The sequence below is a fragment of the Buteo buteo genome, chromosome 7, assembly GCF_964188355.1.
Source record: "Buteo buteo chromosome 7, bButBut1.hap1.1, whole genome shotgun sequence".
In the NCBI taxonomy this organism is placed as follows: domain Eukaryota; kingdom Metazoa; phylum Chordata; class Aves; order Accipitriformes; family Accipitridae; genus Buteo; species Buteo buteo.
Genome location: NC_134177.1, coordinates 10,521,946 through 10,810,303, shown reverse-complemented (window position 1 = coordinate 10,810,303; position 288,358 = coordinate 10,521,946). Strand labels below are relative to the sequence as shown.

At 41.3% G+C, this 288,358-nt stretch overlaps 7 protein-coding genes, 1 long non-coding RNA gene and 3 other non-coding genes across 17 annotated transcripts in view; 8 read left to right on the top strand and 3 right to left on the bottom strand.

Moving 5' to 3' along the window:
* The first annotated feature begins 9,654 nt into the window (after nt 1-9,654).
* Nucleotides 9,655-17,376, top strand: EIF4A2 (eukaryotic translation initiation factor 4A2). The gene is made up of 11 exons (XM_075031484.1): nt 9,655-9,952; nt 11,184-11,229; nt 11,322-11,454; nt 11,718-11,857; nt 13,072-13,240; nt 13,436-13,545; nt 13,654-13,797; nt 14,216-14,353; nt 14,629-14,718; nt 14,957-15,036; nt 16,571-17,376. Exons 1-11 carry the CDS (start codon nt 9,924-9,926, stop codon nt 16,713-16,715), a joined length of 1,224 nt encoding a protein of 407 aa, XP_074887585.1. The 5' UTR covers nt 9,655-9,923; the 3' UTR covers nt 16,716-17,376.
* Nucleotides 11,569-11,638, top strand: LOC142033458 (small nucleolar RNA SNORD2). The gene has a single exon (XR_012651174.1). It is a non-coding gene; the product is annotated as a small nucleolar RNA SNORD2 (small nucleolar RNA).
* On the top strand, nt 13,851-14,031 carry LOC142033456 (small nucleolar RNA SNORA81). Its single transcript, XR_012651172.1, has one exon. It is a non-coding gene; the product is annotated as a small nucleolar RNA SNORA81 (small nucleolar RNA).
* On the top strand, nt 14,434-14,558 carry LOC142033437 (small nucleolar RNA SNORA63). The gene has a single exon (XR_012651154.1). It is a non-coding gene; the product is annotated as a small nucleolar RNA SNORA63 (small nucleolar RNA).
* A 1,048-nt stretch (nt 17,377-18,424) lies between the features above and the next one.
* RFC4 (replication factor C subunit 4) lies at nt 18,425-32,133 on the bottom strand. The gene is made up of 10 exons (XM_075031483.1): nt 31,793-32,133; nt 31,087-31,165; nt 26,345-26,424; nt 25,043-25,162; nt 23,989-24,132; nt 23,584-23,704; nt 23,005-23,130; nt 21,299-21,379; nt 19,398-19,514; nt 18,425-18,668 (listed from the first exon to the last, which is right to left on the bottom strand). Exons 1-10 carry the CDS (start codon nt 31,924-31,926, stop codon nt 18,573-18,575), a joined length of 1,098 nt encoding a protein of 365 aa, XP_074887584.1. The 5' UTR covers nt 31,927-32,133; the 3' UTR covers nt 18,425-18,572.
* Nucleotides 32,134-62,490: 30,357 nt separating this feature from the next.
* Nucleotides 62,491-224,967, top strand: MCF2L2 (MCF.2 cell line derived transforming sequence-like 2). The gene is made up of 35 exons (XM_075031473.1): nt 62,491-62,632; nt 81,852-81,935; nt 92,657-92,771; nt 101,206-101,296; nt 102,507-102,626; nt 108,052-108,168; nt 111,380-111,529; nt 112,567-112,691; nt 114,261-114,375; nt 115,043-115,162; nt 116,458-116,649; nt 117,458-117,649; nt 118,042-118,219; nt 129,007-129,110; nt 132,468-132,556; nt 177,658-177,724; nt 178,908-179,023; nt 180,142-180,211; nt 186,277-186,369; nt 186,868-186,960; nt 190,650-190,775; nt 195,644-195,865; nt 197,227-197,319; nt 197,743-197,821; nt 202,253-202,325; nt 205,529-205,638; nt 208,846-208,887; nt 209,565-209,660; nt 213,692-213,781; nt 215,895-215,966; nt 217,717-217,803; nt 220,048-220,166; nt 220,725-220,837; nt 221,829-221,932; nt 223,119-224,967. The coding sequence occupies exons 1-35, from the start codon at nt 62,491-62,493 to the stop codon at nt 223,217-223,219; spliced, it is 3,900 nt and encodes a 1,299-aa protein (XP_074887574.1). The 3' UTR covers nt 223,220-224,967.
* B3GNT5 (UDP-GlcNAc:betaGal beta-1,3-N-acetylglucosaminyltransferase 5) lies at nt 133,581-155,067 on the bottom strand. 4 transcript variants are annotated; one of them, XM_075031479.1, is made up of 2 exons: nt 154,901-155,067; nt 133,581-138,324 (listed from the first exon to the last, which is right to left on the bottom strand). In XM_075031479.1, exon 2 carries the CDS (start codon nt 137,990-137,992, stop codon nt 136,856-136,858), a length of 1,137 nt encoding a protein of 378 aa, XP_074887580.1. In that variant the 5' UTR covers nt 137,993-138,324; nt 154,901-155,067; the 3' UTR covers nt 133,581-136,855. The 4 variants fall into 4 exon arrangements, with proteins under 4 accessions (XP_074887580.1, XP_074887583.1, XP_074887581.1 ...); XM_075031482.1 differs by lacking the exon at nt 154,901-155,067 and adding an exon at nt 153,264-153,404; XM_075031480.1 differs by lacking the exon at nt 154,901-155,067 and adding an exon at nt 142,459-142,964.
* A 3,950-nt stretch (nt 224,968-228,917) lies between the features above and the next one.
* LAMP3 (lysosomal associated membrane protein 3) lies at nt 228,918-250,046 on the top strand. Of its 2 annotated transcripts, XM_075031477.1 has the most exons (7): nt 228,918-229,175; nt 229,396-229,562; nt 234,019-234,809; nt 236,134-236,256; nt 239,643-239,700; nt 241,618-241,785; nt 245,468-250,046. In XM_075031477.1, exons 2-7 carry the CDS (start codon nt 229,517-229,519, stop codon nt 245,605-245,607), a joined length of 1,326 nt encoding a protein of 441 aa, XP_074887578.1. In that variant the 5' UTR covers nt 228,918-229,175; nt 229,396-229,516; the 3' UTR covers nt 245,608-250,046. The 2 variants fall into 2 exon arrangements, with proteins under 2 accessions (XP_074887578.1, XP_074887577.1); XM_075031476.1 differs by having other exon boundaries at nt 228,918-229,562.
* LOC142032631 (uncharacterized) lies at nt 241,804-256,877 on the bottom strand. The gene is made up of 3 exons (XR_012650929.1): nt 256,104-256,877; nt 243,475-243,605; nt 241,804-242,723 (listed from the first exon to the last, which is right to left on the bottom strand). It is a non-coding gene; the product is annotated as an uncharacterized LOC142032631 (long non-coding RNA).
* Nucleotides 255,602-278,415, top strand: MCCC1 (methylcrotonyl-CoA carboxylase subunit 1). Of its 2 annotated transcripts, XM_075031474.1 has the most exons (19): nt 255,602-255,677; nt 257,019-257,065; nt 258,089-258,228; nt 258,665-258,760; nt 258,926-259,047; nt 260,019-260,166; nt 260,984-261,105; nt 262,288-262,399; nt 262,725-262,806; nt 263,612-263,739; nt 266,046-266,229; nt 266,729-266,838; nt 268,189-268,405; nt 269,514-269,600; nt 270,204-270,253; nt 272,531-272,668; nt 274,008-274,115; nt 275,153-275,224; nt 276,790-278,415. In XM_075031474.1, exons 1-19 carry the CDS (start codon nt 255,619-255,621, stop codon nt 276,907-276,909), a joined length of 2,142 nt encoding a protein of 713 aa, XP_074887575.1. In that variant the 5' UTR covers nt 255,602-255,618; the 3' UTR covers nt 276,910-278,415. The 2 variants fall into 2 exon arrangements, with proteins under 2 accessions (XP_074887575.1, XP_074887576.1); XM_075031475.1 differs by lacking the exons at nt 274,008-274,115; nt 275,153-275,224; nt 276,790-278,415 and adding an exon at nt 270,611-270,680.
* Nucleotides 278,416-286,505: 8,090 nt separating this feature from the next.
* The window catches only part of DCUN1D1 (defective in cullin neddylation 1 domain containing 1), a 20,736-nt gene continuing 18,883 nt past the window's right edge, over nt 286,506-288,358 (top strand). Inside the window, exon 1 of one of the 2 annotated variants that reach the window (XM_075031471.1) lies at nt 286,506-286,644. In XM_075031471.1, the coding sequence (XP_074887572.1) occupies nt 286,642-286,644 (3 nt within the window). In that variant the 5' untranslated portion in view covers nt 286,506-286,641. Of the gene's footprint in view, nt 286,645-287,035; nt 287,314-288,358 lie in introns of those variants that run through there. The other variant, XM_075031472.1, reaches the window with a different exon arrangement.

Here is a 288,358-nt window from a genome sequence, read left to right as displayed (position 1 = left end):
TAACGTGCTAGACAGATGCAGAAACAGCAGCAGAAGCTTTTGAATGAGTGTTTTGCAGATTATTCTGCAATGATCATGAAGAGTCTTAATCTACAAAGCTCACCCCATGAGAGATTCCACAGAAAGCATGTCTGATGTCAGTCCTGTAGTCAGTATTGTTAAGTATCTAATATTTAATTTTTTGTTATTTATTATACATTTTCACTCAAAAGACATCTTAGATAAAAGATGAAAGATCACTGATAAAAAGGTTGATAACAGATCAATTTATCATAACAATCTTACCACAAAAAATATAATTTCACTTGCATTGTGAAAGGTTTCACAGCACGGCACAGCTGAGTGTAACAACTGACACATTTTAATGCATACAGACAGAATTCATCAGCTCAAGATGAGGTTGATTTTTTTTACCACCACTTTTTCTTCTTGCTTATCTACCTACTGAGTTTTTTCACAGCTGTCTTTACCCAGGTGAATAATATTAATGCCAAAGTAGTATCAAAAAGCAGCTATCTTGAAGCAGCAGTATTTTCTAAATGATAAAGTCACTCTTCTTCTCCCTCCTTTCTTTGCAGTATTTCCTCCTGAAAGCATGGGAGTGCGCTTGCTTGCTCATCACTCTTGCTACCCTAAACAACTGAGATAGCTTTGTTCTTCTGCACCAGCAGTTCTGCTCATGAACACTGACACTGAATTTCCTTTTTTAGACAGCAAGGACGCAGACTTTCTTCCTCTTCTCCCTCCCTCTGCCTCCCCTCCCCCTCCTACAGTCTTTGCTGTGCCCTCATCTTACCTTCAACAGCAGAAGAAATCCATGCTGCAGTTTTTCCTCGTTAGCAGCTCTATGGCAACAGCAGCTCTGAGGCAGCAGTCCTTTACGGTTCTCACTTTTCTCTCTTTCTTTCTGCATAAAGATACACAGTTTGCTTTCCCAATAAATTAGCAAAGAAAATTCTGATGTGATGCAAATTAACAAACACAATTCCAATGTGAATTCAGAAAAAAAGCGTGCTCCTGGGGGTACAAAGTTGTATTCTCAGAAGAGCTGAATGTTAGCAATGCAAATAAATAATAGTAAAGGAAATCAGAGAAGTCCTTTTGGGTAATAAACTGTAAAATCATTGTTGTGATAACTCAGCTTTCTTGGACAGAAATGTGAAAAAAAAAAAAATTCTGAGCTTAAGATACACAAAATATCACATCCAAATGAAGTCCTGAAACTCTAAGTATTTGTTATTAACACATAAATTAAACTAGTGGTTTGTTTGTTAAATTGCTGCTAAAATAAAAGGAATAATATCATACAAGATCTTGTAGTCTTGTAATCCATGGAAAAGTGTATATCAGAATATATTTAGAAATGGTAACAAGCTACAGAGGACAAAAGAGCAAGCAAAGAAAAATACCAGTAACTGAGTGGTTACTGAGTATTATAGTATCTGCCTGCTTAGAAATTAGGATTTTCCTGACTTTGCTACTTTTAAATTGACCAGAAGAATGAGCTACAAATAAATGTTGACTATGATAGCAAATAAACAACTCCTTAAGGTTCAGAAACAATTATTACAAGAAACTCTTAAATTAAATTAAAGTACCTAGCACAAGAAAAAACTACTTTGAATAGAGGGACATATATTTTCTTTATTTATTGCAAAAAATTGCCAGTAAATTATAATCCAATCACTTTCAATACATGCATGAAATAAATTAATCAATGTATTTCTGTAATTCCGCATGAACTCTCATTTCTGTCTCCTGCTGCGTAAGAACAAAGGTTTCTGGCCACTGCCAATTGCTGTGACATGACGTGTTAAAGTGCATGTCCTGCATTAGCACAAGCAATGCCACAGTTACTCCTGGCTAAGATAACGTGCTCACCTGCATCCTGTCTGTGCTTGCATCAGTGGATGTCCGTGCTTGCTTGTGTCAGTGGACCCCAGGAAAATGTGGGCAGCTGTTCCTGGGTGCAACCTGAGAGGAAAAGAATGAATTACCTACTATCCAGCACCTCATATGTTCATTTTCGTCTCATCTGGCAGTATTCAATTAGTATACAAAATAATATATAATAGCATTCTGGGGTGGGTTAAAGCACAAACAACTGGGACTAAGGACTGGCCTACAGAGGCTCCATAACACTAAAAAGAAACCCCCCAAAACAGAGCAGAACAGTTACAAGACAGTTTCTTAGCAGCCCACTTGGCAGCTTCAGCTTCACGGGCACACATTTCAGACCCAGTCATGACAACAGCATGCTCCATAACACTGTTAAAGATAAAAGCCGTGTAATATTTATATTTCGCCCAATAAATCTCAGAAGGATTAACAAAACAAACAAACAAAATTATTAAACAAGTCACAATGTTTATCTTCATTAATTTTTTAAACTTTTACCCAGGTAGAACCTCAGCTTCTCACCCAGAACCGACAGCTTTCTAGGCTGAAGCATAGCACATAAAGCAGTCAGTCCCAGCCTTAAACAGTTTACGCTCCAAGAGATCCTTCAGACAGGAGATTATGATTTCCATTTTACAGGCAGGTGAAACAAGACCACAAAGCTGAAACTACTCATCTATAATTTCATATTGAGCCAGTATCAGTGACAGAAACAAAACTCAGGGAATTTGAGCTATAGTTACCTGCAGAAATGAGGAGTCTCAATTTTCTTACAAAAAGTAAAGCTCAGTTGAAAACTTCCAGTTTGTACAAATTAAGATTTACCTTAAGGCAATAATTCTGACTGCATAGCTCATTTTATTAATGACAAAGTATTTATCTTTATTGTTAACATGTACGTGTTGTAACAAGCTCTATAAACTGCAAAATACTGTTCTGGAGGTTCAAATGCTCTACTAGAGAAGGAGGAAGAGACTTCAGTTAACACACAAGGCTGGATATGGGCAGAAAGAGCTTCTGTTAAAGGACAATTAAATAATTTCTGTGGTATCTTACTCTTGCTGTTTAGGGACATACAGGTTTTAAATATTCTGACAATATAGGCCTGTAAAACACTAATACCAAAGCATTCTGTGCAATGCTGTATCAGTTGATAAAACCTAGCCATTTTGTTGTCACTAATCCAAGATGGGCCCTCATAACTCACAGCACTGTACATAAACTCTGAAAAGCACAGTGTGTTTGCTCTGATGTCTAAAACTTCAATTTGGATGGGGAAGGACAGAGTTGTATGACTTGATCTCATCAGTCAGGACATAAAGCATCTATCAAGGTAAGCATATCTACAATACATATTAGAGATTATTAATTTTTTATCACAAACTCTGGTCCTTTGAATATACCCCTGTAAAATCAAAGAACTGCTTAGCCTTTTTAGTGTTTTCATCTTGGATTTGGTTCACATGCAGTATTTCTTCCTACTAAGAACATAACAGCCAACTTTTTTATCAATGAAGAAAGGTACTCAAAACTAAATACAGAGTACAGGTCTGCCTGTAGTGGCTGTTCCAAAAATTAAACAACTGAAATCAGCTCAGCAATTCAAAACCTCAAGCTTTGTCAGTGGATTCCAAATTGAATGAGAATAAATAACTTGCATAGTTAACCAATATCAGAAGGAAAAATGTTTTCTTCAAAAGAATGCATAGGCTCATATTTACCTCTCTCTCAGAATTGGAAAATGTTCTTTGCAGTCTGTCTCACAGAAATATACGACATGCACTATTTCATGGTAGTGCAGAAGGCTTCCAATTGACTTAAAAAAGTAAAAGTAACCACAGTACTCTGTCAGGATGTTATCAGCAGCTGCCACCTGCTTAATCTCTCTAGCTTTCTTTACTTTTGTAATAGAAAGAACAAACTCTACCCTGAAAGTATGCATGTAACTTCTATCAGAGATTTCTAAGCCTCCTACCATTACTGATCTCCACATTTTTCAAACATTTGCCCACATGCAACCTCTGAGGCGAATACTATCACCCCCACTTTACAGAGGAGAAAACTGAAATGCAGAAAGAGCTCTCATTCCAATAAAAGTCAATGACAAGTCTCTAATAAATATTATCTGTTCAATTTTAGTGCTAAAATTACATGGCTGTGGTCACACTGGGAGTCTTTAACACAACAGAGAACAGAGCTAAACTGGCACCATGTCCTGGGCCTGACTACAAGCCTTAGAGACTGCAAGAAAGAATCTAATTGCTCAATCAAGGAGAACGTTCAAGACCTAAAACTATAACTATTGAGTTTTATAGCATGCGGAAGACTGGACGACTAAGAAAATCATAGAAAGAAAAGTATATTTCTGTTTCAAGTATTTGGGTTGGGATTTTATTGTGCCAACATTCTTCTTATTACCAGAATAGTTACTAAAATCACAAGACCACCATAAGTGATCCCATATGATAGTCTTCTTACTTTGTACTCATTTAAAGAATTAACAGTGATTCACATACTTCTTCTAAGAGAGGAAATACGCATTTTCTAAAATTAACACTAGTTTTTTATAAGAAGCCCAACGTAATTCTAACTGAAGTAAATGGGAAAATTTTCACAAGTTCAAAGGCCACTGAGTGAAATTATATGCATCTACTATAAAAATAAGAAGTATTTAACTTCCCTTAGTTCTTTAGATTTTTGACCCTCTGAGACAGGGCTGAGAATCCCAGGTTCCTCTGAGGCGCCTGAACATTTCTGCCACTTCCTTTCAGCAGCAGGTTACAAGAACTTTCCCACTGTATAAAGGAGAAACCATCTTTCTTAAAGATTCATAGAGCACTTAATTATTCCAGAATAAGAAATACATAACAGATACCTTCAGACATCTGAAGGCACCAAGGTCACTACAAGTCTGAATTTAAGCTCCAAACTCTAGGAGAAGATTAATTAATGGATGAATAATCTGAAATATGGAATTCAAACAACTTTGCCTTTTCTTTAAAAAACAACAAGTAGATAGTCTTAAACAGTTTAACAAATGAACATAAAGATAAAAAAAATCTTACTGTGAATGAGACAACTTAGGCTAAGAAACAAAACTATGCAAAACTGAAGCAGGAACACTTCTTGGAGACTTGTGCTCGAAGCAATTAGGGAGCACAAGCCACAAACCACCATGCATACATTTCAGACAAGTGAGTCAGCTGGTCAGCAAAAGGTCCTATCCACCCTATATACTCTGCACAAGTCTGAATATCTTGAATAGACTGAGCATGTGGAACAATTAAATTAACTAAAGCAGCTTAAATCCCACTGGCTTTCTATAGTGCTTGCCTCCTAAATCATTTAAGCATTTTTGAAAATGTTCCTTATTGACCTAGCACACAACTATTCAGTGACACAAAACTTCGACTGAGAGAGAAAATTCTGTGTCTGGATGTACTTTCAATTCACTGAACAAGGGCACGATTGAGATTTCACAACACAAGTTTGATTACAGTTACAAAGAGTAGAAATATCTGTTGAAGCACAACAAAGTTGTAAAATAACTTTAACAAAGAATGACAAAGCAAGCCTAACAGTCTAATGTACTAAAGTCATCATAATATGGATTTCAAATCACACAGAGATACTAAAGAATGCAAAGCAAGCTTTCTCAGTGCATTAAAAACACTGCATCTTATAAATTCTTATTTAGTTTGTTTAGATTATAATTTCAGTGGAATGACAAAAAAAGCATAAATTAGCATTAATGAAACCCAGTGACTGTATTTAAATTACAAGCATGGGACTCCTGGAATTTGGACTTTCTCTCTCCCCTGGAGATTTTCCAGAATCTTTCCTGTTCACTCCTACATCTGAGGAAGGAAGCTTTTGTTTAGGCAGGATCCTTTGGGAATCATGAACTGAAAAACATTACTTCTTGCTAACAACACCCTAGCAAATCATCTTGATCCTAATGTGACCTACTGTGAATAAACTGTCTGTTTACAATTACTTTCTTTGCCCTGCTAGTTGTGGCAATCAAATAATATACAGTACATACTCTAGCATCAGACTTGCAAATGCAGGAGAGGAACTCGGGATTTTCCAGGTTTCCCGTGAAGTACATGACAGTTTCATGGTAGATTCAAATCATGGTATGAGATTTCTAAAAAGAGTTTTCTGAAATTTCCTAATGCAAACTGTGACATCGCCTTTGCCAGAATATTGATGAGCAGGGATTGCTCAACTAGAGCTCAGTTTCAAGAGGTGTCAGCTCCTACTGCTTTCTTTAGATACATCATTCTTTACTTCAATCTGCATGAATAATGACTGGAAACCCAGCTGCTAAACCAGCTAGTCCATCTGTTACCCCCTGTTAATAAATGTATAATTATGTTCACTCTCACTAAAGAGCTCATGATTCACTAGAATTGTCTTTTGGGGAGACATCTACTGAAGTATATTATGTGCACACATAAATGTGGCCGTGGATCCTACCTTTAGTAGCACACACATATTATTTAGCATCTTTTTGGTATCTCTTCTGCCTGATGATAACATGAACGTGGTCCTTGAGGAGCAAGTTTTCAGTTGAGACTGCTCTAGAAAGCTTAAGAAAATTAAAAGCCAGGGGGCCATAACAAATCCCACTGTCAGTCCAAGATTTTTGCCAGTGACAAAATCTGACCTTTCAATACCTGTCGCTATGATGCTTCATGTTCAGAACATAAATAATCCCAGCCAAAGCATGGCTACCACCAGTCTAAAAATACACAAATTAGATATGATATCACAAATGAATTGGCTGTTTGCCTTACTATAACTGAAAAGATATTTCTCAAATACTATTCAGGTACACAGGTTTTAAAGAGTAAAAAATGTTTCCTCTAGTGCAGTTAGGGTCATTGTTAGGACAACAGTCCTGGATTTCTGCTATCTTGTTTCACAAAGAGAGGACTGATTCAGTGTTTCCAACCCTTTGCTTATCCCAAGTTAATGAAGCAAAACTTCTTTCCTCTTTTCATTTGGTGAAACAAGTCAGTGATTTTCACTGGAAGAAACACTGGATTCCTTTCCTCATATGCCTTGATGTGGAACATCCATGAGTCTCTTTAACATGGGAAGTGATGATTTGTTTCTTAAAACACAATTTCATAGTTCCAGTCATACAACACTTAAGGCAAATAGAGAGCATCTGACGAGAGGCCATATGACTGGGGACTATCTGATTCTATAAAAGTGGATTAAAAGAACGATGAACCAGAGCAAATAACACAGCCAACTAATCAGATTTGTCAGACTCTGCCATGACCACATGACAGGAGATACTAATACACCCACAGACTTTTCTTTATATTCAAGCATCAGGTAAATCACAGTTGAACAAAATCCTCAGAGACATGGAAGTTTCAAGCTGCTCTATAAAGGCCAGTGACCAGGAGCTCTGGGTGAGGTGCAGGTAGCACTGTTTGGCTCCATAGTTGTCTGCATAAAGAAATCTTGGCATCTGACTCCCAGATGCCATTATCACAGACAGTAAATAACAAAATCAATTTAAAAAAATTGTTCCTTGATTGAAGTTAATAGTCAAAAAACATTTTCTGAGTTTTGGGTTTGTTTTTTTTTAATGGGTTGAAGTTTGGTCAAGTTGAGTGAAACAAGACTGACAGCAAGTTAGAGCAATGGGAACAGTTTTTCCTATAACTAACCTTAAAGAAAGCTAGGAAAGCCTTGTTAGTTAAAAACTACTTTTGTCAAACCTGAACTTTCAAAGTGGTTTGAATACACAGGTAATCTGAAATGACAAATTTCTTTACAGAAGAAGATAAACTAGATACTTGTTTCTGAGATGACAAATGTTTTTTTAAAAGACATTTAGAGTCTGTGGAAAATGATGGTTTACCTTCTTGAAATTCCCATATGTCAAGAAATTTTTTCTACTCTGGTTTGCAAATATACTAAGACCTAACTGCAATACTTAAATAAAAAGTATTTACACTCTACAGCTTTCTTAATAAATGTTCGAGATAATAAAAACAAATATTCAGTGGTATTATTTCTTCCATTTAAACCCAAAGTAATTTTTAATGGGCAGTCTAATTGTGCCAGCCTGAACCTGTGTTGACGTTCTTTCTCCAGTCCATCCTGTTTCTTTTACAACCAGAGGCTTACGGGTCCATGCAAACTGCTATCATTCATTTAAAAAGGCCTCCGGTTACTATTGTGTGGCTGTCTAAATTGCAAATACAAGAAGCATCCTCAATATTTTCTATTCAGCATGGGTGGACAAAACTTGAGAGCATTAGGGTGGGTCAACAGAGGAGTTGCATTTATAGTTTAGCTGGGATATTGGTGTTACATTATTTCTACAGATAATATTGCCCCAGCAGATGCTACCATAGGAAGAGCTAATGTACACTTAGTCTTTCAGAGATGCCCTTTACAGATATTCTAGATGGTTCTAGACAATTTACAATATTCTAGACAAGTAAAGGGTTGAGTTTTTCAAGCACTGCCTCCATTTGTTCCTATATAATCACTATGGAAACAAGTTTGAGAAGTGGCACACATAAACCCATTAAAGTTGGCACAAATTATTGCTTTTAATTTTTATTATTTGCCTACGTGAGAAATATTGATGAACAGATTATTGTAAATCCTGAGAAGAGCATTAAAATGATCGATATTTTTTTCTACAGCAGTATGAAAGCAACGGGCATGATCACCGATCATTTCATTGAGTCGGTTTGCACAGTAACATCTTCCTTATTGCTTTATTTTGGACTGCACTAACCTTTAAATCAGCCGTGACAGATTTTTTTCGCAGACATCGCTGGCTGTACTATGAACCGCAGCACTGCGTTTTCAGTAGCGCCCCGAGGACCACCCCGCCTATCTCCCTCCAAATATGCCTTCATCCCCTTTAGAAATTATCCACCTTTAACATCCCGTGACAAATTTGCATGATTCAGCTAAGCTGCTGTCCTAAACCCGGGCAGACGGAGCACCCGCCGTCCGCGCCCCCCCCGGCCGGCCTCCTCACCGCGACGCCGGTTTCCACACAAACCCACCCCGTGCCTCAGCGGGGGCCGGGGCCGAGGAGGGTTCCCGGGGCTGAGGAGGGGGCCGGGACTGAGGGGGGACCCTCAGGCGCCACCATCTTGCCCCCTCACCTCACGGCCCCTCCGGCCGCCGCTCCCTGTCGCCCAGCGCTGCCCCCCTCGCTAACCGACCCGGGCTTAGCCCCTTCCTGCCCCTCACCAGGTGAGGAGGGAGAATTCAGGGGGTGTTTTAGCCTAGCAGGGAGGAGGAGGGAGTCATTTCTGTGTGGGGGACGGAGAGGGGCGAGCCCCGCGGCCCAGCAGCCGCCTTCCCCGCCCGAGGAAGCCGCTCTCCTCTGTCATCCCCCTGACTTCCAGGCACCGGGGCTTTAAAAATAACCGACATGGCGGGGGAATCGCAGCCATGACAGGGAGCCACTCTGCCCCCTCAGCTGCTGCCGCATGGCCTGCTCCCTGCCCCTCTCAGCCCGACTGCCCGCCCGCCGGGCCCGGGTCCTGTCAGCCCCGGCCGCCCTCGCCCCTTCCCGCCGCCTCCCCCCTCCTTCGCTCCCCCCGCCGCCCCCGCCACGCTCCCCCTCCCCCGCGCTGCAGCAGGGGCCGGAGCGGGAAACCCCGTGCGCAGGAACGAGGGGGGGGGGGGGGGAGGAGAGCGGGAGGAAGGAGCGAGGCGCTGTCACGCCGTCAATGGTGCAATATCCTTCCGCGCTCCGAGGGGGAAAAAGTAGTTCCACGTTCCCCTCACCTCGTGGCCCCGAGTGGCTCAGGCACCCCCTCCAGAGTACCTCAGAGAGTGGAGTGAGGGGAATCCCTTGGGAAGAGGGCTCAATCCGGGGGGATTAGTGCCTTTTTCGCTGTGGCGTGAGGCATATATCCATGCGCAGAGCAGAGCGAAACGAGTCCGGCAGCGGGGCGGATATATAAAGGGGGCTCCGGGGAGGGCTTGCCTTTTCAGTTGAGGACAGAGCTGGTGTTCGGAACATGTCAGGCGGCTCCGCGGATTATAGCAGGTATGGCGCGGCATGGGGAGGCCTCGGGCCCCTTCCTTGTAAAGGGGCTCGATGGGCTGGGCGGAGGCGGCCAGGGAGAGGGAAAGAAGCGAGATTGTGGGGGCGGGGGGGGGTGCCTGCGCGCTCGAGACAGCTCTCTGAGGGCGGCTCGGCGCTGCGGTTAGACAGTGCTTGGTGCCCCGGCCCCTCCCGGTTCTAGACGTTTCGGTCCCGTCTCGCCTCTTAGTCGCGGTTCAGCGGGGATTTAGTTCCATTCCTCGGGGTTCGATTTTTCGTTGTTGATTTAATTAGCATCCCCCACCCCTGAAAAAGGGCCATTTTTAATATAATCGCACCCACTGAGCTAAATCGTAATTAAAATGTATTGAGTGCCTTGTTCAGGATTATTTTTTCCCCTTACGATTCTCTTTGCCGCCCCCCCCCCGCCGCAGCCCCCGCTTTCCGCCATTGGTTCGCCCCGGGTTTGCGGGCCCGGCTGTAAGGGCGAGACCATTTTTTTTTTTTCCGGGGAGGGGGGGGGGGAGGGGCGCGGCCCCCCTGGGCGATCGCCCGGCGCCTTCCTCCGCCTGCGCGCAGTGTCCGATTTGCGCAATCCCAGGGGTGGAGCTCTCGCGAGAGTTGCCCGGCGCTGAGGCGGGGCGGGGTGGCGGGGGGGGGGGGGAGAACCGCAGCGGAGCCGGGAGTCCGCCTCCCCCACCGCCCCCCCCCCCTCCCCGCTCCACGCCAGGCGCTGCAGCTGAGCCAGCTTAGAGTGCGCAGCGGCGGCCATTGCCCCGCTCCCTCCCCACAACGGCGGGGCTCGGGGTGCGGAGCCCCGCCTTCAACGGCTGCCTTCCGTGAGGGGGGCGCTGTAGGCTGGGACGGCACGTCCTTGTCTTGCCGGCTGGGTTTTTGGGTTTTGAAATAGGTAAGGTTTTTATTCATCGGGGATTGAGCCATGTTTGGTTTTTTGTTTTCTGGTGGGTTTTTCTACAGTCTGAAGGTCCCCGTGAGCCTCGCTGTGGCTTGAAGGCTTGGATGATCTTTTGTCACATTGAGAGCTGAGGGACTTGGGTTAGTGGCACCCAAGCCGGTGGGGAGAGGGTAGGGGTCCCTCCGTTGCCAAAACATCAACGCACCTGCTAGAATGATCTGTCACGGGTTCCAGATATGGCTTTTGGCAGCCAAGGTGTCAGCTCGCTTCTGCATGTTAGTTGCTACTGTGTTAACAGCTTGTTCTGTTTGGTGACAGAGACCATGGCGGCCCAGAGGGAATGGACCCCGATGGTGTCATTGAGGTGAGCACATGTGAACTGACTTTTGAGAATTTAATCACTGATGGAGATGGGTGTTGGATTTAATATTTTTTTATTTTTCTTCTTCATTACAGAGCAATTGGAATGAGATTGTTGACAACTTTGATGATATGAATTTAAAAGAATCCCTTCTAAGGGGCATTTATGCTTATGGTTTTGAGAAGCCTTCAGCTATTCAGCAGAGAGCTATTATTCCATGCATCAAAGGTATGCAGGTGATTCATTTGTTGATACCAACATCGGATAATTAAGAAAGTGTTGCAAAATGCATTTGCTGTTTTATTAGTGTGCGATGATACCTATTTTTAGTAATTACTGAACAAGTGATATGATGGCACACCATCTTTCGGGACTGACCTGAAATGGAGAGAACTCTTAATACTGATCACTTATTTCAAAGGGAATAAAATAAAACTAAAAACATGAATGACCTGTGTGGGAGCAGTAAATGTGTATCCTACTTTTTTTAGGGTATGATGTGATTGCTCAAGCTCAGTCAGGTACTGGCAAGACAGCCACATTTGCTATTTCCATCCTGCAGCAGTTGGAGATTGATCTCAAGGAGACCCAAGCACTAGTATTGGCCCCTACCAGAGAACTGGCTCAACAGGTATTGATAGTGTAGTTAAAAAAAAAAAAAAAGCTGCTTGTGTGTTGCATAGGTTTCAGGTTTCACAACTGTGAGACAATAAACAGACTACTTAAGGGGCTGTAACTAATCCATTCAGAACCCTTTTTGTGTTGAGTAATGGGGGTTATAAACTGGCTTCTGTCCCACAAGTTCTCTGCTTGCTTGAAAAGTCGAGTTGATGCACGTGGAGGGTATGCTGGGGCAGGGATGCAGGAGCCAGCTGCTATGCTGTGTATAGTTCTGAGGGAGCATCTTCAGCAGAAAAAATACAAGATATATTATTAAAGCACAGCGTTCTGAGTGGAAACAAAACATACTTTTTGGAAGCTATTTGAACTTGCGTGCAGTTGTGCAACATGAAAACTGCAGTGCGCATGTGGTCACTTCATTGTTTTTGTATTTTTGTGATGTTTTCTTGACTGTTAATGCATGTCTACTTCACCTTCAAGGCTTGGTATTCTGTTTTAAGAGTGGGAGTGTTTAACAAAACTTATAGGATACTTAATTTTTTAGGATGAATGTATATCAATAATGTGGGGTCTTAAGATGAAATATTGAACAGAACTCAAAATAGACTAAAAACTATTATATACAACTTCCTGTCTTTTTCAACTAGAATATACTGAGATGCCAGTGCTATAGTGGAGATTGTTATTGAAGGTAAAGCTAAACATACTAAATCAGACAGGAAAGAAATCTAAAAAGAAAAACCAACCCAAACAGATCAGTGGAACAAGAACCTCTGATCAGAATGTTTAGCCTTTCTTCTACTCTGAAGACACTAGTGAGGTGAGGCTTGTTTTGAAGCCTGGCATAGCAGTGTACTTGTATGCTCTTTCATGAACTTTCTGCAAGTGCTTAACATGCAGGCCTTAACAGTTGAGAACTTGTTCACTTCTGGAGGCCGTGCATTTAACTTAATAATAGCAGGTGCATGGTAGTCCCTTCTTTAGCTAGTTCAACTAGTAATGACAAAAATTTTTAACTAAGTGCCCCTCTGACTTGAGATTTCTAGTGAACAACTTGAATAACAAGCAGTTGGGCAAAACCATTGGCAACTGTCAATTCTAACCATAAGAGCTGCATAGTCCTAGTTTGCTCTCTTAGCTTCCAAAGTCCATAAGCACCAATGATAACAGGGCTTAATCTTTAGTGTACCAGGAACTACTACTAATGGAAGGGTTTTATTTTAGATTCAGAAGGTAATTCTGGCCCTTGGAGACTACATGGGAGCAACATGCCATGCTTGTATTGGTGGTACAAATGTTCGCAATGAAATGCAAAAACTTCAGGCTGAGGCTCCGCACATTGTGGTTGGAACTCCAGGGCGTGTGTTTGATATGTTAAACAGACGCTACCTTTGTAAGTATGACTTAATTTTGCTCTTGATAATTTTCGAATATGAATTTCACATGCAGGAAGAGCTTAAGTAATGCATTTGCTGTCAGTGCAGAGACTTGTACTGCAAAGCTTAGTCCTAAAGGAGAGTGACATTAATAAAAGTATTTGGTGTGTTTCTGAAACTTGATGACATACTCCTTTTTTTTTTTTTAATAGCACCTAAATGGATCAAAATGTTTGTTCTGGATGAAGCTGATGAAATGTTGAGCCGTGGATTTAAGGATCAAATTTATGAGATCTTTCAAAAATTAAGCACAAACATCCAGGTAAAAAAAAAACCTTTCACATAGTTAAATTGGATGTAGATTTGGTTACTGTGTAGCTGAGAACTGGTGGTGTTGGGTGCATGCTAACAACCCAGTAATACATTTTAGGTTGTGTTGCTGTCAGCTACGATGCCAATGGATGTGTTGGAAGTGACCAAAAAGTTCATGAGAGATCCCATACGTATTTTGGTGAAGAAGGAAGAACTGACTCTGGAGGGTATCAAGCAATTCTACATTAATGTTGAAAGAGAGGTTGGTGTCAGTTGTACTTGCTCTGGCTGGAGTAGTTAAGCTAAAGTTCTCTTACCTTCTTGTTAAAGCACTGTGCTAAAATTACAGAAACCAAGGTTGAGCTTTGGTTTCTGTAGTAATGCTAGTAGAGTACACGCAAGAAGAAGAAAAACTATGCACTGGATCAAAAATGACGAGGGTGGACCTCTTTCTTAATGTCCAGTGTCCTGTGTCTTAAGATTTGGTGCAACAGTTGATGCAGAAATTTTGCTTAGTATCTTGTTCCCACTTCTCGGGTCATACTGAATATAATATAACTGCACACTAGAGCATGCTTAATTGGTGGTTGCTTTCAAGTGTTACTCCTTTTTTGAGATTTGTGTTATGTACTGAACTGTCAATGGTGTGATGGCATTTCCTGATCTTTTGTTCTGTTCAGGAGTGGAAGCTGGATACTCTTTGTGATTTGTATGAGACACTGACCATTACACAGGCTGTTATTTTCCTGAATACAAGGAGAAAAGTAGACTGGCTTACAGAGAAGATGCATGCCAGGGACTTCACAGTCTCAGCTCTGGTAAGAACTGATACTTTCACATAACTTCTGAAATGCCATGTACATGCTGAAAAACAAATAATGAGCTATATTTGAGTGAAAAGCAGGAAAGTTATAATATAGCTGTGCGGTGCTGTATTATCGTTCCCCCTGCTTAAAGAAAAATGTTCCTCCTATCCGTACCTGCTTTGTTCCATGGCAGGTAGGGACGCTGGGCTTCATACATCACTTATTTTTTTAAAGGATATTCCAGTCTGTTGGAACTGTAGTAATTACAAGTTTTTTTAACTCCACAGCATGGTGACATGGACCAGAAGGAACGGGATGTTATCATGAGAGAGTTCAGATCAGGATCAAGCCGTGTCCTGATCACCACTGACTTGCTGGTGAGTATGATCTTAACACTGAACACCTTTCTGTTAAAATCTGCTGCCAAAAGCTTCATAATTCAGTGAAGGTTCTTGTAGCCTGAACTATTTGGAGCTTCTTGGAAGAGTAAAGACTACGCTCCACTATGGACTACACAGTTGTAGTTCATCACTAACCATGTGGTCGACAAAAGCACAGGATAAATAATGTAACCTGAAGCATGTGACTTGCATTAAAGACTCTATTGCTTTTCAGGCTCGTGGCATTGATGTGCAGCAAGTGTCATTGGTTATAAATTATGACCTGCCGACCAATCGTGAAAACTACATTCACAGGTTAGTTGGCTCTAAACTCTAGTTGGTGTGCCACACTGAATGTTGTGTCCTGTACAGAAATCAGCACAGATCCTCACCTGTTTTTCCCTTTAGTCTTTGCCAGTAACAGGAGGTGTTATGCATCCATTCATACAGTAGTAACTGCTAAAAAGCTAGCAGGAAATAAAACTAGTTGTGGTTTTTGCTTTTTTTTAAAAAAAAAAAAAAAAGCCCTGACTTGCATAGCTATGGTTCTGAAATGAGGGAGGAGCAGAGCTTTTGGACAATAAAACAAAGCAGTGGGAAAACTTAGATGTGTGGTGAGTTCAGTGATGGCTGATCATTCTTTTCTGAGCTCTGGGGTAATTGCCATCTACTGAACTACCTTTTTTGTCATGTAGGCTGTGGAGTGTGATACAAAAGCCATTAGTGGCATAGCATCTTGACAGCAATGTTGGCTCAATCTGAAGGTCCTAGCTAATCATCAGTTGCTGCTGCTGCTCAGTGACTAGACCGTAATAGTCTTGGCAAACTAGTTGTATAGGACTGCCTTCACTTCTGGAGGCCCAACTGTGGTTTTGTGTGCCTTGTTTGCTCTTGGTGGCTCATCTTACGGTGGGATTCTGTTGTCTGTGGTATGTGTCTTCTGGTAGCAATTTGAGTTTTGTTTCCCTAGGTATAGTTAACTGCTTCTAGTGACTGTCCCTAAATTAAGTAAACCGTGCTTTGTTACTTGGTGTAAAAAAATACAGGAGTCGATAGCAGCAGTTGATGACACGAGATGGTGCTCAGAAACGGCGTTGACGTAATTTAGGACGTGGATTCGTAAGCGGCACAGTTTGCCTAAAGAGCGAGTCGGTATTTATATATTTCTTTTGTCATGATTATTCACTAAGTTTTGTGAGCCATTTTTGTGTATTTAGCTCTTGCTGACTAGGTGCTTTATTGTGCAGTCTGCAGGAAGGTAGAACTGGTGGGTGTAACAGAACTGTTCTGTGATGTGTTAGTGGCTGATTTAGGCTTACACAGAAATGTTGAGCTTGGATTTTTCTGTTTAAAAAAAACCCAAACCCTAAGTTTTCCCACTGGAAACAGTTATGTTGAATTAAAATTCTCGAGTGTGCTGTTCCATGTTAGTGGATGTAATGGGATTAACTTAGGAACAGTCTCAATTTTGAGCAATAGCTTATCTTTTGGATGCCACATGCTTGGGATTGGATGCATGTGGTATGGGTGTGTTAGTTGAATGGTGGGGAGGGAGACTGAGCTGGGACTCCATACATACCACAGTACTCGGCCATTAAATAAAGATCTTACTTTGCAGCCAAAAGAGTAACCTTTTCTGTTCTGCTACTCTCTATAGGATGGACACTTCTGTACTCTTGGCACTAACTGCTAGTTTCTCCTGACCAGATGTGACTTTGGTAGCAGCTAGTCTAAATACAGCCTAGCCTGGCCAGTGGCAGATAAAAGAGCAGCAGTTAATGAATGGATCTTGCAAACATTTAAAGCAGATTAGTTAACTTGTGTGTAAATGTGTTTTCTTTTTGTGCAGAATTGGCCGGGGTGGTCGTTTTGGCAGAAAAGGTGTGGCTATAAATTTTGTCACTGAAGAGGACAAGAGGATCCTGCGAGACATTGAGACTTTCTACAATACTACAGTGGAGGAGATGCCGATGAATGTGGCAGATCTCATTTAATCCCTGGGATGAGGTGGTTTGAATGCAGTGCTCGCTGTTGCTGAATAGGCGATTCACAACGTGCATTGTGCTTCTTTCTTTGGGGATATATTGAATCTTGTCTCAATGCTCATAACGGATCAGAAATACAGATTTTTGATAAGCGAAGCGACTTTCTGTCGTGAGCTCTTGTGGGGAAAGCCATTGGCTTTATCCACTTTAGGGTTAGACTGTTGGGGTTGGGTGGAAAGTCATGGGGTCTGTAAATTTTTTCTTTATTAGAAATTTATTTCCTAGTTCGATAGAAGTGGTTGTATTAGATGTTCTTTATCATTTAATAATTTACTTATGGACTAAAAGATATAAGTGCTGTATAAAGTCAGCCAATTATGTTAAACTAGCCTACCTTCCTTTATTGTATGTACTTACACTTCAGATTGAATTGGAAAGGCCTTTCAAAATCTCTAAACTTTTATAAGAGCATTAAAATGCATTTTTGTTTCATATGTATTTATTCAATAAAGTATTTAATTAGTGGTAAGTGTGATCTGGACCCTGTTGCTAAGCCCCAGCAAGCAAGCAATCATACTATTGTCTTAGTTAGGGTTAAACCCAGTAAAATTTGCCATATTGCACATGTCTTAATGAAGTTTGAATGTTCAATAAAATACTTCTATATTCACTTAAATTGTAAATAGTTGCTTCTTGGTTGGAGGGGTGTCTTGCTTCTAGGGGAGGGTGATGGCAGCTGTCTGACTTCACTACAGCGTGGAAGGTGTCAGCTGCTGTAAGGGTTCCCTCAGCAGGCGTGTTTGTGGTCAGTGGCCAGAGCTCCTGGACTTCATCAGTTTGTGGCTTCAGCTGGTTCTCAGCTTTGTCAGAAGGTGCAGGGGCTGGTTTTGGAGTAGTAAAGGGTGAGCTTGAAGTGCCAGAGGCTGTCCCTGTGTGGCACAGCTCATGGGTGATGGACATGTGTCCATAACACTTGAAATACCCTTTCATCAGAGTAGAAAATGGCTGCTTAATAATCAGTACTGACTTGATTAAAAAGCCCCCTGCCTGCATTGTTCATGCTTACTACCAGCCCAAGGTGGCTTTTTTTTTACTGCATTCAGGAGGGTGGGGCAGTACAGGAAATGGAAGGTTAAAGTAAACAATTCAACAGCTGTTCAAAGGAGCATCTATGAAACTCGAGACTCCCCCAAAGATGCTCAGCCACCCTAGAAAACTGTTCTTTAAACAGCTAACAAACAGCTTTAAAAACTGCTTTTGTGAGCAAGAGTGGAAAATTGGGAAAATCTAAGCACCTTCAGAACATCAGATGCCCTTCACCCTGCATTTTTTCTCACTTAGTGTAGCTTGGGTGAAATAAGTGTGTTGCAATACATTTAGTAGTGATTTTTTTGCAGCATTTAATGCTAAAGGGTCTGATACAAGATGGAGGTGGCATGGGACATGCTCCCTCAGGAGCTTGGTTAGCCTGAAGCTTTATGTGCAGTAAGGATGTGATCATTTTGCTAAGTCAACACTTCAAAAACAGAGCAACAGGGGCTGGAAGGAACCCCTTGCCCTTTCTCTGCTTTAGCTGCTGCTGACTAAGTATACACTCATTTTTGATGCATTTACCTTTCTGTATGTAAGCCTATAACAAAGAACCCCAAAGCAGGAGCATTACTGGCCCCTCAGCAGCTAGAGATCTCTTTAACCTAGTGTAAAAAAAGAATAAAATATTCCAGCATGAGCTTTTCTAACTGCTAAGCAGTCCTTTTATTGCAAAAATCAGTACAAAAGTACAGAGGTCCCTGGCTCTCAGAACCTCGGCCACCCATAAACCAAAAAGCTGCTCTACTCTGCTGCCAGCCACTGCCGGTGGAGCTGTTACGTGTTCTGTGTGAGCTGCTGCATCACGAGGGCACAGAGACTCATGAGCTGCAAGTATTCATCAGCACCATCTGCCAAGCATTTGTCTACTTCCTGCAAAGAGAAGAAGAGAGAAGGTAAAACTCTCTTAAAATGGTGGTGCTGAAGGCAGCTGTCTCTTAGGTTACAATGGTGAACACCAAGATGAAGTTTGCCAACTGTTGACTTAATTGCAACGACTTCTCCAGTGGTCACATATCACGTACCCATCACACCAAACCAGGAAGAATGGCCTCCATCTTCTTAAGGAGGCCAAGGCGTGACAGGTTCCATACAGGAAGGGATACACCATTTGCTCTGCAACTAACTGCTGGGAGCATCACTCTGCAGGTCATCAACATTATCTGCCTTTCTTCAGTGAATTTAGCAAAACCTCCATCACAGCTGTCTTGTCTTCCTGGTCAAAGTTTAGCAAGTTCGTTAACTCTTTTTTTGGAAAGGTGTATTTTACACACCAGAATAAAAACTTACGTTTTGCACCTCCTAGGGTTTTTTAGGTGCTGACTTAATCTTGTCTTATTAAATAAAAAAAAACCCAAAAAACCAAACCACAAACATCTTGCTTGAGTCCCATTAGAACAATATAATATGCCTAATAATTCACTTAACTGTATTTCAAGTCTTTCTCATGAAATTTCTCAGGACAAAAATTTAGGTTCTACCAAGAAACACTCAGAACTAAAAATAAATCATTATGTATACTTCTTGGGAGAGACAGTGCATAAACAAAAAATTAATCAGTGGAGATGATTAATTTTTTTTTAACTCAAGCTACAGACTTACCGCAAGTTTCTCAACAATGACAGATTTCTGCTTGTCACTGTAATCTTCGCTCTCAACAACAGTATCATGCAGCTGGTTTACAAGCTGAGCAACAGCATACCCTTCATTAATGAGATTCTGTGTCCGGGAAAGAGGAAAATGGAAATGATTTAGCAGCAGAAACACCACAAACTGGAAAACCAATCTGAAAAATTTTGTCCGAGCTGAAAGACTGTACTGAAATTTATTATGGAACTTTTAAATTTTATAGGACAAGTCAGTAGTCCGTATACAGTCCAGCATCCTACCTGACAGGGATCTGAAGTGAGCACCTAGGAAACACTGCAAGAGCACAGCAGGCATATAGCAATTACTTTGCCCAAATATTCCAGCTTCTGACAATTTACACCTCGGGGGATTTTGTGCGCTAGAGACATTTTAAGCATTTAACAACCTCCACTGAACCTGTCCAATTGTATTCTAAAATTAGGAAAGCTTAGCATCCACAGCATCATGTGGCAGTTTCACAGCCTTCACATTTTAAAGTGCCACCTACTTTGATTTATTTTCTTCATCTGGTAGTTGCTAGCCTTAGGCATACAGAGATCTGTAAGGCCAAAGCTTTTTTAGTAAAATATAAGCCATGGCAACTAAAGATAGCTTGCTTTTTTTTTTTTTTTAAATCAGTAATGCCCAGTTACAAAACCAGTAAATATTAAGAAGAGTAGTCCATGAAGACATTTAGGCAGGGAGAAATTTATGAAAAATGAGTTGGTGCAACCTTATTTTTCTGTACAGCAAAATATACACCCGTGCTTTACAGAAGTATGCATTTCAATTGTGTCAACTGCATATTGAGCACTAGTATTTGAAACAAAACCCCACCATAAAATGCCGACTCTAGAAACTGGAGAACAGTTCCAAACTACTACATTCGATTAGATCATGGTTTGAAGAAAGACTATACCAGCTCTAAGGATTTAGAAGATCACCTCTTAAGATCAACATATTTTCAGACATCACAGTAAGTAAATGTGAAAGTGTAAGATAGTGGCATTCTCACAAATCCTGGCATAACAATTCTAAGATCTGCTGCAAGTTTACAGGAGAATAAATCCAGACTCAAACCCAGAGGTCCTGCCCAAAAACTATCCAGCGAGGCTCAGCCAAGTAAAAAGCAGGAGGCTGACCAATATTGGCTTTTTTCATACAGGCGTGGAACATTTCACCAGAAGGGAGAATGGTACTATGGCATCCTCCCCTCTGTCAGGGACAACTCCTTGATTTGAAATCCAGTTCAAGACTGTCTGAGCCTCCTTTAAACTCATGAGATTAGGAATTCCCCATTCTTCAAGAGAGTAAGAACCTTTTCTGTATTAAAGAAAATAAATCCACTTCTATACCAGTAGCTTGTGCCTTCTCCAGCAAGATCTATTTTAAGTCACTGCAGTTTGTAAGACAATCACTAGTTTACTGCAAGATTCACATGAAATACTTTAAAACTGAAGACTTACTACAGCTTTATTCAGATACTTCTGATCTAACACAGTTTCCCATGTAATGAAGAAAGTGACTAGTCCAGAGACTAGTCCAGTCCACTGAAGACACAGTCCTAAAGGCCTGAGCCAAGTGTCTTGCTAGAAATTCCTACTCTGCCTAATTCAGCCTAACAGCTCCACATGTCAGCAGTTTAACTCAGGAGAAAGCCAGAGTCACAGTGGTAGGGAATCTTATTTGCAGCTTTGACAGCTCTTCCTCAGCAAGGAAAGATCAGAGTACTAACTGGTAAAAGACACATGTTCTGAAACGTGCATCCTAACTGACCTGAGGCCAACCGTTCTTCAGCTGCAGCCCAGCAACAAAGGATTCACAGGGCAGTGACCTAGAAAAATATCCAGGCTAGAGCACTAAGAGGACTCTACCTTTGCCAGTGTTTCCAGTTTCTCAAATGAACCACTCTGGCAGACAGATAGCAGTTCATCAGTTGTTTCTTTAGGGATGACCTGTAAGAAGAAGTTACATTTCTTAACTTCAACTTTGTAAACTTCAATTTTAAGTTGATGCTTATGGTAACAGATACAAACTGCTTATGAAGGAAGCCATTTTAGTATTTCATTCCTCTACACACCCAACCACTTTCAAGCCAGTATATAAGACACACTAGCTAAATTTTAAGAGTGAGAGCAAGGCTGTAATATTTGTCCTATATTGGTGATACTAAAATAAAAACTATATAACGATAGTGAATTGTCAAAGTCACCTTCATAAATCCAACACACAATCATTTATTCAGGACACTAAGTGGAGGACCTACTTCAACAATTAGATCAGCCAATGCTTTCTGTACCATTCGACACCTAAGCAAAACAGCAAATCAGTTTTCTCTCCAGTGATGCACCAGGGACACACAAAAAAAGCCCAATGCAACAAGATCAGACAATACATCAGAAGAAAAAAAGTTGACATGCAATTATTTAGCTCTGAGCAGAAAAGCACTGCCCACGTTCTCCCCTCTACTCACTCCTGTCAGTTGAGGGCCTGGACAGTTCGGTTTCAAAGCTTCTGTATTAATCTTTTGTACTAAGGTCACTCCAGGATCACAAAAGTTATGTACAACCAAGAACTTGAAGTCTTTATGAAGACGTAAAGTTGGGTTCCTTTGGTTTAAACAAGCATTATTCAATAATGGAATTTCATGCTTCTCTTTCCTATCATTACAGTCAACTTGTCAGGTTTCTTAGAAACTGAGATTTACAGATAGCTGTAAGTGAAATCCAGCCCTTTTCTACAACTAGATACACAAAACTGAACAATTAGTTCACTGAGAAAATTGTTTAAAACTATTCTGTAAAACATGCACAGTAGCAATTGCCTCTGGTTCCATCAAAATGAAAACCTCACAACCCTTAGAATTAGCTATGGTAGTAGCACCTTCAAGGGAAGTGTGTCCATCATTAAAGCCCATTTAATTTTCAGCTCCTCAACTCCTAATCTCACATTTCTTTGTTTATGGGTAAGTATTTTGCTGCTATAGGAACACCTTCACACAAGTTTTATTAAATGCATTTCCTCTCAGGTTTCTCCTGTCCTTGTCAGTATTACCTATGTCATTCTAGAAGAAATCACTGCTATTTTGTTAAAAAACAAATTCTACACAGATCCTTGAAGAGACACTGTCACTGTGAACATTAAGTTGAAAATGAGCTGCTACTGGAAGTCATTCCCCTGTGGTGTTTTCAAACTATATATTGCAACGATCTATACTTATGTACACACACATATATAAAAGCACCAAAAAGATGTTCCAGTCTACTCTCCCACAACAGGCAATACATTTTGCATTCGTGGACAGAATATTTCAACTTCAGTTTGAATTATAAGACTATTTTACAGTTTTCCTTGACTTACAGAATAAGTTGCTAGAAACTTGCTATGTAGTAAGTGTACAGAATCAGGCAGTCTATAAAATTCTGGTGGACAATGTATCGGTACCATACTGCAATACTAATGGGTATAAAACAATTTTTTTAATCAAACTTAGAGCAAAGGTAAATACAGGTAGCAAGCAGACTTACTACAAAAATGCTTTTCAGACTAATTACAGAAGAAACTGTAAAGCATAGCTTACCCCAGCAATTTCAGTGACTATCTTCTCTGTGATCTCTTTCCCACCCATTAGGCGAGTGGCACTTTGAAGAAAAGTAATTGCTTTTCTTAAGTCCCCTTCTGACACTTTAACAAGGTACGATACTGCCTGAAAGATGATGTCAGAAAATGCCAAGTTATATGTTCACTGTTAATTAAAATCCAGTACACTTTCTCAGCACATTGATTTTAAAACATCAAGTAGTGCCTAAAGCAGATTATCACAGACAGGCACAATACACAAGGTACAAAGCAACCTCTCAGTAATATAAATGTGTGCTGGCAATTTTGGAATGAAGCATGGTTTAATGCAAGTATACTCAGCACAGAACAAAAAGCCCTATAGTTTTGCTTCAGTTTTCCCTAGTGGACATTCCCTGGTTTTAGGAAGACTCTTAAAATTCATCCCATCTATGGAAGGAAGATAATACCTAAATGAGTTTTTATACTGTATTTAATAAAATTGAGCAGTCTGGAAAAGTATCTTGACTTAGCCCCTTTCACTGCAATGCAGTTATGCACTGGATTAAGGAATAAAGTTACATGGCAACCATGAAGTTACCTCACTGCTGATTTTCACATGTTCCTTCTCAGAAACGTCCAATAGCCTCTGCTGTTGGATTTTGTCTGACAAAGGCTTGAAGCGGAATTTGGAGCATCGAGATGTTAAAGGTTCAATTATTCTGAAAGAAAGGAAGGTAAGTGTTTGGTAAATGAATGCATGGGTGAAGTTCATACAGATATCACGGCAGAAAAGGGCAACATAACTGTAAAACTGCAACACTGTAAAAAATTAGTTGAAACCTAAACATTGTCTTCAGTCTTGTATTCACATAGCTAGATCTCTATTCACTGAAAACTATGAAAACTAGGTATCAACCTCTTGGTGCGGGGAGGGGGGGAACCAAAAAAGTCTAGAGTACAGGAGGGGCAACAAGTCCAAATAAGCAACAAATTTGACACATACCTGCTGATGTAGTTACAAATAAGGCAGAAACGTGTTGTTTTAGATTCTTTTTCCATTGTGCGTCTTAAGGCTGCCTGGGCTGCTGAAGTCATTGAGTCTGCTTCATCCAGGATTACAATTTTAAAAGGAGGACAAACTTTACCACTGAAAGACAAGAAATCTGTTAACCAGGAGACATGCAATGTATAGACAAAGTAAAAAAAAAAAACCAACCAACCAAACAACAAAAAACCCCACTGCAAATAGCAAGTTATATTTTACTTAAGTATTTATACCCAATAAATAGAACATATTCAGAGGTTCAATTTTTTTTTATTATTTTTAGATAAAGGACTAATATTTGTAATATTTATAATAAAGGGAGGGGACGACTGGGTTCCCACAGAAAGACTGGCACTTGAATACTGCAGAAGTCATCTAAAATACGTGCTCTTGCTTTAAGTTTCTTCTTTGAACAACTAATGCAGCTCTTCTTTTTACAGGCTTCCTGATTCCCTGAACTTCAAAGAACACTGCAACAGACTAATTTCAGTACACAAGACCATTTCTTGCCAGATAGACCTGGCATGCAGTTTCTTCCCGCTATTTCCACAATCTGTTTTTTCCACATATACAGCTTCACCTGCACAGGGCTTCTCACCACCTAACACCAGAGTCTTGTTAGCATCTTATAAACTAGCACCCATCTTGTATGAGATGCTGCAGATTAGAAGTACTAGACAAGTAACTTCCAGCACAATTTACCCAAAGAAGCTTTCCTATGGTAGTCAGACAACATTTGCAAAGGCAACAATGTATCACCACATCTAGAAGGCTTGATCTTTTGGGGTTTTCCCTGTCTGCCTCTCTCTAACAGCACTAGTAAAAGCTCCCCCCAGGTATTCAAACTCTAAACATGAAATTACATGAAGTCAAAGCTTAGCCAAAGCACCGTGTGTATTGCAAACTTCTGGGCAGTGCTGATCCATCATTTATATTAGAGTTATAAAGTTAACCTAAACAAAACCAACCATCTGCTTCGTCCTAAGCAAGAGGGGTTTGATCCAGCACTTACTCTGAACGGCTTCCAGATGCAGTTAGCTGAGCAAAAGCCTTCACTTTTTCCCGAATCACTTGTATTCCACGCTCATCAGAAGCATTTAACTCAAGGACTCTTTGCCGGAATAATTCAGGCCTGCAAAATTTTTATTACAACATGTATCACTAGAAGAGTTAGCAGCTAACATTATAAAGTATATCAACAACCCTTCTAGCCTTTTTGAATGGCAAGTATTATCTTTGCCAGCATTACTAAATAACATACTTTGTTAAAAGACAGTTAAGTTGAGATCATTAAATGTTAGGTATGAATTTCCATTAGCTATTTTTACAATTGCCTCCCAGACTGCAGAAAACAATTAAGTGTAAAATTACATCAGTTAACAAGGAAAAAAAGTAGGAAGTTGGCTTCATAAGTTCAGAGCGCTATATTATATGCCTTTCTACTTATACGTTGTAAGCAATGTGGAAGAACCAGTAAAATGCCCAGATAGAGTCACTGGCAGTGTTCTGTCATTGCAATACTACCGGAAAGAAATACCTAGAAAGTATAATACAAACAGTAAGCAGCAGTACTATACAGCAGCACCTCTGATTAAAAAAAACAAAGAAACAAACAAAAAAACCAGTGGATTTAAGTTCTGGGAATTCAAATGGACACACAATGTGGAGTTGTCTTCCTACTATTAAACTAGAAGTGGTTTCCTCCAAAAAACAACATGAGCCAAAAATTAAAGATGACAACTGAAGGCCAGGGGGAGGTACTAAAGTCGACATTAGATTTGATCATAATATCAAACCACCTCCTCATCCATTTTTTGTTCATGGGTGACTGAATTCACAACTCAAAAACTCCCAAGTGTTACAAGTGAGTTGATGAATGTACACAGGCTGAATTTTAGTCTAACTCCCAATATTACTTCCAGACGCAATTCAATGGTGCGCAATAGAAAGATTACAATTCAGACATTTTATGAAGTACTTTGAGATCTGTGTGTAGCTAATAACTTACTGAATATACCATTAAAATTGGAATTCCTTTACAAAGGTCAGTTAGCCATTTTTCATACTCTTTGCTATAGGGTTACATGGCTGCTAGTCTCAAGTGTATTAAGTCTATATTGATAACAGAAATCAATGACTTGTGACAGAACAAATAAGAAAGAAATCTCATGTTAGTGCCAAATTAGAATGTAAAGATATTCCTGAAAAAGACCTAGAAGCTACATCAGAACAGGCAATGACAAAAGGCACTCCGTCACGTGATTAGAAGTCATATGATCATTGGTTACACCAAAGCAACTTGATTCCAGCTTACCCATAGAGTTCTCTAGCAGCTGCCAAAATAGTGGAAGTCTTTCCAGTTCCAGGTGGGCCATAGAACAACAGATTGGGAAGCTGAAACAGCAGGGCACCATTTTTAAGAAAAGCAAATAAACAAAACAAACCACAAACAAGAAAACCTACTGAAAATCTGAGCTCCTAATAGAACAGAAACTATCTACTCCTCCTGGTAAATAATACCAAGTCTCTCACTTCTAGGTCATTGCACATAGTGCTCTAAAAGGAGGACAAACAGTTGCTGTTTATAACACTGCATGAACAAGTTGTTATTTGGTGGTACCATCACATGGTCTATCAAAATTGATACTTCAATTTATATCTTATTTTGATATATTCCCTCCAGGTCACGTCTGAGATCACTAAAGCTTATAGAACTTACTGTTATGACTGCAGTGACATGCAAATGTATCCAAGGATGCCCTTCAAATAGTCTGGATAATACTAGCAGTGAGTTGTGACAAAAATCTGTCACAGGTTAACTATCCCTTACTTTCTCAGCTCCCCAGACTGCCTTTTCAAGCCATGCTGTGAATTCTGTGCTGCCATTAACTTCACTGCAGTAAGGTAGCTTTGAATGCCTGCACTATACTGCAGTGAGTGCAATGCAGACATAACCTAACACTAATCACAGAGATGCTTGCAACAACCGACTGGAAAGCATAGTGCTGGCGAATTTCTACATACATCCAAGGATTTTTCAAAGGAAGAGACCAGTGGAATTTCTTAAAAAGAATAGGTTAACTGCTCCTTCAAATAATTTAATTAATAATCTCAGCATGAAAAATAGGAATGCATTAAAGAAATATGCTGACACAGGAAGATCAAAGCAGCACAGCAAAGACTGCAGTAATAATTATAGGATGACATTTAACAGCACAAAGCATAAAATCTCACAATTTGAGAATATAATTAAATATCTGCTAGACATCTGGAATTCATTAGCTCGAATAAAATAAAAGCTGACTGTTTTGTCTGTCAGTCAGAGGAACAGTGTAAGCTTGTGTAACACTGTGGCCCTAGAATGTGCACTTTCAATACAGATGAAAAATTAATGCTAATGGGGGCTAATAAGACTTCCACACACAGTTCAGGTCACCCTTAGTCAAGGATGATGAATCCAAACCGGGAAAGGTGATTAAATGAGTGAAGAGCCTATCTTATGAGAACTGACTTTCATTTTAAAAGGTTTGATTTAGTTAGCTCAGCAAAACAAAGCTGAGAGGGAATATGACTGATGTCCCTATCAGAGCAATGCAGGGACACAAAACAAAGTTGGCATAAACCAAATTTCCGTAAGTTAGCCATGCTAAATTTTGGTTGAAATCAAGCTTTCTAATTAGCAAAGGAATGATAGCTTTCTATACTACTATTTCAAGTAATCCCCCTTACGAATTATCAGGTTGTACTTTAAAACTGCTGCTTTTGACAGCAGGGGATGTTCCAGTTCTACATTCTCAGAACAAGACTCCAAGAGTCCCCTCCTATCAAAAAGACAAACCTCTCAGTCTGACTTGATTTCCAGCCCTTCCTTAATAAATGTTCTGGTTTTAAAAAGAGTCAACTAAAATTAGATTAGAGAATTTTATGCTGAACATAGCAGGCAATGCAGACAGAATGGGAACAGCAAAACCAAAGACATCCAAAAGCAGAGAAAAATACAGGAGTACACAATCCATAATCAGAAAATGAAATAGACACAGAGCAGTTTGGTAACAAGAATCCCATTTTAACAACTAAGATAAGACACAGAGAACAGATTCAACTGTGTACGTACTGTAAAAGTACAGATTGAAGAATTTCGATCTTTAATCAATTTATAGTAAATAAATCCATTTCAAGTTTTGCCTGCTCTTTCTGCCAATCATTCGTCGCTTATTTCCCTAGTTACTAAAAAGTAAACAGCATCCAGTACTAACAAATGTTTTTTCAAGTTTAATTAGCTACCACAACATCATTATCCCCCTATATTTTTTAGGAGAGCTCCAGGGAGAGGAAGTGTTTACTGAATGACAGCTGAAAATTCATCAAAAACCATGTTAGGTTAGCACCCTGGAAGGGTAGACATTTTTGTGGAGATTTATAATTTCATGCCTCTGTGCTAATACACACTCTACTAGTTCTCATTACAAGCATTAGCAGGTAAAAAGTTTTAATAAGACTCTGTTTCCTAATTCCATTAAACCCATACTTGACTACTGTTTCTGTTTCAGCCTCCTTTCTGCTTATTTCTCCCTGAAGTTATAACCAGTATTTACACTACTTTTCAGCAAGGACAGCCTAGTCCTTTATGTAACGGTAGCAGTATTTTTAAACAGACTGCAACCTGATCTGGTTATCCATTTTTCCATGCTTGCCAGGGGTAAGCAGGATACCTGCAGGCATCACCCTGCTTATGGGAAAGTTACCACATATAGTGCAAACCCCAACTCCTTTTCTAGAAGTTTCAGTACAAGTGAAGATGTAAATTGCAATGATAATCCTACACCTAACTCCCTTTTCAGTCATTAGGATATCACCAAGTAAACAAAAATGAAAGAATACTATGACACTTGTCAGTTTCTTTGCAAAAAGCAACAACAAATCAAGTCCTGGGAGACAGAAATAAACCCCTCCAGTTCAAAACCACTTGGACTCTGGACTCCCCAGTTTATAACAAGACAGATGCTTGCTATTACAGATGAAGATATATCAGGAACTTAAAAGTCCTGCTCCATTTAGCAGCTCCCAAACCAAGGCCCACAAATACAGGCCAATCAACAAAGGACTGGCTCTCCATTTTCAACACTAAGGTTTAAATAAAGCACATTACACAAACCTACAGTGTTGTCACAGCTGTTTCTTTGATCTCACTAGATCTCCAAATTCAGTAAGAACTTCTGAAATAAGTACCAGTCACCTCAGAGTTTAAATTACACTTTTGCCTTTTTGACACAATAAGCCCATTCAAGAATTAACAAAAATGTCCAAATTTTAAAAGCGTCAAATATTTTAAAGTACATGCGTGATTTTGTTCTCAAATGCCTTGCTGAGTTTGGGTAGCTATAGCAAAATACAAAGCCTGCAACCATAAGAAGAAGTTATAATTTGCCTTTTCAACTCAGAAGGCAAAAAGTCAACACAAGTGTACTAGGCTCATAACCTGAGAAACATTGCTGATCCAGAAGCTGTAAGGTTTTAAATAGCTGTTGCTCAAAATAGAACTTCACAGCCCATCACCTAAGCAAAGTTACACGACTGATATGTCCAAACAGAATAGGTGGCAGCACCTCATTTCTCCTTAGATATTAATAGTTCCTGACTAATTACCTCAACTGTACAAATACTATAATATAGCAGCATTGCTGTTGAAACCCAGATTTCTATGGGTACAACACTTCATGACAAGGTCACATTACAACAGCATTCTCAAAGTAAGTTGAATCTGGAGACATGAACTAAAGAAAGAAATTATACAAGTCTTTCCCAGTTCTGTCATACCAGCTTCATTTTGGCTCCCTACACTAAAACGCATAAGGTACTTCTGCTTTTGCAAGTTCTGATTAAATGAATATTTTCAGATAGAAATGGGCTCATATTAGTCAAAACCAGAACTGCAGAGCAAATTGTCTTAAGATAAAATTTTCAGATCCCAAAGACTACCTATGCATATTGTGCATCAGAGCACACTACAAGTGAAAGGCTTCTTACATAAAACTCTGGAAGGTCCAAATTGTTTGTTTTAGCTCTTGGTGAGCAGAGAGCCGTAGCACAAATGTCATTTTCAGAACATCCTTACCAACCACTTCAGCTGGCATTAGCAGTCCACGAAAACAGAAACAGCTTTTGGAGCACAAGAATGACCCTTCTAGGTGGAAACGTGGAGCAAAAAGTCTCAGCATGTACGAAGGAAGGAATTGACCAGATTTGCAAAAAAAGCACAGCCATTTCTTGGCTACCTACTTTATTTCTCCCTTCAGTCCCTCCACCTCCCCATCATCTGCTTTGGAGGAAATAACCATCATTCATACTGAATATATTTACTAAATTTTTATCCAAAAGCACATGCAAGTGTAAACAAAAGCAACTAAAAATGCTCTGCTCACCCTCTTTATATTCTTAGGTCACAGACACCAACACAGGAGTGACGTTAGTGCAATTGTCATACTTAGCTTTCTAAAGCCAAAAGAGACTTACCTCAAAACTTTAATGCAAAAAATTGGGGGATCACTATCTAAGTCGTAGACCTGGCACTTGCAACTTAAACTTCCCTCATTAGCAAACAGTATATTTGTTTTAACATTTAGCAGTTTCACAGAAGCACTAATAGATCACTAGAACTGTTTAGGAATGACTGGCAATCCAGACTTTTCTATGAAAGAAAGATTTCCCCTCTCCTCTTAAACACAAATGTCAAAAGTACTAGCTGAATAGTAGTGCAGAGACAATAAAAGCCTTTCCATATTTGAAACTATTAACAAGAAGTTTACCAACTGAGCTTTTCTGGAAAAATTCCAAACTGTAATACAGAGCTGACAATTTTACAATGTCCAGAGGGCTGGAAACATCACAAATTTCACACATATATCACAACATACTATAAGGAAGCCACTTAGTTTGTTGGTAAAGTACCACTGTAAAAATTATCATTGCCAAGTTAGAAAAGATAAGTTTTTGTTACCACTGGCTAAAGTTTCTGCCTAAACGTACTGATTGGGTAGATATTATCATTACACTCACATCAGCACCTTCCAAGGACTTTTTCAGCACAGCAACAACTTCATCCTGGAAGGCAACTTCATTCACATTTTTGGGGCGACTAAATGAAAAGACATTAAATGCAATTTATGAACTAACACAGTTTCAGAAGCTTGAAATTGAGAAAAAAAAAACATTTCCCTTTCCGATCACATCAGGTACTGAAGAATTACAGCAAGTTTTGTAGTTGAGGTCAAAATCGTAATGGGAAACCTGTCTAATGCCTCTGGTCTGTATTATTGAAGTGATCTAATTTCTCAGGAAGCTGTTTGTCTATTTCTATTGTAAACATCTGCCCGAGCTGTCTTTAGAAGCAGAACTATATTGCAGACTGCAATATTTTACCAATTTTTGAGCTGATAAAAGCTTCTCAAAACCAAAGCATTTAATGCACTTCTGCAGCAAGCCACAGCGATGAAACGGCACCACTTGACATGAGCGATGCAAGCATTTTCTGCTCAGTTAACACCAACAAAGGGCTCTGACAGGAGTTCACAGTGCTGGTTTTCCCCCATAACAGAAAAAGTTAAAGCTGTTCTCCCAGGTGGGAGACACCTACAGCTGCAACCCCCTTTGCTATGCACCCACCCCCTCTTCCACACACCCCCTCCAGATCCAACCCCCCCACACACCCGACCAACCACTGCCACCCCTGCCTGCGACCCCACTGCCCCAGAAAAGCCCTTACTATTTCTCCACCCAGGGGATGGGTTTGAGCTTCTTGCCCTCCCCGCTGCTCCCCGCTGCGCCGGCTGCGCCCTTCTCCTTGGCAGCGGGGGGCTTGGTGCTGATGGAAGACGGGCCTTTGAGGAAGGCCTGCATAGTTCCGACTGAACTGGGCTGGGCTGGGCTGGGCCGGACGCAGCCCAGCCGCCGCCTTCACCTCACAGCCTCACACCCCTCAGCCCAGCCGTTAGACCGAGCACGGCCCACACACAGCCCACAGCGAGCGAGCGAGCGAGCGAGCCCACCGCACCACAGGCCCCACAGGCCCTTCCCGCCAACCCGCCACCGGCCAGGGGCGGGGCCGCTTCCGCCTGCCGAGAGCCAACCACAGAGCTCGGCCCCGCCGTGGAGACGGGCGCTGACGTAACGCCTAGGAGCTCCAGGGCCGCGCGGCGCCCGCCGGCAGCTCTGCGCACGCTCCGGTTTCTGGAGCGGGGAGGGGGGGGGGGGGAGTGGCGGTGGGGGTGCGCGCGCGCAGGGCGGGGAGCGGGCGGTGCCGGGCGGTGGCGTTACCTCAGGACGCCATGGCCGCTCTTCTCCCTCAGGGCGGCCCCGGCGGGGTGCCGGGCGGTTGCCGCCCTCTCCTCGCCATCCCTCACAACTGTCCCTTCCCCAACAAGTGAAGGAAAAAAAAAAAAGCCCCGTACCAAAGCAGCGCCGAAAGGAAGCGAAGGAGGGGCCTCTCCTGTCAGGAGGTGGGAGCCATTGCGGCCCTGGGGCGGGGGCTGCTCCCCTCGCCTAGCGGCTGCGGTGTGTCTTGTGGGTCACTGGAAGTGAAACCCACGAAAGCCGGAGTCTGTCCCAGGCCTGTCCTGCCCCAGCTGCCCCTGGCGATTTGCGGTTGTATGGCCGTCGCTGCTCAAACCTCCTCCGGCCCTTGCTATTGCCATGCGAGCAGCTCCCCCAGGTGTGCAGGCGCGGGGGTTATTTGTGCAAAAGCTACCAGTGAAGTGGAAGGGAATCCTTTTTGTTTCCCCATTAATTCTAGTGATCTCCATTACAGCAAAGCCAGGAAAAAAAATGAGGGGTGTGATTGATGTGACAGTTCCCTTTAAATGACAGAAAAGCATCCTGGCAGATTCGGCAGTCGTGATGCACGCCCACATTTTCATGCGCTGGGTAGCTACAGCTTATCCTCCCAATTATGTACCAGCTTTGTGGATAAAAAACAAAAGCAATTCTGCTACCAGCAGCTGTATATTGTGTGGTTGCAGATCTTCTGCTTTACTATTTCCCCTTGGCTACTCCTGGGCACGAGGCACAGCCAGAGTGGCCTGGGCAGCCACAGTAGTGATCACCCAGAATAGAACCTGTGCAAGGGAAAAGAGTAGGTTGGAAATGGTCTCTATGGCAACAGATGAATAGTCTTTGGAAAAGGAGATGCAGGAAAGAATTTAGGCTGAAAATACCTCATTCTATCAGTGAGACAAGCCTGTAATCCTTGTCTGGGCAATTTTAAATAAGCTGTTTCCTCTCATCTGGCATTCTGCTATTGAAGCATGAAATCCAGATTGTAGCCTTAGCAGCAAGAAGTGCCCACACATATAATTACTGAAGTTGTCTTGTTCTAGATGAAAATGCAATGCTATTTTTTTCCCCCACTGTGATTATATTTGGTACTTCCAAGTCACAGTAACTTGGAAATGGTAAGGATGTATAAGCAGCTAGAACAGATTAGCTTTCTTTCTGAAACTGTATAAAGCTTTGTGGTATTTTTGAAGCTTCATTCTATTTGGTGGTCTCTATTCAATCCACTCTCCTTAATGGGGCTGCTTCAAATATACTTAGCATTTGAGCATTTTATCAAATATGTATGAGCCTCAGGTTCAGTTCAGCAATGGAACTTCCTGTCTGCTACATTAACTTAACTTTGTAACACAACTTTTTGTTTCATTACCTTAACAAAAGTTAAAATTTCCAGAAAGGAATAAGGAAACCCAAGCTCCTCTCTCTTGCTGCCTGTTTTTCTCCTCCTCCCCCTCAGATATATAAGGACTGAAAGTTATGCTTGCTCTGTTCTGTTGAATTGCATTCACTCACCACCTAAAAGTCCAACAGATCAAGCTCAGACAGCTATGATGTCCTCTCATTTGCTTGACTCCAGCGTTTCCCATGGCAGAGACTGTTTTTCACTAGCCTCACCAGTGCTTCTCAAATGTGGCCCATAGAAGCTGTTAGTCTAATAGAAACTGGCATAGAAAGACCAGTTTAGCTTTAAAATGCTAATAATTTGGTGCATGCTGGATTTATTATTATGTAAGACTATTTAAGACTATTTATTTTAATTTATAAAGCTATACAACCCATGATGTGTTGGTATTTAAAAAAAGTAGTACACCATTGGCAGATACCTCATTACTGATACTGGTTGAAGGCAACCTTCTTTATTCTCATCATAGGCAGGTCTTCCAGCCACACTTGAACCCTAGTGTCTTCCAAGTACCTCAGGTCTAGTTTCACAACTAGTACAAATAGATCCAGCTGCTCAGTGAAATGATCCCATTCATTGCACTACTACTACAGCAGACAGGAGGCAGAAGCAGGAGCATGTCATGGGATGGGTAGGGAGGTGAAGACTGCATCTTTTGGTGGTAGGCCAGTTTTTCACCAGCTTGAGCTGACCTAAATGGGGAGCCTGGTCTCCTTCGTTCCCAGTCTCCTTATGCCAGCATTTGCAGGGGTACAACCATGGAATGAGGGTTCAAGAGCTCATCTGGCAGAAAACCAATGTGTCAGGGGTTAGGAACAATAGCAGGGCAGGAGAATTGATTAGGGGGAGGACATCTATCTTTATAAATTACTCCGCCTGCTGCCCTGGAGACATGCCCATGCTTGCATCAATCTAGACCTTCAGCCAGTTGACATTAATGCTTCCTGGGAGATGAGCTTGGGTTTTTTTATGACACTGAAAGTGGACAAGTAGCTTCCTTAAAATAAACTACATAGCGTTTAGGAAGTAAGCTGACCCTAAAAATTACAGGACCACTGTCCAACAGCTCTGTCCAAAATTCAGGCTTTGTTTTAAAAGAGGAAAGATGGTAGAAACTGTTGAAAGAAATGAATGCAGTAGAAATAGGTATATATGTATCTTCTTAAGTTTAAGAGCAAACATTTATCTAATAACTTTCAGCATTGGAAGACTTCTGTCAGAATTATGTAAGCAACACAGAGCAGACTGAAACCAGCAGTTCTCACTGTCCAAGCTGCGTAAACAAGAGAAGGTTCAATGCAAGACAGCAGGAATATTGAAAGGTATGAATTAGCTTTTTTTTATGAAGAGATAGTAACTAGGACAGCATTCGGCTCAGCTCAGGAAAGAGTGACTGAGGGATATGATCACTGTATGGAAAGCCATAGCTAAGATGGATACTGCAAATAGGGAATTATTCATTCCTTCTCAAGATGCAGGAACCAGAGGCCTGAAATTGAACTATATCAGGCTTCAGATTTAAAACCAAAAGAAGTTTTTTTTTTCAACCAATGCATATTTAAATTGCAAATCTTGTTGCTACCAAACTTTGTGGCTGTCAAAATTATAAATAGATTCAAAAAATAACTAGACAGATTCATGAAGAAATGGAGTATTAAATATGATCAGGCAAATGCAAACTTAAGCTCAGAAAGTTCATGAACCACAGATCACTGCAATCTGAAAGGGGAATACTGGAGAGGGAGTCTCTCTTTAAGTGGCCCGTTTCATACAATCTTTCCTAAGGGTATATTAGTGGTCCTACTCACAGATGGTCTGTTGCCCCAGTCTGTGTCAGGACAGTTGTTCTGGAGCACAGTCAGTGAATGATTGATGTAAATGATGGTGACAAAAAGGTTTCTGATGGGGAAGGAAGAAAGGGAGAGGAGCAGAGAGCTTTGCTAGAACTAGTGTCTTCAGTGGCCTCTTTTCCTTCAGAATGGATGTTAGAAGCAGCTGTGCTCCTTTTCAAGTAAAGTAGCTGAAACAGCATCTGAAGCAAAGCAGGTCAGACTTTGCAAAGCTTAGGCAAGAGGCTAAGCATGAAGGCAGAGACCTAGGCATTGCTGGGTGACGCGTGTGCGGGAGAAAAAGTGTACATGCAAGTTTTAGCAGAGAAGCCCAGATTTGTCACAGGAGCTGACTGAGAGGACAGTGGAAAGCCAAGAACAGCCAGAGAAACAGTAGCACTGTGACCCTCTTAAAAGCTAAGAAAGAGCACTGTTGACTGAAGTGTTCTAAAAACAGCAAAAGTAAGAAAACTTGAAATTTGGAGTGGTATTTTCCTTTACTACATGATTGATGTTAGAGAAAGGAAACAGCACTCTGTGTGCCTTCTTTGTAGGTATGCATCAAAGAAGTATCTGACTCATTTACCAGTTTCTTCTAATGGAAATGTGCTACAGATCTGAAGTACTGCCATAACCAGTCAGAAGTGGTGACAGTGTAATTACCTTTCCTGATAGTGCCAACAATGTTAGAGTTCTTCCCAGTGAGTAATAAAGCCCCAGCCTTTGATATGGGGATCAGACAGTCTGTAGACAAAAGTTAAGGGAGGAAGAGGTATGATACCAAAGTAGTTTGTTTGCAAAAGAAGAAAATTGGGACAGGGATTCTAAACTTTTCTGTTATTCCATCAGCGTCCCTTTTTTCTGGTATAAAAGTGTCTTCAGATGCACTCTGTACACCGGAAGGTTGTGATCTTGTTCTCGAAAGAGATTTTCCTGAAAAACTGAGTGGGTGAGCCTATAAAGGTTATATAGGACTGGGAAAATGGAGATAATCAATACAGTGAAGAAGATAGGCTAGTTTCATGGATGGATCTCATTTTGATCTTTAACAGTCCTTCACTCTCCATTGGCTGAAAGATTTTTAGTGACACAAGAAAGAGATATATGGCTACATAAGATGAAAAAGAAGGAAAGATTACATTATTCTCTATATTTTTTTTGCTGTGAGTTTCCCCTTCCATCTGGCCAGGCCATAGGATCTTGTAAACATTTTTTGTTTGCAGTGTGCAATTTACTGTTGATTAAAATTGCTTACAATGTGTTGGCCTCAGCTGTTTGATTCAGGATCTAATAAATGGCTGGTGATTTGTCAGGCTGTCACTCCATGGAGAAATCAAATTCTTTTGCCTGTTGGCCATCATTTTAATAGTGGAATCATGGTGTTCGTACAGCCCCCAGCCCTGCTTTCTGGTGAGACCCTGGCTCATGCCTGAAATGCAAGTCATCATCCTCTGTACCTCTAACACATGTATATCAGCAAGGGCTTTTGTCCTTCAGAGGGGAATTCTGTATTTGTCGTAAAAGTGCTGGCTCAATTTCACAAACATTCACAGCACTGGAAATTGTTACCATCACAGCGATGGACTAAGTTGCTTCAGCATCTTTGGGCCATTCCTTGAGTGACAGGCACAGGGCTTTCATTTCTCTCTGTCTCTAAGAGATCCCTATAGTCTAGGTTCCTGTTTTTCCCCTCTCAACTTGGATCTGGAACTGTGGATCACCAGAACTTTTGCAGTATTTCTGACTTGGTTGAGTCCCTGTGGCTCTTCCATTTGGGAATTTGTAGTGGCAATACACACTATGAACAGCAGCCTTTTTTAATGCAGGCACCACTGAATCTTGGCAGTGTAAAGAAATCATCCTGTGACTGGTAAAACTAGTGAAGTTTGCTATCCCATGGCTGTGTTCTGCAGCCCAAACCTTCACACCAAAACAACCCAAATTTCCCCCTTTTGTTTGTTATAACTCACATCGTAGGACAGCACCCTCAACTCTGACTGAATCCTATGCAACCCACCCCACAGTATAAGCTGAGCAGGGAGCAGCCACAAAACATAATTATTCAGTCCCTATTGTATCCTTTGTGTCTTCAGGCTTTGTACACCTTGCTATTTTCAGTGAATCTGTAAGAACTAATTTCCGTCTCCTGAACTGGATTGCAATTGACCAAAGCTTCAAAAGTTATTGAAGGTATAGTGGAAAACTGGAAAGCAGACTAACATAGCAAGAACAAATAATAAGAGAAAAATTATCTTAAAGTAGCAAATGTACATGTGCCTGCAGTTACCGATGCTGAATAACAATGTTGGTATAGGAGCATATGGTCTTAAAATAACTGAGAATGAATTTAGCTAGAAATAAGACAAAGGCTCTTAGCTATCCTTGATGTGTGTGAACAGCCTTGCTGTAGGAGTAGTGAGAGCAAACCATCTACTCTGCTTTTCAGTGGAGTTTAATTCATTTATGAATGGGATTACACAGTGTCTCTGCCTGCAGAAAAAAATAAAAAATCTGTTAAGTGTCTGGAAATACGATGCCTTTTCTAGTCCCATGTTCCTACCTCCAATCTGTGACCCTCCAAGAGCAAAATAAAGCATCCCAGATCTTTCAGACCCCTCTAAAGATTATGTCTGGGTGTCAGTCTGCTTCCCATATGCTTTTTTTTCCTGATGATGACATCTCTTCCCTGGTTGAGGGAATCCTTTTAACATTAGTAAAGGTCTTGACAGCTTGAACTTTACTGCCCAGATGGGCAGTAAAAAGGATCTCAGAAAAAAAAAGGCTTTTGCTTTAATCCCAAAATGTTGGCAGGTGGGTGGCTCTAAAGTCATCCTCCTCACTTCTTTTCAGGCAGACTTGCTGTTAAACTAACTCAACAGAAGTATGCAAGAAACCTCTCAGCACAGTTGGTCAATCATCCAAAAATGAGGACAACAGTACAGATACTCAGACTGGCTTGTAGGTCAGCCAGCTGATTATAGGATTTTCCCATCACGGAGGTAGATAAAGCCTTTTGCAACACCAGGACTGACGCACTAATTGTGCTGTAAGATCCAATGAGCCCATGGGGGTATTTTACAGCTCCAGCTTTGTGTATACATTGTCATGTTCTTTGGCATGTCTGGAAAGGTGAACCCAAGCAAAATCCTATGGATGCGTACGGAAATCTGGAATCAGAGCTGAATCCATTCTGCGGGATTAGAGCAGATCCTGCAGGCAGTGCGCCCTTCTCTATTTCTTCATTTTTAGATGTGTAATAAATTTTCCCTGTTTCCAGAAGTATCTTGGGTGGAGCTTCAGGTAGGCTTTAAAGGAGGAGGTGCAAAGAGGGAATGGAGACATACAAGTCTCTGGCATGCCCTGCCTTTTCGCACTTTCTTGCCTGCCTCACTTTTCCTCTTCTCAGATCCCAGCTGGGGTCTGTAGCTGGGAGGGTTGATGAAGCTTTCCTGTAGCTCAGCAGCCAGTTGCCCTGTGGCAGCTACGCATCTGTGCAAGGCTCAGCTGTGTCCCTGGCACCCAGGGGGAGCTGCTCCCCACAGACCTGCTCTGGCCCACTGATGTCCACCAGTGCCTGTCCACGGGCACAGCTGATCTCTGTGGCCATGATGGCAGGTGAGTCCTGCCCAGCACCCAGGGCTAATTAATTCACCTTTCTTGTACAAGTGCAGCTGGAGAGGGTCCTGTGGGCCCAGCCACACCAGGATCCCAGGGATTCTGCCCATGCAGGAGGGCAACAAAGCCTCTGGCCACAACACCCCTAAAAAGTCCACTGACCCCCTCCATGTATGCAGCAGCCCCATTTGTCAGGCAAGGCCTAATAGAGGGGGTGGGACGAGGGTCTCTGGGGACACTGGGGGTTCCGCTTGGGGACAGCCTGCAAGGCATCTGGGTCCCAGAGGCCAAGGGGGAGCACTGAAGGCTGTTGGTGGGTTGTTCTCAACTCCCAGGCACGCTGGTGAAGAGAGCGTTGCAGAGCAGCTGCTGCTGTTACAGCTCTCCTGCCAGCTCCACTCCTCCCGATGCCATTCCTACCTCCAGGATTTTTCCCTGACTCACAGCATCACCATCCAAAAGTCTCCCTGGAGGAAGGTATCTGCCTGCTGGTTTGTCTCTTTATCCTTTGCCTCATCCGCGGGAGAAGGGAGAAAAAAAGCCATAAACAATCATCTCGCCTGTTTCTTTTTCCCTTTTTATTTCCCCCCTCCTGCTCCCTTCCTGTTGTCAAGGGGCGTAAAATCCTCTTTCGGAAGGAGCTTTTCAAGCTCCATGCATGGACGGCAGCAAATTGGAAGAGGTGAGCAGCCGGCAGAAGATGTGAGAGCTGGAAGGGCCGTGCCGTGGGAGTGGTCCTCGCTTTGTGTGCAAGCGAGGCAGTGAGTGTGCAGCCTCCCACTCTGAGTGCATCTTTTTTTGGATGCTGTGCAGTTCCCTGTGTGAAATGCTTTTTTGGTTAAAAGAGGAAGAGATGTCACATCAGGAGCTCACCCAGCGACTGACTACAGTTATCACCCATGTGGGTAAGACATCTTTATTTTTCTTCTCACTACATTTGTGTAGATTTGGGGGCCCTATTCCCCCAGGAGGTGCTGATGCTCTGCACAGGCAGGAAGCCTTTGTGTGACAATATCACACCTGTGCATGAAGTAGGAGCCATCAGCAGATTGCAAACGCATGGCTTTCGGCAATTAGACAGCCTTTTACTGGTGGTTTGATTTGTTTTTCAAGCATGCAGTTCTTCGAAAAGCAGAAAAAATAAGAGCAGAGAGTGTCCTACCTGTGAACTGATCTGTGTAAAATACCCAAGCACAGTCCTTCTTGCAGGGAGCTGGTATAGAAAAGGGCATGGTGGAAGGATGCTAGAGCAACAGCAGTGCTAATGTGCTTTGCATTTGCTGGTGATACTAGAATAGCAGCCCATTCTCAGAGAGTCTTTTTTGTTGCTATTGCTGTTTCAAGGTTTCTGGAAGGTGCTAGGACAGGATCCCAAAAGCTCTTCTCCATGCCAGGCTTGGTTTTACTGTTTGCTAACCTTCAAATGCTAATGAATACAGGTAAGGCCCTATACTCTGCATTGGCATCCTTGTAAGTCTAAGCTGGCTACCCACTTGCTGGCATTGGTGACCAAACTACAAGGAACCAAATAACCTGAAACTAGCAAGACAGTAGGAGATGCTGCCATTAAAATATCAACTGAGAAAAGCTTTTAGGACCCTCTTTTGTTACATACAATTGAGTTAAAGCAGATTGTGGCTGTGTTGCATCATGTAAAGAGAATATTTTTAATTGAATTGCATGGGAGCAAATTTTATAGCTGTCAGTGTTTGTAATGGATTGTGTGTTGTGAATGCCAAAGATGTTGCACGGGTTCCTGAAATGCCTTTGCCATTGACTTTGCTCAGTCTATATATGAAACAGTGTGATCAAAAGGTGGCTTTTGGACAATATACAATTAAGATTTTAGACCATAATTCTTCTTGGGTTTGATATTAGCTGTAGCAGCTGAACTAAGTTTAAGAAAGCAAATGCAGTTGGTAGCTTGCCTAAAGAAATAGCACAAAAGCAGATTTAAACTGAATAAAATACTTAAGACCAGGTCCCATCTCTCCAAGCTCTTCTCCAGGGGTCAGTCTTGGTGCTGCTGGTAACCTCAACAGGGGCTTGGTATGGGAGAGAGAGTATGATTGCCAGGAGAGCTTGGAGCATCAGCCTCTTTGACCCAGTGATGCCAACATGAGTTGCTTTGCAATCGTACAAATTCAGATTGACACAAAGTCACGTGAATTCACATTCTTATTATGAAGATTTGGGATTCAATATGAGGCACATTTAATTCTTTTAAGAAGAGTATTTCAGTGGAGCTGAAGAGATTTGTGCGTCTCCTGGTTTTCCTGTTAGACTCAATACAGGTCCCTATCATCCATATTGAGGACCCCCCTTGATGTCAGGAGGGATTTGTTAGAGGTAGCATAGCATTATGTTAGCATTTAGCAATGTAAGAAATCATCTTGGACTCTAGAAAGATGTTGATAAACCTTTCCCCTGTTCCCTGACAAATAGGTTTCTGGGTCATGTGGCTGAGGCTAGAGAGTCTCATTGGTTTCCTGGAGGTCAACCAGCAGGTCAGTCCTAGGGAGAGGAATGAAGTTCACAGATCTTGGGCTTTTTCCATTTCACACTGAGGCAAGAGCCTAGTTCACCAGCTTCCAACAGGGAAGGATAATCCCACCATTTTCCCAGCCATTCAAGAGCTAGAAATCGGACCCTACTTGTGGAGTCTGCCTGTGTTTTTGTAGACAGCACGCATGTTTTTATCAAATCATGTAACTAGAAAAAGCAGCTGTGCAAAAATGGAAGCAAGTAACGTTAAAAAAAATTGTTAGTGGCTGAAGGAAGAACATTTCTTCCAAGCCCACTGGTGACGCGCCATGTTTATGAATCACACCTTGTAACATGAGTTGCCTTAGCTGAATCAGCAGTAAGTTATTGAAACAGTAATTCCTGGGCAGCTCCAGGGGTCTCTTTAAAGTTCACTGGGAATATTTACAGCTCAAACAAGTGAAAGGGCTCTGATCCTTAGCAAACTGAGGGGATCCCTTGCCATGAACATGCTTTATAGTGTTTACTATTTTTACAACATCTATCACCCTCATATTACCACTTGGACTGATAGCATTCAACCTGTCTAGAATGTAGCCAGCTCTTGGTTGGGACCACAGCAATCAGCTCACCCAATATCAGGAGGGAAGAAACTTATTCACAAAATTTGCAAAAAGCCAAACAAGAACTTTATGAGAGCATTGAAAAGAAAGACCTTTATATTTGCAATAAAACCTTTATGGGATCATTTCAGTCTGTGTGAAGTAGATGACACACCATTTTATTTTTAATGTGTCAATAAGAGTGTCACAAACATAGTTAATTGCCTGGAGCTGAACTTATCTGTCCTGGGCAGAAGCTTTGACCCCTCATTAGCTGACTCATGTTGTGTTAGACAGTTCTTGTGCTTGTAAAAAAAGCCTCTTATCCTGCTACAGACTTCATACATATAGCTACCTGCTTCATCCAGGTTAAAATCAAAGCATTGAAGTTACTTACCTACTCCATAGTAGCTATCTTAACTTGGTACTTTTCTAGTACCATGCACCCTGCCCTGTAGCACATCTTTACACAGCATCAAACAACAGAGGACCAAATTAGATCTCTTAAATAGCCCTGTGCTCCCTCAGCCTCTCTGGGATTATTCCTGATTGCCCTGATGTGGGTGAGGTAATGGGGCCACCACAGGTGTCTAGGACAGGAGTAGTTTGTGAATGCTAGCAGGCTTTCTGCTTGCTATCCAAGATTTAGCATAAAATGTTACCCAATCTTGTTACCAAAACTGCGTCAAGATTCTTTTTTTAATTTAACCTACTTTCATTAAACTTGATTGTTGGGAGGTGTTGGGGAAACACTCATCTCTTTTGAAATAAGTGTGTCCTTTGGGTAGGTGGGCAAGTGGCAGCTCTTCTGTGATGGGGAGGGAAGAAACTTTACTGGGTGACATGCCTGGTGCTGACAGCAGGATTGTTTGCATGTGGGAATGGTACAGCTCTTCCAGCTTGTGAAACCCACCAGAACATGCTTTTGTGCACTCACTACCCACCCACACTTGGCAGTTGGTTCCCAGAAGTCTGATGCTAGCTTTGCTATGTGTGGGCAATGTTCTGTGCACAGTTACGCACAGAAGCACCTCCACCCAGTGCCCCATTTTCCACAGACTTTTATTCTTAAAATGATTTTATAATAAGATGGAGCTGCCAGAACCAATGTCAGCTGTCTCAAAAGGAAACAACAGAGCTTGGCTCCTCTCTGTTACCAGTAAAGAATTTCACAGCGCATTAGAGGCAGGGTTTTCTTAGAGGCTCCCCTTAACTTCCAGTTAAGTTGTAAGAGCTCCTCACATCTTCAGATGACAACTGTTGATCCACATGAGCTGTCTGTCAGCATCCCTGGTAGGGGAGGCACTGATGTGAAATTGCAGAAAGCAGTACATTGCACAAATTATATATACAAGAAAAACATACATTAATGTCAGCTTTCATCTGGTTTTACACAACATATTCATTTTTATGAACAGAAAAAAGAGCTTAAGCAACTTGATGGAGATCAAAAGAAAAGTCAGTGGTATGACTTGATTTAGGATGGACATCTCAGGACTTACACAATCACTTAAAATTCCTATTAACCATGGTGGGTCAATTCCTACCACTCTTGGCTTAAGTGCCAGCTCTGAGGAGTGGTGTAAAATATCTGTGTGTGTGAAAAGAAGCTGTGCTACAATCTGGGACAGGAAGTGAGGGATGATACTGCATCCACTTGACTGTTTGAGAGGAATTTAGGTCAGCAGAATGGAATAACCCAAGCTGGCACTTGTCCGAGGCCAATGGCTTAGCATCACAAGTCACAGAATCTGTTTTATGCTGCAAAGCCACAAATAATCTAATATGTCACAGCTGGATAGATGATTGCAATGTTTCTGATCTGTGTCTGTGTACAGCAAGGACACTCAAAAGAGATTTTTTAAGAAATTAGCTTCCAAGGTACCATATCAAATAGGCCTTTTGCTACTTCTATGCAAAGGCTTACATCAAGGCAATGGAAATTCCCCTGCCTGCAACAGAAAATTCTTCCCTTTGTTTTAGAGCATTCATGCATTTCAGAAACTCTTTTTGAACCACTGATTCTATGACTCTGTCCTACTTTCAGTTTTCTGGTGATCAGCAAGGGGTGACTAGTCTTTTTGACCAACGACAGTGCACCAGGTCTCCTTACCCCAAAGTAAGATACAGGCATGGGATGTGCATCTATCACTGCATTCCCAATGAAACAGGACAATAGAAAACTGCAGAAATGTGTTTGCTAAATTTGCTTGGGATCTCATGCTAATGAGAAGTGGTAGTTTGGAGTTCCTTTCCCATTAACCTACTTCTATTAAAAAATTGACTTTCTGTGATCACGTTATCTGCATCTTTCTCTCTGTACCCCAATAAAGCTTTTGAACTGTTGGCCAATTTCTACCAAATTTGGTGAAGTGACAAAGGACATAAAATATTAAGTTCATGCAAAATATGAGAATAGTGACTGAAGAGAAAAGAAAGATGCAATTAGTGAAGAAAACGCTAATAAGCTCATTGTATTAGACCTCAGAGAATCCACATGGGAAAGTGGAACAGGGGAAAGGAGAGGTAATAAGAATTTATCTTTTTTAGTTTTGCAGCTTAAAAAACGTACTTGTTTACATTTTTGTTCCTAGATTGTGGTTATTAATTTTACCCCATTATATATGGCTTATTCTGTGCAGCTGTTTCACTTCGAACTGTTTAATAAGGAACTGTTTAAAAGTGTTTTGCTAATCCTGCAAAGTTTGTGCCTATAAAAAGTAGAAATCAAGCTTCCACAGAAATCTATGGAAAATGTGCAGATATACCTAGTGCACTCTCCAAAATGTAGAATATTACAAGTAACACATGGTATTTGTATAAAGTGCACATTCTAAACTGGTTTGTCAAGGCATGATCAGAAATAAAGACCATTAAGACATTGTTATGAGTTGGGGATCCAGAACACTAGTTTGTCTTTGTCTCAAGGCAAAGTATTTATGTGATAGTTTGGCCATGTGTTTAGGGAGACAAAGGTGACTAAAGAGCTTCCCACAACCAGTAGATACGGTAGTCTGCACTAAGGCTGCTTCTTTTTCAGGAAAGAACAGCTTGGAGGTACTTCTCTTCTACATTCCATCTTTTACTTTAGCTGAATATGGGATGTGACTCTGACTCTACCATCCTTAACAGAATTGAAGAGAAAGTTAGAAAAATCCTGCAATATCCAGGTGTGTTACCAATAATTATTTCTCTTACAGCAGCATGCAGTAAGCAAAGCCATGCAGAGCCCCACAGAACTGAAAGGCTGCTTACAGCCCTAGCTGTTTTCTCATTTATTGATAACCTTTCCAAAACTGGCTTTTAAACCCTGAGCTTTCATTCTCAAGCCAGTAAGAGACCAGAATCTCGGGGAGAAAAGGGAATAGGAGTAGCTACCATCCACCATCTGCTTGCTGCAGGGTTTTCACACTTTCTACTTATGCATTTTGTGATGGCAACTGTTGGAGACAGGGTACTAGGCTGGATGAAACTGAGGTGTGATCCAATCTGTCAATCTGTAGGCCACTGTCTGTTTCGAAAGCCTCCACATTGCTGCTGTTAAATCTAATGCTACAGCAGTCTCTGTCTGTCCTTTATTTTCCAGCCTACCTCAGTAATGGCTTGTGTTTGTTTCTTGGAGGGAATGCATGCAGGAGTTTTTAACATGGGAGTAAATTGTTGAAGGAAAGTCAGGTGGCAGAATCTGAGTTTTGCTGTTAGTACTAGTAGTGCTCATGGTCCCTTCCACATCTATGCATGCCGGGCACTGGGTCCTGTGCATCCTTAGAGAGCTCTACTGGGCTCTGTAGTTTGTCTCTTGGTGCCTGGAAGGTAGTTGGAACGCAAACAAATTATTCTAAGATGCATGTTTCAGTTGCAAGCAAGTCTATATGTCTGATGTTTGGGTCAACTCTTCTCATCACTTTCCTGAACCCACCTCTGTCTCAGGACTGTTATTTCAGAGTGTTAGCCCTCTATGGCAGTTTTAATACAGCAGAAAGCAGGAATTTCTGACTTCCAGAGCAGGCATTTACAAACACTGTGTGGTGGTTTTCTGTTGGGTTTATTTTTTTGCTTTGTTTGGGTTTTGTCGGGTTTTGTGTTTTGTTTGTTTTTTTGGGGGGGGCAGGTTGGTTATTACATAATAATTAAAAAAAAGAAGAATGGGGTAGCTTAGGTCACAAACAAGTGAAAAACAACTTCTTGCAGCATCATTCAATGAGCTATTCAGACTGTGGCACTTCCCCCTCTCATCTTAAACACTCCAGAGCAAGCCCAGGAGTACCTGGAAGGAGGAGGTGAGGGGACTTTCCAGGGGAAAGCAAGTATAGGAGGTTTCCTCCTGTGTGAGGTCTTTGGATCAGGCACAATGAAAGCTGCTGGTGCTGACAGAAGTCATTGCTTGCTAACAGTTCTGACCATTCTACACTGCTAAGTCCCAAGATGAAGAAGAAAATGGGGCCAAAAGGAGGTGGAGAGGATCCCCTGTCTGTTTCCATCTCTGTGGCAGAGGAAGCTCAGATGGTCTCACTGGAAATTAAACTGAGCTGACATCTATCACAATTCCTGGCAGCTCATTAAATACAAGGGCCTTTTTCCACCTCTTGCCTCATCTTTTATTTAATTCCTTTTCTCGCCTTCCATATGTGCCTGAATCCCAGAGATCCCCTGAGAGGACATCTCCCTGGGGGAAACAGGTTCAGCACTTGGGAAGATACTTGCAGCACCAGACCATCTCAGTGAGTAGAGAATAAGCTAAGCAATTTCATTGCTGTTACTCCTTTCCCCCTTCTTCCGCACCATGTTTGAGGCCTCTCTTAGCCCCTGAGGAATGACTCAGCATTCAATCTAGGATGAACTTTTCTGGGTGAGGCTTGGATGACTGCTAAAATAATTTTGACAGCACAGTGTCTAGTACATGATACTAGCTCTGTTTGTATATTTTCTCCTGGTTTTCAGTGCTGGACTTGTGTTCAAGCATTTGGGAAAAGATAAACCATAAATGTTTTGTGTTAATGCTGATGTGTTTTAGCCCACTGACTGAGCCTCTTGTACCTCACTTCAGAGTTCAGCACAGTAACATGTGGATTTCCCCAGTGGGTCAGTGACTGGGAGAAATCTGAGTTCTGTACAAAGCTGCCTGCTCCTGCTCACATGAGAAAATGCTGGAGAATGATGTGAAAGGGATACCATGGCACATGGATCATTATTAGTTAGTCAGCTTTGGTGACTCACACTAACCAGTGCAGCAGGCATAGCCCAGAATTGAAAGCGAGGAACAGGAAGGAGACTGGGTGAACAAACAGCCAACTCTTACATGCATAGATGGAAAACCATCACTTATAAATACCTTAAGTGATCTGTAAATCATGGCATGGAGGGAAGTACTGCTCTGAGAGCAGAAACAGTATAAATAAAAGCTTGTGAGTTTAGTGGAGGAAAGGACAGCAGTGTCCACTTTGGCATAGGGACAGATGTTTAGGGGACAATTGGGTTGAGATCACAGTATCTTCAAGCTCCACTCTCATTTAAGTACAGCACAGATAACGTCTGTGAGTCCAAAGACATAACTGCCTCTGAGGAATGATTGAGCTCATGTACTGGAAGAGAGCCATGTCCAGCATGTGAACTCAGGCTGGTATAAGTCTGAAGCAATAGCATTTATTCAAGGGTAAAATACATCTGTATGCACCCCCTTCTTGTCATTTGCAGTGCAGGATTACAGAAGGCTGATGCCTTTTCAGCAGAGGCCTGCAAATAATTCAGGATTAATGAATAGTCCTTTATCCTGTTTTCTATTAGAATATTCTTTGCAGTGTAGTAGGGAAGCACTGAACTGAGACAGAAAATCCCAAGCTGTAGTGGACCCTAGCATTTAGTTTACAAAGCTGCTGTGTTCTGTCTTCATCTTTTCCAGGCATTGAAGGGACCTGACAGTACAGAACAATATCCCAGACAATATGGCCAAAGGAAGGACAGGCTACTGGGATCAAATATCCATGCTGCCATGAAATGATTGTCTATTTTGTTTACCAGAACAACATGCACACAGTAGCTCAAAAACAGCTTTGCACCTGCTGTGTGTTGTATTTGGAGTATTCTTGAAAATGCATTGTTCCAAAATCACTGCTGTCATGAAATTTGAGTCCCAAATCCTTTAGGCAGTCAAGAGCTAAACAAGCACAGCCAAAGCACTGATTCTCCATGCCTTCATAGAGATGCACTGCCACTTATTTCAATATCATACCCTGCCTGCCTCAAAGTTGGATTGTGCCCATGGTTTGGCTCTGGTATAAGGTACTGCTCTCTAGTGCCTTCCTGATTTGAGGACACAGGGGCTTGTTTGGCACCTCAAGGCAGCCAGCCCAACCCTCCCTTGCACTGGCAGAGCTTCCTTGATTCCAGAGCTACATGAATGCAACAGAGAGGAAGTTCCATGAGGACTCCATTGCAGTGTGGGAGTATTACAGTGAATGCAAGGCTGAATCTTTGGAAGCTTAAACAGAGATACAAAGGTCCTTTTTGGGATGCTAGTCCAGCTTTTGATTTTAAAAGTCACTGATTCCTTACCTGGATTACTCAAACATGGGAGTAAATGTTAAATTGCTACAGAAGCCAAAATCCTTTGAAACGTTGCAAAAAGGTGATGGTGAATGATCTCTCATCAATATTACAACAGAGTGGCTCTGATCCAGAAAGGTGCAAAGAGCTCTTTATTTCTCTGTGAATAAATGGGGAACTGTTGGCACTCAGCACTCTGCAGGACCAGATGTGTTTGTGCGAGTGTACTCAGCTGTAGCTGACCCAACTATAGCCCCTGCTGCAAACAGGTTTAAGAGGCAGCACAGTGCAGGCACTGCCGTGGGAGATGAGACTTATGACCTACTGTCAGAATTGCCCTGAGTTCATTTGGGGATCTTGGGTCAGTTCCTGTAAGAGCTCAAGGAAAGCCAAGCTGAGAGGATCTCTAGTCAGATGCCCCACATCTGTGAGTACAGGCTATAATCTCCGTGCTTCCAGTTACCTCCATCTGTGTCTCAAAGATCTTGGATGGAAAGCAGCAGCTTTTATCCTGAGACTGTTTATGCACCCACCCTTATCACCTAATATGTGAGCACCCCAATGGTACTACAGTAGGGCTTTCATAGTATCAATCCATATATTAACACCATATGTTACAGACTTCATATGAAAAAGGCTGGATCTGCCACTTCCGCAGTGCAGGCTGTTGCCTAGGGCAACGAGATATGAGGGGCTGCAAACCATTTAGCTATTGCTTTCTCTGCATGACTGTGAGCTGTATGATTTCCAGTTTCCCTTGGGCAATGAATTCTCTACAGCTGGCCCTGAATACAAGAGCAGTTATCTGCAGCTCCAAGACATAAATACAAGCCAAACAATGCTAATGTACAGCATTTTGGTCTGCCTGGCAACAGCTGCTGATGGGATCTGCCTCTCCTCATTCAATATGTGCCTCTATCTCCAGATATTTTGTAAGAGTTACTCCCAGTTAACACTGGAGAACCACTTCAAGATACTGGAACGTGGAGAGGTGAAGAAAATCTAAACCCAGAGATTATATCCTTCAGTATTCCAGGATAGTGATTGTTGCCTTTAAATTCTGAGACCTTTAAGGTTGCAGCCATATTTTAATTATACATAGGTAGAAGATTAGCCCACAGTTACTACATCTCCAATTATTAATATTGCAACATCTATAGTTTAGTTAGGACTTTCCAAGGATGTGCAAGTGCTGACAGGTACTGGGGGAAACAACTGCAGCAAACACATACAGCTCTAGGAACAATGATAAGTAGAAATGAGATGATTTGGATGTGTGAAGCTTGGATATGCTGTCTGTTAATTATATATGTTACAACCTTAACACTTCAAATGCTTTTTTTTCTGGTATGGAGTTCATATTCTAATAGAATTGCTGTGGCTAGAATTACTATCAGGAAAGTTTGCCTCTTATTATCAATCAATAATCCTTCACATAACAAAGGATGACTATAAATATTTCCCCCTTTTGAGTCTGAAGTTCACTGTTACCCATTACACTTTGGTTCAGAGGTCTCTGTAGCCAAGGCTTAATTTCTGAAGTGATCAATATTGGTGTTTGCAGCATAAAAGCCAAAGCTGATGACATACATAGGAGCCATACTATTGATCTTGCAATATTCAGAGAAAAGGTTATTTCAGACAGAAATAGCTACAGCCTTAGTATGACCCTGAGCTGTAATCAGGTACATAACTAATCAGAAAGCTCCCAGCAATTACATGCCAGTAGTTGGTGCAGGAAGGTTGCTGGGAAAATCTGATTAATCCTTGTTATGGTGATCAGCTTATTTTGTGAAAACAAAATTCCTAATTTCTTTAAAGAGATTCAAAGCTATTCTCACCATTTCATCTGTCTTAGATATTTGCACTGTTATCAATGTCGAGCATGTTTTCCCTTTCCACAGTGCAGCAGCCAGGAGGGGGTTCACAGCAGTCTTTGAAGTCACAGTTCAGTTTGAGGTAAACTTTTCATCCCTTTTTTTGTAGCTCATAAAAATCCTACTTTCTGGCTTTGTTTTCAATTCAGAGAGAATGCAGCTTCAGTGATGTGCAATTGTCATTTTGGATCATGCTGAATTACCCTCTGATTATACAGCAAAGCCTGTGAATAGTTATATCTTGAATGGGAAAAGAGAGCTAGCAGTCAAGTGCACTTCAAGGAGCAGTATTGGTTGGACAGAAGCAAAGAGAAGTTTGTCAGTGATATTCTGTGCCCATTCTGCCCCAGTATCTACAATAGCAGCTCTGTACAGGCCACATTCTGCCTGTCCCACTCTCCCCTTCTGGGGAGCTGGGGTGCCACCACCATGCAAGGTTTCCTCAGTCCAGCCATGGGAAGGAGAGATGAAACACGAGCAGTCATCCCCTGCATCCTCCTCCGTCCAGCAGGATACCAGAGCAGCGCTGCTGCCTGGGGAAGGGGGTGCGTGTCTGTCGGTCTCAGGAAGGCCGCTGTGCTGGAGCAGCCTTGTCCACCGCAGGGCAGAGGGCAGCAGAGAGCACCTTTTGTATTTGTCAGTGCCATTTTGCACTGCCATTTCTGCTGTTAAAGTCCCTCAAGGGTAGGGTCAAATCATTTTATCTTCCTTTCTGAGATCAGCTGAAAGGCAGGGTGTTAACAGAGTTGGGCAGAGGAGCCTCACTCTCTCAAGCCCCTTCTCCAAGGGATTTTATGGCACTGCAGGGTTTGGTACACAGGAGTTACCTTCTGTTGATACAGAGCCCTGTCCAGCGAGAGTCAGATGGTCCCCATCGCTGTCTCTTTTGCTGAGAAGCCGCTGGAGAGTGTAATCGTTTCTCTGCACAAACTGTACAGGAGCAACGCCATCTCCCTGTTCATACTACAATAACATCAAAGTGCAAAATACCCAGAAAGCATGAATTCAAAGAAAGGCGTGGTCTCCAGAGGTAAATAGCCCATGAGGTGGGTGCTGAACCTTTGAAAATTGGGGTAGGCAAGTTCTCCATTTAAGCTTTTCTTCCAAATTGGGGTATGCTCTAGAAGGACATCACTTGACTACATGTGTGTAATTCTTGATCTCTTTAAGAACCATAGTCTAAGTTTTACATAAAAGCCATTTTCATATTTACGTGTAAGCACAACCCTTCATAAGAATAAGCCTACTCTTATGGCAGCTTCTCTTTCAGCAAACATGAGAATCTGTTGTGATTTTGATAACTTAATTGAACATTACAAAAGCTATTAAAAGTCTTAAACATCTGCCAGGAAATACAAAGACTAGGAATATACCTTACAGGAAAATAAGGCTGGCATTAGTGTGACCACCCCACCCCTCAGAGACCAGTTCCACAATACCTGAGCAGAGATCATGACAGGTTCAAATGACATATCAGGTCTAGGTTAGTCTGGCATGTCTAAACTGCAGGTCAGGAACAGCAGAGAAAACAGCTGAAAACAGCATTACCCAGAGCATAAGGGAAAGAGGGACTGGGGGCCCTCTTAAGTGGAGTAGCTGGAGCATTGCGTGGAGTGTGTGTTGGTGGGAGCCTCAGATGAGAATGCTCTGGCAGTTGAGGCTCATTAGTGCACTCAAGACCCTGGCTACATGCTGCTGCTAAATGCAAAATATTTTCTCAGTACAGCCCACATGTTCTAAAATACCTGCCATGTCCACTACCAGTGCTGATATTTAGGATCAGTCATTGAGCCTGATTTTAAAACTCCTTGTTAGTGTTTTGTTTTTATTTAACCAATTAGCTCATTCTTAGCAGTTTCAGTTCAGCAGCCTTCACTACCAGACCTGCTGCCTCCGAAAGTGTACGTAGTAGTAATTAGCCTGACACAAACAACAACTGCAAAACCTTAATGAGGAAGATGCTGTTTTAAAATATGGTGTTCAAAAAGACGGGGATATCTACAGATGATATAAAATAAAGTTGAGAAACATGTTCAAGGCTGCAACCAAGAAAGGGACATTTCTGGGTATGTTCCTATTTATCTTCCAGCTTTACTGCAGTAATTGCAATTGATCTTAGACAAATTCTATTAATACCTTCAGATTCAGTTCCCAGCTGAAGATTTTTTTCCTTATGCTTCATTATTTGTATTGAGGTTTTAAAATTCATTGGTGGGTTCTTATAATGCTTCTGACATAATTAAAATATTGCTTTATTTTTCGTACAGTTGATTGCTATTCTTGAGGCAAGTATATTTAAAGAAAGAGGCAGACAGGAAAATACTGTGTAGAATTATGTGAATTTATGCTACAAATGAGCAGCAAAGAAAGGGTTAAAGAGGGGGTGAAACTTATTTCCCCACCTGAAAGCAGGTTCCAATTAGAAGCAGGTGTTATCACTAATAGTGGCATGGAGAATGGCTACAGGGTTTGCTCCAAAGGAGTTGTGAAAGAGATACTAGCTGAAAGAAACAAAACAAGAAGGTAGAATTTTAGGTGTAGAAGGAAATATAAAAGAGAGGCTGGAAGGCTGTATGGTGTGGGGAAGGTAAGGTTGGAAAGCTGCATGGGTGAGCCAAGGGCTGTGTGGCAGGCTGATCTGAGGACTGATGCTTGTATGCTGTGTGGGAAGCTGCAAGAGTGTATGGGAGGACTGAAAGCTGTTAGGAAGGATGAGTAGGATGCTGGAAGACTACATGGGAGACCTGGAGGCCAAGTAGGTGGCTGGAAATTCATGTGTTGCATGGACAGGCTGGAAGCCTGATCCAAGTCCAGTGTTACCAGTTTATGTGGCTCAGAGACTTAAGAAAGAAAGAAATACAATTACTTATAAGAGATCCTGTGGATATTCCAGATCCCAGGGAGGCAAGCAACAATTATGGTTTATTTACTAGCACATAAAACAATTAGATTCTCTTTCAGTTGGGGTGACTGTAGATAGTAATTTTGTGGAGTCAGTTGTTAACCTAGAGCTCTCAGAGCCTTCAGGGCTACAGGAGGTGGAAGAAAAGGTAGACACTGTTCAGATGTTATAGCATCTTAAGAAGCAGCAGCATTTGAGAAGGAAGAGAAGAGGCTGTTTATTCTGAATGTTATATCACTTAAGAATTAATTTGAGAGATAGGCTATATGGAGGGAGGCTCTAATATGTTCTCCTGGGTGCTACAGCTGGCTTTCAATGCTATCTAGAAGAGCTGGCTAGGTGAGCAGGGTGGTGCTTGAAGTCTGCCTATGGTATTGCTCTCTGCTGGGGTATGGGGTCCTCACAATAAGAGAGATCTCTGCCACCTGTCTGCACTGGTGCAGCAGCAGATGTACTAGGAGCTGGAATCCCTCTTAAATCAATGCAGACTCCAGAAGATGTGCCACCTACTCAGATAGACTTCTTTTAGTGGTGCAAATGTACTGGTAATACATAGTTCAACCTTCTTTGCTGCCCATATGCAGCATGCCTCTCTCAGTATCTTTGGAGCCATGCTCTAAGTACAGCTGACTGAAAAGGGTGCTCAGCTACTGAGACAGTGCTGGCAGATATTTCTAGTTTGCAGGTCCAGGAGAGATCATGCTGATCTATATCACTGTTGCTATAGATCTTTGAAACAAGGACTGAACACCTCTAATTCCAGGTGGTACCAATGCAAGCATGGGTCTTTGGTACCTCAGAGAATCAAAAGTCCAGTGTAGACAGACCTATATTTGGGAGCAATTAGGAGGATGGCATGCCACTTGATCTATATGACGCTGTCCACTTTGAGGTCATGTCAACAAGTCTCTTACGTTAAGTGTGATGTGGTTTCATTCTTGACAACAGAATAGTCCTAACTGTGAACTTACTGCTTTTAGCTGCTTTCAAACAATTTTGCTGTTGCTTCTTTAAGCAGAACATCTTTGCATTTAAAGATTCCTCTCAGTATAAACCAATCTGAAGGGCTCTTGAGCCAGTGGGAGATGTATGGATATCTGCTTTTAGTACATTCCTCCCCAGATTTTGGCTTTTGTGGGTAAAAACTTTAGGTGAAATTATTCCTGCTCCCCTGACCCCCCTGCAAGCCTTCAAATGGTTCTCAGATGCATACTCAAATAAAATTAAAAAAAATTATTCTTAAACTGTATCCTTTTATTGGCAATTAAATGGTAAATTGTCTATTTTATGGGAGTAACAATGTCTCTGTGGTGCCAAAGTGCTCAGCTGAGAATCACTGGAGAAGTACAAAACATTATTTAATGCTATATTCCATGAAGTGGACTTTATGCCTATTAGGACTAAGGTCCATAAACAGATGCGGGATTTAGATACATTTTATTGAGTTAATCTGTGCTGGTCAGCAGAAAGCATTTGTAGTGGGGTTTCCTGGGAGACTGAAGAGCAATTTCTTATCTCATCAGAACACTGCACCACTCACCTTTAGGCAATTTAAGTCCAAAGTACTGTTGAGGTCAAAGCACTGTCCTTATTTTATGTTGGCTGAAGGTCTAGCCTTGTGCAGACAGTGTTTAGCACACCCCAGTGTGTGAACGCTGCATGTCCTGATAGTGGGACACTTGTATTGACAGGGAAGGTCTTTGTGCATTAGTGTAATGTTGCAGAGAAACCCTTGTGCTGCCTCTTGTAGGACAAGTTATCTCAGATGCAGCTGTATACTGTTTCTGCACCTGAAGCTGACTTACAAACATCTTGTTTTACTGTGTGGACATACTTGCTTATTAGTATATATGGTCCCTGGACAGTTTTAGGCTTGCTATGAAAGGAAATGAGGCTTTTATGCTCATGCTTTGTCTGTCTGTCCCAGCTGGCCCTTTTCCATATAATTTTAGCAGCTCTTGCCTAGTTTTGACAAAGGATTGAAACTTGGTTTCCTGTAAGTCTTGTGAAAAAAGTTGTGAGAGAGCTGATCGTTAATTTAACCTACTATTAGACTTTACAGAATCAAGATGGAGTAGGGTGATGCAAATCATTAATTGTGCTGGTTGGGGAGGAGAAGAAGAAGGCTGGGAGTGTGGTTGTGTGTGGTGAGACTTCTTTGCCTTGCTGTGCCCTGGTGCATGATGCAGTGCTCTAGGTGGGGAGAAGTAAATGAAGTGTAGACATGATATACACTGATGCACAAGCTAGCAGGTTATCCATCCCTTTATTTTTCTGCTACACACCAGGCTTTGGTGTAACTTGGAAAATCACCCTGTAGATTGTGTCTTTCTAGAACCTTAAATCCATTACAGCTGATGGCTGAGAGACAAAGCTGGGGAGAATAAACTGGGAACAGCTCAGGGGTTCATGCTGTGGGTGGATGTGAGGAAGGAAGAGCACTGCAGCATCAAGCATTGAGCAGGAAAAATTCCTACTGCCCCAGTATAGGTGTGTGCAAGGGTCCAGCTGCCCTGTGTGATTGCACAGATGAGAGTGCTGCAACCTCTCATTTGCAGGTGCCCAGCACTGAGAAACTACCATGTGGGCAGGTCTGTCAGGACAGACCTTTGGTTTCTGACAGCAGCCCTGTCCTGGGGAAAAACAAGAATGTGGACATCACAGTTGCCAGGCCAGAGGGAGTAACTCCTCTTTGACTGATTTTATCCTCAGTTCCCTAGAATAATGCAAGCCTTGTCCTAGGGAATGTGAAAGGAGTGAGTTTGATGTGTATCTGCCAGCTGATACAGCCCAATCAGTCATAGCCTTGGTGTTTAGGAAAGTCTAGATAGGGGCTGCTTGTGGACTGCTCAGAGTAACTGAGTGAACCTCAGTGCACAGACATGCAAACAGGAAAAAATCAACAATCCCTAAAGCCCAATATCCCACCCTACATAGTAACTGATGTTGAGTGTTTGAGAGATGGCAGTAAAACTTTGGAAATATCATTACTGTACTCTGTAATGTGAGGAGCTGTTTCTTCCTGTTCGGCTAACATTTGGCATGTGTCCGAAAGCCTTGAGTATCAACAGCCCTTGTGATTCTTACAGATCCTATTTTTATCTCTGTGTCTTTCTGGTTCTCCTTTATCTGCTTTAAGTTATGAATTGCCACAACAAAAAAAATGCTACTTCTGTCAGGGAACGTGCACAGCTGCTCCTTGGGAAAGAAGCTGTCCTGGTGGTCTTGGCTGCATGGATCCAGCAGCTGTTCTGCACTGTGAGTGCTCCAGTGGTGCATTGCAGGAAGAAGAACGTGAAGGGGGAGAGAAAGAGAAAGAGCACAGTGCTCTGGACACTATCAAGAATCAGGGTTACCATCACAGTGGAGGTGACTCAGTGTGTCAGTAGCAGAGTACAGAGAGGAGAAAAACACGTTCCCTTCTTACTGTCCAGAGACATTCTTTTCCAGCACTCATGCTGCTGCTGGAGGGCAATAGCACAAAGACTGTGCCTGTGTATCCACCTCTCACAGTGCATGCTGCATGGGTGGTAAGATGATCATGGTGTTCAGGAGTGTGGGAGAATGGTGGCCTGACATGCCCAGTTTTATGGATCAACCTTTTCTGGGTTACCCAGTATTCTCTCTCACCTGTTTCTTTTGCATTTACTTGTCTTTCATTTTATTTCCCTGACTCTTTAAGCCAAGAGCTATGTTTTGGGTATGCATTGCACAGAAAGGCTCTTAACCTCACTTAGGTCCTTAGGCATTTTCATGATGAATAACTTTGCATCCAAGCCTAAACCCTGGATCTAGCTGGTCTTTACCCTTGTGCCAGTTACAGATGGGTAACTTTGGGAATCTGTTTGTTTATCTTGCCAAGCAGATGCCTAGCAGGACAGAAATGCCTTCTGTTCTTGCTGATGTGCACTTAGCTGCAGAGGTCAAGAAAACTAGATAAAATAAAACCTGCAGGTGCAGCAGCAGGTCCTGCCCACTACTTGGCCCATGAAGATTCCACTCATCTGATCTCCTGGGCAGCTTCTCTAATCCAGTAGTGATGGCACTGGCTTCTTTTTTCGTTTGTTTGTGTTTGTTTTTTTTGTTTTGTGTGGTTGGGATTTTTTGTTTGTTTGGTTTTTGGTTTTTTTATTGGGTTTGGTTGTTTTTGGTTTTTTTTAATAATGGTGGTAATGGTCCTTGATTAGCCCTGGATGTCTATACAGCTTTGAGATGGCAACAAAAGTTCTTTGGCTAGGTTGTCTTCTGATCTTTGCTATACTCACTCCTGCTTTTGGCAGCTTGCATGGGAGTAAATGTGCACCAACAGTGGCAGAGTTCTTGTTTCCCACTGCTGAAGGTGAACAACAATGTTTTGCTTGTCAGTTAGGAAATCACTTTAAGCAGATCAGTGTAATGAGATTCTGAAGCCATATGGCACTAGAATTAGTGCCTTCTAGTGCAGTAACTGCATGCTGTAATTGCAACAGTGCTGTATGCTAAAACTCATTTCAAGAGCAGAGATACTTTTTCCTCTGCTCATTCCTTTTAACTCCTCGGGGCTTAAAACAATGCCTGGGATGTAGCCCTTTATTAAAAAAGGAGGGGGAGGGAATCCCGGTCTGCTTCTTATTAGTTGGAAGAAAATAAATGGAAGTTAATAGAAAAGACCAGTTTCAGTTTCCTAGCTGAACAGTGGAATGGATGTTACCTGTAACAGCACAAACTGCAGTCTGAAAATAAACCTTCATGTCAAGCTGCTGAAATGCCTTGTGGCTTATCAGATTCATGATCCGGATGGTGGGGAAGGCAGAAAGAAGCTCACGGAGGTATATGCAAAAGGAATGGTGTGTTTCAGGATAGCTATCAAAGAACAGTTCAAACTTCAGATAAAACATCACATAAAACATAGGAAAATGTGAAGCTGGGGGTTCAGGAAAGTAATACAGATTTTTTTTTTTTCTTTCCTTTGCTTCTATATCTATCAATCTTATAGCAGCATTGGATTTAGATTACTTATTTCTCAGTCTTGTAGAATACTATACATCCATAAATAGGTGGGGGAGCTGCTGATCTTCATGAATAAATAAGGTATCTCTTGCTGATCTCACTGTTTTGGGCTGGTTTTTTTTAAATCATTGGTGGATAGGAAAGGCAATTTTTGAGTCTTATCTACTAAACTTTCTTGATAGTTCTTACAAGGATCTTTTGGAAAAGGGATGTCTGTTTCCCCTCAATTGTTTTAATGACTGTGTCGGGTAAGTTGCAAACAGGGAGTGTTATACAGTATTTTTTTATCTGCCTCATTTACACCTGCAGCAGAAGCAGACTTCTCCCCTTCCTCTGGCACATAAATGCTGTTCTCAAATTCAGTTCCTGACTCTTCACAAGAAATTATGTCCATTGTGTCCAGCACTGAGATCCAATGTGTTCGTTGCATGTTTCATGCTTAACAGTGATACCAACCTTGGAGCACTGCTTTTTGGGGCAGAAGCACATTATTTTAGGAGAAGAGATACGTGGCTTAAACTGATTTAACTGAGTTGACTTTAAATTTGTGGTAATCCTCTGGCCATACAGTAATGACAGCAAGCTCCTTCCAGCAAGCTCCAATTCCAAGGTGAGTTGATATTTCTAACAAAACTAGGAACTAGTGCAGTTCCTCAGGCTGTTTTGGTTAATGGCATCTGAGGATATCTGGGTGGATCGTTGGGTTTTGTGGGGTTTTTTTGTTTGTTTGTTTGGGGTTTTTTTGGTTGTTGTTAGGTGTTTTGTTGTTGTTGGTTGCTTGCTTGCTTTTTAAATTTCTGATGACACTTTCTTACATTTATTTACTGGTTTATTCATTGACAGACCAACTAAGATGATGTTGCTAGGCAATGCCAGCGATTCATGAGCAGAAAATGTCCTCTTCCTTAGCTTTTCCAAACATTTTGCTATGCTTGTCTGGAGCAGCAGGAAAGTAACTCCCTTCCATTCTGTGTTATCTATGGAGAAGACCCAAGAAAGCCTGCTTGCCATTTTCTCCACCTGATCCCTCCACTATACTGTTCTGCATGCAAAGAACAGTAACTTGCTTTCAGTCAGACTGATACATTTTAGCTAACAGAGGAAAATTGTGAAGAATCAATTATCCACGCTGAGTGCATGTTTGGTAACATGTTACATAAAAGCATTCCTGCAAGCCAGCCCTTGCAGCAGCTCCTGTGCAGATACGTCCAGTGCAGTACAGAAGAGGTAATTTGTGTGGTAGGAAACAGTCCAGGTCTCTTAGTGCTCCTGTGTCAGAGGTTTCTGATACGTCAGGAGAAACAAGCTCAGCTGCTTGTGAAATGTGAATGAAATGAAATTTACAGGAGAATAAACAGATCCTTCTGTTCATCCACCCTAGCCCTTGCAGTGCAACACTCATTCCTGGAGGTAAACCTTATGTGCCCTGTTGCTAAATGTGTAGCAGCTACAGTCATTTTATTTTATGTCTAGAGCTGGGTGATCCAGTGGTACCCCAGGCAGCAGAGATGTGTATTTAGCATTGTAATGGATCAGTGTTTCCAAGGGAAAGACTGAGACTTAGATGATTTTAGATAGTTTTCCTGGTGTGTGCTGTGGCTACCTGTGCTTCAGAAGCTCAGACCTAGGGCAGATTTCTTCTTGCATCCCACTTCCAGCATCAAGTTTCCCCCTTGGAACAGGGTGTCTCTCAGATCCTCCTGTTGCTAAGCCACATGGATACTGGTGGGAATAGTGTATGCAAGGGAGGTTGGCAGACAGAAGTGTATTGTCACAAATGCTGGATTCTCCCCCATTGTATATCTATATATGTGCGAGGTTGAAGTGCAATTATTCTGCGTATGTCAGACATACACATGAACATATTGTCAGAAAAGCTTATTTTCCAAGGTATATCATGTTTGCCTGTGTATGGAAGGACACCTTGAGCCCCTGTAACAAAAGAAAAGAGGATGGAAGAAAGGCTTTAAGATAAAACTGCTGGGTTATGTTTCTAGTTATCTTATCTCATGATGACAGTTTTCTACAAATTAATTCTGCCTTCTGTGCCACTGCTTTCCCTATCTGCAAAATATTGCAGTGCCCTGGGGATTTCTCTATAGAAGGTCTAATAAATATTTTACAAATGCTAATGAATCAGGTCACCCAACAGCCCAGTACGTCATTGTCCTCACTTTGTAGGCAGGGTTTTGGCAAAGAGCAGGAGGGTGACCAGCTTCATGCCATGCAGCAAATCTGGGGAGGAAGGGAGCACAAGTATTTTACTTTAAGAGTGGAGATCCCCTTTATGGCTTCCTTTCGTCAAAAGGAGAGGTCCTGAGACTCACTGCTTCCCAAGTCTTGTAGCTGTTTTACTGCATGGTCAGTTTGTGTGTGCTGGGTTAGGGAGCTGAAACAGCTTACTGTGTGGCTGGGGAGCCATAGGGCTGGCAGAGGAGAAGCTGCAGAAGTTTGTGGAATGGGGAGGAAGTAGGGCTGAGTTGACTTCTGTATGCTTCACTTACAGGTATTCACGCCTGTCCATCTAGTTATTCACCATTTTAGTAATGGTGTCATGCAATGCTTTTTTCTCCTGGGCATCTTTGTCCCCTCTAGTTCATTCTCTGATTTGTGTTAATTAGGCTTCTCCTTTCCCACTCCAAGTCTAGGGATCATCTGTGATCTGAGAGGGCCATGAGCTGAACAGTACTGGATGCAGCTATGTAAAGTGCCAACAGGTGGTAGTGCTTGAGGCAGAGGAAGGCAAAGACTCTCCTGGCCTGTGTATGAAATCCTTGCAGGAAGCTTGTTCTGTGTTCAGGTCCCTGCAGTTGAGCTCTGGGTTGCAGCTCAGCCCTGATTCATTAGGTTCTCATTGTATTCTTTGCACTGTCACCAGTGCTGCCTCGTGCCTGTTCATGCATCTCCTGTGCAGTCCCCCCCAACCCCAAGGAAGGCTCCTTTTTATTTCACTGCATCAGTATAGAGCACTCTCTGCACTCAGTTCCCCAAGTACTAGTTTCTTCACAAGGCTCTCTGATCAGTGATTTGTATTACAGTAATTGATAAAAGGGAAACAAGTCAAATATCCAGCACCTTCAAAGAGATTTCTAAATGTGTATTTCAGATCTCTCATTTTGGTATCAGACTGATGGATCCAACTTCTTTTTTAAAATATTTGTATCGGGGATTGCACAGCTAGCAGAGCCTGTCTGCCAGCAATATTTCCCTTTTGTCCTCCATTTGCTACTCTGTTCATTTAGATTATCAGATCTTATGAGCAGGGACCGTGCATAGCAGCAGAGGGCTTTTCTGTACAGTTGCAGTCTCCCAGTGCCACTGCCAGACATATGAGTAATTGGTTGAGCAGCTCTGCAGAGCAGTCTCCTTGCACCATCCAAGCTGAAATGCAGAAGTAGAAAAATCCATTGTCAATGATGAAGAATCATAAAATCATAAGCCTGAAAGGGACCAAAAATCATGAAGAAAAACCTTTTCTTAAAGAAAAAATTCTTTGTGAACATATCTGGCATGCTCTTTAAGAGACATTCTGTGATCTTGCAACGTGCTTCTGGGATCTTCTCTCTTCATTGTCGCTTATAAGGTAGCTTTAAATTAATGATAAGGAAGCCATTCAGAGCATGGACTGTGCTGAGGTTCACAGCTTTCATTCTGAATGAGAGAGTAAAGAAAACTGATATTGAAAGCAAGGAGGGAGAAACAAACACAGTCAGTAAGCCTATAAAAGTCTTAGCCAATTGCAATGGCGAACATCCTGCTGGTGAGGGTGACCTTGAATGAACTAAGTGGGATAAAGTCACCAGCCTGGACTGACGGCTGAAGAATCAGGCTGGATTCCAGCAAACTGAGAGAGAGCAGATTCCTGACAAGAGTCTCCTGAGCTGTGGCAATGGCTTCTCGGTGTCGGAAATGTGGACAACAGGTGCCCAGGAATCCACCTTTCACTGCTGTCCGGATAACAGAAGGAGAAATGAAATCTTACCATGATTTTATAGGAGGATGCATTAGATTGGAGCGCATGGCAAAGAAAGGTATGTGCAGCATCTTTAAAAGAAATAGCGTCTTCTCTTAGTGGTACCTGCATTGCATTCCTAGGAGATTTGCAAAAAGAGATTATTTTTCTAATGTTTTCTCTGAGGATTCAGTGGTAAATAAAGACAACTGGTTGGATTTGGATATTAACTTAGGTACGAGTGCATCATTTGACTTGGCTGTATATTTCTGGGATATTTGCAGTGATTTGACCTAGAGGAGGTTAAAAAGAATGCTAGACTCATTCTGAATAAATGTTTATTTCACTTGGCTGTTAGACACTGAGGTTTCTGTATATGTCTGGAGCAGGTATTTATTGCGCATGTAAAATGCGTTTTTGAAATGAATGTAAGGATATGGGACAGTGGGTATCATGACCCAGTTGACCCTGTCACCCTGTGCTCCTAAAGTACTATATAGAAGGTCAATATCTTTCTCACTGTAAAGATTCTGGTTTCACTGTACTCATAACAGAAACTTTGACTATCGAGTTTTTTGTGCTCTGTGTGAGTATGGCTACAGGGCAGTATTCCACTCTGAGTGGGTTGCTAATGTAAGATGCTGGTGCCCTGACAATTCATGCTAATTGCATGTTAACTCTGAAGTGGAGTGATGATAGTTGAAACCTAGGCTGTTGACTGTTTAGTCACATATCAAGATTGCTGAATCATAGAACACTTTTTCTCTAAGTGCTATTTGAGAGAAAGATTAACCAAGGAGCCCCTTGATTTCATTTGTTGTGTTAACTTGAATAAATACTTACCAAATGTCAAATCCAGAAATTTATAACATGTTCACTAGCACATGGCAAAAAGATCCCCAAAAGCATGCAATATGATTGTACTTTCAAGATGAATTGTTTATTATGATTTAATTAGCCATTCAGCAAAGAGAGTTGCATTCAGTCTGGTAAATCGAGAATATTCTGCAGAGAAAGAGGTGGACCAGAAGCAGGTCATCTACTGGCAGCTACTGCTTACAAATTGGGGTTTGCAGATACTTTCTTTAATAGGGCTCTAGTGCACAATGCCAGGGTTTGAAAACTGCAAAGCCAGTCCATTGTACCTCTGCTTCTGTTGGCCATCTATCCGTGCTGATTTTTGGGCTCAGTGCCTACCTATGCATTGTTGTATTTGGCTGACCTTTTGGTAACACTGATGTTTCCAGTTGCACTCTTTGTAATGAGGCATTCTGAGTTCAGTGTAGCATGGCAGAAATGTCTGGTATCTAAGTAAAAGACAGAACAGAATTAATTGAAGTTCCTTCCTGAATCTTTGATCAGGTGCTTCCAGGTTGCTTACGGCTCTGGGGGCCTGTGGGCCTGCTGGAGGCAGAGCTCAGGCATCTGCTGTTCATTTTCTTCCTGTAGGTAGAGAGGGGAAGACACTGGTAAGAGCTTTGCCATGGTTACTGTTCCCAGGGAAACACCTTCCCTGCCTCTCATGTTGAGAGATGACCTGGCACAGTATTATGGGCGGAAATCCCTTGGAAAAACATTTTCTGCTAGAGAACAGATAGTGTGTCAACTCAGTCTGAGCCTGTTGCCATTTTGTGAGGCAGAAAGCATCTTTGCTGCTTCTGTTTTAAATTCTGCCAATGAGGCCAAAGGAGGAGCAGAAGTTAGGTTATTGCTAGGGACAAGGTGCCTTCAGCTGCATGCATTAGAGCTGCGTGAGCTGTGAGAATACACCACTGACAATTCTGCATGCGGTGATGATGTTGGAAGGGGTCTAAGGAGCTGGCAAGGTGGCACAGGAATTCATAACAGCAGCACTGCCTGGGTTCTTTTCTCCTGTTCTGATCTGACTCTGACCTTGTACTCATCTCCTGTCTTGTTTTGGCCTTAGTTTTCTTATCTGTAAAGTAGAAGCAGTGGGAACTACCTCCCTACATAATTAGTGAATTCCTGATGATGTATCCTGATGATTATCCTTTGATTTGACCAGTTTCCCTTTGCAGTAGGTGCTGCATAAACACAGGGGAAGAAAGATGGTCTGTCCCAGAGAACTTGGGCTCTGCCTGCCCCATCTTGCTAGTCCTTTGCTACTAGCAAAGACTCGTTGACAAACTCTAGGGATGGATGTGTGCCTTTTTCTCAGACTGGCTCTGTCTGAACATGGTGGCAATGCAGGTTTGTGGATCTCTGCGGTGAGTTCTGACTTGACTCTCACTTAGGGGTACCCTTCCTGCGATGTAAAGATCCAGCTGGAGTGTTGTTGAGGACTAATTGGCTAGTGCTTACTCAATACTTCAGGCACTCCAAAGTATGAAGCATTTTTCACATACCATGTCTGTGGGGCCCTGTGAATATTCTGTGGCAATTTTATCTCTCATACTAAATATAATAACGAGAAGAGATGGAAGGCACACAGGTAACTACAGCAGAAATAGAAGCCACGTGGCTGCAGTCAGGCCTGCAGTGGCCTACAGGTAACCTACCTGTAGGTAAACCTTTCATCTGCAGTACCCCATAGCAAGCAGCATGCTGCCAAGCTAATCCAGTTCCTGGATCATGCAAGTTCAAGACTTCCTTTGAATCAATGTGATCTGTTTTGACCAGTGCTTAAAAGTGTGTTTGTAGCCTCCTGTTGATGTAAGGAGATGAAAATAGTGAATGATTACAAAAAGAAGGTGCTGCTATGAGGGACCAGTTGAAGGGCAGTTTCCCTATAGCCACATGATGACTGCTCAGAGCTCCACAGCCCTGGCTCCCTGCAACAGGCAGAAGAAGGACCTTGCTGTATGAGCTGGCCTATGGGTGCTGAAGTCCCCTCTGGGGTCTGATGTACAAATGGTGCTATTTTGAGGACCAGTATGTGACCTTGAAACTCTCTGGGAGCTGCAGAACCAAGGTGCTATAACTGACAACCAAAAAGAAGGAGCCCCCAGAAAGCCAGGCAAGAAATGTGGTAGTGACTCCAGTCCAGAGCTGATCCTCCTTGTAGCGCTTTCAGTTTCTCACAAAAGAGATACTGAAGCTGAAACCAAAGCATAGCCTCTTGTCATGAAATACATCATTACTGGACAGTGGCTCATGTGCCTTTTCAGCACTGACATGACTATTCATGTCACCCAGCTGCTGGCTAACATCTTTTATGCTTGAGGACACCTCCTGCCAAAATGGGCCCCTCTGTCCCCAGATGCTCTTAATTAGCCTGCCTTGTTGTGATGCTCAAGTCCTCCAGTGGGACCACACTACTGGGGCTTAACATGGATGGGTGAGCATTGGCTGGTTAGACTATGTTTCTGCATGCTGTGGAGCTTGAGGCTGCATGCAGATTATATATTTTTAAGTGAATAAATGTGCCTTATTCATCTATGCTCTAGGCTGGTGGCTGCATAAAACAGCATAATGAATCTGCAGACACTAAGGAGTATGCAGTTCATTACTGAGGCCATTTAGGATTTTGCTGTTGCTGCAAAACCAGGCAAAATCCTCCTTGCTGGTAGGATGGGGACCTGTGTCTTGTGCTAAGAAAGTAATTCTGATTTTGTCCTTCTGTAGGACAGAGGAATGCCACAGTTCTGTCTGTCTAGCAATCATGGGCACTTGTTCTCAGTCCTACTGCTGTGTCTCTCTTACTGCTGGAAATGAAAAGCAGTTCTTCAGATCTATCTGTTCAGGGAGGAGAAGGGACTGAAGTATTGGAAATGTTTTTAGAGCAGTTAAGGATTTAAAGATAGCAAACTGGTTTTATGGTGCTATCTCCAGAAGGAAATCCCATCTGAATGAGTTCAGGCTGAAATTTCTTGGACTTTTTGGATCTTCTCCACCTTCAATAGTGAAATAAATGAGAAATGCTTTCCTTTCCCACATGGCTGACCTTTCCACAAAGGTGCTGGTTACTGGAGAAAGTGACTGTTTCATGTGAAGACTGAAATCTGCAGTGTAAGTGGAAGGTATTTCTAGCCCCCTTGAGACTCAGTCATAGTGCCTCCTTGTGAATTGCTCAGATTTTTTTCTTGTTTTATTTGCATTCAGTATCTATTCTCCTCCTTAATATAAAATGCTACCTAGGGAACCTGGGATAAATTTTTTCAGCTGGCTCTCACTGCGAAGAAAATAGTTAAAATAAAATATTCTGTTTTCCATGGAAGTTTTTCTAAGAAAAGATCCTTACCTTAGATGCTTGTGTCTCTTTTCACCTGTTCCCATTGATATGCAGCCTGCTCTGCTGCTATTGAGCAATACTGAACCCTGTTTACTTAATCAGAAAAGTTCAGAGAATGATGATGAAAATAGGGTTGGTATAGCTTGATTTCCATTTTAAAAGAGTTTTGAGAGATAAGTAGTACTGAGAAGATCAAGAGAACAAATTCTCAGAGGGCAAATTATAGCAGAGGCCTTCTGGGTATTTATGTTTTTCCCTTCCTCCCACGATACCAGAAAAAGAAACAACCCAGTGAAATGGAAAAGCATTAAACACAGATAGACAGATAGCTCTAATTGGTAATGTTTTGTTAACTTGTGGGGCTTATTACCACAAGATAATAGCTTAGTTTCCTTTTTTTGTATTGCCTAAATTGTCGTGTAAACTGTCTGGGGAGAAGATTTCGGGGGAAAATGGTGCTGGATGTACTGGGAGGTTGGAGAGCATCTGTGCAGAGCTCTCACCCTGGTTATGCCCATGGAGCTTATTCTCCAATTTCAGCCAGTTCTGCTGCTTCAAGCCCCACTTAAAAACCCAATTCTGCTGTGCTAATATGCTGATCTCGTGTACAAATTGTGCTGCTGCTTTATTACTTGAATCTTGCTGTGGATTAGCATGCCCAGTGAGGTTTCTAAGTCATGGACTCTCCTCCTTCACCACCTGGACATTATCTAGTACAATTATTGGTGCTCAAGTATAAAGGAATGATAAGTAAAGCTTGGCTGTAGCAGCCCAGCTTCCTGTATGTAACTATTTGGACTATGCCAGGTGCCTTGTTGCACAAATTCATTCCATTTCTCAAGGGGAAAAAAAAAAATCCTTCAGGCTTTTACAACAGACAGGAATTATTGACCAAACATTTCTTTTTTTCACCTTTTTCTAAGCCAGGATGTCTCAGCAACTTTATTCTGCACAGAGACAGCACTTTATTCATATTCAGAACCTGTTCCTGTGAGTCATTAAATTGGGGATTGCTGAGTTCAGGCTATTTGTCTAAACTCTTAAGTCACCACCTTGATACAGTGTGCTGCTGTGGAGGCCTCTGAGGAGCAAGGGTCTACATGACTGAAGATCTGATTATGAAATTGGGATACTGTTAATTAGTAAGGTCATCCTCTGCTAGCATTGGGAAAACCTGAGATGAGATGGGAAGAGGTAAAGGAATGGGATGCTCTGTTCCAGTTTCCCTTGACTTTACCACCAGACTCAGGAAAGGACATCTGCCAGAGAAGGGATGAAATTGGAGGCAACTATCAAATTTTTAAGTCAAAACCACAATAAGAATCAATGAGCTGGAAATTAAAGTGAGAGCTTTGAAACACAAGCCAATTTCTTTGTGTTAGGGCAGCTCTAGGGGAAGCAGTGAATTTGCGGTTGCCTGGAGTATTTAACATAAGATTAAAGAGCTTTCTAAAATGCTGGTTTAATCCAATTTCTGTGAACTTCTTGTGTGTTCAACAAGTCAAACACAATGAACCTAGTGGTCCCCCCCTGGTCCTGCAGTGAAAGAATCTGGGAAGATGATCTCTTGGGTTAGAGGTACTTGGGTATGAGGCATTCCTTGTTGTGCTTTTGGACACCCATACCCACAGGTGTGAACACATGAAAATGTGTAGTCAGATGCTTGGGTGGTGCAAGTTATTTCAATGGAACTGGGGTGCATTATAGCAACTGAGGATCAGGTCACTGAAATTTTTTTTTAAAAAGCAAACTTCCATATGTACTGCAGATTCTTACCAGTAACACAACCTGAAACATCAATATTACTCTATTCCATATGCTGTATGCTGGTGGGACAATATTTGGATAGCACAAAATGTTGTTCTACTGGGAGGCACAACTAAGCCTTTTGAGCTTGGCAAAGACATTTTACAGATGCATACTGAAATTACCTTTACTAATTATGAAAATGAAAAAATGTCTGACACTTGTAAATCTAGTTTATGAAACTGAAAGTGCTGCCTTATGAGCTTTCTTTTGAGCATGCAGTGGACTGAGGAATTTCTTGGTGCCTCTTCAATGGTGAGTGAGTTCATTCCTCTCCTTATCTCAGGAATCCAGCATAAGGTTCGTCGTTTACATTCACTTGCAGAGTATCATTTAGTCTTCTACCTCCACAGCTGGATCTGCTACTTCCTCAGCATCTCTACACACAGGGTTAAAATGATTTTTAGAGTGTAATCATCTGGCACGTTTATCAGCCACTTGCATCGATGTGGCACTTGCCCATAACGCTTTGGAGCTTCTCCCACCTCTGCTGCTGGAGAGGACGAGTCTCCGCAGGAAGGGTACGAGCGCTGCCCGGGAGAGGGCAGTGCACTACCGCAGACCTGGCCCGGGGCACTGCTGCGCGCTCGCTCTGCTCCCTCTTGGGGGGCTCCCACCGAGGATGAGCTGGGTCTCGGTGCGTAACGGGGCTGGGGGTTGTTCACTGTGCGCAAGCAGAGCTGGAGCTGAATCTCCCACCCGTAGCCTCCCCTCCTGAGAGCAAAACGTGTCCGGAACGGGAGGCAGATTTTGACTGTAAATCGGTTACATGTGGGCATTTATGTCAGTACGGGCAGCAGAGAGTAACATTACACACTTGGCACAGGTGGTAAATTCGTTTGTTTAGCATGTGGTTTAGGAAAGGCTGGGGGAAAAAAATGCAATGTAAAAACATACTATGCATTTTGCTGCTCTCCTGGTCTATCTTTATGCACCTAGTAGTGCCTGTCTAACACTACAGGTGTCTTAAGCTCTCATACATATCTCGTACCTAGCATGGTGATGGTCTACATTCTTTTGGCATTTATCTGTAACTACATATAAAATCCTGTTAGTTTTCTCATGCTATACTATAAACGTTGTGATAATTTGTGTTGGTTGGCTGGTGGGGGAAGGATGGAAACACTGTGCGTATTGTCCATACAGACAGGCTACTGGAGTGGATCTGTCTTAAGGATAACTTTGGTCTGCTCCTCATTTTACAGGTGGGGGAAACAGGTTGGCTGGTGACCTAGATTCCTCTCCCCATGCCTCATTTTCCCTATCTATAAAATGAATGACACTTGTCTTTTTTTGAGCCTGACTGATGGCAGGCCATGCAGAAGAAACAAGATGATTGCTACTACATCATGCATCCTAGGGGACAGCTGCTTTGCTGTACCCTAGATAAAGAGTGACTTGTATCTAAAGTTACTGAGCTGCTGAGGTTTGTGGTAGTAAAGGGACAATTTTATTAGTAAACATAATGCTAAAGTGATGACCCAGTCTTGCTTCAGAGAGCTATAGATGCCATGTTACCATTGGCATGCCAACATGAAAGCGCATGTGTACTCTCACCGTGCACTGTGTGAACTTGTGTCCTGAAGTATTTGTTGAACTAGATACATAGAACAGATTGCTCCCCTATTCAGTAGCTGTCATCATGTTTCCAACCAAATTCATAGGTCTTGTGCAGTCTTCTCCTTTGTCTTTAAATAACAGTACTATGCTTTGGTGTGTGGGTGTGCCTTTGGGATAGTACTTCAAGACAGCTATTCACAGCAGTGCTGTTGGTTTCCCTTGGCCCTGAATACTCTACTATTTAAAGTTATTTTAATGAGAGCACTTTCCATGCCTTAATCTGAGCAAGTCAATCTCTTTCGTCTCTTGTTGGGATGCACCTCTGTTTGTGCTAAGCTGTGAATGCCTCCAAAGTCTACAGGTCTGAGTGGAGAGCTGCCTGGGAGGGAAGAAGCCAACTGTACCTTGGGGAGGGTTAAAGCCTGGGTATGGTGCATGTCAGAGGTCTCTGCTGTGGTTTGTGTTGAAGCAGTTACTAAGCAATTTGTGCAGTCTGCTCCAGGAGAGCGTCAGCTCTTTGGTGCACTGTTGGTTAGATCCAGGACTGCTTCCACAGAAGGCTGCCTCTCTCCACCCCTCCCCTCTGCCTTGTGTGAACTCATTACCACAGCGAGACTGCAGAGAAGCCAGCCTGCGACACAAGGGAGGGCACATGCTTGTGAGTGTGCGTGGGTCTAAAGGGGAGGCATCACTCTTTGCAGTGTGTTTCTGTTGCTTTTTCTAATGGTCATCTGAACTGAGATGGTGGTGACAGCTTGGAGGAAGCTGCTGCAGAGGTTGCTGCGTCTCTGAGGGCAGAGAGGTTGGCTGTGAGCAGTATTTGTCCTGTTACTGAGATATATATTCAGAGTGCTGCTGGCAGCAGTGATGGCTGCTATGGCTCACTGTCTCAAATGGCAGTAACCAGGGAAATATTTTTGAGCTAACTGGCCTCTGTTCAGGAGCAAGCAAGAAAACAGTCCTTCAGCTCCTGAGCTGAGTGGTCCCTCAAAAATTATGTGAATAGGCTCTGAAATGATTTTGGTGGATGTAATAGTTCAGAGCAGAGCCAATGGCTGGAATTTTTCTAAGATGCTGTTTCAGCTGTGAAACTGTCTTCTGGCAAGCTCTGAGGAAGAAGGAATGAAGTCTGCCATACCTTGATTAGCTTAGTGTCCAAGTATTGTAGTGAATATATTTTAGTTTTGCAGTTTGCCACATGTGTTTTTTGTTATTCTTGATGGATTTTAACATGACAGTGTGGAAATGTGAAACCTTCTTTTGTTGCATTCTGTACTCTGAGCAGGAATTTGTGTTCTAGCAATCCAGCATTGTTGTGAAGCACAGGTTTTGGGAAGAAGATGAATTAACTTTTCTCTGGCAAAAATCAGAAACCACCAGGAAGTTTTTACTACTGAGGGACTAAGCAAGGGGCTGTGCCATGCTGCTGTAAATCTGGATTAATTTCTTGAAGCTGATGCTGAGATTAGACCTTGGCCTTTAATGCCTTTTATTAAGTAATTTTCTATTTTGTGGAGAGTAGGATGCAACATCCCCCCTATAATATCCCAGCATATGCTCTGTGAATCAAGCAATGTCTGTCTCAGAAAAAAAATATTGCTGAGCAAATTATGTAGAATGGTGTGTTTCTTTAGCTCTTTGCTGATTATGGATAGTTCATAATATATAGTGAAGATTTGTTAATAATTTCTTATCTATCTCTTATGATTTTACAGAAATATTATAAGAAGTGTCTTCATAACAGGATGGGATATAAAGTCACCTAAACTGAACAGTGAGAGTATATGCTTTAAGAATTTTATATTAGTTTGTACAATTTAGCTTTTATGGGGATTATTAATCAAGGATTCTTAGATGTGTGCATAAGTGTATGGTGTATTCTGACAATAAATAGTTGTCAAAATTCTTGAAGTGTGACTAGATCTAAATTTGTACACACCAATGTATTTTTGTAGAATGTACCAATAGTAAATCAAAACACTGGCTTATTTTCACTTTCTTTCCAGTTTACTTATGTAGGAGAAAGCTTTTGATTTTTTGATTCACCAACCGATTTTAAGACATTTTCTTTAAAGACAAACAAAAAAAAATCACAGCCAAACAAGAACATCAAAAGACTGTTTTTCAAGAAGTGGTTAAGTGGAAAAAGTGGCAAACCCAAGGAAGTCTATACCAAAATCCTTTGAAGTTGGCTTAGAAAGCTGAAATAAACCATAGAGGGTACACGTTAGCAGTAGCAGCATTGTATATAATAGTAGCAGGGACCCATCCTGCCTGGGTTGGTAACAGCCTGCTCGCCAATTTGACACAGAAGTGAATAACTGATTTTTAAACTATAGATAGGCCTGATTGAGAATTGTCAACTTCAGTACTTCTGAGTCTTGGAGTCCCCAGGTTCGGATTTTAATTCTGTATCTGAACTTCCTGGCCATCCACTGCCATTTTAGATTAATAACATATTTAAATGTTTAACAAAACTCCAAGCATATGTACATTTCCTCTAGTTTCAGCATGACTGCACGTGGACTTAACTTTGCGTTATGCACATGCCTGAGGGGTCTGCTGAAATAGCAACCACCTGAAAGCCTAGATCTAAGCTTGGGGGAAGTTCAGGTTTGGATCCAAAATAGCTGTGGTTCACTTGCATTTCCTATGTGAAGAAGGAGTATGCTAGACTCTTTGTGACTTTAAAGTTACTGCAAGCAAGTCCTTGAAAAGTCCTTGCAGTTTGCTAATGGCTGGTGTGATCTTGAGCGTAACCTAGAAATTTCCCTTTTATGTAGTGGCAATGTTAACCTGCAAATAACTGGACATTATAATTCTCCCCAGTGTCCCTGCCACCTTGATGTCTGCCTGACTGTAGTCCCTACCTTCTACTTGGACAGCACTCAAATGTCTCTTTTGGAGGTCGCCACTAATGACTGCTTTGAGCTTGTCTTGAATCTTTCATTCAGTAAACTTCAAGCACAGGTCTATGTTAATGAGTTTGCATCTTTAGGGTGGTAAGATTTTCCATATACTGCAGTGGCCCAACATACCCACTTAAGAAACTGAAAGTGAGGGGATTTCCAGTTGAGAGGACATGTTTTCAGTTCGTTGATATAAACAGCTCTCTTTTCAGCCCCTTCCAAGTCAGCCGCAGTAGACTCCTAATGCCTGCCTGTAAAAACAATTTGTTTAACTTAGTCTGTAACCACTCCTGGAGCATGGGAAAACACAGCCACTAAACAGGTCTTTTCTATCTGTGACCTCTCCATTTCTGTAATTTTATGTTAAAAGTGAACGTCAAATTTGGTCAATGAGATGAACTGAAAAATGTAGTGATCCAAAGTAATTTGAGCAATATTTGCTGAAAGACTTAGAAGAAATGTTTAATATTCCTGCAGAGCAAAGCTCAGGTAAAGCTGTGCATCCTTCATTAGAATGCTTTGGAAATACTGATTGTGACGTAGCATAATGAAGAGCAGATCTGCTGTGCAATAGAAGATCACATCAGGCAACAGTTCAGCTTCTGCCCAGGTAGACACTGAGGGTCATAGGTTTTTGAGCTCTTAAGAGAAACATGTGCATTTCTAACCTTTCTCTCTTTCATGGACCTTCTTTGGGAACACTTGCAAGGCATTTCTATCCACACCATGGCCTAGATTTGTCCCTTCTCAAGGGATCAGAGCATATCAGCAGTGCATCACTCAAGACAGTTGGAATCTTGCTCCTAACCCTGCTTGTCCAGATTTCTACATTTATGTACACAAAGTTGGGTTTGCTGTTACACTTAAAAAAAAACCCCAAACTTTAAGGGATGCCTCCTAATATGAACCAGAGTTACTTAAATATTATAGAAGAATCTTCTCTCTTATGAAAGTTAGTTAGCAAACTTTGCTATGAAACTTGGTTTTAATGAGAATGGAAATTGCATTTAAACAAATACACTTTGTAAGTTTTACAGTTGTGCTTGGTTAGCAAATGATCTGAGAGAAATTATGACACCAGTCACCTACCTGTGCTGCATTTTCTATTTTGCTCTAAGCTGATCCAAGTGTGATTCTCCGCTGGAAGAGGTAGTCCTGGCCTTGTCATTTCCCACCCCATGCCTTACTAGTAGTGCTTGTACCCTTCAAGCTCCTTTGCAGAGAACTAACCCACATAAGAAGCAATCCACTAAGAAAAAGATTGTTTCGCTTTATTTACAATAACTTTTTTCCTGGCTTAGTTTTCAGTTGACTCAACATGGGTTAGCAAAAAAAGAGGTGGTGGGAATGTGTAGAAGAATAAGGGAAAGGATGGGATTTCCTTTCTGTTTATAGCTGGATTTTTATTTCCTCTTTAAAGCAAACAAACTGTAGCATAGCCAGCTCGTATCAGTAACCGATCTTGCTGTTTCTCTGTCTGGGCTGAAAGAGTAAACAAACATTTTCAAAAAGTAAACAAAGGGCACAAATGGTGAGAAAGAGAAATAAATAGAATTTAAAAAATCAAACCCAAACCAAGAGCTTCTTTTGCTGATGTAATAACTTTGAAGTTCTTTTTGGCCTTCAGGAAGGGAAATGTTTTGCTTAAAGGTTTGCATTGGGAATTCTGGTGGGACAGAATATTTTCAAATCCTTTGACCTGCTTAAACCTTATCAGTGAAGACATGCAAATTTGTCTCCTTAGTGTGTGTAATTCTTGAAATCGAATGTAGTTCTGCTAGACTCTTAGCTAACTTGTTTTTCATGGCAAGGAGACACAGGACTTGGAAGAACATTTGAACTGTAGGTACTTTGCAACTTTCAAACTCTGGATTTGTGTGTTGCCTTTTGGTACTTTTTAAGAAGAGTAAGAACACATAACATTAGGTGTCCTTTCATGCTCTTAAAACGAAATCTCTGACCTTATGCTTAACCCTATCCGACTCTTTTCCGTCACATCAGAAATCTGATTTTTCCCCCAATCCACAATTTTGATTTGAATGCTCTGAGGGTAATTTTTGACTGAGCTTGCACAGAGAAGTAGGCTGATGTACTCTACGTTTTAGCAAAGATTTTATTTCACTCCCAGCTGTCTTCCCTGTGAATTACATATTAGGCTGTCATTAAGAAGAGATGAACTTTGCTCTGGAAATTTGTAACCCATTATTGCAAGATAAGTGACTTCAGATGGGGGATTGAAGCAACCCCCTCCTCTAGACAACAGAAGGCCAGGCATTTGTAGCATTCAGTCACTAAAAAATAAACTCCAGTGTCCTGTTATGGCTGGTTGCCTTTGGTTGTCTTTCATGGAGCAACAGACACTGCTGTGTCAATCTGCTTGGCGCAGTCCAATCTTTCACTCCAGCAGGTCATCTTTCCAACACTGTTGGAAACTATTAGTTGTCATTAACATGTAAACTACTTTCTGTCTGCTCAAAGAGACGAAGGAACAAGATTCTGTTCATTGTTGCTTTTAATCAGCTGCTGTTCGTGGAGCTCTGAAGGTGGCAGTCTATGGACTGTGCTCCAGACCTGCTGCAGGAATACATACAGCTGTGGTGAGAAATAAAACAGGAAAGTGTGGCGGGGCGGGGGGGGGAGCCCAAGCATGTTTCATTTTTGAGTGAGGAATTATGAAGCGTAACTGAATGGCTTTCCCCTTAAAGATTAGCTAGCACAGTTGCAGCTAGCCTCCCTAGAGATCTGGGAGGGAGGAGAAGCTGTGTCAGACAGATGGCTATAGTAATTGCTTTTCTTCCCCCCCCCCCTTGGTAGAAAACCTTGCGAGGCAAAACTGTAAGGCCTAATTCTTCTGCAGTGAAACTGGTCTCTGCTAGGAATTGAACTTATAGCAGTTTAAGAGGAGACCCAAGAGTTGACGAACTGACTTGTTTCATTTTTTTTCCTCTAGTTTCACATCCTTCTTCAGATTTTAATTGTCCTGGCAAATTCAATTAGCTCAAGTAATGAAGAACTGCATGGTTTGTGTAAAGATTCAACTTTGGTGACCTATGTAGGGGATTGGCATTGTTTCACATAATACTACTTGATCAATTAAGCTTTTTTCTTTTTTAAATTTGAGAAGCTATGTGTAACTTCATCTTCAATTAAAAAAAGTTAAAACCACAAGAATAATCACACAGAAGCTAGGAAATGCCTGAGTTAAGGTTGCCAAGATAACCATGCTCCAGCCACTTGGCTGGTGTATGTTTTGATATGCTCTTTAGTTGCATGGCTATACAGACTTTTTATCAGAGGACAGGACTGCTCTGAAGTGAGCAGGGGTTGTCCAATCTCTTCCACAGATATTAGCAAGGTGCAATGAAGCAAGACAGTTGTCAAGCTCCTGTGGCTTGTCAGCTTCCTAAAACCTTCCCATTGACTTTTGGGTCCCTGTGTAGTGAATTAAAACATGCCTATCATCAATAAATTTTTCTGAAGTAGTCTATGAACCTACAGCTGTTAGCTCAGTATCAGCTCACGTCAGCCTAAAGCAGGGTTTTCCCAGCTGTGGTATCTGTCCCACAGGAAAATGATACATCACTTCTTCCCAAGAGGCTGAACGCCACTTCCTGCAGGCTTGTGGCTTGCAGTACACACACCAAGAAGGCTCAGAGCCTCCTGGGATAAAACTAGTGGAAGATACGAACAGATTAATGCTCACTAATGCTAGGCAAAATGTCATGGCTTTAAAAAAACCCCAGACCTGTGTCTTTTGGTTTGCTTTTAAGAATTTTTTCAAGCTTTTGTTTTAGTCAAAGATTAATTCAGCAGCCCCAGGTAATTGTATGTTTCCAAGGACTGGGACTTTGACTGTAAACTCTGTGCTGTGATGGTGTTACAAATTCATCAGTATTGGAGAGTAACTACCTCTAAGCACTATCCTAGAGGAAGGTACAAGAGGGCAAATGTGACTTTGTATGCTGTTGGCTGCAGCTACTGATGTTTTGTAGCCATGTGATCTGATTTGCCATTTCGGCTCACGAGGCACCTTCCCTTGTTTCCTCAGATTTTCTCAGTCTCCTCCTAATTTCTTCTGCTACAATTTCTTTTCCCAGCATGTCAGTGTGTGAGCTGCACTCACTTACTCAAATGTGTGATTCCTAGTCACCAAATGTATTTTATACCACCTTTCTCGTCATCTGAATGTCTCCTGCTGAGTGTGGGTTTTACAGCAAATCCCACATGGCTCTTCTTGCACAGACAGGGGATTTGATGAGAATTAACTGGCGCTCTGCAGCTCTTGTTTCTACTACTTCATCTTATCTTTACACCACAAAATACTTCTGGTAGAAAAAGGATATTTAGAAACCAGAAACCAAGCTATTTTTAGAGCAAGTTAATAAAGTAGCTATATGAAGGGGTGTGTGTGTGTAATTTCTGTTTTGCTCAAGACTAGTTGATATTAATGATGCCTTCATATTGGCAAACATCAAAAGCAAGCTATTGTATGGGCAGGTTTGTTACCCTGGAGGGATGAGCAAGTCTCTCAGAGGCTAGAGATGGTGGCACATTTTCTAGTTCATGTTCCGTTTTTTGTTGAGCCTCCTTGTGATTGTCTCATCCATTGTAGAAACCTTTGCTCCATTTTTGCAACTGTTTGGCATAAGCTCAGTCCTGGTCACCCAAACCTGAGTGCACCTGTCTACCTGTGGGACTGCACAGTTGTCACAATATCTTTGCATCTTTTGGATGCTGAAATCAACAGTATTTTCTTCAATGGATGCTCCAATGTTTCTTGGTTCTGAGAGTCCAAGCTCTGTTTTAATTACTATTTTGATGATTTTTTTTTCCCCTTACTTGTGGGCTGGGGTTTTTTTTGCTGTTTTTTGATTCAGATATAGTCACCTCTAACCAGCCATTTTTCTTTCTTCTACCTCCATCTTGCTGCCAAACTGTGGTTTGAAAAGGGCATATCTATCACTACTATAGTGATTCAGAAACACTTCAAGTAGACTGTCTGAAGGATGCTAGAAGTCTTTGACCCATGATCTGGAGACACTTGTCAGTACCTGTTGAGAGTTATATTTATAGATTACAGGACCTTTTTGTTGCTTGTTCATTGGGTGTAGTATTTATCTGACTCTAAACAGGGCTATCAACATGCTGTTCTTAAGCAGGTAGCAGTGAAATCAGGCTTATGGTGTTCTCTGCTTTCTAATAAATAATAACCTTCTACATTCAAAATGATTTTGTTTTGCCTTTCCTTTTTTACTCTGCAGTTTCCCCCACAGATCTCATTATGGACATGCATGGAGGAAAGTGCAAAGTAAAAAAGGAAAAACTTAATGGGTTACTGTTATTTTGTTTGCTTTGGGAATGCATACCTGCCTCTTTCAGTTTACTCAAAACCTGGAGTACCATGTGGCTGTTGGCTGGGATCTCTGTGCTGCCACAATATAGATAATGAATTGTCATAAAACTCACTTTAGGTGGGCTGGGGGAATAGGTAAACACAGCAACTCAGGGTGGCAGGCTATAAGCCACCTCCAACTGGGTGGGTCCTCCGACTCCCCTGCTTTGCCTGTGACAGATGCACAAGACAGGTGATGCTGTGCCAGTCCACATGTCCCTCCTGTGCACAAAAATGTTGTCAGAAGGGGATAAAACAGACTCTGGGAATCCCAATATCTAAGGATTAAGGATTTATGGATGTTTGATATAGAGACAAGAAAAAGCTGTGGGAGGAGGGATGAGATTACTGCTGCAGCATGGTACTCAGCTGTGCTGAATAATGTCAGCTGGGGTCAGTAGGATACCTGTGGGGGGATCAGGAGGCTGTTCAGTCCTTCAGTCTCTAAGTGACCATGTGCTGTATTGAAAGCAAAGCCCAGCGAATAGGATTGCTAGTTGTATTTGTAAAGGCATAGAATGGAAATCGGTTCTCTGTCCCTAGCTGTTCAGTGGGCTTTCCTTTGAGAAACTGAACATAACTTGCCGAATATGATGTACTGAGTTTAGCTTTACTATCCATTTCAGTGGATTCCCACAGACCATAACACTGAGTTATCTCAGGTCTGGGGTGTCTACAGACAGAGAGACTCAGAACAATGTTGCTGTTTTAGCCTTTCTGTTGCTCTGTCTAGAAATTTGCAGGCTTTTGTCCTACTTTAAAATCAATTGCAAGTGAGTGCCCTGCTGATGAAAAGGTCCTAATGGCTGTTCCAGTCCTGGAGAATGACTCTCTTTCAGCACCTGCAGAGCAAATATAGTACAGAGAAGAGCATATGCTTGTTGAGTGGAACAGACCAGCCCTGTTCTGGCCTTGTGCAGTCTTTGGTCCCTTTGGCCTGTTTGTTATAGAAGCTTTGTGAAATATAGTCATGAGGGTCATGTTGAGAGAAAGGACATGAGTCTATTTTCTCCAAGCAGATTTCAGAACAATGTCAGCAATACCCTGGAAGATCATGCACCAATGGCACCCTGTGTAGCACAGGGCACTTTTACAGGTAGATGTGCATTGATTTTAGCAGTTCTGCTGTAGTGATCAAGGCTGGAGGAAAGAGGGTGTGATGGGGTGGTCCAGACAACCACTGCACTGTGGCTGCTAGGAAGTAGTGTAATGCATCAGAGCACAAGGTTAAGTTGCCCTGATGTCAAGGCAGAGATAAGGCAGATCCCACTCTTAATTCCTGCTGGAATTAAGTCTGGAGAAAAAAGAAAACCTTGAGCTGGTCTCAGAATGTATTTGTACCTGGCAGAATGACCAGGATCCCTTATCTTACAAGCAACGTCAATCAGCTGAGAGCAATAGGGCTTTGTAAGGTTTCTTGCCATCCCAAGCAAAGGCAAACTCTCTTGGTTTTGACAGGGTCATATCTGGAGGTTAAGTCATGAGTCTGTGTGTAAGATGCTGTTGCGAAGCTGTGTTGGGATATAATTTTCATTGTTGCAGTTCTGGTGCCTTGGGGTGGGGACAAGATATGGTGGTTTTCCTACAAAGGCTGTATCTACCTTCTGATGTGTTGTGATCTCTCCTGCATATTCAGGTTTTGACTGAGAGAATAAGCCACAAATCTAAGTTGTCCCACTATGCTTTTTGAAACAAATTGTTCTCTTCTCCTGCCTCAGGAGATCTTGAGTCTCACTGGTCTTTTATATATACACACTGTACCTGACACAGTCAGACTCAGATATTGGACAACTCTTGGGGTCCATTCAGGTGATGAGGAAAGGTAGTATAAAATACATTTGGTGACTAGGAATCACACATTCTAATAAGTGAGGATAGCTCACACACCGACATGCAGGGGTCTTGGGCTATAACCGCGTGGCTCAGCGCTCTGCAGACACCCAGCTGTATTACTTGGAGCAGTATATCTCTGCTCAGAGTGAAAAGAAACTAGTCTGTGTCCAAAGTTAAGCCTTAGCTCTATCTCTGTGCGACAGTGTAAATACATGACCATAGCAGCAGATTGAAATTACAGTAAATTCTATGAACATCACTGAAATCACTTTAGCTGTGATTCATTAGTCTGCTCTTCTGGTTGGTCTTAGCCACCTGCAGTGTCAAGAATCAGAGAAGCTGATAGTGGGCTGCATAAACAGGATGGATATGAAGGTCCCACGTCAAAAACATCACTCATCCTAGTTTGACTTTTCCCTTTTTTAATTCAAAGGGAGGATTTGCAGAATCAGCCCCTTTACGATTTTTTTTTCAATTGCTTGGAATTATTGCCTTTTGTGCAGCAGCCAAAATCTATGCAACTTCTTTCCATATTATGTGTCACCTTCTGTCTAGGAGAGGACAATGACGCAACCTCTTTGGTTACTTTGTCTCAAGGCATTAGTGAAGTGTTTGAAAATGGACAGAAAAGTTTCCAAGTGACATTGTGTCATTTAGAAACCCTAGCTCTGGAAAGGATCAGAGTGGGTGTCTGAAAGCAAGACAGAGATGGTATTTTGGGCAGCAGACTAGGATGCAGGAGAAAGAAGCTAATTTCTGACCTCTCTGACCTCCCTCTCTATTTCTGGACAGTTTGTTTAAAACCAGGTGCACCAAAGTATTTTAGCCAGTTTGAGCTGGCAGATATTCCCCAGTAAATGTCGCTGGTCTAGACTGGGGTGAAGAGTGGGGAGAACAATTGAGTGCTCATATTACAGAAAGAGATCAAATTAGCAAAACGTGAGATTATAGTTGCTGGCCACTGAATAGATCACACAAAAATTGTGGTGATTTTTCCCCAGCTGCTTGCCAAGTTATTTTTTAACTTTTCAGTGTTTACTTCAAAAGAACAGGCTTTGTTTTCATGAGAAGAAAGCCTCACAGCCCCTTATTTCCTCCTTTTACTATGTATTTGCTTGTAGCGGAAAAAGCATCATCAAAGGAAACTGTTCTGGATTGGCTGGTTACACAAAGTCCTCAAGCAGAGACCAAGGAGGTCAGGGTGGAACATGGCACTGTATCTGAAATAGACTTTACTGTTTCAAAGACTGAAAAGCTGCTTTATGTGGGAGGCCAAATGCAGTGGCTTAATATGGAACATGAAGTAGTAAGGAGCAGGCTGTCAGCTTGAATGAACCTGTGACAAGCTCTGGCAAATCTACTGGAGCTGGTTTATGAAAAGCTTTCTCTGAAATCACAAGGCGATAGATAAAGTAAGTAGGCTGAAGATGAGACTCTGTAAGTATCATAAACTTCTCCATGATAGTCATATAACACCTGAATGAATAGTCAAACCAGCCTCTTTTCCTTTGAGTGTCATCTTTGTTTTGCTGGGTTCTTAAAGGATGGAAAAATTGTCATTAAGGTTTTATTAACTCATTGAAGATTTCTGTTTTCACTTGAACAGATGAAATCATGCAGCAGGAGATACGGCCGCTTGTTGCAGTGGATATAATAGAGCAGCTCCACAGGCAATTTGCTATCTTGTCAGGTAAGAAGTTGCTGGTAATCACTCTCCCAGATTCTCTTGGAAACGTATTGGAATCTGTCATGCTGACTGTCACCCTTCAGCTCTGTTAATGAAAAGTGCTGTTACAATCAGACATTCACAGCGTATGGAACTGATAAATGCCAATTTGCTGTGCTTGTTTTTCTTAAAGCAAGTTAAATTTCCTTGCTTTCCACAATGTATGTGTGTGTGTGTGTGTTTGTGTGAACAGATTTAGAGGGTAAGAAATTAAACAAATCTTTCTGTACATATCTTGGCACAATGTCCAAGCATCTTGTTTGTGGGATTTTTGGTCTATCAGGGAGTTATTCATGACCTTCCCCCTCTTCCTTATTTCCCTTTGTTTCAGAAGTGATTAATTTGTAAAGTGTAAGGTTCTAATCTTTTAAAGATTTGATTATTACATATTCCTTTGTTTGCCTGAAGTTTGCAATCTCACAGAATGATGCAGTTCCTGCCCTGAATAAATAGCTGATATTGAAATATTTGCCAAATTATTTAATACACTTATTTCAGATACTGTAGAAGAGAAATCCTTATCTAGGTCCTAAAATGGCCTCTGCTGCTGACTGTATGGCCTCTGGCAACTCCTTTTGTCTGTTTCCGCCTGTTCTGCAAATAAGGGAATTAAGAATTTGCTTTCCATCTTCCCCATAGACACTATTGATATGTAAAAAATACTGAGATAGTCATAATAAGGTACTCTTAGCCTGTTCCTCTCTGCTTCTTGCAGAGGAACACTGGGTACACAATGCAGAGAGTATACAGACCCAGCTCTGCAAATGATCAACTCAGCCTGCCCAATCCTTGCTGCATCTTCACATTTTTAAGTACGCTCCAAGCTGCTGAATGAAATCTAAATCTTAAGTTACTCAGAATTCTTTATGGAGCTCTGAGTATTAAAACTTGATTTTGGAGGTTTCTAGGTAGCATCTTGTGGCAGTTTCATAAGCTCAACAACTAATGTTTTGCATTTGTCAGAGGGTATTGACTGAGCAGAGGTGGAACCAGCTGCCTTCTCATCTGCAGCAAACCATCTCGGGGTCACATCTTCCTAGAATTCCTAATAAACACAAACGTCCATGCAGAACAGTGTCAGCAACTGCATAAAATTGCTCAAACCTTTTGCATCCCACCGTTGTGCTCAGTGCAGGGTAACTAGGCAATGATAGTATAGCATGTGTGCTAAGAATTTTTGTGGGGTAATGTTGCAACATTCTCCTTTGGCTGTCCAGGTATTTGCCTGCATACCATGTGCTTACTCTCTGCTGTGCCAAACTGGAGAAGGTAGTAACTTGGTAATATTGTTAAGTGCTCCACACTTGACTGCCAGATATTTCAATGCACAGATGCCACAACAAGGTCTCAGAAGCATTAGGTGGTCCGGGAGAGCTGGGCACCCCTTTCCCGTAAGGTGTTAGCTGCTTAACAGAAAAAATGACTGATGGGTGGGAGTTGACAGTCTTTTAATCTGTGGGCTGTTGTGAAGTTTGAAACCAATCCTGACTTAAAAAACTGCTTCAGGAATGCTACTTAGATCCCTTTTATTAGTGCTAAAATGGCTTTAAAATATTTTTAAATACAAGGAAGGAAACAGGGAATCTAATCACTGTTCAGCTTTTGGGTCTTGATGTTAACTTCAGTCAGATCGTAACTGGGATAGTTGTCTGCTCTTTGTAAGCAAGAAAACGCTTATCAGCCGGTCTCTCCAGAATGCTCCACTTGCTTTTTCCTTTTGCCAGGTATGCAGAGCTGCTGAAACCAGTATTGCTTTCAAGGCCTTTGGTTTAACTGATACATGAATGCCTGAAAACACATCAGTGTAAAGAACATCATGCACGTTGAGAATTCAGTGCCTCATGTGCAATGCCTATCCGGTAAAATGTGGAGGACTGCTTTTCTTAAACCCCATTACCTTGCAACATTTGAGACCATTAATAAAAGCTATATATGGCATGTAATGAGCAACTTGTAGAAAGTGGTTTACTAAACAGGAAGAAAAACCTATTCCAGTTCCAGCTAGAACATTAAACATGGCACGGAAATGTGAAGGGTAAATATTAAAAAGCATTTTCATATTTCTTTATGGACTCATCATTTCAGCAGTGTCTGTATTCTCACCTGCTATTTTAGCAAATTCAACTCTTCACATTTGATCTAATTCTTTTATTCTTGGAAGCGATGAGAAAGAAGTTTAAATAAGACTATTTAAACCTAAGATGCTTAAAGACTTTGGAAATAACTCTTCATAGAAGGCAGCGTTGAGGGGTTTCTTTGTTAGGGATTGGCAAATAACTGGTTCATCAGCATACAAGTACTAATAACAAATACCAAAAGTAAGTAAAAAGGTGTCTTTCATGTCCCCATCTACAAAAATAACAAATGACATTTGAAGAATTTTCAGGCTTATCTAAAAGCTTTTCAGTACAGTCCAGAAATAATATCCTAATAAGAAACAGGGCAGTATAGTTCATAGTTTCTAAGTTGATTTCAGTCTGAAGTTTGCAGCTAAATTTGGAAACCTGGGTGCCTCTGCTCTGAAATCCCCATGGCAGCCTGCGAAGAAGATCATGAACATAAAATCATCACCTTTAGCCCAGTATCTTATTCTGTTGGTGACCACCGGTGCGTCATAGGTAAAATATAAAAAGAGGAATCTCCCTTACTGTCCCTTTATTGCCTTCTGCAAACTGAGGTTTAGGTATAAGACAGAAATTACTATACTTGTCAAAAATGCATTTCTCTAAATAAGTGTAACTTTCTTTTTCCTCTAGCAAAAGATTGTTTTCTTCATCCAGTGAAAACAGATCTGGGCGCTCTCCTGCCTCATGTCACTTATTAAAGTAATTCACACATAAATGACTTTGATTTTATATATTTTTTTTTTTTTTGCCAGGCGGCTCTGCAGCTTTTCTCTAAAGCATGCTGCTTTTCATTAGGCACAAGCAACCACAAATATTTTGGTGCTTCAGTGCTTGCCTACATGGAGACTGGAAATCTCCTGATACTTAGCCTATTTCCTGGTTTTCCATGCTGACACATTCCATCTCAGTAGCCACTCTCTGAAAAAAACCCCTCTTGTTCTTTGGCCCCATCACCGTGGGCGGTAAAAGACATTCCCAACTTACTTGTAGAGTGTTTTGGGCATATAATATGTTTTTCTGAACAACATCATAAAAATTATATATGCTGATTTATACTCGTTGGAGTTATTTCTTTCACTCTGTAGGCTGCAGCCTCCAGAGGGCAGCTAGCCAGCTCCTCCATGCATGCACACACATTGTTCACAGGATGTTAGCAGTAAGTCTGGTTTGTGCTTCTCCACAGCCTCTAGCTTTGTTGAGCTCTCCTGTTCAGTCCTGTGTACCTCAAATCCATTTGTCCAATGGTAATGAAAGTAGCTGGTTGACTGTTGCAGTTTGTTATAAATGAATATTTATTTGGTTAATATCAGCTTTTTATTAACAGCTGGCAGCTGAGGCAGATGTAGTGAAACCATAATATTCCCTTGCAATAAAGTAGAAAAGAAAGAGCAGAATAATTGACGTCAAAGACTCTTTGTTTTCTCTGGACATGACTCATTAGAAACACTTTCCTCTACTATTGCTGTGTACGAACTTCTTAGAAGAGGATCTGACTGTCTTGCAGTCTCTGAGCAGATGGTAGGAATTATGTAACAAACCTAATGAGTTTGGTGTTTAATTGTGTCAGGGTCTAGTTATAATGAATGTATTAGATACTAATAGCCTCCTGTTTGTCCTGGCTCTCTAGCTACCAGACTAACCAAGACTGTACTGTCCATGCCAAGAACAGGGAAACTCTCCAGAGCCTTCCCTGGTCTGCTGTGGTTATGGAAAAGGCTGCGGTGTAATGTGTCAATGTCCTTACTTATGTGTAGTTCTACTTTGGTCATCTTTTTTTTCATGCGCTGATGTAGCACTGCTTAGCTTGTGAGATATGCTGGGAGTACTGGTTCTTGTGGTTAAGTTTTGGTTTTGAAACCACTACTGCCTCTTTCCTTTCCCTGAAACTGAACTTCCAACTATGGGACTACAGCTGTGACAACACAGGAGTGCACAGCTATGTTTGTGTGTTTCCTGTAGCTGTTAAGGGAACTAGATAACAAAGTTGGGTAGTACTGCAAACCTAGCTATTCTAACATATGCCGGTTTCTACTGAAGAATGGAAAACCACTGGTAAAATACTGATCCTCTCCTGCTGACAGACTAATAACCTGCTGTACCAACCTGCTCTTGGAACTACTACTACCCCCTCCCTTTTTATCTGCAACTTCACAACCTGTTCTTATCTGTAATTAACTCTGTCAAAGAGCCCAATCTGCCATTTGCAGCAATAATGGATCCCCTTACTAAATCACGAATTTATTAGACAAACTGTCACGAAGTGTATTAGCAGAGATTCATTTTCTTTGTGTTCTGCTCCTGTTAAGTCAATGGACTTCGGTGGATGGGAGACTAGATCGAAAATGGTAACTGACTGCAAAGCCAGTTTATTTAATTTCCAAAGCCTGGAGGGTATTTGGCCATCTGCTTCCTGTTTAAACTGAGCCTTTTGGAAAACCTGGCCTGACTTTGCCAAAAGGCCAGTTTGGAGCTCATGTAAAAGTCTAGACCCAGGAAGCATGATTCAACTTTAATGAGAAATTCAGCATTCACAAGTCTTAATCAACATGGAAAACTGAAACAACAGAGCATGGAAAAAGCAAAACCTGACCAAGGCAGTGACTTCAGCCAAGATATTGCTGAATTCTTCAGCTGTCTGACCCAGGAGATAAATTATACTCAGGTCTGCTATGACTAAGGGAGCTCTCTGCATGTGGGCAGACCCAAGCGGCTAGCCTGCACATGTCAGCAAAATTTGAAAGAAAACTTTCCAATACTAACTGATGAGTTGGTGTCTGTGGCAGGCTGGGGAGGTATGCACTGTAAAGTTGCAGATAAACGTTTGGAACGTCTCCTGCCCATACCCTATTTGTTGGTTGTTTTGTTGGGGGTTTTTGTGCCCCCCCCCCCCCCCCAAGGGATTCAGCATATTTGGTAAGCTCTAGTTAGATGTTACTTTATGAATCCTGCTATTGGTGTTACAAGAAAAGCTGCTGGCTATGGTATAGGACTTCAGTGCAGCCCCTGATTTTGTCTAAACCATGAATATTTTTGGTCCCTGGACAGGAGGCATAGGTGGACTAGAACTGGGGAGCGGGAGATTTCGCAGGATCCCCATCGTGTCCAGGAACTTGGCCTGCAGTTGTGATTGCTTGCTGCTTTTAAATCAGTCATACCAACATGCAACTTCAGCTGTGTGAGCTCTCAGAATTCAGGACTCGCACCTCATTTGTCAATCACACCCTTTACACTGCAAAGCAAAATTAAATTTTCTCTGCTGCCATATCCCGTTCTTCCCCATGCATATTCCTTCCCTGCATACTTCAGTTGTTTTGTTTCCACAGCTGAATTCTGGCCCCATCTTCACTGCAACAGCTAGCCAGGCTGCATTGGCAGCTGGAAAGCCTATCTAATAGGCGCAACTATGAATACTGCTTAGTGTCCTGGTACTTGGAGAATTGGTGCGCATAAGAGTGAGCGATGGTCCCATTACCATGCCTTGTACTACTACCCTGATGCAGCTTGTGCTACATCTCTTCTACTTTTCTTTCCCTTCCACTTCACTCTGCAGTTCTGTCCTGTCACCCACATTCTTCCTGTCCCTTTGTTCTTGGGCCACAAGACAGGAGGAAAAGTTGAGGAAGAAGCTAGGGTGGAAAATAAGGAAAATGCTCAGGAAGAGGAGGAAAGGGATGCTGTCATTCCAAGTGGCAAAGCAGGCAGAAGGTCAAGGTGACTGTAATCTTTTCCTCATAAGTCTTGCCTTTTTTCAGGCAGTCCAGCTTTCTGCTCCTCCAACTCTGATGTTGTCTGTCTTGTTTGTGCTCCAAGTTGTTGAATTTGATGCACCTCTGTGTGTGACTCTGAATGCAAATGATTTAACTGCTTGCTGATAATTTACCTCTGATCACACATCAAGATCTTTAGTCAGAATGCCCTCCCCCAAGCAGCAGTGGGTCCATACCTTTGACACAATGAGTTTGGGTTGGATGCAAGGCAGGTTGCTGTCTGCAGAGGTAGAGAGCAGAAAGGAGATGGACCTCTTGAAGGAAATGGATGGAGATGATTCAGGCTGGCAGCATGTGTTGTGTTTGTGGGATGCTATCTGGGAGGGGAGCTCAGGTCTGCATCAGCAGATGGTAGAGAGAACGTGGTTGAGTTTCCTCTGCAGGCAATACTCTGGGGCTAGCTGTGACAGAGCAGTCCGGGGTCTGACTGAGGAGCAGTGACCCATGGGAGAATGCCAGTGGGATGGCCTGGCTCCCCTAAGGCAGGGTCAGGAGTGAGCCTCATGTTAGTTCAGCCAGAGGGTAGCCCTGAACCTCCAACTCTTGTGGTTGCTGCTTGCAACGGTCCCGGCAACCAGCTGCTCCTTCCCTGGCCTGGCAGCTGCGTTTGGAGCTGCCAGAAAGTGTTGGAGGTAGCTGGGTTGCTTGAAGAGTGCTGCAGAGTGGCATCTAATGGCGCCTGGAGGAGCTGCAAGTCAGCGAGACCGAGGCCTGTGCATTGCATGAAGACAGCTGCCAGGCATGGCCATGCTCCTGATACCTATTTTTCAGTGTATCTTTGTCCTTCTGACTGCACTAAACTCAAGTTATTGCTCGCTTCTCCCATGGGGCTCTTTAGCTCAGCTCATGCCTCATGTTGCTCTGGCTTTTTCGTCAAGCTCCTTTACTCCTGGTGGTCCCCTTGGGCCCCCTTACCTTGCTGCACAGACACTGCTGAAGAGAGCAGGCATGTTTCATGTAGCTGTATGTATTCCTCTTAGTTTTGTGCTGTGTTCATGTGGCTTGCTCTTTTCTGTTTCCTTCTTCCTGCTCTCAATTTCTGCTTAAAAACATCTTGTCTTCCCCCCCCCCCCCCCCCCCTTTGAGGACTGTTTTTTTTCTTTTGGCCTTCTGTAGAGCTGCTGGAGGTTGTTCTGTCCCTGTTTGCCTTACCTGTGATGGATTGTGAAATTTTCTGTTCAGCAATTGGACTCTTTTCACAAGTGATGCCCAGGAGCGTGGGGATTATGCACCGTCCCAGTAAATGCAGGGATCGTATACAGAGAGTCCTTGAGGCCAAATTCCATGCAGTTAGTCCTTATGGCTGTGGAACTGACTGAAGACTGTCCCTGTTGGTTTTTAGCTTGTGCTTTCTGCCCTTCCAGGACATTCAGTAACCAGTTAAAGTATTTCAAGGACTGGAAGAAATCTAGCGGCAACTCCCTAGAAAGCAAGGTTGAAGGCCCAGAAAAAAAAGGCTGCAGCTTGTCAATTCACATTCTGCAGAAATTTGCATACTGCAGCAAATCTTGGCTTAGTGTCAGGAAAAAAAATGGCATTAACATTTAGATGTATGGAACTGCTCTGTCATCCAGAGGAGAGGGTTTTCCAGACACCCTTAATATATAAGGAGCTTCCCTTATATCCCTTAACATCCACTCATTTTACCTTGCTAGATATACGGATAAATGGATATGGATTGTTTTCCCTTGTAACTCAACTACTGCTCAAGATTCAGATATAGGCAGGAACAACCCATTCCTAAAATATTTGTGTTATTACTTGTCACCTAACACTTCAGACATTCCTGCTCTCTCTGTGTCATAGTACTTAACAATTTCTGATCAAAAAACTCCCTCAAACTTCATGCTAATTTCATGGTATGGCAGGAACTGAGGGTTTCCTCATTTATTTCCCTGTCTGAAATATAGCTGTATTCAAGAACCTTCTGAGCGTTCTTTTGTTTTGGTTGCAGCAGGAAGTGCTACCTTCACCTTGGAGAATGAGATGGAGCCTAAGAGCTGCTAAGGGTGTGTGGCCTAGTCAAAGGCAAGCAGCTCCTGGCTCTTAGCTGAATGCTCAGTCTGAGGCTGCTCCTAGGTGTCCTTCTAGATTTGTTGCCAGTGGTAAAGGGAAGAAGTCAGTGTTCAGTCTGCTTACATTCATTCCTTGGATGGCTTTTTATAGGAGAAGATCCTGTGACAAAAATACACGCCCACATACATACAGTGTGTCATCAGCCTGCCTCATCTAGCTTGGGGAAAAGAGGCCAGAGGAAGAAGAGCACATGTATGAATGTGGGTGCAAGAGAAATTGAAGATAAAAGGGACACAAAGAGACCCTGCTCAGCAGGAGCATTAGAAGTGGCATGTGAAACTTGTAGTTTAAACAAATCTGGAGTATAACTGCAGGTAAACTATCAGGTGTTGAAAGAGGGGATCCAGGGGAATCTTTATCTTATCCTCCAGGGGCAAATAGTGCTGCTTTAAACCAAAATATTCCAGGTTACTACACCTCCCCCATTTAGAGTATCTTCACATATCTGAAATACATGAGTGGGAAAGCGTCGTGTCCAGGAACCATGTGAATGCCTACAAGATACCAGCTATGAAATACTTTGGCATACATTGAACTCTGAAAGAAGAGACCGAGCAGACAAGCTTACAGTTTCATTTTCCTGGCCATTACAGTTTGTGTCCAGAAGATGTCACTAAGAATCTGTAACAAACCACCCTAACTGGGTACCTGCTGGTTTGGAGTTCTTGGTCTCTAGAGTGCAGCAAACAGTCTGGGGAAAGTCTGGCTAAATTTGCATGACAGCATATTCTGTGTCACTGCTGACTGCAGATAGTGCAGCTAGAGTGCCCTGAGATCAAGCTGCCATGCATCAGCATTTGGCCTTATCCCAAGGCCAATGTGGAGGTCAATGTGGAGGCTGTGGCTCTGCTCAGCATTTGAAATCCAGTTCAGTGCAGTGTGAATGATAGTATTCCTTCTTTGCATTTTGGCTGAAAGCCTTTTGAATTGCTGTAGGCCAAATCTCTGTATTCACTCTGTAGGGTGAGTTTAGTGGATGATTTAACACAGCTGAGTCATTTTCAGATGTAATTAAAGCAATAATCAACCTTCAGAAAGGAAAATAGAGGCTAAAGGTAGTGTCCTGACAAAGCTAGCACATCACCAGATGTCAAGAAGGAAAAGGGTTTCCTTGTTCAAAATTCTTGTTTTCTAGAGCTCTGACTTTTACTTTATGCAAACATTGTGTTCCTCAATGTCCCAGCTTTCCACAGGTGGACAGCACGGAAGGGACCTTAAATAATCTAACTGAGTCTGGGAGAGTTGGGCAGAGGCAGGATCAGGACTAGAAAGGCACTGACCACTCTACACAGAAATAGCTAGGAATTACTGGAGCACCTCTTTGCAATGACCACCAAAACAGGAGCAGGAGCAACTGGTTTGTGGTATCAGCTGTGGTCATCAGCAGGGAAAGGCAATGGTCTATGGGAGCAGCCTGGAAACAGGGTTTATTTATGAGGATTTAGAGGGTACTTTCAAGGAATGGGAACTCATAATTTTTCCCTGAGTGTCCGTTTCCTCCAATGCTCCTAATGGGGTAATTTATTGGATATTTTCCTTGAGGAAGGTAATTTTCTGTCTCCCTCTTACAGCTTCTCCTTCACTAAGGGGAATCCCAGACCATGGCTATTCCTTGGACAAGAATCTTCTGCAGGTGATAAATTACTAGGAAAACTCTGTGTGCTGCAGGACTAGGCTCAGCATTGTGTTGATAGAGAATTCCTCAGCCTGGTGCAAAAAACAGGCTTACATAGAGATTGCAGAGGAAGGAGAAAGACTCAGGGAAAAGCATGTCCTTAATGCCCTATCTAAGCAGCACTAAGCAATAAAGTACCTGTAACAAAAGCTTCGTTTCATCATATTCCTTTATGTGCTACTGCCTCGTTAGTCTGCTTTTGGCTCTGAGTCCAAATTGGTGAGAAAACTCCTGTTAACTTCTCTGTGTTTGAGTGATGGCCAGATTTATTAGCAGAACCAAGTTACAATTAGTTCTGCAAGTAAACAGGGTTTGTGCTGTGTACTACAACATCTCATCGAGCTGAACATTGTGTCAGGAGACCTGTAAAGGCTGCTTGGTTATAAGGGACTAGGCTCCACACTTCCTGTAGCTCCACCAGAGTTTGAATACTGCTGTTTGGATCAGGGAGTCCCTCAGATAGGGACTCTTCTTGACCTTGCTGCTTATGACCTTCCTGTCCTATTTAATGGAGGTTTGATGCAAATAAACAAGGCAAGAGCAAAACTCATTGAATAAATACTCCATGCACTTTGAGCGGGTTTTTTTGTTAAAGAAAGGCCTAAGACTGGATTGGACCTAGGCCTGTGTCATGGGTTATATGTGTGTATTCAAAGCTTGTATGCTCTGTTACTTCATTTCCTTTAACATCTAGAAGGAATTAGAGAGTACTGTACCTATACATAGGGAAATGTTGTAATATCGTCACAATAAATTACTTGGAAATGGGAAACAAAGAACCAAAGAAAGGGCTTAATCAGAATTATGCAGAAGGCTCATGAAAAAACTAAGAATAAACAACAGAGGCTAGAATCTCAGCTGGAGTAAACTGAGGCAATGAAACTACAGTGAGTTATAATACCAAATGGGAAGATAATCACATGTGCACTGGATCTGGGTGCTTTTCAATGAGGGATATGCCAGTGTTTCCCATTTGAGTACTGACCACTCTGTTCAAAGGCATAAAATCACCCTCTAATCTTTACAACCTTTCTTTTGCAGGAGGAAGAGGGAAGGATGGGGCACCCATTATAACTTTTCCAGAATTTGCAGGATTCAGTGACATACCTGATGAAGATTTTCTGAATGTGGTCACATATCTAACCAGCATTCCCAGGTGAGGCTAAGCACAAATGTCTGGTGATTTCCTAGAGAGCTTTGCTTCCTCAGTGGTTCACTGCTTTTAGTGATGCTACCAGGATGTACCAGTGACTGCATCCATCCAGTCAGTATGAAACTTTCCTATGTACAGAAGGCTCTAGGAGCCACTTTCATCATTTGCATGCGAAAGGAAGCTTCACCTAGGTCAGGTTTTCTGTTCAGGGCTTGAACTGGGTGAGAGGGGGTGTAGATCTGAACAGCAGTAGTAAAGATAGCAGATCAAAAAGGAGCTAAGAGGGCCCGTTTGTGAAAACTCTTGGGGCACTGGATGTGACAAGGTAAGGGTTGCATCTGGAAGGAGACAAACTTACATAGGTCCTGTTACTGCTTATTCTCTGAGTGCATCTTTCTTGCAAGCTTTCTCTTTTCTAAGAAAGCAAGCTAGGTGCCTTGTTGACAGAATTCTGGCAAGCACCACGTGCTTGCTGATGCTTCGTTTATTAGGAGATTGCTCCACAGCTAGGATGTTTTTCTTGCTGTTTGCCTGCAGCTGTGTGAGGATAGTGAAACAAACTCACTTCCACTGCTCTGAGGAAATGTGCTAAGGCATGGCTGCTGAATTACTTTTTGTTTATCCAAAAAGAGAGCTTAATATTTTTTCAGTCCCCTGATTCTGTCTCTGGACCATGGCTGTTTGTGCTAGTTAGAAGCACAGCAGGGATTTATTATTTCCTGTGGTCTTGTGTATAAAGGTGCTTAGAGGATGATGAGGGGAAAACGTGCCTCCTTCAAGTTTGAGTAAGAAGTTTTCCAGCTCCACCTACATGTATTCCCTATACTGAGTTGCCAAAGCAAGCTGAGAGAAACCACACACTGTGAACTTAACGGCTTCATTGTTTCACTCTGCTCTGTAGGGCTTTTGTTCTGCCAGGAGAAACTCTGTTTTATGAATTTCTTCACTAGCTTCAGGACTGGGAGGATGACGAGCTTCAGGGTTAATAAAACAGCAATAGTAGCTGAGAAAAACACAAAACTAGTTTTCCAGTTCTTTGTATTTGGTATACTGGTGGGTGATTCCCAGTGATGTTGTCACATGTTGGGAAACTAGCATGTTACATTGTCAACATGATAGACAGAAATGCCTTATGCTTCTTCAGCCTGTGTGAAAGCCAAAAGTACAGATGGGTTCAAAAGAAATTAGCCAAATTCATGAAGGATAGCTCCGTCAATAGCAGCTGAACACTGGCTCAGATGCAAACTCAGGCTGAAGAAATCCATATATTCCTTAATACTGGGACTTGGGAGAACACCAAGAGATAGATTTTCCTTCTCACTTTCCTTCTGCTTTTGCCTCAGTATCCACTACCTACCAACACTGGAGACAGGGTATTGGGCTAGATGGACCTGTGCTCTGATTCAGTTTATCAGTTTTGTGTTTTCTCTTCCCCCAAGGAATCACAGAACAATGTGCAAAGAATGATGAATTAAGTTTCAAAACTTCATAAGTCAGGAGAGCTGCAATATGCCTGTTTTACAGATTATGAGATATGTCTAAGTAACATCTTACACTACAGACAGGCTCACCAAAACTTGTGTTGAGTAAGAGACTATTCAGTTTGATTTAAATGACCTGTTCAAGGTCAGTGACAGGCTGGGGTTTGAACCTATATTTTCTGCATACCAGCACATTGGTTTGACTCTAACGTTCAATCATAGATCATGCTGTAGGGATGTTAGTTTTCCAGGGAGTTTGCTAGTCTTTATTGCAGTGCTTTTAGAAAGATTGACCACATTTCTTGAGTCACTATTTGAAACTTGTCACCCTTTAGGTAGATGGTGAGGGACAAAGGTATTAGTTTAGAAGAGGAAGAACCTGAGCAGCAAGCTTTGGTTGTGTGATTTATGACATAATTATATGAAGTAAAATCTTAATGTGACATAAGTAGTGGACCTGTTTGGGTGCAGCAGAGTCTTGTTAATCTGCAGTTGGCTGGTCCATGCACAGAGTCTCTGTCATACCTCTCAGCAAGCAGTAAAGGGACTGCATTTGTTACTTTCATCAGCACTACTGTACTGCATATGACTGTGTGTATTATGACAGTGTTCCTGTACATGTTGTTTCACTGCTAGTAGTTCACCTTTTATTTTAATTCCCAAGGAATCTGTGCAGGTATCAAACAAAGTGACTAAGAGAAGAGAACAGTCTCTAACTCTTGTGGAATTACAAAGGGTATGGCCATGAATCAGGCAAAATGAAGTATAGTTTGAAAAGCAGTTCGCCCTGTTTATCATAGAAAACACTTCTGTACAATAAGGTTCATGCTAGTTGTGGAGATAAGATCTGTGATCGCAGATTACATCATTCAGTGAGTTAGTAACTTTCTAAGTCCCTCTGGAATGATTGATTTTATGTGCCCATGTGACAAAACATTGAAAAGATAGACAGCAAATGTTATTATTCAGATCCACAGGCATGCACTTGTCTTTGATGTTGTTGAACAAATTTGCTTTACCAGCTGTGGCATACCACAGTATTTTGGGGTGGGCTGTAAGTAAACCTTGCACTTCTGGGCTTTAATACATTAACTACTCTCCAGGATGGAAGATCAGCCCAGTCAGAGTTTTGTAATCTGATTAATTTTCCCTCTGGCTCAACATCTGCTTGTGAGAGTGCTCCACCAAAGGGTTCTATGTACATACATGTCCACAAACATTGAGTAACATGGTGTATGCACATGCATACCTCTGTGCATGCACACTTACAATAGATAGCTCCAGAAAGCCCTTTTTTACTTGCTTTATTCCATGGCCAGAATTCCCTTCTCTTCCAATAGACATGGATCAACTACTTTGATAAACAGGTGCCCTTCTCTCCTTCCAAAAGAAGTGAGGAAATCCAACATCTGGCCTCCTCAAATCAGTGTTCAGGGGCTAACCTGAAGTCGGAGCTGGGGGTGGAACAGCTCTGCTGATTGCACACATTTCATTCAGGGAAAGGGAATCTCTCTGCCAGACATCTGTAGATCTAGGCAAATACACCAGAATTTAATTTGGAGGTTAGCTTGATGTTTGTCTGCTGTGCAGGATTGTCTTCAAATCCCCCTTTTCAGAGAACTGGAGAAACCCCAATGTATTTCCATAATGAGGGTAGAGATATTACAGTACTGACACTGAGAAAACATTGATAGAGTGTATGTGTTTGTTTTCAAACAAACTCCCTTCCTCTGGGTACACACACCGAGCAGGGTTTCTCAGCTGTACATCCACTTGCACTGATACTGCCATCTTGGCTGGGCTTCTTCCTATGGCTCTTTCCCTGCATGCATCCCTTAGTGCCAAATAACATTCAGACCTTGGTATGGCCTTTCCTTTCAGCATGCTGACTGAAGTAGGATCACTTGCTGACACTCCCTCTGTTTCTCTGGCTAAATTTAGGTCTTAAATCAGAAAAAAAAAACCCAAAACAAAACCAAAAACTGTAAAAACAAAAGTTAAACAAAACCCCAAACATACAAATACCATTGGCTTATCTCAGCAAAGACAATTGATACCATCCTGAACATCAAAGTGAAAAGCAAGGAATAACGTTGCAGAAGGCTGAAGTCTAGCTTTGTATCAGGGTTACAGGCCCATTTTGAGTTTTCTGTTGTCCAAAGGTACCTCTCTTGCCTAGACCCTTGTTGTGTTGCATCCATCAACCTGTGGCAGCCAAGATTTACCTCTGAATGGTTTCTTTGCCTTTGCATAGTCTGTCAGAGTAATTTGATGTAGATGTTCTCCCACATTTTCTTCTGTGCTCTACTCAGGTGGTTTGCTTTTTAGCAGCATGTGGTTTTCTCATCTTCTCTCCCCACTCTTTTTCTCCTTCTTCAAATCATGTAATTTTTAAGTCTATTCTCCATTTTTTTACCCATTTCATCTCAGACAACGTAATAAGTTCAATGTTGTAAATGATATATACTGCAATAGGTACCTGAATTGTTTGTGTAATGGCCTGATTCTCATTTTACCCTGACAAATCTCTCTCAGGTCTCATGCCTTGGCTTGTTCTTCATACTCGTCCACAGCTAGAATTGTACCTACACTGTTTGTGTAATAAAGCGTTCTGGCCTGTGCCTTCCCCCGCAGCCCCATGTGCCAGGCATGACTGGTTGACAGGTTTTGTCTTTGCCAGCCAGCTGCCATTATGGCACTTGGTCTTGGAGGGAGAGAGCTGTGAGTAGTGCCCCACCATAGCTAGACTGCACACTCAGTGGTATTTTGCTCTCCTTTGCTCTTTTCTCACATTTAAATCCAAGTCATTATGTAAGTATCTATTTAATCTTTCATTTCCTCAGTCTCTTTAACTGGCCTGGAACACTGTGATTTGCGGTGGCAACTGATAAGCAATGTTCCTATTCCCATATGTTTACTATTCCCAGCTCTCCCCACCCTCATGACCACTCATGCCAAGCCTAATTTCATGAGAAAATTCCTTTGTTGCTTCTCTCTTGCATTTTCTTGTCTCTATCTGAATTTCATAAGCTCTTGATGCTATTATCTATGAATCTAATTTTTCTTGTTCCATCTGATGCCTGGATGCTTTTGTGCTGTTGCAAATCCCCATGCAGAAGAACATCTAAAAAAATGAACTGCTTGGTCATGGGCATGTACTTGAAAAAAACAGCAAAGGTGCCTTTCAAGTGACTTCTGATCTACATGTTTGAGGGACTTTAAAAATAGGACTTAAGAGTTAGTTCTGAGGCACTGAGGCAAGTTTTACTTGGCACAAATACTTTTGTGTTTGTTTAAATCACAGTTGTACTTGTTGCTTTTGGCAGGTGTTCTCTTGTCAGTTACTTCTATCGCAGTTTGCTCACCAAGGTGTGATTATAAGGGTCTGATTCTGAATTCTTTTAGGCCCCCAAGCCTCCATGTACACTCCTATTAGAAAGCCTTTAGTCAGTCTTTCAAACCAGGTAGATGGGCAAGACAAGGCAATTTCTATGTGTAGTCAGCTTGTGTGAATATGGTGTTTATGGATATAGTTACTTGTGGTTTAGCTACATCATTAATTTTGTGAAGAACAGATTTTTCTCATTTTTATTAACCTGATATTAGTTGAATTAGACCAACATCAGCATTTTGTTAACTTCTGCTAACATACTTTGTTGATAATTTTGTTATAAATTACTGGTTTTAATGGAACTGTGTCAGATTTGAACCTGATTCTATGTGTCCAGTTATGGTCTGAGAGATATTCAGCAGCTACAAACTGGTTGCATGAGTCTGAGCTGAAAACATAATTAGATACTGATTCCAATATATAGTCTCTGTTTCTCTGGAGTAGAGACCATGTTTTGGTGATGTGTTTGATTCAAATTTTGTCCTCTTACACTCCCATTTTCCTGCTGCTTTAACATGGTTCTCAAAAATAAACATGGCTGTCAAAAATATATAAAGCATATTAATAAGACAGCCTTTTCCAAGGTCATCTAAACATGTAACTGTTGAAAGGAGAATTGCATTGACTTAATTGCCCCTTCATATCTCACTATTTTACAAATAATTTTGTTCTAAACAATAGACCAGTTTCAGTAATACACTGTAAGCAACATGGATATTGAATTGTAACACTGTTCTCTTCGAATAATTAGTCATAACAAGCATTTTTTGGTATTTGTTCTGGTTAACCAGACATTTGGATCAAATCCCGTTTCCTGCAAAAGCAAAGAAACCTAAATGGGACATGTATCTTGTGATTACTCATTTCTCTGGTCATCTGAAGAACTGTGAATAGAAGAGCTAACCTCCACCTGTATGGGGCCAGAGCATGCTTGAGTTTGTGCTTTAACAAGAGGCCAGCAAGGGTTCTGGGATTGGTTTTTGGGAGCACTGGATTGTGACAACTGTTAATATTACCAGTATCAAATGTTTAAAAACTTTATTCTGGATTAGTCTGAATTGGTGGATAGTATGTAGGAGAGTTTTCAAGTATTTGTTAATGAGTATGATCCTGTCTTTAATCTTTCTGTGGATTGGATGGTCAGACAGCAGTCAATGTTGACTGGATAGTCTCCTGTTCCTTAGGCCAGGGAACTCGGTGCAACCCACATCAGTTTGGTTTTTAGAGTGTGTTTCTATTTGACAGCTTCTCAATGGCTTTTTTGCCTTTTGGAGTGGTGGTTGTATTAGCTGGAGCATTGGGGGCTTGTAGCTTCCAAGTTCAGCTACAGTAGATGGAGTAGCTGGGGCTGTTGTTGGCGCAGGGACTGGCAGACCAGTGTGCCCAGGGTGGATGCAGCTCTGATGCTGTGGAGTGGGGATTCACACCACTGCAGCCTTTTGCCTGGAGTGAGATGCTGTGCCGGGGGTATTAAATGGGAACAGAGAAGCAAAACCCCACCCTTTCTTTCCTTTCCCTTGTGAATCCTAAATGCATTTGTGCCCTACAGTTTCTAGCAGTTGTTTTCTTTCTGTAGTGACCTAAATGTTTCTTGGCAAATTACTAAACAAAAAAGAATTTTTTGGATGTGGATCACACAAGCAAAGGAGGAAAATGACATGTGGCTTTGTGCTTGTTTTGATTTCCCAAACTATCAGCAATTTTATCCCAACCTTCTCTGTTTAAGATGTAACCAGAATTCCTGGCACCCCATCTATAATGCAGCAACATCAGTTGTCAAGGCAGAAAGAAAAAGCCTGACCTGATCCTATGTGTCTCCATTAGGCAGGACAGGCACCCTGTACACAGAGATGCTACCTGGTGGTCTGCAGGCTGAGGCTGATTTGCCCAGACCTTTCATGCCTATCAGACTTCCAAAGCAATTTTTGGTTCCAGTCAGCAGAAGCAGTTTGATAAAACCAATGCAGATTTTTGGGTAGGTTAGGAAGTCCCCAGGGTGAGACTTTGTGTTTAGTTTCTCACACCCTTTCTGTAACAATCTGCAATACACAGAATTTCTTTGTTGCCTTCATCTGAACGTTTTTTTCCTAACTTCTAGAGCAAACACATAGATACCATGCTGGCCATTTTTTTTCCTCAAAACATTTGTCGGGCTATTGAAGGATATGCATATATTTGTATACATATAAAAGGAGAAATTGATAAATTATCTTCTCTGTGCTTGTGAGGCACTGCTGCAAACACATTTTCTGTCCTTTGCATAAAGAGCTGCGTATTGCACTACTTAAGAGGAAAGGTCATCTATTGTCATTGAATTTTGTAATTCTTGGAGGACTGCTGTAAAAATATTGAAGTGGGAAATCCAGTGAGTTTTCCTATTACCAGTATGAACTATTAGGAACACTTGCATGGCATGTTCTTGATCCTGCGGAGCTGCAGCAGAAGCTCAGAGTTGCTAACGTTGGTGCTCTTAGGTGGATTATTGACATGAGTTTGCACAAAATGACCCGTCAAAATGATGTTCCTAGGTTGCTTCTTGGAAAAGCAAGAATCGAAAAGGAATGGAAAAAGGATTAAGAAAAGGTTTTATACAATCTCTTTTGATCTTAATTTGTGATTAGATGTTTGATTGCAATATGTCCTTTGATTATGACATTTATACTTTTTCTGTCTGCCTCTGGTTTGTCCAGAGATGACTGAGCCATCCTGCTCTAATGAAGTTTCTGGAGATTTTTCTCAGTGGGTGCTTATTAGCTTCCAAGGACTTCTCTCCAACTCTGACCACTCTTGGAAGGCAGAGAGTAGAGCAGTCCCACTGAAGCCCTGCACACCAAAGTGGGATTTTTGAGAGGGAGAGAGAGAGCAAGAATGGCATACTTATGAGGTCTACATAGATGGGATGGAGCATCAAAGCAGTGCCTCATAGATTCTCCTTGAAAAGTACTGAGAAGGAACAGTAACTGTTATTCTAGCCAGTAGGTTAAAAGGATACTTTTGAATGACTCGCAACCCTAGAACCAGCTTGTGGTTGGCAAGATACAACTCTTCAATTCCTGTTTTGCCTACTAAATTCCTGGGGCATCGTGTACACAGGCAAGGTGGTGACCGTAGGGGGATACTGACTCCCTGGAGCTAAGCGCCCCTGTCAGATGTCAGCATAGTTGAAGAATGAAGACTGAAGTGGGGTGTCTAGTAATCTGAATTATTTTGCAGAGAAAACAAGATCTGAGGCTTTTTGTCTTCAGTATGGCACAGTGTAATTCGTGATCCTGAACTATTCATATCACCTAGATTTGGCAGCAGGGCAGCATAGCAGCTGAGAGATTTAGCAGATAAAATATTCATGTTTTGTGTAACCTGCTAGCCTTATACTGGAAAGGGAAAATTTGCCGGCTTTCGTTTTCGTGTGAATTTCTGCCAAATATTCATTCTTTCCACTGTACATTGCATTTTCATAATGGGCTTAGAGGGTGATCTGACGGAGCCTGTGTTTTGCTGCAGTACACTTCCTTGGAACGGGAGTATCTCCATGTAACCCAGCACAATTATTTCATCTGTTTTGCAGTCTGGAGGCTGCCAGCATCGGGTTCATCATCATCATAGACAGACGACGGGACAAATGGAGCGCAGTCAAGGCATCCCTGACACGGATAGCAGTAAGTGCTTTCTTTTGTTATTTATCTTCTAGAAATTAAAAGTATCTGCTGAATCTTCAGCACAGGATACAGTCTCGTGTGCTCATTTCTAGCTCACTTAATCTCGCTATAGATGCAGATTGTCCCCTGCCCTGAAGCTCATGAGTATTAAATAAGAGACAGAGGAAGCTGCACTAACAAATTGCACAGCCTTGTTTACTGCTGAATTAGGACAAATTCCTTATTTGCTGGGTTGACTGCAATGTAAATTCTAGTAATTTGAAGTTGGTTCCTAGAAGAATATAACAGAAGTGCCCTCCTGTGCACTGAGGAGTGATGATGTGGCCTGCTTATGAAAGCAACAGATCCCAAGGGACTTGTGTTTGCGTGGTAGTAAGTGATCTCTGTCAGAAACTCTTAATAGCTTATTATATCTCATTTGCAAAAGTCAGAGCTAAAGCACTGATTTTCAGTGCTAATAAAAGCAGCTGGTGTTATACATCTATTACCAGGAACATGTGCTGTGTGAGGAGCAAGCGCTTATATACAGAGGTGTAGGATGGAGGCATGACCAAGGTGACTAAGTTCTTTTAAGGAATTTAGACAGATTGCTTTTCATTCTCAGTTCTTTTTAGCTGCTCTCTTCTGTAATTGTTCTTTTTTATGCTTGATGAGCTCAGAGGAGTGCGTGAGAGATGTAGGCTGGGTGTTGCAGACAGGGCCATGTCTGATGAATGTGTTGAGTGCCTCTGTGTGTGGAAAAATATGTGAGGTTAAAAAGATTAAAAAGCCTTTCCAGAGTGAGAAGGCAGGTCAGCCTGGGGAATTCATCTGTGCCACCAGCTGCTTTCACCAAATCCAACGTGGGTAGCCAGTTTTGCCCTCTAGTGGCTGCAGCCTAAAAGAATGGGCAAAAGGGGGCTTGGTGTGGTTCAGCTCTGGGGGAGGAAGGCACTAGTGCAGAAACTTTAGAGCTCTGTGCTAAATCCATATCAGAAAAACAAAGTATGGCTGGGCAGTAAAATCCGTGGGCTAGTCTTTCTATTGGCTTTGGAGATTGTGACAATGGGTATGTGCTGAATGGACCAGCTGGTATGATTAGCAGCTGAACTGGGCAAAGTTCAGTAAGTCCTACCTGCTTTGCCCCCTTTAGGAAACACTGGGCTGAAAATTCCCTTGGCCTTCCTGTAAGGCAGAGTTGTGCCTGCTGATAGTTCTATATTTCTTGCAGGGAGCATTTCCAGGAAACCTTCAGCTGGTGTTTGTCCTGCGACCCTCCCGCTTTATCCAAAGGACAATCGCTGACATTGGCATTAAACTCTATCGAGATGACTTTAAAATGAAGGTACCGGTAAGCATGCATTTTTTTTGTCCATGTGTTTTCTTTATCTCCATGTCTGCAGTTCTTAGGTGTCAGCAATCTCTCATAACCCAGTAACTGAAAATTGATTGCAAGTGGCAACTGGGGACTTTTATCTGGGTCTGTGTGGTGTATATAATAGTAATGGCAGAGAGTTAATTACCAGTGGATGCTTCACAGTATTTAATGGACATGTTCCCATGTGGAAGGGCAGTCTAGCTATAAAATGTGACTCATTTTTTTAAGTATTGACATCTTAACTCAGTGGAGCCATTCCCCTGATGTAGGCAGAGGTAGATCTTCTCACTCCAGTGGCAAACACAAGTATTTAGGACTACAGAGCAGTGAAAGGCTAGGGCCGAATTCTGCACTATTTTATGTATTATCCATGGGCCCTGCTGACAGTGGCCCCATTAAGTGCTTGCATAGCACTGCCTATTCTTAATGCCTTTTATGATCCCCATGCCCTCAAAGTTCACAGTTTGGTTTTTACTACTTTTTATATGCACTTGGCATATGCTGTAGGTTGATGAGAATGTGATTTGAAGCAGGTTATCGATCCTGAAAGAGTTTAAGTTTAGATTATTCTGAGAGCTCTTTTGGGAGTTGTTCCTAGCTGCATGTTTGCATGTGGTTTCAAAGTGTTTTATAAATAAACTTGAATTATGATTATTGATAGTATTTTGTCCTGGACCAGACTCATACTGTGTTGCACAATGACTTTACTGGAGTGATTTCATATGATTGTTTTGGATTTTGCTTGTGGTTTTATATTGTTTTGCAAAAGACCCATGGCTCTCCTCCAACAAATTCTAGCTCTGTCAACACCTAAGTTTGAAGTTCAGGTGTTTAAGATACTTTATGCTTCTTCTGAAGTAAAAGATAGCAGCCCATTTATTACAATGCATACAAAAAAGGAATCATGAATACTCATTTGGTTATTGTGGATTAAATTGTAACATTGGCTGTAGTTTGGCAAGGGCGGCTTTTTGGCAATTAAAATGCAAAATTGATCTAAAAATGTATGTTTGATTACAAACCAAAATCTTTTAATTTTACAGCACCTTAAAAAATGGATGTTCCTGTATTTAATAAGCCACAGTCTGTTACCATAGAAACTATTGTACCAGTGAATGCAGCCTGGGAAGAGACAACTTCATCGAGGACTAGCATTTTCTAGTAATCCAGCATCTTCTATACTTTCAGCAATTTATTTGACAACAGTATTGCATTTCAAATCCAACTTGAAACTATCAAAGTTGGAAGGGAGCTTAATTCTAGGCAGGAGTCAAGCTCTGCATTAAGTATTAAGTAATAACTTATCTTTCTCACAGGCAGGAGAAATCAAGGTATGAGTTTAGTTTGGGGTCGTCTTGTACATTCAGATTTTGAGCCATCTTGACTATGTCCACAGAGCTCTTAGAAAGCAGTCTTACAAAAACTAAGAGCATGATGTGTTTGCTGTTAGATCTGCCTGCCTCCTGCCACATATCTGTAGACAGCCTGTCAAGTTTATATACAGGCTGTCCACATATGTCTGATGCTATTATAAGTTGCTTAGGGTTGTGCTAAAGGTGTCCTAAGTTTCTGGGGTCTGCCATACTGTCTGGAGGGGCCTTTCACTTGTGTTTGTAGCCCATCCTAGAAAGACCATCTGGGTATGTCCCAATTTCAGAATGGGTAGGTTACTGAGAGCAACATCTATTTGTCCCCCTTGAAAATAGCATCCTACATGACAACAGGGCCAGAGAGTTCTTCTCCCATGGGAGACATCCTTACTCAAGGAATTAGGTATCAGTACCTATCTTTAATACCGCCATCATCTTTTAAATTGTTTGCAGGTTGTTTGTTCATGTTGTGCATTTGGCACTATGACAACACTAATGTCATAACTGGGCTGTGGATGGGTTGCATCTCCTATCACAATGATAAGCAAGTCAGGGCCAGGACATAAGTATTCAAAAGGGGCTTCAAGAATATGGTGTGCATTTGTTAAAGAAACATTTGTTAAAGAGTTTATCTGAGCTATCAGACTGCAAATATATTCAGTAAAATAGATTTGCTGTGTTAAATCAACATTGGATTGAGTAGAAGCCAGAAGGTCAAACAGGAGCAGGAAATAAAGGCTGAAATAATAAACAAGACACAATGAGGAGATGCAGGATTTATATGATTTATTGACATACAAATATGGTTAATAAATCCTCCTGAGGTAAATCTCTATTGGGATAGTGATTTGATTAAATATCATTACCCAGGAGCACGAGACAGTTCATCTGAGATAAAATCTGGGAATTCAAAAGGAACACCCAGACATTTACCTGAGGAACCTGCCATCGTGGGAAGTGAATTAAAGCATCTTCATAGCGTACACAAAAGGCTGAATAATCTGTCCATAGCAGACACTTCTTTGACCTTTGTAGAACGTGACTTCTTTCATCATGAAGCAACACCACTACATCTCTGTGTTCCATGCTGACCTGCTTATGCAGACCCTCCTCTTCTAAACTGCTACTCTCTTGTATTCTTCAGCTTACTGAATGTGGCTGTCTTCAGTCTGGGAGATGCTAATGCTCAGTAAGATTGGCTTCTTAAATGGATGTTGGATTGCTCCTAGGCTTTCTCCTGCAGAGACGCCTGCAGGGTGAAGACTTGTGCCCTGTCAGGTAGCACCATAGCAAGCAATAGTAATAGATTTGCTTTGTGGCTCATGCTGAGCACATCAGGTTAAAGCAAACATCTTCCTAAAAGAAAAGTGCATGACAGTATTCCTCTGTAGTTTCAGTGAAGTTTGGAGTATCAAAAGATTTCCAACTTGTCAGCAACACCTCTGGTGGAGAAGAGCTACAAAGCAGTTAAGACTTAATTTCTCAAGGGTGGTTTGCAGTTCAGAAGTAGTACATAGCCTTCACATTCCAGTCTGAGGCTACTCCAAGATGATGTAGTGTTTTGAGTTTTCTGGCTTTGGTCATAACAAAACAGTGTTTGGTAACACATCCAGGGAACAGTTTTCCCTTTAGCTTTGGCTGAGGTACACTGTGCTTTCTTTGCCTCCATTTCTTCACCAACAAGGTCTCCTCCTGGCCTCTGTGTTTAGAAGCAGGGTTGAAGGAGAAGATGAACTGCTGGAAATGAAAAAGAATTGAGTCAGGGACTACTTGACAATATTCAACCCGTACAGGTCCATGGGACCAGATCCATCTCCCACAATATTCTTGTATCCAGGTTAGGATGTTAAAGTCTGATGGGTGGACAACTAAATGGATTTAAAAACTAGTTGCATGATTGGTCTCAGAGGGTAGTGGTCAATGGGTCACACTCTACCTGGAAGTGGGCAACAAGTGGAGTGGTGTAGTGATACCTGCTGGTACCTCCCCTGTTTAACACCTTTATCAATGACCTGGAAGAGGCAACAGGTGCACTGTCAACAAGTTTGCAGATGACACTAAACTGGGAGGAGCAGTTGGTACACTCAGAGACAGGGCCACTGGAACATAAACTCCAGGAATGGGGTGACCAGCATATTAAATACAAAAGGGACAAATGCAAAGTCATGCAACTGGGAAGGACTTCCTTCCAGAAGGACTTCCTTCCTCAAGAAGGAAGAAACCGTGTTCTTCCCTCCCAACAGCACAGCAGTGTTGTATGGCTGACAACAATACAGGCTGTAGCCTGACTGTCTGGGGACCAACTCTGCTGAAAAGGACCTGGGAACTTGGTAGACAGCAAGCTATAGACGAGCCAGCAGTGTGCGCTGGCAGCAAAGGAAGCTATCAGCATCCTGCATTAACAGCAGCAGTGTTAACAGAAGCAGAGCCAGCAGATTGAGACAAGTGATTATCCCTCTTTGCTTGGCTCTCATGAGATTGCATTGAGAATAAATGCCCTGTCCAGTTTTGGTTCCCCCAGTAGAAGAAAAATATTAATCTGGTGTGAGGTCAACAGAGAGCCATCAAGGTCAGCACTTGGAGCATGTGCTCTATAAGGAGGTGCTGAGGGAACTGGACTTGCCTAGCCTGCAGAAGGGAAGTTTTGGGATGGTTAATATGACATAACAGCAGCTTTCCAGTCCCTCCAGCCAGGTTACTGAGAGCATGCAGCCAGGTGGTGCATGACAGTAGGACAAGAGATAGCTGACATAAAGTCAAACAAGGGCAGTTCTGACTTGATATAAGGAAAAATTTTTAACCCCAAAGATAATCAGGCAGTGGACGAGACTGCCCCAAAACATTGTACAGTCTCAATCCTTGGGGGTTTTCAAGACCCGGGTGGATGAAGCCCTGAGCAACCTGCTTTGATCTCACAGCTGACCCAGATTTGAGAAAGAAGTTGGACTAGACATCTGAGGTTCCTGCCAACCTGAATTATTCTAGAATGATTCTGTAACAAAGATAAGCTAAAATCCTGTTCAGGTTTGTTCTCAAGGCTTTTCTTAGAGCACTATCAGCCTAGAATATACATCCTCTTGCCTCCATACATCTGTGCTCATGTCATTGTCCACAGTGCTTGCAAGTGTACTTACCATGCTCCCTTGGAGCCTGCTAACAGGCATAGCCAGTTATCCTTTCTTTAAACAGCAGAGTGAAATAATACAATTTGATATATATTAAAGTCTAAGGCTTAAAATTTCTAGTCAATTGTGCTCAACATCTTGTTTTTCTGTTGCTGAAATAATGGTGTATTTTCTAGCTGTTAGAACAACAAGGCATAATTAAATACATGTATGTTATTTGTGTAACCCCATGTGTTGCCAGATTTACAGTGGTTGCCAAAAGGTAATACTGCTTACCTGAAGCCACATGCAAATCTGCTTTTGCTTTCATTAAGCAGGTCTAGTGGTAAGGAGACTTTTTAAAGTAAGAAAATAGATTTAGGTTTGTCTGTCCTTTCTCTTTCATCATGGTTTAAAATAGAATAATGCCAGTGAACTCAGTGGACATACAGTGCCATAAAATGATACAACTGAAAGGACAATCTTATTCTCAATAGTCTCATTTCAGCACTTCCCTGGATCAAGCGGTTGGTGTTGAGGAAGCTGTTTAACCTGCCTACTCCTCCATTTCTCTGTAAATAACAGTTATCTAGAAAATACGGAAATTACTTGATGGAAGTTTGTGTGAAATACCATACTTTTTCTCTTAATGCACATGCAAGCTGACTGCATCCTCAGCCTAGCAAGGAACAAGATGATGTCAAGTTGTGGTTAGTTCAAGAATGGCCACGTACATGTTGAGAAGGCGAAATCTAGTGGAAATAAACTGTGGCCATTGCATAAACAAATACATAATAAGAACTTACTGCCTGTGGTGGAACTGCACTTTGGTCATACATGTTTAAGGCAAACCCAGATCCTAGGAACAATGATTGAAAGGGCTCATTATTTCTCTCAGTCCATTGTGTTTGGATTAATTTACAGATCATCATGTTAAATTCTGTCTCTGATCTGCATGGCTATATTGACAAAAGTCAGCTGACCCGGGAGCTGGGAGGAACCCTGGAGTATGGCCACAGTCAGTGGATACATCACCGAACTGTGAGTGTTGGTTTTGTTCTTACCCATGTCTACACCCAGAATTGTCCAGATGACAAATGTAGAGTAACCATTAAGTAGTAACTCTTCAGCTGCATTTCAGTCTGCAGATTCTGCTAGAGACTCATGGAAAGAGGAAATCCATGACTCAAATAGAGAAAGGTAAATTCCCCAAAAGCTTGTAATAGAAGTAGTGATCTGTATCTCACTGTTGACCTGGACTAGGGCCCAGCAGTGTCACAGTATTCTTATTCAGCAATGCCCTTTGGCACATTCTTAGCCTTTGAATAATTGTTGAGATTCATAGACCTTCATTCAGCTCATGGCTGAAGTTGAATATATGCTTTATTTAGCACTTTACTGAATCAAATGTCAAAATTCTTACTTTAATGATTAATTATGTCCATGTTCTTAAAAGAAGAAAAATACTCAAGACACTAGATTTTATTTTCCTTTGTTTTCATTTCTGTGCTACGTAAACATGCACTCCAGCTGGGTCTTATTTTGAGTAACCAAAGAACAGTTAATAATTGTAGGAAGGCAGAAAGACATTTTGTTCCATTACCTTTGAGGACACTTGTAACAGGTTGGTTTGTTGCCTTTTGGGGTTGGTTAATGCATTTCAGTGGCTGCTTCAGAACAATGTAAATAATTCATTCTGGTGCCCAGAAAAGGTGACAGTTTACAAAAAACAGACCCCAAATTCTGGCACATTAGCAGCTGAAATACTGTCTCATCCTATCTAAGGAAAAACAGGCAAAGCTGGGTCCTGATCCTGGAAAATGAATTAATTTCCTGAAGACTGTATGCAATGTTTGCATCTGTGGCTTTACTTTCAAGACTGGTATGTTAGAGCTCATATCTACGTAGTCCCAATATTTTGCAGTGTTTTGAGCAGCCTTCAGTTTGAGTCTGTTGTTGCTGACGTGCAGGTTACCTGTAACACTTGGAAAAAGAGCTTTTCTGAGGTATCTTTAAGTCAAATCACTTTTGTCACTTTCCTGCTATAATTTTCTGTGTTTTACTGTCCTTATAAAATCAAATTTTACTCTCCTTGAGAACCACCAAATATTTCAGGCTTCTAAACATGCAAACACAGAATCTGAATTTCCTCTAACACTGGTTTGTTACATTTATAGCTGTGTTGACTACAGTGAGGTTAGGATTGAGACAGGTGAACAGGCTTACATGTTAAAAGTATCAAAAATATGAAACTGTCCTTGCAGGAGGAGTGAGTCTGAAGGAATCATCTATATGAGCTTTCAAATAACTAAAGGCTTGAAAAAATGAGGAAGGGGAGTAAAAAGAAGCACAACAAAGGCTGTATTGTTTGTTAATGACAGGAGTTTACATAAAGCACGACTATATAGTTTGGTAAAATATGTAAATAAAAGTGAGCCAAGATTTGACATGAGCGTGGCTATGTAATCCCCAGTTCTTTTGGTTAAATTTGTTTGAAAAACTTTTACCAAGCACAGAGACTTGAAAAAAACGCACAGACGTAACTTAGGTATATGAAACAATTTACTACTCATACGAACAGGTGAGTGTGGGGGCAAGAAACTATTAAGTGAAACACTGATAAGCTCATTGTGCATGGTGCTGTCAGCCAAGGAATCTCTGCTGGATAAGAGGTTGTCATCAGGGAAGTGTCAGCCTTCATGGCACCTTGAAACAACCTTTCAGTCTTGCTGAGCTACAGTCTTTATCCCCTTTGCTGCTTCTCTTAGTGTTCTCATATCTTGTCCTGCCAGTGCTTTTTTTCTGAAACAGCTTTAAACTGTTGCTAAATGGTAGTGACAGAGCAATCTCATTACATAGTTCTTTGTTTCTGCTTTCGTATCTTGAATAGCTAGGAGCCTATGAGCTTTCTTGCCCACCGAGTACATTTTTGGCTTTTAGTAAGCGGCCTTTGGTCGTCCATGGCTCTATCTGTGTTGCACTCAGAAGTGTGACATTTCAGCCAACTTTATTCCAGTAGTTTCAGTGCTGAGAACAGCAGGCTACAGCTGCTAAGCAGTAAGCCAGAGCATATGTGGGTCTGTACTGCTTATGTTGAAAGCAGGCATGAATTTATGGGAAAAAAAGGGAAGAAGGCTATGAACTCTGCTAGCATTGCCTCATCTGGGGCATGTTTCAGATCATATATGTGGAATGTAATTTCCCTCTGCACTTTCTGAATGATCTACCTCCAGTTTGTTTTTCACTGAGCACGCAGCATAATTTTAACTGTCATGGTTGCAAATGGGGAGTTCCCATCATTGCTCGAGAAGGGAATGTAACATGCAACAACTATGTAGTGTTTGACTGGGTGTAAGAGCATCCCTAGTGCTGCTGACTGACTCAAACCATTGGGTGGGTTAGATCAAAAAGTGTAAAGAATAAAGAGCTATAAAGGACAATACAGTCCTAAAGAAATTGGAGCCTCATCGTGAAAAAACATCCCATGCAGTTACTTGCTACTAGATATAAAAGTTTTAATCACATCTCACAAATCTGATTCTACTCTGAAAAGGCAGCGTTGTTTTTAAGCCTTCCTCACTTCCCCTTTCTTCAATAAACCCACAGATTTCTGACAAGTTTTGTGTTGGTGCACCCAGGTCATAAAGAAACAGCAATGCTCCAATGGATTTATGCATTTTAACTGTATTTGCACTAAGTTGTTCTTGTATTTGTGTACTAATATGAACAGATGGGAGGGATTAACTGGAATGCATCTAGTACAGATAGGCAGGATGGGGATGCACTTTTTCAGAAGTCAGGGGAAGACAGATTGCTGCTGAGTGAACAACGGCTGAATAAATATAAATGTGAAAAAGGCTTTGCCCTATATACTTTCAGAGTCTCCTCAACTTAAATAAAGCCTTAATTAAAATCTTAAACACAGCAGAATTTCCCAGCAAGCATGGGCAGAGGATCTGAAGTTCCAGTCCTTGCTTTGAAGCTGATGTCCTCTGTGGTTTCATTATGTCTTTTAAGCTCTGGGAGTTCTACAGCTGGTTCATGGAGATGACAATAGTTGTAGGCCTGTGAAAAGATAATTTGTGACACAGGATTTAATTTGCAACTTTCAGCATATTCACCCAAAAAAGGCCAATATGGACAGCTTTACAAGCATGTAATACTTGCAGCACAGTGTGCCTGAAGGACTAAGCATTGTTAAAGGGCTAAGGGTAAATAACCAGTCTGTGACTTTATGCTCTTGCTTTTCCAGGCTATTGAAAACTTTGCAATGACGGTAAAAACAACAGCACAGATGCTACAGACCTTCGGAACAGACCTAGCAGAGACTGAACTTCCCAACGATGTGCAGTGCACAGAGGAGCTCCTCTCCGCACACACTGACCACCATAGCAAGCTGAAGGTGAATGTTGTCTCATTACAGCTCCATCAGCATAATATATGATTTTTGATTTAACAAAATTTTGTGCCATCATTTGGGAGTCCATTGTCTGGAAACTACTGAAGAGGAAAGAAACCGGGGTTCAGGAGGTCGATTTGATTCAACTATGAAAAGGGACTTTTTACAGCTTCAAGAATGACAGAACAGGGAAATGTCACTTCTAGTGTATGAGGGTGTGATAGAATCACATCTGGAATAGCATGGGCTCCTGATGAAGAGTTCATCAGAAAGGATGAAGTCACACTGGAGCAGATGTAGAGAACATCCATGAGGAAAATCCAGATATAGACAGAATGATCTAACTAAACAATGACTGTCATTTTGTTTCTCTTATAAAAAGCTGGAGCAAGTTTAGCTTTGCAGAGTAGGGCTCAGAAGAAAACATTATTGCTGTCAACAAACACCTTAGGTTAAACACAAGAGAAAAAATACTGTTTAAGCTATATTAGCACAAGAACACATTTTATGCAACAAGTGTGCAGTGATGTGGGGGCTCCTCAGCTGACATGTTAATGTTTGAGCCTCATTGTCCTTTTCATTGCTCATCTTTCATGCTGGGAAGACACATTCTTCTGTGGATGACTCCTTGATAGCTGATGTATTGTGGCTCAGCATTTCACAATGTTGTTTAAGGAAATTCCATTAAGCAGCACAATGTCTCAGCACAGTCTCTCAGCTCACTGAACGATCTGTGGCACACGTTCAATTTGTGGTAGAATAATTTATTCTGCAACCTGCCTGGTCAGAAATGTAATCTGCTCATAAGTTATATACTATTCCTTTCCTCAGAAATATATTTACTATTCAGAGTGAATAGATTTAGACTCTGCATTTCTAGAAAAACTTATAAACTTTGGTAAGCATTTCTATTTTGTTCCAACTATTTAATACCTATGAAAGAATCTCCCTTTAGCATTACTATGTTGTCCATCTAAGAGATGTGAGTGTTGTCAGAATAAGTATATACAATTTGTTTGGCTTGGGTTTTTTTCCCTCAGGATGAGCTGAAACTAGCTGTGAAGCAGGGGGCCACCCTACTGACATGCATTAGGGAGCCAGTCACCCGAAGCGCCAACAGCAAACTCAGTCCAGACGAACTGGAAAATGTGGCAACAGTAGAAAGGTCAGTGAAGCTAGATTACCTTGTGCAAGTTGCTAATTTATTCCTAAGAAATGCAAGTGTAATTTAAATGGTTTAAATATGCAGGTTATAAATTCCCACTGGTTCAGCTATTCAGCATTTATTGGACAGGTAACTTAGAGAAGGGAGTAGCTTTGAGGAAACTACTTGATTAAACTGTCAAGGCAAGTTCAAACAAGTCCTGAATTTCTTGGTAGTTTTTGGTTGGACCACTAACTACCTGGCTGAAGATGTAATGTGGAATTTACCCCACAACGCCTCCAAACTTTCATGCCTGGCTAGAAAGTGTTATCTGAATCCATGTGAGATGAGAGGGTATGTGCTTGTGCATGTCTGTGGAAACACTGGGTGAGGAACAGATAAAGATGGTACTCTGAAACATACCCCTTCACAGCTGCATGGAGGGAGAGAGAGAAACCCCTATTCCTTCCTACAATGCTAGTTATTACCATAAAGCTTTTAGTCACTGTGTAGAAGTTTCTGCTGTGCCATGTGATGCAGTGGAAAGAGAAATGCCATGCTAGTATTTCAGTGTGTCTGCATTCACTGAGAACAAAGCTGCCAAAAGTAAAGCTGAGCTGATATTTTTCACTGAATACTTAAAATCCTTTAAACAGTCATCCCAAAGGAATTTGCTAGTTCATCTTGAATTCGACAGCTAGCTTTGATTAAAAACACGTTTTTCAGGGTTAGACTGGGAACAGAACTTTGTTTTTGAGAGGAATAGGAGGGAGCTATTGGTGTTTGGCCAAATAACTTGATGATTCCAGCACTCACTGAGCTTGTAGGCAATCAGGCCTCGTGCCCTGCCTGCCCAAACAGTGCCCATCTATTGAAATATAGGATATTCAGAGAAGAATTTAATTTAACTTTTTTTCTGTTTAAACTGTTCTACTTTGTAATATAATTAATAGATCATTGAGAGACAGTGTGAGTGACTCACTAGTCTGGTGTCAGACATTTTACTCAAGATGTATGACACCTTGATACTAATTTATTTGTGAATAAATATTTCATCATTTACACAAAGTGAAAGAAACAATGTACATGGGAGGCATTATGAGCTTCTAATCTATTGTTTTTAATGAACTGGGAAAAATTATTCAGTCCTTGCCTATTTCTGACGGGCGAAGAAAATGAATAAGTGGTAGAGGTCTGCTTTAAACATTCCTTAAAATAATAATTGCATCATATTCAATCTGTATTAGCCTGGGGTGAATTATATTTGAAGAATTGGGTGGAAGGTAGGGAGAGACAGCTGCCTTTGGCTGCCAGCACATGTAACAGCTCTGTGTTCCTGTTGCAGGCCAGGAGGCAGGACTGCAAATGCCACAGCGGATCCATGTAGTTGTCACTCATCAGTCACACTCCTGCCTGTCCCACTGCAAATTTCATTTTCTTTTGCTTAAGGGAAAGTTGACATAGAGCCTTCTTACATAGATGTAGGCTCCCCACCATCTCCCTACCCTGCTTTCTGCCATCAATTGGTGTGACTTAAAATAATGAACTATAGGAAATAAGTAAGTTCTTTTCATTCTAATTTCTTAACAGGTTGTTGGCTCAGTTGGATGAAACAGAAAAGGCTTTTGATCAGTTTTGGACCAAGCATCACCTAAAATTAGAACAATGCCTGCAGCTTCGACACTTTGAACATGATTTTAGAGAGGTATTTCATTTGTTCATTCTGTCTAGCCTTCTCTGGTAAATAAGGTCAAATTTTACCCAAACTTAGAGTATACTGGCAATCCAAAAAGGAGGTTGGGAGAGAAGCCCTTCATTATGAAATAGGAAATGGATATTCAAAATCTAAATTCTTGACAGCTTTCAGATATCTTACAACATTTGAATAAGGCACAGTAAGGAAAGTGCCAGCCTGTTAGCCCAAAATGTGAAACACCGACTTCTTGATAAATCATTTTGCACTTATGTGTGATGTTATCAAATATCACTTCTTCTGTGATGGTAAGTTGCCAATCCCACCAAAGTCCATGGAATACAGTTCAGAAAGCCCAACTGTCACGCCAGAGGCTGGAGTAATAAAGACTCTGGAGTTACAGGTCTTCAAAACTGTGTGGGCCTAAATAGTGAGAAGCAGGGCAACTTTTTGAAGAATAGTTGATTGTTGCTTTATTCCTTGGCTTTCCCATTTTGGAACAAGCTGAAAGACTAAACTTGAGATGCAGACTCTTCTAAAAGATGTAGGTGAATGTTTAAAACCATAGGTTTGTTAGAATTTTATGAATATCTTGTGATGGAGTTTTGGGTGGGGTTTTTTTGGGGGGGGGTGTTGTTTGTTTGTTTCTTTTATTTTTGTTGTTGTTGGTGGTTTTTAGGTAAAACTGGCATTGGATAATCTCATGGAAGCACAAGCAGGTTTTGCTGACATTGGAGACAGTGTCACTCGAGTGGAGCACCTCCTAAGGGAACAGAAACAACTGGAAGACAAAGGACAGGTTTGCACTCAATACAGTATTCTAGTTGCTATAGACATGATCTTCTAGACACTTCTCTGTCACTGTCCTTACATCACACTTACTTTTGTCTCATGAGTCATTATTTTAAACTGCAAAACTCAGATACTAATTTCCAGAAGCCAGGGTTGTTCAGACAGAGTAGTTCCAGTTCATTACTTGGAAAGCTAGAATCCAGTTCAAAAACCTAGCCTAACCGGGAAAGGTTAGGTCAATCTTTGGAATCTGAAAAGCTCAGAACACTTAACAGGTTACCTTGGCCAGGTAACTTAAGACCATTCTATTCAGACTCATAGCAGTTTGAGGAACATCCATGCCTTCCAATAAACACCTTTCTTTTCCAGATATTTGGACTTTGTAATTCCATCAGCTGGTCAGCTGTGATATACATTACATTTAGTATTATTAGAAAGCATTGAACAAACGAGTAAATTGAATCAGAGGAGGATGCACATGAACAAATGTAAAAGCTGATGATCATCTTTTTTAAGAATAGGATTAAGAATTAGAAATATTGTGATCTTTGCACAGCTCTTCTGCAGAAGCCTAAGGGAATAAAAGTTATAGTAACATGCATTTTCCTTCCATTGTCCACATCACATAACATATTGATGTGTGCTCTATTCCTGTTAGCCACCTCTAATTTCATTCTATTGTGACTAAGCTTATGAATTGTATGTAGTAAGTAGGATCTGAAGAGTTTTCCAAAATACCTCTTGGAATCAAAAATAAACTAAAGCATTACAAACCTGGCAATTAGTGAGTGAAAAAAATATAGGTTTTTTGATTATTGGGAACTTTGCAGGGAAAAAAACTTGTATAATGAATGTCCCCATTATGTGAGAAAGAAGGCGGCATACACTCACAGAATCACAGTTATCACAGAATGATTAAGGATGGAATAGACTTCTGGAGGTCATCTTGTTCAAGCAGGGCCACCTAGAGCAGGTTGCCCAGGAGGGCAGGTTGTCCAGATGGCTTTTTAGCATCTTCAAGGAGGGAGACTCCACAACCCCTCTGCGCAACCTGTTCCAATGCTTGCTCACCCTCACAGCAAAAAAATGTTTTCTGATCTTCAGATGGAACCTCTTGTGTTTCCATATACTCACTGACAACAAAGTTGGTCTTCAATGTAAATATAAAGTAAGACATATCAGCTAGATTAATATCCCAAACTTTTACCTCCAGGCTACAGCAGGGATTACAGAGATGGTTTGTCTTTATTATGCATGTCATTTTAAGATCTAACTTTGGATTTTTTCTCATTAATTTCACAGGAACCTTTGGAGAAGGCCCAGTCTCTAGCTCTCCACGGAGAACAGCTCATCCAAAACAACCATTATGCAGTTGACTCCATTAGACCAAAGTGTGTTGAACTCAGGCGTATTTGTGATGACTTTACCAATGAGACCAAGAAAAAGTATGATATTTTGGGAAAGTCTCTTGAGCTGCATAAGCAGTTAGATAAGGTGAGTGAACCTTCTCAGATAACAGCCCTGGTAAGGTTCTACTGATAATGAATGTTTTTATAAGCTCAGGTAATTTGGATGAAGAGAAAAAGTATTTATTCTTTTTTTCTTCTCCATTTCATTCAGAAATTGTTACTATAAAAATTGGAGCAGTAGCTTCCCATAATTGTGGTTTTAAAATGATGAAAAGTAGGAAATAAAACTAAGAAAAAATTGAGCTAGACCTAAGTTTGAAATGAGAACTGAATGTATTCCGGTGCTTAAAGATGAACAGTATACTGCTTGTTCAGCTGTTTTCACTTTCTGTGATCTAGCTAGAATAGCAAACTAAATGGTTTGTGAATGTCTGCATGCTATTCCAGCCTTATCTGAAACAGAAATTACCAAAACCCACTTTGGAGTATTTTTAACTGAGTTTTATAGGCCTGAGAAATTTTGGGGAGTTTTGATAAGGTTCAAATACTCATTTTGGTTTTTGGATAATTGTGTGACCGAACACCAAAATGAGGTAGTACAGCTGACAGATTCAATTTGCAGCAACCACAGTAACACTTCCCCTCTTTGCTCAGAATACTATTATTTTACATGTTACTGGACCATCTAAACCATGAAGGCTAAACAGAACTTTCTATTGTTCTATGTAGCTAGGTGGGGTGAGTTGTGGCCGGGAACTGTTGGGTGCTACTAAGTAACATTCATTCCCTTTAGTGACATGTTAAGGCAAATCCATATTTCATGGAGTAGAAGCAACACTTCAGAACATGGACTGTCAGTAGTGATGGAGTCCTTGCCCCATTTTTCTTTAAAGGCAAGCCAATGGTGTGAAGCTGGAATCTACCTCTTAGCTTCCCAAGCTGTGGACAAGTGCCAGTCACAAGAGGGAGCTGAAACTGCACTCGTTGAAATTGAGAAGTTCCTGGTAACAGCTAAGGAACACCAGCTCTCTAACCCGAAGGAGTTCTACAATCAGTTTGACATGATCCTCACCCCCGAAATAAAGGTAAAACCCCTCCGATGTGCATGCACTCACTTAGAATTTCAAAATTACCAATTGCCTTGTACATGAGAGTGTACTGGGCTATGTATTTTGAGTCTGCTCAGATCTGCCTCTTTCCCTACACCAGAAGGGCACAGAGGTGACCATTTGGGGCAGGAAGTTTTACTCAGATGAGTAGTCATGGAATACTTATGTAAGTTTTCTTCAGAGGATTGCTAGAAACACTGCCTACGCAGTGAAACTGAGATCTGTTTGGAGTGCATGGGCTGGGTTGCATTAAACTGCAGCATAGTATGATCTTCAGCTCTAGTCTGAGTCTGGGTAAGAGAAGTCCTTTCTTAACTTGGTCAGTCCAGCACTTACAACCATCTGTTGCTTCTCTTTTCTTTGCCTAGGCCAATGCCCAAAGAATTCTACAAAAACTAGAAGATGTACAAGAAATGTTTGACAAGAGGCAAGTAAGTCTGAAGAAGCTGGCAGCCAAACAGACCCGGCCAGTACAACCTGTTGCCCCACATCCTGAATCTTCCCCAAAGCGAGCATCACCAAAGATTACCAGACCAGCAGGAGTAGGTAGGCCTTGAACAGCTGCTTTCAGATACACACCAATGTTTTGTCCACATGGTCATGTTTAATTGTTGTTATCAGAATGGAGACTTCATTTGATGTTCAGTGTCATGTCAGCCTTGTAGGCCCAGCTGTTAAAAATGAATTTGAAATATCTGTCACTCCAAACATATAAACAAGGGTGAATAAAAAGATTCAGGCCTCTCTTCCTAGGTCTAATCTACAGAGTACATTTCTATACTGTTTCTCAGTATGTCTTATATTGCTAATTCTTGAAAACCCAAACCAGGCTGGTCACTGCAAATATACAAAGTAAACATGAAAACCTCTTTTACATTGCATATACTGCAATGTGAATATTTGGCTTTAAAGGGTCGCAATCCCTCAAGATTCAATCAGATACTTGCAAAGGCTAAGGGTTCATTAGTGACACTGACTCGTTTGTGCAATTTTTGCTTTTTCCCTCTACATAACTGTTTACTCACTTTCTAGTGTTGTCCTCTACCAACTGTAAAAGCTGAACATTGCTTCTCTTTGGAATGTACTGAAAGTTCCTGATTTGAAGTTAGCATGTGCCTTTAACCAAGATAGCTATTTTCTGCAAAAGAACGTGGGTGAAGCTAATTTGAAATAGTGCATCTTGGAGACCAGCTACCCTGTACTTGGTGGCAGAAAGGGGTTGTCCCTCTTCAGCAGAGAGGCTTATAAGAAATTAAAAAATGGAACCTTAGGGTTTTTTAAAAGGGGAACCTCTAGCAAAAAGCCTTGAAAAATACCTAATCTGCATGAAGAGCATGCAATAAACTTTGCTTTCTCAACAGGAAGATTAGGATGGCCAGTACCCTAACCATTTTGCTTTCTAGGCATATTATCACAAGGTCACACAAATGTCCCTGTTGTTCTTCTCTGCTCCCCAACACTCATCCTTTCTTACCAAGGAGGATCATCATCTTCTAGTTACCATGCTGGTTTGACATCTGTACTTTTCCCCCCCAACCATGCTAGCTGTGTTCTTAACATACAGTTGCTACCTCAAGTTTCAGCTTCATTATTGGCTTAAGGCAAGCTGAGACCACAATGCCTTTGAAGAGGTCCTGCTCTGCTACCCACACATTCTCCAGCAATGTGTTCCCCTCTTGTACTGTTGTTGGCAGTCAGTTAGCTGTATGAGTTGTGATTTACCTTGGAAACTCAATGAACTGACTGCAAAAATGTAGTAATTACTTTTCCATTGCATAAGTTACAAAAATGCAGGGAGCTCTGGAGATCACATAGCCCAATAACCTGCTCAAAGCAGCACTAACTTCAAAGTTGATCAGATTGTTCACTGTGTGGCCACTAGTGCTGAAGCAAAGGAAAATGGGGTTATGGGGTCAGTAGGTCAGAGCTAGTTAGTCCCTGTTAGTAGTAGTACAGTTTTAGAATGGCTTTCACCTATTGTGAAACTGTGTCTTCAGGCTAAAAGCTAGTCTTGCATTTCTTTTTATACATGCAGACTCTGATTGTGTTTCATGAACTTTTTTCTTGTCATTTTAGAGCACTTGCAGATTTTTTTAATTAAACTTTTGATGTAGATAGAACCTTAAAGAATAGTCACTACTATATAAATGGCAATGCTTTAAGTTTTGATTCTTGTTCATACAGCCAATCCAGTACTATTAGCTCTTTCACAGAGAATCATGAGATACTCCCTTGCTCTGACCCTTGTATTGCAGTTCAGTGTTATACAACACAATACAGGATAACTGTGTGACAAGGATTAGACTCTGATGTCCTATTGCAACTTAATAGGTAGATGAAATTTATTTTAAAGTGTTACTCCAGTTGTTCTCTGAGGCAATGCAAAGTGCAACCCAGTCCTGTTCAGACATTGATAAGTAGACTGTAGTATCTCATTCAAATTCTTTGTGCCTGAAGATGATTTATTTAGAGTACCTCTGTACAAAGAAACAGAAATCTCTGACTATCTACAGCTTATCCTGTGGCTCAAAAACAGTTACTTTAACTGCTGTGAATAGTACATGTATATTTACATATATTGTGTAATGGCAACCTTTGGGTATTACCCAATTGTCCACAACAAAGAGTTATACTTTGAATTTCCTGAGTGTGCTTTCCCTCAGAATGCCAAAGCACTTGGCAACTATTGGTAAGTATTCTAACCTCTTTTTTTCAGAAAGAAAACTGAAGCACAGATAAACTGAGTGATTCAACAAGGGGTTTCACAGTCTGAGTCTGAAATGTGGCTGAGAATAGAAACAGGAACACTAAGTCCTATTCCAACCCATGAAAATGAGGCTGTGAAATTCTGCTCTTCTTGAAGATACTCTCTTTTGGACTTTCCTCTGTGCCCTTTCTTCACATTCACAGGATCTATACAGTATCAGCATTTATTTATGGGGAGAATTTACTCAGCACCATCTTGGAAAAATGAGAGGCTAAAAGCACCTTCTTGAAACAGATATTGTAACTCATTGTTATTTGTTACCCAGGACATACATGAATATTTCTAAAAGTTGCAAAATAGAATATGGCAACAGGAAAATACCATATTCCTAGGCTGTGTAAATACAAAGGCAGGCAAAGGCAATAAAATGTGGTAAACAGAAATAGAAGACCAGAAAGAAAGGCTTTTGTCCCCAGGCAGCAGATATAACAATACCATGGCAGCATTGCAATGGTTGTGAAAGGAAAAAAAGTTATGTTCGTTCCAGAATAGATTTTGTTTTGTTTTGTTTTCACTTGCTGACTATCCATTTCCCTAACAAGGAATGGTAGGGAAAATTCAATGCAATTCAGGGTGCTAATGGAAAAATCTTAACAGATGTGAAGGCTCAGGCATGAAATACTCCATTATTGTAACTGTGAGACTCTTCATTTTACATGGACATATACATAGGTGCATACAGGCAGAGCTGATACCATGTATGAGAGAAGGGGCAGATTTCTATCAGGGAAATGACTGTGACAGTTTCAAATGTCTATGTCCTTATGGTCTCTGGTGACTCTTGGCAATGTCTTAGCTTACTGAAGATCCAGAAAGGCAGTTCAGAGCTGCACTGTAAACTCTCCCTCACTCAATGCTTTTCTGTGGGTCTGGAAATTCTGAAACAAAATTTTAAATTCATCCCATTTTTGCTTGAAGCTTTCGGTTTCACAAATGAGCTTGTAAATTTTGCAGGGACAGGCCTGTTCAATGTTGAAAAACTAGTACTGGAAGTATCAAAAGTCTATGCCAGCTGGACTTGGTGCACATTTTAGCTGTGGGAATCTGCTTAAATACTATTCACAGACCAATCCAGAAAAGGCAGAAAACCCTCTGCTGACCCTTTTATAATAAATGCCTTGAAAATATTTTAGTAGTATATATGACATCTTATTTCATGGAGAATTCTGTTTACTTCCAGTGCAAGCTGCTTGAATACTGCTAATGGCTAAGCTTGTGCCTGTATGTGTTGGGAGGAAAGAAGTGGCATTTGATGGGGAAATTCCTTTACTCTAGTTCACTTCTGAGGGCATCATTTTTGATGATTTGACTACATATTTGTGGTCTGTGTTTCTGTAAGAAACTCCTTAGCTGGAGAGAATTGGGATAGGTCCACAAACTCAAACCATGCAGGCTCGTATTGCCCATAGGCTGTCAGGCACAGTGGGATAAGCCACAGAACTGTAAAGGATAATATAAACTATTAGGAATGACTGTAGTTATCATTTCTCTATTTTAATTTGCTTGTAATTGTCCCAAACTCTAACTCTCTGAAAGTTTCCCAAAGGCTATCTTCTTCAGCCTGACACTTTTTTGGAAAACCTCAGTAAAAAAATGATTTGGCCATCTCAGTGAACAAGGCTAGGAAAATTGTCTTGCTTTAGTTACCTTTGTGGTAACATGTGTGGAACATGGCAGTACAAAATAGTTTTGTCCCTTCCTAGAGTGTCCAGATTTAGCAGAATTATAAGCACTTGGGAAAAAAAAAAAATCTCAGTTCATATGTTTGTTGTGCATGAACTTGCTACAGTTTGGCTCCTATAGTCTCATTTCCTTTGTTGTCAGCAAAAATCTTTGGAACCCAGAGACAATATATGTTTCTTATCCCCTGCATTGCTTGTTTCCTTACAGTATGATCTTGCAGCAGCTTAAGCCTTTCTTAATGCAGAGCTGTCACAGTCTCCCTTTCTCCTCTCCTCTTTGCCCAGCACAGCAGTCTGTTTGTGACTCTGCTTTCCCTCAGTACTTAGAGTCACATAACTAGTGGGAACAAAGGAGGGAACTGAAAACTGTCACTGAGGGGGTGGGGGCTTGTTTTGTTTCGGCTAGTTCAGCTCTTCATCATCCAGTTCCATGAACAGCAGTACTGACAAAAAAGGAGATGGAAGTGTGTGGCCAAAGGTTGGGAGGAAAGGGAGAACTGTACCAGACTCAGTTCAGATGGGTTTCAACTGTTCCAGAGTTACCTCTGAAACGGTAACTATTATTGCTGCTTTTATTCCTGCTGACATTGGAAAGAGAAGCTGGTGCTGTAGGTGTAAACGTTTCAACCCTGTTAAAAACCCATGTGGGTGTTAATGTGATTCAACTTAGTGCAATTTGGGGGGGTTTGTTTTTAATAACTTGTGCAACTACATAAAGAAATCTACACTGAAAGAGCAGTGAAAGACTGAAATCAGAATTACTGGGCAGGGCATGTGCTCTTGAACATGTGAAGTGGCACATAATATTCAGTAATCTGAAAATTGAGTTCTAAAAATGTCAAGTTGGTCTCCCAAAGTAGTGTATTCTCTTTTGATCTTTATCTATGAAACTCAGAGACCTCAGTGTGGTTGATAACAGCCTGTTGCCTCTGAGAAATGTTGTGAAAACAGCTCAGTAAATATTTATGAAGCACTTGAATTGTAAAAAATGACTATTAGAAAAAAGAGTTATATTCAGAGCAGGGATTGAAATAGCATATGGATAGTAAGGCTCTGGGCCTCCACTGAGACATACAGATAAATCAAAATAGTGAATAGCTGTTGATGATTAAGTGGTTTTGAGTCCATGCACTGAATGAGGCAAGGATTCTTAGAGGAGGGTGGACCAAGATGCCTTAGCAGCAAAGGGACAAAATTAGGGTTGCACATGTAGCTTTGCTTCTGGCATCTCCTGTCTTTTAAATGCTATAAAATATTCACCTAGAGATTTCTCTGTGTGCAACATAAATGTGAAATACAGGAGCAGAGATGTCAAAATTTCCGTGAGCTCATTAAGCAAATAACATGTTTAACAGCACATTGCACACACAAAATCCACAACTCGCCCTACAAATGTCTTAGAACGCCAACTTGGAACATGAAATTCATATGGGAGAACACAGTTGGAGCTTTTTCAGTTCTTTAAATAATAAAATTTAAACTGTTTCCTTCTCAGTTAAATGTGTATGACTGCTCATTGGATCCATTCCAGCGTTCCTCAGTCACTAATGCATAACACTTACTAACTAATAACATCTGGATAGCCAACAGAAGAAGAATGTCTGGGCATGTGTGCAGGAGAAGTGAGGCTGCAGAGAGATTAGCTGACTCAGAAAAGATAGTGCATGTGATTTTCATTAATGGTTTTGGGAAACCACCAGTTTCTATAGTTCAAGATATTTCTATAAACTATGTAGAGAAAAGGAGAAGATGCTTTCAATTTTGCAGCTGTAGGGCTGCTATCACACTTGGGCAAGTCTGAGGAAACCAGGTAGTGTGTCTCCTTGTAGAATAATATTCCACATACAGGGGCCTTGCTCTATGCTTCTTATATGGGCAGATTTTCAGGGGGCTTGACAGCAATTTCCTTGGAACAAAGAAGTATAGATTATATTGCCTAAGAATGGAAAAGACTTTCTTTATTAGGCCATTAAATGATAAACCTTAGATGCTCTGGTGTTTCTTTAGCTGCCTAAGCAAGCTGTTTTTTCATCACCAGCATTCAAAACAACTAAGTCATTAAATTATCTTCAAAGCCCCAATAAACAGTTTAGCAGACTAGTTGTTTCCATGCCTGTTCTTGCCAAAGGACTTCGATTCTGCTGTAGGTGATTAGTGAGAACACACAAACTCTCCCACAGAAAACAGATGGGGAAGCATGTGGTTGGGAAATTCACACAAGACCTGAACGTAAAGCATGGTACTTATTTGAGGGGAGCTTTGAATGTCTTAAAAATACTGGGTGTGTGTCATAACCCTTGACTACAAAGTCTGTGTCTCTTGCTAGCTAAAGAGCAAACTTGAGGCCAGTTACCCAGATGGACTAATCTAGTTGTCTCTGAGTACCTGGGAGCTGCACACAGTTCTGTTTGTGCCTCACTGTGTGATGCAGCCCCCCACAGTGAGAGATGAATGCCTGAGAGATGGTGCCTGTACCCTGCCATGCAGGAGCAGTGTGGGGAAATGGGTGAAACCACAGCCTTTCCTGACAAGCAGCACAGCAAGTTGTTCTCACTGAATTTATTTCTGTCCTGGAGTGGTGGAGAGACTGCAAAGCAACATTGAGCACATGAGTCTACCTCCTTTCCTAGCAGCTTTAGGGATGGTACAGCCCACATTACCATTTGCTGTAGGCTAGGTAATAAAACAGTAATCCCATATTTATCACACAACTTGCTCATAAAAAATTAGTAAGTAGTACTGAAGCCCCATAGAAGAACAGTGGTGCTCCAGGTGAATGCAAGTGATAGACCCAAACCTTGCTTTACTGTAAATATCATTGCAATAAAAAGTTTACCTCTGCATACAATGCCCTTTAACAATACTTGCTTTAAAAGCAGAATCAAGCAATTTAAAATATTAATGAGTTCAAAATGAAATCTTCATTACTTGTTGTCCAGGGAAGTACAGTGAAACAATAGGAAGAAAACAACCTTGAAACCATGCAGACCTTAGACTGTTTATAGTTATAGTTTTCCTTTGTTCCTGTGCCTTTGTTCTTTCAGTAGGCAGTCAAACACTGTAACTTTCAGCTTCCTCAGCAGTACAGTACAGTAATGACCTTGAAACAGCCAACTGTACTGAATTTTATAAGGGAGTTCCTCTTATAAAATATTTCCATTTCTACAGTAATTAGTGCAGTAATAATTGGCAGGTATTTGGGCTGTTTCTTTCTAAATTGCTCCAGAAACTACTTATATGTAGTAACATGCAGCAGTCTCTGAATACGGGCCAGTCAGTAACTCAAAAGTACTCTGGAGCATAACTGAAAACAGATTGCTTCCTGTTTTCAATTCATTTCTGGGTCAAATTTGAAGGGGAAAGTTTGCTGTGTCAATCTGAATCAAATTCACCCCTGAAATACAAGCAGGATTTGACTGCTTTCTTATCTTGTATCTGCCTCCTTCTTTCTGAAATACATCATACTGATGAAGCCAAGACTAAGCTAGTAAACTGACCTGAGTGATTTGCTGCTGGATCATCTGTACTTGGGCTTTTTGTGAATGTGTCATTTTTTACTTAAACTCTCCAGTGCTGTCTTTCCTGGATCACCTTGAACTGTCTGAGTTTGTAAGTTGTGATCCAGACATCAAAGTCATAACTGATTTCCATGTTTTCTGCCAACTGCTTTCAGCCAGGATTTTCATACCAGTATCAACCATCCCTTCAAGATAGATAGAAAGTTTTCTGATTAATGAATAGGTTGAACAACTTGGTATTGCTGACTATGCTGTTCTAAGCAAAAGTTGTCATGTTTCCTAAAGTTATTTCCTTTGCTTCCATTCCTTTTAATAACACATCCAGTATATATAAAACTTGGGAATTAACTTTGTACAGCAATCCAATGGGCTGAACTCAGATTTAGATAGGGTAACTGGACATTGGCAGCATATCTAGGGTATTCAGGAGTGGCTGGTAAGCATGTGGGGAAAAGTATGAAACAATGTCTTGGTTTTCTTTAATTGAATCAGGATTTTTGTGATCAAGTCCTAGATTTTTTTTTTTTTTAAAATGCTGATTTCTTAAGGTATAAATAGGATGTAGTTGGGAGAGGCTCCAGGAGAGAATATTGTTCAGTGTGATAGGCATGATCACAGCCCATGTCTTGTCAAGATGGTGGTAGATGCGAATTTAAGGCTAAATAGAATCTTCAGGATGCATTATTATGGAAAAGAATGAATTTGCTGATGCTTATAACCACTTTACTCAGGGATTCATGGGGAAAAACATAAAAGGCCCTATTTGAAAATTTGTCAAATAGTTGATGAATGTTGGTATTCTGGTTTTGCCAACAGTAGAAATCATCCTCCCTACAGATTAGAAAGGTATGAAGAACGTTGACAATAAGGACAAATAGCTTATATTTGCTGCATGTTGCCTTTTTTTTTTTTTTCTTCCCTCTTGGCTTCAAAATGTCAGTACACCATTTTTCCGGTGAAATAAAAATACCTTTGAGAGAACAATTACTATTTCATTGAAAACTTTCCTGGGGATGGGAAAAAGGCATCTGTTGAAAGTAGTGCTCAAAATCAAAACAAATCCCCTACTGTATATTCTGAAAGAGAGTGATGGAAGAACCAAATAGAGTCGACATTTGCATTTCAGCTCAGTCCTGGGAACCATAAGAATCTTCTACTGGTCAATTATAGCTGCTGGTAGCTGCCAGACTTCGCTGTTCCATTGAAGAAACTTTCTAATATGGAGTCATTGTGAGGAAGTAATAGGCATGAAATGGACATTGCCAAGTCCTCATGTCATTCAGGATGGGATAAAACCAGGAAGATTTAGGAAAGAGCTGGAGAGAAGCTGCTTTAATTAATTCTCTTCCCAGCTGCATGATAAGGCAGTTGAAAAGACACAGTGTAGAAGCAGTGTAGAAGAAATGTCAGCTTCTGTTATTATTGTCTATGAAACTGCTATGTTCTCTTTTTAACTGCATATAATTTGGGGTATTTCTATGCGCTTTTTTTGCCCTTTTTTTTTACTACATTAAAAGAAAAATTTAATGACAAGGGCGTTTGAAAATTTGTTAGTGTGTTCTTTTAAAAAAAGTGTTCCGTCCTCTTTGTCTTGGTTTTAGTGGGATAGAGTTAATTTTCTCCTTACAGTACACTGTCTTTGGATTTAGTGTGAGAATAACGTTGATAATGCACAGATGTTTTAGTTGTTGCTAAGTAGCACTTATCCCAAGTTAAGGATTTTTCAGTTTCCCATGCTCTGCCAGTGAGCAGGTGTACAAGAAGCTGGGAAGGAATGGGGCCAGGACAGCTGACCCTAACTAGCCAAAGGGATATTCCATACCATGGGACATCATGCTCAGTATACAAACTGGGGGGAGTTGGCTGAGGGGTGGATCGCTGCTTGGGCATGGGTTAGTGGGTGGTGAGCAATTGCATTGTGCATCACTTTTTGGGGGAGGCGTTATTTTTTTTCCTTTTTTAAATTATATTCCTTTTAATTATTATTATATTATTATTGTTGTTGTTAGTATTAGTTTATTTTACTGTAGTTATTAAATTGTTCTTATCTCAATCCATGAGTTTTAATTTTTATTTTTTTTCCTGATTCTCCTCCCCATCCCACTGCAGGGGTAGGAGGAATGAGCAAACAGCTGTGTAGTGTCAAGTTGCTGGCTGCGCTTAAACCATGCCACTCTCCTACATAAAGCTTTTGATACTATGTACTCCTCATTCAAAGAAGTCTGCATCTTTTTTTATTGTATCCCTCAGCTTCTCACAGAGAAGTTCTTCGTGACCACCAAGACTCTCAATGCCTCAAAACGTTAAACTTGATGAAACCATCTTAAACAGAATGTTACTAGATGCATTTGAAAACACCAGCTTTTATTTTTAGAGAAGTTCTTGTTTAATTAGAAAGTTTTCCCACAATAAAACTGAAAAGGACTTAATCTCAGAATTGCAACAATTTTGTTCGTTGTTGCCTGACCCAGATTCTCTCATCATTTCATCTGGTATTCATATTTGTTTTTACCATGACATGCATGGTTGCCTGTATCAATTCAGCAACTAAGAAAAAGGAGAGCACTGTTTGCCTTGTACTTCTATAGCAGGCACTGTGAATTCATTATCAATTTAAAACAAAGATACAAACTGTAACAGAGAGATTCCTTTCTCCTCAAGTGAAATGTATGATTCCCCTTCTCATAGTTTGTTCTAAACCTTTTCTTTGGACAGCAGTCTCAGGGTAAGTGGTTATGTTGTTAAGAATGATTTTCTAGTAGCATTAGACAACTGTCAACTGTGGTTTACAGAGCCTGCAAGGCCCAACAAACCTGACACAACAGAGCATATTCTGAAACAGTTTCCTCAGATTCACTGTCACTACGTACATAGTCACAGCAACTTGTTGAACACCTTCTCTTTTGAGACTTGTTCACATGATGAAACCTTACAGGGAACAATCCTTTATAATCTGACACAAGATAACCATTACCAGAACCAAAATTTCCTTTCTTTGGGAACCCACACAGGTAATAACACCTGAGCTGAAAAACTATGCAAGTGAAAATTACCCAACTGTTGATACAGCTGGCTAACATTCACCTGTGCTACCCTGAAGATGGTTGCCAGGGAGGAAGCCAAACCAAAGTAGTCATTACAGTGTGGAGCTGTAGGTGCCAGTTTGAGACACAGCAGAGCACCAAACAATGCAGCCCATCCCTTGTGCCAGTTGGTCCTTCACCACTCCAGCCACAATTCATTCTCTAAGCCAGGTCTCAGTTACCACTGATGTGACAGGATCTTTGCTCATTGCTTTTATGAGGAAGAAGGATTTCAACTTTCAGCACACATCTTCTAATGTTACTTTCTTTTTGACTCCTTCAGCTACCAACAGGAGGTCCACAGAAATTTCCTGCCCTCCAAAGACCATTTCTGAAGTAGAGTTATCAAAAAAGAAAAACATTAAGAAGACTAAAGGTGGAATTAAGGTAGGCATATCTGTGTTTTAGGGACATCCCATATTGTGAGAGAACTCAAACCAATATATAGGTTTACATACTTGGAATTAAAAAATTGAACATTTAGAAGTTAATGCTCTGCTAAGCTTTTTTTTTTTTTTTACAGTTCATGTTGCAGTTTGAAAGTTACTCAGATGACAGTTAAAAAAGATTTATGCTCATGCATGTGGAAAAACAAGTTACACTAAAGTAGAAATCACTTTCAATGAATGAAAGGGGAAATGTGAAGGGAATGTCCAACAATAATACATTAAAGTGCCTCCAAAGTTTCTGTCTTTCCTTATAGCATATGCACTATTTTGTTTCTAAAACTGGAATCTTATTCCAGCTCCTCTGAAGTTGTGTTATGTTCAGGGTTTTACAAAGTTATATATTTTTTCCTCATTTAAGTATTTTCTAAGGGTAGTTTCTACACAAAGGAAGACAGACTAGACATTTAATACTTAGAAATAAACCAACCAACAACCAAGCAACCAAAGAAAAATTCCACCGTTACCTGTTGCTGCATGGGCAAGTAAGGTTCAGGGAAATGTATTTTGCTTTTGTGTCTCTATGATGACATTTGTTGCATTATTTTTTCTGCAGCAAGATTCTGTTTAGGACTCTTTGGACATCCTTATCCTTTCCACCCTATTCCCAAGCCTGACAGCATTTAAGAATCCCACCCTGACAGTAGGGAGTCTTTTGTTTGAGCTGTAGAGACTGACTGGAATATCAAGCTATCAAGACAGTGTTTGGCCCTCCTTGAGTATTTTAAGACTGGAAGCAGTAGGATCCCGAAACTTCATTCATCTGCAACTCTTGTAACCAAGATGAACAGCAGCTGCATCCTGAAACTTCTTATTTGCCCAAGCTAGCTGAAATGTCCACTTTCAGAGACCAGACTTCTTTTCTTCCTCATTTGTCTTATTTAAAATGTTTGGGTTTAGATGAGGTAAATATACCTGTGAGAGAGAGGAAGAGTACCACTGAAGTCGTATTCTGAATGGTCTGTGCACAAGTGCTATGTAACTTTGCCAATATCCCCTTTAAAGTTTACCAAAAATAAGACAGAAATCAAATCATATGCAGTGCCATTCACTCACAACCTTTTAAATAACATCCCTTTGCCATAACTTCCCTGCATCTTCCTTGCATTAAGATTCACATTATTAGCTCTTTATGGCAGCATATCATTAGAATGGTAAAAAAGCAATTTAAGGTATGCTTTGAGAAAGAAAAAAATAAGAGCAGGCCCTGAATGTGTTGAGGGAAATAATACAACTAATAGTCAAAACGAATAGCAGAAGAAGTTGGGTAGTGTGGGAGAGAGGTATGATCTTGATTTGGTTGCCTCATGAAAGTGTGATAAAACCAGCAAGTAGCCTTTTTCACAATGTTCAGCAGTCTGGGGGCAGAAGAGGAAGGGAATAAGCTTTGACAATACATCTCTGGGGAAAAGAAATACCCCAACCTAAAATAGATTATATACCAGGGAAAGGACATGACACACTAGCCCCTGCAGTTGCAGCTGTTAAGTTTTTCATAGTTCATTAATTATTTTAAAGGCGATTTTTAAAGGTGAAGTCTATATAAGAGCATATCCAATAACAGAGATCACATTTTATGATAAAAGTTCTCTGGGTGTTTTCCAGCTTAATCCACTCTTATTGAAGGCATTCTTAAAATAAGCATTTTGGATTTTCTGATTTTTAATGAGTAATTCATAGGACAAAATTCATACATCAGTACTTCTTACATCAGTAACAGCCACGCATGATGTGCTACTTTGGCATAAATATCCAAAAAACAGTTTAATCTTGTCAGTGCAGAAACTCCACACCAATCAGAACTACTTGTTTTGGGGTTTTGTTAATTTGGTTTTTTTTCAGGGGGGATAGGAATATTTAGGGGGAGGGGAAGGGGAAGAATAGTGTTACCCTAAGGCATAAAAAGCTAAAAATATATCAAGTGTCTACCTGGCACAATTCTATTATTTAACTTTTGATATAATGCAAGTTACTTCAACCCAACTCTTCTGTTATCTGTACCCCTTACTCATACATTTGACCTTTATTTCCCTAAAGCTGAAAAGCAAAAATTAAGATGTAGTCCATTTTCTGAAATGTCCAAAACAGCCTACAACTTCAGCAATAAGCACAGAATAAAATCTAGTTACCAGCAGAAATATACAGCTGGTCTCACCTTTGTCTAAACTCACAGAAAGTACTTTGGAATTAGCCTTATGCTCATCAGTCTTACTCTCAACAGTAGGGCAGGTAATCAGTTGCATTCCTCCCACATAGTCAGGTATATGCAACAACATGGTACAGGCTTTATAAAGACAACCATTCATTTTTAAATGTACTTTCCAAGACGACAGTGCAAGTTATGCCCCCCTCCTTCCCTCCCATTGTTGCTATAAAATGTATTTTATTTGTTCTGATAATACTTCGGGGAGGACAGTTTATCAATGGATTCTATCATCATCACCAACCAGCTAAATAATTTAGTTATACAGAATGTAAGACAACCCACTGCTTTTTTCCTCAGAATCAGTCCTTAAAAACAAAAGTGCTCAGGAACTTAAAGACTCTACTGGAGTTTGGATTAACTGCAAACTCAGCAGCTGAGTTTTACTGAATTTGAAGAGATTGCCTTTGAGTAAACCCAAGTAATGCTTGGTACTTTTAAAGCTGCAGGCAAAAAGGGGAACTAGCCTGCTTAAAACTTGCCGCAAGCCCACTTGAAATGATCCAACTCTGCAAGACTGGACAAGGAATTAGCTTAATGTTTATCAAAATATTATGTAAAAAGCCTCAGTCCGTTTCAATCTGGGGACAGCCCTTGCACATATATACTGTGCTCAGTATTTGAGGGTATATGCTGTCTTACATAATACTGCTACAAGTACTAGTACTTCTCAGAGGCACAAGAAAGATTCCCTAGACTTCTCCATATGGTACTGAACAAAGAACTCTGAAAACATGAAGTCTTTGGGTTGGCTTCAGGCAGGAAACAAAAAATAGTATTTCAGAGTCTAAGGAACAGACTGCTATGCCTGCAATTATCTGAATAAAGAGATCATTCACCTTCTACGGTGGAATATATAAAGACTGCCTGCAGTCAAGAATGCCTCCCATGCCAATACCGAGTAAGGAAATAGAAAAATAGAGAGGAGGTATTCTTGATTTACAACTTGTACATCTAGAATTCAATTATTTTAACTTGTCCAGTTACTTACTAGACTAGGTAGAATCTGGTTTTTATTCTTTTAGAGTTAAAGTTCTCTAAATAAAAGCATCAGCAATTAAGTATTTTCACTTTTAATGTGTCCTTCTTACTCAGATTGAAGTGATGCATGAAGCTAGTCAAGGAGGATCTAGCAGAGTCCTGGTGATGAGTGAAAGCGATGAGAACTTGTCAACAAGGAGGAGGTAAGGTTGCACACATGAGCCAGGATCTTTTTTTGTTCTTAGAATGCAAATAACTGCATTTATGGTACATTCGCTACAACTTCTTTCAAGTTCAAGATTAATAATTAGATATAATTAAGTCACTGAAGTGTTTATAGCCATGGATTTATACACAGTCTATCAGCTGGAAAAGCAAGCAAGATTTATCTTTTGGTTTGGGTTGGGGGCTTGGGCTATTTTTTGCAATTTTTTTTTTTTCTTAGAAGCATTAGTTACATGATATGAGAAAATAAGTCATTAGAATAACCCTTGCATGTATTTACAAAAAAGCAGTATTAAAGATCATCTCAGTATGTTCAGCATATTCATATTTGACTATATGCCTCTGAGAAGCTTCTGGTCTTTTAAATGCAAGCTACAATCTTTTCCACCTTTCTGCAAAGTCTTGAGAAAGATTAGCGATGTATTTTAAAACACCAAACACTTGAATCATTCAGTTTAACAAAAAGTACCAAGCAAACCCAATTTAATTTGGTTGAACTGCACTGTTTCTAGGCCAAAGGCAGCAACTAAAAAAAAAACCAACCAAACCAAACACCCCAACAAAACCCACCCTGCAACAAGCCAAACCCCACAATCCTCCCCAACTTAATTTCCTTTGTTCTCTTCTTCACTATGGTTTAGAGGCATAACATTAAGTTATCCGTCTCACACAGGTATATACTTAACTTGATGCAAAAGACTACATTTCTAAAAATGCTAGCTTGATACATTATGCCAGACAAATCAGAGACATATACAAAAATGCAACTTACTATTATCTGAATTTAATTACACCTTATGAAAATACTGAGTGGTCTCCAAACCGTCAGCTAGTTTTCAGAAAGTGCAAAGTGTGATCTGAAAGAGAACTTTAGATAGATACGCATCTCTTGAAGAATGATTGCCTAAAGAGAACATACAATTTTGGAACTAACAACAGGTTAAGCTTCTAATATCTGTCTGTTTTATACAACTTTAGACTTAGAAGCTTGGTAAACAAATTTTTGAGCTGTCTCCTTTCTTGGGAACACCAATTTTGTCTTTTGTTCCACAAAAGGTTTGGTTCAAGGTAGAACAGAAAGGAAGCAGGGGAAGGTAGGGGGGAGGGAGAAGCAGTTCCAAGGCCTCTCCTAAGAGGGCAGTCAGAATAGCATTTAAAGCATGAGAGTTACAAAGAAAGCAACAAGAGATATTTACCTTTGCTGTGTTGTTGTTTTTTTAAAAGAAATAAGTCTGTTTATTCAAAACAAATTTTACAAAACAATTGTCTTTTTGTGGTACAGAGCAAAGAATAAATATTGAATACTTTGTATAAAAATTAGTAATATCAAAGGGAAACTGATGCAAACCAAACAAACAGGTAAAAACAATTTTAGCATTAAATATGCTGTGCAACAATGTCAAACTCTTAATGAGGAGTGACCATTCAGGCTGATACAGTTTTATTTGTAGAAGTAAAACCTGACAGCCCTGCATTGGAGCACCGAGGCTATTGTTAAAAAAAGGTTCCAGATAAAGGTGTACAAATCTTAAGTCAGTGTTTAGAACCAGAAAATAAGAAGTTTTCTAGCATCTCCATTTTTCTGAAAGGAGTGCATTCATGCTTTCCTTTTTATTCAACAAGCAATTTCTTTTCACTGCAGCAAAAGAAAATGCATACTACAAACATCAAGGCCCTTTTAAGCTTAAGAAACAATCCAAACAAAACTCAAACCAGCTGTAAAACAAAGTATTTCAACGGTCAAAAGTGACTTTCAGATAATGGCAAACTACATTTAAACAGTGTTTTAGATGTTAGCTAGGTCATTACCCTATAGAAGTTTAAGCTACTTAAATTTCTTTACCTTTGCTTGTATGAGTGAAAACAATAAATCCCAACACATAGTTATGCTGGAAAAAATCGTAGTCTTAATAGTACATTTTGATTGCATACTGCATATGAAGACCCTCCTTCCCTACAGTGAACAGGGTGGCTTTTTCTAGTAGTGCAGTTTTGCTGTGCAGCTTGTTGATTTAAACAGCTCACAACAGGTCAGAGATCTGATGAAGCAGCTTTCCTTCAGTACAGAATACTACTTTCTCTGTATGTGCATTTATTTCCCTATAAGTCAATAGGTTTATATAGATCTAGGGTTGTCTTGTGTTTTGGTTTTTTTCTTTTAAAAAACACACATCCTCAGTACTGTAATCAATCTGTATAAGCAATAACAAGAACAAGATTTGTTATTTTGAAAGTATAGCTGTTACATTCTTCAATCATTCTGACACTGGTAAATGATATATTTGTGGGCTCTTTATATATTCGACATTTGGGTCCAGTTAGGATTCGTATTATTTTCTTTCTGGAAAACAATTATAGACAGTTAGATATTTCACTTAATTCCAGTGGCTACCTACCATCCATCTGAAATGGCAGCTTAGAGGACAGTCAGCAAGCTCACTCCTGGATTCTGTCTATGCTAATGTATACCATTGGCCATCCAAACCATTAAAGCCTGCAGCACAGCTCCAAGAGCAGTAGCAATTATTTAAACAAAAGTTTACTACTTACTTGTAGCTTAAAACTGCCAAGTCCTGTATAGCTGTTCTACAGTAAAGTCAAAAGACACAGATCAAGTACCTCACTGCTCCACAGAGCAAGAAACTTCAGGCAGAAGAAAAAGGCTATAGTCTTAGACAGGAAAAGCTAGTAGTATCACTCCTGTAATTAGCACATTTCCAACAGATGCTTGAAAACTTGTGAGCTTTTGCATTGTTATTGCTCTACTGATAAGCGTGACTCATTCAAGCTTTCAGAAGTAGCTTTCTGACACTGTCCACACTAGAACTTGTTCCAGCATCACATCAGTTCACAAGCAATATCTGACCATACCTTGTGTGGGCTGTGTGTCCACTCCAGGAAGAACTACCACAGGTTTGGCAACTAGCAACTCAAATAGCTGTCCTGAGAGTCTGTGAAAACACTGTTAATGAGCTATGCAGAAAAAGACTGCAGACATCCTAGAACTTTGGTTCTCTGTGATATTTATATGGCACCACAGTACAACTCATAATGCCTGGAGTTTGAGCATCACTTAGTTCTATCCTGATTTACAATGCACAGGTGTATTGTTCCTCCTGCAGGTGATATTAACATTAAAATATATTTTAAAGATAAAAGGGCTTTGTGGACACAAACTACCTTGAAATTTTAAAGACAACCTTGTGCTTAAGACTTCAGGAGAAATATTTCAGTGATTTTCATTTGTTTACTGAGTTTCTGTGGCTCAACATCTCCCTCGCCCTTCACTGTGAAGTCAAACTTTGTGCAGAAAATACCCTCCCCTCTTTGTTAGTACAAGCATGAAATTTTGCTTTTTTGAAATCTTTAACAGCTTCAAATTAGCTATAAGTAACATTCTCAGGGACTTTTGCTTGGTTTTCACCTTTAGAACCATAAATGTTGGAAAGCAGAAGCATTGTTAAAAGAAAACTCATTTAGCTTATTTGCTTATTAAAGATTGGACTGTTTAAATATACCACTTCAGTTTTCAGAAGGCAGAGAAAGGTTAGCAAAACCATTACATGAGTAATATTTGATTTTTATACTTTCAAGTTCAGTCCTGATCTAAAGATAGCTCCTTTGTTACTTAACCAAGTCAGAGGGCACTCAAACACTGTTTCTCTATTTCAAAGATTTAGGGAGCTCTGAGAAAAAAGATTGTAGCAGGTCTTCACTTCTAGCACTGTGTTAATTGTGCAGGTCCAGACTTTCTGTGAAGCATTGAGAAATGGCAAATATTTGTAACCAATTTACATTGCCTTCAACTACTGCAATAGTCTCAGTCACGAAGTCAGAAGTTCTATTTTCCTCATGTTTTGAAAGGTCTACTCCATTTTGATATAGCAGATTTTCTTTTTACCATCACATGCCTTAGTTCACATTAAGTTTTTTTTAAAAAAGCTAAGACTTACTGACAAGTTCAAAGTAACAGACATTTTCACCAAGCATTTCAAAGTCTAGAAGTCAAGTCCATTATAGTTCATTTAATCCAGACTTGCATCCCTTGAAGAGTGTAAAAAAAACAGGCTACAATGTAAAAAGTTGCAGTACAGTAGGAGAGCTATTCCAATATGAGTTTCTGAACAGAATTTGGGACCATGTCCCTCCCCCGCCCCCCCAAAACTATTCACATTTAAGTTTTACATCTTTCCATGTTTACGTATATTTTGAATAAACAGCTAAAAAGTTGTTGCTCTGTTTTGGCTCAGTGGATCTTCAACGCAGATATTCAAGTATTACGAAAATGCAGCTGAACAAGGATACGTGTCCTCATAATACAGTTTACAGAGAAGCACAATATTGACTAGTCTGCAGTATATTCGACCCCAAATCCCTGAAGAAAACTTTTTAACTTTGGGATCTGTAGCCTGCTTCCAGAGCTGGTGAAGATCATCTACATGCCCATGAGATGTCATCATCTTGTTATAAATGCAGGGATGATATGGAGCCTTTCCTTCCCCAGAAAAAAATACATGATATTGTGGTACAATTCCCATTTTATTGGCACAGAGACCCATGAAAACATCATCTATATAAAGACTTGTATTGAGAGTCAATGAAGCCTCATATACTTTAGCTGCTACATCATTTGATATTACATATGCAGCTCCTGCTGTATAGTCAGGATAAGAGGGCCACTGGTACATTTCATATGGAACATAGTATTTGCTACTCTTGTCTCTTACGGGAGGGGATCCACGATGGACACGACCAATCCAGAGATCTTGAACACCCATTTGTGCTAGACTTTGGAGATAAGCAACAAGATTTGGCATATGGATAAATATATCATCATCTGCAGACATAATGAACCTGGCATGAGGACAGTAGGCATTCACCCAGCTAAACTGCAAAAGCAATTTAAGAGTAAGATTGTGAAAAGTATCCAAGAAGTCTTGCTGAATCAAATCATTGTATTTCTGGTCTTCTAGCTGAAGTTCTCTTTGCAGCTGTGCTTGCTGCAGATGATCTGTTGGTTGTCCTAAAGCAAAAAGAGTTTTAATGTTGGCATTAAGTTGAGAACGAACATACTTCTCATTACCCCAAGTTTGTCTAATTGCATCCCTCCTATGACGGTTTTCGGGAGAAGTCTTCACAAACAACAGGAGAAGAACATCCTGCTGCTGACATTTCTCTCTGTGGTTGATCAAGTACTGGTAGCTTGATACTCCGTCCAAGTTATCCCTGTTGATAGACAGGCTGTCATTCACAAAATGGTAGCTATTTATGAGGTATCTGTACGAATAGGACTTCATATGGCTCACAATGTGATTATCAAACGGTCCCCAAAAAATCATGAGACACAGTATGAAGCAAGTGGCAAATATCTGCAAAAAATGGCATTTTCTGACTCTTCTGGGACTAACAAACATTCTGATGCAGTTTCTATAATCCTTATTCTTGTTCAGGATCAGTGTTTTCACAGTGCCTGTGTTTTAGTTTAAGAGCACAGTGTCACCCCTTCAAGATAAGTGTCCATTGTAAGGCATGTTGTCTGTCATTCAGTATCCTTTAATTCAGCTTTGTTCACAGATTTCACAAGTCATCTTTCTCAAAAAACATTTTTCTTTGATTGAAAGAATGCAGGCACTGTTGAAAGATGAGACTTGCAGATGAGCATTTTCCTTTTGGGGCATCTTGAAGTGAACACTATAGTTCTAATTGGATCTTCTCATGTGTTTCTTTCCTTCATGAAGATGAATACCTACCAATTGTAAGGGCAGGGGGAGAGGAGAAAAGTTTTAGTGAGCTGATATTAACACATCTGGGTTTAGGTTTGGTCATGAACATGAGCTGACTACTCAGATACTCCCCATCACCACCCACCTACCACCCCCACCCCTCAAAAAAACCCCTGGCAGCAAGTTAGCAGTTGTCAGTGGCCCAGAGCAAACATGAAGGAGAAGGGGAACTTGACACAGAGGCTTCAGTTCTGACACAAGAAACTCTTTCTTAGACAAGCCCACTGCCGCTAACCAACGGATGACAACATTCTGTTTAAATTCTTTAAGCCAGGAGGGAAGCCACACCCTACAAATGACCGAATTTACAAGTTGCCTTCGGACGGCCTATTAAAAACCAAGACCCACGCAGAGACCTGCGACTGCTCCCGCATGTGGGAGCGCCGGGCCACCGCCACGGCCAGAGCCCCCCCCGCCCCGACAGGCCTCACCTCCCTCACAGCCACCGCCCGTCCCTCAGCCAGGCTCCCTGCGAGAAGGGGCCAGAGCCAACTGGAAAGGAGGCGAGCAAGGCAGCCCTCGCTCCAGTCTGGCTGGAGGCAGGTTAGGCAGGGCCACCCGTGCTCCTCAGGGAGCTGAAGCCTCTGACCTGAGGGAAGGCGCCACCTCCGTGGCTCCCCTTGCCCATACCGGGCCTTCCTCCCCCACAGCCCTGGTAGGGCCGCAACGGCCTCATCGCCCAGCACCTTCCCCACCCTGGGCCACGGAGCCGCAGGGCAGCACTGCTCTCCTGCCTCCGCCCCACGGGCAGGCCTGCTGAAGGGAAGCTGCCAGCTGACCTACACAGCCAGCCTGAGGTTGGCTGAAAAGCACCACTGCTACAACCGTGCTCCGGTGGCACCCATTACCACACATCCCACCTACCAGCTTAGGACATCTACTTCTTAGCCGATGGCGCAGATGGAGATTGTTTGTACCCGAGCTATGGTTAAGAGGCAGGTTATGCAGCAAGCCACAGCACCACAGACTCTCCAGTTAGGCACCCCTCAGTCACTGATACACCGACCTATTAAGGCCAGACAGCTAACACTGCAGCGCTACCATCTCTGCTACCAACTAGGGTTTTAGTGAAGAAAAGAATCCAAAGCACAAAAAACCATGCAAGCCCAGCCTTCTCACCCCGCAGTTTGTAAAATTCAGTTCTTGTAGCCAGAGTTGTCTCCCCTACCTCATAAACAAGAATGGCCTGAAGTAGCAGCTATTTGTTCATCCCACAAAAACACGAGAACAGAGCGAGCTCTCTGCCAAGCAACAAGCGTAGGACTAGCACCATAAGGAATGGCACCCCACAAGCTAAGCACTTCTTGCACAGAAGCACAACCCCCAAAGCAAAAGAACACAAGCTATCACTATTACGTTAGAAGAAACGTGCAACACATGTTTTGAGGTTGTTGTACCCATCTAAGGTCTTGCAGCTAGGTAGGATGACAAGAAGGCAACAGACTATACAGAGATAAGGAAACTTAGAGCAATTTTTTGGTGTACTTATCTACCACAGGAAGGGGACTGGCTGCTCAAAATGGAAATGGTGATGGAAACTGTGCATTGGTGCAGTTGAGGCTCACAGATAGCAGTGCATAACAGAAAAGCTGTATGGGCAGTTTGGTGAATAAAAGTCAGTCAGCTCTTTTTATAGTATCAGTTTAAACCCTTTTTATTTTGGAAACATGAAGTTAAACAATGCACGTCAGAGTTATAAACTCAGCAACTTTACAATAGAACGCTCTTGCAAAGCTGACTCTTGTTTCAGATGAAGCAGAGATGCAGACAAGCTGGAGTGTTACAGAAACCCAGACATTTGATAGCTCCTTTTGGAAGAGTGGGTCTGAAAATACCCGCTACTTCCTGAGAATAAGGATAAGTTCTGGTTTTCCCCTCTGACCTAGATGCTTATTTGTGCTCTTTTCAAAAAATCTGTACTCTGCGTGAAGTTGGCCAGTTAGCACAAATGCTGCAGCATCATCTCTCCCGGTTAAGTTTACAAAGTCTGGAGGAGAGGAAAAAAAAAAGGCTCAGCCTAGGTAGTCAGGGTGCCCACTGCCGTCATGATAGCTTAAAAGCAGCTGACTGACTTTTCTGACAGTAAAGGGAGCACAAGGCAATCTATTAACCACTTGAAACAGTTTACCTTGGTAAGCACAGGAATCCTAGTCACCAAATAAAACTTTTTTAGATTACACTTGGATAAGATGTTTTGCCAAGTCTACAATTGCCCACATCATCTGGTAAAAGGGGACAACAGTCAACATCACAAATACAAAGTGACAGAGATCATTGAAGACTAGCAGTGAAACTAACCTGCATGACATTTATTGCCACTAGGGAAGAATAGAAGCCCCACCCCCCCCCGCAAAAAAAAAAAAGGAAAAAAACCCCAAACCACAGAAGTCACCATGTTAACAGCTTTAACTACAGAACAGACAGCAGGGGACAAGAGATGCACATAGACTAAGTTTTCTGCTCCCTAGCACCCCCCTCCTGGAAGTCAGAGATGCTGGAAAGAAAACCTAAGCTTTTCTTAGAAGAAAAAAACCCAAGCCATTAAGATCAACTGACTACAGGCTAGAACAGTCTGGTCTGTCATTTCCTTGATCTAGTTCAGGGGAATTAGATCAGTCTTTAGTAGACAGAAGTTGCTCAGAATCCTCCTCAGAACATACCCCTCAAGTAAAAATTTAAAATGCAATTATTGATGAGCAATACTGATGAAATTTAAGGAGGCCTATACCTACACCACCACCCCCCCATCTCCCTCCAAAAAAAGCCTGAAGATTTGCACTGAAGGTGCTGGTGCACAAGTAGTCTCCTTCATTGTCAGAACTTTTTATAGCACCTTTGCAACACCCATCATTTGGGCTTAGTCATGCTCTCCTTCCCTTAACAGGAGAACAGGCTGAGTCACCACAGGAGCTATTAAAAGCCAACTGATTCTCATAATTCTGAGAAAAGAAAAAAACAAAACACACAACACACCAATGCATTCTCCCTAGCATAAGGAAACATCATGGAACAGAGATAAAACCATGTTTGACAGTCATTTTTCTGACCATAATTAAGGTGTTTTGCCTCTTGGTGTGCATTTTCTTACTTGTGGCTCAGAAGCTTTTAGATCCACCCTGAGACTGGAGAGAAACTGGGAGAACCAAGCACATACACAGTTCCTGTAGCTGCCTCCCTTTCTGGTAGACTGAGGGTTCACAACTGCATGTGGTCTTCCCCATTTGCAAGTACTGCAAGCTTTTTTCATCCTGCAGCAATCCTACCTTTCCTAAAGGGGTTTGTTATTTAGCCTTTCAGTATTGCGACAAGCATGACTACCATTTGAATGTAGCAACCGTTTACAATTCTGCTTTTTGCATTCAGTATACATTCTGGGATGAAAGTGGAGCTAGCATAGTTTGTTATGCAAACTTGATAGTTTGTAGAGTGACAACTGTGAAAAAGCAGATCCTCAGAGAGCTACTTAGATGTCCACAGAAGTCAATATTTGAAAAAAGTCAGTATGAAGTTAATTTCAGGATAGAATTAGAACAGTTTCGGAAAGTCCACTGAGGAGAGGCAGACAAGAAAGACCCTAAAGAAACACATAAACACCTCAGACATGAAACACCAGAGAGACAGACCCTCACCAGAAGAGCCATCATTCACACAAAAGACACTCCAACATCAAGATTTTTTTCCCCAACTACCACCACTCTGATAAAAACCTAAACCCAAGAGAAACCAACTAAGACTGCCCAGAGAGAACACCCCACAACTCCCAGCTACAAATTTTGTCATGGAGTACAATACACAGGCTGGGCTTCAATTAATCTGTAATAGATTTGATATACCACATCCCTGCATCATGTGTATTTTAGGACAAAGATCATAATGCATAGTTATTTTTCACTCCTTCTGCCTAGGACAGAAGGTAAGTTTAGGTCACAAGTAGCTTTCCCAGGCAATGCAGGATATTCCACAAAAAACTATTATAAATAGAACAATTTTTGTTATTATTTTTACTATCTGCTTGTAGCAACTGTCCCTTTCACATCAACAACTCTTGGATAAAGAAAGATCAGAAGATGTACAAGAAAGAACACCTCAAACATTACCTAGTTTCAAAGAGAAGTCATCTGAAGAGCTGCTGATCTCTATGTCCACATCTTGTCCTTGGCTGTGCCAAGAGCCACTTAGTTTACAGGTGCAGTTCCATGTGATGGTTGAGCTCAATCAAAAGCTTACTGCTGCCAGTTGGGGACAGCCTTGCACTCTTTTCCCCCAACCCTGCCCTCTCATCCTCACCACATGGACCTTCCACAGATTGCAACAGCACTAGAGCTTATATAGCTGCTCAACAAGCCAAATTCAGCTCCTCCCAACCTCTTCCCCTCAAAAGGCAATCTGCTGAAGACTCAAAGGAAGTATCAGAAGCAGTTAATTCAGGTCAAGCTGTATCTAGAGCCTAACCTAAGTGCAAAACAGGACTCAAAGGTTTCCTTTGTAGAATCAGATATAACACACATTGTTTCTAAAGCTTTCAGTCTTTTCAATGCTAGGTCTACTACCAGGCTCTGTGTTACTACAGAGAACTTGAAGCCCTAAGACAGGCTTTTGGTCTAAAGTCAGGATAGTCCTGTCACATGAGCTGTTCCAAATCAGCTTGTTTGATTAGTGGATCGAGATGTCCAGGTTCAAAGGCATATTGCAAGGATGCTCCCTCCTGCTGGAAGACTTCAGATGTCACATGGACCTACGGTGCAACACCACTTCTACAGCACTAAAGGAATGTGACCAACCACAGAGGTGACAGAAGCAGCCATGCTGCACTTAAAGCTACAGGGACTAAGATTAGTACTGCCTGGATTTGAATTCAGACAGATTTGTCAAGCCCAGCATAACAATGCAACAATCCTGAAAAGAGCAGGTTGGATTTTCTTGAAGCTTTCAAAATCTGTTTAGAAAGGAGCTACAGGGTTCAAAGAACATGTTTTGGCATGTTTGAGAATTTTGTTTAAGCAGAGTTTAAAACTTTTTTGCAACGTTTGGTTTCTGAGCAATGTAAACAGTTATAAATCCTATGAAATTGAACTCTTCCATCTCCAGCAGTACTGATTTATGTACTGCTTACACCAAAAGACTGAAGGAAATCTAGTCAAGTTAGCACATCAAATAAGCCATCAAAATACAAAATTACATGTTTATCAAGATTTTTCCCTTCCAATTGACTAACTAAAGGTTAAGAAAGTATGTTCCTAAATTAATGGGAGCAAAGCCTGAATGGACATTACTGCTTACAGCTTTAGCTACAAGATTATGTAATCCAGGTTCCTCTTGCCATTTTTCTGTTGCTGACACATCTTCACAAGTCACGCTGTCTGTCAATCTCTACCAGGGCCTATGTCCTCCTTCTTCACTTCCCAATACTTGAAGAACTTCTTATACGTTAAGAAGTTCCTTTGAAACTAATCTTCAAGTTCCTCATATATGAGCTGTATCTCAAAAGAAAACTGAACAGAAACACTGATCAAGTTACACCCCTGACACTTCCAGGATTTCCTGCCATAGTGACATTTTAGGTTGTTTTAGAGTCAAAAAGGTCATTTTAAGGAAAAAAGATACAGTAAGGTACTTAGGTAAGCCTTCCTTCCTACACAGTTCACAAGCACCAAGGTGGAAAGAAAGCACATGCACATAGCCTGCAAAGAAAATAATTTCAAGTATTGTGGAAACTTCTACTGTTATACCTTGTTCTGTACAACACTGGTGAGAAACGGAAGTCAATTTGGACAGGTATCCTGTAGGAAAATACGGTCACAATGACAATGGGATTAACAAAAACAAAGTCTAGTGCTGTAAGGATCTATGAAAAGTCTGGAGTCAGGTCATGGATGTTGCATCAATAAGAACATTAATGCAGGGATGACTGACAGTAGCTTTGAAAATTTTGTTTCAAGAACATTTAACCCATTTTCTGCAATCTCATATGCAGGCTTTGCCTGCAAGTTTTTTTAGTTTGCCTGCAACTTGCAGTCAGGGTACAGTTTCCTGAGATGGTAGAATCAACATTCTTAGATGCTTTTTGTGCATGTGTTGAGAACTTCTCAGATTGAACAGACACCTGATTTTCAGAAGTTGCACATCCAACACCTTCCAAAACATGAACTCCTTAAATGATTCTGAAGTTGCTTAGTCAAGAGCAAACCCCTTATTAAAAAAGTGGGCATTGAAGTACAGCAATTTCTCCAGGAGAGCTTTGTATCAGAAATAACTAACAGCAGCATGTAGAAAAACGAGACGTTGAAAGCTGTGACCACTTGCTGCTTCCCATTGATGTGTAACACTTCTAAGTGCTGGGGCAATCTCTGAAGTGTTCATTGGCAGAGAAATTCAAAGGATGGCAACACATTAGATGGCAGTGGAGTAAAGCATTTCAACTCCTTCAGGGCTGGAAGCAGAAACAGGTTGTAAATGTTTAAGAAACTGCCAGAAAACAGCCAACTACCAGTGGAGATTTAGTTTCTACAGAGGTTTTGCACTTGGTGTAACTACTGGATGGAAAGGAAGAGAGTGATTTCTTCAGCTTCCCCCAAAATGAGCAGCAAGCTTCCCAGCTGCTACAAGCAAGTCTAAATGGAAGCATCTGCCAGAATGAACAAACTTGCCTTCTTAAGTTGCTTTCATCAGGATCAGTTTCCTGAAACAGTTCCTGTGCAGACAGCAGGAGAGGAGCAGGACCACATCTTTCAAGCACCAGTCTACATTTAGACTGCAATTTTCAGTTGCTTTAACCTGCTATATCCACTGCAAACTCTTCCCCATACAAGCTAGAAGGGAGGACTGCATTTTCCAGAATGAAAGCCTCCAAAATATGAGTCAGTTCAAGGGATTTTGCACAAAACACACAAGCACCACCATGAAATTATTTGGTTTGTGTGCAGCAGATTGAGTGAAAAGAGCCATTTCTTTGTACTGACAGTGAAGATAACATTCTGAAGTTTGAGAGTCTAACAGGATTGAGGCTGCATGCCCTCAGTTTCTGAGAAGAGTGACTAAGTACTTAACTTCCATGCAGGCAAGTCAGAGCTCCAAGACATAGCTACAAAGGCCATAATGGTACCCATTGTACAACCCATCGCATCTGTTTTGGCAGATGCCAGTGATGAGCTCTAAGGCTATACTGAACAGCAGTCTGCATTTATGTAAGTTCCCTTTTACAGTGCCAATATTTAAAGACGTGCCAGATTGGTACACATTCCTTTCAACTCTCATGTACTAAGGCAAAAATATGCAGCAGAAGGGCAGAGCACATTAAACTGCAGCTACTAACGTTACCCCATCAGGTGTGGATGGCAGAGCTTAAGAATCAAACCCATTTGCACAGCACTAGGCTTTCTGCTTCAGAGTGATACTTCAGTCAGCTCTTCTTATAGCCTCTAGAAAGCTCCCCCCCCCCCCCCCGTTTTGCAGATCATTTCTGTTTATATCAGAACAAGCGGTGTAAAGAATTTGCTACTGACTATGTAGCATTTAACCTCAGAATATTATAAATACACTTTGCCTGTAAAAGTGGGTGAGGACCACAAAAGGCAATAAAAAAAAAAGGGCTAGCTTGTCACTGCTTTCTATCCCACATTAGTGTATTCACCTCTTTACAAAAGTGTATTTCGGACAACCTTGCAAGAAGGACATCCCATTACACATGGCAAGCTTTGAGCTGAAGGTTGAAGAAAACTGAAGGTAATTGTGAAGTATCAAGCAGTTAAGGATCCAGTCCAAAGCTCAGCACTGAAGACAAGAGAATGCAAATTCTCTAGTTACACATTAATGCTGAATTTGTTTCATAGCATGTTGAAGAGCTACAACATCACAGCCCCACCTAATCAGTAATTCTTTCTGCTGCCTGTTTTAACTAAGCCCATTCAAATATTTATTTGCAGCTAGATCTAGAGATGTTATTTCCTGCCTATTTTCCCCACAAACCTAAGGTGATTTCCGTTCCAGTCTACAGGCCATACCTGAAGATCAAGCTGAACAACTACCTGAAGCAGGTTTTTTTTCCAAGCTAGCTGCCAAACTAAGTCGTCAAATTTAAGACTGACACAACTAATCGCAAGACAACTAGTTTAAGCTGCCTTTCTATGGGGCCTCACTTCGAAACTTTTTTTTTTGCCTAGTAAAGGCCTCATTTAAACAGAAGGCTAACAGTGTTGTACCATGGTCATTTTAAACCATGCTAGACTTTGCTATCCTAGTTCCGTGTTTTAAGTTTTCCATTCCAGAGTAAATATTCTCTCATCTGTTCTCCAATCTATCCCTCTTCCTCAGACAATACTTTAGCCTATGATCGCAATTCAGCATCAAACTCCAGACGGATCTCCCTCCCATATTGCAGGAAGAGTTTACAGTCAAAATTGGGATGTTACATATGTCACTAGCACATGAGCACTAAGGCAGGAAGACCGACAAATGGGAAGTTCAATTTGCAGATCAGAATGCAGGGGTTTCTTGTGCCAAAACACTGTGGGTGTTGTGGGTTTTTTTTCAGTTAGACCAATGATGATAAAACATGCTAGAATTAAAAAAAGTCAAGTCAGATACTGGTTAACTGACAGGGTACAGGAACTGGTGGGTTTTTTTTAGCATTCTATTAGACTACTGCTTTCCAGATTTAAATTAGCACAGATCAGAGATATGTGAACTCATGAGTCCACATAGCAGAGTATCATCCCATACAGACTTCCCAAATCAGTTCAGCTGCAAAAACCTGCCTCTCTCTCTTAAGCATGGCTTATTAACCTTAGCCAAGTATCATGCTGACTTACCATCCAGGTACCATTTATACTCTATATATAACCAAGCATGACAGAAGTCCTGGATCACCCCTTTCCACATCAAATATTTTCTTCCAGTAGTTTCTGTTCCCAAACATACAAGTAGAGCCCTCTGAGACAATCTGCAGGTTTACTTGTCTACCTGCAAACCACATACACAAGAGTTCAAGGAAGCTGGGCTGCAGAACACTAGTGCTGGTTCCCATCCCAATAGTACCTGGCCAGTAAAAAACAACATCACTTTTGTTAAAAACTCTTCCACTTATATGACCCAAGTCATGTAGTCAGGAACATAGCCTGTTTTTCAGTTTTTTATACACATTGTAGAAATTAAGGAGCAAATCAGGTCCCAATCCTATGCACAGGGATACTAGACAGTACAGACTAATTTTCTCCATTGCTATGGCAGTATGCAGGTCTTCAGTTTCAAGGCCATGCTTTCCCCTCCACATATACACACTCAGCAAGCACAAGATCTAATGCTAGACTGAATCCACCATGCAGAGATGTGTGCTTTGCTTGAGATACACCTACACACAAAGGTGTCCTAGTAATTTAAGATAGTCCTCTTAAAGCAACTATAGAATCAGCCTAGAAAACAAGCAGCTCTATGGAGAAAAACAATACTTCTATCAATATCTAAGAAAGCATCTGCATATACAATTAAATTTAAAAGATGAGCTTTCTGATGAGTGAAAAATCATGAGGAAGAGAACCTCTTTAAGATGACCCCCAATGGCTCATCACCCCCACAAACATAGCAGAGCTGCCTTTGCCACATTACTTCAAAGCCCTCCTCTCAAGATCAGCAAGAGCAAATACTGTTTAAGCCACTTCATCTTTCCTTACAGCCACCAATCTACAAGCACATAAGAACACATAGTCATTGCACAGTCAGCTCCCTTGGCCCTTAACAGAATCATGCCTTGTTCATTCTCACCCCCTCCTGTTCACTGCTGTGCATAGCTGCCAACAACTCTTAAGCTGAAAGAGAGAAATGTTGTATTCTACTCGAGGCTGAGGGAAGAGGAGAGTTATTAGTGACCTTGTCTGCTTCTTGGATAATCTCATCTAGTGAGTTGTCTTCTTTTATCAGTAGGAAATTAATCTATTTGAATCAGGCAAGCAGCCTATCTGACCACATATTTGCTCTTGTTTAGCACTTGTAATTCAGTTATTTTCTTAAGAGATTAATTCCCATTTGGGGTAGTTCAGCACTAATTTGCTAAAACTGTTTCAACACATGCAAATGCAGTGTAAAAGTGAAGTCTATATATACAGTATATATACATTTTCTATAGAAGCATGAAGTACTAGTCATTCAAGATACACCAACAGAATAACTTACATTTTTAATGAATCTAAAATTAAAGTTACATAAACAGCACCTTGAATTCAATTAAAGAGTCACCCGAACTTTAGGCAAATCATTATTAGAAATAGCAAATGCATCAGACTGTCCTTTTCTCCCAAGTCCTAACTTCCAGACTGCAATTCTGAAAGCATCTGCACAGTCTTCACTGGCATAAGAAAGCCCCAAATAGTTTTAAGGTTGAAACTGAAAAAACATGCTAGAACCATTATATTAAGAGATACATATAGTTTGACTAAAGTCAAACAGATACCATCCAAACCTGTTAGGTTTGTGCTCTCCAATCTCTATCAAAAGAGACCACTTCTCAGGGAGCGATTGTCAGTTTGGGGAGAGGGTTAAAGAAAACAGCAAAGAAAGTTTTGCTAAAGCTAAGGATACTGCAAGAGCTGGCTACCAAAAAGGACTAAAGAGGAGAATGTTTTCTGCATTTGCAACACCTGCTGACAGAAGGCACCACTGTCTTAGTACTTCCACAAGATCTGGATTCATATGGCTAGCTAACCTTTTCCTTTAGTTCAGTAGTGAAATGTTAAGCTAAGGTCTATTTAAATTACTTTATAAGACTGCATAAGTTTCAAGGCTTTAATGTAGTTTTCACATTTTAAATAGTTTAAGACAGTAAAATATTTCACATCAAAAGCTTAGTTCTTTGTAAATTTAAAAACAGATTCAATACAGAAGGCTCCTTCATACATGTTGGGGGTCTCCATGTTTGTTTCAAACAAGCCAGAAAGACACCAACATCTCAGATTTTATCATAAAATGGATCAAGAACCACTTCAGCATATACAAAGGAACTGAAGATTGGCTGGAATAATAGCGGTGCAAGGCTTTGTTTAAGCCTGTCTGCAAACTGGGTGGGATGAATTCTATTAATCCCCTCCTACTTCTGTGGGAACCAAGGATAATTTTGGCCTTTTATACAGCCTCTTCTGCAACACAACAAGGCCAGGGATTGAACAGGAGACACTCATCTGCTTTTTGTTATGAAATATAGGGAATAAGAATAGCACAGGCTCATGGCAGAAAAGCAAAAAGAATCAACACCCCCCACATGCACTTCGGAGAAACGTGACAATACAGGAAGCTGTAGCAAGGCAAGAACAGCATCCTGCTGTTTTTACCTTACCACAGTTGAAGTACACTCACTGAGAGCTGCTAACAAGTCACTGGCCTTAACAAGAACAGAGGACTAAAAGAATTCCTCAGGCCTAGCTTCAAGATTCAAATCAGATAAGAAAAGTCAAACAGAGGAGCTGCAAAACACTGCCAACACGTTTAAAAAGCAGTGAGATTTCCTTAAGACTAGTCTTTGTGAATTAAATGAAGGAACTTGTGCATTTGCATTTAACTGGAAGTACTTGTCTCTGCTTAGGAGAAATGGATAGTAGGTCACATGACTTAGTAACATCAATAGCCAACAAAAATAATATTTTGATATATATAAAAATACATGCCTGTTGTATATATGTGTGTATGTATACACACACACTTCTATGCAAGACTAATGTAAGGCCAAGAATATAACTGAACTACATACAGCACTATTATACACACAGCACCAGATTAAGAACTCCTGTGAGGACAGTTTAGTGAAACAGTTAAGTAGAAACTACAAATGGAATTCATTGGGAGACAGACCACAAGACACCAGTCTGTCGACTCTAGAAGGAAGCTACAAAGATGTAAGCTTCTGCTCCCAAGACAGGGATGACTTAAGGCAGAAGGAAAAACAAACACATCCATTAAAGGAGCCTGATCATTCTAGAAAGCTGAGCTTTGAGAAAAATGCAACAGAAAAATCAGTAGTTGTAATTACCACAGGACTTTACTCGGGTCTTGCAGACAAAGCAGCCAGAACCTCAGAAAAGAATTAGTCGTAAGTATAGTAACTTTGCCACCCCTATCACCCACTATCAGGGTTTCCTACTAAAAATGTAGTGAATAAGTATTTTATTGAGAAGTCAGGAAAGTTACAAGGAAGAGTTGCAAAAGCACTTTGTCTAGCCTTAACAATAAAACACATGGATTACACACCCCAGTATACCATGCAAAGTGAAAGCCTAATCTTCCTTTAGTTAACCAACTCGAGTAAAAGAAAATCCACCCATCCTCAATGTTTCATATTCCATGGAAAAACACAACGGGGGGGGGGGGGGGAGGCTATGGTGATGTATGATCAGTAGCAGTTTAAAGAACAAGAAAAGCTTTAAGTTTCCTGCCCTAAGACAAAAGGCCAGTTTAAGTCAATCACCACAAGCCTCTTCAGGCCTTAGCAGAAGTGGAACTGGAAGAAACAAAAGTTGCAAGATGCAGCAGAAGAAACGTGAACAGAAAGTGACTTACTGGGCCAACAGTAAATTCAATTTAAAGCAACCTTCTCCAGCTCTAAGTGCAGAGGACTAGCTAAAATCCCTTTTTTTTGCCAATATGTCCCAAAGCACCTCCAACAATATGATCTGTGTTGATAAAAGGAGTTCTTTATTTCAAAGTTACTGCACCTGAAAGGTGACAGTGTACCTTCAGAGCATGGCAGCATTCCTGGGAGTTTTGAATAAAAATGTGTGGTCACGCAAGTTTAAGACTCCAGCAATCTGGAAATGGTACCAGAGAGTCAAACCTGACCTCGTGAAACCGGTTTGCAGCAAGCAAGCTTGCTCTGTACTGCAAGGCAGGAACTCCTACAGTCTGCGGTCTTAGCAATATGTAGATATATGTCCCTCTCCACAGTCCTTCAAACTAAGTTGCTTTTGTTTATAACATTCCCTTCTTTCAAGGTCATCTGTCCACAGGTTAAGCCATCTTGGGATCTGTTAGATTTTCTGAGTTATTTGGGCATGTAGCAGCAGCATCTCCAAGCCACAATTCCATCTAAGTTGAAGATCAGACTATGCAACCACCCAAGCAACACAAACTTTAGGACTGGTAGGGGTTCATTCTACAAAGCTGCAATTCCAAAGCAAAGGGGTTGTTTCATTGTCCTGTTTCCATATGTTGTGGTGTTTCTCTCATTGACTATAGAATTCAAGTGCCATCTTTCAAAGATCCTTCCATAGCATTCCTCCCCTTGCTGCCAAGGGCAAACACCCTACTTACAAAACTTTTATAAAAGAGGTGAAACCACCTCTCGAGTGTCCATGACTATTATTTCAGTCTTTGAAGATTCAGGAATGCACAGACCTCAGTTCAGGATCTGGACCACAATTTCCCAACTCTTGCAAAGACTCCAAATACGCAATGTCTCCTGTATCAGTGGAAAATCCTGCTGTGACTTATGGCCAACCTGACAGAGGTGGAGCATGCTGCGTCCCACTGGAATTTCAAGATTAGTTATTACTGAGGCCTGCTGAATAATCAGATAGCCTCGGTCAAGATGTGCACATCCTAGGAAGCTGAGGAAAGTAATTTACTAAACTCTGCAAGTGCCATATGGGAGGAAGAGCTAGTAATGCAATGCTAATCCATCATTTTCTGGTTCCCTCCATGCCCTCTGCCAGTTCTAAGGCCCAGCAGACCTACTACAGTAACAGCAAAACCACAGTAAGTTTTCCCAAGAACAAAAAGCTCTCAGTCCTCATGTACTTTTAGTCAGCAACATCTTCAAGTTAAAGAATTACCTAGACAATTCCTCATGCATAGACTGATAACCATGGGAGATGAGGCAATGCTTTGTACATCGTAGATGCCATAACACTGTAGGTTGCAGAGTAACACCAAACACATAAGCCACCGGCATTTCAAACAATAAGCAATGACTTGCAGGGTTTTCCACATGTTTCTCTCTAATCTGGAGGTAAATTACCATTCCTAGCTTCAGTACTCACTACTCCAGTTTGGCCAGATGTCAGAGAGACTGTCCCAACTAGTGCTTCAGACAGCATGAGCAACCAGTTTCCTTCTCAATAATTTAGGATCTTAAAGAAAGCAGCAAGTGATACAGTTTTGATTCACTCAATGGAAGAAAACTAGTAAGCAGATACTGCTATTGCATTTCTACGCAGACACCCACCCCAACCCCCCACCCCTTACCAGTGAAAAAGCCCGCAGTTTTACTGAGATACTACATTTCTGTATATAACAGATGGTGGGCTTCTATGAAACTAGTTCTGTGCAGAACAACCAGTAACTCCCCTAATACCAGAGCAACACCCAGCTCTATGTGACAGTCCAGTCTTCTGGAATACTGCTAGAATATTTCATGGCTGTTGTTACCAATGTCTCCTACCCTGCTCAACAAGGGAGAAAGGAAAAAAAAAAAAGCTGGCATTTATCCTCTCTTCGATTACAATTATTTCCCCTTTTTAAAAATAATCTACCCGTTTGCTAACCCCATCCTTTTCCCTTTCCAACTGCCAGGAGAAATGCAAGAATTGGGGAGGAGAAGTGAGAACAAGACAGCATCATGCAAACTAGATTTCAACACTTGCACTAGTAGTTTCAACAATACCGCTAAGAGATCCTCACGCATAAATCTCGGCAGTCCCTAGACGAGGATGCTGCAGCACAAGCAAGCAGCACGTACTCCACTGCTTTGCATAGCCAGCATAGAATTATAGGCTTTTTATCATCGCCTTACACTGGAGTAAAGCCAGTCTCCCATCTCTAGACACTCCAAGATCCATCTCGGAAGCAGTTAACAAAGCTCCTTCTCCTAAAAAGCTGAGGTGTCTCCGATGCTCCCTGCCAGTGAGGGTGAGCCAACGCGACTCACCCCTTTCCTCGGGCCCCCGCCGTCCCGTTCTCCAGCCGGAGCTCCGGGCAGCCGCCCCCGCCGCCCTCCCGGCCCGGCGCCAAGAGCACCCCAAGCTCTCCCCAAAACCTTGGAAAGCCGGGAGGCTCGAAAATACTCCAAGCTCGCACTGGTGTGGGCTGGAGGCCCCCCGCCGCCGCCTGTTGTTACAGCCGCCGCCCGGCACCCCCGCGAATCCCGAAATTAGCGCAAATCGATCGTTCGCTTTCACACCGCCCCGCCCTCCCCCAGCCCCGTCCCCCGGGGCATCCGCGGAGCCCCGGGAGCAGCATGGGAAGGGGGGAAGGGGCAGAGACGGAGGGGGAGAGAGAGAGGAGCTTTCGGCCATGCGGCTGCGGGCGCCCCTTCGGGGAAACAAAAGAGGGAACCGGCCCGGCCCTTCCCCTCGCACACCTCCCGGCCGCCGCCCCCAGCCGACGGTTTGAAAGTCCTCAGCCGGGCCAAGAGAACAGACCAAACCAAAACAAAGAAGAGAGGCTTTTTTTTAAAGCTTCAGCTTAACGCAAACGCGCTTTTGGAAAGCATTCCGTGTCTCCCCCTTCCCCCTAATGCGTCCTCTCAAGCCGGTTTTTCCTACGGAGTGCCCCAAACTAGTTCTGGGGAGGGCTGCTCCCACCCAGCGGCAGGGCGGCCGGCAGCCTCCGTGCCTGCTTCCAGCGGGGAGAGGAACTCCCGGCACCAATTAGGGCGCTAATGAGGCCAGGGCGGGAGGGTTGCCCCAACGCTTTCGGGGGTGCGTCCCCGTGTTGCAACCCAGGGCTGAGCGGAGAAACTCCAAGCCGGATTTGCGAGTTTGTTGGGTGGGAACAGTTGAGGAAGAAGAAAACAAGACAAAAAAACCCCCACAATACGCTTTTCCTGTAGCAAATTTTTTTTTTTTTCTTTTGCGGGGAGGAATGGGAACCCGGGAGGCGCTGGCAGAACAAGAGGCGGGAGGAAACAGCACTGCTTTGAATGAATTATTTCATGGCAGTGCTCGAGTGGCCGCAAGTTTTCCCCTCACGGCTCAGGGGATGAGACAGCCACAAAAAGTTTCTGAGGTCTTTCTGCCCCCCCCTTTTTTTTTTAAGAATATAATCAACTGCAAGACAACGATCAGAGATTTGGGAGGAAATCTGCTAGAAGGCTACACAAAACAGACGCTAAAACCGCCCTGAAGTTTGGGACTCGTTTATTACAGAAATTTGAGATCCCAAACCCCGACAAACCCCTTCTTTAAGTCAGGAGCAAGGCAATCGCGTACGGAGTTAATGGATGCGGTCTGTAGCAGAACCCTTTGAAACAAAGCAGTTGGAAAACTTGTTTGCCCAAAGCGCGGAACCGCAATTCCAGAAACGCGGAAAAGTGAGACACCCTCCTCCCCTGAATAGGCCAGCTCTTAGAATCCCTGAAGGCAGACAGAGACGAGGCAAAAAAAAAAAAAAGCATCTCTGCAAACAGAACACCTTCGCTAATTTAATTACCCAGCTACTCGCTTTACACATAAACGAGGAACGAACAACCCGGCCGCTCTTCGCGAGCGAACAAACTTAGAAAGCGGGGGTGGGGTTGGGGGGAAAGGGAGGGGACGGCACCCAGCACGGATTCTCGCATCTCACCGACATCACCGGAGAGCAAGCCTCCCTTCTCCTCCGCTCGCTTGGCTTCCTTCCTTCCTTGCTCAGGGAAGAGGACTGGCCCGGCCGCGGCCGCCCTCCCAGCCCGCGCTCGGAGCTGCCTCATTGACTCGCTGCCCCATATGTGATGCCTGAGCCGGGACAGCCAATCACCGGCTCCGCCTCTCCTCCCCCGTCCGCCCAGCCCGGCCGGGCCGGGCCGGGCCGGCGCCGGGGGCTCGGCTCGGCGGCTCGGCCCCGCACGGCTGGCCCCGCACGGCCGTCCGCCTCTGCCGTGGCCCGCTGCTTATAGACACCCTGCCCGCTTGCGGCACCGTGCGCCTTGGGGATTGTCCGTGCTCCCGGTCTGGTGCAATTTTGATATTTTTATTCCGTTTTCTCTTCCTCTTGCCCGGGGAGGGGGGGGCTGCAGCGTGTTGTGTGGGGAGAGGGTGTCTTGCAATGGCACTCGAAAGGGCCACAAGTAATGTTTCTTAAAGTTCAAAGTTACTTATATCTTAAAAATATCTTAGGGGACATGGTAATAGTTTAGCTAGTCTAAGTCTCCGAGGTGCTAAATCACATCTCACTGTAGGGTGGGTAGTTTGTAGGTCACGGCGAGACTTGTTTATTTCACTTTCTCGATGGAAATCTTCAGAGAAGGAAGGAAAAGTGGATTCTAGGGTTTGGGTTTTTTTCTCATCTACCCTCTCCACAAACCTGGGTGACTTATTTGCATCATCTTGAGGGGGATGCCTGATTCACTGAAGTACATCAGTGAGAAGTCAATCTCTGTGATTAGTAGCCTGAGATGGAAGTATTTAAAGAACCAAACTTAAGCGCTATGAACGTGCCTTCTTTAAATACACTTCTGCAAAACTTTTGTAGAGGGAAAAACTAGGTTAAAAAAGAAGCTCATTCCAATTAAGTTGAAAAGCCACTATAACACTGCACCTTGTACAGTGTATTGGAAATCTGAGATTTCTTGCTGAACATAAATATCAAACACAAGCCGGTTGTGAATCTTCCATTCTTTCTCATGACTGTGATTGACCCGAATCATTCCTGACCTCATAATTGACTTCACAGAAATTTAACTACTGCGTATCATGACAATTAGTGTCTGTCACTTTACAACCATAAATCTGACAACATCTTTGTGAGGTGAGGAATTATTTTCTTTTTACACACAAGGGAGACAATCGGAGATAGGAATACTATTGTCAAGGGCACCCAGCAAAAGTAGAGCAAGGGTAAAACCTGAGCAGTTAACGACCTCACCTCACCGAAGGATGTGTTGCTTTGTAATACAGGTTTTGTCTGGGGAAACTTCAAGGCCTAAGGAGTTTTCTGCTTGATCTCTCCTTTCTCTTGTTGTATGTCTTAATATGACTAAACACTTTATAGCAGCCTGCCCAGATTTCTCTTTGTCAGTCTGATTCTGCAGTAAGACAAAATACAGTTCTTTACAACTGGCAGTTCACCCTAGCAGGAAAAGTTTGTAGATCATTGTGTAAATTTGGCATGCTATCTAAGCAGTGTTTAAATAGCAGTAGAAATAACCTTATATACAAAGCATCATTCATTTTTCATACCGAAATGATAATTGCTGATTCCTTCCCCAGTTCAGAGATGGTTTTTTTTTATAGCTTTATTCTTCATTCTTTCTTTTAGGTGTCATCGCATTTGAGCATTTTACCAGTGATAAAACGGTCCCTTTCAGAATGAGACATTATCAATGATAGATATTTTAAAAACTCTAGAGCACCAATTTCTTGGCTGGTGATACCAGTTTTTCCTGTTTTAATTTTCAGCTGAAATTGGTAAACCAGAGAGAAAAAAAATAGCAGGTGGATTCTTCCTTCCACAACTATCTATAAAAAAACCCTAAACCATGATACGTTTATGCTTCAACCAAATCTGACTATAAGCATGCAGTTTTAACTTAATATTTTTAATGTGTAGGAGGCCAGCTGGCCAAACAGAAGCATGAAAAAGCCTGAACTTGGAGCCTTCCAAAGTCAAATGTTCCAAAGACATTTAAAAATTAAAACCCATATATTTCTGTGTTATCTGTGTCTTGATAACTCAGTTTCCAGAAAATACAGCTTCAAGGAGTCACGTTTTCAAAATGAGGAGATACCTTTAAAATTTAAGGCATGTGTATAGGGAAACACAATTCAGACATAATTACAAGATTCTAAGAACTAGGTCCATAGAAAGCAAAGTCAGAGGTATTTAAATTGTTGAACAAAAGCGACTGCTTCTAATCAGCACTACAAATAGACTTAGTTTGGTGTGACTGAGTTTGTCTTACAGTTGTGTCCACTTCTCTCCTGAAAAGTGCCATCGGCTCAAAGGATAAACAACCTTTCATTTGTGCTCACTAATTTCCTGTCTTGGTTGATCCAAATTCTCCCCAATTTAAAAAAGGCATCTCTGTCAGTGAAGTAAGCAGACTTCATCCTGCTTCTGACCAGAAATTACAGTGAGAAAGTTTCTAACTGTATCAATTCAGGGATTTTATTTTCCAGTAATAAAAAAAATGGACTTGTCTCTCTCTCTTTCCTTTTTTTTTTTTAAACTGAAATCCTGTTAGGGTCAGATCCTCCGTTTAGATAAAAACTTACTTAGAAATAAAGCTCCACCTCTTCCTTTTCCCCAGTAACATTGTTAGGGAGGGTTTTTTTAGGACATCACCCTTATTTGTTTATAAATTAAATCTTTAACACTCCATCCCAGCCATATCTTGTCCACTTTGGCCTCAGCCCTGACAGAGGTGCATAACAGGTTGCACATCTAAACCAATCAAAAAGGAAACAGCACTTACAAAGCCTGCTATTCTAAAGAGCACCTCACACATGTTTTTTCTCCAGGAAACACCCACTCTGTGTGTGAATCACACCCTGTCATGCACTACTACAGTGCACCCAGGCTTTGGTCTTTGGAGGTGTTTAGAGACCAAAGTGGTTTATTGGCATAAGGACTGATGCTTGAGAACTGATGCAGGAGAGTACAGTTGCATGCTTGCAGGAACGGCATTTTAGACAGCCTGATTGCTTGTATGCATACAGCCATCTGGCAGAGTTGGCCTCACCTCTGGCTGGAGACTTCAGGCCCTATTTCAGCATAAATAATGGGTTGATAAGATTCAGCAGAACAGGGAGAAATACCTAGATGTCACAATTTTGTAGAATGAATTACAATTCCTGCAGATTTGTGTTAAGTTGCTCTGCTGTTACTGTTTTCTACTCCTGGTATGAGCAACGTCCTTTTAGCTATTCTTGCCCAGTGGGAGAGGAAGGTAGGAGGGCATTTCCCTAAAGCCATTCCTTTCTAGAAAAGAAAAAGTAACACAGAAGTCTGCTTACCCATGAAGTAATTTTACAAGGACGTTAGGATCAGACATCTGTCATTTAACGCTTCTGAGCTTTTGAGTCTACATGGAGCCCTGACGAAGTTGCACGGTGCTCTCACGGGTTGTGGTAGGTGCCTGTGGCCCAATTTGCTGCCTTCTTGATCACATAGACCCATTCCGACAGGATGGACTAGCATGATCAAACAGCATCTGTGTGCCCTAACTGTTGCATTGTCCAGTGCAGCCCAGTATACAGAGTCTGGGCCTAAGATTCATGGGAGGACGTATTTAGTCAATAGAAAGACGATTTTTAAATCCAGAAGCACGGTTCTGTTTGATAAGCCAAACCAGCACCCTCCATTCAAAAATCATAACGTTGGACTCATTGCTTTTACTTTCAGGTGGCCATCATAGTTCTCTTGTTATATCATATTCTGAGGGCCTTTTAGTTTGCATTTTCAAATCTTTATGTGTATCCATGAGATGTTGTCTTGTATGAGAAATCTGATGATCTTTCATAATCACATGACTCTGAGCTTAGACTGTAAATATGAAATAGTTGGGCATTTTTGGTAAGATCACAAGGAGGGCAACCCTTTCTGGTTCAATTACACAAATGGCTGTAGGCAGCCTGTGTAGATCTTATCGTAGCAAACTGACCAAAGCTCCTAGAGTCCTAACTGCTGCGCTCCTTACTATCTTATATGCATTAACTACATTACTGCAATATTTTGCAATTTATGTTCAAACATTATGGGGAGCTGATTTGGTCAGACATTCTGTGGTATCATTTTATGAAAGGAAGTCTGATTCATAGGTCTATTCTGATGATGGTTTCACAATCAGTCTAAGCTCATTTAGGGCTGCTGCTGCTGTCCTTTCCTCTTTCTCTCCCCACTCCCATCCCCTGTAGTCCCTTTGTATCCTTTGTCCAGGGCTAGCAACTGTGCAACTAGTATGACTTTTTTTCTTTTTGTGAGGTTAGTTTTGAGTTGGGTCAGCTTGTCTTGCTCACCAGTTTATCTGAGTGTCCATGCTGGTGTACAATCACTGTCAAATGCAAGGGAGCGGCTAGGATGGAGTGACTGGGAGCATGCAGAGGTGCATATTTATTCCTTCACAGTAATGGAGTGGATAAACTGATCAAGAAACTGCATCCAAACAGTTGATACTGATCCCCATCAGATACGAAACTGAATTTCCTGCAAATTTGGAGTATTTTCTGGTTGATTGGCTTTGGATCTGATTCACCCATCATTTTTTCTAGTCCACCTTGCAACAAGGGCTGGGAGACCTTGCTAGTCAGTGTTAGTGCTTCACTTTGAAAACACAAAAGTATGACATGTTTTTCTGGACTTTCTGACCACAGCTTAACTCTTTTCATGAGGTGACCCCCCAGATCTTGCACATGGTGTTGATGTTATCAACGGGTTGTCAATATGGCCTTGACAGTGATCACTTATAAGCACAGCAGCATGTATATTGAAGCAATAGGTGTGGAGTGGCAGGAGTTACAGTAGCGTTACTTGTGTCTAATTTTCATTCATGTCTATCACTACTGAATAATAAGATGGAAAATTGCAAGGTATTGGTGGTTTTGTACTCAGATGTGGCATGTCACGTAAGCAGCATAATCCCTGCTTTCTGAATTAAATTCTCATGAGACTGTAAGCTCTCCTAGAGCTTATATTCAGATAGAATTAACTTCATGAATGACCAGCTCTAGGGTTTGGAGTCTGAGGTATCATTTAGGGGACTTAAATGAAAGAGAGTCCAGTGTATGAATATGGGATGGCCCTGGCTATTGCATATGCATGGAGCACTTCTGTATACATGCAATACAGTCTCCAAACATGTACACAGTCCAAAGTCATTGCTTATGCTCTGAACGTGCACATAAAGTTTGCTTTACATGCTGAGGAAATCCATGGAGCATCTGGCATCACTTCTTCTGCACAGCAGCAGCCAGCTGTCACTTTGCAAACTCATCCTGGAGTGTGCAACCTGCAGGTCTATGCCTGAAGGTGTTTGCACCCTTAAATGACAGGTTCCAACTGCAGATTTGGGTATGATTTAAATTTAAGAATCCTTTAAATTCCATGTATCTTAATATCCGGGTCAGGCCTACCCTCAGTCTTACTGATCTAACAAGGACTGGGGAGCTTCATAAATACATGCATCACCCTGAACATGGGAATAACTAAGTATATCACTGAATCGTCAGGTTGTGTGGGTAGAACAGGATAGCACTTCTGCCCTGGGTGAAGAATTAGAAACTATTTTGAGAATGAGAATATTGAGCCAGAGCCCTATTCTAAATCAGCAATAGCAAAGTTGCACTGACATTAGGTCTGGGAATTGCTAAATTTAGGTGTGGACTGGTGTCAAAAATACTAGTAGCTCAGGGAGTGCTGCTAAAAGCTTTGGTGTCCAAGTGCTTGTTGTAATCATCAGAGCTGCGTATGGTAGGAGAGAAGAGCTAAGATCCCTGATTTTATTAGCTGTTGGCCAAAGATGCAGAGTTTCTAGAGGAGGCAGAGATAAATCATAGAATCATAAAATGGTTTGGGTTGGAAAGGAACCAAAGATCACCTAGTCCAACCCCCCCTACCATGGGCAGGGACATCTTTCACTAGACCAGGTTGCTCAAAGCCTCATCCAACCTGGCCTTGAATACTTCCAGGGATGGGACATCCACAACTTCTCTGGGCAGCCTGTTCCGGTGCCTCACCACCCTCATCATAAAAGATTTCTTCCTTATGTCCAATCTAAATCTACCCTCTTTCAGTTGAAAACCATTGCCCCTTGTCCTGTCACTACAGGCCTTGATAAATGTCTCTTTCTTATAAGCTCCCTTTATACTTTGAAAGGCCATAATAATGTCTCCCTGGAGCTTTCTCTTTTCCAGACTGAACAACCCCAAAAGGAGGAATGAGTTTCTGCTTTTATACAGCATAAATAAGATCCATTGCAAACGCTTCCCTACAGTGTGTAAATGCAAGATGTAATAAATTTCACAATGTAATGTAATATAATATAATATAATATAATATAATATAATATAATCTTCTATTACAATTGAGATAAGGTGATTTTAGTGAGTGGTTGAGACAAAAGTTCATAAGAACTCCAACAGTGTGTCTTTCCAGTCTAGTTTCTAGACTCATGAAAACTTTCAGCTGGTAGAGGGGAGGAGCTTGGAGCCTACATTTTAAAAGAGAAACTGTGTTCTTGACTTTATTGTTAGGCACAGAGAACTGTTTTCTTTCACCAGTCTTAATGAAAGAGCAGTCAGCAGGAGAAATTTCAAGAAGCCACTAGCCATTTCTTGTTTACCATTGTCTCTTTCAACCTTTACAAAATCTTTGTTTTCAGAGAAGTTTCCCTGTTGGGCAGATTGGCTCCAGCACTTACAAGTCTAATTACAGCCTAAAGGGTTGGGTAGATCTTTGAAGTGAAGTGTATGCTGCCATGTAGGGAGATCTTGCTGCTGATAGAAATGCGTGTAGGCTAGCAAGAGGAGACATATTCCTACTATAGATCCAAATAGTTCTGGGGACTGGGAAAATTATTATGAACAGGAGATAAAAAATCTTATTCTTACAATACAGTGGTTTATTTAGCGTTCTGGAGGCTTCCTGAAGTCCTTGTGTCCTTGCTCCCAAAGATCTGGGAGGTAGAGAAAAGCTGAAATAAATACTCTCAACATTCACATGCTTTCTTACAAAATTCGCACTTAATCAAGTACCAAAGAGGGATAAGCAGCCACTTCTGCTATTATCTCTCATACCTGCTTGCTATTGGATACTAAGGTTATCTTAATACTCTTCAGAAATTCTAGGAATTCCTCAACTTGTTTTCTACGCAGTTGTTCTGCTGCCTGCTGGCTCTGGGCAGGCTCCTGGAATGCAGCTGGCCACATGCACATACTGGATGGTTGGTTTGTTTTAGGCACATGGGGAGATTAGGATCAGAGGTATCTTCTGTCTTGCCCTGTGTCACAGGAATATGTGTCCCCCACTTGAAAAGCATTGGAAATTTAGCAAGTACATAGTCGATGGCGGGCAATCTGCATCCTCTATTGGATGGCTTCTTCCTACGCCTATCCAGGACTTTACTAATCTTCTGCTCTTTCCCATGCCCTGATCCATCTCAGGGTTTATAGAGCATATGCAAATAAAGGCTGCTTTGTGTTGGCCTGGGATGGGATGCATCTTGTCTGAAGAAGCACATGTGGGCCTGCAGGCTCCTATGTTTGTTTCTCCCCTAACTGTAGCTATATCACCTCTTCATAAAAACTTGCTTTGCTATGACATAGCAGGTTGACAGTCCTTCGCCTTTGTACTTGCATGAAGGACACCTAGAAATCCCAGGTAACATAGGCACAAACCAAGGAGGAGAGGATGTTACTCAGCCCTGTTATCACTGCCCAGCTGATGGATGGGAAAAGAGAAGGAGAGGCAGTGGTATGATTTTATACCACCTCAGATGGTGCTGCTTTCTCTTTAAAGGGCAGGACAGTGACAGTCTCCAGGCTGAGAAACCACTGAAACAAACTAGGAGCAATCACACCTCTCAGGGTATAAAATTCTCCAGACAGCTGCATACCTGTCTTCCCCACACATGTTCACGCCAGTTCAATGAAATCTGTTTTTAAACTGATCTGAAGTTAAAAACATGCAGCTCCTGTATGTCAGTTAGCTCATGAAGGAGTGCTGAGCACTTCACATTGTCATTTACAGCAGCACAAAGAGCACACTATGTTGCCTAATCAGGATGTCAGTGATTTGCACCCACACTGGGCTGACCTAAATAATTGCATGGTTTGCAGGACAGTAGCAGACAGGACATAGCAGATGGGAAATCACTCAGTCCTCTGTAGCTAGTGATGCAAAGGAACAGTGATTTATCAATTGCACTCTTCAGTAAATCACCAGTGGCTTGACTTCCTGCATTTAACAAGCTGCTCATTACCTGGGAATAAAATAACAGGTTTGGAAGATTTGTGACATATTCATGTTTAGAATGCTGTATTTACTTCTGAAAATTCACTTACATTTTTTCATCCGGCAGGAACATTCTTTCCTCACAAGGGTCTAAACAGGAATGCTGTTCTATATAGTATCCCTTGTGTGTCAAGCAGATCCACTGCAGACTCTGCAAAGTTCCAGTTCCTATCCAGATTATTCCATACACTGTTCCTGATCTTTCTCTGTAGCCTCTAGTGGGAAGTGGTGAGCAATTGCATTGTACATCACTTGTTTTTTATATTATTATTATTATTTTCCCTTCCTTTTCTGTCCTATTAAATTGTCTTTAGCTCAACCCACAAATTTTACTTCCCCCCCCCCCCAATTCTCTCCCCCATCCCACTGCAGGGGTGAGGGGTGAGTGAGTGGCTGCGTGGTGTTCAGCAGCCTGCCGGATTAAACCACGACATACTTTATTTGCATTTCTAGTTACTGCAAACCTGCCTTCAAATGCTGTTGCCTGGTTAACAGCCATGTTGGACAAACTAGTATGGATGGTCTTGCCCTTATGGCGTCTGACCTGAATTAGAGCTAAATAACGTGGCAGTGAGCGTGCTGTTCTTGGTAAAAAATGTATAGGTTCTGTTTGTCTGTGCTGATTCCCCCACTAGTACTCTCAGGCCAGACTTACTGCGTGGGCAGAGGACACCAAGAGCTCCAACCTCTGTAATAGCTCTGCGTGGCGTGGCATGCTCTTACCTCTTCCAGTCACCATTGCAACTGCACCCAGCCCCAATTCTAACTACAAACACTACAGTGGCAAACTAGACATTTCCCATGTGGGCAAGGCTTGTGTAAGACCTGTAACAGCCACTGAGACTGATAAACCAAGCTTCCTATTCTTTCAGGGAAAAAAAACCAGAGGAATGGCAGTCCTGGATGAGCCCAGAAATCTATCTGTCCCATTGTATTATCTTGGATATTGGCCATTAGCAGCTGCTTAGGCAAAAAAGTAAGAAACAGGGGTAATACTGTTACTCAAATACTGGGTAATATCCTCCCAGTTTCTTGCAATCTGCAATTATGAGAGTCTTCTGTAAAGTGGCCCTTTGAACACATCCTACAGTTCTCTAAAGCTGCTTTCTAAGTTTGGAATATCTTCCAGCAGAGAGTGTCTCTCCTTCCTTCTCTGTTTATGACTAAATTCTGCAAGCTGCATTCCAGAGGTGTGGTAGGGAGAGTTGTCCAAAGTATAGCTTAGTAAATGGATATGGATGTTGCCAAGAGCCGTGATTTCCCAGCCACTGCTGGCTGGAGTGTGGGAGCTGCAGATGGTATGGATGTATGATCCTTGCCTGCCCCTCTGCCCCAGATTACTGCTGTGGAGAAAGCATGACACACACAAAAAGGATGTGTTTGCTCCTCAGCCATGGCAGTTCACAACTAACTTACTGATATAAATTTGCCAAGAAGAGGTTAACTGAAGCAGAATATGTGTTCCAGCTGCTCCCATGAATTCCATTTTAGCTTGTCAGGATTTTCTTTCCCTGTTCCATTCACATTGTCATGTAACTAACACCTGGTTTATTTCCCCCAAGCCCCACAGAATGCTGATTCTTGAGGACATTTAAAAGCAGGTATATCCAAGAGATCTACCAAAGCTCGGGCAGGAGGACCGTAGATTTTAAGTCTGGGACAATGCTGTGTCCTGTTACAGGGAGAAGTGAATTTTGCAGGATGGAGTTTCCTTAGGGTCATATCTCAGACTGAAATACAAACCCACACAGGAACTAAGAATCTTCACCAAATCCATCCCCTCCCTTCCAAGTGCAACATGCACTTCTCTGGTCTGTCCTCTCCAACATAAACTCAGGGCTGTCTGTAAAATCAATTATGATTAATTTTAATAATAAAAGTAATTCCTCCTTCTACCTAAACAGCCTTCCAAAATCTCGGAGAATAAAGCTGTCAAGAGCAGTTCTGCTATGAGAATCAAAACCACTGGAGCCCTCCTCTTCCTCCAGCAGTGAGCCCTTCAGGATAGTATTTGTGTTGCCAATTGCATGAAGTGAACAATAGTTTCATGTTCAGCTTCTGTATCCCAATCCAAAATGACTCTGCATGGCACAAAAGGTCCTTGCAGGGACAGGATGAGTGAGTACCACAGGCGTGAGAGATGTTAGTTGCATCACTTAACACAGGTGCTCTGGAGTAAGAGATTGGGGTGGTGTAGGAATTTGTATGGAGTAGAGTCACATGTGCCTAGATCCTTCACTGTCACACCAGCTCAGCAAGGATACCCACCTGAGATTACACAGAATTTTGGAGAGAGGCTGTGGGCAAGTTTTAGGTTTACTTAGAGCCTGAGCTGTAGTAGTCAACATGAATTCTCAGTATAAATAGTTCCCATTAAGCTTCCTTTAACCTACTTTGGGTTTTATTTTTTTGCACTTGTCTGTTTGAAAGTTTTGTGGTTTTACCACTGTAACTTTTGCTTTTATTAAAAAAGCCCTTTTTCAAATATCATGCTTTACCACTCCGTGTGGGAAAATCCACAGCACTGTCAGCCTTTGTCAGATTTCTTGCTCAATGAGGTCAAGTGGTATTTGGATATTATGTCTACAAAGGAATGGAAAAAATATACTGCATGTAAACTGAAAGTAGTTTCTGTTTTCAAAGTCAGGGTGAACACGGAAAAAAGCTGTTAAATAGTTTTTGCAAAAGCCAGAAACTATTACATATCTAGAGATCTTTCACCTGCTCTATTTCCAACTTTTAAGAAAAAAGCATCCAGGAAGGAAATGGCTTCCGGAACACAGGAACTCTGTGAATTTCCCACAACTCTAGGACATGCAAAATCTGGAATGCTTTATTTTAGAGGTCTTACCTTTTGAATATAATCTGTGACTGTATGTTCTAGTCCTTATTAGCTAGAAGCAAGTAAGAGGGTAAATCTCAACATAAGTATATTAATAACATTAATTTAATTTTTATACATATATGTATGAATGTATATTTTTATATTTTAAAAAGCAGTGAGTTTCCTTTGTTGGCTGGTAAACTTGAGTACCCATAATGACTTCAGTTTAGCAGATCAAATCCATTCTTAGGCAAGTGTAGTGAAGAATTATTTCTTTCTCCCCGTCCTCACTTTAAGTCCTTTATGCAATATACTTTCCTGTAGTAAATGAAAGATCCAGCTATACTAGATCTCCCTGGCCCTAAGAAATCAGAATGTTTGCTTTTGGTTGGATAATATTTCTAAGGAAGAATAGTGAAATTTGAGTAATTAAGTTAATTCTGTGGCCAGTATGTAAATACTCATAATCTCAAGCAAGCAAACAGTGCTAAGAAATTACATGGAAGCCTCCACAGTATGGGAGCAGCCTGTTAACCTGCAGTGTCTCAGTTACATGCAGACATTTTACAAGCATGTATGTGTGTAGTAGGTTGTATGGATAACAATCTACCAACAACCTACTACAATCTACTAAAATATGGCCTGATACCACTTAGCAGTTACATTAGTAGCAAATTTGATCTATAGATTATTCACCTGCTTTTAGCTAATTGATTACTCAATGCTGAAATATCACAGAGCTAAATGTATGTCATGAAATAGAAATGGTGCAGCTGCAAGGTTAAAAAACCAAAATCACAAGGTGGGCCTGATGGGTAGTTCACAAATATGGATAGTTGACAAATAGTTACTCAGCTACTTGGCATGTTATTTTGGCCTACAGTAAGGACCAGTCTGCAGCATCCACATTGTCTAAAGCTAGCTCAAATTTCTGTACAGAGCTGCATCATTTCAGTGTATATGCACAGCTGAGATGAGAAACAACTCTTGCTTGACTTTTAGTCCTCTATTCATATTATTCCTCTCTGTAGGTGACTTAATTAATTTGCCTCTCCATTAACAACTATGTTCTGGTTCCTATAATGTAGGTCAACTAATTAAGATATATAAAAATATTTCCCCAAGGTCATTTGTTTTGGGAACAATGAATGTGGGACAATTCCTTATATATGAAGAGAACAGATCATTTCAGAAGCAGCAAAATATTATAAATGGTGACTTAGGTGGTGAAATATATTTCTAACAAAGATACAGTCCTTCTGCTTAGAAGAACTTCCATAATAATTTGAGCAAATCCATTTGATGTTGCAGCAGAATAGAATCACCTAGGCAGGCAATTACAATATCTTCACTAAGGGACACTAATTTCCAGATGAGATGGAGCGTACAACCTAAATCCCTTATGCTTCTCAAAGTTAGTTAGTTGCAGCCATGAAATGTACTTTAAGAACAATCATTGTTCTTTCAAGGCATTACTCTCTTTCATATATAAAAAAAAAAGGGAATATGTGTCAGAGAATTCAGAAATGTTTTCTATATCAACTAACAAATATAAAGTTCCATTCAAACAAATGTTCTTATGTCCAGAATGATCTTTCATTCCAGTTTAGGAAGTAAAGTACAGCAACTGACTCATTACTTAAATTTTACTTGAGCTGTTGCACAAGCTCAGCTGAGAATACTTCTCAAGTAGAAAAGGCACTTTTAGCCCTGTGAGAAATGAAAAAAAATTCCTCTTAAAAGCAATTATGTAGGTGGAATGGAAGTTTCCTCTATGCAGCAGCTGACATGCTGTCATTTCTTTTGATTCCATAGCACAGAGATCATTTTGAGATTTTAAGATTAGACCAGTCTTAGAATTTCTTGTAGCAATTTCTAATTAAAAACTGGATGTGCTATTTATTGCTGGTTCTATTTACACCAAGACAGTGAGATTTTCACCATTTACTACTTACAAAGGAGATACCATTGCAAAAAATGTAATTTTGTTATATTTTATTTACATTCAGAAATAGAAATTTGACAACACTTAAGACTAGCCAGAGTGCTGGGCCAAGATGGTCTTTACCACTGTACTCATTTTTGCAGGCCAGTAAATTTTTCACTCTCACATCTCTTACGTCCAACTCTATCCAATGTTGATGTTTATTCTAAGTATATGTATCTGTTGCACTGCACAAAGTTCTGTTCAGTCCTTTCTCTTGTTTTTGAAGCCTCAGGTATTAAAAGAGCCAGTATTTTCAATTTAAGTAGATCTCTATCTAAATTAGATATATTTATAAAAGTGATGTTTATTTTATTTTTATTAATTTAATAAATTCAGCTGAGCATTTTGCTCTTGCACACTGGTATTCTGCTATTTCAGCTGTTGAAAATATTAACTTTTCATCTTCCAGGCACCATGCATTTTTGCAAGATTCAGCTGAACATTTTGGTCTTGCACACTGGTATTCTGCTGTTTCAGATGTTGAAAATATTAAATTTTCATCTTCCAGGCACCATGCATTTTTGCAAGACAGATATGGAGTACCCATGTGCGAGTGCCACTTTTGCTGGCTCCACATCAGTCATGCAGACAGGTTTTCTGTAGCGTAATAATTTTGGAGCACCAATTATGATTTATGGGTAGGGTTTGTTTTGTTTTGTTTTGTTTTGTCTTTTTTCAGAAAAGGTCACTGGTTTAATTCTATTTGATGGCTCCAATTCTTCTTCTGGGAAAAGACTTCTTATAAGGACAGGCACCTGTGATAGCAAATCCTGGCATAGAAAGAAGATCTGTGAATGGGAGTGAGCCAATGAGTTTGTTAGAAAAGAAGCACAGCTACGGAAACAAAAATCCTGAATTAGTTCTATGTTGCCATCTGAGCAGGATGCACAAATAGTAACTGTATGAGCAAAAAGCCATTGAGATTTAGCCAGAGGAGATATTAATAAGTTGTGGTAGTCTCTAGATATTATTTCTGCTTAGTGCTTCATTATATTTGACAAGGGTTTTTAAGGTAGCACGTATCACAGCAGAGAAACCATCTGACACTGCTCCTGCCAGAATTATCGTGATACAGACCTGCATAACCATAGGATAGAATCATGGACTCATTTAGGTTGGAAAAGACCTTTAACACCATCGAGTCCAACCATTAACCTAGCACTGCCAAGTCCACCATGTCCCTAAGTGCCACATCTACAGGTCTTCTAAATACCTCCAGGGATGGTGACTCGACCACTTCCCTGGGCAGCCTGTTCCAATGCTTGGCAACCCTTTCTGTGAAGAAATTTTTCCTAATATCCAATCTAAACCTCCCCTGGTGCAACTTGAGGCCATTTCCTCTTGTTACTTGATAGAAGAGACCGACCCCCACCTCACTCCAACCCCCTTTCAGGCAGTTGTAGAGAGCGATCAGGTCTCCCCTCAGCCTCCTTTTCTCCAGGCTAAACAACCCCAGTTCCCTCAGCCGCTCCTCATAAGACTTGTCCTCCAGACCCTTCACCAGCTTCGTTGCCCTTCTCTGGACACGCTCCAGCACCTCAGTGTCTTTCCTGTAGCGAGGGCCCCAAAACTGAACACAGGACTCGAGGGGCGGCCTCACCAGTGCCGAGTACAGGGGAACAACCACCTCCCTGCTCCTGCTGGCCACGCTATTCTGATACAGGCCAGGATGCCGTTGGCCTTCTTGGCCACCTGGGCACACTGCTGGCTCACATTCAGCCAGCTGTTGACCAACACCCCCAGGTCCTTTTCCGCTGGGCAGCTTTCCAGCCACTCTTCCGCAAGCCTGTAGCGCTGCATGGGGTTGCGTGACCTGACACACCTGGGGAGTTTGGCCAGCCATTCAATTATGTTTCCTTTTTATCTCTTAAGGAAGAAGGAAAGAGGAAGAGTTATTAATATATAATGGGCTGGTACAAGTCTTCTTGATGGTCACTGTGGTAAGGACCTTCCTGGTAGTGTGCTCTCAGTTACCAGAAGAAGCCAGGTCATACAAATACCTATTGACAAAGTTTTGTTGCAATAAGGCAATGCAGAGCAGGATTAGTTTATACTTGGTTAGCAACATTGCTAGCTGCTATTTGCACAGTCCAAAGGAATATAAATAGCTACATTTGGTCTAAATGTCAGCACAGGCAGTGACAGATAGAGAAATGCACCATTACAAGTGCTAATTAATACCAGCATTTACCTCAGTTTCAAGGTTTCACTTACGACATTGGCTAAAACCAAGTCTCTTCCTGATGCTTTGCTGTCCTTTGCAGCTCCTACATTCTCACCCCTGTTGGAGAGAATCCTTTATGCAGTCATTTTTTTACTTCAGCATGGCATGACTAACCTGCCAGTGGTCAGAGAGAGCACTAATGACAAAGTAGAAATAGTTTTCCTATTACTTTCTCCGTTCTTATCACCCTTATTGTGCTGGCACTGCAATGCCTCTCAAAGCCAGGAGTGGCAGAAACTGGCTCAATGTGCGATAATCTCAGTAGTGCTGCAGGGCCACAGGATGCCATGGTTGCCAAAGCAAGAATAATCTGCCCAAAGCGAACTGATGTGAAATCACACCTGTGGGAAATGTGGTCTTGGTAGTAATGAAGGCCATGATGTTTCATTAGAAACCCAGATCAATAATTCAAAGAAATGTGAGCTAGTTCATGCACTTTAACTGTTTCCCATAACAAGAAGTTTCCTTTGCTGGAGGAACATCTGACAACATCACATCAGTGGGTCTGTGTGTGATCTCTTCCTGCCACAGCCACATCCTAATTCTGCCAAGTTACGGTAGCTGCAAAGGCTCTGCCATACAGAGTGCTTTGCCAGGTTAGTGGTGGCTGAGCCCTCTCTGCTAGGACACATAATAAACTCCCTCCACAGAGGGAAAGTTGGCCTTGCTTTCTTGAGCAGTGTTTCACGTCACTGTTTCCACACCAGGAAAGCTAGTGGGTCAGGTATTATTGGGACCAGAATATTCCACCTTTGGAACTCTTCTGATTTGTTGAGTCTCTCTTTCTTTGGGGAAGGAGCAAGTATACTCCAGTGGAATTAAGGTTTACTGGCAACAAGGATGCCTACAGGTAGGATCTTGCAGATTGCTCGGACTCCGTGGAAACCTTAGACCTTCAGGTCAGATGCCTAATCCTCCACCATCTGTGCTGAGATGACCTGCTTACTTGGCAATGATCTTGGCGAGGAACTATCCTTGTGAGAGCTGCCCATAAACTTCAGCCAATTCAGTTTTGTTTTCTTTGGAGTGCTGCCATCCAAACCACATACTCTTGTAAAATGTCTTTGAAATGAAAGAACAATGGAGTGTGGAAGATTTCCCCTCTTCTTTACCTCACACAACCCAGTTACACCTGTTTTTTCTCCAGTTTCCAGTCACCAAGGGGACTGTTTGGGTCTTTCCTGTAATCACAATGCTGAGTCCAAAGTCAAGGCTGCAAGCTGCTTCTATTCGGAAATTACCTCTGAATCCTCTCACACACAGCCAACTGCAACAAGTGTGTTTATAGGATGCAAGTTCTCATACTTACTGGCCAAAGCATGAACAGTCCCTTAGCACCAAGGGCAAGATTTCAAGTGGTCTCTCCTGGCTCCATCTCCTTTCTTCATGTTTCTCTGTGAAGGGGAAAGCAAATACGAAAGCAGGTGGGGTGGCAGATATATCAGTGCTGCATCTGCTGCTACCTCCAAGAGACCAGTCCCTGGTTTAGGCTAGTGAGGAATGTGTGTGGCAGCACTGGAGGCTGCAGAAAAGCCCTCTGAAGCTGATAGAAATCTGCATGAAACTTTGCTATGTAGTTTGGACATGGACACAGAAAAAAGAGAGACACTGAATGAACTGTGAGCTAAGTTTAAAACTCTAACTACAGTAAGGGCCCGTATCTCTGCTCTGCCATTGATTAGCTTATGTTCTTAATTTTTCTGATATGCTTTTTCATTCCTTCACTGTTTCACCTTTTGTTTAATTTCTGATATTATTGACAGAAACATTAGGGTGAACCCTGGTGCCTGTACTTTCTTCTTAGCAGTTAGAAAGACAATGGATTAGTTGCATTTGTCTTAATTTCTTATCTACAGTCCAATGTCCTTTTGCTTTTAGAAACAATGTATGTTTGCATTTGCAGTATTAGCTTTGTCCAAATGTTGGACAATGTAAAGAGGATTTATGATGTAGCTGGTCACCAGAAAATGACTTCTAACCTAGTCATCCTTGCTGAGGCCATACAAGGGAAAAAGGGAGTTGGAAGAACCACCTGTGACAATAGTCCTGTCAATTGCTGCATCATATTTTCCTTAAACTTGATACTCGCAGCAGGTGCATGCTGAGTTACCCTTCCTGACCCATGACATCCTGGAAGAGATGACCATTTCACCCCTCATGGCTTGATGTGAATCAGATGATGTCACTACCGGTTTTCTAGGCCATTAGACTATCTCAAATGCCATTAAATCCCTTGTGCCATATAGTGAGCTCCCTACTTCATCATTTACCAACCTAGCATGCTCACACAGTGAGCATAAAAGTATCTCCTTTATACCTTCTTAATGCTTTCCTCCACAGCAACAAGACACACCTATGTAGCTTTTTAATTTACTGTTCCTAAATTGCATCTTTGTCAGGGCAATTCTAAGGTCTGTGGAAGGTCCTTGACCAAGTGCACAGCTTGATATTGTTAACAGTTTGACAAGAGAGTAATTCATGTACAACAACCTTTAATGTTTGAGATTTTGCTGCTATGGTTATTATTTGGAGAGCAATTCAGGTAAGTTACTCTGGGAGCGCTAGAGCTAAGGAAGGGTCTTTTCTGATGGGTTTGTGCTGAGTGTTCTGGTGGCTGCTGTAGCACCAACCCTGTTAGAGAAAGAAATACAGAATAACACTTTCAGAAGAATAGTGTTGTAATGATATAAAATAACATCTGGAGACTGTGGGATGGTTACAGATAGAGATGGATGGATTATATCATGCAACACTTCCAACCAGTGGCAGCCTTGGGAATAGAATTTGCACCCACCAGCTCTTTGCAGAAGCATGAGAGGTATTCTGCTTTGGGGACAGTGGGAGGCTTAAGCATACAGCTCCTGTGTTCCAAGTAGGAAATCACAGAGATGTACTTGGCCATGGGTACTAAGAGGCAAGTGTAAAAACAGCTCTAAAGCATGTGTGCTGAGTCTGACAGAATGCTGGATGTTTGGTCAAATTCCTCTTTTTTCATGTGGACACAATTTGTGGGTGGTAAAAGACTAAAGTTAAAAACAAAAAAACACCACACCACACCCTCCCCCAAACCCCTGAGCAGTGAAGGTCTTATTTAGGCAGCAAATCCTGCTCTCTCACTGTGGAGAAGTATTGGAAAATGATTACCCTTTATGTACAGACTCATGGTTTAGAGATATTAAGCTCTTGAACTCTAACCAGGAGCTGAAGGAATACCATCATGGTTTTGTCTCCGTTTCATTGTCATTGAAACTGAGATGATAAAATGGTTAGCACCACCTTTACAAGCAGCGAAAGCATTAGTTAAGTTTTTCGTAACGCTTAAAAAGCTAAGGCATTTGCTCTTAATATAAGTCTACATACAGAATTAAGTTAAATAATAAAATCAAATCTTCTTAAAGAATTGTGTTAGATTTTATGATAACCCCATAACTACAATAGCAGTATCTTAGGAGTCCCACAGAACTTCCTCTAATAAAACAGTCCTCATACATGATTATTTTTTTTTTAATGCTCTGAATGGACAAAGTTTCCAAACAAAATTAGGATTAGTAAATCAATTAAAAAAACAGGTTTCTTAAAATGGAGATTCAAGAGCTGGTACTCTATGTTAAACCAGGATTCAGAAAAGATTAAAAGAATTCATTTTTGCTTCATCTTTCATAGAAAGCTGGATAGTAAAATATCCTAAAGGCCTCTGTTCTACTTATTGGATTACATTCAGTTGCGCTTTTGACAGGCACCACACTGTTGTTTGTTTATGACAGTTACTAGGAAACCTATGGACTAATAATTTGCTTTTCAGGTATAATTGTTAGCTAAGGGTTGGGTTTGCTTCAGAGTCAGTCCTGATGTAATCTGTTAGGTAACAGACTAAATTACATCTGGAAGATCTATGTCTTATTTGCAGGTAAATAAGCATCTTTCAACAGTAAGATGAACTTAAAATCAAAGATTAATTTAAAACTTAAAAACATTAAGTTTCTGGGGTGACTTTGTCACGCCTGCTCTGTTGTGTTTTTTTAAACAATGCACCAGCTCTTTGGAAATGTGAATTGTGAGCATTAAATAAACCTCATGAAGTTCCAATTGCTGCAACATGAAATTTTAGGATTTCTGGATCCGGAGAGCAGAAATAATAAACAGAATTTGAGGTTTCCTTAAGATAAATTTAGGTTAGAACTGAAGTTAAAGATGATATTTCAAAACTTATAACTGATGGAACAACCTTTTCAAACAGTGTCAAACCTGTTCTCCAATTCATGAAGTAAGTGTGGAGCAGTAGTTCTTAGGTCTACCAAGGGAACCAAGAATATAACCATGCTTTGGCTCTGAAGAGTGCTAAAAGTTAAAATAGTCTGTGTATCATTGCAAAGACCATAGCTGTGTACACAGGTAGGATGTATGCACAGTTTCTATGGCCACACTGTTGTGCCAATGCAAATATGAAGTTTGCAGAGGAAGTTATACTTGCATGTGTCTGTTTTATTTTATCTGCTATTAGCTGCCTACCTGGACAACTGAATCTCCAATTTTCTCTACTGCAGCTGATAGCCAGAGTGACAAATAAAATTTGAACTGCTTAGTTTGAAGTAGATAGTGACCACCAAACATCTGTCTGATTCAACAAGTTTCTGCCACTAGAGTTTGTGTTGTAGCTCGATAACCATTAGTGGCTTGAGCTTGATGAGGTATGTTAGCTCAGTTTATAGCCAGCCTACATTTTTGACTCCAGAAACAAGTTGTGCATTGTCCTCATGATTTCTTTGCAGCACTGCATGTGATAGTGATGCTAAAACAGTAGCAATCTGCTTGTCCCCCTTTGCATCTGGTCTGTGCAGTAACTTCAATAGCTGTTAAAAGGAAAGGCATATTTAACCATAAAAGTTTTATTTCTTTCAGTCAGCTGTAAAAGCAAGTGCTAATGTTTGTAAAATAATGTTTTGGACATTTTTGCCATTGACTGTGCAACTCTCATGAAGGTGCATCAAAGTAGCATATATCTCTATCTTGTGAGGAGTAATCTAGTTCTCTGAGCATGTCCCAAACATATTTTCCAGCTCAAAGGTGTGCAAATTCAGGGAAACGTGGATGGAGCTTTTACATGGGTTAGAGTCCAACACGGCTTGGCTTTATGAGATCATGCATAGTACTGCAGAATCCCTTTGCACCCGTGTTCACTCAATAGTATTGCTCAGTCATGAAGGGTGAGATCATTTTTTCCCTATTGCTAGATGCGGCTTTCCTGTGCATAAATATTTCAGTTTGAGATCAATGTGGAGTTAACTAATTGGAGTCAGGACCCCTGGAGCATACAGCGTACAGCTCTGACCCATTTCCCTACCTTGTGATAGACACTCTGCAATTTTGTCTTTACTTAAGGCATTAAGGCAAGATACCTATGAAATCCTAGTTATTTTATAACAAAATTTGAAACATTATGGGTCAGTTGAAGGTAAGGTCTAGTCTTCTCAGTATTTATAATGTTTCTCAAGCAGTGGTCCATAAAGCAGTAATAGCCTCCAAGACCAGAGTAAGTGGTCCCCACCTAGCCTGCAAAAACATATTGCCTTGAAAAAGAGTGGGTAAATCTGAAGCAAATCAGTGAATCTATTTTAGTAACCGAGTAAGGTTTCAGTCAGTGCTTTTGCATTTCAAGCTGCCTGAAATGTGAGTATTTTACTTTCAAATGCCTGGCCATACCATTTAAAGGAGGCTTTATCAGAAGTACGTTTGATTTATTAATCTCAAAAAGGACATCCTAAAAAGCGCAGAGGATGACAAAATCCCCTCGCAGTGGATGCAACAGTGTAAATGTGGTTCATGATATAAAGGGCTAATGGGGTCCGGCTGATTACATGACTGTTGTATGATATATAAAAACCAGGTAACCAGACATAGAGCAAACTTCCCAGCAGGAGTGATAGAAGTCACTTTCCTGTCTCTATATTTTCCTGTAGAAAGCAGCCTTGAGAGGCTTCAAGCTTCTGGCACTAGGCAGCAGAGGAGCAGATTTCTATCTCCTCCAGTCTCTTGGAGAGCTTTTTACCAAAATAGCAGAAATCTGTATTTTTGGAAAAAAAACAAAAAAACAAAAAAAACCACGGTTCCTGTAGCATCTACTCTGGAGGTTACCCTCCAGACACACCATCATGTCTTTGGCTGGTCAATGGCATGCTGGACAAGTACATTTCCAGGGGAAAACCTGGGATTAATGCTACTGATTGTATGTGTAAAGTGGCAGGTAGCTCCTGAGGTAGAAGGGTCTCCAAGCATAAGATATTTTTCTTCTTTCTACCCACCACCAATTTCATCCTTACCCTAACGTATGTACAGGGAGATATTGGACAAATGCATGTGCCGGTATTGATGCCAATAGTTGCCTACACTTTTACTAGCCTCAGGTTGTGTGCTGCTTATGACTGGCCATACTCCAGTTTCTCTAGACGTTACTCCCTAGTGTCCTTCTGTTGATGTGTTTTTGCTTGATGTAGCTGTGTGGTTACAGACTCTTATGAAGCATGGACCAGGAAAGGAATAATAGGCATTAGTCCTTTTCTACTTGGACAAACTGCTCAAAGCTCTGGAAGAGCTATCCTGAAAACTTAGTTCATAAGAATATTAAAGAGAACATCTTCTTGAGAATATGGGACAACTCATGCATGAAAAAAGTTGAGGAATTTAATGCAATTTTATTTTAAAATCTAATTAGTTATTTGTCCAAAAGTGAATTGGTTACATTCATATTTCTGTGAAATAAATCAGGCATCTTCAAGATACATGTCTCCAAGTTACCTAGAAGCATTGAACTAGTATTAGAAATGAAAAGTCCAAAATATTGTGTAAATATTTTATTCTAATTTACTTCCATGTTTGCAGACTTCTGACATCATCCTGTTGCCCGTTTTCACAATGTATTAAAGAAAGGAAGCCTGATCACCAATTTTGTTTATTTCATAAGAGAAAGTAAAACAGAAATGTAACATAGCCTTGGGAAATATAAACCCCTTTTATTGAGTATTGTTAGTTATGATTAGAAGAGGAAACATTTTTTGTTTGCCTTCTGGGGCATTTAAAATCTTTTTATTCAAATTCGTAGGTATACAAATAATGGAAGCAACCAAAATGAAGTTTAAAACGAGCTGAAAAAAAATAGTTCAAGGGATGTTCAGGACTTTTAAGCTTATCAACAAGGCACAATATTGAAGTATGGAGAAATGACCTTCAGAGATGCCACAGGAGGGGTTTTTTTATGTAGTCGGAGGCATAAAGAGGAATATACAAGGAAAACCATTTTTTCTTTCATGTGTGCTTTGTTGAGCTGTTGGTAAACACTATAACTTTCCACCTTTCTTCTTTTTTAGCCACATAATCAATGAGCTGATAGAAACAGAACGGGTTTATGTAGAAGAACTTCAAAGTATAATAGAGGTAAGAAATTCTTCTGTAGTGACTTCTGGTGCTTAACCTCTAAGTCATCACTGCAGGTGCACATCCTTCATGGGCTGAGCACTCTCACCTCCCACTTAGTGTTTAGAATACACAGGCTCTGTTAGCAAGATAGCTCAGCCTTGGAGATGGAAAACGAGAAGGGTGTTTTGAACATCTTTCCTCAGGGCTTAAAGGAAGAGGCACATTTTCTGATCCCAGCCCACAGAATGATAAATGTTGCATGGTTCTCAAAGTTAGGGACAGAGGAATAGAATAATGTGCCTTTTCAAAATATCATCAATAGGCTTCAGAAACAGCACCCTTGATTTCCATGGGAACAGACACTAAATTTCTGTGAATGTAAGTTTGGAAAATGATTGAGAAAAAAGAAGGCCCTCTTCCTCCTCTTGTTTATAGTCCCATGCAGTGTCTGAACACAGAAAAGAGCTGCTTACACCACAAATATAACTCTTGAGCTTTTGAAACTCATAGGATACCAGCATACTCTGTGTGTGCGGAGTCTGGGGTCTCGAGTCTGTGGGAGGATGGAGGCTGAGTAGGGCTCAATCATGCTTGTATTTGGGTGGGACTTGAAGGACTGGGTAGTTTCTTTTTGCAACCATGTGATTGCTTCTTTATTGGATTTGATCTGTGGGAGCTGACAGCTCTGAGAATTGATATATTACTTTTGCATTTAAATTCTGCACTCAGAATGTTCTTCTCCCAAGGTTTTTATTGAAGAAACACAATCCAGTTTCTACAAGAAACAACCGAATAATCAAGCCAAATACCACAGTCCAACAAATAAATCCAAAATTACCCTTTTGCAGTGAAGCAGTGTAGCAGAAAGATATGTGTCTATCAAACTTAGCAGTTTCCATCCCTACACGACCAAAATGGCTTTTGAATCCTAGGGACATCATTTCATCTTTTTTGTTAATCCAGTAATATGTGCATTTGTGGTTAAAAATGTGTTTGCACAGCTATCAGGGGTAAAAGCTCTGGGGAAAATTAGAAGCATCAGAAATTCATGGGAGCAACAATGAAGCCGGCATAGGAGAAGCCTTTATAAGCTCTGTTGAGAACAAAAAGCGCATAGACTTTGGGGCTTTTCAGTGTCTCAGACACAGTACTTCTTCCCTGGTAAAAACAGGCTGGTTTTATTTTCCACTCTTCTCTGCAGGGATATGCTTCAGAAATGGACAATCCCAATTTAGTACATCTGATTCCATCTGCACTCCAGAACAAGAAGGAAATTCTTTTTGGGAACCTCCCAGAAATCTACGAATTCCACAACAGGCACGTGGTAACTGGCGATTGTCCTGCGCCCTCGGGTGCTACTGTCATTTCTACTCTTTTTATGTGGGGTGTTTTGTCATGCTCACACATATGCAGGCAGGAAAAATCATCCTCACTTTGCCTCTGTGTGTTCTATAAAACCCATGTGTGGAGAAGACTTCTGAGATCATCTATTTAATCTTTTTTTGTGAAAGATTATACCCTTTTGTGCATTTACTTGAGATTTCCCCTGGCATTATCCATTTTGAATGTCCCTAATGGCGAGTATTTTACCACCTCTCTTGGTACACTGGTAGATGTCACAGGACTAAATCCCGATATTCTCTCTCTGGCAAAACTCCTCTGTGAGGAAGTTTTCTTAGTGTTCAGCTTATTTGTCCTATATTTCTGTTATCACATCAGAAGACATGATATATTTGATAGCACTTTTCTTAAGGAGTTTCATCCTTCACATGATCATAAAACTTTCTTTTGGATAATAATGGCCCGTAAGATGTAACAAACAGTTGAACAAAATAAATAAAGAAGTCCCTCTTTTGCAAGTTTAAATATTATGCCAGAGTAGTTGATACACAGTAGAAAAATTCTTTTCAGTTTATGTATTATTTTGAAAGAACGTGTCTTCCATTTGGAGAATGACATTCCCCTCCCTTTGCAAGCCTGGTCTTTCTTTCTCTAAAGGCTTAGTGCATTGTCTGCCACTGCAGAAGCCTTTGGACTATATCCCATATTTTCACTGCTTGCTGATCAAGCAACTGCATGTGACAGACCTTTTCTGTCTTTTCTAGCTGTTCTGAAAAATCCTCATAACCAAATGGAAAGCAGGTGTTTGGGCTTCATATTGGAAACAAATCTCAACAGCCAGAGGAACCAGATGTATCAGATGCTTGTGAGCAGATGAAAACATAATATTGGTGATTCAGGCAATCATCTGTGAACCACATCCCATTTTTCTAAAATATATATGTAATGTTTCTCTTTGTGTGTCAGAATTGTTACCTTCCCCATGGAATCCTCTTACTACAAAAATGTAGGCTTTCAGCTGGATTTACACAGAAACTAGCACACAGAGTGAGTAGGATGTTACATTACTGTTTGCTTTCCTTTCTCCCCCTCAGGATTTTCCTTAAGGAGATAGAAAATTGCATTGAAAACCCTGAGCTTCTTGCCCGATGCTTTTTGAAAAGAGTAAGTGAATCCTTTTGCAGGTTTGTATGAGTATCTATGGTCTTATTCTGTAGTACTTACAGATTTACTCCTATCCTTTCACTCTGATTGCTTTTGTGAATGATGGAAACTCACATAAGCAGATATTCCCAAATTAAGCCACAATTAACAAGTGTGTATTCTGAAATCTGAAGCTTTACATGGTTTACTGACAGGAAGAGATCTGTTACCGGTGTTTTACCAATGTATTTTAAGCCCTGGCTAAAAAAACTAACAAACCAAAAAACACAACAACAGTCATCCAAATGTTTAACATGCTTTTCATATCAGACAAATCTATACCAGCAGTCTGATGTATGCCAGACACAACCCTACTGTAAGTAAGCAGAGAACGGTCTCACAGCAGATTGTGCTGAGAGCAGACAGTACATCCTGTTCCTGGTTGATCCTCTCTCTCTTTTCTCTGCATCATTCAGGAGACTTACTCCCCTAGAACTGGTCCAGGAGAGTCTATCACCTTCCTTTCGTGATGAAACCCCACCAACTCCATAACTCCATGAGGTCAATTCCTTTACTTGTTCACATAAGTCAACAACCAAGTGGGATTCTGCCCACTTGTATGAAGTGGTGAGGGTTAGCTATTTGTTTAAAAGTGGAGTGAGCTCAGTTTATGAGAAGGCCCAAAGCCAAAAGGCAGTGGTGGTTCTGGTCAGATGCAGGTGTTTTCACTTGCTGTGACTTTCAGTGCCTAAGTTCTGCAACTCTCTCCAAGAGCTCCCAGTCATTCCCCCCTGCCTCCTCCAGTTATCGTGACTTAGTTCTATTTCCTGTAACATAAGAAAAGGTGCTTGTTTATATAGCACTCATTCAGAGGCCCCACTAATAAGAAAAAAACTGTTTCAGTGAGTTCCTACCATTTTCACAGTCTGACAAAACTGCTTGAATAAGACTGTGTTTCGCTTGGGAAACGGAAAAGCCATGAGAAACGGGAATATGTGTCCTCTTCACTGTAGTCAAAGGTACCTCCTGCTTCTACTGTATACTGCATCTAGCATTTTCTGCTTTTCCAGGGTACATGCTGAATCTTTTTTTAACAAGGTGCTGTATGAAATACAGACAGATTTGGATGAAACATACATACCCCAATTGTCAGAGGTGTTGAGCACTGCCACATCTTTAAGATTTCAATGGGAATTATGAACATATGATACTTCCAAAGGGTATGCCCCCAATTTACAAACAGGTCAGGCTGAAGAGCATCATACGAGTGTAAATGAGAATGTAAGTCCACTGAATTATCTTCTGTTTAACAGCGAAGCATTTAGAGCTTGAGTAAATAACACTACTAAGAAATACGTTGTTATCCTAAGCTTCAGATGCTGAGCAGGAAAATATTGTGGTGAAATCATTATGCAAAATAGGATAAACAGTCTTTGAAGAATGCAGACCTTTGAAATCCAAGAAGCATAAAATGGTCTATATGTTGCAAACATCCCTGGATTTGAAGCTAAAGAGAAATTTTTGATGCCGAATTGATCCTGTAATTCTGCAGAAAGTTCAGATTCCTTGTTTAAATGTTGTAGCTTATGTCTCTCTCTGTAAAACAGCTGTTGAGCCCAATTCTCCTTACTATTCTACCAATATGAAATCAGCAGCAATAAAGCTATGATTCAGGTGTGAAGTGAAAGAACAACAGTCCCTCTGTCACCTTTGCTTATCAGTTTCTATGGCCTAACCAAAAAACACTAAATCTATTGAATAAGAGGTTACATCATGCATTTGCTTTCTCTATATTTCAAATTTCGCGCTAAGAAAGGAAAAGCCTCTCTCTTGAGATGTCTCTGCTCACACAGTAGCACCTTTGATTCAAGAACTTGCCCTTATGTTCTGTTTTTAGAAGAAGCCACATAAAGTCCAGAAATTTGTTGTTTCTGTTGGACTGCCTTTAGGAGGCACAAACAAAAGCCTGGTTGTGTGTTTGTGTTCCCCATGATTTGGCAGCTTTTTGCGTCTTCCTGCTGAGCAGAGGCTTCTGGCTTGCCCTGTGACTTATGACCATGCTTGCTTTGGCACAGGGGAAACTGAAACGGCTGCAGTTCAAGGTGATGCCAAGTTCTGGGGGGAAACTCGCATTGTTGCAGATTCACTTCCCATTTCTCCTTCTTTGTATGGCTGTAACCATCCTGCCACAACATTGTGGTGGGCCTGTGATTAGAAACAGACTGATCTTTAGATTCAGACTTGAAGAATATTACCCTGTCTTATCACACTGGGACTTTTCAGTCCTGATTCCAGAGCTGCTTGAAAGTGTCCTGAGAGCTGCAGTGGGACACCCTCATGCCTGAATCCCTCCATCCCCTGCCACTCATTCCCCTGCCATGTCCCCACACACTCTCCCACCTCCACCAGTGCCACCTGGTCAGCTGTCACCATGGATGTGAACTCTTCTTCTCAGGTGATGGCAGAAACAGCCTGCGGAGTCCCAGCCTATTTCTCCTCTCTGGCTTCTCTCCTGGAACACAGTAGCAGAATCAGGTGGAAGATGAGCCATAAATGCCCCTCTTGTCCTCCCTCCCTCTTTGCCTGACCTTGTTAGGGCATGATCTTCATATGAACTAAATTACAAGTAAGCCAGCTCAACTTTGCCCACATGGCAGCTATTATACTGTCACCAAGATGCTTGACCTTGCTTAAAGCTCTGTGTGGCAAGGACACAGATGCTGGAAGAGGGGATGTGTGCTGAATGCCTTGCAGGATGGGTCTTCTAGTGCTTTATCAGCAATAAGAGGGACACTCTGGGCTGATCTGCTAAACACAAGGCTGGGAAGAAGGGAAGCTTACCAAACCAAGGTAAGAATGCTCAGGAAGAAACAAAAGGTGTGTCAGACTGCTTACCGACATGTGCCAGGTGAGGTGCCTGGCAGGACTGACTCACTCACTGTGAATTACTACTGTTTTCTTAGTCATACTGCTAACTTTGGAAAAAGAGAATAATTTAATAGGAGTCAGCAGTTGGAGCATTTGGTCATTCAGGGAGAAAGAAACATTTAGAAAAGGAACCTACCATGAAAGGACTGTAGCACCTGACCAGAAACCTGTGAGTTGGATTCAAATGGCTAAATTCTAATCTGAAGCAAAATTTATTCATATATCAGCAGTCAACAAAGATAATTGGAACTGTGCATATACGCCTGTGGTGGGTTGACCCTGGGTGGATGCCAGGTGCCCACCAAAGCCACTCTATCACTCCCCCTCCTCAACTGGACAGGGGAGAGAAAATACAATGAAAGGCTCGTGGGTTGAGATAAGGACAGGGAGATGACTCAGCGATTACTGTCACACGCAAAACAAACTCGTCTTGGCAAAATTAGTTTAATTTATTACCAGTCAAATCAGAGTAGGATAATGAGAAATAAAATATAAATCTTAAAACACCTTACCCCTGCCCTTCCCTTTTTCCTGGGCACAACTTCACTTCAGATTTTCACCACCTCCTCCCTGCCAGCAGCGCAGGGGGGTGGGGAATGGGGGCTGCGGCCAGTTCATCGCATCTCATGTCTGCTGCTCCTTCCTCCTCAGGGGCAGGACTCCTCACACTCTTCCCCTGCTCCAGTGTGGGCTCCCTCCCACAGGAGACAGTCCTTCACAAACTGCTCCAGCGTGGGTCCTTCCCACAGGCTGCCGTCCTTCAGGCACAGACTGCTCCAGCGTGGGTCCCCCATGGGGTCACAAGTCCTGCCAGAAAACTGCTCCAGCATGGGCTCCTCTCTCCATGGGTCCACAGGTCCTGCCAGGAGCCTGCTCCAGTGTGGGCTTCCCACAGGGTCACAGCCTCCTCCAGGCATCCCCCTGCTCCAGCGTGGGTTCCTCCACAGACTGCAGGTGGATATCTGCTCCACTGTGGGCCTCCACGGGCTGCAGGGGGACAGCCTGCCTCACCAGGGTCTTCACCAGGTGTTGCAGGGGAATCTCTGCTCTGGTGCCCGGAACACCTCCTCCCCCTCCTTCTTCACTGACCTTGGTGTCTGCAGGGTTGTTTCTCTCACATGTTCTCACTCCTCTCTCACAGCTGCGGTTTTCTGTTGTGCAGTTTTTCCCCCCCTTCTTAAATCTCTTATCACAGAGGCACTGCCGCCGTCGCTGATGGGCTTGGCCTAGGCCGGCGGCAGGTCCGTCTTGGAGCCAGCTGGCATTGCCTCTATCGGACATGGGGGAAGCATCTAGCAGCTTCTCCCAGAAGCCACCCCCTCTAGCCCCTCTGCTACCAAAACCTTGCGACGCAAACCCAATACAGCCATGTGCATGAAAGCTTACAAATATCTTGGCATGCAAATCACCATGGAAAGGAAAAGCATTACAGGAGAGACGAGCACGGTGTAAAAGTACCAGCAAGAAGTCAGAACCTCTGCATATGAAGAGAGAGATGTGTGGAACATTTCAGACTGGGATTTGAGTAATTAGGCAATTAATTATTTCTTGGCATTTTAGAGTCTGATCCTAGTAATTTCACCAGAAATTTCCTATTCCTTACCTTATCAAGAAACTTAAAGCTGTATTTGAAGGTATAAGTATCTGCCTAAGCAGGTGTCACTGATTTAGGCAGCAGTAGATTGCATTGGCATAGGGTGGTTCCACTATGACAAATTACCAGTAAATTGTTGATTATTGTACCTTCTCTTTAAATTTAAATTGGTACTTTTCTCTTCCCCCTGATAGTGCTCTTGACTGTTGCTGTCTCTGTTCTTGCCCAGTTCAATTAGTTTTCTGTGGGCCAGGAACAAATTGTAATGCTTGATTACACTGTTATTAGTTCTAGTTTTGTGGGTTTTACCCCCTGCTAACTTCCATCCAAGGCAACATGTACAAACAATTCTATTTGTGTGAAGAAAACACTGCACTTACTTTTGAAACAGCACCATTAATACTCTATTGAGTGGTAACAGAGCTTTTTGTATTGTATAATCCTTAATGCAGAAAGGTGTTACATGGCATAGCTCTGCTTTCATACCTGATTCATCAGGGTGACAGCAGTATAGGTCTATAGAGGAAGATAGCAGCAAGACTGGTTTCTTCTAGTAACTCCGTACAAAAGAAAATGCTTTCCTTGCACCAAGAGTGTATAGGAACTGCCTAGTGGGCTGACGGCCCAGTGGCAAGAGCCAGGAATTCCTGAGATTTATTTTTGGCGCTGTCTTTGGTTCACTAAGGTCACATCCACCAGCATAGGTGCAGACAAAGATGGGAAGCTCCCAGCCGGTCAGACACAGCCAGCCCTGCTCAGGTACGTGTATGGCACTGCTCCATGGTCGCGTGGCTGCAGGGCTTCTGTGCTGACCAGGTGCGCAGTTAGTGAGCCGAGAACCTGGCAGAGGAACGCCTGTCTATCTGTATCCACCCATACAGCCTAGGGAGCTTGAAATACACCTCTCCGGGCTTTTATAGAGATTGCCTTTGTTTTCACTGAAGCCAGTGAGACTTTTGCCATGGACTTCAGTGAGAGCACCTGGAGTGTAGTCAAAGGTAAATAGAGGTCAAGTGAATCCACCCACTTCTAATTTGGATAGGACAGAGTTGAAATACTTCCCCCACCTGGCCTGGGATTTCAACAAGACAAACTTGCTGCTTTTTAATTCATCATTGTACTGTTGAGAGCCAAGACTATTTTCAAAGTGTTCTAGACATGTAAACCTTAGCTAAGTGGTGAGCATTGTTAGTAATTACCAGTCTATACCAGTATTGCTATCAAAATTTACATTTCTAATTTTTTTGGTTTTAAACTATCTATTCCCCTTCCCTGGAAAATAACAGTTTTGCAATTAGGTTATGCATCTCCCAGTCTGAAATCTCCTTGCTTTGTGCAAAAAGTGAGGGCGGGGGGGGGGGGGGGATAATCTCACTTTCAGGTGCATTTAACTTTCCAGGAGTAAAAAGCAAGTTTGGTAGCTTCAGTATATTTTTACATACAAGAGTCATGCCGATGTATTAATAACTTCACGTGTTAAGATGGAAGGTAAGAAAAAGTGTGACTCAAGGCAGATGCTCTGTGAATTCTTTTTTTCTTACCTTAAACTCTCCTTTTCTTGCAGAAAGAGGACCTCCAAATATATGAAAAATACTGTCAGAACAAGCCAAGGTCTGAAGCTCTCTGGAGACAGTGTGGAGACAGCATCTTTTTTCAGGTGGAATTTCATTGCAGACTAGCAGTGCAAGACCATGAAAGCTTGTTTTCCTTCTGTATCTCTTCTTTCTTTAGAAAATTTAGAGAAATATACAGACTTTTCTGCATGCTTCTTATACTGATGGCAGGTGTTCAGTATGTCAAGGAGCTTTCTACAAAAGACTAGGTAGGTAGAGTAACAGGTAGATTTCCTGGACAGGAGCCTGACTCTTCAGGCTATGCCCAAGTGCTGGCTTCTTTGCAAACCCCAGATGATTGCAATCTCATAAGCAGGGCATGCCAGATTTCGACACTAAGTTGAACCTAAACATTAGGTCTTGTTTAGATATATTTTCACTGTGGCAAAAGTAACCCGGAAACTCCTATGCAGATGGAACAAATTTCTCTCTCAATTAATTCACAGGCGTATAATCTTCAGGTTACCAGATGATAATGAACTTGGTGTCTTGCCTGTGTTTCAAGAAACAATTGTATTTTTCTTCCCTGTTGTCTCTTACAGGAATGTCAGCGTAAATTGGATCATAAGCTCTCGCTAGATGCTTATCTCTTAAAGCCAGTCCAGAGAATCACCAAGTACCAGTTGCTGTTAAAGGTAAGGTCTCCATGACAATGCAAAGAATTCCAATGCATAGCTTGTTTTACTCACAGAATTGATTATCAGCATTGTTTTCTGAAGGACTACCTGGAAATAAATTCTCTCTCACTTCTTCAACAAATACTTTGTAATGCTAAGTTGTAAAAAGGTAACAGTCAAAGGACTTCTATTTCAGAATATCTTCTATAACTTATATATTAAGCAATAGCAGTATATTAGTTTATATATGCTGCTATATATATAAAGTAAGATATTTTGCATAGTAAATTTTTTATTGTCTCTTTTTAAAATTATTTTAAAACAGAAATTGAATTTGGCTTTATTGGATCAGTATATGGTATTATAGTTTGAAAACAGGAACTGATGCTTTAAATACTGTCTCTGACATCTGTGCCTGTTTAGTAAAACTCTTAGCTCTCTCAACCTCATATTTTCCCATGGTTGTGACTCAAACTTTTCAGAAGGAGCCACTCCCTTTCAGTGCTTCCGTTTTAAAGACCCAGCTAGGAACGAATTCTCTGTAACTTTTCAATAGAATGAATAGGTGAAATTCCCTCTTGATTTAGTTGGAACTGTAAGTGGTCCATGCTTGAAATTCTGGTCTGAACTGGGCAACAGGAAATATGTGCTTTTAAACCAATGACACTTTTTGAAGATCGTTGTTTAAACTTCTGTCTTAATTTCCCCAGTTCTTCAAAATAATGTTTACTGACTTCCTCATGGGAAGGTCATGAAGGTGAATTACATGTTGTTCTCAAGCCTCTGCTTGCAGTATTGTGTACTGTCATGAAATTTAGTGTGAAATTTGCAATGAAGATTTTAGGCTGCAGTTTTATTTGCTAATAGCTACCATGGCACTGGTCAAGTTGTGCCAGTTTAAGCCATGTGAGGATCTGGCTGGCCATGCACTTGTGCAGTATTTCTGTGACCTGTTTCTTGACTTTATGCAAAACTATAGAATCCAAATATTGAAGGGTGATATTAACAAGAGTGCAACTTCACTGATTCCAGTGGATCTACATCAGTGTAATCCAGAAGTAAATTTGGCTCTATTTCTTGAAACTATTCTGTCACGAGGGAGAAAACGTCAAGGTACTCAGAAGAGCAAGAGTAAACCAGATTCTACTTTTAATTTGAAATATGACTATAAATAAAACAAAGATTAGATCGAGGAGTAAAATTCTCAGGCAAACCAGGTTGCAGCCATTGGGGCTGAAGCTGGTCAGACCAGTTTTGTACTTAGCAACAACACATTGGCACAGACATTTACTTTGTCAGGGATTATGAGATCTGTGAAGATGGTGCACTCTTTCCCTGGCAGCAGGAGCATTTAAAAGTGTAGGAAAATGGCAGTCAGTAAAAAATTGGTAACAAACAAGTGCCTAAGCAGCTGTGTGCCTTGAGTGATGGGCAGACTAGTTTTAAATCCTGGGTCACAATTATTGCAACTCTCTGGTTTCAGTCAGTTTAGCTAATATTATAAAGCAGCATGCCCACTATACAGGGAGCAGGGATCCATCCTCATCCTAGAAGTTGTGCAACAGGTACTATAGGAATGCATCCTGCTTTTAGCTTCTAAGCCCTGGTCACCCAAGCACTTGAGGAGAGACTGCTGCTCTTTGGGGTTTGCAAGAGCTACCTTTTTGCAGCCCTGTTTTACAGGAACACAAGTGCCTCAGCTTTTGGATTAAATGATTTCCAAACTCAAAATGTGGCTGAAAATTGTATACCTGAATGAAAATCATGTCAATGGCCACACCTGCTGAAGGGGTCTAATTCTTACTATAATAAAGATTACTAAAGTTAGTAGTCTTGATTCATTCCTAGGTGTATTTCTGGAGCATAGTTTCTGCTGACATTGTAGTCAGCATAAGGAAACAGAGCTAAACTCACTTACTGTACAGTTCTTAGTGAGGTGCTATTATTACAAGATTTTATTTCTTAGTTTCTTCACAGCTTGCATTTCTGAAGTGAAAATTGCATCCAGCCAAACACTTCTTTCATTCCTCTGGTAGATATATAGGGCAGGGACAAGTCAATAATGATGAGTAAAATACTTATTTGGTTATGAATTCTGTCACTGGAACTATTGTCTTATGAACAACCAATAAACTTATTCTTTCAGCTGAATAATGGATGTGGATTCCGAGCATCAAAATCACAGGTCACTATATGTGATCAGTTACCTTACTACTTTTGGGTAGAGCCATCTTACCTTTTCTGTTTAATGGTAGGAGAATCCTGTTTGGCTTAGGTTTCCAATTCTATGGTGTAGTCTTGGCATCTTCCAGCTGCCTTGAGATTCATGTCTTCTCAAGACTGTACCAACCATATGTGTGTTTGTATCTGTTAACCTTTTCTTCCCTAGATTTTTTTAGCAAAGATACAGAGTCTGATTCTGATCTCAGGGGGATACTCATTGGCAGTAACTGTTTTCTATACAATACAGTGGGGAAAAAACAATCTGTGCATCTGAATCGGGTTCAGGGCTCCTCTGTAGGCAGAAGAGCAAGAGGCAAGGCAGTTAATTTCATTTAAAATGAAGATTTTGGTGTCTTTCAGGATTTGCATAGGTTATAACTGGTAACAAGGTTGGTTACAAGAAGAGAATTAAGTCCTGAGCTATGACTAAAACTTTTCAAGCAAAAGACACATATAGAAATAAGAAAAGTAATTCTTATAAGGAACTGTACTGGGCTATGTAAGTAGTTGTCCCTAAATCTTTGGAGCTCTAAATAGGATTTCTGCATGTGAAATAACTACAGAAATTGAGACCTCAAAAGGTTTTGTTTCTTTCTTTGCTATGGGCACATGCTTCTTAACTTGTCCAGAACCTTGTCTCTTGTTCATTTTGCAAGGGTTGGAGGATGGAATAATTTCCCTTATTTCAAGCAGAATATAATGTTTGATGAATTTTTCCGAGAGGTCAGCATTGTTCATCAAAATTACTATCTCTCAAAAAAAGTTTTCAAGTTTGCAGATCTGTAGATTGTAGTGCAGAGGCAGAGAATAAGAGGTGGGGAAGATTTATAGTAATATCTGGTGTATTCCCCCCCCCCCCCCGCCAAAAAAAAAAAAAAAAATTAACAGCTGAAAAAGCTGTTATAGATTAAAGAAGTCTCATTTAATTTAAGGAAGAGAGATTTGCGAGATGATATGACATCTATATAGGAAGTGACTTCTTCCCATGCAGAAATTCTTTATCTGACAAGAGCTTGCTAAGACCTGATGAGTGGAAAGTCAAACCTGCCAAATTCAGACTAGAAATTAATTTATATTTTTAACAGTGGTAATAAGTACCTTGTGGAACAAACTCCAAAAGGAAATGGTGAATTCTCTAACACCTAAAATCATTGTATTAAGTTTGAGTTTCTTCTCTAGAAGATATGGAGTAAAAAAACCCCTGGATGTAATTCTGTGACATGCAGAAAGTTCATTGTAAATATGTCAGAATGGTCCTGTCTCATCTTAAATGAACCCATAAAACTTGAAAATACCCAAAGGGTAAAAATGTATGTACTCAATTACAATCCTGGTGAATGTCCTGTTTGGTTTTGTTTGTTTGTTTGTTTTTTCCTGTAGTTCTGCTGCTTTGTCTGTGCAGCACAAATTTCAGGGAGGATTGTCTTATGGTGCCTTCTGGTATAAGAAGTTTTCAAGTAGTTTTTGCACCTTTTTTTAATCAGGAAATGCTGAAGTGCAGCAAGAATTCAGAGGGTACGGCTGAATTGGAAGAAGCTCTGGCCACAGTGCTTGATATCATCAAATCAGTAAATGACTCAATGCACCAGATAGCAATCACAGGATATGAGGTATTATTTGCTGTTGCTTTTACTCTGGTCTTGACCCATCCAGTGTTCCTCTCATCATTGATCATGCTGTGCAGGAGCTTGTGCCACATTCTTGAAGGATGCCACTCTGTGGCATGTTGTGGTAACTGAAAATACATGTCAACATACCTGTCATGTGAAGTTGGGGATGTGAATGTGGGGAAGAAGTGTGATGAATGCAGTCCTTCTGAGTCATCACACCCAAAACTCATTTGTAGATGAAAGGTAGCAAGTGTGACAGACATAACTTAAGAAATTTGCTGAAACTTTGTGATCACAGTGCAACTCAAGTGTTTCCAAATCTCTTGCATTTAGGGAGGAAAATCTGGCTTTCATTTAAAGTGGGTAACAGAATCCATCCCAGTGACTGGCAAATTCATGATCTGAAACATGAAATAATAACTGATGTACAAATCAAAGGTCACAAATGTATATACCTCTCCGCTGAAGCACCACTGAAGTCATATGACTTTCAAGAACTACTGTTGCCTACATAAGATGGGCCCTTAAGTGAGAAGTGGAAGTGATTGACACATAAAGGAGAAGCATGCCTGTCGAAATGAGGCCTGAGAGTGATGTGGTAAAAAATAGCTGCAGGGTAAAAATGTCAAGAAAAAACAATGGACTGAGAAGCTGGGTTCAAAGAATTATTAAATCAGAGTAACAGGGTTTAGTCTGGATACCAGAAAACCAGTATTTTGTGCAGAATGTGACTTCCCAAGAAAGTGCTGGGGTCTATACTGACTGTGTCTGGGTGGGAAGAGTTATTCTGCATTTTGCAGGATGGAGTGGCTTCAGGAGTTTTAATTTTTATAGTTCTCTTTTGTGCAAGTGCATCTGCATCTGGTAGCTGAGGAAACCATGCCCTCTGTCAGCATTATTTTATAAAGAAATTTAACTGCTTGCTCAGCTATATGTCATAGATCCACTGCTGTACACAGTTGGAGATGTTCCTGTGGATTGTGCATTATATTTGAAATGAGAATATGAATTCTTATCCTGCAGTAGCTGTATGGGGTTGAATGTGAAGCAGTGGCCACCTTGTTATATTAGTAAACACATAGACTAGCTGTAGTGCCTGTGGATCAGAGAAACACCACAGGTCCTAAGCATAACTTAGGTCTGCCAAACCTGACAAACTTAAGTAAAGCATATACTTTATCTCAGCCTTCTGCACAGCTATGAGCTACACCCGTTATGAATTGATCAGTGGGGTCTTGTGCTGTAGGTCTTTGCACCAAGAGTTGGGTTTAAATTAAGAATATAGCATGAAGTTTTCCTGCTTAGAGGATTAGCAGTATCTTTTTGATATGATTTCCATCTAACTTTCAGTTTTTCCAAGTTTTCTCAAGGTAGGAGAGTCCTACTATATTCAGATTTGTTGGCTGAACAGGAATAGTTAATTAGATTTTTAATTCAAAACCAAACCTGATTCACTTTAGTAGTCAGTTTTCCTTTTGGTTTTTCTACTCTTGGGAAACTCTTTTGTTTTATTTAAAGCCAGCGGCAAAGCTTGTGTTCACTTTTCCATGACAGTAGACAAACTTTCCCTTCTAGCACTTTTGTTTTGTGAAAAGTTTTTCCTGGAGCAGTATAAATGAACACTGAGACACATCTCTGCTGCTTTCAGGTTTGTCCAGACTTTTACGGACTTTTTAGGGACAGGTGTCTTTGTCCTGGTGCCACTGTTCTCAGCACTCAGGGTGGTTTTGCTTGATGTGACTTTTTGAATCACTGGTTGCAGTGACAGCCTGCTGGCTCCTCCTGGGGTTTCTAGCAACTGCTGCACAAACCAGTAACTTGCACATTGCTGAACGTGTTACCTTGTTCAACAGTTTATCTTTTGAAACAATCAAGTCTTCATTTGTATTTACAGAAAAGACAAACCTGTGTGGTTTTTTTGATTCAAGTCCATTTGGTTTCCGTAGTGAGTCTTTTACAGCCTTCTGGGTGTCAGGACAAATAGCTTGTGAAGGATTCTCTAAACGATTCTGGTTATGACTAATTCTGAGTGTCTCAGAGATTCATTTCAGAAAGACTCTTTAAAGGCTGGATATTATTATTGCAGACTTGGACCAGTCAACAGGGGGATGGGAAGTTCATGGATACAGCATGTCTTTTACTTCCCCAGTTTCCACTGTTTCTGATTCATTCCCAAAGAGAAAGGTAGCTTTCCTCCTGTGTTTCCCAGTTTAAATGTATTTAGTTACAGCAATTTTACAAAAATTTGTTTTTAAACAGTTCTGTAAGGGATGGGTAGAAAAGCTTCTCCAAGAAAGGTAACATATCCTGAGCAGAGGGGATCTGCTCAGATTCCTATTCATATAATTGTTGAGGTTATCCTCTTGCCTATCCCTTACTTTCAAATTTCAGAATAGTTTTGTACTCAGGAGTTCAACAGAGCATTCCTGTTCCTTTGCAACTTCTACTTTTGAATTTACCAGTCTTCCATGAAATGCCAGATAGTAGCTCCAAGGGGTAGATTTTTGCCTTGGTTTGCTAGTTGAACTGAAAGACATGACAAAGCAGAACATGGCTGCTGTGTAGCCGGATGCTGACAGCATTCCTGAGATGGTTTGTAACATGATTATCAAATGGGGTGAAAGTGTGAAAGAGGATGAACCTAATAATTTCTTCTCCCTGTTCCACCTGTCCCAGGTGCTCAGCTGTGATGCCAAATAAACACCTCCCATAGCTCATGAAACTGTGCCCCATCTTGTGGAGTCTTTCCCATACAGGCATGATAGAAATACTTGCCTAGAACACCTTTCAGAGAAGGATATTATGCCAGCAGAAAAACAGGTTTTGTGGCAGCTGATGAATGCTCCTAATTGCATAGGATATTCTGGTTCTTGGACCTGTGCACATGCAGACTTGAGGAGCTGAACTCTTGTGTAAGAAATTGCTAACATGTAAGTTTGGGGTTGGTTTTAGGTTTTTTATTATTTTTGGGCAAAGCCAGAAATAAAGTAGAGTAAAGCTTGGAGAGCAGAAGTTTTAGAGATGTTCCCTACTATCATCCTAACATTTGTATACAATCTGTCCTGGGTGGTTTGTCCATGAGTTATGCAGCACTTAAGCCATTCATATGTATCTCTCATCTTCCATAAACATGAGATACAGTGTATTGTTCTAACAGGGAATAATTATATTTGAGATAGTGATCAAATCCTCCATTTTAAATAAACTTCCTTTAGGACAAAATATTGCTGTCCACTAGCACAGGTTACCAGAAGCAGTGTCCCCCTCTCTATTTGCTGCCCACACTGAAGAGAGAGTCCAGGGTTTATGGGCTGATATTCAAAGTCTTTTGTGGGATTGCTGCAGACTTCCATCCCTGTCCATCCTCTTTCTCTCTGTAGTGGTAGCCCCCCACTTCACTTGCTATAATCCTGATACAAGTTTGAAGAGATGGACCTATCACAAGAGTTGAACTGAGCTTCTGGATCTCAGTGCTGTATTGAACAGTGCCTGGAGTGACAGGAGCCTCTCACCATTGTCAGAACTATGTAGAAAATACGTTTGTTTGTTTTTTTTAATTTAGCTTTACATCTCATCAATAGGCTTTTCACAGGCTTTCAGTTTACACCCACATGCACATATAAATACAAACACACATGGTCCTGTATGCACAAATAAAAAAAATCCAACTCTATATAAGAGATGAGACTGTTACAGAAATTACTGATGTTTTCTGAATGCTTTGGAGAGTCTAATAATAGCCTGATATGGAATGGAAAAGTGCCTAATCAAACCCTGGTTTTACAGTTGGATCTAGTTTAGAGGATGGGGAATGAGAGGGAGAACAGGTTGCAATCCGTAGTTTAAGAAATCAGACATTCCCACTTGGAGCCAACATCTTCAGCTTATAATCAACAGAACATACAGATGTTGAAAATAAGTACTTTAATAATGCACTGAGCTTATTCCCTCAACTTATACAAAGCATTCCTAGAAAAACTTGCTGCTAGGATAATTATGTTTATCATTATTTGTTGAAGCCCATTACCATATAGATGTTGCCGTGTCCTCTATCCACACATTGCTACACTCTTTAGTACTGAACTGTGCTATAAATGATTGTGCTGGTGGCATCTGAGCCAAATATTTATATCAGTTGAAGTATACACCCATCAGTGGTCCTCAGACAAGGTCTTTAACTTAGAAAGGTCTGGTTCCTGCCTAGTTTCACTCTCCCTCAGGTACTTTTATGGCTCCCTCTTTGCCCAAGGCTGTGCAGGATTACACAGTTTGCAGAAACTATTGACAAAGCTTTAAAGGCTATTTTGCAGTGGGAGAGAATTACACACCTACATACCTCTAGGCACCAATCTGTGTCTTCAGACATCTAAGCGTCTTTCAAGGTTTTGCCCAGGGATAGAAGAAGCTTGTAGCAGAGCAGAAACTGAACCTAGATCTTTCAGAGCCAAGGCCATTGCTTGGATATCTGGACTGCACTGGGCCTTCATACTGCCTTGGAGACAGGAGTCGTGAAATCCAGTTCTTGTCAGAAGTTGCTTCCTCTGAGGTCGTCAGAGGGGATAGCCTTTGTGTCAGATCCAAAGAGGTCCTGAGACAGACCTTAGACACTAACTATGAAAGGGGAGACAAACTGGGAATCATGAACATGGAAAATGATGGGTTAATGGTTATATGAGGAAACCACACAGGTTTAGCAAGGAGACATGTGCAGGTGTGGTTCCAGCTGTAACATGTCCACTCTCCAACATGAGGGATGCCTAGGCACATGCCTCTGCCTGGAAGCTTAAACACAACTAGGGGAAAGAACTGTGCCTGGGATTACCCTAGTTTGAATGTGATATAGGCTCTCTCTTTTCCTTGCTTGCTAGGGGGATGTCAGTGAGCTTGGCAAATTGTTGATGCAAGGTTCCTTCAATGTGTGGACTGACCACAAGAAGGGGCACAACAAGGTGAAGGACTTGGCTAGATTCAAACCGATGCAGAGACACCTCTTCCTCTACACAAAGATGCTACTTTTCTGCAAGAAACGGGAAGAGAACACAGATGGCCATGAGAAGACGGCTTCATACAGCTTTAAAAATTCATTAAAGGTAATAAATGTGGTAATGGTGGGGGAGGGAAATAAATCTGGTGTTCTCACAACACAGGGATGTTTCCATGTGGAGACTTGAAGAAAGTACACATATCTGGAGCTATCTTGCACCCCTGAGTAAATGAAAGCTCCCATTTAGTTTTGATCTGGAGACAGACCCAGCCATATGTCCTGCAACTCCAGACGTGAACCTTGGTTTTGCAACTCGATACAAACAGGCTACCTTGTGTGTTCTTGCCCAGCATCTCATAAAGAGAAGCAAGACTGAATGGACCTGCTTCTCTCATTGTTCTGCCTCTAAGCGTTCTCCATGTTCAGTTCTATTGTGAGTTTTACTATTGACATCAGTTGAGCAGATATATTCTGTGACAGTAACAGCTACAGGTGAATCACAGCGCAGAAGTGCCCTTTTATTTGCAAAAGTAACATTTCCAGATATGAGTCAGGATATTTTCTGTTAAGATGAGATTCATAAGTAGGCCAAATTTTCCCTTTAAGCAGATTGGTGTGACACTTGTGTCTTCAGTCAACAAACACAGGTCTTCAAGTGTAATCCTGCAAACTTATTATAGGGTAACCAGACAGGAATTGTAATAGAACCTGGTTCAAGGACTGAACCAATTCATATGAATGTTTGAAGTTTCTTTCTGTGGAGATAGCAGGAATGATGACATAACCAAAGCTGTTTAAATCTTTAAACCTAACGCTGAGGCAAATCAGAACAAGGGGGATGAACAAATACAGGAAGAAGATGGGAAGCTGGTAAGTATAGTAGCAGGTGGACTTCAAAATTGTGGTTAAGAATCTATCATTTAAGAAATCAAGAATTATTTTCTTCAGTTCCTTGTTCGTCTTGCCTAGTTAGGCACTTAGCTTCTTGCTCACCTCTTTTTTTCATTTTCCTGAAACCTTATAGAATATTTTGTGTTGTCTGGATTTGCAGATGAGTTGTTAAATCTCACAAAGCCCTGTTCCATCCCTCTTCCTCTCCCACCTCAATAGGTCAGTGATGGCAAGTTGAAAATACCACCTTCCTCAAACTGAAAATTTGTATAGGTGGACAAGAGCCAGGATAGGGTTGAAAACTGACCCACAGTTCAAGCAAAAAAAGCAAAGAAGATAAACTCGTGATCAGACATTAACTTGTGTTACTTTAGAGTGCTTAATTTTTTTTCCACTCTAACAATCAAAAAGATGAATGATAAATTAGATGTTGAGAAATAACATGTTCTGAATTTTACTTTTAATGACTCCCTAAGGTGCAGAAGTGAATGCAGCCTTTTAAAAATGCTTCTCAGACGATAAAGTGTTTAAAGACTGTTGACATACTCCAGGTTCTTCTTTTCTATTTTGAAACAGATGAGCACTGTGGGCATTACAGAAAATGTAAAAGGGGATAACAAGAAGTTTGAGATCTGGTATAATGGCAGAGAAGAGGTCTATATCATTCAGGTAACAACAATCTTTTTTTTTTCCCCAAGGACTATGCTTCCTTTCAATTGAATTGGTTTTTAAGAAAGTTTTCAGTTTCGTGACTTTCATTGTCCTGTACACTCAAGAAACAATAGCCTTTGGAAGCTTCATTATTGTGTTGGCACTGAAATTACCAATTTATCATTGTGAAAATGGTCATGATTTTGGGTAAAAGAGGAAACAGTAGTGGAAAATTACTTAGAACGCTGGACAGAAAAGCAAGGGCAGGACCTTAGATTCATGGTAACTTTTCCATCTTGAAGAGTGTCCTTTGCTTTGCTCAAGCTGGCCACAGCATTCCATTTCTTGGGAAAATCAAGAGCAAATGTAGGTCAGGGCAGCCAAGTGATTGGCAGCATGCTTTAACTAGATCTGCTTTGTCTTTTCCTCTTGTGTTCTCAGGCATCTTCTGTTGAGTTGAAAAACACCTGGATTTCAGAGATTCGCAAAGTCCTGACAGGACAACTGGAAGCATGTAGAGGTAGGACACACAGAGCGAGATCTGGTCATGTTGCCTTCCTTCTGTAGCTGGGATGAGTTACAGTGCCATCTGCTACCATCAGTGAAATCAGCAAGAACGGATCTTCTATGTGAGGGTCAGTTGGGTGGTGGCAGCATTGCTGGGACTTAAACCCTTGTCCTGATCAAAGAAAATTTCTTAGAACTTTAGAAATGGCATGAATAATTATTCCATTCACAGTTAGTCTGAGGAACATGATTTTCCTGTGTTGTCCCTCTCAAGCCACAACCCTAGAAACATGCATTTACATCAGCATGTGAGGAGATGGGGTCCCAGTCTTCACTCTGTACCTTCTCACAAGACCTGACACAAAAGATCTTCTACATACATGACCAGACAGCAAATGTTCCTCTCCGTCCTATTGTTTGTTTTGCTTTGTTGGGTTTTTGAGGGGTTTTATTTCAAATCTAGTCACTTGCCTTATGTTTTAAATGTCAGTCAGTTATCCCATCTTTTTATCTTAGTGACCTCCCTGTAAAACATGATTAATGACATTTCCCTCTCTCACAGAGATGTCACTATGAGGGTGATTTGTGACGTGCTCAACACATGAATGATTGAAGCCTCATAAGTACCTAAAATAGAATCATAGAATGGTTTAGGTTGGGACCTTACAATGGAAAGGACCTTAAAGATCATCTATTTGCAACCCCCCTGCCATGCACAGGGACACCTTCCACTAGACCAGGCTGCTCAAAGCCCCATCCAACCTGGCCTTGAACACTTCCAGGGATGGGATATCCACAACTTCTCTGGGCAACCTGTTCCAGTGCCTCACCACCCTCACAGTGAAGAATTTTTTCCTAATATCTAATCTAAATCTAGCCTCTTTCAGTTTAAAGCCATTACCCCTTGTCCTATCACTACACTACTTGTTAAAGAGCCCCTCCCCATCTTTCTTGTAGGCCCTCTTTAAGTTCTGGAAGGCTGCTATAAGGTCTCCCTGGAGCCTTCTCTTCTCCAGGCTAAACAACCTCAAGTCTCTCAGCCTCATAGGGGAGATGCTCCAGCCCCCTGATCATTTTCGTGGCCCTCCTCTGGACCCACTTGAGCAGGTCCATGCCTTTCTTATGTTGGGGGCCCCAGAGATGAACACAGTACTCCCGGTGGAGTCTCATGAGAGTGGAGTAGAGGGGCAGAATCACCTCCCTCAACCTCCTGGTCTCAATTCTTTTGATGCAGCCCAGAATGAGATTGGCCTTCTGGGCTGCAAGCACACTTTGCTGGCTCATATTCAGTTTTTCATCCACTAATATGCCCAAGTCCTTCTCCTCAGGGCTGCTCTCAATCCATTCCCTGCCAAGCCTGTATTTGTGCTTGGGATTGCCCCAACCCATGTGCAGGACCTTGCACTTGGCCTTGTTGAACATCATGAGGCTCACACGGGCCCACCTCTCAAGCCTGTCCAAGGTCCCTCTGGATGGCATCCCTTCCCTTCAGTATGTCAACTGCACCACACAGCTTGGTATTGTCAGCAAACTTGCTGAGGGTGCACTCAATTCCACTGACCGTGTTGCTGACAAAGATGTTAAACAGGGCTGGTGCCAATACCGACCCCTGAGAAACGCCACTCATCACTGGTTTCCACTTGGACATTGAGCTGTTGACCGCAACTCTTTGAGCGTGACCATCCAGCCAATTCCTTACTCACTGAGTGGTCCATCCATCAAATCCATGTCTCTCCAATTTAGAGAGCATGTCGCATGGGACAGTGTCAAATGCTTGGAAAAGTCCAGGTAGAAGTGGCTTAGCCACTTCATCTGCCGCTTCCCTCAGGACCTGCAGATAATGGCATCCTTTTTTTATGTAAGATATTGAACCCAAGACAGACAAAATTCAGTTAGGTTATTCCAGATACTAAGAGAACATAGTGATGAAAGCTATCTGAGATACTATTCTATTTACAAACAAGAACATAGAGTCCTAAAAGCCATTTTTCAGGCTCTCTTAGGACAAAAAAACATAGCTGTGTCCAATACAGACTTTTCCTGGGCCCTGGCATTGCTTCTCACCTGGACCTGTTATTTTCTGCTTCTCTCATACACACACACCTCTCTTTAAAGCAATGCCAGTAAAGCATCTCCACCCACATCCTTCAGATTCCTAAGCAGACTTTGTGCTAGGTGGAAACCTGTGCCTGTGCTTTAACTTCAGAGGCCATCTTTATTTTAATTGTCTGTCTCACAAAGGCAATGAGTTGTTACAACCTCGTTAAGTGGAGAGAAACAACTATGCATATTAGCCTCAGCAATTTAATTCAACCCATAACAATATACTTATTTACAATGCTTATTACTCAGGTCTTCTGTTACTATTCTTGTCTTCATCCTTTCTCCTTTTTATTCTGAATTTCACTGTGGTCAGTTCAACAAGAACTGCTGAGGAAGGAACTCAAGATTCTTATCAGTGCAGTTTCAGAACTTGAACTAGGGACTCTCTGATATGGTTTGTAATATTTACTTCTGCAGTATAAAAGCTGGCTTTACTTAGGCTACCACAGAAGAGAAGAGTAGCTTATGGAGAAATTGTATGTGTTTAATGCACAGAGTGCTAATCCTCCATGTGTGTTCCCAGGCAAAGAAAATGAAGCTTGTATGTCACCCAGATGAGCATTTGTGAACTCTTTGTAGCATACAAGACCTATATGCTAGAGTTACTATGCATTTTCCAGAGAAAACTATGCAGGAATCAAGACTGAAAGTTTTTGAAAACATTTATATTTTGATTTTCTTTATTGTTTTGTCTTAATATCATAGGATCCTAGAATATTTCAGGTTTCAAGGGACCTCAGGATATCATAGTCCAACATCCTGCTCAAAGCAGACTCAGTTACTGGTCAAACCAGGTTACCCAAGACTTTAGCCAGTCTGGTCTTGAGAACATCCAAGGACGACTTTCATCCTACTCTATGAGCAAAGTCAAGTTTTCCTTCATCGTGAATCCAGCAGAACAGCAGAGGGCAGAAATTATGTCTTATATGCTGTTGAACTCTTCCCATGGCCTTATCCCAAATGATCACATGAATTAAAGCACTTATTACAATATTGATTGCAGAAAGCAAATGCTTTGTCCTGTAGTTTTAAACAGGCATTTCTATTTGTAATAACTATGAAAGCATAGGCCTTAATTCATGCTTAATCCAAGACTGGATATTTCTCCAACTGTGTGTTGTACTGAGAGAAGGAAAACGAATATGTTTGTTTGTCGGGGCTGTTTTTAATGACTGTTGTTAGGAGTTGTACAGGGAGGTGGAATGTTGGAAGGAACCAGCTGAGATGAATAAGTAAAGGGCAAAGGAGGTGGCCAAAGGTATGTGATAAATAATTTAACATATGGGTCATTAGTGTCCAAACACTTAGTGTATATACACCTCCTATTGTATACTGTAGTGAGCATGGAATGCTAACAAGGCTTTGGGTAACTCCTTGATCCATTGATCCCAGAGAGCATAATTGTCTCTTACCGGCAAAGGAATTATGGATGCAGCTTAAGGGACTTGTGCAAGGCTGTGAATCAGTTGCCAAAACCAGGAATGGAGCTACTTCTGACTCCCCACCCAGGGTGCTCCTTTCTCCCAACATTCCCACCTAAAAAAGACTTTAAGTTTAATCTTTCAGTGCTGTCCCTGTCCCTTTGTCTGTTCTCCTTTCATTGACAGGAGGTTCATCTTCTTCCAGAGTGAAATAGCTGTAGGATCTCAGCAATCTGAGAGTTTGAAAGCAGCTCCTTCCATTGCTTCCTTACTTCTCAGTGTCTGACTCTCCTGGCCTTGAAAACCAAGTTGTCAGCATCTTTCCTATCTTTCTCCACTCAGCAGTTACTAGACATAGGTACAAAGTAGTCTGTTGCTACCTTGCAGCTATGCAAAAAGAGTGAACAAGTGGCATCTGAACAACATTTTATTATTGCTGTTTGTCCAGGATGCTGAGCAAAAGCAGTCTTCAGAGGGATGGGGATATATTCTACTAGATGGCTGCATGTGCAGAAGAACTGTTGTACATGTGTTGCTAAATCCAGAAAAAGCTGTGAGCTGCAAAACTTGTATTGTATTCTGGGAAAAATGCCAATATGTGCATTCTCTAAATCCATACTGTGCAGTGAGCTAGGAAGAGGTACAGAGGAAAGAGAAGGTGGTGGGGGAAGAAATCTCTTCTGCACTGAAATAATATGGGTAGAAGAGCTGTTTGGGTGAGCTAAGTTTTCAAACTTTAAGATCACCATACGCCTTTTCTCTTCAAGTATGAGTATTCAATTTTGATTGCAGCAGGTCAAAATCTCTCTTTCGCCCTCTTCCCTCCCTCCCCTTCTCCCTCTCCCTCTCCTACCTTCCATGCAAACAAGGAAGAAATTTATACAATTTGGAGCAATTTCTTTTTGCTTTTTCTTTAACAGAAGCAAGTCAACTGCACCAAAGAATCACCGAGAGTGTATACCATGCACCAATGGATTCCTCCAATGCAAGCAGGTGACCAGAGCTATCACGGCATATCAGAGCCATGTTTTGTCTTGCCTTTGTGCTTTTGCAGTACATAAATTCTTAGTTTTCTGTGTTTAGCTTCCTGGGTACAAACTTACTTGATTGTCTTCAAATTCTTTAAAGACATGTAAATTCAGATTAAGGTTTCGCTCATGGTGAAACTAAAATCACAATGCAGAATTCATTTCAAAGATGATCATTTGGCTTTGCAAAAGAACCATATGCTCTTGATTAGCTTAAGTTTAGACAAAGTGTATTGGAACATTTCCAGGATGTTAAATGGAGCTGTCAGCAAATTTTTGTAATGGTCCAATTGCTGGGCAAGTTTAATGTAAGTTGGCATGGGATATCACTGCAAAATTTTAGCAGGATCAACCAAACAAGGAGAACCCAGGTAACACAGCCAGCCTTTGAGAGTTGTACAACTCAATGCAAGAAATTTTAAACAGATGCAGTGCTGTTAATCCTGGACCATATTTTCTCTAGGCTTGGTTACATTTGCTTTGTTTAAGGTTTAAGCTGAAAAGGTTTAAAGGTGAAAATCTTTCAGCAAAACCGCCTTGGGGATAGGAGAAAATTATTCCAGTAAAATATGAAATGCAATCACTAAAACATCTCAAATCAATCCAGATGTGTGTCCCTCTTATAAGGCTCTTAAAGTGAGAATTTTCAAAGCAGAAATCGTAGACAAAATTTGTCAACAGAAAATTAATTAACTCCAGGAAGAAAGGCCATGTGATTAGCTATTTCTCCTGGAGTGGATTAAACCAAAGGAGAAACGGAGTGCTGCTTGTCCTCACTCTGCCGACTGTAGCAGAGGAGAGCTTAAATGCTTCTGCTCCAAATGCTGGGTTATTACAGGGACAGGAAGAATATGGTAAGTCTTAATGAAAGAACAATGCTCTGAGCTTTCATGAATGGAAAAAAGTTGAGTGTCCTATTGGCTATTGTAAGCAGAGGCCACCTTAATCCTCTGTAATACGTGTCTCAGAGAGAAGCAAGGACAGGCGAGTTGCAGCACAAGGTGGCTTTGCACTAGTTGATGTGAAATAGTAGATCCAGACTTCCTCAGGCAGTGGAGTCCTTTCTGCAGCCTGTTTTGAGATGCTGGGTGGAGGCAAGGAAAAGAAGGAAGAAGCTAGACTGTGATAGCCACCCACATGGGCATAGTCTGTGTTTATGACTGGTATGACTAAGCAGCCCCAGTTGTGAAAGGCGCTTTAAGTAAGCCAGTGGAAGACTGTTATTAGCTAAAGAGCAACCAGCATCATCAGTGCTCTGCCAGTGGTTGGAGGCTAATTAATTATTGAGGATTTTATCTAACCAATAGACACCCTCTCCTGGGTTGCCCACGTGTAACAGTGATTCTGCTGTTTATTGGGAGTTGTCAAACCTGTGCTGTGACATTGGGGAAATCTGTTTGCAGGACGCTCTCCCCTCCCTGGGCCGTACCATTGTTCAATGACAAAGACTATCCCTTTTACTTGTTTATATGCCACTGCAGCAGTGGGGCTGCAATTTCATGAGATAAGGCAGGGCTGGGCTGACTCAGGATTGGAGCTGAGGTGTTGGCAAAAGGGACACTTAATACCAGTGCCCTTAATACAGGCGGTTATTGAATGTGCCTAAGTCCTGTTCAATCTATTTAAATTCTCTCTCTGTAAATTTTTCCCCAAAGTTTCACTGTTTAATCCTAAATTGAGATGCCCTGTGATATCTATTGCTGCTGTAACTCTCTCAAGGGATGGCTGCTGCATTTCAGTGATAATGAAATGATCCCTTTCTGTTTTCTAATCTATTTCAACACATGAAACTTAAATAGACTATTGTTCTAACTGCTTAACTATCTGCTTTATTGGAAATGACTGATTCAGTCATACACCCATGTAAAAATATCCTGTGCACGTAGATACATAGCAGTACTTGGATTTTACTGCAGATGCTATTTCAGAGAAGCTTATGTGTTTTCTTGGTGTCTTTCTCACAGCTGTAAATCTTTAACTCTGTCAGGTATATGTTTCACAGTTATCTCAGCCTAGCTGGGAAGGAACAGAGAAAAAAGAATAAGGAAATGTCAGTGTGCTTTGGATTTGTTCCCATATTTATTTTGAGCCCCATTTTGTACCTGACATCAGGCTGCAAAATCACATTTTGATTTAGTACAGGAGGTAACAGAGACCTCTGTTAAGGTTCCATCAGAAACAGGTCAGAGGTTCAAATACAAAGCAATGAGTCCCAGGCTGCCTTGTAGTTAAAAACGGTGTTCACAGATCTCTAGTATTCCAAATGTTCTTAAGTTTTTAATGATATCTTGGACCTTCCCTTACAGCAAGACAAACCTATGAATGTTAAGTATAACAGTTCATATGTTAATTGTAAACAGCAATGTAATTGCTGATACGTGTTAGTAACGAGCTTTTTGGGAAAGAGTATTTCAAGTGTGTAGATACAGTGAAATGTGTGGAGCAGTCTGCCAAAGATAACAGTCAAACATCCAAACTAAACCACCAGACATTTGCAAAACAATGAGGATAAGAAGCATGGGAAAACCTTGCAGCTCGAATGCCCTACAAACCTGGGGCAGGGGGGGTGTTCCCATTACGGACCACAAGGCCAGTACCTGTGCAAATCTGGCAAGATGGATCCCCTCGTCCGTGGTTCAGCTGTAAACAGGGATATCCTGCTTGGATTCGTGTTTTCAAAGAGCAGAAGAAACAGAAATTGGGGGATCCTGGAACCAGTGGAATCCATATGTTCCTCTACACATGGTATGACCTCTGTGTGACCATCTGGTACCCATTTCTCTCCTGGAGTCAAATATACTTATGCTGCAAAGGATGGAAAACTGGGGCCCTCTTTTCTAGCCTACTTTCCCACTCCTTCCTTCCAAATCTGTTGGACTTGCAAAAAGAGCTTGTGCAGACAACCAACTTGTTCCTCCATTTTTCTCTTCTCAGCTCTCACTAGGTACATCCCTTACTGTGTGTGTGGAAGGGAGGCAGGGGCTAGAATGGCTTTTCCCACCATACACGCCTGCACAGATGCAGACTTTTACAGTACACAGAATTTTAAAACCTGCCCTTTATTCCTTAGGCTTCCATATCTGAGGGTAAAAAAGAATGCTTAGTACTCAGTGCTCCATAAGGTATTAAGTAGGAATGTAACTATTTTTGCATTTCTTTTGTCCAAAGGTATAGCAGGAAGTCATCAAGTATATACGAAAACAAATCTGAGACATCAAACGTGGAAGCATCTAACAATAAAAACAGGAATTCCAGTCCCAGCGCCAGACAAAAGAGAGGTAGGAGTTCTGAGACAGAGCTTTTTGCTTCTAAAGGGTAATATCTTTATTTTTGCACACTCATTTCTGGAGTTTGATGAGGATATTTTGAATGTGTGTTGTTTAAACCCAAAGTCAAAATAAACAGTGCTACAAAGCTGAGTAATTGTACCATGAAACTTCCTGAACACCAAAAAGTGTTACCAGTTTAGGTTTTTTTAAGTCTGAGTTTTGATGCATTACAGTCCTCTTTATACAGCTTGTGTTTTTTAAAAATAGAATTGGGGGGGGTGCTATAGTATATGTATTTTAGTCTTCTATATCCTGGCTAAGTTGGTTTCTAGCCATATTTAAGATTGTCTATGGACTTTGCTAACCAATTTCCTCACTTTATGTCAAAGAGATTTTTTTTGCCTCCTCTGTGTATAGGTTCCCCTCTAGTGTATGGTAAATAAAGGCACATACGGTCACAGAAAGTCCCTCCATTATTTGAGGGCATAAATACAATAAATATATTCTATACAATGTATGTTAAAATGAACACTAAAAAGAAACTGGGTCTCATCTGGCAGTAGCAGGAACAGGAAATCTTTCAACAGCAGTTTCTCTTTTTAGGTGGTATTTTGAAATGTTAGAGCAAAGACTTTTCTAATAATACAAAAAAGAAAATTGCAAGGTCTTAAGAGATTAATGTCCAAATCAGGCTTAAAGTAACAGCAGGCCCTTTTATAAATAGAGACGGTAAAAAAAAAAAAAGTGGAATATTTTTTCTTTGAAATATAGGCTATTCACCAAAAGATTTTTCACTGCACTAAGTTTTTATTCTGGGGAGAAAGTTATGGTTTCTTCATTTAAAAAATCCAATGTTAAAAACCCGTTTCAGTAAAAATTTCTTTTTTTAAAAGGATGAACTTTTTAAAATAAAAACCCCCAAATTTGAAAAGCAGCCTTTCATTTGAAAGTCATAAACCCCCTTTTAAAAAAATTTCCAGGAAAATTATTGATGCTTTTTAACTGGTCCAGCTTATGCAAGAGTGTGGGAACTGGGATCACCCGATATGCTGATTTCCGTTCGTCTGCCTTCAGATTTCCCGTGAGGAGTTCCTCGGGGCTCTCGCTGTAATCCCTGCTAGCTCAGCCGAGAGCCTCCTCCTCCTCCTCCTCCTCCCCCCGCGGCTGCTCCCGCAGAGCCGAGCGGCGAGTCCCGGCCCTTCGTGGGTGCAGGGTGCGCCTCTGCGGCTGGGCTGCAACACACGCTGTGCGGAGCGCCAGCGGGGGGGCTGTCCGCCCTCGGATGTCCCCCGAAACTTTAATTTGCGTCCCTGGGAGGCACCTCTAGCTGGGACTCTGCAGGGGCTCAACTTGCCTTCAAAATGTACAGTTAGGTCCTGCTTTCAAAGGTGCAAAGGAATCGTGCTGCGGCCTTCTGGAGACTGGTGCTCTGCCAAAACTGTCTCTTTTGTGCCACCTACTGACTGTAACGCTCCCCGTATCTATGGAGTTAATGTGGACACAGATTATTTTAAAATATTGTTTTCTTTCTGTAGTACAGAGGGGGAGGGCGCTACTGGCAAGCTATTTCAGTTTCATTATTCTTATGGATAAGTGCCTGTGATTGAGTTATCTACATATAAACCAGTGTTTTGGGCGGACCTGATTGGTAGATTTACAGACTTGAAGGTATATGGGAGCCGAGCCCTGCAGGAACCTCTGGAGACCACCCAGTCTAACTGGCCTGCTCAAAGCGGGGTCAGCTGGAGCAAGTTGCTCAGGGCCGTGTCCCGTTGGGTTGTGAATAGCTCCAAGGATGGTGACTCCACAACTGCCTTGGGGACACTGTCCCAGGCTTTAACCACCTTCACAGTAAAAAAGGGTTTTTTCATATTTTTAAATGGAATTTCCCATATTTCAATTTGTGCCTATTGCCTCTCTCATCCTGTCATTGGGCTCCACTTCTTTACTGCATAAGATGGCCCTGAGCCTTTTTGTCTCCAGGCTGAACAATCCCAGCTCTCCCTCTTTCTCCTCATGTCAGCTACTGCAATCCCTTAATCATCTTCATGGCCCTTCACTGGATTCACTCCAGTATGTGCATGTCTCCTGTACTGGGGAGCCCAGGACAGGCCACAGCACTCCAGGTGCGTCTCACTTGTGCTGAGCAGCAGGGAAGCATCGCCTCCCTGGAGCTGCTGGCAAGGCTCTGCCTAATGCAGCCCAGGATGCTGTTGGCCGCCTTTGCCACAAGTACTAATTACGTTTGGAAATGGTTTCCAGGGTTATTTGGTATACCTACAGAAGGAAGGAAGAGGTTTGAAATAACTCAGGTGAAGACAACATGTCTGTGGGGACTTGTGAAATCCTAAGGGGTCCCTCAGTGAAGTGATAGAATTGCGTAGCTGAAGAACTACCATATAAAGCCACCCCCTCCACACATGTGCTGTTGTACTTGCCTCGTGACTCTGTGATAATGAAATACTATGGATTTTCTTGCTCTACACGAACAGAAAGTAAATATATTTTATGTACCAGTTTCTGGATTCTTTATAGGCTACAGTATCTATACAAAGATTGCCTCACAGTGGGAGCAGCAATGGCAGGGAATGGCTCTTAGGCCAACACAGGCAGTCTGAAAGCCCAACACTTCCCAGTACACCTGTGGGCAGCCCCACAGCTGAACCGGCCGCTTGGTAGCAGTTCCTCACCAGCTGCACCTGCCTGGCCCAAAGCCGGCATCAGGCCACTGGCTAGAAGGAGCTGAACCACACCAACATAATACTTCTGTATTGTTAAAAAGCTGTTCATCTCACACCCACCTATGCATGCAGGCACCTCGGAACCTGGATTATCTTGGCTGCAAATCAGGAAGTGATGGGATGTGCTTTTCTTGGGAAGCACAGCTTGTCTGTCTGTTGCTTGTCTGTCTGTGGAGTCACTGTTTCTTCATGTTCCCTTTGTACTTCTGGTCTTCATTTGTCCCTCTAATGATTTTCACTTGGCAGTGTATAAAATAAAGAGGAGGAAAAAGCTATTGGTTAAATCCTAAGGCACAGAACCAGGCAGCCAACACATGGCTTTTCTCCTGCTCCCTTGCCATAAACCTTGTGTGTTACCTGCCCACACAAAGAAGGGGACAGATGCAGAATTCGGCAGGAATGCATGGATCTGGGGGTTTGATCTAGGTCCACCTGCTTCCTGCAATGCAAATAACTGAGTATCTTTCAAACCCAGAGTCTCAGGACCTAGAGCCATCTGTGACTTATCTCTGTAAAGGCGACTGTGAGGCGGCATGGCTGGCTTACTCATGTAGGAGCCTGGCATGTAAGCTTTGCTGGCATGGCACTCCTTACATCCCAGCAAATCATGAGATCAAATGCATGACTATAGGCCAGCTTCAGAGGCTGCTAGAAAGGCTTCAGCAGGTAAGGCTGAGAGTGTATCAGCTGATGATGACAGGCTCTTCAGTGCTAGTACTACATAGCAGAAGTGGGACTGCTCGCGACAATTGCTCTCTGTACATGCCCTGCGCTGCAAGGCTGCTTCTCTTATTTCTCCCTGCAAGCTTGCTGTTCCAACGATAATGATGTGTTTTCATAGTAAAAGGCACTAGATCCTTATTAATGAGCTTGCTGCTAAACTGTATTTTCCTTTGATGAGAGCTACATCCCTTCACCTGTTTTTCTTTGGTTTTGTTTTGTTGTTGTTGTTCTCCATTAAAACTCAGTGAGCCAAACTCAACCCAGGGGCTCTGTTTGGCTCAGCTGGTTTAATCACCCTGGCCTCATGTCACCTTTCTAATTGATTAGGTCTTGCTCAGGCTTGAACTGAATCAAAATTTATTTATTTATTTATTTTTAGTTGTCATCCAGTGCTAACCTTTCCTTTCCCATAAGCTGAACAGCTGACCCTTCCTTCCTTATTTCTCTTCCCTCTCCCTCTCTCTCTCCTAGTTGATGCTTCCACCAGCCTTAACCTTGAGCGCACAGCGCTTGCTAGAAAGCGATTCACATTGCAAGGTCTTTCCAACCGCAGAGCTCCACCCAAAGGTAAAACCACCCCACGCAGCATTTGGTCTCTGGCCATCTGTCTCCTGCACTCCCACAATGTTCTCTCCATCCCATGGTGCCATCCATCACCATTTCCTAAAGTGCTGCCGCATCTCACCAAAATGCTCCTGTCTGATGCACACATGTGGCTCCTCTTCTCAAAGATGCTGTTACCAAAAATTGCTCCCACGGCAGTGTTGGCAAGGCAAACTTTGAGTTGACTTGTTGGGTCTTTTACTGGTGCACAGTGCAAATAATGTTTATTTCCAGTTTCTCTCAAGGGCCAACTTGTTTTAAACCACCAGCCTAACTTCTTTCAGCAATTTACTGGCTTGAAGGGAAGAATATCATCTCTGTGTTGTACTACATGAGGTTTTCATGTGTTAAATTGTTCATTGGTTGGACCTCCTTTTTTTTTTTTTTTTTTTTTTTAAATGTTGCTCAGCCATGGCCTAATGGCTACACTGGGGAACTGGAATTCAGAAGATCTAGGGTTTATTGCCATTTCTACTTAATTATGTTGTATGACACTGTAAAATAGTGTGTTCTGAGTCTTTGTGCATAAATATTTAGAAGACACTTAATATCCATGAGTAGAGAGCATTGCATGTTCCTCTGATGGCTGTACAAGGAAGAGACTTTAGAGGAAAGAAAGAAATGTGAATAGAAATTAAATTAATTAACTATTTACAATCACTTCCTGAAAAGATAGTGTAATTACTCTTCTTATTGTTATTATGTGGCTTTCTCCTGTTCTGATAAATGACATTTCTTCTGTGAGACAAAGGGTTAGTGTGCAGTGATGGAGAGGGCGAGCATCAAAGGAGGAAGAAGCAAGATGAAAGAATAAAAAGAGAAATACATAAGTATTAAATTACAATGTTATAGAGTAGATAAGAATACACCAAGAGTTAGCGCAGCCATAAGATTCTAGCTGCAAGGGTAAGGCTGCACTTGGTAGTAAGATCCAAGGTGTCCAAACCAGTTCAATGTTCTGAATACAAAACAGGAAGTGGTTTCCAGATCCTGTGACTTGGGGAAATCAATTACAAAATACAGATTTCAGAAATGCTAGATAATGCTCTAAGTTGGGCGAGTTTGGATCTGCAATTTTGTTTGGGGCCTCTTTTGCTCTTTTATCTGATTTTTTCTTGTCATGTGAAATGTCTTGCATTGTATTCAGTGTTCCAGACAGCAAAGCACAGTTCAGGAGAGTTCATACCCCCTAAGCTATAGGGCACTCTCAGCAAAAAACTTTCTGGGTCTGGTTACCTGAGATTCCCGTGAACCACCTCCGTTACACAATGTCCCATTGCACTTTGTTGTGCTGTTCAGTTACTAATCTCGTCCTGGCCTGGAGGAAACCAGCTGGCAAATAAGCTGGATAATTTGCAGAGTGTGGTCGTTTCTGCAGGCAGTGACAACACAAAGCCCTGTTAGCACTGTATGGACTGACTGTTAGGGCAGATCGGGAGCTGTGAGAGGGTAACAGAGAAGTTACTGCAATAAGCTTGTCCTGCTCTTGACCCCTTTATATAGGGATTTGTTACTGGCCGTGGCAGGAGATGCCATATTGAGCTGAGTGTGCTTTGCTTCAGACCCACTGTGTCTGTTCATGTCCAGAACACATAAAAGGGAAGGTTTAAACAACAAAATAACAAGACTAACTAGGGGGAAAACAAGATTGCCTGGTGGATATCAACTGGCAGTGGAGCATGGATGCTGAAAGCATTGCAGAACTGTCTGCCCAGGCTGGATAAGTTGGGGTAGAAAATGTTGTATGTAAACACCTTGGCGTTTTGGCCAAAGAAATGCTGATGTCTGGAGGGGAAACTTTACCATCCTGCACTCCATTAGTGGAGGGGAAACTTTACCATCCTGCCCTCCATCAGTGCAGAGACCCCCAAGGCAGCCATACCAGCACTGGAACCAAAGCGCGTGAAAGCCCACGCTCATAGCACTCTGCATCTCCCCCAGCCTTGGGTCAGCATTAGCTGTCCCAGTTTGCAGAGCCAAGCTCATATTCCTTGGAGTTGGTGCAAGGTCTCCAAGAGCTGTATGATGTGGTGTAAATGTAGCCCAACACCATAATTATAAAGTGAATTTTTCTTTGTATTTTAGTAAAGGGCAGTTACAGCAGCCTAAATGTGGAGTCATCCCATTGTAATTATCACTGAGAGCAAGTTTAACCTCTCATTTTTCTTCAGCCTTTTAGGAGGTGTGAATAAGGATGTACTTGAATATATGTGCTTTTATGAGTAAAGTGGTAAGGAAGTGCATTGGCAGATACAGAATTTACAGTCTTTTTACAGTAGCTAATCTACCGTTAAAATTGCACTGAGATTTTAAGGAGCTAATATGGTTTCCTGATGTTTTGGCATAATAAAACATTATACAAATTGCAGTTCAACCAGTCACGCTAATTTCTGCTCCACTGGAAATATATAGTGAAAGTGACATTTACTAGGCAGAAATATGGAAAAAAAAAGTAAAGAGAAATGTTGTATGACTGAACATTAAAATAAGGAAATGTGAAGATGAGGAATGGGAAAAAGAATTTTAAGATCCCTGGCAAGGACATCTTCACAGTCGTATTTCTGCACAGGATATTTAAACCTGAAATATAAAATCACCTGAAACTTATTTTACTCCAGTGCTGTATGCCAGTTAACCATGGGGGGGGGGGGGGGAAGAGAGGGAAAAGAAGATAGACATGATAAGAGAAAGGACACAACTGGAATAGAAAAGTCCCTCTGAATCACAGGCACCATCTAGGAAGATCTGGGCTAAGATTCAGCAAAGCATGTAAGCATGTGCTACAAAGAGTTTCATGTGAAATATCTCTTCACCTATCGCAGGAAATTTTTTGGTAAAAATAGAAACAACTACTTAATTTTTACATAAGTGTTTTTTTGATATTTTTAAAAATCAAAACATAAAAATCACAAATAGTTTTTGACAAATCTGAAAACCTTCAACAGAATGTTTAAAGCCATTTCTAATACCATTTTCAGCTGAGATTGTGTCCTGGTAGAGTTAAGTGTTCGAGTATCTTACTGAAAATGAGGTATGAAGCATATGAATAGCTTTACTCATGTCTCAATGGAAATACTGACTTGACTAATGCAATACATGTGCTTAGAATGTTTTAAGCAGAAGAGACTAAAAAGTTAATCCTGAAATATTTGTAAGCAAGCACCCTTTTCTCCCAAGTGCTGCTGCTGTAGCTGGTAGGTGCAAGAAATGTACTGATGAGCCTGTAGAAGTGTAGACACAATCTCTTAAGAGCTGCGCAATGACCTCAGTGTGTTTTGAAACATCATGTGCTCTCTGGAGCTAGCTGACAGTCAGTCTATTTATACCTCTGATCTGTTTATGAAATATTTTGAGTAAAAAAATGCTACTCACATCTCATAGTGAAATCTGGGGAAGTTGTGTCTTCACTCCTAAGCGGACTTTGAGAAAAGGCAGGATCCTAATTGGAGTAAACAAAAAAAAGCTCTGTTGCCCTCACTTTCTCCAAGCTGATTTGCACCACTAAGGATGGAGGCTCAGAGAACGTTTTCAGGCAGTCACACAGTTAACTTCTAGAAATGACAAATGCGAACTCCGAACCATTCATGTTTGTTTTTCAGTGTATTTCAGGTCAGTCATCACAGGACGAGCAGTTCAGTGTCTAAAATAATCCAAACCTCATCTGTAGACACACGCACCATTCTAATCATCATGCTCATTTCTCTGTGTTTTGTAGCTGTACTTAGACACTAGTTGGTTGCTAAAATATTAATTGGCATAAGTCTCCTTTCTGACGTATTAAAATTGGGGCAATTGGAATTGCTTCGAAAATATGTTCATATAAACTCTTTTCCGTGCTTTTCAATTTGTTGAGGGTATTTTTCCTGGCTGTTTTAGAGGAGCAAGCTACCTTTTGTTTACCCTTTTCCCGCTGCTGCTTTGCTTTGGACATCTTTTACCCTCAGTGCTTATTAACCTCTAATCCTGCCCTGCATTGCATCTGTCTATTCTCCCAGATCCAGAATCTAAGGAAAGAGAAGTTACCCGTCGCTTTTCCCTAGCCTCCTCCATCAGCACCACAGTTAATGCTTCTGCTGTGACCAAAGGTACTGTCATGCTGCTTGCTTAGCTACCCTTCTCCCTTCCTGCTGACTGATACATTTACTGCCAAATGCTGTTCACAGAGTGAGTACATCAGGCTCAATTTTTACAAATGCAGGAGGTTCCAGTAGAAGAAAAGTCAGGACCAGTATAACACTTGCAGGAAGGCAGGCCAAGACATTTTGAATGTATATCAAGGTGTGCTGCCAGCATATATAGTGACTCTTCTCAGTTTGTCCATAATAGGCTTTGAAGAGTAGTGCTGGTTTCCATGGAAACTGGATTAATGTTTGACTGATGAGGGGTTAGGTTTCCAACTTCTCCTTAGTTTGGATTAACTGAAATTCAATAGAAATTATTTCTCCATTTCCTTAAGGCTGTTTAGGATTTTTGCTTTCACGAAGGAGAGAATCTCCTCATTGCATAGCAGAGATCAGATGGCAAGAAAGGCTGAAATCAAGCCAAAAATGGAGTAGCAATAGATGCCAGTTTTAAGCATATTTAGCATAATCACAGTTATGATTAAAAATTATGCTTGCCAGGAAATTTTCAGACATGTAAGGGAGCTAGGTGCCGAGAATGCACTGAACTCTATGCAGTTTGTGTGGGAACTTATGAAAGTTTTATTTTTGAGCTGTTATTATTCTGAGAAAAGGCACTTTTACAGAATTTACTTTAAGTTACTGCACTAGTGCCTACATTTAAACTCAAAATCACACCATGCATTTGGGCAAGCTGGTTGTATTGAAAGTCAGTAGGATTGTAGGCACCTATGCCTACATGTCAGAGTTGCTTTTGAGAACAGAACTTACAGTCTTACATTGGATTCTGAATATACCATCTTTTGGCAGTTTCCGGAATGAAGTGGAGGAACTGATTTGCAAGTTTAAGATTTGCGGGGCAATTCACAAACCAAAATAGAAGGAAAAAATGGCCAAATTCATTTGTATAAAAATCTTTGCTATATATTTGTTAGGAAGAAGGTTGCACAGTATTTATGAACCATATCCTTGACTGTGCAATGAGGCTGTCATGAAATGAGAGCGTGGTTGGGTTTATTGACAGAGGAAGGATGTGATATTACTGCTACATACAAATGTTTCCTTGCCAACTTCTTTAGACCGTGACACTAAAACATCACTACATGGAAATGATGGTCATAGCACAGGAGAAGAGGTTCTTACAGCTTCCTGACCTCAGCAACAACTTCAGAAATACATGATTGGTTAATAAGTTATGGGAAGACTGAATTATTTCTTAATATCTATTTCCAAAGCTGGGGAAGAGAAAGAAGCACATATGTACAAAGAGAATGGGCAATCAAAGGTTGTTCTTTAGTGTAGTTTATCAAAGAGAGCATGAAATTCAAACTTTGTTACAGTTTCATGTAAAAAAATCCTGCCCTAGGTTCCTGTCCGCCACAAGACTATTGGCAATTTCTTGGAATGCTGAGAAAACTACATTTGTAATGATTTTAAAAGCTAGAAAAAAAAATAGTGCTTTTCAATTAAGTGGTTTATTTACAGCATCTGCTTTAAGAAAATATTTCAGATGGCTAAAGAACTGAAGCCTGAGTCTTGCCTCAGCAACAGCAAATGCAGGTCTAGCTAGTGTGTTTGGGTCATCCCATCCAAGGTTACTGCATGCTGCTGGGTGCTGATCCTAACCGCTAACAGTTCAGCTCCGTCACATCACCAGTCCTCCACATGTGGAGTCAGGACACAGGAGAAGCACTGTACATGGACCTGTGACAGATGCTCTCCACCTCTGTGGGGTATAAGCGTTGGCTTTTGTGATCTCTTCGCTGCCAGCCTCATGGGTAGAAAGCTGAGATTGTGAGTCTGGCTGTGTTAGTGCCATCTCCTGGACAAGAGGGAGAGAAAACATCTGTGAAATCTGATAGGAAGCAGATATATTTACTATGTATTAATGTCTTTTGCAAAAAGGGGTCTGTTTCCTATCCACATCAGAGAAGTGTTTAGCCCCTAGAGTGTAGGGGCTGGTCATTTTTCTGAGTGAAATGGAAAGTATTAGGCAGGTAGTGTTTCCAGGTAATGGGAAAGCAAGTTTCTCCATTAACAATATTTACAGCCTTGTGACTCTGCAAACTTCACACAGGTCCCCTTGTTCCTGCAGTTAAAGTCAAGAGACATGAAATAAAGAGTGACCCAACTCCCCTGGGGTTTGAAGGTATGAGTATTTCCATCCTGCATGAAAACCTGTTTGGCAATCTTTTGATATTATGCACTGAATTCACATCTCATCACTGCTGGCAGACGACACTGGAGTCCGTTAGGGATTTGGTGTCAGGTTATCTGTTTAACTGCGATAAACACAGCTTTGTCACCCCCTTGCCTGTCCCCTGCACTCATGTTATATTTACCAAATTTCACCTAGGGATGGGCCTAAGTTAAAACTCCCATTCTCTGCCTGTTTTGGGAAGTTATGCTCTAGACTGTCATCTGGATCTGGATTTTCTGCCTGGCTTCTACCTCGCTGCATAGAGTGCAGCAGCAGGGAGCCACGGGGCTACTTTTCACCTTCACCTGCACTCTGGCTGCTTGCATCCCTCTTCCCTTGCTAGTGTCTCTACCTAATAAGAGGAGCAGGAGCCATGCGCATGAAGACTAGAGAAGAGGCTAGGCTGTGCATTAATATCCATTTAAGGTGCAGTGTTTCATTTCAGCCAAGCAGAATTTCCACCTATTTGTTGCAGCAGATTAATCAATTACTGTTTAATAAACAATGTCAAAGAGTTAAACTAGGAAGTTACTCCCCAGCCACTGGAAGATCACCAGCTTCCATTGTCAGCTTTCTCCTTTACATGAGCATTTGCCAGAGCATGTTGCCTCGTGGGGGCACAAGCAGTCAGGTACCCCTGCTGCAGGACAGGGAGGAGAGACGTGTAGGCTGAGGAATCCTTTCTTAGGGTTGTGTTGGCCTGCACAAAACCTTGGTAGAAAGGGCAGGTGGCCAGGTCAGTGATGGAATCAGTGACATATCAGAGCTATCTCCTATGTCACTCCCAGCAGAAGAGGAAACTGGAACAGAAAGGTTGGAAGAAACAATTCAGAGACAGCAGAGAAAATAGTAGTTTTGCTGTTCGCAGAATATTTCCTTTTGCCAGTGACCCCTGGCACTACATTTGGAATCATTCTGGAATCCATCACCAGAGTTTCCCAAACTGGTGTTTATACCTCACTTCCCTCACTGACAGATACCATGTGGCCACAGAGGTAAGGGGTATTCCAAGGTGCAAGTACTATCCGTAGGATAGAGCTAAGTTGATCCTCACTGGTTAAAAACATGGTCTTACTGCACAACATGTCTCACCAGACTGAGTTTCTTTAAGTAGGAAACAATGAACATTATCATCCCTTTACCAGAAGTTATTGCTGCTATTATAAGGGCTCTGACAGAGTTAATAACACAAAGGATTTTATGTACTTAGATAAAAACTTTCCCTACAAAATTGTGTTGCGTTCATCAAGAGTGAAATAATTCATTTCTGGCTGGGAAGAAGAGCCTCCCTGGTCCCCTTTCATTGCTGTATGGATGGGCATCAAAACCATATACCATCACCTACAGAATGATTTGAAATGCTGCAAAGAAAATATGTTAAAAATGCATAAGGAAGCTGTAGTGAAATAGAACACTGCACTGTTCACCCAGCAATCATTTTCCTTAATTAACATCAACATTTCTGTTTGATTCATTTGGCTGTTCTATGTCCTTCTCAGACTTGCCGTTTTTCTGTGGAATGCTACTGTCTTTTCACTCATTTGTGCTGGTCATGTGTCTCCTCTTATAACTGTTGGACCCCAGTCCACCTGTTTGTTAAAGAGACTACCAGTTGCAAAGGTGATACAAGAATTCACTTTGTACTGGTTGTCTGGTCACTATTTCACCTTGAAGACACAAATTGTACTTCCTGTCACAGATGCTTTTGAGAACACCATATTGGCCCAGACTAAATGTAATACCGGTTCTACCACGAGACCCGTACCTAGATCTGCTTCACAGACAGGTAAACAAAATTAAAACATTTATCATCTCAATTTGAGAGTGCAATATAAATTTATTATAATATTTACTCTCTTTAAATTAAAGAGATTTTTCTCTTTTAATGAACATTATTTCCTGTGAAAGCAATGAAAGAACAAGCTTAGATCACTAGCAGGTATAGAAACAATGTCCCAGATTCTGGTTTTCTGTAGGTCAGGCACAGCTGAAAATAATTCTTTTAATCGATGTTGGAGAGCTCAGAATTTGATCTGTGTTATTTTATAGCTTGAATTAAGTACATAAAAGTCAGACTATTTCTTAGTCTCTGAAATTTGAATAGCAATTTGTATGGAAGAGGAAGGCTGATGCATGTATTTGTAAGGAATCCTTGCTGTTTAGGTTTCTGCCTTGGATGGTTTCTACAAATGACAGTGGCAAAAGATTACTGAAGTTTTGTGTAAGGGGGAAGGTGGATGTCTTTTTCTTTTGGTGTTTGTGGCCCAACATGTGAATTTGAACTGAAATTGCTGTAGCAGTTTAAAGCTAATTAGCATCAATGTATTCTTGTACTTTTAGACAGTTGCTAGTATTTTGCTGGTGTGATTCAACTGATACAGAATATGGGGTCCAGTTCTATATGCTGCATGATCTGTAATTGAAATTGTCTCTTCTGCCTCAAAACTCTGTTGGTATAGACGTTGGCAGGGATACTTACAACCCAGCACATGAATGCCACGTCAGATGCTAGGTTACACCTTGAAAAGTATGGATGACCTTACCATACCTGTAGGGTTATAACTGGGGATGCTGCTCTGGTGGAAGAAGGTCACTGTCTCTCTTGTAACTGAATTGCAGTGGTCAGGGCAGTCACAGCCCCTGTGTACCAGGAGGGAGGAGAAGGGGCTGCAGAGCTGCGTGACCCTGTGTTGCACCAATCAGTGCCTGCAGTAGGGAGGATGTGCATGGGGAGGGATTAAATAAATCAATTAATCTATTTCTCCCAGATCAGGTTGCTTTTCTGTTTACTGTCTGAACTGCCTGGCTTGGATTTTGTATTTTCTCAGGCCAGGTTTTGATGTGGGTTTTGAGTGCTGGATTATGCATAATCCCACTGCATAAGCTTCTGTCTCCGTGCCTTATTGTCAGAGCACTGCTTTGCCTTGTTGAGAGCAATGGCCCACAGGCTGTAAAGAACTTGATTCAGCATCTGCTCAGCTCAGGTCCCTGCGAATCAGCTAATGCACGGCAGGTACATTAAGTAGGAAGGCATGTAGTGATTTGATGGACTCCATTCTGCTTGTATATGTCAGGGCTGCAGAAACCCTTGGTAGATGCAAGGTCTGATTCCTTCTAGCTGGACTGTAGTCATCCCCATCAGAAAAGGGACAGGCATCAAGTGTGAAGGAAAGTGTAGATCATGACTGCCATGTGTACAGAAGAGGCTGAGTTACTTTTCCATCATGGGAGCTTCAGGCAGGCAGGTCTTAAAGGCTCAGCCTGAATTTCCTTCGGGACACATCCTCTGGGCATGCCTTTGTAGGTGTAGAGACTGGCTGTTGTGCTTGGGCTGGAAATGTCTCATTAAGTCCCTTCCACAGGGCTGAGGTGGTTTTGGGTATAAATAATGCAATAAGACTGCTAACAGCAGAAATATTAATGAGAACTTCTTCACCTACCACTAAGGTCTTATTGTCTTTGTGCCTTGTTTATTCTGTCCCTTCCCTGCAGCTCCAGCCTGCTCCAGGCTATAGTATTGTAAGTTGCTCAGGTGGTAATATCACCTTGGGGTGAGATAGAGTTAAGAAGTCAACTAAAATTCAATGGCTTTGGACTTCAATTTATAGATAAACATGTGGAGGTAAGCTGGAAACTGAATGAGCATGGCCTTCTGAAAATCATGTCAGCAAAAGTTATCATTTGCTACAGCACTCGCTCCGCAGAAATATTTCTGGTCCTTGCTTTATGTACGTCCTGAACTGAAGAGATTCAGCAATGCTAAACACTCAAGGTATTGATGGGCATCAATGTGACCACACAGTCTGCCCTCCCACAAATGACAGCAAGTGCTACAGGCTTTTAGAGACAGCATAACGGCTCCAATGTAATTTTTATGGCAAAATGAGGGAACAAGCTGTAAAAAAGGTACAAGCAATTCAGTAAGTGGAATAGTGGGAAGTGAACCTGTGACAATTATTTTTAAAAGACTGAGTCTGAAAGAAGCTAATGACTGATAGCTAACTCTTTTTGTTTTATCTCCTTTGAAAAGGTTGGCCCAGCAGACAAATGCCTTCTCTAGATACATTTGAAGATTTCGAAGCCATCCCCTCCAGCACAGATGAACTCTCCAACTCTTCCGACCTGGAGGAAGAGACCAACCCTAACAATGTAATTCCTTTTTCAAATTACGCTGCCCTGTCCCAGTGCAACCTCCTTTTCTCTAAAGATCACAATTTAACCTGCAAAGTTTGGGTTCATATCAGCCTTAAATTAATGGATGTGTTGGAGTACAGAAGATAGGTGTTGGGAGATTATTCCAAGACTATTTTGTTGATAAGGATCAGGACCATAAAAAGTCACCCTTACTTGTAAGCTGTAGCTTTACCTATTACAAAAGTGAGGGAAAACTCTGAGCCTTTAAAAAAGTAATTTCAGACTTTTCCAGATAACTTAACCTGGTGTCACAAACCCAATTTCTATATCAGAATAATGGCTGTCCAGTTAATTCTAAAGCCTGAATGCACAGCACAGTTCGGTCCTAAGTTTGAATAATATTTAACTTGGGCAGGATAAAAGGAATAAAAAGTGACACAATTCCCTACAGAAGAAATCTCTGCCAACTGGAAATGCCTAATTCAGTATTTAACTAAACTTGCTCTCTCTTGCACAGTGTTCTTTCATCCATAGTGACTATATTACTGGTGCATTGTTTCATCATTTTTTTAGGGGACCAGTCTTTTTCGGGTAGAAGGCAGTTTTGACAGCTGTTTCCCGGATTCTCTTACACTCGAGGATGGAGATTTAGTGCAGTTTGTGCAAGAAGGAGAGAACGGTCAATGGTAAGTCAGCAGAGAGACAGAATTTGACAGGTAGAACTGCCATAACCTCCTGGAAAAGATGGAAAATATTCAGAAGAATGTCAAAGCCTCTTCAAAATCAATCCAAATCCACTCACCCCATTGACCACAATGTGAAAGAGGCAGTGGGAGGCATGAACATACAACAAGCTTTGGTTAATTCCACCTGGTTGGCTTTCATCCCAAATGCTTGTGACATGAGGCTTAAGAGGACAGAAGTTTGCATAAAGGAAATGGAGGGGAATATTTGGGCTTTTGACACCTTCTAGCCAGAAGGACAGCTGTCAAAGGCAGCATGCTCCCATAGGAGACATCAATAAAATTCCCATGCCTTCCATCGAGCTACAGCAGTGAACCAGAGAGCATTTTTACCCCCAAAGGCTTAAATATAAGACGTGATTGACAAAGTGGAATGACTCTGGCCACCTTGAGCTCACGTACATTTTGGTGTATTTATTCTCTCTTGCTGACAAGTGAGTGTTAGGAACAGACCTGGTTGGATATGTGAATTCTCCTTCCGTGGGTAATTTGGAGGAAGAAGATCTGATCTCCTTGAAATAGCTATGCAGTCAGACCTTTCACTCAGAACTGACATGCAGCTGAGATGGGACCAAGTCCCATAGGGTGAAGTGAAATAAATCCATCCACCCTGCATGGTATTTACAGCAAGGGGGGTGGACAATATGAAAGATTCATTTTCTTCGGCTCTGAATTTGGCCCATGGTCTCAAACACAGGCCAAGGCCACTGCTTCCTTGTCGCACAGTCTGCTTGCAAGTGAGCTTCATCTGGGATTCTGGGTCACCATCTGAGACTGCTGAAACTTAGTCACCAGTTACCTGTAGGACTGACTGCTCTGAGTCCTCTGTCTTCTTCCTTAGTTTAGGAAATAGCAGCCCAACATGCACCTCTAAGAAACACAACCCAGGGAAAGGAAATGTAGGGAAATTCACTGACTCTTCTCTGAATTTCAGGTTAGTGAAGAAACTGGTCTCTGAGAAAAGTGAGTGGGTTCCTTCCAGTATATTGCAGCCAGCAGAGGGGGACAGTAACAACATAATTAAGAACAGCAATGCAGGTAATAGAGAACATGTGTTACTGGCATTTAAATTTCTTTTTTTCATACTAAAAAAGGATATGATAAAAAAGGATGTGTTAAAGAGTGCATTTTCTGTATTGAAGTACTCGGCCTGAGTGTCTGTCTGTGCTGCAGTCTCTGGTGACACAGCTGAGTTAGCCTAAAATTTGGTGCCGTGGATGTCAGAGCTAGTTAGGCACAGCAGCTTACCTTGGCATGGTTTAATTGTTTTCCCCTTCCTAGGCAGAACTTGAATCCCCCACCAAACTCCTGTAGCTGCCAGTACACAGGCTGGCTACGTTACAGCTAGCCCAAGTGTGTCATATGACAGGGTGTGTTATAACTGCAGGGTAGCTTTCATCCAGACACAGGTAGCGTTTGAATTTAGATCAGCATCAGGGATGTGGTTCTGGTCTAGGTTTGAAAACATTAAAGTCTCATGAACCATTGTGCTTTCATCATTTCACTGCTGGCTCCAAAGGCTGGAGGAAGGGCTGCTCTGGCGAGATTTCAGCCAAATCAGCACTAAAAGTCATCCTTTCTTCAGCTTTGGTTCTGACCTAACACCCAAACAGGTTGCACTGGAAAAGCTGAATCTCAGAAACACTGCAGATCAAAGGTTTACAATTTTAGATTAATTTTTGCCCATCCTTAAATATAATTTACCAAAATGTGTCCTGCTTTTATTCTGGTAACAGAAGAAAGCAAAATCTGGCACAGCCATTCCCTGGGGACCTGCGATAGAGAGCTACCAGCATTTTATTCTGAGTAACTGGTTTCTTTTGATTTTTTTTTTTGGGGGGGGGGGTGTCAGTTTGTTAAAATGGAGAAAGATCTTTATGAAAGTTAACCAGGATTCTTTGCTGTGGTTTAAAGGGAGTTTGGTAACTGCTGCTCCTTCTCCTCCACAGCAGGTCAGTTCTGTCTTCACCTCAGTGCCTAACTATGGCTCTCATTTCTTTGGCATGTCTACTGCTTCAAAAGAAAAATAAAGCCACACACACATTACAGTTTGTTACATGCCAAAAGAGCCTCCCTTGCCTTTAATGAAGGAATTAGGTGAGCAGTCGAATTGTGATTATTTATTTTTTACTTTATTTCAGGCTTTTAACAATGAACATCAAGACTGTAGATGGGAAATCCTTTAGACGTGTTGTAGTGACAATGCCCGTGTCCTCCTTTTCAGACATGTACAACGATTCCTGCAGTACAGCCTCAGTAGAGTCAGACACCAAGGAGAGTGAGGTGGCCAAAACCTTCCCAGCAGAACAGAGGGCTGGCAGCTGAACAGCAGGACCAGCCTTCCTCAGGACCCCATCCATCTCTATTTATTTTGGGTGGACACTGGATCAAAGTTGCCTTTCTCACAAGCTCTGAGGTTCATAATTCACTAAAACTTTATCAGCATGAACAGATGAGAACTGTGCTGTCCACCTGGCAAGCTGGGAAAAACAAACTTGAAAGGAACATTAAACATCCAGAAAGCATCAAAACCCACCTTCAGTATTAGAGGAGAAAAATGCTTCTCGCGTTGATTATCAAACTGGTTCAGAAGATGTGGCCTAAATTAGGTCGACAGCAGAGCTGAAGAGTTACTATGCACGCACCTTTTGGCAACTTTGCTTGAACACCGAGTCACTGCAGAGGGACACATGCATGGTTATGAGTTCTTGCTCTACCATGGGGGTCGCCTGGAGGTTTTTCCATTTGCTTGCCTCTGGCTGTGCCTTCGCCGTCCTCCTTAATTCCAGCTGATACATCAGAAATGTGCCCTTTTTGCTGATGGTCAACACCAAAAACATCCCATTTTAGGGTGGTTGTGGAAAGGAAACTTCTGACTTGGACCATCAGAGAGGCTTCATGCAGCAATGATCTAACTACTTTTGTCATGGAACAGTGAACAACCTGCTGCATACAGCATTAAGTTGGAATGATGCAGATGGCATCTCCTGGCTATGAGGTGGAGGTGTAGGGCTTAGCAGGGAAGCAAAGATGTGTGACAGCTACTGTGACAAACAACATTTTGAACTCTTTTTACAATACAAGTCATTCCTCTGCTCCCTCTGCAGTCTGTGGTTGCTGGATCACAATCCTTTGCATTTGGTGCCGAGAATTCAATTGAATGCCATTTAATGTCATATGTTTGAGTAGACTGCATGCTTTCTTTGTGTGCTGGGCTATGGAGTAGATACATTTCATCCCCCATTTGGAATATACTTAAGCATTGCAAATAGGCAGTGAGCATTAGATGCTCCAATGAGTGGATAAAGTGTTGTTGTTAAATACTTCTTTCCAGGACATTTGATTAAAGGACTGTACCAAATCTCTGCCACATAAGGATGTAGTATATAATATAAAGTGATTACAGATGTTATTATTCCTATACAAGCCATTAGCTCATTTAGAGCAGCTGTTAAGGCATGAAGGCATTTTCATGGTAATTGGGTCTTAGGTCCCACAAAAGCTGCTAATACTATAGTAAAGATAAGTATTAACTAAGGGTTGCAAACAGGCAAAGATCAGCCTGGTGAAAATGACCCTAGAAGCTCAAGAGTGAGTGACTGGCTTTCACTGTTAGGGATTTTTTGTTTAACCCTGAGACTAGTGGTGCTCTATGTAAATAACGAAGGGCACGAAAGCACTAAAAATGGAGATGAAGCAAAACCAAAACCCACCCTTTAGTAACTGAGCCTCTGAGCAAAATAGTAGGAGTCTGTATCATTTCTGCTATCATCTTTGCAGGGACCCAAGTGTTTTTCTTTGTGTCTCAGTGGAGGCTGGCATTGCAAATATCTTAGTGTGCAAGTCAGGACAGCTGTGAAGCAGGTAGATAGTCCCATTCAAGAAAAAGCCTTGGAGAAGGTAAAGGCTTATTCAGATTTTGTTTGCCTGTGAAGGCTTGTTGGTTAATTATGAGTTGCACTGTGGTGGTTAATTCCCATGTTTCTTCTAACCTTCAATATCTACACTCTGTGATGTCTGATATTTTCTGTTCATGACTGAAGGACCTGAGAGTTCTGTACCTTTTTGGAAGCTAATTTTGTCCTACAGAGATAAAAGCTTGTCTCTTTTGTGCTGGTCATTTACCTTAAAAATGACACGTAGGCTCTCAGGAACATGAATCCTCTTCGTCTGCTGTAGTTATGAGCATCTTGAAGGAAGTATTGGTTCATTTCAGTCCCCTAAGGAAATATGCAGTGATGTCTTCTTGTAGTGCAATTATTTTATCCTCTCCCTAAAGTGAGTTAATTTTGGTTTCTGTATTACTTTCAGTAATTTTTGCACTGCCTGATAAAAGTGCTTCTGTCTACCCCTGCCCTAAGCATAGGAGAGGAAAGGGGGAGGGAGCTCTGATTGCACATAAATAAATATAGTAAGCTTTTGTGTGTGTGTGTGAGATTGAGAGAGATGGGGAAGGGTTACCCTGGGTATATGAAACTGCCAAAACTAGGATTTGTGACAGGGCGGACAGATGGAAAGATGCAAACCTGCACTTTGGAGTTTCTTTGGAGGAATCTCATTCTAACAGTGAAATAGCAGTGGGAAGTATCTGTTTGAACTGAAGATGGAAAATCAGGTATTGTCAGTCCATTTCCTATCTCTGCTGGGTGCAGGGTGACAGTGTGCTAGTCCTATATCCCCCGGTGCCTCGATACCTTCCTGTAAAATGGGAGCTATTGGATTTTCCACGTGTTGAATTCTGATACTAAATTTTAGAATGTATGCAAAAATTGGGGACCCTCCAGAGGAGAGCAAAACATTCAACTCCATATGTCCTGCTGTGCCCTCCATGAGTGTCAGTGGTGGCATCCTGTGGGGCAGTCTAGAGCTGGAGCAGGGAAGAGGATTGCTGCAGAAGTGTCTCCTCTCTCCCAGCTCACCATCTCGTCATGACAACTGCAAGGTATGGGCTGGATTATAACAATTCTCCTCCCTGCTTTGCCTTTAAAAACAATATATATATTTTTTTTTTTTCCAAGATCTCATGTTTTATCCTTTCGGACCAAAGTTTGAGTCATTCCTGCACCATGAATGTCCTGAGGAGGACAAGTAACTCACCGCCCCGTGGCTGCATGCAGCAGTGGCACAGCACTTCGGTCTCAGCGGTCTTTGGGAGCTGATTGTATCACAGCCACCCTCGGACACTACTGAACCTGAGCAGGGAGCCCACAACCATTAATTATGTCTTTAACTTTCCTGCAATGCTGGTGAGCCAAAGGCAGCTGCCTGTTTCTCTCTCCATGTTCCAAACCCGACCCTACCGCAACATTTGCAGCCGCTGCTGGGAAGCGACCTGGCCCCTTTGCCTGCTTGGTGCCTGCAGTGCAAATGTCAGTGAGACGGTGCCGCGCTGCTGGGCTGGCTTTTCTAAAGAATGAGGTTCAATGACAGATCAGGCTGCTGACAAGTCTGAGAGCAGCCAACAAGAAGTAACCTTCTGGCTTTGCTGACAGGACAAAATGGGGTTTGATGACTTTCTTTTTTTTTTTAATAGTAGACAGGGTAGTCTTTTAATTAGTGTGTTTCTGGCAAGCAAGGTGATAATTAAGGGAATGAATCTACATGTACAGTCTAGAATATGATTTGGTAATGTCCAGCAAGACTAATCTGTACATTAAGTATACTTACTCTGTACGTAGGTCTTTGACACCATCATTTTTAGGTAGATGGACTTAAAAATCATAGTTTTCAAATATGGATTTAATTTCAGTGTTGTTTGGAGATTATATAGTGACCAGAAAGTCATTTAAAAGTAATGGTTGCCACTAAGGTTCAGTTGTAGAAGATACAAGATCCAAGGTAAATCTATGCTGTGACCAGCAAGTCCGTGCCAGCTGCCTGGCTGTTCTCTCTGGGTCCGGACTAGTGAGACCTGCCCTCCAGGCTGAGGTTTTGACTTGGATCTCCTCCCTCTGCTCTGCTGCTGTCTGCTGTGAAACTTGCAGAAACTTCACATCCTCAGAACTCTGCCCTCTGCTCAGTCAGGTGTAGTTGGGCAACAGACTCCTTCCTTACTGGCAGTAATCACAAACAGATAGAGAGGCAGTTGCCATGATATGCAAGTTTTGCTTTTAGTAAACCAGGCTAAAATGTAATCAGGCCTGATCCTCTCCTCTCACGTCTAACCCCACTGGGTGGAGAATTAGACCAATGGTCGTTGTCTTGATCATAAACGGCTGCAGCCAAACCACGTCTGAACACTGGCTTTTCTTGCCAGTGACAACAAAGCTGTGTGTGTGTCTTATCTTCTGGTTGTGTATGTGATGAAAAGCCATTTTATTATCCATAAGTTTCTTAGACTCTTGAGATTTCAAACAGGATTGGGTATGAGAACGGCCATGTGCTTCCTTTCCAAAAATACTCAAAGCCTGACTTCAAATATATATATATGATTAGAAATATATAAGAATAATAAGAAAAAAGAGCCAAATTGTGTATTTCTTCTTGCAGCTGGAGCTGAAATAGCTGCTAAGATTTCCTCTTCCCCAGCTGAGAATTGGTACAGTTTGTTTTTCTTACATATTTTCCATGGTGTTGATAATGATGTATTTGTATATTGTGACTGATGAGAGATAATCAGACAGGAAAAAAGCACAGAATTACCTGTCCTTTTTTTCCAGTCAAGACAGAATGTATGAATTTATTACAAGAAAAAAGTGTGCAAATGAACTTCCTGTAATTAGGCCATCTTGACCTGTGTAGAACCACACTTTGTTTGAAATTTATAAAAATCATAACTAGTACAAAACATTGTGGTTGATGTCTCTATATGAAGTAACAAGTCAAATGAGCTTTCTTTCTATTCAAAATAAATGAGTATCAGCAAAGGCACATCATGACAGCTGAAAAAAAATCCACACATCTGTCCAATATAACTTTATTTGTCCAGCACCTGTGTCCCAAAAGGCACAGTGTTTTTCTCCCTTACCTATCTCCCTTAGTGGTGTTCCTGAATCCCTGGGACTCTGAAGAATTCAAAGGTTCACACAGACAGTCGAGAGTTGAGTATGCTAATGCTGCAGCCATAAGGCAAGGAAGTTGTAGGATAACTTCATTATAGTTAATTCCAAGATATCTGCATACCTTTGGCTACCAGTGGTTTTTAGGGAGTGTTAATTGACCCAAATGCATGTTGTGGATCAAGGGCAAGCAGATAAAAATGAGAATGTAGAAACACAATGCAAATAGAGAGAGCAAAATAAATTGGAACTAATTTCAGCCGGTATCCAGATTTCTGCGGGCAAACCACCTCATTTGAGTTTTCAAGTCATTGGCCTTATCATGTTACTGCAGTGCAATACTGGTATGAGAAAATGAAGAACTAGGACCACACCAGATCCCAGGTGTGGGGCTTCCTTTGTTCCCCCCACCCCGAGCAGGCCCCATGGCAAAGGCCCAGGGCTGGAAATCCAGCCGCACACGTGAGCCGGTGTAACGCTCTCCTCTTGCAGATCTCCGGTGTGCAGCTACGCGTGCCGGGACCTGCCTGTGCAGCTCCCGTCCCAGCTTGGCGTGGTTTGCAGGAGGCACTTCACGGGATATAGGTAGGGCGCTGCTATTTGCTGAGGAGTGTGTTTGGGTGCAACACTAATGGTGAGCCATCCCGGCTGATCCGCCTTCAACAAGCGCAGTCCTTGGAGCAGGACCGAACCAGCCAGCAAAGGCTGCTTGTCAAAAAATCCTCAGTCATGGGTTTCTCTAGGTTTGCTTTGTTAACAACTCAGAGTTGAGCCACTACCACAGTGAATGGCAACCCTCCAAAAGTTTCTCAGTCTTATATACCTTTTTACCACCCATTATCTCAGTCCAAAATCTTTGAAAGTTTTCAGTCGAATCTCGGTTCCCAGGTCTTATCGTTCATCAAAGTCCTTTAATTAGTTCTTGTCTCAGTTCTCTCGTCTTGTCTGGTCCCAGTTCTCATCTCTGAGATTTCAAGGTCTGCTTCAGGTCAGTCGTCTCTTGTTCAGTTTATCTTGAAGTCCCATATTTACACAATTCTAAGAAAAGCCTCAAGTTTTTCCATTAACTATTACACATCTGTCTCTATAAACTCTGCATGTTTTAATCTTTTGCCAGTAAAGCACCTGCCTCTTGCTGATTTTTCATCTTTTGTTCAACTTGTCTCTACTGATTAGCTTGACTGGGTTTCAAACCAATCCTGGGTTGGAGCTATACAGTGGGGGAAGCTGGAAACACTGTTCATGGCCTGTTGAGCAGCTCTGTTGCATCTCATATTTTCCAGGTAACTCATTCTATTATTAAATCTATTGACTTATTCTACACTTTACATGGCCTTGCAGAGCCCCAGGACTAAGCTGCAGAGTGAGAGTCTGTCCTGCCCCCAGTTAGCCCAGCAGTCCTTTCTGTTTTCACTTTCTTTCCTAACCATCATTTATTTCCTTCTGCGGTAGTTTACAGACAAGAAGCATCGGTCTCCCCCTCTCTCTCCACCTCCTTTCCAGCCATGTGACTGAGCACTCCCTGCATCAAGTGAAACTTTTCAGTCCCCAGGAAACCTTGATTTCCTTTCCACCCACTCCACAGTGAGAAGCAGCATCTCTCCAACCTGCAGCTGTGCTGGCCATGGGGAGGAGCGCATGGAAGTTCATCTTGCTAATCTTTGCCTGTGGTGAGTAACATCCTCCATTATTTCTATCAGAAAAATGAAATAGACTACGCTAGTTTTGTTTCCTTGTAGTCAGGACAGCGCCTAAAACAGACGGAAAACTTTAAATAGTTTTGTTGCTAGCACTAAGGGTGCTTTTAGTAAAGTCCTACTCCTAGGAAATAACTATAACTATGTTTAATTGCAGCTGGTATAGACTTAGTCTGATGTTTTCCTGTGTATTTTCCCTTGCACTCTGTGGTGACATAAACTCTGACTCTGTGATGGAGTCAGCTCAAAATAGTATTAGAAGCAGACTTTTTGGGGCTTGCTTTTCTTAATTAAAAATAATTTCCAGACCAGCAGAACTGACTGAAAGTCTTGAGTGAGACAAGCAGAAGAAAAACTAAGGAAGCATTGCTCAAGTCATTCATCTGTCTGCATTGCAAGGTGCAGAGCATGAACAGGAAAGCAAGAGTGAGGCGCGGGGCTTGGAGAAGGCAGGCTGGGGCTTATCTCAGCGACAAACCACATCAAAGTCACAGTTCAATCCTTAATGCTGCTCTGTGAAAATCTGTGGAGCCAGCCTGGTCAGGGATATGTCCCAGCATGTTAAGTCATCCCTCAACGCCCACAGCAGTACAAAATCTGCCAGCTGAAAAAGGAAAGAGCGTGGTTTAATCTGTGTATTCTGCAGTGTGTTTTGCCATCGGCACACAGGGATCACAGAAGTATCAACTCCGTCCCTCTCCCAGCATAGTGAGCAGGGAAACAGCCCAGGGACTTGACCACAAGCAGCTCTCGCTGTATCTATCTGCTTTGCTTTCCTGCACCTGCTTCATAGAGCCTGCTGAAGTAGCCCCAAAACATATTCATGAAAGGAGAGCATGATCAGACTGAGAGAAGTAACACTAATAACTCAGGGGTCAGTAAGGATCTTTTTGACCAGAAAGAACTTGTTTCCTCAGCTCCTTATCCATTTTTGATCATTCTTTTAATAATTTGTTGTCATCTTTTAATAATGCCACAAAGTCAAGTCTTTCTCTGCAACTCTAATAAACAATTAGAGTTTAAGGATAAAGGTTTAAGAAACTGCTCCTATATTGGAGGGAAACTATGACAGTACCAAAACCTCTCAGAAAATCTCAGTGCTTTTCCAGTTCCTGAAGGACTTAAACCAAAGCAGCTGGAGCCAGCAAGAGTGTTTTCAGTGCTTGTAGGAGCTGGGTCAGGTTTTTGTGTCCACACGAGATCAGTCAGCTAAACACGAGCATTTCTTCTGAGCGGCAGAAAGTGGAACAAATCTGCTGGGCGGCTGAGCAGCATGAGTGTGTGGTTAGACAAGAAGAGGAAAAAATCCTCAGCAAGTGTTTTTTTCACCCACCCCATTACAGGACAGCAGGCTGAGAAATGTCACAGCCAGATCGTGGCACTGAGTGCTCCGCTCCCCACCGTAATGCCTGGGAGCAAAGCAGTGACGTTCCTTTGCTGGCATTGACTGAAACTTGTCACCAAAGCATGAAAATGGGGGCTCCAGGCCCAGACTGGGAACAGCAAATTTCTGAGAGCTGCCCTGATCCTTTTCTGAGAGTTTTGTTCTGGAGCATTGCATGCATGGAGGCTTGCTGGGCAGAAACACAGCCCTCGGCATTTGTAATGCGCAACTTTGAAGCCAAGGTGAGACGAGGGGATTGCAGCCGCTTGCTCCGGGAAGATACACAGCAGGGAGCACGCATCTCTTGAGCAAAATGTTGGTCGTATGTTCTGAGCTGGCTTCATAGGAAAAATAAAGAGGAATATCAGGGGGGTGCAGAGCTGCAATTCTTCATTGTTCTGTGGCCCCTTTTGCTGGCAGAGCTGTGAAAAGGGCTGGCGGGGTGGGAGCCGTGCAGGCGGCTCCTTTGCCGAGCCGTGCCAGGCTCCTTGAGAGGCAATGCTGCAGTTCTGAGGGAGCCGTGGTGATTTAGTTGGAGGGAAGGTCAGGCACCCCATGGGCCCACCTGCCCCTTCGCACAGCAGAGTTACCGAACTACCTCCAACAGCCACCCAAGACGAGCCAAGACCTTTCGGTGCAACCGGAGAGCAATCCTTACCCATCCCTGGCAGCTCATGTGGCCAAATGCTTTTTGAGAAGACAACTCAAGCCAACAGGTTTAGCAGCGTGGCTGTGCCCCGAAAGAAGCTCCAAAATGCTTGGGAGAGCTGTGGGAGGCTGGAAGAGCAGTTTGGCAGGTCAGCTGGTGAGCATGAGCCGTGAGCCACCACAAAGACATTTCTGACTTTACCCCTCAGCGACCCTGTCAGGCTGAATGTTTCTGTAATGGAAAATAGTTAGGTTGAAATGACCTTTTGGAGAAAATGAAGCGTCATTTAAAAGCTATGGGTAGCACCCAAATGTCAGTAAAATAATGTTTCTCTCCATGCCTGTAAGGTAGGTGTTATCTGGTCAGTAATCCAAACCAATCTGTTAACTAAAAACTAAGAAGTACTGACTATTTAAGACTTGTGTAAATTTAAATACGGGTTGTTTAGCAGTCTTGCAGGGGGAAAAAAAGAGTGAAAATTGCAAGTTCTCTTTTGTTTTTATTGTGCTGATACAATTAGATGCAACTACCTATAGCTGGTATATGGCAACTGCTCTGATTTTCCACTGGCAAACAGAGAAGGAGATAAGTTATCTGCTTTTCAGCTCTGCCAGCAGGTGTGGTAAAGTCTAGGGGAAAGTGAGAAAATGAACTAAAGTATCATATTAATTATGGCATTTTTAGGTTCCTTCTGATAAAATTCACAATCAGACAGCTCTGTCCTGTCATTTTTGTGGCTTTTCAGCTGTATCAAGTTGCCCTTCTTTGATGATAACATCTACACTGGCAGTCAAGTATATTCTGTACAGCACAGAAGTGAAACCTAGGCAATTTTAGGAACATGGAGTATACATCTACACTTCTGCTCTTCTCTAGCATAGCGATTTTTAAGGGAAAATTGTGGTATGGGTTCAGATCTATACATCTGTTCTCACTTCTTTGGTTTTGATCTTGAATTTGATTCAAAACCCAGTAGGTTTTATTATTCTTATTTAGTTCATATGTATCCTAAAATGGTGAGATTTTGTGAATTCAGCAATTGTTGCAGGTCTCTCTTCATGCTGAGTGAAAATAAAAAATTAAATGAAGAGGAGCTTGTGAAATTTCAGCCATTTCCATTCTGAATGTGCCTCTGGCCTTAACTGATCCTAAAATCTGAATCTCAGCAACCTGCCTGCCACAAACCTTGGACACCAATTCATGAGAAATTTCTTTGGAAGAACCAGCGTACAATAAACTTCTCAGACAACATGTTGTGGCATCCTCTGTGGAGCCATACTGCTAGGAATATGAGCTGTCTTGGACTTTTGGGTCCCTTCAGTCTCCAAACTGGAGAATTCATCTCTGTCCTCCAGCTAATTTAGGCAGTAAAGCATTTAACTACACCTGAAGCTTCATGCACATGAAGGAATTCATATATGTCAGTGATTTATGATTTCTTTTATCTTGACCTTTTCTTTACAGAGTCTTGTTGCATACTCACAATCAAACACTCAAGCAGAAGAGTTGTGACCTTCATCTATTCTACAATGTACTTTTCCTACTTTTGCTTCACTTCCTTATTTACATTTAGGAGCCAGATATTTTCTTTTCAGTTCCACAAGGGACAAGTTTCTGTAAATGTTATAAGATGGAAGCGTAATTTTGGTGCTGTGACTATTTCCAGATGTGGTCCAAAATGCCCCTGGATGCTGTACCCTGAAATTTGTTTCTCATTGCTGAAAGCCCATCCCTGAGAGGGCTGGACTTTCCTTGTTTGGAGCATCCCCTTGGGTACCTCCCAGGAGGAAGAACTTCAGGGTTCAAGCTGGCATGGCTACAACAAAACCAAAAATAAATATCTGGAATTTCCCTGTCTCCCAGACTGGTGTCCCAGACTATTGTGAATCACTGTAAGACCATTATGCTGCCTCACTTCCTCCACACACACAACATGTTCCCTTTCCCCATGCATTGTTGGTAAGTAACCAACCACCCCTTCACCTCTTACACCCACTTTATCCTTCTTAGATCTTGATAATTTGCTTCTAGCAAATCTTGCTGTACTACCGCCTGCAAGGGAATTCTTGAGCTGCCTGGGGATTGTGCAAGGTCTGCTCACACCTCCAGCATCCTCTGGCTTCTTCAGCAGTAAAAGCACCATGTGAGGAGCTGGGAGCCAACGTGCTTCCACTGCAATGGGTATATTCAGAGGTGTGAAGATTGGGAGGAGGGTGAAAAGTTATTGATAGTCCTACAGCATGTCTGCCTTCGCTCTCCTATCATGACTGGAGCCAAATGAAGAATAAAATCATATCACCCACTTGATAACAAAATCAGTGCAGTTGTGTTGTGGGTATCAACAGAAATGTTAAAGGTAAAAGTTTCTAGACTACTACTTATTTGTTTCTTTGCAGCATTTTCCTCCTGCTCTGCTGAAGTGGCTCTGGGGGTCGAACTGTCTCCAGAAACCATATCCTTCCATCAGACGGCTACTTCTGCTCAGCCACTTTCCCTTTATCATTCTTCACCCCATCAAGGTACCACAGTTCATTTTAACAGCACAGACTCTCTTAAAACAACACACATAAGCCATAGAACAACTGTGCAGACAACAGACCAGCACGACGTAACAACAGAACCAGACCATCACACGACAGCCCAGGCAGGAGCAACCACCATACAAGTGACTGGCCAGAAATCTCCCATGGTGGTATCCACAACATCAGCAGACAACACAACTGCAGCTGGTCAGGCTACAACCCAGGCAATCGAAACAGTTACTCCTGCAGTGAAGAACACAACCATACACCCTATGTCCTCAACCAAGCAAGCCAGAACACATGTGAGCACAGAAATGACAGCGGCAGCCACAAACACAACCATAAAACATACAACAGGAAACACACAAATGACGGCTGCTGCCCTAACTACTATACCCACCACCAGGCAAACAGTAAAGCCCACCACAGGGTCAGGAAATCAGACAACAGCGCCTAAAAGTCCAACAGCCACAGCCATGATCAACACAACAACCATTCGTCCACGGACTCAAACAACCATCCCATCTACTATGATGACAGTGAGACCCACTCTTGCACCGCAGCCTTCTCCCATTCCCACTGGCACATACACCGTTTCCAATGGGAACAGGACCTGCATCAAAGCAGTCATGGGTTTGCAGCTGATCGCTCAATATACACAGAAGGTGAGGTGGAAAGACTACAAGGATGAGCTTTGTAATGACTGTTTCTTCATTAGCTGGAATTTATTCTTCTTCTTTCAAAGCAATTTTTAGACGTTAGCTTGTATGATAGAAATAAGTGGTTTGCTACCAGTCTGAGGGCTTTTCTGTGCGACAGCATCTCAGCTGCTGTACTTTGGCTTGTGTGATGATGTCAATGGGATGTGCAGGCGCTTTCTTATATCAGTGATGTAGGTGTGGTAGCAATACTGAAGGGGTAGATCAGCCTTCAGCATTATTCGTGTTTCCCAGAACGGAAATCTAAATTGACTTCAGCGAAAGGCTTGACATTGCGAGTTGCACAGACTTGGCTTCAGAGGTGAGTTGTCTTGATGCAGATGCCTGGAGATTTTAGGATCACAGGAACTGCCAGGCTGGGTCATAGCAGGGGTCCTGGGGAGCTAGTACCCCCTCCTAGCAGTGATCCACAGTGAATGATTCAGCAAAAGATGTCATAAAACCCGAAATGGTGATTATATCCCTCATACTTATGGTCTTGTAACCTCCATTAATACAATATGTGGGGTTACATCCTCAGGCTCTGGAGTTCATATGCCTCAAGACATCCCCATTACAAATCCAAATATTCTTGTTTGGGGTCTGAATATTTCTAACATGGGAGGAGTATCTAATGTTGGTAAAAGTAATTTTCATCGCTTGTCCTGCGGGAAACCAGGCAGGGAGCATGGTTCCCAACCTTATCAGACCACAGTGAGATGTTTATTACAAAAGTAAGGTGTGTTTGAGATAAGACTGAAGGAGCCAAACTGTATTCAGAGCTGCAGAGCTCCCCTTTCAGACTACAACGTGGGTTGGCAGATGCTAGAGGTGAACTGTAAAGGACATAATGAGGAGGCAGGGGTGATATGAGGAGCAACATACGTTGAAGCCAATCTAACCCCTGCCTGCCTTTGTCTTGATCTTTCTTCTGCCTTCAGGTGCAAGTTGCCACTGCTCCCTCTTTTTAAATTACCACTGGTGCTCATCTGACCCTGCTCTGAATCGTATCAGTTCACCAAATGAGCAGAAAACTATTATTTTCTGCCATCTTAATGCACTGGAACAGCTCAGTGATGTGTCAGACAAGCACTAGGGCTAGTTTATGAGTGGGGAATGACCCTGGCAGACAGCAATTAGGCTGCCGCCACTACCAGCCTGTTCCTTCAGCCACACAAAACCTGTCTGGGGGGAAAAAAAAAAAAAAGCAGCTATAAATCTCTGTGTGTTTCTTATTAAGTTTCTCCCCTCCTCTTCATAAGCAGCCCTGCAACGTCTCTTCTCTCCACAGAAGGGGATGGAGTACATGACTGTCAACCCCAATGCGACACAGACATCTGGAAGCTGTGGGACGGTGCAGTCTGAACTGAACATAACTTTCAGTGGAGGGTTTATAAACTTCACCTTTGTAAAGGTAACTGTTGCATTCAGAGGGAAGGAGTGTTTAGAATTGGGGAGCTGGAACTTAGCCTGCCTTTGATCCAGCTTGTGCTGTGGGAAAAGGCATTTCATTCATCTCTATGCTAGTTTTCCACCTGCATATAAGGCGCTATTACTCCTGTCCTTCCCAGGAGGCTAGAATCATAGAACCATGGATTAATTCAGGTTGAAAAAGACCTTTAGAGGCCACCTGGTCCAACACCCTGCTCAGAGCAGGGCTAACTTCAACATTAAATCAGGTCTTGTCTGATTGAACTTTCAATTTGGAAAGGTTCATATGTGCTATGAAGGGTAGGTACAGTGCCTTGCCATCCTTTGACAGAAAGTGCTAGAGATGGGTAGCAGTGTTAAAGCTACCCATCTAGCAACACAAAGACTAGAAACAGCCTCAAGCAAAATCTGAATCTCATTTTTACATAGGCAAAAGTCTAGTGAGAGGGAAGGCCAGGTCTGTTGTTTGCATTGATGCAGGACAGAGGGAATGGCTTCGGGACTGGAGCCCCTGCGCAGGAACAAAGTGTGTGTGCCAGGAGTTCTGACTCATGCTATCACATTGCTCTTATGAAATGGTGTCTCAGGGACCACCTGAATGCAGGTGAGGTTAGTCATTTGTTTCCCATAAATGCCAAGTATCACAACTGTCTGGCCAAAAGCCAGCTGTGGCTGTTAAATCTAAAGGACAACCTGTACAGTTTTAAGTGCCCAGGAGCCGCGGCCCATCCACAGCTGAAGGGGCCTAATTTCATCTCCTTTCTGAGTGGAAAATTCCAAACAAGTGAACTACAACAACAAAATTGTAGATAAGTGCCCCTAAAATGCACCACACCAGGGAGACTTATAAGTACACACAGAACCTCGGGCAAGAGAGAAGCCCTGCTAACAGTGGGAAAATAAGCTTCTTTTTTTGACATTGTGTCTATTGGTACCACGTTCCCCACTGGGACTGCATCCTATGTAGATGAGGCTTTAACATAAGCTATCAAGAGTGCTGCTGCTATTCTAACCACAGGAGAAAATTGCCGAGTGCAGCCATCCTCTTGCTTCCTCAGACATTTACACAGTTTACACATTCTGGGAGGCAGCATGCAGTATTATTTACATGAAGGCTAGTAAGGGCTGGGTGGTGATGCCAGCAGGGCTAAAGACAGAAGTTAATACTGTGTATAAAGTCATTAATGTGCAGGGAGGAATATGGCATGGGTTGGATCCCATCAAACTCTGACTGAATGTAACATGCATGTCCTGGAGCTCCATAGCAGTTCAGAGCTGCATAGAATCATAGAATGGTTTGGGTTGGAAAGGACCTTAAAGATCATCTAGTTTCAACCCCCCCTGCCATGGGCAGGCACACCTTCTACTAGACCAGGCTGCTGGGGCTATCATTGCTGATCTGTGTCCTTCAATTAATCAAGCCAAAATGTCAACCTTACGTCCTGGTTCTGAGCTCAAATTAGTGATGATTAAGAAAAGTACAAATGGTTAATCAGTCACTTCCATAGAAAGTCCAAGAGGCAACAGCAAACTATGCCACACCTGAGTCATTAATGCTTGAGCAGAGAAAAGGTATCAATTAATAATCATCTTGATTTTAGTTTATGGCAGAAAGTTTTCTAAAAGTTACAGAGGAAAAGTGAGGTAAAAAATCAAGGAGCTGTTTTAAAACAAAGGATCAGTTCAGACCATGAGTGTTTGCTTTAAATGTGTGCTTCCTGCAACAAGGGGAGCATTTTCTGTGTTACAAGGATCCTTAGAAAAAGTCTGGTGATTCAAGTACCCATGAAAGCCCCAGCTTGTAGCAGTGCTAAGGAGACTGATGTGAACCTTTAGGAGGTACTTGACCTGTCTTGCCCTGAAAAAGGTGGTTATTGGCACAGCATTAGACAATCCACCCTTTACTTAAAGATAAGCCTCAAGAGCATAGCAGGGCTTGGCTTAGACTGCTTTGAAATTCAAGTTAATAAGAAATAATTTTGCTGCTGTTTTTTACGTGTTTGGCCCCCACAGTCTCTCTTAACTGCTTTGAACCAGGAGTGCTCCAGTGGTGGCACTTCTGATTTTCACCGGTGAGAGAGGAGCTGGATCAGGCCCCAGGGCTGCAGCGCTGGTGCGGGGCAGCAGGAGGTGAGCACCTGGCTCAGTACTCACCACTGCCAGCTGCCTTTTGCAAAGAACTTGAAAAAAGGAAGTTTTGTAACCAACCCACAAGATGTGAAGTAGGAGCAGGTGTTTTCCCCAAGCAAAGTTATTAACTGTGGCCAAACAGAACATAGCACTGCCGCCAAAAAAATGGTAATATTTGACCTATCTATGTCTTTAAGTAGGAATAATGCTGAGAACCTCTTCTCTGGTGTATTTCTTTCTTAAACTTTCCCAATCCACCCTACCGGCTTTTAAACTGCATAACATTAAAACTGGCTGCACAGGAGACATTCATGTCTGCTGTGATTTGTCCACCAGCTGCACTCACCAGTCCCTGCGTGCTCACAGCTGGAATTAAAATGACTAGTAGGGCTGCTACATAAAGACTTATGTTATACTCCAACACTGCTACCAGGGAAAAGCTCTTAGGGCTGGCCCTCACTTTGTGACAGTCCAGGGGAGGACAGCATTCAGGTTGCACCAGGGTTTTAGGGCACTTGCAGGCAGGACACTTAGCTGGAAATTTTGCTCTGTGCTGTTGTGCCAGGTGCTTTCCATGTCAGCAGTCTGTGCGCATACAAAAAAAAGCCAGCCAGAACCAACAGTGTCAGCAGGATGAAAAGAACAGTTATTTCTCCCCTACACATCCAGGTTGCTGTTTTCTCATTTGTAGTGACTGCTGTTGGCAGACAAAATAGGAACTGAGTGGTACTAGCATGAGCATGTACTCTTGGCTCTCAGCTTGTTGCTGACCTCTCCCAGTTCAAAACAATATGATGAACATAGAAGCACTGCTGCTTTCTGCAGTTTGCTCACGCAAAGAGCATCTATTCATAAAGTGCACTGCAGCACCGAGAGTCCCAAGTACTTCTAAAGGTGTGGGCTTAGGTCCTGCAAGCAGGCAGACTGCAGGTCAGCATGGATTAATTCAGTGCAGGATTACTCAGGAGAGCACTGTAGGGACTCTCAATAAAAGCAGAACAGGTGAATAAAAATAAAATGGCCTTATCACATGCCAGTTAATTTGTGCAATGTATACTGTTTGCTTAACTCCCTCCTACTTTCGGTTACCACAAGTATCACACAAATGTCTAGTTTGAGCAGTGTGTAATAAAATGTGTTTCTTTGGGAAATTCTTTGTGAACATTTTGCTGTGGTGAACTGTATTTTTTTCACAAATATGAGGATGTATTACGAATAAAGATATCTCTTCTTTCACAGCAAGCTCCAACGTACTATGTCAGTAAAATTGAGGCCAGATTACAGTTATCTTCCGAAGGTCAGTGATTTTACACTGTCTTAATTTCATATCAAACTGTTCTGGGTGTGGAGCAGGCTTCATGTCTTTAAAACAATGGATTTTGCAAATTATGTGTTTATCAGGCTTTCAACATGTCACTCACCTAAATCTTATGGTATGAAAATGGAAGAGAAGGGACTGGGCTGCAGTTTCATCAGAATTGTTCAATTTTCCTTTTGTCCTCAAAAACTTTCCCTGCCCCACCTCCTTCAAAATAGAGAATACTTCAAACCTAAATTTAAGATACAAAACAGTCCTCAAAGTTTTTATCTGCAAACACACAAAAATGCTGTGACTTCAGTTCAGTTGCATGCATCTTTCCAGTCTAATAAGCAAACTAACTGAATACAGTATCTGGATCACAGAAATGCAGAGGTGGATCCAGATTTCAAATACACCAGTATGAATAAGAGGCATGTCTGACATTCTGGTTTGGCAAAAATAAGAACTGGACCCAGGATGAGGTTCTTCAAACCATTCTGATATCCTAGACCTTGTCCATGCTTTTGTCAGGTGATTAGATTTTCTTTTTCTTATATAGACCTGATTCTTGCCATTTGAACAGGCAGGAGCTGCCCCAGAAGTTACGGCCCAAAAAATCCTAAGAGAATATCATTTAGGTCAGAGAGAAAAATTCTGAGCCACCACTTCAGTTTTTCTCTGACATTAATTTTGCACAAATTTGTCCAAATATATCAAATCTGTGATAGGTTAAACAACCATATTATGTCACTTCTCCATTTGTTACTCAAGTCTTTGAATTGACTTTTGTCCCTGAAAGAAAAACAAATCAGGAGCTTGACCAGGTGTGTCCTAATAGCACTGAGCTTTTTGGAAGCTCAGTGCCTATTTTTCTTCTCACTGATGAGCACTTTTATTAACTCAAGTGGCGCCTATTCTGAACTACAGCAATTAAAGTAAAAGAAAAGCTGATCCAGAGGACATGTCTCCTACAGATGTTCTCAGTCTAAATAACCAGAGTTTTCTTGTGCATTGCTAAATGCAAATTGCAGCAAATACAAACTAATCGGCTTAATCATAAGTTTTAAAATCCTCAAATATACTTAGAGTCCTCCATACTGGTGCTGGCAAGAGACATTGCTACGCATGGCTATTTGTTACTGCCTCTCTGCCAGATGTTGTCATTTCAGTCTGCCAGCAGGGTTTTTTTTTGCAGTGAGCAAGCCCGTATCTTTTCTAAGATAAAAATTACTAAATTAACTGTATCAGTACACACTGGTGTACTGACTTTGACTGAAGAGGACCAGGAGTATGCTGCACACTATTGTGCTGGCAGATGTGGTGGAGGTACAATGATGCAGAGTTGGTGATGTGGATGATTTTTGTCTTAAACTGTTATATCTGCTTTCAAAGGATGATATGCATAAAGGATATGCCCAGGTTACATGACCTTTTCATGCTTTGAACTTGAGCCATATTTTCCGTAAAGTACTGTGATACTGAAATATGTTCAAGAACATATTTAATACATAAAGCAATACAGACTAGATATGTCAAATTCCCATGCTAGAGATGGTATCTCTGTTTTGTCTGGAAATAGCCATGCTGGAGATCTAAGATAGTTGTCTGCTCCTGTGAGAATCCTAACCCCCTCTTGCAGGCTCAGGTTGTTAAAATATTTTGAAGAAGCATCTGAAATTTTAGCCACTTTTTCAGACCCAAGCTCAGCTGAGTTGCCCATTGATAGTTAAAGCACTCATTTAAACATGGAAGAAATGTAACTGATACATTATGGGGAAAACATCCATGCCTTAGACACATATGTGACTGCTGCTCTGCCAAAGCACCGGGGTTCCTCCATTTTATCTCAGAAAAATGTTGGTTCCAACAGAGTTTGTGTGGATTCTCATTTGTCTTTCTCATTATGCCTTCCAGGTATGCTTTACTATGCAGCCATACATGAGAAGTTGTTTACAACAAAGCTGGGGAATTCCTTTAAGTGTGCTAGCAAGCAAACCTTCACCTTGGAGAAGAACTTCCAGCTACTCTTTGTTAATATGCAGCTGCAGGCGTTTGATATTGTCGGTAACCAGTTTGGAAAAGGTAAGTAGAAGGTTACCTTTTCCACCCTTCTGAGATCTACATGTCAGTACTCTGGTAGCCTGATAGATATAATCTGCTAGATTATAACCATACACGTGCGGTGATCCTATAGCACAATCACAGCTTTGTAATAGTTGCCAAATAATGTAACCTGCCCACTGCTGTATTCTCACCCTTTTCTGAGTAATTTTCAACACAGTGGTAATACCTATGGAAGATGGAAATGTATCTTTCCCTCCTGCATTCAGTACCTTCTGTTTCACCTTCTCATTAAAAATGTTCAGTTCTACAGGCACAATTTTATTCTTCACTCATCTTCTCCCAGAGCAAGCGGAGGTGTGTTCACCACCATTGCATTGCCCAAACCCCTAATATGTACAGTTAAGTTCAAGGTCACTGTTCTCAATATAGTCAGATTTTAGCTATTTTGAAAGGCTCTTGACACTTATGATGTCCCACAGCTGCAGCAGCAAAACTGCCAACTAATAAGGGATATTTGTGAATGCAGGATGATACTTTCAGAGCAGCTGTGTCTAGACATGATGAAATGTGCTCCTGAGGAGGAACATGATTGGCATGCTCCCAGTTTCAGAATTATATGTGATGCTCATCTCTGCAATTTGTCTTTTCTTGAGTACAGCCACAAAGAGACAACTATGTAGCTTAGTAAAAGACAGAGACAGAACAGTACTGACTCCCCTGGTCTCTGGGAGAACGTATTGGGGCTCATAACAACTTCTTCCCCACACCCACACCTGGGGTTCCTTCCACAGGGAAATGAGATGTTGCCATCCTTGTTTCTTGTCCGGTGATGCAGCCAGGACCTGGCTGGGCTGTGGGGTCCAGGACTGCTGGGTGCACCAGGAAACTCCCATGTCCCACAGTATGGACACTCTCACGGCCTACTGCCTTACTTCTTATGAGATGCATGAAAGATCCTACAAAAAGCAGAGAGGTAGACTAGATTGGACCCTGTGGTCTCTTTCAAATTGTACATCTTCACATTTCTGTGACTTCCTCTCAGGGTGTTTCCATACAAGAACTCAGGTGGAAAGATAGGCTTATCAGTTCTCCAGCCTTTCAGATGCACTAATAAAACATTCCCTTCTTCTGAGATTTGACTTTCTGCATGCTTACAAAATATTGCCCCTGTATTCTTTTTATTTTAGATCTGTCTTTTGACTCAGTTTGGCTCTGTTTGACTGATTCTTCTTTTGTTACTTCACCATTTTGGCTGCCTTTCTTATTCTAAAAGGAATATAATGGGAAACAACATTTGGGGCTTTTTAAAGACATGGACCATTTTCTTTGCATACTTTTCTTTGAGTTCTTAAAAGCTGCACTGAGAATCCAATCCATGTTCTCATTCTCATGAAGATTTTTTTCATGGGATAACACTGAGCTGGAACAACGCATCTGGTCCCCACATTCCCATTTGAATTTGTACAATGAATGAGTTCAGTTATGGCTTTTGGTATGGCCTCACCTCTAGCAGAGACAGAGCTTAGAAAGACTCTCTCTTTCTCCCCCCCCCAGCCCCCACGCCCCCAGGTCAGGCTAATCTCTGCTAATCAATACCATATACAAAATTAAATTAGTTTTGCTCTTAATCAAAGGGCTGAGAAAGCAGCTACCACCTCTGAAAAAATTCCCCAGTGGCCATGAAATAGTTACGAAACTGTTACGTACCTCTGCTCTGTATGCAGATTTTGAAAGACAAAATCCCCAGTGAAGGAATGACTCTATACACATCACCAGCCTCCTGCCCTCAGGTGTCTTGAGACTGGTAGTTTCACTTCTGTTGCTCCTGATTTGCTTATCTTTAAAAGAGGAAGAAAAAGAAAACAATAATGATCATTGGTTTCAAGTTCCTTACAATTTTGTACAGACTGCAGCAGCATTACATCGATAGCTTGGCCTGTTTGAGTGTGGAAAGCTGTAAAAGTGTCTTCTGAACTGCATTTCAGTATAGCAGAAACAATTCCTAGTTCATAGCCCAAGGTTTCGTGAAAGCAAAATGGCCAATTCAAACATCTCTGGCTTTTGCAGTACTCAAATGCAAATACTTTTCAGCTTACTTCCTTAGCAGCAGGTTACATTAACCAGACAAAGCTTTTAAAAGGCAGCATCTAGTAGAATGCTGATGCCTTTGGCTTTGTGGCGTTGCATCACATGAAATCACCATCTGGATCAGAGAAGAGGAGGATCAGATTTTGGGGAAAGCTGTGTGGGGGCTCTGGAGCTGTGATGTGATGTCATGCACTCCACATGCTCCCTGGGCTAACTGCCTGCTGTTGGTGTAGAGATTCCGCCTGGGGAAAAGCCCAAGCTAAGCTACAGTCTGTGCCAGCACGGTCATCAGAATTAGACAATAACAACAGAGGCTTTTGTCTTAGAGCGCTGTTGAAATCTGCCTTGGAATAGTCACGGAAATGAAAGGGGTGGAGGGTGTTGTATCTCCCTCATACCTGGGTATAAACTGGATTCACTGCTGAGCTGGGATATACTCTGGGGTTTAGCTGATCAAGCCACCCTACTTAGAGGATAGTTTGCTACTCAGGTGCCACTCAAAGCATCATGCTAGAGGTCTTTCTTTCCTTGGAGCCCGAGGAAGGACCATTCCTATAGATCAGATGGAAGATGTAGGTCTGATCCAGTTCTGGGGTAGCACATCAGTGATCATTCCCAGACCTTGCCTTCACTCCCAGGGCTACACTTGTTGTATTGTGAATTTGAGACTGATACTGCCGTTGTTACTTGGGTGAATATTCCATTTATGTCAGTGACCCAGATGGTACAGTCTCTGCATAGGAAAGCCACCAATTTACCCCAGTCTGGAAGTTCATTTTTAAGTAATGAGTTTCCATTCAATCAGAGGATGACTTGACTATTCATTTTGGTAGGAACTGGCTGAAGAAGTCAGGATTTGCCCCTTCTGTAGCTAAGAGGTATGTTTGGAGTGAATATATCTTTGGATGGTTCTTAAAAGATATTATTTGTGTCAAAACCTTTTCTGATATCATCATATGTACAATAAAATTACAATGGTACTGCTAAAGCAACCCCCTGGACTAAGTCCAAATCTTCTGCCTTCCTAATCTCTTGATGTTCTGACTTAGCCACAATTATCCAGAAATATTCTGAATTAAACACAGAGAACAATTAGAATTTGATTTTTCGTAGGAAACACTGACTTAACTAGGATCCTTGCTGCTCTAATGATGTGCTGGACTATAGGCTCCCTTCTCTGGCCTGATCCCGTTTACTGGGCAGAAGCAATTAGATGCCACATAGGAGCGGTTTTTGTCCATGCAGGATGTGTCTTGCTCTTTATTTTTAGACTTGCACTTTGTAGCGTGATGCTCCACATCTGCTGTCAGCAAGAAAGCCTCCTACTGTGTATGCACTGATCTTGACGGTAAAACAATTACTGTGGACATGAAAGAGCAGAGTCATTCTCCAGTGAAGCATGTAGCAATTTCAAAAGGGGCAAGTATTGTTTTCTTGAGATAAGGCTCATCACAGACAAAAATGTGATAAGTATAGCTCAGGAAAAAAAAAAAGAAAACAAGGTTTTGAGAACTTCTGGCTTGTATTTGCTAACTTTTCTGGAATATAGATGTATAGTCTAGGAGTACAGTGTTCTGCTGTAACACATTCTCTGATCTCCTTTTACTTTCAGAAGAAGAATGTTTTCCTGATAAAAACAGCAAAGCAGCTCCAATTGCGGTGGGCCTGAGTATCCTGGGATTGTTTGTCATTGTGTTTGTCACTTTCCTGATTTCCAGAAGAAAGCCGCATAGAGGATATGAACGTATCTGAGGTGTCCTCGTACTTCCAGATGTGTGTAGCAAGTAGAGAAGTCACAGGACTTCTAGCTTCTACCTGGCAATCTCACTTCCCTGAAGCCACATTTTCAAGTGGGATGACACCATGTGTTTAAAGCTAATGAATATTTCTGAAAGCGATTTCTTTAAGGTGGGAAGGAGAGAACTCATACCATCTACTTTAGGCTATTCTTAGCATCTGATTTAGGTGTAGTCTAGAGGACCAAAGTGAGGAGCCTAAATTCTTTGTATTATCAACAAAGGAGGCAATTCAGACCACCTAAGTCAGATGCCTAAAAATAGCTTAAAGCAAGCAGTATCATTATCCTCCAGAAAATCCATCAGGTTTGTTAAAGATAGTGTTTAGATTTATTAAAATAGATGAGTCCTGTAATATGACCATCAAGTGAATAAACCAGAGGTCCACAGCTACAGACAACCCTGTTAAACCAGAGCTCAGTGAAAGCCTTGTGGGAACACTGCGTACGCTGGCGTCTTAGGGCAAGGCTAAGTGAGACTTCCATTCATGAGCAAGTTCTCACCAGTCCTATAACAGGGTTACGCTTCGTAAGTTCTTGGTTTTTTTCCTGCTAAGCCCTTTGCAAGGACACAGTGGTAATATATGACTCTTACTCTGGAGGCAGTATTTTTAGAAAATTTTCTAGTTACCAGTGACTGTGTATGCAAATAAGAGATTACCCAACTGAGGTCACACAGGGTCTGCCTGACCAGTATGTGCCAAAATTATCACTTGTCATTGCTTGTCTCAGCCCTGCTGCAGAGATGTCTGAACTTCCTGCCAATAATTCTTGAACTGCAGCCTCATAAAGCACAGCACATTAGAGCAATCTGACGCTGGTAAGTTTATCCTGAAGCGTTACGCTGCAAACTGCATGATTCAGAAGCTGATTGACAGGCAGCTGAGATGCCCATGCAGAAGAACTGGGCAGGCATTTGGAGGCAGTAACTCCATCCACCTCCCACACCAGGCCAAGCCACCCCACTTGTCAATCGGTGCTCCAGGCACAGCATCCCTTTGCCACAGTTTTGCAACACAATATGTGGAGAAAGCTGACATGGGGGTCTGGAAGCACTGTGGTATGTGGGCCGGTGCTAAGGATGCCAGTGCAATTGATGGAGACTGGTGTGAATTTGCTTAATAAATTCAAGCAGCTTAATACTTCATGGTCTTGTGAGAGCTCATGAATCACCCACCTCCTGTTCAGACATGGACCTGTTACAGTGACTGCCACTGAACTCAGTAACTGTCCCTCTACTGAGATGGCAGCACTGTGATCTCTCTTAATCCGGGAAGATATCACACTCACCGAAAATGCCAGGGATTAAGTGGCCACAATTGTTGCAGACCTGCACAAGGTCCACAAACAAATAGAAATCCACTGACGTTGTATGTTCAAGGCTTCTGGGAGAAATAAGAGCTTATACAGGCCTAGGACAAACTCAAAGTGAATGCTATCCAGTGTGCTTACAGCTGAGCAGCTGGATTTTCACAGGGAAATAATTTGGAGTTGCTTTAAAGCACACTAATTGATACACTCTACAGTCTATTTCCTGCTAAGCCAATGATGAAGGCATGAAAGTAGTAGTTGCTTTTGAGATTAAGTTCAGCTAATGTTCTTTGTTGTAACAAGGAAAATATCTTTGTCACAAAAGATTTACAAAGCTAAACATACGCACAAATGTACACATACACACACATGTACACATGTGTTTTGTAAAAGGCTCCAGCACTGCTAACCGTGCTTAGTGAAATTTTATCTGTTTTCACCCTTCTTCCTTCCCCCCGGTTAGTGGACAAGCAACCCACTGAACTCAGTGGCATTGTTCAGGCCCTTGGCTTAATAAGATCCCTCTAGTTCTCAGGGTTAGTTAATACTATTAATCTGTTGTTTAGAAAGCAGATTTTTATACTCGATTAAAGCATTCACTTTTTTTAAAACAAGAGAATTGATGAGATGTCCAGCAGGAGAGGTAAATATATGGAAGAGCTTTAATTCAAAAATGAGCCTATGTATGCAATAGTGATGTCACTGTCCCAAACTGTTACATGTGGACATTTTTACAACACTGCCTAAAAAGCTCAGCACTGCACATGATCTGACCCTAAGCTGTTTTGACTAGTGATCAGTAAACATCTTTCCCATTCAAAACTAAGTCCTGTTTCACATGTACTTTGGATTGTTGGGTTGCATGATCTATACAGTTTGTTACTTCTACTGATAGGGATATAGCATGTTCTTGTTATGTTCTGTACTGAAAAATCTCTTTATGTTAATATTCAGTCTTTTAATATTTCATATCAACATGAGGAGAGAAAACTGTTCTTAATGACTGATAATTCTGTGTTTAATTTTGTGACACCCTCTGGCATTTTTACCAATGATGCAAGGTTAATGTTTTTTTCTCCACACTTTTTTCTTTCTACAGTGAATCAAACTGTTGGTATTGAACAATGTGCAGATTCGGGTTTACCTGATTTGTTCTTATGCTTTTTGTTGCTATTATTTGTTTGCTATTTTTATGAAGCTGCATACTGCCCTTTCTAGATGAATAATACTCTGGGCTTGCTCTAAATGGCACATGTGAAGTGCACGTGGTATAAACCAATGAAACAATTGGAGGCTCCCATGAAATGCTGCCAACACATAGCAAAATTTATTCAGTGGAGTTAGGGCTTTACAGTAGTAGAGAATCCATTGGAGAATTCCTTACTGCATCAGGAGATCCCAGCCCCTAAGTGCAACTTTTCTCCCACCTGAAGCCCAGCCTGCATGCTATCACCTCCTTCCCTCACCACAGAACACGCAAACAGCCTGCAGCAGGGATGCGTGTTAGCGTGCCTGCATAGCAGGGTGTGTTGCCTCTCTGAATTTAACATTGAATTAGAATTAGACAGCCCAGCTGCTCCCTCAGTTGCCATGTGCAGCTTTTAAAGCTGATGCCTGTGTTTATTTTCTGCCAGAATTTAGGTGGATATTTGGCTGGCACTTTTTTATCTAATGGAGTTGATTTGAGGTCCTCCTCCCAGTGGGAAGACTCTATAGGTGTAATTGGTCTTGGCTGCCAGACTTTCTCTTTTAAACATCTTGTCTGAGGAAACATTTTGAGCAAAAAGTCCCTAAAAGAGCACTATAGAAAGAAGACGCTCCTATGATAAACTAGCTGTACACTAGGTGGGCCATAATAGTTATACCACGGGCAGCAGTGCACAGTTTCTTTGCTTCCTGACTATGTGGATGTAAATGAAAACAGTATTTTCTAAGCCTGGCAGTTTGCTTCCCTTCCAGGACTGCTCTTTGCCATAATCAGACCCTCGTTCAGCAACTTGCTCACTGCTTGGGACAGGGGTTTACCAACCAACCTGCCCTAAAAATCCGCATGCCAAAAACCTTCATATAGTCGGCATGAGCCCACGTACCCAGAGAGCTGACAGAAGAGCACAGACTGCTGTGGGAGGGGACAAGGTTGCAGCTGGGTCCCAGAGTGACCAGCAATGTTGGTCTCAGCAGCCCCAGCTCATTTATTCCCTCAGCTGCGGCCTCAGATGAACCCATCCCTGAACCAGAAGATATTGATCATGGTGACATGGTGCATCCCATCAGGGAAGCTATGCTTAACTGGCTTGCAAGCATGCGCTGGTCAGGATACAGTGGGGCCACTCATAGAAATTAGGAGGTGAGCACATCCCTATAGCTCCCTGATGCTCTGCTGCAGGTCTCAGCCCAGACCATTCACTATGATCTCTTGCACACCCAAGGTAGACACAAGAGCATCCCGTGAGCATGATGATGTCATACTTAGCCAAATCACCAAGGAGTTTATAAAGCAAGATTTAATTTCTTTCAGTCCTTTTTGCTCTTGGATGGACAAAGTCCAAATTAAAAAACAGCTGTTAATTCTGGTTGAAGGAGGAAGGGAGATGTAGATTAGCAACTTGGGTGTATGAAGATGGTTTGGTTGATCACTTCTAGCTTGCTATAATATATGGTTGCTAAAAAATTATTTGCTATGAGAAGTAAGATATGGTCTTTATTTTTCTATTATTGATGTTTCTATAATAAAGGTTGTATTTAGTCATTAAAGTGTGCATTGCTGTGCAATTATTTGATTTCTCAAGTGCTGTTTCACCTAAACTGTTTAAAGTACAAGTACAGTCTAACAAACAGGCAAGGTCCTATAGGCTCTGGACACAAGCCACAGGCACAGATACACTTATATCCTAACCATAACTTTGATGATTATTTCTTCTGTGGCTTGGGCAGCTTATCTGACATTTCTATCTTTGTTTCATCAGCATTACAAAAAAAAAAAAGGTTACTGAAAATATTATGTGGTTTTCTGTGAATCTCCCCACAACTTGCAGTGTATCTGAATTCACTATGTTTCTTTATACAACTAGATCTCATTTTGTTTCCTATTGGCACAATAAACACAGACCATAACTCACAGCGGATGTGATGGGTGCTTGTTACTTCATGTTTAAACTGCTTTCACAGATAATAATCTTAGGAATCACAATAAGAGTCTTTTAAGGAGAATGCATCCTTTCAGTGTGCAGTTATGGAAACTTGAGGAAATAAATAGTTTGGAAAATACCACACATAAACTTGAGAAATCAACAGCTTCTATGTTGGTCAAATGAATTTCCCAAAGGGTGGGGGCTGGACTAGATGATCTTTAAAGGTCCTTTCCAACCCAAACCAGTCTATGATTCTATGTGACTTTGCTGTAATTTTGCTGTTTGTCACATCAATAGCCAGCTTAAAATATCATAACAGTGGGACAACTGCATGAGGTAAACTTCTCAATAAAAGGAGGCACACAAAAGTTCTTCAGCTTCATCTTTGCAGGTTTATCAGAGAAACTTGAAACCAAATCTGTCTAGATCTATGTTTGGCTAATAACTGCAGCCAGACCCCCTTTTGGGTGCAGGCTCCTGTAAAGCCTCTAAGGCCATTGTTGGGAGGTTGCATGACAGAGCTGGACTGCCTAGGAAAGAGAGGGGTGGGCAGACAGATGGGGGAATAGGATACTACCTTCTCCATGGTGAGCAATATAAGGGTCTGAAATGGCTGCATGAGTCTAACATCTCATGCTCTTCACGGCTAAGGAAGCAAAGGTTGTTAGATGGATTGCAGGAAAGCAGAAGATGTGGTAAAGATGGGGGAGAAAAACCTATCTCTCTGCTGCCAGCAGCTGATTCAGGAACTTATCTGTTAGTGAAGTGCCAGTGAGGGCAACAGAAAGAAAGAAACTTCTCTCAGTGATAAAATACCAGAATTATGCTTCAGTTGCTATTACCATTCTAGTGTCCTACATGATGGATAATTTAATGGCTATAGGTCACAAGCTGAAAACATCACAAGATCCTCGATTTGCCCTTCAGTAGAAAAGCAGGACTGCCAGGAGAGCAGGGTCAGTTTGCTCTGCTCTTTTGCACTTGCTTGGCCTGGTACAATATTAAATTTGGTGCCAGGTTCGCCTAAGTGATACATCTATTTAGTAGACAAGGTTCCTGGCTTGTTCATGTTAGTTTTAGAAGCTGGTCTGGTAAATACACACTTGGGAGATGCATTTCAATTGATAAACTAGGATTTAGATGGGGCCTTCTGCATGATCATTGCCTCGGGGGTGAGGGGTCTGAAGTGGACCCTGTGAGGGACTGAAAGAGTTAATGTCTCAAACATTGCGGTGGGGCAAGTTCTGCTTCACTACCAACTCTGCACAACAAGGAACTCTGCCTAGCAAGGAACCACAGGTGAAAAAAAGCCGGTCAGCCCAGCTCAGCACCAGGGGGGGGGAAGCTGTGCTGGAGGGTGCACAGCTCCCTGTTCTGATGGGGTGAACACAGCAACTCACCGTGCAGGGAAGGGAAAGTTACTCCCCAAACGACCCTCAAGCCCAAAGGCTCACAAACCGCTCATGACACCTAATAAGTGCAAGTGCCTGCCTGAAGGAGGGGCAGGGATGATAAAAGGGCACAAACCGAAGCCCCAGGGGCGCAAGCCCACCAGACCCAGACCCCTCGGCTGACTGGACCAACGCTGGACCCAAGACTGGTGAAATCTTTCTCTTCCTTTCTGTCTCTCTGCCTTGCTTCCTCTTTCTCTCTCCTTTTCCACAATCCCTACACCTCATCCCTTTAGCCATAAACCGTTGACCAAGTCTGGGACTCGGAGCGGATCCAGCTGCCCCCGGGCTCCTCTCTGAGAAGGAGTCTAGAAAGCAAGGGGGTCTGCTCCCAACCTCCTGACCCAACAGGAGGGGTCTCCTTATTGTCTTCCCTGAACTGACTCCCAAATAAGCAAGGTCTGTAGTATATGTTTGGTGATATAGGGCTAGCACATTACACAGTTTACTGACATAATTTCATGCCAATTCTTGCTGTGACCAAATAGAAGTTTAGTTTTGTGAGTTAAAGGATCCCTGGTGTCGTTTCACCTTAATCCTGACCTGGGAATTGGCAAACCTGAGTCATTGTCCTGAGAAACTGGGATGTGACAGACCCTTAAAGGCTGCTGGATGTCTCAAATTCTCTTTCTTTGCAAGGTTTAATGGCAGATGGAGGATCAGTCAGTCATTTTTCCTTTTAAGGCAAAAACCCTCCATGTGTAAGTCACACCATAGGCTGTCCCACAAAGGTCTTGAATCTAGTGGAGAAACGCTTTTGCATCAGAGTGTCTAGAAGAAAAAAAAGAAGTATTTTTTTTTAAAGCACCAATTTGAGGAAGATAACAAGGGTGAAGAGAGAAAGGTTTCTATGAAGTTAACTCTCACTAGTAAGATGACAAGACACTTGGAGACTACACTTTCTTTTGTACATCCATGGCTGTGGCCATTGCATGCCAAAAATGCAGGGGTATGCATGGCTGAAGTTTATCAGCCACAGCAACACTCACACTCCTGGGCTTTCCCAGCTAGCCACAAAATGTCACAAAACCTGCACTTCCTTTTTTCTGCAAGTCCTACTGCCCAAGAAGTTGGTAGATCCCAAGTATTTTATTAAATTATAATTTAATTGGCTCAGTTTCCTATTTAACTCTTTTTTCAAAATTTTACAAAGGAGTAGGTTGCACTTCCCACATGCAGGAACAAAATAAATGGCTGTTGGGAAAAAGGAAGGTAGTCAATCTGAGTCAGAAAATCTGTGCAGATAGAGACACAGATCTTGGTTTTGAACCTCAGCTTTGCTGGGGCTTCCCTATACCCCAGAAAATTGTGAAGAATATGATTCATGAGTCCAGCCAATGTTTAACCTCATTCATTTTGCCATGGATGACATTTTTTCATCTCCTCATGGAAAATGAATTTATATTTCAAACAAATGATGATGTTCACAATCTGCTCATGGAAAAAATAATAATGAGAAAAGTACTGAAATTATTAATCTAAAGCAGCTTTCAAAATATGGCAAGCTTCCACAACAAAATTTAAAATGTTGCTAGTCCAACCTATCCAATACATCACTAGGTTCATCACGGTGCCTCTATCTGTGTACATGCACATTAAGCATATTACTGGTGTCAGTGAGAAAATTATTATTTTCTGCATTTCAGTTTTATTACTTTGCTCTTTCAAACATCTGCGTATGCAATCTGGTGATCCTGCTTGACTTTGCAAGCCCCAAAAGCCGTGCTTGCAGGGTGCCTTCACCAAGATCAGATTTGCAATATAAATGTTTGCAGCTTCCATTAGTTCTACTGTTCAAAGGGTAAACTCCTCCACCACCTCTGTAGCTCTTCCCAATGTTCAATTGTAAACTACATAAAATGCTGCCATCTTGTGTTTAGAGACAAATTAAACATGCTGAAAGTTTTTAAAATCTGGATTTCAGAAGACAAAAGTAGGATCTATGCTGTCAGCATGTTATGTTGAGGAAGAATGAAGTGCATGAGATATGGAAAAGTTGTAGCTTCACTTAATAATTTAGTTTCTAAATCTCATCCGTTGAAGAATAACTCAGAGATTTAGAATGGTCTGACTATTTTGTGCAAGATGTGTTTTGTATATATCAAATTACAAGTAAGGCTGTAATCAGAATGGCACACAGTTGGCATTCATAGAGTAAGGACACCCTGGAACAATTAGGCCTTGATGTTTTGAGGATGCTTCGTGTGCATTGCCAACTTGGCAAGAATACTCAAGGTCCATCAGAGAGAAAAAGAACATTCTTGAGATAACAAGCAGGATAATTGGACCTAAGAAATGTAGGATGTGGCTGATAAAAAGAAACATCCTGTTCCAGAAGGCGTCAAAGGCTGGATGATTGTCAAAGAAGCATGAACTGGGGGAAAGGTAAAGGTGGCAGGGGAAGATCACGACCTCCGACTCCATTCCAGGCTGGAAGAACTTGCCCCCCTGCAAGGAGCATGTGTGCTAATCTACATAGCGAGCGAGGCTAATTTGAATAGGACTGGCCAATAGTAGATAAGATGGTGACTGCTTAACCAATGAATGTAAATTTAAGTGGGTTTTTACTAATCATGTAACAGAATAAATACATTGTTTTTCTTTGGTGTGCTGTGCTAGCTTTGTGGAATTACCACCTAGCACCCACCTTTGCACAAATATGAAATAAATAATGTCTCTCCTGGGTGTGAGATTATAGGCTCGTTGCACACTGGGAAATGAATCTGCTTTTCAGACAACAATCTTTAGAGCAAGTGCTGAACGCACCACCTCTTGCAGTCAGGTTCGAGGGACCATGCTTTTTCCCCAAGCTGATCTGGCATCCGTGTAACCTACTGCAACCACTCAGTCCTTGGTGTGAGAGGTCACCATGCCAAATTAAAAAAAGCAACAGCGGAACAAGCAGAGATTACTTGCATACCAAGAATGTTCTTTATGTAAGAAACTGTGTTAACGCTTCGAAATTCAGAGAACACATAAGACATGTTAAAAACTACCACTATTACAACTGAAAGCTTGTGTATTCCTCTTGTGAAAAAGCACGGTTGCTTTGCTATTTGTAAACAGCAACTAGATATACTTATTTTGACTAAGTGCTACTGTTCGAGGTTTTTTTAATTTCTCTATGTAAGTAATATTAAAATCACGGTCATGTGAAATACTATTTTGGAAATGCTTTATTGTATTCTATCAGTATCACAGTTTATCTGAACATTATTGTTAACCTAGGTTTAGTACATCAGTGTGACTGAGGCAAACAAGGTGACCTTGGGGATTCACTCTCCTTTTCTTTCTGCGTTACAAGATCCAGCTCATTATGGAAAATAAGAACGGCCAGACGAGGCCTGACCAAAGGCCCAGCTCCCCTCGTGCCCCGTCCCCTCAGGAGCACGGCACTGAGGCGGAGCCGCGCAGGGAGGTTTCGCAAGGCCCCGCACAGGGCTGACCTGCAAACCTGCGAAGTCTGAGGGAGCGGGACCCATCGTGCCTGCTTTCTGCTCACGAGAGGGTGGAATGTGCTGGTCCCACAACAACCTGAACCTCTTCCATGTACACGATTCAGTTTTGAGCTGGGGAGCTGGGCCTGGGCACAGGGACGTTGCGATATCCGAGGATCCCCGTGCCGTTCCCAACCACCCTCACGTTTCGTCTCTCCGCTCTGTTACAACCCCGGCTGTCATTCCCGAAGGAAAGTGGTCAGCTCGGAGCCCACGCTTCCACAAACGTAGACAGGAGTCCTCCGGCAGCGTGCATCCCTTCACGTTTACACGAATTTTATTTGATCTGCTGCTTTATTGACCGGTTTCTCGGTGTCATCCGACCCCTGCCGCCTTCTCCCGCCTCTGCCCCCACCAGTCAGCCATTTCACCCCCTCTCCCACACCGCTCGGGAGGGAGCACACGACCTCCCCTTCCTCCTCCTCCCCCGTGTCCCCCTTCCACCCCGAGCGCTTTCCCTCCCCGCCCGGCGGCTCCTCCTCGCCGCGGCCCGCCTCAGCACGCCCCTGCCGCGGCAGCCACTGGCGGCCGGCCTGGCGCGCACACCCTCCGTCCCGCCGCCCCCCGCGCTCCCCAACATGGCGCTGGTGCTGGCGGCCCAGCGGGGCCGCTGCTGCCTCTGGGCGCTGCGGCGTCAGTGAGTGCGGGGCGGGGGGAGGTGGCAGACGGCGCGCCGGGACCCGCGGCCCTTCGGGGGCGGCGGGCGCTGCCTCTGCGGTCCCCTCGCTTTCCCCCGGGGGTGGCCGGCTCGCCCCCTCGCTTCCCTCTTTCCCCTCTCGCCGCTGGGGCGGCGGGCTGCGGGGGCCGACGGGGGCGGCGGAGGCGGGGGGTCGCGCCCGGGAGGGAGCCGGCGGCGGCTGTCGGGCCTGGCGCGGGGTGTGTGTGAGGGGGAAGGCTTCCTAAAGCCGAGCCTGGAGCCGGGCTGCCCGAGGGAGGACGGGGGAAGGGGCTCTGCGCCTCGGGAGGAGCGAGGGAGCTGGGCCGCCGAGGATGGCGCCTGTGTGTGTGGGGGGGTGCGGGTACCCCGAGCTCCTCTGTGGAAAGAAAGAGCAAAAAGACTCACCCGGAGTTTCAAGCATAGTTTTAGCGGTTGGGACAGGTTCCACGAACGTCAACTTGTTATCTGCATGTGTTCATATATCCCGGGTGCTCGGGGTTTGGTAACGGTCGCTGACTGCGCGCAGTAGCCACCCCCCCGCTGCCTTGTAATCCTGAGCAGAAGTAGTTAGTGACCGTGACAGCTGCTTATTAGAAGTTTAGGAGATGCACTAGTTTCCTCAGTAGTTATTGAAACCGAGCATTGGGTTGTCTGGTGTCAAGGATGTCTCATGTCTCTTTGTCTGATATCGCTTATGAATTGCTGGACTTGATCCAAGATTCCAAAGTTGATTTATATGTCAATTAAAACACTTCTAAGAGTTTACTTTTACAGTTTCTTACAGCCACTTAGCCTTTGCTGTCTGATTTCTTCAGCACTAGTCATCTGAGGTTTAACTTTTCATTTCTGAAATTCTTCATAGGGCTTCTTTCTTGCTATCTTTCACATTTTTCTCTCTTGCACCTTTTCTTTATACAAACAACTCCCATTTCCTTTTTAAACTTTTCTGTTTTATGGTTGTTTAAGTCTTCTTTCCCAAATACTTCAAGTTGTAATAAATGCCAGATGTTGTCTGTTCTGTCCACTAAAAGAGTTGTTTGGGGTTTTTTTAAACAAATATGTTGACTGTTTTGATTTGAATGCTGCTAAAAAAGCAAGGGGATGATTTCTGTTGTGTTTAAATGAAAACACTTAAGGAGAGATCTGGTGAAGTTTGTACAACCTTCCTTGTTGTACTTGAATGTGTTCTGTGTAAATAGCTGTATCAAAAGCTTCAGACCTGTTCTAGTGCTGTCCTTCTCTCACCTGAAGATAAAAGTAGTTCAGTTGCCACTTTTGCATATGCTTTTGTAACACTTCTGTGTGTTTATAATTGTACAGGCGATGGAATCAAGTACAAAGATTTGTGAAATGGGCCTCAACGATAGGTATGAAATTTAACTTCTTTAGCTACTAGGTTTAATTGCTTGTGTAACGGGGATGGTTTTACAATTAGTTTTAGACCATTAGTTGCTCAAAAACTGGAGGGTTTTTTTCATAAATATTGCATATTTGTGTAGTTTTTGAAAACAGTAGTTTGTAGCTGACCTAACAGAAATCATCTTTAATGTGTAAACAACATTTTGAATAATTTTATCTGTCATATTTAGGTATACTCAATGAAAACTGTTTATTTTTGTGACGTTTTCCTCTGAGTCCTTTTCTGATACAAATGTTGGAAAGTCTGTGAGAATTGTTTTTAGGCATAATGGTATTTAAAAAATGTATGAAGGAAAGTGAAAAGTATTTAGCAAGATGATTTAAACTGACCCTATTGTCATGTTGTCTAAAAAGTTATGTTTTAGAATTCAGAGATATATTTTCATTTTATTAGTTAGTTTTAAGCTATTTAGTTCTGCCTGTGAGGTCTCTGGCTGTGCTGGCCTTGTATTTCTATCATGTTTTAACTGCTGTCATGAGGCATAATAGAAGCTTGTATGTCACTGTTAAAAAAAAAAAAACCAACAAAAAACTTCATACCTTGTTATTTCTTTGAGACTGTGTATCACTGGGGAATAGTGCTCTTCAAACAAATGTGAATCATTTCTGGGGGGGTGGCACAGGTGTTAATTGTTTACTAGCTGGTCCAGAAAGTACACAGTAAAAATATAAGCATCAACTTTTACGTTCAAGTGTTGTTTTAGGGTTAGAATATATTTCTTGGATTCTAAAAAGAAAAAAAAGACCCAAATTAAACATACTTCTGCATAGGGACTCTAAGGAAAAAATTCCAAGACTGGCATGGAAATGCTTTTGGATGAATCATGTGTTTTTTCATTATTGGAAGAAATGCATAAACACTATAAATGATGAAAAAGAAATCTGAATTTAAAATTGCTTTATTTCCAGGAAAGTTTTTGAGCATGTATTTCTTTTAGAAGTTGCTTACTGTGCTTCATGCTTTTAAACAGGCGGTCACAACATAGGGAAGATTCTTATTGCAAACCGAGGAGAAATTGCATGCAGAGTGATGCGAACAGCAAAGAAAATGGGTGTGAAGTCTGTAGCAGTTTATAGTGAAGCAGACAGAAATTCCATGCATGTAGCAATGGTGAAGTATATTCATTGAGTTTGTGATTAATGTTCATTCACAACAGTATTTCTCATTAATTAGTTCAATGTGAAAGTAGATCTGTGTGCTAGTGCAGTTGATTTTCACCTCTGTAGAGTTACTTCCAAGTTTTCCTTGAATCAATGAAAAGTTTGCCTAGTCTGTCTCAGCATCTGACAACTTTGCAGGGAGTGCCTTAAAGTTTGGTGCTCTAACTCCAGAGTAGCCACTGGGAGTTAGAGAATGGACTCTGATTTTGGGAAGAAAGTCAGAATTTGTTTCAGCCACTTGAATCTCTCCATGAAGAGAGGCAGTGATTTAAACTGTTGCATGCTTAGCAGTCTGATAAACAATACAATTAGCTCAGAAATTCAGTTAAAATTGCTTTTTATTATCTAATAAATAGTATCTGTTATATGTAATTTTTCTGTAACAGGCAGATGAAGCATATTGCATTGGTCCAGCACCCTCACAGCAGAGTTACTTGGCCATGGAAAAAATAATGCAGGTGGCCAAGGTCTCAGCAGCACAGGTAAGTAGATCATGACCTTAAATCTTCTGTTACTTCCATGTTCTTTAGTTCTTTATTTTTACCCATGGTGTTTCCATCTTGTGTTTCCTTAGCACTCTACTGAAGTTCAGGGTTTTCTAAGCTAAACTGATATAAAAATAGGCTGGTAACATTATTCTGTTTTAGGCTATTCATCCAGGTTATGGTTTCCTCTCAGAAAACACAGAGTTTGCAGAATTGTGCAAGCAAGAGGGAATCATCTTCATAGGTCCGCCTTCATCTGCTATCAGAGATATGGGTATTAAGAGGTATCTATTTCTGATTTGTTCCTTGGTTATGCAGTTTACAGTTTGGCAAAGCTAATTTTGTTAACAAATGACCAGTTGCTCCATAATTATTTTATTCTGTCAGTTTTCATTGTCTTATATTTTTATGGCTTTCTTCAAAGGAATAAGCTCCAGGTTTATAGATGTGGGATTCCTATAGACGTAGAAACAATCAAGATTGTTCAGTTATTAGGGTTTTGGTAATTAAATACCTAACTGGTTCTAGTTTTCCAGAATTGGGCCATTGCAGCGTTGTATAGGTAAGGGTTCAGCAGTCAGATTGGATGTCTTGTATATTGGTCAAAAGAACAGTGGAAAAGAAACACCATATCATCAGGGATTATTGTGGCTCGGGTAGAATGGGGTGTTAAGTTTTGCTCATCACAGAGGATCTTGTTCTTAGTTACTTAGATCAAAGAAATGTTTCCAGGGTATGAAGTGTAAATCAAGAATATGGAAATAAGGTTATTACTAACACATGAACTGTGTAAGATTAATTTCAGAAAATTAATTTTTTATCACTTCCTAATGTGAGAGTAAATTACCTCTGTAATTTAACTAGTTTTGCATGCATGTTTGAAGTTAACAGTTGTTACGCTTGGGTGTTTTATGTGTGGTGCGAATCCAGCCTCTAGTTTTGGCAGGATACAGTGTTGTAATTTGAAGATGTTAGGTTTTGATCTCTGTAATGTGGGTCAAAAGATAGGAAAGAACAGTAAGCCTGAAACTGACTACTGCTTTTATGTGAAGGGCTTGGAGAAAAAAAATCCCTATTTGAAGCATTTGAATAATTACAATCCAATCGTATGTAACCCACTTAAGTAAGTAGTCCTTTTCAGGTCAGTGGAACTACTTTTGTGAAGAGAGTTAACATTGGGAACATATACACATTTGGAGCTTAAAGTAAGAAAAACTATTATTACAATTCTAAACATAAAACTGTTCTGTCAAAGTACTTCCAAAGCTATAATGTCGGCTGCTGGCGTTCCTGTTGTTGAAGGTTATCATGGAGAAGATCAATCAGATGAGTGTCTAAAGGAACATGCCAAGAGAATAGGATATCCAGTAATGATTAAAGCTGTTCGTGGAGGTGGAGGAAAGGTAAAGGAACTAATGTGTTCATCACATGGTATAAAGTTCTCATGTCTCGGTATCTGTAACTGACTATTCTAAAAGAAATCTGAAAACAAAACTGGAAAACTACTTTTTGCTAGAATTTACTATTAATGTCCAATCTAGCACTGTGAAATCTCATTTCCTTTCGTTGTGCAGTCAGGCACAAGATAAGTAGCTGGTATATATTGGAAGAGTTTTGTTTACGTCAGTGGATGTCCAGTTATTCATATAAGCAGAAATGTTGTCCTGTGGATTTGTTTGTGTGAAATTAGGTGACTTTGAATTGTTACTTTGTGATGGCTTGTGTGACTTTTTTTGCTAGCAGTTTTAAATGTTGCATAAGAAGTGATTAGAAATACCATTTAAGTATTTGGTGTCTAGACAGTTTTTAATGTATGGTGAATTGCCTCTCTAAATCTGATTTTACTCTGAAATAAATTTCTATAAAAATGTCATGATTGAGAATTCTAATTATTTCCAAAATAGCTATATTTGTTTTGTAATGAAATCAGTTTTTCTCTGCCATCCTTGGAAAATTTCTGTGATATTTAAGAGTAAAATTCAATTCTCTACTGATCCATATCAGTGGAATGATAATATCTGTTTTTTACGCTTCTTATGGCACTTTCAGTGGGACTTAGTAGGATTATATTCCTGGAAGTTGATACACAATTTTGCTAAAGTTCAAGAAAGAAGGGAAAAGTGTTATCGTTAAGCTCATTTCTTGCTGTTTGTGTGCAACAAGGATTTTTGTGTACCATGTATTTAGACATTTAGATACGCTTTTTTTCCTGTATTTTAGGGCATGAGAATTGCTCACTCAGAAAAGGAGTTTCTGGACCAACTAGAATCAGCTAGGAGAGAAGCAAAGAAGTCTTTCAATGATGATGCAGTGCTGATTGAGAAATTCGTAGATAATCCAAGGTGAGAAATAGATGTTTTAATATAAACACTTTAATGTTTATTCTACTGTTAAATAAACATAACTGTTTTAGTAGTAGGATGAAAATTGGTCTTGTATGTTTTATTTGTACTATGGCAGGTTTTAATTTAGTAAAAATTATTTATAATGTATTGAATTTCTTGCAGTGACTTTGTTTTGAATTATAAGAATTAAAATACCTCTGTTAGGGAGACATGGCAGTGACATTTAATGACATTGATATTCCTCTTTGAGTGAGCTTTCTAAACTTGATTTACATCTAGAAAAAATTAAATCACTTTATAATACTTAAACTACAGACATGAGTCAAGCTGTCATGGTGTTTCTGCTGCCCTCAGGTGTCCTAAACTAGTTATTTAATCTTTCTCTATTTTGATATTTAAAACAGAAGTGATAGTCTTTAGCTCATGCCTGACCTGTGAAACTGAGCTAATATATTTTTTATAAAGAACTTCTCACAGAGGTCTATTTGATACTCTTGTTCTTTACATCTGTTTTTCTTGAAGCATCACTGTAAAGAAAGCATTTATTCTAAAGAAACCAAGGGCCTGCTTATGCTGTTAGATGGGCGTGAGAAAAATCTCATTAAATTCCTGAGGAATTTCTTTTGCCAGCATCAGAGAATTATCAGAATGGTGACAGATTTTTGTTAGTTTTATACATAGAATGTCTGCCACCTCGTACTTGTCCTTTGAAATGGTGTGTTGAAATAAACAATGTTATTCCTGAGCCAGGGCTGCTGCCTCTTGTGAATTGCTGCACAGTAAATTATGAGGAAAATCATCATTATCAAATAATAGCAAAGTGGTTTTATTTTTATTATAATAAAATAACTAATAAAGAGGTAGCATCTTTTAGATACAGGTCATTGTAGATGTAGATACATTTAGATACATATGACCTATGAGGTTTCACTGCAGTAGCTGGCATTTAGAATCCTGTTTCATTTAGGAGATTGAGGAAGTCTAAAACAGTTGAAATCCTGCATAATAGCAGCCTCATTTCTACATTTTTGGCTATTTGAGGGCAGACACTTAAACCTGTAAGAAGTCTTACTGAAGTGTACAGGACTATGTACAAGTTCAAAGTCTGTTTGGGTGAAGTCAAGTTGCAGGATTGGGGCTTTACTGAAATATGTGAAAACATTTATTGTTATGGAACAGGCATGTTGAAGTCCAAGTATTTGGTGACCAGCATGGCAATGCAGTGTATTTGTTTGAAAGAGACTGCAGTGTGCAAAGAAGACATCAGAAGATCATTGAAGAGGCACCAGGGGTAAGCAGAAAGTTCTTATAAATGTTTTTATGAACTGACATATTTTTAAAGTAATTGCTAACCCCCATTGAATTTATTTAGTGGGCAGTAATTTATTTGTAATTCTTAGTACCTGTTTTAATTTTGCTGCAGAAAATGTTCTAATTGAAAAAATTACTTTCTTTAGGAAAATGATTCTCAGGGAAAAATTACGTAGATTTCAGGTATAATATTGGTAAGGATTTCACTACAGTTGCTAAATACCGCAAGATATTCATGCATAGTGGGTATAATATCACCAAAGTTCAAAATAATTTATAATCTTTTGTGTTATTATTATTTACAGCCAGGAATTAATCCAGAAGTTCGAAGGAGACTTGGAGAAGCTGCTGTCAAAGCAGCTAAAGCAGTGAATTATGTGGGAGCAGGTAAGTCTGTGGAGGTATGACTGCTCCAGAGCTATGCTTTTAACTTAGTAAGAGTTTAAGCCACAAGGCAAATGGCATCTGATTGTTTTAGAGTATGACACATAAACCCCAGTTTTTTTGAGGTTTAAGCAAGTAATCGCATGTTTAATTCTGGTGTAATTACAAATTCAAATTGGCATACCTGGTCTGAGCTCAAGACCAGTGGGAGCTGAATAATAGAAAGAAAAAATTTCAGAGCAGATAATCAACTAGATTGTTTTTGGAAACTGAGTATTATGAATGAAAGTTTGAGCAGAGCAAGGGAAAAATAATTTCTCTTTCAGCATACAAAGAATACTTTATATTCAAACAGTAAAGCCTTTAAAAGAAAAGCACAACTCACTGTCTGTAAAGTCCACACTATTTCCCAGGTGAAAAATAACCTGCTAAAATTATTTGTGACTTTCTTTTCTCACTGCTTTCTTTGGATACTTATTTGTAAAAAATAATTACACACCCTGTACATACACAATGCTTTAAGGAGTCCTGATGCACTTTTTACAGCTCTAAGGAAATGCAGCTCTTGCTGTAGAGGAGAATGGCTGCTAAACAGCGCAAGATATGTAAATGTGCAAGAAAACAACCCTTCTGTTTACAGACCACAATTGTGTGACCCTTTAAGATAATTTGTGTAGAATTTAATGAAATTCAGTGTATCTGATTTAGAAATAATAGTCTTGTCCTGGCGTAAATGAATTAAGTGTCTTAGGTGTCCATTCTGAAAAAGTCTTGTTTTGGTGAAGTGCCCTTTTACTAAATACTTCAGGAACAGTGGAATTTATTATGGACTCCAAACATAATTTTTACTTCATGGAGATGAATACCAGACTGCAAGTAGAGCATCCAGTTACAGAGATGATCACTGGAACAGACTTGGTGGAATGGCAACTTAGGGTAAGTGTTAATTGATTTTACGTGTAGAGTTCCTCTTGACTGGTGAATAGTGCTCTTCAGTATTGCCTATGAGAGACCAGATAGGTTTTCAGATCCTCATCTCCTATTCAGCTAGTACAGTAGAGTTTCCTTTGCTCCAAAGGAACATCTTGTATTACTGTATTTGATTGTAGAGCATTGTGTAGGTGCTCTGAATTCCAACAAAATCATTTTCTAGTTGTGTAGAGAAAAAAAAACATTTTGTAAAGTATATTTAGAGAGGTTATAGAGAATGTGGAAAGTAGGAGGAGTAGGGTCCTGATCTTTCCCTTGCCATGCTGAATATTTTTTAACACTCTAGTTCAGATGTATCTCTGGCCCAAAAATCATTCTTGGATCAGGCTGTAGGAGGAAAGCTTCATAAAAAACATGTGTCTGGTGTTATACCAGTGTAGTCACATTCTAAAATAAATGTATAGTTGTGTGGACTTGAAATAGGCTATTTCCTCACACACCCAATTTGCAGAGATTACTCACATGTTTGAATGACAACAGGAAGTTTTGGACCTTAGGGAGCTGGAAATGAAAAACAATTCTGGTTAGTTAAATCCAGAAGTGAGGACAGCAGCACACATTAAGCTTAAGTAGACAGGGTGCGGGGCATGTTTAGTGTAACCAGAAGGAAAATTAAAATGGCAAATGCTGATACAAAAAGGAGAAACTTGGCTTTCTGATCTGGGAATGGAAATTGAACATTGAGTGCTGAGTTGGAGCAGGGATCAAACAATACTGGAAGAAAGATAAGATGAAAAGGTTCAGTGGCCTTGGCATGTGGCTTAATGAGTCAATAGATAAAAATGTCTTACAAGTTCTTGGAGAGGTTATTTTTGTGAATCTGTATAGTATTACTCTTTCTTTGAAGACTGTTATATTCTGCTGTCTCTGCTGAAATCCATAGTTTGGTGGCAGAAAGCAGAGTGTGGAAAACCCCTGACACTTCGGAAGAAGATGAAATGTTGCTGCAGATTTTTTAATAGGAACTTGTATTTTCCCGTGTAGATGGAAATTGTGTAGCTTCCTGGTAAAGGGTCTCCTCTGTGCTTAACTGCAGCAGACTTATTATTTTATCCCCAAAAGCCCCGTTTTTTCAGTCTCAAACTGGTGTGTTGCTGGTGTTTTTTGGTATTCCTGTATTTGTAATGTGAATTCCTTTGAGTAATAAAATGATGTTTCCTTCCCTGTTAAAGTTTCTTAAATTGTTAGAAATCCCCTTAGAGAAACATTCCCTTAAATGTACAGGTCCCACAGTATACAGAAGAATCAACAGCATACGTCAGTAGTGCTGGCTGCCAGTAATCCATTTTATCATCTCCTTTTGGAGCAATTTTTCTCTAATAAAATCATGTGTTAGTGTCGTGGTTTAACCCCAACCAGCAACTAAGCACCATGCAGCTGCTCACTCACTTCCCCCCCACCCAGTGGGATGGGGGAGAAAATCAGGGAAAAAAAGTAAAACTTGTGGGTTGAGATAAGAACAGTTTAATAGAACAGAAAAGAAGAAACTAATAACGATAATACTAATAAAATGACAATAGTCATAATAAAAGGGTTGGAATATGCAAGTGATGCACAATGCAATTGCTCAGCACCCACCAGTCAACACCCAGTTAGTCCCCAAGCGGTGATCCTTCCACCACCCCCACTCCCCCCAGTCTATATACTAGATGTGACTTCACACGGTATGGAATACCCCTTTGGCCACTTTGGGTCAGCTGCCCTGGCTGTGTCCCCTCCCAACTTCTTGTGCCCCTCCAGCCTTCTTGTTGGCTGGGCATCAGAAGCTGAAAAATCCTTGACTTTAGACTAAACACTATTAGCAACAACTGAAAACATCAGTGTTATCAACATTCTTCTCATACCTAACTCAAAAAACATAGCACTATACCAACTACGAGGAATACAATTAACTCTATCCCAGCTGAAATGAGGACAGTTAGTTGACCAGTCTTTAACTTAATAATTTAATTATTTTTTGACATAACCAGTAGAAAAAAAATTAGACTGTTTTTCCATCATGTTTTAGCTGTGTGAAATATTAGGAGGTCAAATTACACAAAAATAATTCAAAATCCTTTGGTGACTCCCAGAGAAGAAGAAGGAGTAACTTTGGAATTAGCCTTTTATGACCTACCATGTGTTTTCTGCTTGTGCTTTTTTAATGTACTCAACCCACAATGTTCATGCTTAGAAGAAAGATATTTAATATTTCATACATTGGCACTCCAGAACATTGATCCCACATTAAAGAAAAAAACTATTGTTTTCAGGTTGCAGCAGGAGAGAAGATTCCCCTAATGCAGGAAGACATCGTGCTCCAGGGCCATGCATTTGAAGCTAGAATATATGCTGAAGACCCTAATAATAACTTTATGCCAGGGGCTGGACCATTGCTGCACTTAACCACCCCACCACCTGATAGCTTCACCAGAATAGAAACTGGAGTCAGACAAGGTAAAACTGAAGACAGTGGTGTAACCAGAAATACTTAACATCAAAAGCTTTTCTTTGTAAGCATTTCCCTCTTGGCTTAAATAAGTTTGTCTGACGGTGTTATAAAAACAGATCTTTGCAGAATTATTCTTCCTTGTGATTGTCCTGTACTTTTGGTCAATCACTGAATATTTTATTTACCTCTTTATTTACATATGTCCAAATTATTGTCCATTGGATCATGCTGATTATATTCTCATCACAATTTATCAATCCTGCATTCTGATTGCAACAGAGAACTGAATTTGAGTAATGTTACCTCTACAAAAGTCTGTACTGAACTTGTCCTTGGAATTGAAATGCCAGGTCACATCATTAAAGATTCATGTTCTTTAAGAACAGAGAGAAATGTGGCCATCAATTGTGTAAGAGTTTAATGCTATGTGGTGTGCAGTACTATGCATTACCAACTTTGAGAAATACTGGCTTAGTGTTACAGCGTTTTTTTAATATATTTTAGGTGATGAGGTTTCTGTTCATTATGATCCAATGATTGCAAAGCTAGTTGTTTGGGCTGAGGATCGTCAAGCAGCACTGAGAAAGTTGCGATACAGTTTGCATCAATATAATGTAAGTAGAAGGAACGCAGTATGTTTTCAGATCTTGAGCTGACTTTGTGAACATCTTGAGCTAACAAAATATGGATAAAATATTACAGTAAAACAAAAGTGGTTTCTAAGAGGGAGCCGGCATTGCCACTACCACTTCAGATTCATTATTTGTTTGTAGAAGCTTTGTTTTTTCCTAATGTGCATACTTTTTCCTTTGGTGGAGTGAGTAGAGATAAGTGTAAAGTCCAGTTTTACACAGAGATTTTTCTTAAGTTTGCAATATCTTCAGTGGGATGATGCAGCTAGGACTTTGTAGAAGACTAAGGCTAAACAACACCATTTTCAATTGTATGAGCGTTCTCAAACTTAAACGAATTTGTAGGTGGAATTTGTGTCAGACAACGTTTGCTTGTAATTTCTAATTTATAAAAACAGTTAAATTTAGACTATACATGTGGTAAAGAAATATGGAGAATTTTTAATGCTCTCAGTTCTTTTTAAGAAATGGTCCCTTTTTCCCCTATGTAAAACTACAGGTGTTGTTCTATTTTCAAAAGTGGAACTCGGAAGGTTTGACTTGAGATGAGAATGAATATTATTTGTGCAGAATTAATTTACACTTTTAAATCAACAACATAAACATGATTGAGGTACTGAAAATGTTTGGCCCACTATTATTTTAGCTACAAATTAAGATTACGGCAAGTGAAAGAGATAAAAGAATTCCCTGGAGTTTTTTCAGAATTTTCTTAGTAGTTCCGTCAATAAATGTTGACGGTACAATATAGTTACCAGTTTCACTGTTTCTCTAAAATAGTTATTTCTATTTTCATGTTGTTTGCTTAGGTATTTTTCAGTACAGGAAATGGATAGTATCTAGTAAATTTATAAAAGTCACTCTTCCCATTTGTTACTATTAAAAGATAAAATATGGAATATCTGAAACTATTGTAACTCATTTTTATATGAGGTACTTTTCATATTAGGAATGTTCTTTTAAATACTCAGAGCATGATTTTCTGAAACAGTAAGTTTTTTTTCCTAAATTACCCCCCATTACTATTGCTGGGAAACTTTCTTTGATTCCACAGTGGACAAATGTAACGTTCTGAAAACAGAGTGCTTTTGAGAAGGTTACTCTTGGTTTTTTTGTTGGTTTGTTTTTTTTTTTTTTCTTATTAAAAGCAATGATTTCATCGGTAATAAATCAGACCAGTTGAATTAATTACATTTTATTGATAACCTTTGTGTTTTGATATTGCTTTCTGAAGAAAGATTCATCTATCATCTATGCATAAGTTGAGCAGAAAGCTGTATATTCATTCCTAACTTCATTTCAATTTGGCAATATGCTTCTTTTTCTTTACAGATTGTAGGATTAAGCACCAACATTGATTTCTTACTGAGCCTGTCGGGACACCCACAGTTTGAGGCTGGAAATGTGCACACTAATTTCATTCCTCAACACCATGATGAACTATTTCCAACCAAAAAGGCAACCCCACATGAAGTTATGTGTCAGGCAGCTCTAGGACTCATACTGAAAGAGAAAATGCTAACAGATGCTTTTAGAGATCAGTCAGATGGTAAGGATCATTCTTCTTTTGTTTTGTTTTATTTTACTTGTGACTGGATGAGACAGTGCTGTGAGCTCATGTGCAATTATTTAATTTGCACGCTCTCTTTTTGCCTTACTTTGTGCCTGCTCAGGGTTCTGCATTCTGGCATCTGTCAGATATTTACACACAGAGCAGACTATAACTCTTGTTAAGGGACAGGTATCGAATATATCACCACCGTAACGTACAGACTGCTTCCCACAGCACTTTAGATAGGCACTAGCTGAAAGACCTTGGGATTCATAATCAGTGTCACCATGTACTCTTTGCTCTATACAAGCATAAACAGTGAGTATCTGTCACTATTATTCCTACAGTTGGCCCAAGGTCTTCAGAGATAAAATTGACTCTGCTAGGATTGGGAGAGGCAGTAGAGTTTAAGGAAATGAACAGGCCTCCAGGAGCTGAACATTCTTGAGTTCCAACACTGTTAATGGCTATACCAGTGGGGCATGTGATTGCTGTTAAGAAAAACTTCATTATAAATCCAATATATGCTGCCAACAACCTCATTAATTTTCTTTCTTCCTCCACTTTAACTCTTCTGGAAACATGGGAGAGAGGGATTGGAAAGATTCCCATACACTATTGCCTTGCTTCAAGAGATGATAAACTAATCGGGCAATATCCGATAGCTGTATATCTGATCCATTCTCAGAAACACCAAGTAATAGAAAACCCCTCAATCTTCCCAGGCAATTTGCTGCCATGTTTGACTACTCTTACACTTGGAACCTTCACCTAAAGGTTAATCTGAATCTGCTGTGTTGCAGCTGAATTCCCATACTTTCTTGTCTGTTCAAGGATGTGTTCACGGAGAGCAGTCAACATCCTTCTTAGTAAGCGCTGTTGTTAGTGTCATGTCTTCTGTAGGTTACACAGCATCAGTTTATTCAGTGTTGAAGCTTGAGTGAGGGATTGTCACTATCTATTAAGTGGTTCCCCAGTCTTCTATGTTCAGTATAAATATATGATGGTAGTAATAGTAGGACAGTGATTTTATGGTGTAAGTTCTCGGTATTGTGTGTTGCCAAAGTAGAATGAAAGTAACATATTTGTATATTTTGTGTTTTAGATAAATTCTCACCATTTGCATCCAGCACTGGTAGAAGAATAAATATATGTTATACTAGAAAACTGTCTCTGCTGGATGGGGAAAACAGTAAGTTAAAGAAGTGTGTGGAGGGAGAGGAGGTACTTACTGGATAAAATTACTTCAACTGGTGCTTGAAAATTCAGGCTAAGAAAGAGCGAATAGAAGCACTATGTTTTATGCAATTTAAGCTGGGAATTCACAGAATTGCATGCTTAATCCACAATGTTAGATCTTGAGGAGATATGAACCAAATTCAAATGACAGTACTAATGTTCATCATTCAAATGAAGAAGGTTGAGATTTTTAAAAGAGCTGAGTGCCATTGACTTTTTTTTTTTACTTCACTTTGGTGTGAAAGTGCTGAGCGCTTTTTCCCATCAAAAACCTGTTTTCTGTCCAGCTAACTTAATACAGATTTCAGAGCATAACTTCAGGTGTTCATCTGTGAAAAACAAATTGTCTAGAATTCTGCAGAATTCTAGTTCTAGAATAATGAAGTCTGCAGTGTGTACTAAGCTAATCTGAAAATACTTGTTCTTTTCTTAGTATTGGTGGGTCTCTGGTTTTTTTTAATCAAGAAAGATAGACTAAACATTGTTTATATGTCATTATTTTCTAGATGCTATAATTAAATCTACTCACATATACATATTTTGTTTTATTGAACAGTTGTGGATGTAGCTGTAAGTTACAATCAAGAAGGGTCATACAAAATGCAGGTACAAGTCCAATTTTTTCAGATATTTTGTTAGATAAAAAAAGAATCAGTTTCTTGTAGACTTCTCTTGGTATTAACTGTTCCTGAAGTTGCTTGGTAATTACTGATACAGGATTCTATTTTTGGTTTGTTTGCAGCTGTTGTTGTAGACTATTATTTTGGCCTGAAATTATCTTTGCTAGATGCTGGATTAGCATGGAAGAGCTACTAAAATGCTTCTGAAAATAAGGCTAAGAAAAGTATTTGTTTTTCCAGTACTTAAAGATCTTGCTCTTTATCCTTCTCTTCCTTAATTTGTCTTTCTAAAACATTGGAAGTTACAATTAAATCTGCATTTAAAAAGACTTTTTTTCCACAGGACTTCTGCTTTTTCTGTGCATGAGATGGATCTCCTGTGGGATAAATAAAAGCTTTCTAGAGCACTATCTGTAAGATAACACTTTTTGTATTTTGAAGATGGAAATTGGAAAGTGATTACCAAATGAGATGAGGAATGATGAGAGTAGTAAATCTTCTGGTTAAATAATTGAATGATACCCCATAGAATTGGCTTCTTTCTCTGTCTATGCTACAGAGATCCTATAGGATACAACTCAAGATGCTTTAAACATATTTTTGTGTGTGCATGTGTGATAGTCTCCAATTGTGTTGCTTATAGGGGTTGTTTTTTGCTGAGTGTTGAACTTCCTTCTTGCATAATCTGGAGTCAAATGGGTTTTGTCTCTGATTTGGCACCCAGAATGATCGCATGCTTGAGAATGTGGTCTTTCTGTAGTTCAGCTTCTTGTTTCCAATATTCAGAAAAGGGGAATTAATGAGAATAAGTCAGTATTTATGAACTGCTTAGACTGTATAGAGATGAGCATACTAGAAAAATAGTGAGAAGATTATTGTGCTTTCATGTGTATGACCACATGTTGGGTAACTTAAACCCTTATTTCTACTATACGAATATTGAGATAACCCACATCCCTCAGGTAATACTCAGGTTATTTTGAGTGTATTGATTACATACATAATGCAGGAAAGCTTGTACGCTTTAGGCTTATCTCATATAAGTAATGTCAGCAAAAAATAAAAAGAGGCTGGAAGGAATGCAGAGTGGGGCCTTTTGGGGATGGGAAGTGCAACTGGGGAGAATGTAGAGTCCCAGGGAAGAAGGAAGAATGGGGGTTGAGATGGAAATGGAGAGAAGCTGGAGATAAGGGATGGAGAAATAGAATCGGGAGCTGATTATGCGGAGGACAGTGCCTCTGGAGTGCTACAAAACCTGTCCTGAGGCCAATCTGCTAGAGCAGGTTGCTGGGCCATGGAACTGGCAAGCACTCACAGCGCTGCCAAGGGTATTGCCCTAATTTGTGCCCCTGCTCAGGATACTAATCAAACAAATTATTTTTTTCTCAGGGATCAGTATCAGATCAACAGTGTCCTTTCAATACATGTTATAAGGTCTTCATTCAGTGGAAAAGTAGTATGCAACTATATAAATGAAGACTGAATTTTATCTCTAGTCGTAACATCCTGAAAGACCAGCAAGTCTCTGATTCTTTGCTCAGTGATGTTAGACTTAGAACTAAAAATATCAGTTAAATGTAATGCTCTTATATTCATATTCTTACTGTCTGTGTATTCTGAAGTTGTGGCAGAGATGCAGTTTCCGTTGATGTAGATGAAAGGGTTATCTACAAATAAATGACCTTTCCATTTGGTCTTTCTTTTGCAGCTTTGGTGTCGAATTGACACTGTTCCCATTACTGCTCTCCTCTACTCCTTTGTAGGTTTACTGAATATATTTTAGGTTTTATATTATAAGCTTCCAAGACTGAGGAAGTTACCTGTCTTTTGGATAGCATCGTAGAATCTTATGACGTCAGCTGAATAGTATGGATTTTTCAGTTTGAAGAAAGTGAAGATGCTAGGACAGATTAAAAATACTGGATTATAGTAGCATGACTAAACTGAATATTCTGGGTTTTTTTAGTTTTTGCTGAGAAATAGTATACCTTTGTGTTTTGCTGAGTGCTATTGCATAGCTGATGATAAAAATTGTCCTGGGAGAGCATATTAGCTAATCTTCTGAGCTGATTGCACTGGATACAGAATACAGTCTGTTAACTGAAAAATAAAGGATACATAAGATTTTAAAAGATTTTTTTTTTTAATTCCACAATTATCTATAAAGAATCACAGGTTATGAGTGTATACTACAAATACTAACTTTTGGTTTATTGCTCATGAAGGGTTAGCCTTTGTCCTTATAAAAGCATTTAACTTTCAGATTCAAGATGAAACGTTCCTGATATCTGGAGAGATCTTCAATGAAGGTGATTCAGTTTATTTGAGGTCTTCAGTAAATGGAACCGTGTGTAAGTCCAAATTGGTCATTTTGGACAACACCATTTATCTCTTCTTTCCGGTAAAGTTCCTTTCTTTATTATCACAAGTATAAAATTTCAGAGTTTTATCCATGTAAATGAACAATATAAATTGCAAGAGAATGTGAAAGAGAATCATGATTTCAAGTCCTAATGTTGGCCCATAATGTTTTGATACTTGTTTGATTTATAGCTATAATTGCAAGTTAGTTGCTTATGGCCAGTGAGTGAGAAAATGAATTCCTTTTAGAAAGATAAAATACAATTAGGTGAATCAGAGTTGCAAATGATGGTTTGGGAGAGGGGAACACAAAATATTAAAATGGTCAAGTATCTAAGTTTGTCATAGAACAATAGCAGTTACTTCAAACTGACAATTATTTGAAAGTGCTTGTAACTGATATTTTTATTTCAGTTACATTTATTAAATTAAATTATAAGAAAGAAATCAGCATTGGTCTGGGGAAGGGTAACTTCAGCTAATATTAAAAAATTGGAATTAGGAGTTACCATGGCGTTGTCTGCATTGCATGAGTAATGGCATTTGAAAGAAGAGGTACCCCGATTTGCATTATTAGGCTGGTAATTTTTTATTTGCAGTTAAAAAGATTACAGGGCCTTAAAGTAACTCAATAAAAATGTAATCTAGATAGGTGAATTATTATGTATTGGTTTCAATAATTAACCTCTAGCTCTGAGCCCCTTAAGACTTTCAGCAGAATGCAGTGAAAACTTTGCTGGCAAAGCCCAGTTTTCTTGTGGTATCAGAGTGGAGTCTGCATTGGGGGATCTAGAAGAAATCACAGGAGTTTTAGGATGTGGGTAGGATGTGGGGGAGAACAAGTCTTTGGGAAACTCTGGGTAGCAAGTCTGAGAGGAATTAGGCGATTTTGAATAACAGTGAGAATTTTTCACTAAACTTAGCACTGAATCCATTTTATTGTAAATTATGAAACACTCATATTGACAATGCTTGACAATGAAGATGCCAACATCTTTCTTACTTGTTGCAGCAGCCTGCCTACCCCTTCTGCAAACAGCCTTTACGTGTTTTCTAAAACCTTCTGTGCTGTTGCTGCGTGAATAGGGAAGGTGTGGGTTTGGTACAAAGGTCCATACGGAGTCTCTTTCACAGAGGTAGTTCCTTCCTTGCTGATCCTTAGCAGCAGCAGGTGTGGCTTTTAAGGACTTAGACATCAGCAAAGTAGTAAGCATGCCATAAGCAAGTCCTTTTACTGCCCTGACCTCAGTAGTCTGCCACCCTAAACAGTTGACTGGTTTGCCTAAAGCTGGATCAGTTCTTTCCCTGTATGTCAGCATGTGTACTAGTGGTATTATTTTATGTTGTTAGCTCATATGTCATTGTTTTTATTTCTGTAGGAAGGTAGCGCTCAGATTGGCCTTCCTGTACCCAAGTACTTATCTGCAGTGAGTTCAGTGGTAATGCAAAGTGGTGCTGTAGCGCCCATGACAGGCACAGTTGAAAAGGTAATTATAATAATATGGGTGGGAAATTGATTCTCCAATATATATCCAAGTTCACTCTTCCAGAAATGATGCTTGCTTCTGTGCTGCCAGGAAATAATCAGGGCCAGAAATGTCAGTGCTGTGTGACTTCTCCCAATTGGAAAAAGCCCTGTTTACTCTGAGTTTTCAGCAGCCACCCAGGAGTTTTTCAGGCTTCTAGTCTTCTTTTTCTAGAGCTCTGAAAGATCTGAATATTTAACTAATCCTAGTGCTTAAATAATTTTTTCTTCATCTTAATTACTTTCTAAGTTGAAGTTCCCTGAAGTGTTACAGGCTGTTTGATCCATTTCATCTAACCAAAAGAGTGAGATGCTAGATGCACTTGCAAAAAAAAAAAGAAATACTCAGAAGTGCCTTTTTTGTTAAGCTGTTTCGCTGCTTCTGTTTCTGGTTTTGTTTCTTTTTTGTTAGCTCACCAAGTCTTGTGTATTTCTCTGTACAGTGACAAAATTTCAACAGAAAAGAGATTTCCAGGAGAGTTTAGTAGTTAAAGGATTCTGCTAGCAATAAAAAGGCGTGAACCCTTTCAGAGGGTGGAGTACATTGAACGTGGATCTCTTACATACTGAGTGAACGCTCTAAATCAGAATTATGGTAGGACAACTAGGTGGCTCCTGCAATCTTCTTTCTGGATTTTGTTTTAAAAACAGCTTTAGGGATTGGCTCCAGGAAGAGGTTCTGTACTTTCTCTTTCAAAATACAAGCTCTTAAGCCCAGAAAGGGTGGAATATACATTGTCTCTTCTAGTGTTTCTTCCTTGATACAAAAATGGCTTCCTGGTCATCCTTTTAGCTATAACTGAACCTCTTTCTATAGCCTCTGACTTCTTCCCTTGAGTATTATCTAGAGAACTTAGGTACCCAGTTCAACAATAATAAAGATATTATGAGGCTGTTTTACAAAACCACACTCAGTGGATTGTGCTAGCCAAGATCCAGCTGATGATTTTTAGTGGTACAGACATGCATGATTTTTCCCAATTTTCTCTTGAATTGTAGGTGTTTGTGAAAGCAGGGGATAAGGTTAAGATTGGAGACCCTCTAATGGTTATGATAGCTATGAAAATGGAGGTAAGTGACGTACAAAAGGTTTTAATTACTGAGAAAATAAAAATGTGGTCAGAATGTAATAATTTTTATTGAAGTGTGGTGCAGAGTGTAGCTTGCAGATGTCAGTATCCCTTCATATGCTGTGAAAAAAGTGTTGTGTCTGACTAGATTTTAGAGGATTATATTTGCTGTTATTTTATTAACAAATGATGATTATATAATCCATGGTATTCTGCAGATGTTTTAACATTCATTTGGTTAGCTTTGCCAATCCTTCTCTCCCTTCCCCTCCTTTCACTTTTCTAGCAGAAAATTGTCTAGGTGTATCTTCTGCTCACTGTTTCTGATACAAGCATATGTAATGTCTGCAGTTACTTCATGCAGAAATTTAGCTAATGGTGACTTTGTAAATATGCCCACGATTTTTTTTTTGTTTATAATATTTTTGTTATTATTTACATAAAGTTTTACCAAGAGTACACTAAAAATTATTTGTAATTGTCCACGTGGCGTTCAGTGGACTAGCATTTTGGCCATTATATCTTGTCACATGGCTTGACCATGGCTCAGTTTGTTTGAACTATAGTTTTTATAGCCTGAACTGGTTTGGTTTGGCTGTTAGTTTATTTTGAATACCAGTTTGTGGTAGCAGAATTAACATTGTTGAGAAAATTTACCTTTCTTTTATCATGCCCTTTTCTAAACTACACTAAAATTACATGAAATACAACTGCACGCTAAAAAAAATTACACCCCAAATTATTTGCAATTGGATACTGAATGCTTGTGGCTCTCCAGCTGATACCTCAGACTGATATCATCTGATTTGTTCTTTTTTTTTTTTTTTTGCAGTGCTATTGAAATATAAAATGTAAGATGTAAAAAGCAAACTATTATTTAAATGAATCCTTGCTTAGATGTAAGGATTTAATATCTGGTATTAAGTGTTTTGATATTAGACTAACCCTATGTAGAAAACTACCAAGAAACAAAACTTCAGTGGAAAACTAACCTGATACAATAACAAGTAGACCAGTTTGGGGACTGGTATGTAAACATGCTATTCCTTTACTGCCACTAGTAGCTGTATTTGTATTTCATCTGCATTTTGCCAAATACCTGTTCAATAAAGACCCCTCCTAGCCAGTGAACAAAAATATCTTTAGTAAATCTGCACATTCCTCTTAAAGGAATAAATCTGCTGTATGATTAACATTTTGGACTAAAACTGTATTATTTCTGCCTGGTATTTATAATAATAACAGAAAGTATTGGTGAAGTAAAATGACATTCAGTTGTTCATACTTCAAAATATAACATTATACAGCATTTTTGTCCCCAGTATACTTAAAAATACTAAATAAATATTGATAAGAAAGTAAAACTTGAAAAAGGACTGGGATAACATTTTAAAAGGAGGTTTAAAATAAATATACATGTGTCGGAGGAAGTAATTAAGTGTGTTCTGTTCTAATTGCACCAAAGAGTAATATTAGCATTTGCTGGGGAGGGGGGGCACCTGAGAGAGGGAGAGAGCAGGAAAAATAAGTACTCTGCTGCTTCACTATTGATCTGTTTCTATGCAGCATACCATAAGGGCTCCAAAGGCAGGAGTGATTAAAAAGGTTAATTTCCAAGAAGGTGCCCAGGCCAATAGACACGCTCCGCTAGTTGAATTTGTGGATGAAGAGGCCGAGTCAAAATAAAATTCAAGGAGGGTGCATTTTATTTTTTCTACTTTGCTGATTTTCTCTCAGGAGAAGATTTCTTCATATTTTCAGCAAACTGTTTTGTATAATAGAGTGGGGAATTGGTTTCCTCTGCACTTTCTGCATAGTTTGACTGTAAATTATGCTGACTTTACTGAAATCTGGGTATCACTATACTGTAATCGTATATATAACTCGTGGACCTACGTGATTGTTGTTCAGTGGTTACGTTTGCCTGTGAAAAGGCATTAGACTGGAAAAAGATGTGGAACTCTTAGTAAGGACTGTAAGTTACAGACTGCTAGGGTTCTTCTGCCTACTTTTTCATTCACCGCTGCCTTTTTTCTGTGAGATGCGAGAGGTTTGATTTGAAGGAAATCTGAAAGGTGACAATTGTTTTATGAATTAATTTCTGTGGCAAAACTCCTGCTTGTGGTTATGTTTTTGCCTGAATATGAAATTCAGGATTGTTCCTTAGCTCAGGACCCCTCTCAGTCATTTTTGGTGCATCTTTTTTCCCATTTACCTCAATGAGTAGTAAAAATTTGCATTTCAAAAATTATTTTAATATACCTTGAAATATCCAATACAAAGCATTTTTCAAATACATATTAGCATTTGCTACGCTAATCAAAGTTGGAACATAATTGCTTTCCAAAAATATAATTTGATCTTTAAACATGAAGTAGTAGCTCAGAAAGATGATAAGCTTATTTAATACTTTTAAAAGTGTGCCAAAATAAAATACTGACTTAAAAATCCTCATTACTTTTCTTATATTGTTCATGTTCTAGTATATCACTTATTGGCTGGAATGAAGTATACCAAAGTCTTTATAACAACATGAAATGTTACTAAAAATAATAGATTATTTTTTTTTTGTATCTGCAGTATTGCAGAAGGGAAAATTGGTAGGTTTTTTGATGGGCAAAGAAAATATTTCTTAAACACAGCATACTGATCATTTGCCATAAATTTATTTTAACTTGTTTAAAAAGCACCTCAGAGAAACAGGAAAAGGAAAAGAAAAATACGTTTTAATTGTTGTAAACTTGCAAAATCTTTTCGCCTTTTAGTTAAGGTAAAGTTCTGCTTGTCATATGAACTTTTTATATACTAATTTAAGATGATAGTATTGTTTATACTGCAGAAAGGAATAAACACAGATGCTGCAGTGATCCTAACCTTGTAGTTACATCTGTGCAAATGGATCCTTGTACTTACCTGAAATCTCATTTCTAAATCAATATACAATGTCATGGGGAATTCTCTGATCTGATTCCTGTAACTGTGCAGCCTTGCCTGCAATGCAGACAAAAATTGTAAAAAAAGTAATGGCTCTGGATGGTCTGTATGTTAAAAGCATACAGTAACACTTTTAAATTTTCCTTGTAATCCAATAGCCACCTAACAAAAAAACTACACTTCACTGATCGTCTTGTACAATATTGCCACAGTGATTTTTATTTACTGCAAAATAAAAATTAAGCTTAATTTTGAAAATTTGTTTTCATTTTTCTCAATTTTGTTCTTTCCTTGGTTGCTTATGTTTATGCATTAGAGGGTTTTAAGCAGCTGTTTATGTATCATCAGCTGATATTTCACAGACCACAATCTGCAGATCGCATTTAGGAGGCAGTAATCCAGACAGTGGTGATGGGTTTCACTGCAGGTAAGTAACTCACAGCATGAGGTTCTCTGTCCACTAAGTCTGCACTGCTGGCTTCAGCCAGCTAGTAAAACAAGAACATGTTCCTTGGAAGCTGACAAAATGTCCTCCCTTAGGAATGGAGACAAATAGTTTTACCAGTTTTAATTTCCCCTCACTTCTGAAAATTAACTGTTAGTTTTTTTCTCTGTAGGTTTCCACTGAGATTGATTTGTCAAATAGTGATGGTTTTGTTTATTTCAGAATAAAATTTCTTGCAGAATTCACTGTCAGAATTTGCACACTTGGAGGCGTTTTGCTGCAATGTGATTTAACTGAACTTAGAGATGCACAAAGAATTATGAGATAGGGTGTTCCTGTAACCCAGAATCTTAATTTGCAAAATATTCAGAAATTTTCTGTTTATTACAAGTAAATCTTTGTGTTATTAATGTGAATTGTTAAGAGCCATATGATAGTAACGTAGCTGTAACTAAACTGTTGTCTGTAGAACACTTAATGGTAGAGTAAAAAAGAAAAAAAATTGGTAATTGTTTAAAATGCAGTATTTTAGTATTTGAGCTAAAAGGATAATCTCTGCCAGTTATTTATTATCAATATACCTTTTCAAATAGTGCTGTAGTTCTGATACAAGAGTCATAGATATTATAGAAACAATGAATCTGAACTGAATCTAATTGTAATGATCTACTCTTGCTGCCAGAGGAGAGAGGGGACCGGGTCACAGGATATGTAGTTTGGCCACAGTTGATAGTCTACAGGAAAGAATGAGGGCATTAGTGTTCCAGACTGGCTGCTGGGAGACAGGGTCAGGGAGTAACACCCTCAGTGAGCTTACTGGTCAGCTTGTTATATCAGGTATGTAACATCCTTGGTAGTGTGCATGTTACCATATCAAAATGACAGTCCATCATAAATGTTAGTTATCTACCCGTGGGGATCTGTCTCTCTTGCACTCTTCAGCTGCTGTCAATTGCTATAGCTTATACCCAGGGAAGATCTGTGGTGTTGAGCCTGAATTCATGCTCAATCAGTGATTAGGACACAGGGAGAGGAAAGCAGGAGAGCAGGACTGTGTTTTTATTTCAGCCACTGACTCACCGTGACTTCAGGCAGGTCACTCAGTAGATACTTGCCTGTGTTTCCTCCTATTTAATGAGGTTGATGGCAATCAAAACACTGCAAAGTTTGTGGACACAGTGATTTATAAATAATTATTTTCCATGCTTGCTGGTAAAATTGTAATTTCAGATGTAAACTATTTTTACTTGTAAGGTTATTTTTTTTTTACCTTTTATACAGTAAATATCTATACCAGTGAATTGTAAAAAATAGTTTCCAATGTGTATTGAATCCTTTGTTGCAATGGTTGTACTACCTAGTTACCAGAAAATCCTAGCTTCTGTCTTCATGATAATTAAAAAATGAATACTCAAGTGTTTTGGCAGGACCTTTAAAACTTAGTCAATGGTAGGAGAAAAAAAAAAAAGTTGATCTGAGGACACTATTCTTTTATTAAAACAAGTTGTACCTATTATAAAGGGCATATCAACCGGTGCACTTATCACAGGTATATTAATTTCTGTTGATTATTCATCTGTTCAGTCAGATCAGGAATTATTTGACTGTGTTCTATTTGTTCTGTTTGTAAAAAGCTCAACAATGCTGTGTAGAATGTGTTTACTGAACAGTCAATGGCAATGGATTAAGGTCTGAACTTACAGCTTTTACACAAGGTATGTTCTCAACAGATACTTTAACTGCTTGTACAGTTATGTTCAAAATGATAGATCTTTACACATGAATGCTTCACAGGTAAATATCACTTAGAATCTTTATGATACTGGGGCACAGCTGTTTGCATAAAGATTTCATTTGGAAAGTAATATATACTACTGAATGTCGTATTAAAAAAAATCAATATTGCAGAAATTTGTAATTGAAACCTTGGCATTTATTTTTATGTAGACTGATTGCGTTTCTTGAAAGAAGAGAGCGTGGGTTCTAAAAGCAATGCAATATATTTTGTGAGACATTTGATGTTAGCTTAAAACCTCTTGATTATATGATGAATCCATGTTAAAATAAATGTGGATGTTCTGGTTGAATACCCCGTATTTCTTATTATAGCAGTAATAAGCAAGTAAAATGCATGTCTAGAGTCCTACTGGGTTTTGAAATTATAATGGTAGCTGGATTTTAGCTTTAATCTGTTTTCCATATAAACAGTTCTGGTGCCAAAAAGTTGCTCTTGAAATGGTAATTTGTGTCTGTGAATGGTAGCCAATCTACTCGCTTAAAAAGTAGGGAAAGTGGGAGATGTTAACGTACTAAAGTCAGCAAAGCTCCAAAGAGTGTCTGGTCAGAAAGACTGCTGCTGAGAGCTGAATCCCTCTTTTGCCTCTCTGAAAAGGAAAGAGGCATCTTACTCTGGGCTCTACTGTTTTGCTCACTCATCAGTGTGCACTGGTGCACACAGGAACACTCACTGATAAATACTGGTATGATAACTGCAGCCAAAGACCCCCCACATGTTCAGTGTCCTGTGCTAAGCATCCCAGAAACGTAAAACATAGCTCCTGCTCTATAGAGTTGTAAAATGAGATAAAATGTGAACTAGACTAAACAAATTTAAAAATGGAACTGTTACATACAGATGTGGTTAATGCATGTTTTCCTTGAAGTTTGCCCCACTGTATTGTTGTTGATAGCTAGTCACGGGCATGGAGGTTACAGTTTGCCACTTAAGATATCAGAAAACTTATATTAGCTGGGTTGTGTAGACAAGTTCCCAAAAACCAGTTTGCTGTTATGACAGTGTGAGGAGTGGAGAAGTCTAAATGTGTGTGACATGTATGACAGGAGGCAAGAGTCACCTTATTACCCTTGCTTTGTATGTCTGCTTACCTCAAGGCAAAAGGCAAGGCTCTGCCTCCCATACATGTAACTTAAATTACTGTTTCATGTATTAACAGCAAAATATGTGCTCTGAATTGGGATGGCTTATTTTTATTAAGCTGAACAATTAAAGATGGCACATACAGAAAATCACTGTGATTGACAGGAAAATAGTGTGTTTCAGTATCCTAGATTCTTGAAATCACCCATAATTCTTTGTAATGAGAATGGAAGGATGCTTACAGTTCAAAGGTGTAGGTTTTAATAATGACATCATAGCTATGATGGCACTGTCTTGGTTTATAGCTTGGGAAATTTCAAATAATTCTGTTTACAAAGATCATATCTTGTTTACAGAAGTTCTGAACTAAAGAAATGTCCATATCATAAAAATCAACTAGCTATCTCAATTCTTATTACCCTCTCATTTCTTAATTCATATTACTTAAAATGCCTTGATTGTAGTGTACGTATTTCAGTACTTCTAATGAGTTCCGAAAAAAATACAGAAGTCTTGCAGTCTGTTGCCCGTTAGATGTCCTGGAAAGTCTTAGTTTATTGAGGCCAGGGTATAGTTAGGTATATAAGAAATTTTCAGACTCTCTTAGGCTTGCTGAGCTGACTTTTCTTCTTTGTCACATAAACCTGTCCTGCTTCCTCCCGGGGATACTGTCATGTCGAACCTGGCTCCTAACAGTGCATTGGACTGGGTGTAGTAACTTGTTAATTTCTTGTGTAATGCAGGAAGGATGAAAAACTTAATAGAAGGTGAACACCCTTCCCTGCAACCTATTAACAACAATCTTCAGATACTGGCCATGTGCCAGTTTACAGGTTAAATTGTTTAGACACCTACAGGAGGACTCAGACTGTTTACTTCCTCTCTGCTTCTTTCAATACATTAGAAATTATTATGGGCCGATACAGACATTCCAACTGGTATCACTTGAACAGCGGGGTAGGAGCAGACCATTGAGTCTGTACCTATGGATGCTAAGGAACTTTCAAGCCTTTAGAGTGGCATTAAATCTCCTTGTGCAGGATAGTTCATGGGACTTTGTTCTTTTAGTTAAACATGAGGTCAGTGTTTGCATGCAAAGGGCCATAGTTGTAACCACTTTATGGCTATTCCATCAGTGTAAGGTGAATTGGTAGTTTCACTTTCTAGAGCAGAAAGTAGCTGACAAAGAGATGTGGGGGTTAGAAAGACATTTCTAGGCCAAGCTGTTCCAGGTGATTGTTATCCTTCATAAAGCTTTGGGCCTCTTCCTCAGAAAGTGCTCCAAGTGGAAGTTCTCAGCAAGGGGATTATACTAAATGGATTCTGCATTGACTTAATGTGAGGCTTGCTTCTCTATCTGCTCAAGAAGAGAGCTCAAGTCAGTGTAAAACAGATTAAAGTTATATTCAGAACTATGCATTTGGCACACTTGGATTTAAAAAAATTACTGACTGGTTCTTCTAGGGTTCACATGAGAGGATAAAACATCATTAGATCACACAACAAAACAAGGCAAGTGTGTCAGCCTTACCATAAATTAAACAAGTCATCATGTTACTGCAGTCACAGTGATTATGCCGCATGTGGATTGCACAATGAATGATATTTCCTTCTAGTCTGTATCACTGAATGCATGCATCATGTTTACAAATAGCAGAGCTGTTTATCACTGGTCTGACTTGGTGTGTCATCCTGGATGGAGTTGGACAAAAGTTAACAAGTTAACAAGCCCAATTTAGACAACTTACTATAAATATGTACAAATATGCTTTTTGGCAGCCTCATGGTGCCTCTTGCTTTACAAAGCATCTGCTTTTGCTCAGAAATGGTAAGGGTGAGATTCAGACAGCACACACATCACTAAAGTGCAGATCTACATCTGTAGATGTACAGCCAGCCAGTAGGCAGATGGACATGAATGAAACTGGGCAATCTGACCGTGTCCTGCAGTGTGTGCTGTGCAGGATATGCCTACTGCAGTGTGCCATGTAGGGAGAAGATCAACTCAGACAGTCTAATCAAACTGGCTCAGGCTGAAGCACCAGGTAGCCTGGCCGTGTTAGCCAAGAGCTCTGGGTAGGGTAACTTACCTTAAATTTGGCAATTCAGACATACCCATGGAAACATAATGGAAATCAAGACAGAAGAGCATATTGTAGCTCCCACTAAAATCAGTAACATTAGACTTACAATTTAAATGGCAGTAGGAAGCCACTCCTATTTTTTTCCTCAAGTACAGTTTCACCTTATAACTGAACTTAAACTGGGGGGGGGGGGGGAACCCCAACCACAAAACAGTAGCATGCACACTGGGAATAGCATTAGTCTGCATTTCACTTTTTTTTTTTTGTATTTCACTTGCATTTCATTAAATCATCCATTTTTATCTGCCCCATTAAGAAGACCCTGCAAAGCAGCTAAGTATGATTTTCCATACCTTATACAATGGGAGTTCATAATGTAGAGGAATTTAGTAAGTCAGAGCGCTCAATTTACAAGTCAGTCAAAGTTGGAAGCAGAATCCAAATGTCCCGACTCCCAGAAAAAAAAGATGGTACAGCAGGAACAATTTCTGAACATTAAAGTACCAAGAACAACTTTCACTAGACCTGAAGCTAATTCAAAAATTGCTAATTTATAACCCAGGCAGAACATGAAAATAATGGATCGAACTAGAAGTCGTAGCAATGGTGAATTTTTCAAGGAATGTTTTAAAAGTAAACATAATTTTAATGCATAAAATCAGGTCTAGATAATACCTGTCACTCTACTGATGTAAGTAGCACCTTATTAAAGCTTATGAACATTCTTGGATGTGAAGTTCCTTGTGCTCTTAAATATTTGTAACATCAGGCCTTAATTTATTATGTTTAATCGAAAACTCATTTGAAAACAAAGTGAAGGACCATGCTGATTTCAGTACCTTTTTAATTAGGACCTAAACAAGAAAAAGTTAAAACTAATTTATGTTTAGTATTTTATTCAGTGAACAAAAGCAGCAAAATGAAAAAGAGAAATATTTTTTCAATGTTCAAGTCAAAAGAATCTTACATACAACTTGTAAAAGAATAGGTAAAACTAAAGACAAACACAGTATGCCCCCAAACATACTCAAAAAAACCCCTAACAGACCCTGCGCTACAGAAAACCACAAAGATCCACAGACATTAGGGAAAAACAAGCCACTTAAAAATCCTGTCTCTGTCTTGAGGAATCCACTGCGATTACAGTTCATCTCAGATTATTGTTACACATTGCAATAATTTTCAAGAAGGTCTAAATTTTGTCTTCAGATTGCAGGAGGGTTGTCACAGCACATTATAGTGATGGCAGTTAGCTAACTTGATGAAACAGATTTTCAGGTTTGGCTTTGACTCCGTGCTGTGGTTCACATGGACTGGGCTGGTGTGCAACGTTCAGGGTTGTTTACACTGGCCACTTTGCAGCCATCCTCAATTTCAAAACCATGCTTTTCAGCAGGATTCAAGGTATCCAGCCAACTAGTGTCTCTCAGGATAGCTGAATTCACACGTATTTCCATATACTTAATATCAAGACAACTCTTAATTTTGCTGTTTCAGAACAGCAGCACAATTGGACGCTTCGCAGGACAGGCCTGATTCTCCTCTCTAAATACGTAACTCCTCACACTCCATCTAAGCTTAGCTCTGATTTTCAGTGAAATAAGTGAGAAGCAAGTCAGACCCTCTTCTATAAAAAACATATATATAAACCCCAGACATCTATCATGAAGAATGGCTTTCTGAAGTTTTCTTTGTGGTGTGTGCAATCATACCAGTCATGTAATATAAATACAGAAGCTTACTTTAATAGCTCCCAGCTCAGCAGGTGATGAGAGAACAAGAATCCGATCTCGAAACCTTTGTCCTTCACAACTAGCAGTTTGCCACCACTGTGCATTTTATCAGCAAATATTCTGCTTCCCCAAACTTCCTCAGCTGCCAGAAGTCTGCAGCTGGTAGCATAAGCTTTCCTAGGAAAAAGACAACTGTCTGGGATACTGGTACAAACAGTGATTTAACCCTTACAACCTCTTTTGCTAGTACATCTGTGCTATTGCAGAAGAGGCTACATGTGTCCACAGCCACATGGAAGCAACAGTTCCCCGAGGGGGATCACAGCCTCTAGCAGGAAAATCTTACAAGTGCGGCAGTGGTCCTGTAAGAAAATGCCTGTAAAGCTGCTGCCCCGGGACTCCACCTTCCCCAGGTCTCGGTGGCTGCTCAGCACGTGTCTTCTGCCTCCTTTGCGGATCCATCCTGAAAAGCCCACGGGCTTTTTCCATCTCGCCTCTTTTTGAGTTCATGCGTTGGGGCTGTGCGCCTGCCTGCCCTCGACAAGGGCCGCGAAACCCCTCTGCGAGCACGGCGTGGCAGGAACAGGCGGTTACAGCACCCGCGTTCGCACCGAGCCCTCGCGAAATGTTTAAATTTTTGGTACTTCAGAAGTAAGAACCCAAGTTTTCCCGACAGAAAAGTGGACGCGGGGTGACCGGGGTAAGGAGACGGGAGGTGTGTGTGTGTGTGTGAAGGAGCCGGGCGGGACGCCGGGCGGCCCCTCAGAGGGCGGCGGGACCCCACCGCGCCTGGCTGCCACCGCAGCGGTCCCCCCCCGCCCCGCCACCTCTCCTTGCCACAACCCCGCCGCGATGCCGGGCGCTCACCCCCGGCTCCCGACCCCGCAGTAACACCGAGGAGAGCGGGGGTAGGGGGGGGCCTTCCACTCCCCTCCCTTCCCTTCCCTTCCTCGGCCGAGGCGCCCCCCACCTCAGCTGCCTGCGACGACCAACCGCCATTCGCGCCGCAGACCCCAACCGCCGCGCTGCGGGCGCCGGCCGCTCCCAGAGAAAACCCGGACGGGGCCGGGAGCGGGACGGGGCCGCCCCCCCCCCCTCCCTGCCGCGGGGAAGGGAGGCTGCGCTCCCTCCCCTTCCCTCCCCCGGTGAAGGCTCCCGCCCGTTGCGCCGCGGCCCCGCCGCTCCGGTTGCCGGCGCGGGCGATGCGCCGCACTGCGCATGAGCGGGAGGCGGCGGAAGGGCCCGTGAGGAGCCGGGAGCTGCCGCCGCCGGAGGAAGCCGTTGCCGCCGCCGCCCTCAGTCTCCGCCTGAGCCGGGAGGGAAGAGGCCTGCACAGCCCTCAACATGGTGAGCGTTCTCCCGGGTCGCCTCTCGGCCCGGCCCGGCGCCTGCGGGGCCGGCCCGCCGCGGCGGCGGCGGCTGGGGCCTAGTCGTGGCGGGCTGGGGTGTCCGGGAGCGGCGAAAGGGCCGGTCCCGGGGGCCCCGCAGCCGGGGCGTGATGTCCTGGGGCTGCGGGCGACTCGGTCCTCCTACCGAGCGGGGCGGAGAGGGCGTGTGGGGCCCGGGAAGGGCGGTGCGGCGTGGCCGGGGCCGCTGGCCGCGGGGCGGGCGGGCAGGAGGCTGCTCCTGGGCAGGGGCGAGCGCCGGGGCCTAGGTGGGGGGCGCCGGGATCCCGCGGAGGCCTTCGGCCCGCGGGGCTCTGTCAGGCCTCCTCACGGCGAGGAGGTGCTCGCTCGCACTTTGGATGAGGGTTCAGGCACCTCTGAGCGGGACAGGGGCAACAGGAGTGTTTTGCGGGCGGCTTGGTCCGTGAACTGCGTGGGGTGGTAAGCAGCAGCGGCTGGAGAGAGTGCAGGGGGCTGCCAGAAACCAGGGGCTACTTGGAGTTTTTCGCAGGATTTCAGGCGGCTCAGCGCCCATTAAGCGCTGTCAGTTCACTGGGAAACTTGGATGTGTTGATCCTTCTTGAACTGGGATTACGTTGGAGAATTTCTGGATAATTGTTTTGCAGTTTTGGTAAGGCTCCTGTTCATATAATTGTTGTAAAGGAGGACCTGTGTATCTTGCGTTTTCTCCACAATATCTCTTTCTTTATAGCTGAGGATTTGAATGTGGACTCTCAAATCGACTGACTTTCTCCCTTCCCTCTTCTAGAGGGAAACTGCAGTGGTTGAACAAGATTTGCTATTTTTCTTCACCTAAACAAAAGAAAAAGACATTCTGTAGCTTTAAATAAGGGGGGGGTCTTTATTGGTCTCTTGCACAGTCTCTTATTCACCCGAGGGAATGTGTTTCTAGTCATACTTCTAGGTCTTCTCTGTATACAAAACTTGTACAGCTTTAGCTACATCTGTGCAGTTTAAAGTAGTACTTTTCTATAGCATCTGTATTTCTTAGGAAGGGTATAGGAGTGAGTCTAAGATGTACTGGTGCATGCTTACTGGTATAAAGATATCTTATACCTGCATTTAATATTATTCTGGCAGGCAGTGTTAAAAGCATATTAAAAACCTAAAAATGTTACCGTTAACCGATGGAGTTACGTTGGCATAAAAATTTAGTTAGCCAGGATTTAAATTAGTGGTGCAGTATGTAGACTTCTAATAAACTTTTCACTATGTTACTAATATAAGTTTTAATTGAATAGTTTGATGTAGATCTTCACTTGAGTTTTTTATGGGAGCTTAAAACTAAAGTTTGGGTAAAGTTCAGACTGTAGAGGTGTCATCTTATAATTCTGCAGTTCTGGGACTGTCTCAGATGGTACTTGTGCAGTAATGTTACACGACTTTTTATGAAGACTTTTTTCCTTAAAAATTACTTAGGGCTGTCTCGCAGTATATCTCCAGTGTAGGTATGCAGAATAAATACACAGTTGATGTCTTGTACGTACATATACTGTTGGCTGGCTACGTGGTTAGAAATTTAAATTGAACAATGCTGTAGTAAGTAGCAATATAACAGAAATAGTGAGGCATGTTATTCTGAGAATAGCTTTTTGTGAGAAACAGCAGAATCCTAGCTGCTTAGGTTTCTTGGAAATACTTAACTGAAGAACTGG

Bases quoted from the DNA above. Each gene is read 5' to 3' on its own strand.
- EIF4A2 (XM_075031484.1), top strand. From the start codon at position 9,924: ATGTCAGGCGGCTCCGCGGATTATAGCAG. The intron at 11,455-11,717 runs GTATGCAGGTGA...TACTTTTTTTAG, and splicing joins TATTATTCCATGCATCAAAG to GGTATGATGTGATTGCTCAA. The intron at 14,719-14,956 runs GTGAGTATGATC...ATTGCTTTTCAG, and splicing joins TGATCACCACTGACTTGCTG to GCTCGTGGCATTGATGTGCA.
- RFC4 (XM_075031483.1), bottom strand. From the start codon at position 31,926: ATGCAGGCCTTCCTCAAAGGCCCGTCTTCCATCAGCACCAAGCCCCCC. The intron at 31,166-31,792 runs GTAAGGGCTTTT...CTTTTCATTTAG, and splicing joins ATCCCCTGGGTGGAGAAATA to TCGCCCCAAAAATGTGAATG. The intron at 25,163-26,344 runs GTAAGCTGGAAT...AAAATTTTGCAG, and splicing joins GCTGCTAGAGAACTCTATGG to GCCTGAATTATTCCGGCAAA.
- MCF2L2 (XM_075031473.1), top strand. From the start codon at position 62,491: ATGGCTTCTCGGTGTCGGAAATGTGGACAACAGGTGCCCAGGAATCCA. The intron at 117,650-118,041 runs GTAAAACCCCTC...TTCTTTGCCTAG, and splicing joins TCCTCACCCCCGAAATAAAG to GCCAATGCCCAAAGAATTCT. The intron at 217,804-220,047 runs GTAAACAAAATT...TCCTTTGAAAAG, and splicing joins TAGATCTGCTTCACAGACAG to GTTGGCCCAGCAGACAAATG.
- B3GNT5 (XM_075031479.1), bottom strand. From the start codon at position 137,992: ATGTTTGTTAGTCCCAGAAGAGTCAGAAAATGCCATTTTTTGCAGATA.
- LAMP3 (XM_075031477.1), top strand. From the start codon at position 229,517: ATGGGGAGGAGCGCATGGAAGTTCATCTTGCTAATCTTTGCCTGTG. The intron at 236,257-239,642 runs GTAACTGTTGCA...CTTCTTTCACAG, and splicing joins TAAACTTCACCTTTGTAAAG to CAAGCTCCAACGTACTATGT. The intron at 241,786-245,467 runs GTAAGTAGAAGG...TTTTACTTTCAG, and splicing joins CGGTAACCAGTTTGGAAAAG to AAGAAGAATGTTTTCCTGAT.
- MCCC1 (XM_075031474.1), top strand. From the start codon at position 255,619: ATGGCGCTGGTGCTGGCGGCCCAGCGGGGCCGCTGCTGCCTCTGGGCG. The intron at 260,167-260,983 runs GTAAAGGAACTA...CCTGTATTTTAG, and splicing joins TTCGTGGAGGTGGAGGAAAG to GGCATGAGAATTGCTCACTC. The intron at 263,740-266,045 runs GTAAGTGTTAAT...TATTGTTTTCAG, and splicing joins TGGTGGAATGGCAACTTAGG to GTTGCAGCAGGAGAGAAGAT.